Source organism: Triticum aestivum, chromosome 3A, assembly GCF_018294505.1.
Source record: "Triticum aestivum cultivar Chinese Spring chromosome 3A, IWGSC CS RefSeq v2.1, whole genome shotgun sequence".
NCBI lineage: Eukaryota > Viridiplantae > Streptophyta > Magnoliopsida > Poales > Poaceae > Triticum > Triticum aestivum.
The window spans coordinates 173,018,215-173,306,572 of NC_057800.1; positions in this window are offsets into that span (position 1 = coordinate 173,018,215).

Consider the following 288,358-nt stretch of genomic DNA (forward strand, 5'->3'; position numbering starts at 1 on the left):
GGTGGCCATCGAGGGCCAGGAGGCCAAGCTCAAGAAACGCCACGACCGCCTGGGTGCGCTGGGGAAGGAGTTGGAGGCGACGAAGGTCGAGCTGGACAGCAAGGCCCAGGTTCTTGCCGAGGATCGCGTGGCCTTCGCAGACATGGAGAAGAAGGCTCGTGCTTCGCTGAAGATGCTCTACGCCAGTGGCCTGGAGAGCCCGCTGGCCGGCGCCGAGGACGGCCCCGCCAAGCTGCTTCCCTTCCTGGTTCGTGCTCTTGAGGATGTCACCCTTGTCCTTGGCCCCACGGCCGAGGCCGAGGCGCGTGCCCTGTCTTCTGCTGCGCTGACGCGGGTCTTCACCCACATCTACCTTCGCGACCCCAGCGCCGACCTCGACAGCCTGTTGGAGCCAGTAAGCGGCGAGGGTGCTGCCGCCACTGCCGAGGCTGTGAAGGGTCGCACGGAGGCTCTGCTGGGGAAGTTCCGGGCCTTCAGTGCCAAGTCGAAGAAGGATGCTGCCGGTCCTGCTGCTCCATGAGGCGGGGCCACCCGCGCTGCTCTACCGTCGCCGAGTGACTCCGCTACTGCTCCTGTCCTTCTTTTAATTCCTGCACATGCATCATGCCTCGGGGAGGCGTTTAAACTCGCGTTTGGTATTGAGACGACAGTATGGACTGTAATATTTGCTTTTAAATTCCTTGAATTTTATGCTTTTCTTCCCTACTTGCTTGTGTTCTACGCCGGCAGAGCCCGGCCCCACGTGTACCTCACCCAGCATTAGCCCCGACCGGAAACCAGGACGGGACCAAAGGAGTGAGGGGCTATGGAGACAGTTAGGCTCCTGAGTCGCGATGCTCAGGAGTCCCCCTTGGCGCATGAACAACAAGTAGGGAGGTGTGATGTAGGTGGATCTTCCGTTATACGTCTGCAGAGCCTGACTCTGCGCGTACCTCACCCAGCATTAGCCCCGACCGGAAACCAGGACGGGACCAAAGGAGTGAGGGGCTACGGAGCTAGTTAGGCTCCTGAGTCGCGATGCTCAGGAGTCCCCCTTGACGTGCAAACATCGAGTGATGAGGTGAGATGCAAGTGGAACCACCATTCTACGTCTGCAGAGCCTGGCCCCGTGCGTGCCTCACCCAGCATTAGCCTTTCGGAACTAAGGAGTGAGGGGCTACGGGACCAGTTAGGCCCCTGAGTCGCGATGCTCAGGGTCCCCCTTGACGCTCAAACGGCCTTCATACCTTGGCTCCGCTCGGGGAGAGACGCGCGGCGAACCAGGCTCGAGGGGCCTGGCTGGGTGGCGTACGTCAGGGCGTGACCCAGGCGCAGCCCCCGTGCCCAGCCCCCTCGCGCGGCGCTCCCGAGGGGAGGCGTTGCGATGAGTCTAGGCACTGAGCTCTGGGCTCCCTGAGGTTGATGCGGCCCGGGGACCACCCTCAGTTGTTTATCACCAGCGCGGAGCATAATGCTTCCGCATGTGTATGGGCATAGCCGCTCCTCGGCAGTGTCGTCAGCCAGCACGGAGCATGGTGCTTCCACTGGTACGTGGGAGGGGGCTCCCCTCCGGGAGGAGCCCCGGGGCGTGTACAGCCCCGCCCTGACACGTGGCCGGCACGGTAGGGCTAGGTGAGGTGTATCTAGGCACCCGTGAGCCAGTGCAGGACTCACGGGGCCCTACCTCTAGGCGGGTTGCGCCTGGCACTGGGCCTTATCTTGTGCTGTGTTCCTGCAAATTTGGTTAGATGCCGGCACTCTACGTCCTCGGGTCCCGGCCCTCGAGCTTGTCTCAGCCATCGCTGGTATGCCAAGTCGCGATGCCGTGGACATGGCCAGAGGGTGAGGGCTGGAGAGCCAGTAAGAGCCCTGAGTCGGGATGCTCAGGTACCTCCCTTTAACGTGCAAGTGGTCGACATGGAGAAGAAGAGGTGCCGTGGATAGGCATCAAGTAATCAAGCATGACGGGCGAATGCATAGCCGGAAATAAACGCAAGGGAGATACATGCCGCTGGGCCTGGCCCGAGCGACTTGGGGATGATGCAACCCGAGGGGCGCCCCCAACAAAGCAAGCTAACGACATGAAATAAAAGGGATACATACCGCAGGGACGGACCCACGCGGCCTGGGAACGATGCAGCCCTGGGAGGGCGCTCCCAGCTGGAAATGAAACTGGTAAGATGTCACCTGAAGGTGTCGAGGGCGAAGGGGTGTTGGTGCAGCAGACTCGGTGGGCTGCGGAAGCCGATCCTCACGAGCCCCCAGGCCCAGGGGCCTCGGGAGGCTCCTGAGGCACTGGTAGCTCTTCGCGAATCATCTCCATCTCCGCCAAGGCTGCGGAACGCCTGTCTTCTTGAGCCTCCATGATGCCCCTCATGAGGCGCTGGCACATTACAACCGCGCTCGGCAAGCCGTAAGGCATGCGAACATAGCTGTGGGGCGGACCCCCACAACGCCCCCGCTCGCGAGGGCCAGAGGCGCTCCATCGTAGTGACTTGGTTGAGCCCTGGTACGTCGATGCAGACGCGCAGCCTACCATCCTCGCCTGGATGGGGAGCCACAACCGGTAGACGGCGGCAACCCCTCATGATTCTTGATTCCTGTAGTTCTTGAATGGCCTTGTCGACGAACTCCTGTGGGTCTGACCTTCCTTGCCTTGCTCCTTCTTCAGGGAAACGTGCTTCATAAAATGCCTCCATGTGGTGTCCAAGCGCCTCCCTCGTGACCTTGGCCGGGTCGGTGACCCTCCAGGGGAGAGCCCCCGAGCCCTGCCTGAGGAGGGCGCCGGGCACACTTTCCTATGAGATGGAAGGAGGTTCCCCCTGGGCAGATGCGGGCCCTGAGGGGCCCGCCTCCCGAGGGGCTGGTCCGGATGATGTCTTCTTCTTCTTGGGGGTGGTCTCGGGAAGCCTCCTGCTTCCGTGATCCGGGTCTTCAAGTGATGCGGCCTGAAAGGCTCGCTCCAGGGAACACACTGGATCCTTCTCTTCACAGGGCACCGTGATGACTCCGCCACTTCCTGGCATCTTGAGGACATTGTAGCCATGGTGAGTTATGGCCATGAACTTGGCCAGCGCTGGGTACCCGAGGACGGCGTTGTACGGCAGGCGGATGTGGGCGACATCGAAGTCGATGAGCTCGGTGCGGTAGTTGTTGCGTGCCCCGAAGGTGACAGGGAGGCGGACCTGCCCAATCGGGACCGTGGAGCCGTCGGTGACTCCGGAGAAGGGCTTGGTTGGCTGAAGCTGGTCGTAGGGCACTTGAAGATTGTTGAACGTTTCCACGGATAGGACGTTGAGCCCTGCCCCACCGTCGATGAGGGTCCTGGTGACTAGTACATTGCTGATGACTGGGGAGCAAAGCATCAGGAGGACCCCGGCTGTGGCCGCACACTTGAGTTGATCCGCTGAGCTGAATGTGATCGAGCAGGCCGACCACCTGAGAGGGCGCGTTGCTTCAAGCCTGGGGAGGACTGCATTCACTTCGCGGGCAAACTGCTTGAAGATGCGTTGTGAGGCTGGGGCTTGAGCTCCGCCCAGGATGCAGGCGATTGAGCGTGGCTCCTGGAAGCCCCCAGCCCCTTCGTCACGACGGCGGTCCTCGTTTCTCCTTGGCTGAGGCGGCAGTGGAGGGAGGCCTGCGTTGCCCTGTGGGCGATCCTCACGAGGCTGATCCCTCCAGTCCCCCTCACGAGGTAGGTCTCGCCAGCGATCCTCGCGAGGTTGATCGCGCCACCCTTGGCGCGGGCCGCGGTCTTCCCAGCGTCCTGTGTTTCTTCCTCCGCCTCGGCCGTAGCCCCGATCGGCGCATTTGGGACGATGGCCGATCCTTCCTTCTCGCACGGTGCGGAGTTCTTGGCATTCGTTGGTGTTGTGGGTGTGGAGGTCGTGGTACACACAGTATCGGCCGCCCCTGGAGGACTCAGGCAGATCTTTGCCCTGCTTGGTGTCTGGTTCTGCCGCGAGCACGGCAGCCCCCTTGCGCTTCACGTCCTTGGCCTTGGGCTTCTTCTCTTCTGGGTCTGCGGCAGGCAGCTCGAGGAGGGAGAGGCGTCCCTCCTCAGCCCTGGCGCACTTGGTCGCCAAGTTGAACAGCTCCTGGGAGGTGCACAAGTCTTCATGCATCGCCAGCTCCTCCTTCATCTTGACGTCGTGCACACCATCGGAGAAGGCCGAGATGATGGCCTCCTCGGACACCTTGGGGATCTTGAGGCGCGCGTTGTTGAAGCGCTGGATGTACTTTTGCAGGGTCTCTCCGGGTTGTTGCTTGATGCGGCGCATGTCGCTCACGGCGGGTGGCCGGTCGCGAGTACCTAGGAAGTTGGCGATGAAGCGGGTGCGCATCTGGTCCTAGGAAGAGATCGTGCCTGGAGCCAGATTCAGGAGCCAGGTGCGAGCTCCTTCCTTGAGCGCCATGGGGAACCAGTTTGCCATGACCTTCTCGTCCCCGCTGGCAGCTTCGATGCCCAGCTCATAGAGCTGGAGGAACTCTGTAGGGTCAATCGTGCCGTCGTAACGAGGAGGCAGGTCTGGCTTGAACTTGCCGGGCCACGCGACGCTACGCAGCTCGGTGGTGTAGGCACGGCAGCCTGTGGTGGCCACGAAAGGCTTCGGCTGGTGGAGAGCTCGGTCTTGAGGGTCCTCACGCGCTGCAGCTAGGAGCAGCGCGGGGTCTTGGCGTGCCGGAGCCGGAGCAGGGTCGTGGCGTGCCGGAGCAGGGAGCGCCCGGGCAGCTCCTTGCGGACGAGGGACTCCTTGGCAGCTCCGTTCTTGCTGCGCTGGCACCTGACGGAGCTGGTTCCGCCCAGGGGCCACACACCTTGGAGCCATGGCGTCTTCTTGGAGAGGAGGCAGCTGGTACACCCCCGAAGCTTCGTTGCCCGCGCGGGGCGGGGTGCGGCGCAGCGGAACGGACGGCGCGGGAGAGCCCCCCGCGGCGCGGACGAGCTCGGCGACGCGGTCGAGCCACTCTTCATAGACGTCGTCGATGTGACGGTAGCGCAGGAGCTCGTTTGCCGCGATGAGCGCAGCTCGAGCCTCGAAGGGTGCGCAGAGCGCGCGGGACGAAGAACCAGCTGGTGTGAGCGATGGAGTAGCGGTGCGGCCGTCTTGCCGCACGGATGGATGCTGAGACGACGCTTGCTGCTCGCCCCCCACCTGGCCGTTGGCGGCGTTGATGGCAGGTGACGGGGAATGATGAGGACGTCTGCCGACGGGCGCTGTCTGGGCGACGCGGGAAGCGATGGCAGCCCGGAGCTCGGCGCGGGCCCGACGAGCATCGGACATGGACGCGACGGTCGGAGGAGAACGGTGCGGTGGAAGACGACCTCCAGCGCACCCCTACCTGGCGCGCAAAATGTCGGATTTCGGGTTCCGGTAGACCCTTAAGGTTCAAACTCTGGGGTGCGCGCGAAGATTACGTCTTCTACCTCTCCGTCTCGCAAGGATCTAGACTACTGAAAGAACTGCACAAGAGACACAAGGTTTATACTGGTTCGGGCCACCGTTGTGGTGTAATACCCTACGCCAGTGTGTGGTGGGTGGATTGCCTCTTGGGGCTGATGATGATGAACAATACAAGGAAGAACAGCCTCGCGAGGGTCTGCTCTTGGCTGGGGCTATGAACTGCTGGGAGGAGTTCAGCCACCTTTCTCTCTCTCTCTATGCTTCCAACCTCTCTATCGAGCCTCCCCTTCCTTTTTTCCAACCCCCTTGCTCTGTGGGCGGCTGGTCCTATTTATCGAGGCCCTGGTCCTCTTCCCAAATATTGAGCGGGAAGGGAGCCAACAATGGCGGGCTAATTTGAAGGGGGACAACAAGTATTAGCTATCCTGACAAAAGTAGTCTTCGCCTGCGCAAAGCTCTGGTGATGACGCCGTCTTGGGCTCCACGGTGACCTCCGCCTCGTAGTCCTCCTGGTCTTGGTCTCGTTGCACTGAAATGGCAACCTTTGCCTGATGCCTCGGTACTCCGCGGTTGTGCTTGTTCCCTTTGCACCAAAGAGGAAAGGAGGACGCTACGCGGGCTGGCACCCGCCTGGTGCCCTGAATCATCATGGCTTGCGTCACGGGCACCTCACAAGGTACCCCACCTTGATTTCTCCGCCTCCTCGTGAGTCAGGCCGATGAGGCCGCGCCTGAGGAAGCTCCACGTCGTCCGCCCCGCGAGGCTTGGCCCCTCGCGAGGGTCTTGAGTCTTGTGTTGGTGAAGATGGGCCGTGCCGGGCCCCCTTTGAGCCACGCCGCAGGCCGCAGGCAGGCAAGTCTGGGGACCCCCGTTCCCAGAACGCCGACAATCACAACACACACAGTGTTTGTTCTTCTATAACACATATGGAACTGGGTATGTGCTAACATTTTTGAACTTAGATATAAACTTGAGCAGTACAAACTACTAAAACAAAAAGTTTGGTATATTGAGCTTAGAGATTGTATATTGGCGAACTTTTTCTCCCTACAGAATCGTTAATCAAATAGATGTACTATTCGTGACGTTTTATCAACATGATAAGTAGTAGCAGTACTACCCTAGGTGGCAAAGTAATATCGGCACAAAAGAAGGCCACCATCAATAGTGAGTACTACTGCGACACCTAAACTATGTGTTGGACACGCTTGCTTTACATAGTACTACAAGATTTTTATGGAAAAAAGCACTAAAACATTTGTGAACATGAGGGCATACAGAAGTTGTACTGAGGGTGTGAATTAGAGCGGCCGGAAGAGGATGCAGCAGCCGCACATACCACCAGATAAGTTCTCTTGTCTCCAGAACACATGTGTACATACACACATCTCCATCTACAACAAACAAAAGAAATAGTTGACCTCCAGAGTTTTTGCAAAGTGAATTATTTTTTGCAACTAGAGAACTTGCTACACTTAGCAAAGGTGAACTACTAATTCCCAAAAACTGCAGGATGTCTACTTCCCTGAAACCAGAACTTTTGAACTTCACGTATGCTCATATATGCTGTTTCTTTTGAATTCCCTATCAAATGATCGGTTGCAGTACCCGAGAAAATTGGCTCAACCTCATAGCTACGAAAATGAATTTGACTGAACCTTCAAACATAGAAAGTTTGAACTTCCCTCAAAAGCTAAACAGTTCAACCACACACATACAAGCATAAAACATGTAAATTTTGGTCCTGTTTGGACATATATCAGGAGAATATCTAGAGACCTCCGCTCAAATTTTTGTGTATGAACTGTCAAGCGAGCAGCAATTGAACATATGGGAGATGTGGGGATGAGATGACGAAACACGACCTTCAGGTGTTGGCGAAGAAGAACTGCCGACGAGCCAGTAGTGGACAAAGGAAGAAGGCCACAAGGGAGGAAGCACGGGGCAGCTTCGATCGGCGGTCAGCCATGGATGGGGCGGCGCACAGGTGTACCACCACCCATTACCACCATCTTGCGTCGCGCATCGTGCGTGTCCTCTGGATCCCTAGCGCGGACGTGACCGTTGCGTCCTCTGCCTCCTACCCCGCAGAAGATCTCGCCGTCGGGAATCGTGACGCGAAGTTCGTCGGTGGTTGAGGCATAGTTCTCCGTGGGGAGGGGGCTACCGGCGTGCGGCGACGGGGCAAGGGGTGGTGGCTCCCGATGGCAGGGCGAAGGGTGGTGGCGCGCGGCCGCGGGGCGAGGGGTGGTGGCGCGCAGCGGTGGGGCGAGGGATGCTGGCGCGCGACGGCAGTTGAGGGGATGGTGGCACGCGGCGGTGGGGCAAGAGGTGGTGGTGCACGGCGGCGGGGCATGGGGCGGCAGCGAGATGAGATCAGGAATTGGGTGGTTTGGGGGGAGGGGGTTAGTGTGTTGTGTAGGATCGAGCTGGTGGGCTGGATTCAGGAAGCTGTAGGTGTGTCGCGCGCGCTATATAGGGCCGAGAGGTAACGGAATAATATTCTGTTACTAGTAACAGAATAGTCTATATATATATCAGTTAGGCTTCAAGTGCGTACTTGTTAGTTTAAACCTATGTATACATTGTGACACTAAATACGACTAGTAAGTAGTACAATAGCAGTACTAGTATACGTCGGTTAAATTATTCATCATGTCCACACATTGAATTGACGTGACAACATGCTGCGCATGAGGTGACACAAGAATCCCGGTGGCGTGTTCGGGTATTCTGGACTTCAGATTTGGAGTACCACTTATCCGTCAAAATCTTTCATCATTCACTTAAAACAGTCGATTGATCATACATTGAGTACCATATAACTGGAATTACCAATGCAAGTCGAAGAAGGATTGGCCGGTGCTGCCGGCTGGCGTCAAGTTCGATCCCACGGATCAGGAGCTGATCGAACACCTTGAGGCCAAAGTGAGTGCTGACAGCGCGAGATTTCAGTCTCTCATCGATTTGTTCATACCAACCATCGACAGCGAGCACGACATATCCTACACCCAACCTGAGAAAGTTCCAGGTAAGACACCGATCGGCCGTCTACTTGCACAAACATATTCCTTTGTTTACAGCTCTATTTTTCTTTTTAGACGCAGACCTGGTGAAGCAATTACAATTTGACAGTTAATAAAAAGTGAAACAAGTGACTGCAACATGCCAAAGATGTCATGAAAATGCCAACTAGGTACACTAAACCTGTATTCCACAATACTGCAGGTATCACACTGAGTGGCCTAAGAAAGCATTTCTTCCAGCGCAATTCCAGGGCGTTCAAAAGGGGCACGTGGACGCATCGCAAGATACAGTCGGAGTGCGGCATGCACACGGTGTGGCACAAGACCAGCAATACCTTGCCGGTGATGGTCAATGGCCGGTAGACGGGCAGCAAAAAAGGTTCTGGTGCTGCACACCAACAAGAACTTCGACCAGTAGAGGACCAACTGGGTGATGCACTAGTACCACCTCGGGGACCTGGAGCAAGAGAAGGAGCGGGAGCTGGTCCTCTGCAAGATTTTCTACCAGACGAACACTACGGTCGGGAGTAAAAAGATTATAAGTTAGTTTGGTATTGGTAGTTGTACTACCTTGCCGTCCCCAAGTTGGTATTGTTGTTAATGATCTTTTGGTATGAACTTGCATTTGCTTCCAACCATCATGCCGAGGGTCGACGTAGATATAAAGCTGAATCATTTGTTTCGAAACGAATTTTCAGGCACCTGATTTTTATTTGATGGGTAACATAAGCACCCGCCGTTCGAATTCCCAGTTCTCCAATTTTTTCGAAACAAGTGCATGCACTTATTATCATGATAAAAAAACAATATCCCTACTGCATCCCAGTTATCAGTCTGTACTTGAAGAATTCTCTCGTTTATTGAGCACGTATATTGTGTTTTCAGGTCGAGCAAGTTTCAACTGGGCTGTAGACTGCCCAGGGTTGGTTTTGTTTTTAATAGGCCCAGCCCATGACGACAACGGGGCACAAAGATCCAGTAGGTATCTACTGGCCTCTGGCCCACCAGCGTTAGTTATATTTTGTCTTACAACATCCGCAGGCAGTTTTTTTACCGAATCAAACACACAACCCAGTTCTATTTTTCTCTTGAAACGCATGTCCTACATCCGTTTTCTGATCTCTACCTATAGTTTTACTAGTTCATATACACATATCATTATATTGAAAACACATAAAATTCCCTGTTCATATTTACATCCTTATTTTTGTTGTTTTTTCCCACCCAACGCTGATTTTTTTACCACTGGTTTTCCCTTAAACCAACTCAATTGTCCCACGTCTTATTTGCTTACAAAAACAAAACGATTTTTTTGGCAAATCAATAAGTTCTTAAAAAATGTTTATCATTTCAGGATTACAACAGTTCGGACTCCACCGAAATATGCAAAATAAGGTTGAACTTTTTGACCGTGTTCCTGGGCAGAAAATGGGCTGTAATAAATTACTTAAGAATTAGCAAATGGGCTGCAAACTATAAAAAATAGCAAATGGGATTTATGTTTTCTGCCACAGATTTGGAGGCTGACTTGTGGGCCTACTAAGTTCATGCGTACACAAGGTTTCTCAAAAAAGAAACTTAGTCAACAATCGACTCTACCAACGTCAGACCGTTAGATGTCAATCTGACAGCAATCGTGCTTCTTCAGTCTCTGATCTTCCTGCCCCAGCCGCCCAAACCAGCGCCGTCGGAACCGCCTGCTTCTGCCTCCCGTGGCCGGCAGTGCTGCCGGGCGCCTCACGGCCCCATCATACTCGCATCCCTGGCCTGTCTATCCCTCTACTCACCCACACCTCCTGTTATTTTTCGGTGACGGCAGCCGAACTAGTCAACCCTCGTACTCTCCACCGCGTGGGCAGCCACTACCATGTCTTCCCCGGCTCCGTGTCGTTCTCTTCGTAGGCCTCGCCGTCGTCCACCGCCCTGGTGCTCTCGGCGCGGCATGGTCAACGATGTCCATCCAACGGACGTAGTTCTTCTTCAACCTCTGGTCTTCTTGCCCCAGCCGCCCAAAGCAGCGCCGGTCGTGCCGCATGCTCCTGCCTCCCGTGGCCGGCTGTGCTATCGCGGAGGCCTCACCGTCCCCATACTACTCCCACCGCTGGCCAGGCCATCCCTCCACTCACCCACTACCCTTGTTATTCTGCGGCGACGGCAGCCTCACACCACAACGGAACCACTGAACCCTCGTACTCCTCTCCGTATGGGCATCCACTGCCGCGTTTTCCCTGGCTCCGCGTCGTCCCCTTCCTAGACCTCGCCGTCGTCCACCGCCGTGGTGCTCTCGGCGCGGCGTGGTCAATGTGGTCAACGATCGACTTCCATAGGAAGAGTACTGTACGTGGAGAGGCTGACAGCTGGGTCCACGACAGCCGCAAGGAAGTGCCTCCTTGTTACGCGCAAAATAATTATTCCTCCACCTGACAGCAGGGACCCACCGGACGGGCCACCAGTATTTCACGGAAAAAACATTTCCCCCTGACTGCTGGGACCCACCGGACAGGCCACCATATTTCACGAAAAAAATGTTTGCCCCGGACTGCTGGGACCCACCGGACGGACCATCGTATTTCGTGAAAAAAATGTTCCCCCACTGTCAGCTCGGACCCCATCGGAAGTGCCTCCTTATTACGCACAGAAAAATGAGTACTCCCCCTGCTAGCTGGGACCCACCATGGCGGGAGGCTGACTTGTGGGCCTACTAAGTTGACGGGGATGGAGGGCTTTGTCAACTTAGTCAATATGAACGATTCTAGCTCCAATGACCGTATGATGTCCATCCAACGGCCGTCGTGCTTCTTCAATCTCTTCTCTTCCTGCTCCAGCCGCTCAAACAAGCGCAGGTGGGACTACCTGCTCCCTCCTCCCCGCGGCCGGCTGTGCTGTCGCGTAGGCCTCATCGCCCCACCGTACTCCCATCGCTGGCCTAGCCATCCCTCTACTCACCCGCACCTGCTGTTATTCTCCAGCGACGACAGACGAACCAGTAAACCCTTGTACAGTCGTACAACCGTCCGCATGGGAAACAACTGCCGAGTCTTCCCTGCCTCCGTGTCGTTCCCTTCCTAAGCCTCGCCGTCGTCCACCGCCCTGGTGCTCTTGGCGCGGCCTGGTCAACATGGTCAACGACCGACATGCATCTGAAGTGGACTGTACGTGGAGAGGCCGATAGCTGGGTCCACGGTCGCACGCAAGGAAATGCCTCCTTATCACGCGCAAAATAATGATTCCTCCACCTGACATCAGGGACCCGCCGAAAGGGCCTCTGTATTTCGCAAAAAAACGTTACCGCAGCTGACAGCTCGGACCCACCAGCTATATCTTCGCATGCAAGGAAGTGCCTCCTTATTACGCACAAAAAATGAATACTCTCCCTATTAGCTGGGACCCAGTATAGTGGTAGGCTGACTTGTGGGCCTACTAAGTTGACGGGGATGGAGGGCTTTGTCAACTTAGTCAATATGCACGATTCTAGCTACAGTGACCGTACGATGTCCATCCAATGGCCGTAGTGCTTCTTCAACCTCTAGTCTTCTTGCTCCAGGTGCCCAAACCAGCGCTGGTCGTGCCTCGTGCTCCTGCCTCCCATGGCCGGTTGCGATGCGGTGGAGGCCTCACCGCCCCGTACTACTCCCACCACTGGCCAAGCCATCCCTCTACTCACCCACACCCCATGTTATTCTGCGGCGACGGCAACCTCACACCGCAGCGAACCAGTGAACCATCATACTCCTCTATGCGTGGGCATCCACTGCCGCGTCTTCCCCGGCTCTGCGTCGTCCCCTTCCTAGGCCTCGCCGTCGTCCACCGCCCTGGTGCTCTCGGCGCGGCATGGTCAACGTGGTGAAGGAACGGCTTCCATCGGACGTGGACTGTACGTGGAGAGGATGATAGCTGGGTCCACGGCCGTAGTAAGGAAGTGCCTCCTTATTACGTGCAAAATAATTATTCCTCCACCTGACAGCGGGGACCCACCGGACGGGCCACCGTATTTCGTGAAAAAAATGTTTCCCCCCTGACTGCTGGGACCCACCAGCTACACCTTCGCACACAAGGAAGTGCGTCCGAGCAAAAACAAAAACAAAACGATTCGCCCCCCTGACTGTTGGAACCCACCAGCTACATCTTTGCGTGCAAGGAAGTGCCTGACAGTCAGGACCCACCTGGTCGAAGCGTAGGTAGCGTTGTCATTCTGGCCGCGAACATGTACGTACACACTGGTCGATGTAGAGGCACGCACGTAGCATGTACACGTACATACAACGACCATGGTGCAAGAAAGAAAATACGGCCACGTATGTGTACATACGAGCGGGGTCTCGAACGCCTACTCGCGCATACGTACGGCCAGGGCTCGTGTACATGGCTGGGTCAGAACGGAGAAACAACGTCGTCGTCGTGTTCATGGAGAGGCAACAGAATGCGTCGTGTTCATGGGGAGGCAACGGAATGTGTCGTGTTCATGGGGAGGCAACAGAATGCGTCGTGTTCATGGGAAGGCAACGGAATGCGTCATGTTCATCGGGAGGCAACAGAACGCGTGGGAGCCAACCGGCTGGGTCGGAACGGAATGCATGGTCGTGTTCATCGGGAGGGCTTGGACGGAACAGGCGATGGAAACGAGGCCTGGCATACCGCAGAACGGAGAAAACAAACTCCTACGACCGAAACAGGGGTCCTGTTGATCGGGAGGGGTGTGGCGTACCACAAAACGGAGGAAACGGACCTTCTACGATCGAAGCGGGGGTCCTGTTGATCGGGAGGGGTGCGGCGTACCGCAAAACGGACGAAATGAACCTCCTACGGTTGAAACGGGGGTCCTGTTGATCGGGAGGGGTGTGGCTTACCACAAAACGGATGAAACGGACCTCCTACGGTCGAAACGGGGGTCCTGTTCATCGGGAGGGGTGTGGCGTACCTCAAAACGGGACTCCACGGGATACTGTTCATCTCCACCGTCGACCTCCTCCAGCCTCCACGGGCTACCGCCGACCTCCTCCAGCCTCCGCGGGCTCCTGTTCATCCAGCCCCCACCGCGTGCTACTCCATCCGCTACTGTTCAACCACCCCTCCACGGGCACCCCTCCACCGTCTACTATTCATCTAGCCCTCCACACCACGGGGTCCTATTCAACCACCCCTCCACGGGCACCCCTCCACCATCTACTGTTCATCCAGCCCTCCACACCACGGGGTCCTATTCATCCAGAGGCAACGCCACCGCTCACTATTCATCCACCCCCCCCACAACGCTCACTGTTCATCCAATCGATCGGCTTCAGTTAGCAGCAGTAGCGAAGGAATCGCTCGATTGGGTTCAGTTAACAGCCATCGATCGATCGCTCGGTTTCAATAACGCGTAGCCTACAGTGCAATCGCTCGGGTTCAGTTAGATCCCAACACCTCGCTCGGGTTCAGTTAGAGCCAACGCCTCGCACACACGCGCGTACGTGTACGAGAGAAACACGCATCGCTCGGCCCCCGACCTCCCACCGTAACCGGGAACTCCCCAAAATTTTCCTCGCCCTTGCTTCTACCACGGCTTTTTCCGTCATGGACGGCCCAAAGAATGTCATGCAGCTGCGTCTCCGGCCCGCCCAGGACGAAAAGCCCATTTTATGTCATGATATTTTGTCATAGAAGTAGGAGCCCACCACATCAATTATGATACCGGGTTTTGTCACAATTATCGTCATAGATGTGTCATATGTATGACATAATTTTTTTTCATTCGGCCCAAAATGTCACGGATGTGTCTTTTTTTTGTAGTGCAGGATGTCAGCCAGGTGGCCACCGTGCAGGGTATGTCCAGCAGGTAGCATGCTGGGATGCAGATGCATTGAACGGAGCCCCCGTGGGAGGAGATGATGGCTCCGGGGAGTTCAGAATCATCTTCGATATGGCTGACGACAACCTCTATTAAGAGGCGCGGTGCACCATAGAGTGCGCCACCGAGATGCGAGGACTTGTGTGCGACAGCCATCCTTGGTGGGGAGATCGCTAATGCGGTCCGCCGGAGATTCTACTGGTTCCTCAGGTCCACGGGGGCGCTTCTGGCCGCACAACCCGGTCCAAGATCTACATCCGGCGGCGCTGGTCGGAGCCTCATATGTGTACATACCAATCTGAAAGAAAAAAAAATGGCATAACATGTAGGACATTCGAAATCAATTCTCAAGATTAGGAAGAAAAAAGGCACAAACATATATGTAGGACATTCAAAATCAATTCTCAAGATGACTAACCGGTTTTCCGTCGGAGTCGCAGTTGTTGCCCGGAGTTGCCGTTGACCTCCGGCTCCGGCTTGGGGGGGCACGACATCATCGATGAATTCAAGGTCGTGCTGCTGCCCACACAAGACCTCATCAGCGGCAACGGAAACCTCTGTGGCCAGCTTCACGCGTTGTGCGGGTGCTTCACCATCCCCGGCGTTGCCACTCCGTCCGATGGTGCGCTTCAGCGGCATTGTCATACACTCCGAAGTCCAGACGTCGGTGACCACTGTGGACTGGGGGTGCGGCCGCCTATTATCAACGGCGGCTTGGGCGCGCAATCAATACAGACTAGTGGGAGCGAGGCAGGCTGCGGTCAAAAGTTGTCTCACCTCCCGGTGAGCCTGCGCGGCGGACGATTGCCATTCCTACCATCATATCACACAACTACTCGCACGCCTCCCCGTCAATACACACACCTTCACGCATGCCTCCCGGTATGCCTACACGGCGGACTGCTCCCATGCGTCCCATCAACTCATGCCTGCTCACATGGCACACGGGGCATGTGGCAGCACATATATTTTTTGGTTTATTTTATGCCGCTTTACTACTTCATTGAACCGTTTGCATTGAAGAAAGTCCTCCGTTGAACATCTCGCACGCTTCCCGATGAACCTGCGCACTAGACGAGTTTTGGATTTACTAGAACTTAAAAACTAGGCATCTCAATGTTTTGCCGGCAATCAACGGTGCCCCGGTGTTTGAAATTCATTCCCATTTCTTGCATGGGACCTAAGCATGCACCCAAGGATAAAGATTTGATTTTTCAACCAATTTATATGCACTGGAAGCATGTGCATGTAGTTAAAATTTGAATTATGCACATAAATGCATTGAAAACTCAGTTAATGCATAAAAATGTCCAAACAAACCCTGAAAAATCACAAAAATTGACACAACACTCCTATTGTTCTATGTTGACACGAGAAATTTTTTGGAAGCAATAAGAGGAAATGGATATCGTTTCGTCCCCAAAGGTGGGACGTTCCCTACTGAAACAATCATGCTTGTTGTGAGAAGCTCTGGTTTGTGAGAAGCATATACCCAAACCTGCCCCAAATGGGACAACATTTTTACCACGACATGTTGATGCCGCTCCATGATAGCATGACAAGTTTCATGAATTTCAGACGAGTCTTGGATTTACTAGAAATTATAAGCCATGTATCTCAATGTTTTGCCGGCAATCAACAGTGCCCCGGTGTTTGAAATTTATTCCCATTTCTTGAATGGGACCTAAGCATGCACGCAAGGACACATATTTGTTTTTTCAACCAATTTATATGCACTGTAGCATGTGCATGTAGTTCAAATTTGAATTATGTACATAAATGCATTGAAAACTCACTTAATGCATAATAATGTCTAAACGAACCCCAAAAAATCACAAAAATTGTCACAACACTCCTGTTGTTCTATGTTGACACGAGAAATTTTCTGAAAGCAATAAGAGGCAATGGATATCGTTTCGTCCCCAAAGCATTCCCTACCGAAACCATCATGCTTGTTGTGAGAAGCTCTGGTTTCTGAGAAGCATATACCCAAACCTGCCCCAAATGGGACAAAACATTTACCACGACATGTTGATGCCGAACCATGATAGCATGCCAAGTTTCATGAATTTCAGATGAGTTTTGGATTTACTAGAATTTAAAAACCAGGCATCTCAATGTTTTGCCAGCAATCAACGGTGCCCCGGTGTTTGAAATTCATTCCCATTTCTTGCATGGGACCTAAGAATGCACCCAAGGACACAAATTTGATTTTTCAACCAATTTATATGCACAAGATCATGTGCATGTAGTTCAAATATGAATTATGCACATAAATGCATTAAAACTCAGTTAATGCATAAAAATGTCCAAACGAACCCCGAAAAATCACAAAAATTGACACAACACTCCTGTTGTTCTATGTTGACACGAGAAATTTTTTGAAAGCAATAAGAGGCAATGGATATTGTTTCGTCCCCAAAGGTGGGGCATTCCCTACCGAAACCATCATGCTTGTTGTGAGAAGCATATACCCAAACCTGCCCCAAATGGGACAAAAAATTTACCACGACATGTTGATGCCGCTCCATGATAGCATGCCACGTTTCATGAATTTCAGACGAGTTTTGGATTTACTAGAATTTAAAAACTAGGTATCTCAATGTTTGTGGCCGAGTGACGGTGGCAGGGTGTTTGACATTCATTCCCATTTCTTGCATGAGACCTAAGCATGCACCCAAGGACAAATATTTGATTTTGAACCAATTTATATGCACTTGAGCATGTGCATGTAGTTCAAATTTGAATTATGCACATAAATGCATTGAGAACTCAGTTAATGCATAAAAATGTCCAAACGAACCCCAAAAATCACAAAAAATAACACAACACTCCTGTTGTTCTATGTTGACCCGAGAAATTTTTTGAAAGCAATAAGAGGCAATGGATATAGTTTCGTCCCCAAAGGTGGGGCGTTCCCTACTAAAACCATGATGTTGGCTGTGAGAAGCTCTGGTTTGTGAGAAGCATATACCCAAACCCGCCCCAAATGGGACAAAAAAATTATCACGGCATGTTGATGCCGCTCCATGATAGCATGCAAAGTTTCATGAATTTCAGACGAGTTTTGGATTTACTAGAATTTAAAAACCAGGTATCTCAATGTTTGCGGCCGAGTGACGGTGGCAGGGTGTTTCACATTCATTCCCATTTCTTGCATGAGACCTAAGCATGCACCCAAGGACAAAGATTTGATTTTCAACCAATTTATATGCACTGGAGCATGTGCATGTAGTTCAAATTTGAATTATGCACATAAATGCATTGAAAACTCACTTAATGCATAAAAATGTCCAAATGAACCTTGAATAATTCCAATTCTTTTATGACACACATATAGTTGCATGATCACTGCAGATAAAAGGTCTAGCAATTCAAACATCGTCCATGGCCGCCGTGACCCCATTATGTAATTCAAATCAAGATGAAAAATTAAGTAGATCCCACATAGTTTATTATAACCAACCGTGTGAGATGCAGCACAAAATATCTTGGAGCACCGTCGGAGTATAGTACGCATTCGGCTTACACAAGAAGGTACGACGGCTACAGTCCACAACGTGCTCTGAATAAGGGACCGTGTCTGATGACACTTTGCACGCCAGTTTTTTGGGTGAAACGATTCCTAATTTTCGGCTTCCGCAGAAATATCTACCTCCCTGCCCCCCCATTACCAAAAGCCACATTTCCCCTGTTTCCGCCTTCCTTTCCAAGTTGAAACCTTCACTCCTTGCTTGTAGCGCCGCTGCCTCCTCTGTGGCGACCCTTCTTCACGCTGCTCGGCCTCGCCTATCCAGGCAGGTAATCCACACCCGACCCCCATCCTCCTCCTCCTTCCACATCCCACATGCCCCGACTGTCGGCGCGAGCGTGACACCTTCCACCCAAATCACTGAACCCTCTACCAAATAAGCATCGGCCTAAGCCATGGTGCACGCAGTATAGCCAGGACCTCAAGGAGCATTGAGCATCGGAGAAGCAAATCGCGACCGCATGCACGGATGAGGTCGCGATGGTTGCCATTCGTGCCGGCCCCCAGATCTGGAGGAGCACCTTGCCGTCGAGCTCACTACTGACGCCTCGCGCGTCGACGCCGTGACGTGGTTGGCTGCTTTAATTGATAGTTCGTGTCGTTTTCTCGAGGCCACCATCGGTGCCTTCGACGAAGACTACGAGGTGTTTTCTCAGCGTGCACATGCTTACCTCATCTCGAGAGCCAGTAGGTTGGTGCCCGGAGCGGCTCAGTAAACTCACCACTACAACGAGGGCACCCACGATGCGGAGGCCTCGCCCTCTTCCATGTCCAAGGAGCTAATCGTCATCGATATCTCCGACAATGAGGAGTAGCTTGTCTTATTAGCTCACTATAAGGACCCATGTCCAGTTTGCTAGCTACTGCCTTTCCTTAATAGATTCTAGTGAATTGTGCTATCTACTTTTACCATGCAATCTTCTGCTATAGTGTATATGTTCTATATGTCGTGCAATGTGGTGTTCAGTTAACTGCTTGGTTCAATTCTACAAATGTGATGTTCAATTCTTCAGGGTGCAATATTTCCAAGTTGTTAAGCATGCTTGGTTTGGTTAACTGTCTGATCTTCCATTAGGACTATGTTATTTATGCAATGTGATGCTCAGTTAACGTTTGGTTCATTTGTTGTGGTGTTTAGTTAACTACTTAGTTCAATTCTGCAATGCGATGTTCAATTGTTGTGGTTGCATTCTGTTATTGTATACCATGTGAGGATAAATCGAATTTGGTTGTACTAAATACATGAGAAACAAATACAATTGCTATATTTCCAAGTTGTTAAGCATGCTTGGTTTGGTTCACTATTTGATCTTCTATTAGGAGTATGTTATATTGTGCAATGTGGTGCTTAGTTAACATTTGGTTCATTTGTTGTGGTGTTTAGTTAACTGCTTGGTTCAATTCGGCAATGCGATGTTCAATTGCTGTGGCTGCATTCTGTTATTGTATACCATGTGAGGAATAAATCGAATTTCGCTGTACTAAGTACATGAGAAACAAATACAATTGCTATATTTCCAAGTTGTTAAGCATGCTTGGTTTGGTTAACTGCCTGATCTTCTATTAGGAGTATGTTATATTGTGCAATGTGGTGCTCAGTTAACGTTTGGTTCATTTGTTGTGGTGTTTAGTTAACTGCTTGGTTCAATTCTGCAATGCGATGTTCAATTGTTGTGGCTGCATTCTCTTATTGTATACCATGTGAGGAATAAATCGAATTTGGCTGCACATAATACATGAGAAACATATACAAGTGCTATATTTCCTAATTCTTAATCATGCTTGGTTTGGATAAATGGGTTTTCCATGTGGCTTGAACTAATCTGATAAATCTGCAATGTGCTTATTTTTCATCAACACATTTTATTGATAGCATGTGAACTCTTACTTAACCTGATCACTAACTACCTTATATGTGTTGCAGGGAAACAATGGGAAGCACTGAGGTTTACAAGATGGCACTAACTATTATACCTTACCTTTTTTATTACTTTGCCCCGTTTCCAATATAGATAAGATATTTATGCACATCCTTGTTTTCAGGGTTCACTGATGATTACCTCTCAAACCACCTCTGTGGTCAGGAGGCGACGAAAGTTTTCATACAACACTCATGGTTCAATATTGAAGTGTTCCTGAAGAGGTCGAAGGATGGAAGGTCAATCATCCACAAGCACTGGCCTAAAGTTGCAAAGACCTTCAACATGAATGAAGGCTCAATATTCGCCTTCCGCTTCAGCAGTTTTCCAGATGAGATGCATCTCTCTATGTACCGTCTATGATGCTAATTTCGAAAGGTTCTAGATGTTGCACGTGAAACTTGCTGCTGGTGCAGTTGTGTAATGGGGTAGTTGAGTGCTGAAGCTATATCATGTTGTACTCCGATGTATTTCAATTATGAAATCTTGCTTCCTTAATGTGGAAATGGAATATATTATGTGCTTAATATGAATGTCAATTAGATTAGTAAATGGATTATTAATAATAGGGTAATTAGCCCGCTAATTGGCCAATAAGCTTGCTAATTGGGTTTTCCTATTGCAAACGGTTAATGCGAAAACACCATGGGCGATGACCTCAGGCAACGCACACAGTTTCTAGGAAGAAACTGTGTTGGATCAATGAACAATCACACACGACATTCTCTTCAAAACTGTTTGCGTTACGCCACCTTGCGCAAATGTTTTCCTTATACTGACTGTGTGAGATGTATATACGAACGGAAACGTTTAGTGGTGACTGACTGTGTGGGATGTACTTACGACCGGAAATGATTTCGCATGTATAATTGTATTGTTTTGAGCACCATTGTATGTATTTCTGTATTTGAGTGCTCGCCGGTCGCACACGACCTCATTTTGCCGAGCATGTGTGCTAGGAGGGCATATCCCCAACGGTTTCTGGGTTGTGTGGGAAGGACCCCCCTATCGCCCACACTCACTTGGTGACGGTTCCGAATGCCATCGCAGAAACCGTTTGTTTAGCACCGACACGTACCAGTGATGTAGAGACTAGGGTATGTCAGTATCTTCCATGCTAGGTGGGTTATTCTCATGATGAGTGGACTCCGCTCATCATTCACGAGAAAACGGCTGGTAACCGGGATGCACAGTTCCATGCTCAAATTGAATCAAAATATAATTTCAAACGAAACTCCCCTAGGATTGTTGATAGTTGGAAGGTACCCGTTGTTTCGGACCAGCCATGGAATGTGCTTGTTGGTGGTGGGGGAGTAAAAACTTTACCATTCTGTTTGGGAACCGCCTATAATGTGTCTAGCATGGAAGATAGTGAGAACTCTTGGTTGTTATATTGACAATGAAAGCACACCTCTCAAAATTATTTTCATCTCTGTTTTAAAAGCTTAGAGCTCTAGCACCTCTCCAAATCCCTACTTTCCTCTACGAAGGGCCTATCTTTTACTTTTATTCAATAGTCAGTAGTATTCCTTCTCATTCCAACCTACTCTTTAGTTGGCAAGCATCATGTTATGGGGAAAGATCTAAGCATATATGGCCATTCAAATATATTTGATCATGAATTATTATTGTTAACAATTATCTCAGTCTAGTAGTGCCTTCCGTAAAATGCTTGCTAAGCATATATGTCCGTTCATGGTGCCTTCCGTAAAATGCTTGCTAAGTATGATGTTAACCATATAATTGCATCACCCTATCATCTCAGTCTAGTGGTCAAGTTGAACTTAGCAATAGAGAAATAAAATTAATTTTGCAAAAGACTGTTAATAGGTCCAAGAAGAACTGGTCTAAGAAATTAGATGATGCACTTTGGGCTTATAGAACAGCTTATAAAAATCCTATGGGCATGTATCCTTATAAAATGGTTTATGGAAAAGCTTGTCATTTGCCTCTTGAGCTAGAACATAAAGCATATTGGGCAGTTAAAGAACTCAACTATGATTTCAAACTTGCTGGTGAAAAGTGGTTATTTGATATAAGCTCATTAGATGAATGGAGAACCCAAGCTTATGAAAATGCAAAGTCATTCAAACAAAAAGTTAAAAGATGGCATGACAAAAGAATTCAAAAGCGTGAGTTTAAAGTTGGATAATATGTTCTTTTGTACAGCTCTCGTTTTAGATATTTTGCAGGAAAGCTCCTCTCGAAATGGGAAGGCCCATATGTCATCGAGGAGGTTTATCGGTCTAGAGCCATCAAAACAAATAACTCAGAAGATACTAACCCGAAGGTTGTCAATGGACAACAAATAAAGCATTATGTCTCAGGTACACCTATTAATATTGAAAGTAATATTATCCAAACTTTGACAACGGAAGAGCACATAAAAGAGTCCTTCTGGAACACTCCAGAATCGTGAAAATAAGGAGGTACATGATACGGTAAGTAAAAGGACTCCGAAAAATACGCAAAAATAATTTTTATTAGTTTTGGAATATTTTAAAATTTTGGAAATAAAGAAACTTCCAGGAGGCGTACCCTGGTGGGCACAAGACACCAGGGCGCACCAGGCTTGCCTGGCGCGCCAAGGTGGGTTGTGCCCACCTGGGACACCTTCCGCACACCGTGTTTTACCATGTACTTGTCCTCCAAGATAAAAAAATTTATATATACTTCTTGAACCTGTTGATTACCATATCGCGGAGAAATCCTCTGTTCTCTTTTCTTGCTGTTTTGTGTGTAGATCTGAAAGCATGTCCTCCCAAGACTCTAAGGGTGAGATCATGGAGGCGTTATACAAGAGAATATTAAACTCGAGATCGATAATCGTGAGTTGATGCTGGAAGATTTTATTCTCCTTCAGAAGCTGGAGGAAGCAAAAGGGGAACCCCACATTTTCTCACCACCACCATTGCCATGGAAATCTGTGGACAAGGCTTCTTCTTCTTCTTCACCACCAAAAGAAAATTGAGTATCGGGTATGGGCACTCCCCTTGGCTCCCGCCAAGCTTGGGGGAGGTGCCCCGGTATTGTATCATCCCACTATCTTTTTGTTTTTATTTAGCTTAGTTCAATCGTCTGCTTAAGACGAAATAAAGTTTAGTTCGATCCTTTCTTATTTGAAAGTTTGCTTAGTGATCTATCATTGTAATCATGTGCAAGTTATATAATAAAGTTAGTTTGAATTTTTGTTTTGTTTACTTCCATGATGCAAATAAAGAAAAAAAAGAAAAAAAGAGAAAGAAAATAAATGACGAAAGGAAATAAATCAATAAGATTATATACTAATCCTATGGTAGGTGATGGCACCACATAAGGAAAAGTATAAGTACAAAATTTTATTGGAGATTGACAAACATAGCATTAGTCAATGATGCAACTCATGAAAGAATTAATAAGGGAAGAGAAGATTCACATATAAATATACTATCCTAGAAATCTTTTGTGATTGTGAGCCCTCATCAAAATATTATATGCCAAAATTGTTGACGTTGGACAAGGAAGACAACTTAATGGTTTATGTTTGTTTATATTCATATAGAAGTCATATTGTCATAGATCCTTTAACATGTGGTGCTTGCCCCTATCTTTGCTAGCCAAAAATTCTGTACTAAGTAGAGATACTACTTGTGCATCCAAAAACCCTTAAACCCAAATCTTTTTCAAGTGTCCATCATACCTACCTATGGATTGAGCAAGATCCCTCAAGTAAGTTGTCATCAGTAAAAAAAGGTAATACAAATTGATTCTAAATATGTCAGATCATTTAGTGTAAGAGAAAATTGAGCATTGTACGAACTTGGATGACAAAGAATAAAAGCGACAGACTGCATAATAAAGGTTGTCATCTTAAGGGGCAATACAATGTGACATTCTCTTGCACTAAGGGATTGAGAATGCAAACAAATAAGCACATGGCAACCTCTACAAAGGGCCTATCTTTTACTATTATGTATTTACTTTTATGCATTTACTTTTATGCAAAGAGTCAAAGTTTTCCTTCTATTCCTTTTTATTTTCGCTTTTGGCAAGCATCATGTGGCGAGGAAAGATCTAGGCACATATGTCCAGTTGAATATAGATAGCATGAGTTATTATTGTTGACATCACCCTTGAGGTGAGTATGTTGGGAGGCGAAACTATAAGCCCCTATCTTTCTCTGTGTGCGGTTGAGACGTTTTGCTCATGGGTACAAGGTGAGTGTTAGCAATCGTAGAAGAATATATGATGGTTGAGTATGTGGATTTGATTTAAAGGCCCCGACACGTGACTCTTCCTAAAAAGATGATGAATTGTAGTTGGAAAGTTGACTGAGAACATAGTTTGTTGGTTTCTAATAGATTTTTTGCTTTATACTTAGATTATGTGATTAACTGTTACTTATTGATAGGAAGTATATGATGCAAGTTCTATGATAAAAGTCATATGTTTGATTTTGTTGATGTTACAATAACCAACATGATGCTTCTATGTCCGTATTTTGTTTTTATCGACACCTCTCTCTCAAAGCATGTGGACATGTTTTTCGATTTCGGTTTTCGCTTGAGGACAAGCGAGGTCTAAGCTTGGGGAGTTGATACGTCCATTTTGCATCATGTTTCCTTGCTGTTATTTATAATGTTTTTATCCATAATAATGCTTTTTGGAGTAATTCTAATGCCTTTTCTCTCATAATTTATAAGGAACATACCAAGAGGGAGAATTCTGGCAGCTGGAAATCCGGACCTGGAAAAGCTACGTCAGGCCACCTATTCTACACAGCTCCAAATGAGCTGAAACTCTACGGAGAATTTTTATGAATTATTTGAGGAATATTGGAGCCAATAAACACCAAAGGGAGGCCACCAAGTGGACACAACTCACCTGGGCGTGCCAGGCCCCCCAGGCGTGCCCTGGTGGGTTGTGGCCTCCTCGGCCCACCTACGGTGCCCATCTTCTCGTATAAAAGTGGTTTTGACCTAGAAAAAAATCAGGAGAGGACATTCGGGACGAAGCGCTACTGCCTCGAGGCGGAACTTGGGCAGGAGCACTTTTGCCCTCCGGTGAAGCGATTCTGCCGAGGGAACTTCCCTCCCGGAGGGGGAAATCATCGTCATCATCATCACCACCAACTCTCCCATCTTGGGGAGGGCAATCTCCATCAACATCTTCACTAGCACCATCTCATCTCAAACCCTAGTTCATCTCTTGTATTCAATCTTGTTATCGGAACTATAGATTGGTGCTAGGGGGTGGCTAGTAGTGTTGATTACATCTTGTAGTTGATTACTATATGGTTTATTTGGCGGAAGATTATATGTTCAGATCCATTATGCATATTAATAACCCTTTGATCATGAGCATGTTTATTGTTTGTGAGTAGTTAACTTTGTTCTTGAGGTCACGAGATAAATCGTGTTGCAAGTAATCATGTGAAATTGATATGTGTTCGATATTTTGATGGCATGTATGTTGTTATTCCCTTAGTAGTGTCATGTGAACGTCGACTACAAGACACTTCACCATATTTGGGCCTAAGGGAATGCAATGTGGAGTAGCAAATAGATGATGGGTTGCGAGAGTGAAAGAAACTTAAACCCCAGTTTATGTGCTATTCCGTAAGGGACCGATTGGATCCTAGAGTTTAATGCTATGGTTAGAATTTATTATTAATATTTTTCTCGTAATTGCAGATGCTTGCGGGAGGGTTAATCATAAGTAGGAGGTTTTTTAAAGTAAGAAAAACACCTAAGCACCAGTCCACCCACATATCAAATTATCAAAGTAGCGAACACAAATCGAACCAACATGATGAAAGTTACTAGATGAAATTCACGTGTACCCTCAAGAACGCTTTGCTTACTATAAGAGACCGTTTTGGCCTGTCCTTTGACTCAAAAGGATTGGGCTACCTTGCTGCATACTTGTTCCTATTATCATTACTTGCTCGTTACAAATTATCTTGCTATCAAACTGCTCGCTACTTACAGTTTCAGCACTTGCATACATCACCTTCCTAAAAACTACTTGTCATTTCCTTCTGCTCCTCGTTGGGTTCGACACTCTTACTTATAGAAAAGAGCTACAATTGATTCCCTATACTTGTGGGTCATCAAGGCTATTTTCTGGCGCTGTTGCCGTGGAGTGAAGCGCCTTTGGAAAGTGGAATTCGGTAAGGAAACATTTATATAGTGTGCTGAAATTTATTGTCACTTGTTACTATGGAAAACAATCCTTTCAGGGGTTTGTTTGGGGTATCTTCACCTTGTCCGGAACCACAATCAGCTACCCCTGAACCTATTGCACCTATTGAAAATATGGAATATGAAATTCCTTCGGGTATGATAGAACAACTGCTAGCTAATATTTATGCAGTTGCTGGAACTGAACATCCTGATATGCACTTGATATATGTGGAACAAATTTGTGGATTGTTTAAGCTTGCAGGTTTTCCCGGAGATGAGGTGATGAGAAAGGTTTTCCTTTTATCCTTGAAGGGAACAGCATTGGCATGGTATAGGCTATGCGATGATAGTGGATCATGGAATTGGAATCGTTTGAAATTGGAGTTACACCAAAAAAAAATTATCCAATGCATCTAGTTCATCATGATCGGAATTATATATATAATGTTTGGCCTCATGGGGGAGAAAGTATTGCTCTAGCTTGGGGGAGGCTTAAGTCAATGTTATATTCATGCCCCAATCATGAGCTCTCAAGAGAAATTATTATTCAGAACTTTTATGCTCGGCTTTCTCGTAATGATCAAACCATGCTTGATACTTCTTGTGCTGGTTCATTTATGAAGAAGACTATTGAATTCCGGTGGGATATTTTGGAAATAATTAAACGCAACTCTGAAGATTGGGAACTCGACGAATGTAAAGAGTCAGGTATTAAGCTTAAGTATGATTCTGTTAAATCTTTTATGTATACCGATGCTTTCCAAAAGTTTAGCACTAAATATGGACTTGACTCTATGTGATAGCCTGGGTTAATAGGGATGATAGACTACTCATGTTAATAGGGAATTCCTTCTTTTCCAGGAGCCCATTTGGACAGAACTCCAAAGTTAAGCGTGCTCCGCTTGGAGTAGTTTCAGGATGGGTGACCGACCGGGAAGTAGCTCCCGGGTGCGCACGAGTGAGGACAAAGTGCGCAGAAAAGACTAGTATTGATTTGTGGGGCCAGTCTAGATCCTGCCAGGAGCAATGACCACCGGCGGGTGTGTCCGGGGCGTTACAAGTTGGTATCAGAGCCGACCCTCGCGGTTACACGGATGGTTGCAGACAGGTGGGCGGTCATGTTGTGCATGACGTTTGTGACCTGTCGTGGCACACGGCATGGCACATGTGCCAGACTGGAAGCACATACGTATGTGCCAAGAGGGAACGTTCTTGTGGCCCGACGAGGACGTCGGTTCCTCTGAGTGAGGGTGTATGTGATAGCCTGGCTTAATAGGGATGATAGACTACTCATATCAATAAGGAATTCCTTATTTTCCGGGAGCCCATTCGGAGAGAACTCCAAAGTTAAGCATGCTCAGCTTGGAGTAGTTTCAGGATGGGTGACCGACCGGGAAGTAGCTCCCGGGTGCGCACAAGTGAGGACAAAGTGCGTAGAAAAGACTAGTATTGATTTGTGGGGCCAGTCTAGATCCCGCCAGGAGTAACGACCGCCGACGGGTGTGTCCGGGGCGTTACACTCTGAGATAGTAGCCTCCTTTTGTGAATCATTTGCTACTCATGTTGAACTCCCTAAAAAGAAGTGGTTTAAATATCACCCACCTATTAAATAAGAAATTAAAGAACCAGTACCAGTTAAAGAAGAAACTATATTTTATAATGTTGATCCAGTTGTTTCTTCTGCTTATATTGAGAAACCCCCTTTTCCTATTGGGATAAAGGAGCATGCTAAAGTTTCAGCTGTGGTTAACGAAAGGTATGGTAGAACACCTAAACCTAATGAACAAATGAAATTATAACCTAGCACTGCTATGGTTAAATATCTCTTGGAAGAAGATATGGATGGGCATGTTATTTACTTCTATGAAGAAGCTGCTAGAATTGCTAAACCTGATGGAAAAGATAAACATAGACCTGTTGTTGGCATGTCTGTTATTTCAGTTAAAATAGGAGATCACTGTTATCATGGTTTATGTGATATGGGTGCTAGTGTAAGTGCTATTCCTTACACTCTATATCAAGAAATTATAAAGGACATAGCACCTGCTGAGTTAGAAGACATAGATGTTACTACTGAACTTGCTAATAGAGACACCATATCACCATGTGGGATTATTAGAGATGTTGAAGTCTTGTGTGGGGAAATAAAATATCCTACTGATTTTCTTGTTCTTGGTACCCCGCAAGATGACTTCTGTCCCATTATATTTGGTAGACCTTTCTTGAACACAGTTAATGCTAAGATAGATTGCAAGAAACAAACTGTGGGTGTTTGTTTTGGTGATGAGTCTCATGCATTTATTTTTTCCAAGTTTAGTAGAAATCATCATGAAAAATAATTGCCTAGTAAGGATGAATTAATTTTTCTTGCTTCTATTGCTATGCCACCTACTGATCCTTTAGAACAATATTTGCTAGACCATGAAAATCATTTACATATGCATGAAAGAAATGAAATAGATAAAGTTTTCTTTGAAGAACGTCCTCTACTTAAACACAATCTTCCTATTGAAACTCTGGGAGGTCCTCCTCCACCTAAAGGTGATCCTATGTTTGAATTGAAATAATTGCCAGACACTTTGAAATATGCTTATCTTGATGAAAAGAAGATATATCATGTTATTATTAGTGCTAATATTTCAGAACATGAAGAAGAAAGATTATTGAAAGTTCTAAGGAAGCACTGGGCTGCTATTGGATATACTCTTTGTGATTTAAAGGGCATTAGTCCCACTCTATGTCAGTACAAAATTAATATGGAAGGAGATGAAGTCATCGGCCGAGAGGCTTAGTTACCGTGATGCCGTCGAGCACGGCTAATGTCGAGGCACCGCCAACGGCGGGCGTGCAACTGACAGAGGGGCCGCTTGTTGGCGAGGTGCCGGCCGACGTACACCCGGGTGCATTAAGCTCCAATGCCCGTGCCGGCGCCAGAGACACGAATACCGCCTCCGCCGGAGACACCAATGGCGCCGCCGGCGCGCTGTGCGAGTTGCTGGCCGTGAAGCTGGGAACCGAGGAGGCCCCTGTTGGCCGCCCGCAATCCACGTCGTCAGCCCATGAATCAACGTAGGCACCATGGCATTGAGCTTCATTCCCAGTTGTTGTTCCACTTGCTCTTGGACAAGCTCCAGAATCCGCACCACTTGTGCCTTGAGTGCTTCAACCTCGCGCGACTGGCTTTCCAAGCTGGTCTTTTTCTCCTTTCACCCACCAGCGGTATAGTATGACGACCATTTTGTGGACAAGCCTTTGCCGGCCACACGACCAACTGACGTTGGTTTACTGAGCTTATCCTTGTTTTTCATTATGTTCAACGCCCTATTCAAAGGGGTGTCGAAAGGGGAGCTTTGAGACGACCCCGCGCTACTGCTTTCTTTGTCTTGCGGAAGGAACATGAACCATTTAGAAATATTGGGGATTAATTAGAATGCAACCATATGGAGCTAAATACGTTGGGGTGTATTCCTTACCAGAACAAGCTCAAGCGCCTTGGTCTTCGGATCCGTGGTATGCTCCTTTGTTACCGGGTCCTCCTTGTACCGGGCCCTGAGAAAGTTCCTGGTCTGCTTGTCACGGTATTTCTCGAAGCGGGGCGGTAGGCCTTGCTCGGCACGCTCCGCGTCCTCATTGTCCCATATAGGCTCCGCCACTCTGTAACCGTCGGGACCGAGTTGGTGGACCCCTAAGTTCAACTGCCGCATTTCTTTCCCCCACTGACTTGATTCGGAGGTTGCGGGGCTCTCGCCCTTGATCTTGAACTCCTTGTAGTCATCTTCGCTCATCAAAGGATATTTCGCCTTGATCTTCTCATAACTATCACCTTTCTCAATCATTGCCTTCACCGTGCTTTTCCAAGTAGTCAGGGCCGTGCTCATCCTCGTGAGGGCGGTACCGTTCACTTTATTCCTTGAGAGGCGTGTGTTTGCAAACTCAGTGGGGAACTTGTATCGTTCGTGCAGCTTCGTGAAGAGGATGCTGCGCAAATTCCCTCGGTCCTTATGCCTTAGGTTCTCGGTGTTGATCGAGACGGTGCTCCGGAGAATGCACCCGAGGTGAACCGAGTACCCCTTGACTACATGTTTGGGCACCGTCGGATTCCCGTCGGAGTTCACTTCAGTACATTCCTCCCTGACGGTGCCGAGCACGTTCGGGCGCCGGTCCTTCCGTTGCCTCTTCGGTTGGCTGCCATCTGTGCGTGCGCCACCATCATCAGTTGTGGCATCCGCGGCGCCATCATCAGTGGTGTCATCCCCGACGCCACTAGGGGTTGTGTAGTCAGGATCGCTGTCTTCCGCGGCGTCCTCATAGCGGTGAGGTTCTTCCTCCAACTCCTGGGACAGCTCCCAGAATTGCTTGCCGCCCGAACCGCCGGCCTCATCGTTGTGGGCCATGTTTCGCTCTAAATAGGAAAATAGTTTGGTTAAAAAGTTGGTTATTGTCAAGGAACAAGATCATGGTCTCATCATTTAGGGTTTGTCGACACCGAGGCATCCTAAAAGCTAAGCTTTTATCATTTAGGGTTTGTCGATGCCGAGGCACCCTAAAAGCCTAAGCGTACATCATTTAGGTTCTCATCGACACCGAGGCACCCTATAGAAGCCAAGGTTTCATCATTTAGGGCTTGTCGACGCCGAGGCACCCTAAATGCTAAGTTAAGTTTTCATCATTTAGGGTTTATCAATGCCGAGGCACCCTAGGTTAGGCCTAATCACTTGGCACTAATCACTTGGCTCTATTGCCACCTATGTTGGGTTTATCATGTAGGGTTTATCGATGCTAAGGAGAATTCTAAGTTGGGCCTAATCACTTGGCTCTATTGCCACCTATGGTTTAATGCAGCAAGAATGGCGGGGCAGTTGATCCTACTTAACTAAGTAGTAAGATACCCCGGCCTATGCATTAGTCGCAAGTACCCCATATGTCCGATTTTTAGCAAAGTAATGCTAAAATTCACGGAAAATTTCAGCATGAACTTTGCTGAAAATAGGACATATGGAGTACCCGAATTAGCCGGAACAGAAGTTAATCGACACTCCGGCAAACTCAAGGGCCTCTCGGGGTACCTGCAAATTCATCACGACACGAAGGAACTCTCAAGGGCCTCAAGCAGCAGCGACGTCTCCCAGGACCCCATTTTTTTGCAACACTCAGAGCAGAGAATTCAGCATATTTCTATACAACAACACTGTAAAGATGAAGAACAGTTCTATAGCAGCCCATTTATATACAACAGCAGTACTATAGTTCAGTACCATATGCCTACATTTCAAAATCCAATCATCTCACAATCAAATAAAATTTCCAGAGCCATAGCCACTGTACAATACTGTATCAAGGCAACAACCTAATTTCAGTAAGGAAATTAACTGAATTTAAAGAGATAAAGCTTCTTGGCTCTCCACACTCTACTCCACTGGAGGCACCAGAACTAATTTGCAATCAACACTGAACAATAAGTATATTTCAGACATCTGGAACTAAACTAACCTAACTAATCACAACAAGGTGGCATGCATAGAAATCTAGAACTAAAGTACAATCTGGATTTATAGCACATGCTGCAGCCACTATAGAAGTTATTAACATAACAATAAAAGCCTTCAAGGGGCAAATAAAGCCACAGTTCAAGTGCTCAAACTCTCAAAGGTACATGTAGGAGCAAACCTTGGAAGCAACAGGAGCAGCTGCAGCAGGAGCCGATGGTGCACTCACCCAGAGGCCTAGCCAGGGAACCTGCATAATCAACAAACACATAAAGCAACCATGAATATAATTAAACACATACATAGGGCAGATTAATCTGCCATGCTAAGTGACAACATACTAAGGTAGAACAGAAAGCACTACAACCCATTATCTGTTGTTTGGGCACTACCGCGAACACCTTGATAGATATATCAGAAGGATACTTTTTCATCAGCCTAGAACTAGCACAAATCAACTCAGGTCTCAACCAACATACTAAAATTAGTATTGTCACCATTAAGACCTACGTGGATCATTTCATTTGTGAACACATTTGATTGTCCAAACATAGTACTCCTAGCATATTCTAGTTGTTTCTAACACTACTCCTAACTGATGTTACCATAAGAGCTAAGATAGCAAAAACTACATAAAGCACTGCAACATTCCATCATGAGTGCACAGCTATAACAGCACAGTTGCTACTAGTTCACAAGGATACCAGATCAGATCAGAGATCGGGCTCACCGTGCACACTTATCCAACTTCCCCTTGCTCCGCTTGTCGACAACGGCCAGGATGAGCTTCTTGTTCTCATCCAGGTACTGCACGGTTCCAACGCCAAACTTTTTCATGTTAATACATTGCAGTACATGCATATCTTTGAATACTAGTACATCACAGCTCAGTTCCAACACCTCCATGTTCTTGATGTTTTCCCACATCAGTCAGTCAAGCACAACACATGAACATACAATTTATCACCAACTAGGTACCAAATTGGGGATTAGGGTAGTATTGATTATATGCATGGATACAAAAGATCTGACTGATTGTTCCCGAATGACTGATTATATGCACAGTTACATGAACAGGCCATTTATCACCAAAAACCTATCTGTTGTTCCCGAATGACTGATTGTTCCCGAAGAAGAAGGAATGGGAAGGGGGAGGAGAGGGGAGGGGCTCACCTGCGAATATGTAGTCGAGGTCGTACACGGCGCCGGGGTTGCGCCGGCGAGCTTGCCACCCACCTTGGAGCCGGAACCCTAGGGCTCGAGGCCTGCGCAAGACCACAGCCAGGAGGCGCAGCCGCGCGCGGACGGCGAGGTCGGTGAAGGGGGCATGGGGGAGGCGGCGCGGGGGAGCTGTGGTGGTGGGGGGCGCGGGGGCGGCGGGGGGGGGGGTGGGCTCGATCTGGGCCTGGATGGGCGGCTTCTTCGTGGGGAAAGAGGGGCAGGGAAGGCAGGAAATAAGAAGGTAGAGAAGGAGAGGCGGCGGCGTCGCCCACGGCGTGCAGGCGCGGTGGACGGAGGGGCGGAGCAAGGCGGGGCGGCGGCGTACGGTTGGGGCGGAGGGGGCAAAGTTAGGTCGAGTGGGGATCTGGCGAGGGAGGGGAATAGGTGGAGTGGGGGGAGGGTTAGCAATGGCGCACCTCCCCCTGGTGCGCCATTAGAATTTTGTTTTGATTACAGTTCGAGCACTCAGGTTATATTCCCCCTAACCGTATCCCCATCACAACAGACACACTAGCCCGACTGGTCAGCACGCAACACACACACATTAGGAGGTCCTGGGTTCGATTCCCAGGCTCCCCAAATTTTGTTTTTATGCATTTTTTCTTTGCACATATCTTTTTATCCATACATCCAAATATAGCATGTCACATATGCTAGATGCTCAGAATTTCATGTAGAAAAATAATATGCAGTTTGTTGCCATGTTAACAACATTTAAAATGCTGTTTTCTATTTATTTGTGTTTAAATATGTTCAAACTTGTTTAAATCATAACTGTATTTTTTTTTATAAAAACAGTAATAACTTGTTTAAATTTGTTTTTTTTTGCAATTTTAGTTGCATCCATTTGTCACGGTGGAGCGGGCCGGGGAGGGTGCGGGGCAGAGGGTGCGGGGGGTCGGCGGCGGCGGTCGGTGGAGCGGGGGAGAGGGTGCGGGGGGTGCTCGGCGGCGAGGGGGACCGGATCTGGCGAGGTGGGATAGCGATCGAGATGGAGGGGGAACGAGATCGAGTGTCCATGAAATTTAAAAAGTATTCATGAGTTCAAAATTAAAGTTCCCATGAAATACAATCGAGAAATGAAGGCTACGATTTAAATCCAATCGATCTTAGCTAACTATCTGTTCACAATCTTCTTGCCCTTCTTTTTCGCAAATGGAGTTCTTCTGTGGAACAGACGTCCTTTAGGTAGGGTGGTCTTGCTTCTTGTGGTGTATGCTGCTACTTCATCGTCGTCGTCATGTTCGATCTTCGGGTCGCCGTACTTGTCGAAGTCTTGCTCATTGGCTACTCCATCCATTCCGATGATCTTCCTTTTGCCTCTCCTCACGACAACACGACTGGGCTTTGACGGGTCGGTAATGAAGAAGCATTGGTCCACTTGGGAAGCCAGTACCCATGGCTCATTTTTCGCGGTGACGTTTGCGCCCGCGGTCTTGGATTTGGCTTCGGGTATAACCATGGTGGTGAAATACCGGTCTTCTTTTAGGACGCTCTTGGCCCATCTGACACGGAACATCGGGACCTTCTCTCCAGCGTAGCTCAGCTCCCAGATCTCCTCGATCCTTCCGTAGTATCTGTCCTTGTCATTACCGGTGTAGGATTCCATCGTTACCCTGGAGTTCTGATAACCATCGCTCTTCATGTCCTTGTCCTCGGTGTAGAATGTGTAGCCGTTGATATCGTACGCCTCATAGGTCATCAGGTTGTGCTCGGCGCCCTGTGACAAGGCGAATATGAGTTGTTCTTCCGCGGAAGAATCCTCATGTAAAGGGTACGACAGAAGCTTCTGCTTGAACCAACGCGTGAAACATGAGTTGTGCTCTTTGATTATATCTCCGTCCGTCCTCTGTTGGCCTCGGTCATTGTACGTCTTCTCAATAAAGGTTTTGTGCTCTACCACCCAAGGATCGACCACGTCTATGTGTTGTAGCGCGACTAGGTTTGCTCTTTCAAAGTCGGCGAGTCGACCCTCGAAGTCGACATGCATTTCGCGGCGACCCTCACGGTGACCCCATCCAGCGAGCCTGCCGAGGTGCCTGTTGACGGGCAGACCAACGGGGTTCTCGATGCCTAGATAATTCGTGCAGTAGGAGATGCACTCTACGGTCAGAAAGCCCCTGGCTATACTTCCCTCTGGACGTGACATGTTGCGAACGTATCCTTTGATGACACCATTCATCCTTTCGAACGACATCATGCTGTGCAGGAACGTCGGCCCGAGTTGGATGATATCCTCCACGATATGGACCAGCAGATGCACCATAACGTCGAAGAATGCGGGCGGGAAGTACATCTCAAGCTCGCATAGTATCACCACGATCTCTTCCTGTAGCCTTCTGAGTTGCCTCACGCCAACCGACTTCTGAGAGATGACGTCGAAAAAGTTGCATAGGCCAAATAGCGTTTCACGGACGTGCGCGTCCATGATCCCACGAATTGCAACTGGAAGTATCTGCGTCATCAGCACGTGACAGTCGTGAGACTTCATCCCGCTGAACTTCTGCTTCGCTGGGTCTAGGTATCTGCTTATCTTCCCCGCGTAACCGTAAGGAAGTTTTACTCCTACGAGGCAGGTGAAAAACTGCTCGATCTCCTCCTGACTTAGAGTGAAGCACGCGGGAGGGTAGTCATTTCCGGTCTTCTTGGCCTTTTTGCCTTTGCGACGACTTTCTGTGTCCTGCTTCGCCTCATCATCATCATCATCATCATTAGCGTGAAGCTCCTGCCTGATGCCCATTGATTTCAAGTCTGCCCTTGCTTTCGGCCCATCTTTGGTCCTCTCTGGCATGTTGAGCAGGGTACCAAGCAGACTCTCGCACACGTTCTTCGTGATATGCATGGCATCAAGGCTGTGAGGCACACGGTGGATCTTCCAGTACGGCAAGTCCCAGAAAACAGACCTCGTTTTCCATACCTTCAGCAGCGGCTCTGGCGCCTTTCGCTTCTTTCCCGGCTCTGGTGCCTTTTGCTTCTTTCCCGGCAGTGGGCAATCTTTCCAATTTTTCAACAGCCCGTCTATTTCCTCGCCGCTCCTCGTACGCGGGCGTCTTCGGGGTTCGGTTTCACCATCGAACAGATCCTTGCGTTTCCTCCACGGGTCATCGTCGCGAAGCCACCTTCGATGTCCCATGAACACGGTTTTCGAAGACCCGGGATCTCTATCTAGCTGGCGATACGTTGTGTCATCCATGCACCTGACGCATCCAGAAAATCCGTGGACCACCTGCCCCGCGAGATATCCGTAACCGAGATAGTCGTGCACCGTCGTGAGCAGTGCGGCTCTCATAGGGAAATATTCTTTCTCTGCGGCGTCCCACGTATTGGCTGGCGTTTTCCACAGCGTGTCTAGCTCCTCTTTCAGCAGCCCCAGATACAGATTGATGTCGTTCCCTGGTTGTTTCGGCCCTTCAATTAGCATACTCATGTGAATGTACTTCCTCTTCATGCACAACCAGGGGGAAGGTTGTACATCCACACAAACACAGGCCAGGTGCTATGTGTGCTTCTCTGGCTGCCAAACGGATTGACTCCATCGGTGCTCGCGCCCAGCACGATGTTCCTTGGATCCTTCCCAAATTCTGGGTGTTCGAAGTTCAACGCTTGCCACTGGCTCCCATCCTTAGGGTGACTCAGCATCTTGTCTTTTTTATTTATCTCCGGATCATTTGCGTCATCTTCTCGCTTCTTCTCCTCCCTATCCGCGTGCCAACGCAGGAGCTTTGCTACCTTAGGGTCCGCGAAATACCGCTGCAGACGAGGAGTGATCGGAAAGTACCACACCACTTTTCGAGGAGCTTTCTTCCTCTTCTTGTATCGAGTGACGCCGCACACCGGACATATGGTAGACTCCGCGTGCTCGCCCGATAAATGATGCAATTGTTCATGCACACATGGTATTTCACGTGCGGTAAATCCAGAGGACACACGACTTTCTTCGCCTCCTCGAAACTGGTCGGGCACTTGTTCCCCTTGGGAAGACGTTCGTGCCAGAATGACATGTTCTCGTCGAAGCATGCGTCGGTCATTTTGTGTTTTACCTTCATCTCCAAAGCCATGAGCGTTACTTTCAGGCGGGTATCCTCGGGTCTGCATCCTTCATACAATGGAGTAACCGCGTCTATCTCCAGTTGATCCAGCTTGGCTTTCTCTCGGGCGGCAGCTCTTGCGTTATCCGTCTGCTTGAGAAGCAGCTCTTGAATATGAGGGTCCTGCACCCAGCCCATCGATGGTCCATCGTCGTCTGCTCCGCCGGCATCTTCATCTTCATGATCATGCCCTTCGTCTGCTCCGGCATCTTCCTCATCATCATGTCCGGCATCTTCTACATGATGACTGTGTACAGCATCACCGTCGTGATCATGTCCTGGAGATTCTTCGTCTTCTCGCCCGCCCGAGCCGCGGTGGTTGTCTTGCTGCCCTTCCTCATTTCTTGCCCGGCCCCCATGGACGACTTCATAGTCATCTTCATCACCTTGCCACCGATAGCCATCCATGAAACCACGCAAGAGCAGGTGGTCCCGCACCTGCCCGGAATCCGGGTCCGCAATAAGGCTCTTCAGCTTGCATCTTCGACACGGACATCTTATCTCCGTCTCGTTCTTTTGAAGCATCTCGGCCTTCGCGGAGCTCAAAAACCTATTCACGATGCCTTCGGTCATCGTGCGGACCATGGTCGCCTGCGGGGTAGAGCAAAACGATATTTTAGAACCAAGAAAAATTTGGCATGACTTTCCCTAAAAATAGGACCAAAAAGAATGCATAGTGCCAAAATTCTCGCCGAAACGGAAATGAATCAACATTCCGGCAAAATATTGGCAACTATCGCATTTCAAATACCGGTACCTGCAAACACAAACATATATGCAACACCACAAACATATGCAACACCACAAACATACATAGATCTAGCTAGGCCACAAAAAGTGCATGTGCACGTTGTTGGAGCGAGCTAGGGAGAAAAAAAGTAGATCTACAACATGAAGATAGCTTTCCCCTTACTTACCTATCAAAAAAAGGTAATTTCACCACTTAATTTTGATGAATCTATGGTGCAAATGAGGTGAGGAGGAGGAGGCAGCCGACAAGCTTGGAGAAGGAGGTGGAGGGAATGAAGTGGGGAAAGTGAGTGTGTAGGTGTGGCTGTCCAAAATATCTAGCTGGTCCCAGGTTACTAATGGCGCACCATACAGCCATGCGCCATTAGTAACCCAACATACTAATGGCGCACCTGCTGGCCGTGCGCCATTAGCAGTTTTGCAAAAAAGTAAAAAAAATATACTAATGGCGCACCGTGGCAGAGTGCGCCATTACTAGTTTAAACTAGTAATGGCGCACTTTGCCACGGTGCGCCATTAGTAGTTTTGCATAAAACAAAATAAAAAAATACAGTAGTGGCGCACTCCGTGGCTGGTGCGCCATTACTAGTTAGAACTACTAATGGCACACTTTGCCCGGATGCCCCATTAGTATGTTTGTAAAAATGAAAAAAATTGTTACTTGTGGTGCACCTTGTGCCCGGTGCGCCATTAGTGTCTTCCACACTAATGGCGCATCACCACATGGTGCGCCATTAGTATATAGTAGTGGCGCACCACTTCTCTGGTGCGCCATTAGTGTCAATTTCATCTATAGCCCTTTTCCTAGTAGTGATGAGTACATGGTGATGTCATTTTGATTGACCAATGCCCCTGCCTATTTCATGAGTATGATGAATAAGGTGTTCATCGAGTTCTTGGATAAGTTTCTTGTGGTGTTCATTGACGATATCTTGGTATACTCGAGGAATGAGGAGGAGCACAAGGAGCACTTGCGTTTAGTTCTTGAGAAGCTCAGGGAACATCAGTTATATGCCAAGTTCAACAAATGCGAGTTTTGGTTAAAGGAAGTTGGATTTATTGGCCATGTTATATCAGGAGAAGGTATAGCAGTAGATCCTACCAAGGTTCAGTAAGTCACCGATTGGCTATCACCCACCTCAGTTGGAGAGATCCGCAGTTTTCTTGGACTCGCGGGATATTATTGGAGATTCATTGAGAATTTTTCTAAGATTGCGAAGCCCATGACGGAGTTGTTGAAGAAGGACACCAAGTTCAAATGGAAAGATGAATGTGAGGCAAGTTTTCAGGAGTTGAAGAAACATTTGGTTACAGCCCCAGTGCTGATTCTGCCGGATATACGCAAATACTTCCAAGTGTATTGTGAAGCTTCCCGCTTAGGACTTGGAGGTGTACTTATGCAAGACGGTAGAGATGTTTCGTATGACTCACGTCAGCTTCGACCGCATGAGTTGAATTATGCCACTCATGATTTGGAGTTAGCGGCTGTAGTTCACGCACTCAAGACCTGGAGACATTTTCTTACTGGAAACCATTGTGAAGTGTACACGGATCATAAGAGTTTGAAGTACATTTTCACTCATAAGGAGCTGAATCTCATGCAAAGGAGATGGTTGGAGCTTATAAAACATTATGACATGAAATTGCACTATCATCCCGGCAAGGCCAATGTCGTAGTAGACGCTTTGAGCCGGAAGAGTTATGCCAATACCCTTGTAAGCGGAGGACTGCCAAAGGAGTTAATCGAAGATCTCAGGGAGCTTCGTTTGGAGATAGTCCCTAGAGGTTTTGTCACATCAATGGAGGTTCAGTCGACATTATTGGGAAAGATTCAAGAAGCTCAGAAGGATGATAAGGAGATTGCTGAGATAAAGGAGAAGATGAGCAAAGGAAAAGCCAAAGGTTTTCGTGAGGATGAGCACGCCACCTTACGGTTTGAGGACCATGCTTATGTACCCAATAATGCAGAGATCAAGAACTTAATACTACGGGAAGCTCATGACTCGCCATACTCGATACACCCCAGAAACACCAAGATGTATTTGGATTTGAAGGAGCGTTTTTGGTGGACGGGTATGAAGAAGGATATCGCCGAGTATGTAGCCGTATGCGATGTATGTCAGAAAGTGAAGGCAGGACATCAGAAGCCGGCATGATTACTGCATCCTATGCCGATACCATAATGGAAGTGGGATAAGCTTGGCATGGATTTCATCACCGGATTGCCCTGGACCCGATCAGGATATGATTCAATCTGGGTAGTAGTTGATCGCTTGACCACTTATACGAGTGCGAAGTTGGCCAAGATATATATGACCAAAATTGTATGTCTTCCTGGAGTTCCGAGGACCATTGTATCAGATAGAGGAACACAATTTACCTCAAAGTTTTGGCAATAGCTGCACCAGACTTTGGGTACCAGGCTAAAGTTCAGTACAACTTTTCATCCACAGACAGATGGACAGACCGAGAGAGTCAATCGGATTTTGGAGGACATGTTGAGAGCTTGTGCGCTAGATTACAGATCTAGTTGGGATGATAATTTGCCCTACTCAGAGTTCTCATACAACAACAATTATCAAGCTAGTTTGAAGATGGCACCTTTCGAAGCTTTATATGGAAGGAGGTGCAGGACACCATTGATGTGGGATGAAGTTGGAGACCGTTAGTTGTTTGGACCAGATTTGAGCAAAGAGTCTGAAGAGAAGGTTAAGTTATTCGAGATAGACTGAAGGTAGCTCAGTCCAGACAGAAGAGTTATGCAAACTCGAAACGCAAGGAAGTAGTCTATCAAATCGGAGACAGAGCATATCTTTGAGTGTCACCTCTGCGAGGAGTTAAACGTTTTGGAGTCCCTGTTCAAGAATTCATCCGATTAACCAGTTAACTTGCCGATTAATCCCTACTCGTAGGGTCACCGAGTAGCCAATAAACTGATAAATCGTCCGATTAATTGATTAAATGGCCGATTAACTTGCCGATTAGCCTATTAATCCCCTACTCGCCAGCCAACTGAGCAGTTACCAGTTAACGATTTCCTCAACAATGTTTGGAGTTAAGGGAAAGTTAGCCCCACGGTTTGTAGGACCATACCGAGTTTTGGAACGTATGGGAGAAGTGGCCTACAAGTTGGAGTTACCCGAAGGACTGTCAGGAGTTCATGATGTGTTTCACGTTTGCCAGTTGAAGAAGTGCCATGCTGAGATGGTCGATATTCTTCTAAGAGATACAGTGCCCCTGGACGCAATTCAATTGGATAGTGATCTGACCTACGAGGAGAAACCAGTCAAGATTCTCGAAATTGCCAGCCGAGTTACCCGCAGCAAGGTTATCAAGTTTTGCAAAGTTCAGTGGAGCTACCATACCGAGGAGGAAGCCTCCTGGGAACGATAGGAAGATCTACGGAAAGACCACCCACACCTATTTTCTAGCCAACCCGAATCTCGAGGGCGAGATTCATCCTAAGGGGGGTAGGTTTGTAACATCCCAAATTTTCAATTTGGATTGTTATACATAGGTCATCATATGCATATCATATTTTAATTGCATTTTGGTTTTGACCCTAGAAGTTCTAAGCAACTCAAGGACCCACGGAGAGAGTTGGGGATTTCATTCATTTTCGTATTTGAATTTTCTCAAATATTGAAAAGAGGATCATTTTGGTTTTAAGTATTTTTCTCTCCGAAATATTTCCGATATAAAAAAATAAAAGAGAGGAGATAATATGACTTCTTCTAAATAAAGGAAATATTGGAGGAAAACTATTAAAATCAAATAATTTTTTTGGATTGTATTGGTTATTTTATTTGAATTAGAAAAATATGCATTTTTCAAAATTGCATTTTAGGCCAAGAAAATGTTCACTATGTTCTAAATATTTAATTTAGACGGTGAATTTTTTTTGGCATTTTTAGATTTTTTTATTTAGGATTTTTATTTTTGGCAGATTTTTTTTAAAAAGGTCTTCGGACCGACTGGGCCGAAGCCCAGCCGGCCTAGCGCTCGGTCGCCCTGACGCCGAGCTGGTCTCCCGCTCCCGCAGGCGACGCTGCTGCCGTGGCCGCCTCGGAGTCCGCCGCCACCCTGCCCCCTCCCGCAAGCACCCCATGACCCCCTTTATAAGCCGCCCCACCCCGCCGCCTCTCCTCGTCCCGCTCGCAGCCCAAGCCGCCGCCGGTGCCACCCCGCCGCCACAGCCGCCGCCGCCTGCCGCGTCGCGCCACTGCTCCGCCGCCCGCGCCGCTCGCCGCCTTGCCGTGTCGCACCGCTGCCTGCCACCCACCTCGCCGGAAGCCGCCGGAGCCACCGAACCTCGCCGATCTCGCGACCCGTTTTTTTGGTTTTAGGTAAAAAAATGTCCCGTATTTTTAGAAACCCTAGCTTCGGTTTTTATTTAGATCGGACCAGTTCATTTCGTTTTCTTCGGTTTCGTTGTTTAGCGAGCGTCCGCTCGTTAGTTCCTTTTTAACGAACGCGTTCGTCCGTTCGTCTCTGTTAACGAACGTTCACGCCGTAGTATTTTTCTTTTTATTTTATTTTTGTCCAGGGACCTATCCGTGATTACTTTTATCGCAGATTAGCCCCTGATCTTCAAACCCTCGCAACTTTAACCGTTCGTCCAAATCCAGTGAAACCAACGCCAAAATCTTCGTCTCGAGCCCCTCTTTCTGTTTAATCAACTCGAACATGATTTTGACAATTTAAATTTTGGTTTCAAGCAGATTTGTTTTCGAAGTTCTTTTAATCGTAGTTTCAGTTCCCTAGCTCTGATTCGGTTGATTCTTTTTTGCAAATCGAACCTCTTAAGTTGAACTTTCAGATTTGGATCTTCTTATTTGAGTGCTTATGTATGCTATTTTTTGCGATAGAATACCCGGAGTGCACAGCATGCTACTACGAGTCTCTAGGGTTTGCGGATCATCAGCAAGGCAAGTAACCCATTGATCATACTCCCTTATTACCCAGTTTTTATGCATTAGTTACAATCCTCAAACACTGCATGGTTAGGATGTGTTTAATATGTGGGTATTGGGAAGTAGATGTTGAGGTATAACATATTGCCCTTTTATTATCAAATCCTTGGGAGTTACTTCTACGTTATGCTTATGTTGCTATGCTATGCTTGTAGACGTGGATTGGGTTTGAGTGAGTCCATGACAGATGTGAGATTGTTAATTAATGGTTAACTTAAGGTGGCTACTTAAATACACATCTGAGTGGATTGGTTGCGGGCACATGGGGATATACCAGTACTGTCCTTTGGTTCGCCACCCAGGCTCAAAGGCATCATAAGATTATTCATGCTAGAAACTTCCATGTGCAGCCACAAGCCATTATGGGCTCTGACATAGTTGAGTATGTTGCATGAGCTCTTTCAGTGGGAAAAATGGCTTTTCGCAAAACATTATAACCGTAGAGCCTCCACCAGCCATCTATGCATGTAGTGATAGCCTTTACTTGTTCTTTTGCTCTAATGTGTTATCTTGCCAGCATATTCCATGTGCCGACCCATTTCGGGCTGCAACATATCATGTTGCAGACTTTTCAAACGAAGAGTAAGGTGCACTAGGTCATTGTTGTGCACTCAGCTATGCCGTTGTAGTTGATGGACTCACTTTATCTTCCAAGCCTTCCGCTGTTATCGTATTTAGATGGCCTTAAGCCATATTTATTGTAATAAGTTCTCTTTTGAGACATTCGATGAAATAAGTGTGTGATTGCCACTTTGTTATAAATCCTTCGAAGTACTGTGTGTGTCAGCATTACCGATCCAGGGATGACACTTAAGCACAGAGATTTGACTGTTTGAGGTCAGATCGCTACATGAAGTGGACCAAGCTAAGGTTGATTCAATTGAGATAATTCCATGTCCTAAGGATATCAAAGGTATTCGTAGTTTCCTTGGTCATGCTGGTTTCTATAGGAGATTTATCAACGAATTTTCGAAAATTTCTAGGCCTCTTACTAATCTTTTTCAAAAGGATATCCCTTTTGTTTTTGATGATGATTGTCTTGAGGCCTTTGAAACACTCAAGAAAGATTTAATATCTATAGCTATTGTTCAACCACCTGATTGGAACTTGCCTTTTGAAATTATGTGTGATGCTAGTGATTATGCTGTTGGTGCTATTCTAGGACAAAGATTTGATAAGAAACTAAATGTTATTCATTATGCTAGTAAAACTCTAGACAGTGCTCAAAGAAATTATGCTACTACTGAAAAAGAATTCTTAGCAGTAGTGTTTGCTTGTGATAAATTTAGACCTTATATTGTTGATTCCAAAGTAACTGTTCACACAAACCATGTTTCTATTAAATATCTTATGGAAAATAAAGATGCTAAACCTAGACTTATTCGTTGGGTTCTCTTGTTGCAAGAATTTGATTTACATATCATTGATAGAAAAGGAGCTGAGAACCCAATAGCTGATAACTTGTCTAGGCTTGAAAATGTGCTTGATGACCCACTGCCTATTGATGATAGTTTTCTTGATGAGCAGTTAGATGCAATAAATGTTGCTAATAGTACTCCTTGGTATGCTGACTATGCTAATTACATTGTTGCTAAATATTTACCACCAACCTTTACATACCGACAAAAGAAAAAATATTCTTCTATGACTTAAGACATTACTTTTGGGATGACCCTCATATTTATAAAGAAGGAGTACATGGTATTATTAGACGTTGTGTACCTGAGCATGAACAGGGACAAATCCTACGGAAATGTCACTCCGAGGCTTATGAAGGGCATCATGCTGGAGATAGAACTGCTCACAAGGTACTGCGATCTGGATTTTATTAGCCTACTCTCTTCAAGGATGCTCGTAAGTTTGTCTCATCTTGTGATGAATGTCAAAGAATAGGTAATATCGGTAAGTGTCAAGAAATGCCTATGAATTATTCACTTGTTGTCGAGCCTTTTGATGTTTGGGGGTTTTATTACATGGGACCTTTTCCTTCCTCTAATGGGTATACACATATTTTGGTTGTTGTTGATTATGTTACTAAATGGGTAGAAGCTATTCCAACTAGTAGTGTTGATCATAACACCTCCATTAAAATGCTTAAGGAAGTTATTTTCCCAAGGTTTGGAGTCCCTAGATATTTAATGACTGATGGTGGTTCACACTTTATTCATGGTGCCTTCCGTAAAATGCTTGCTAAGTATGATGTTAACCATAGAATTGCATCACCCTATCATCCTCAGTCTAGTGGTCAAGTTGAACTTAGCAATAGAGAAATAAAATTAATTTTGCAAAAGACTGTTAATAGGTCCAAGAAAAACTGGTTTAAGAAATTAGATGATGCACTTTGGGCTTATAGAACAGCTTATAAAAATCCTATGGGCATTTCTCCTTATAAAATGATTTATGGAAAAGCTTGTCATTTGCCTCTTGACTTAGAACATAAAGCATATTGGGCAGTTAAAGAATTCAACTATGATTTCAAACTTGCTGGTGAAAAGAAGTTATTTGATATAAGCTCATTAGATGAATGGAGAACCCAAGCTTATGAAAATGCAAAGTTATTCAAAGAAAAAGTTAAAAGATGGCATGACAAAAGAATTCAAAAGCGTGAGTTTAAAGTTGGATAATATGTTCTTTTGTACAACTCTCGTTTTAGATATTTTGGAGGAAAGCTCCTCTCGAAATGGGAAGAGCACATAAAAGAGTCCTTCTGGAACACTCCAGAATCATGAAAATAAGGAGGTACATGATACGGTAAGTAAATGGACTCCGAAAAATCCGCAAAAATAATTTTTATCAGTTTTGGAATATTTTAAAATTTTGGAAATAAAGAAACTTCCAGGAAGCGTACCCTGGTGGGCACAATACACCAGGGGGCGCCAGGCTTGCCTGGCGCACCCAGATGGGTTGTGCCCACCTGGGACACCTTCCGCACTCCGTATTTTACCATCTACTTGTCCTCCAAGATAAAAAATCTATTGATACTTCCCGAGCCTGGTGATTACCGTATCGCAGAGAAATCCTCTGTTCTCTTTTCTGTGCAGGTATGAGAATATGTCCTCCGAAGACTCCAAGGATGAGAGCATGGAGGCATTATGCAAGAGAATAATAAATCTCGAGATTGATAATTGTGAGTTGATGATGGAAAATTTTATTCTCCTTCAGAAGCTGGAGGAATTAAAAGGGGAGGCTCGCACTTTCTCGCCACCACCATTGCCATGGAAATCAGAGGACAAGGCTTCTTCTTCTTCTTAACCACCATCATCTTCTTCACCACCAAAAGAAAATTGAGTATCGGGTATGGCTACTCCCCTTGGCTCCCACCAAGCATGGGGGAGGTGCCCCGGTATCGTATCATCCCACTATATGTTTGTTTTTATTTATCTTAGTTCAATCTTCTTCTTTAGATGAAATAAAGTTTAGTTCGATCCTGTCTTATTTAAAAGTTTGCTTAGTGATCTGTCATTGTAATCATGTGCAAGTTATATAATAAAGTTACACTACTAGGGAAACGCCTAGTAGTAGCGCATGTTTTGGGCCTATCAGTAGCGCGTGCAAGAGCGCTACTGGTACGGCGCTACAACTAAAGGTTAGCAGTAGCATAGGTTAACCCACGCTACTGCTATATCGACTTAGTAGTATCGCTTTCCCTAAAGAGCGCTACCGGTAATTACTAGTAGTGCTTCTCCCAGCCCGTGCAACTACTATTATTCCATATTTTATTTCTTTTTTATTTCATGTTGTATTCATACACCTTTGTCGGAGTAATGGGCCATGGGTAGTCTAACCCGGGTCCCTGAACCTTTCAAGACGATGGGCCGGCCGCGCCCCACAAACGACCGGAATGAAGTGCCTCCTTCTGATGGCCGGCTGGCCCGTACGGCCGGCTGCCAGAACACGGCCAAGCTCCAGAAGGCGGCATCGAGATGGGCCGAATCCTAGCAGGCGGCCTCCAGAGAGGCCGGCTCCTAGCAGGCGGCCCACGGCATCCTCAAAGTCTGCGCCCCCGTTAAAGAAGACAACACAGGATGTGGCTACAGCGTAGCCCATCTCCCCCATATGCAGGGCAAGGTGCGGCCACAGTGCCCCGTACAGGCGGAGGTCTCCACACGATGCGGTACTGTTGCCACTCCACCCTTGACGTCACTCCTGACAGGCGGAGCCCTGTTCCCTCGACGGCCTATCGGTATGGCCTGTAGACGGCGGGCCCTACGAAGCAGCGAGAGCCCGGAAGACGGCGAAAGCCAGACCAGTCGGACCCAAGGGAGGCCGGCCTCTAGCAGGCGCCCCCTCCTCCCTCGAGGTCCGTGCGCCATTAAACAGATGAGACATGGCATGGCTACAGTGATCTCCCACCAGGAGGAGGGGCTGTAACCACGCTCCCTTGACCAAGTACGCGTCGTTAGCATAACGACTACAGTAAACAGCAGCCGGCAAGACCCGCGAGTGGCGGGAGCGGCCTGTCGGCTCCATACCAGACCAGCCGGCGGGGCCCGGCAGCCGGCGGAGAAGCCGAGGACCAGGGACACTGACAGCCGGGACCTACACCCAGCTGGATTACCATTGTACCCCTGGGGGGTAGGCCTATATAAACCCCCCAAGGGCACCCATGCAAAGGGTTCCGAACCTGTTAGACCTAGACTCATACCCAGAGGAAGGAGAGAGCAAGCCTGCCTTCTTCTACCTCTGGCATACAGCTCAAGGAGCACGATTGTACACACTAGTGCCTTAGTGGACATGCGGAGACCCCGCAGAGCAGGACTAGGGGTATTATCTCCTAGGAGAGCCCCGCACCTGGGTAAAGTACGCCGACGTTCGTGTCTATGCCTCATCCCGCTTCCGGGCACCGGCGACGTTCTACTCGCTCCAACCATGATATGCCATCCTTTGGCATATATCACACCCAACCCCCGACATTTGGCGCCCCCCATGGGGCGAGGTGCACCGTGGTCTGGAGACCTGCTCTGGACGGGAACCTTGTTCCTCCTTGGTGAGCGCAGCCAACCCGGCATGCTAGACGGCGTCGGTGCCAGCGCGCTGCATGACGCGGAGGTCGTCTGTTCGGCGAGCTGCCTCGCCGATCTCGTTGGCGAGATTCGCCTCTCTGACGAGCTCGTATCTGACGCGGGCACAGAGGGCACCGAGAGCCGCCTTGTCAACCTCCTCGACCAGCTCCACGTCGCCAGTGAGCCGGCTATGGACTTGGAGCCAGTTGGCTCCATCGACCCGATGCTTGTCGACTCCGACACGGCGTCTGCTACTTCTTGAGCACTGCATTGGTTTTCCCCAAAGAGGAAGGGACGATGCAGCAAAGTAGCGTAAGTATTTCCCTCAGTTTTTGAGAACCAAGGTATCAATCCAGTAGGAGGCTACGCACGACCTCGCACCTGCACAAAACAAATAAATCCTTGCAACCAACGCAAATAGGGGTTTTCAATCCCTATAGGGCCACTTACGAGAGTGAGATCTGATAGATATGATAAGATAATATTTTGGTATTTTTATGACAAAAGATGCAAAGTAAAATAAAGGCAAAGTAACTAGCAAAGGAAATAACTAAGTAGTAGGAGATCAATATGATAATGATAAACCCGGGGCCATAGGTTTCACTAGTGGCTTCTCTCAAGAGCATAAGTATTCTATGATGGGTGAACAAATTACTGTTGAGCAATTGACAGAATTGAGCATAGTTACGAGAATATCTAGGTATGATCATGTATATAGGCATCACGTCCGAGACAAGTAGACCAACTCCTGCCTGCATCTACTACTATTACTCCACTCATCGACCGCTATCCACCACGAATCTAGAGTATTAAGTTAAAAACAGAGCAACGCCTTAAGCAAGATGACATGATGTAGAGGGATAGACTCATGCAATATGAAGAAAACGCCATCTTGTTATCCTCGATGGCATCAATACAATACATGCCTTGCTGCCCTTACTGTCACCAGGAAAGGACACCACAAGATTGAACCCAAAGCTAAGCACTTCTCCCACTGCAAGAAAGATCAATCTAGTAGGCCAGACCAAACTGATAATTCGAAGAGACTTGCAAAGATAACTAATCATACATAAAAGAATTCAGAGAAGATTCAAATATTATTCATAGATAGACTTGATCATAAACCCACAATTCATCGGTCTCAACAAACACACCGCAAAAAGAAGATTACATGGAATAGTTCTCCACAAGAGAGGGGGAGAACATTGTATTGAGATCCAAAAAGAGGGAAGAAGCCATCTAGCTACTAACTATGGACCCGTAGGTGTGAGGTAAACTACTCACACTTCATCGAAGGGGCTATGGTGTTGATGTAGAAGCCCTCCGTGATCGATGCCCCCTCCGGCGGAGCTTCGGAATGGGCCCCAAGATGGGATCTCGTGGATACAGAAAGTTACGGCAATGGAATTAGGGTTTTGGCTCTGTATCTGATTGTTTGGGGGTACGTAGGTATATATAGGAGGAAGGAGTACGTCGGTGGAGCAATAGGGGGCCCACGAGGGTGGAGGGCGCGCCTGGTGGGGGTGGGCGCGCCCCTACCTCATGGCCTCCTGTTTCTTTTCTTGACGTAGGGTCCAAGTCTCTCTGGTCTTATTCGTTGAGAAAATCACGTTCCCGAAGGTTTCATTCCACTTGGACTCTTTTTGATATTCCTTTTCTTCGAAACCCTAAAACAGGCAAAAAAACAGCAATTCTAGGCTGGGCCTCTGGTTAATAGGTTAGTCCCAAAAATAATATAAAAGTGGATAATAAATCCCAATAATGTCCAAAAAAGTACATAATATAGCCTGGAGCAATAAAAAATTATAGATACGTTGGAGACGTATCAAGTATCCCCAAGCTTAATTCCTGCTCGTCCTCGAGTAGGTAAATGATAAAAACAGAATTTTTGATGCGGAGTGCTACTTGGAATAATTTTAATGTAATTCTTCTTAACTGTGGTATGAATATTTAGATCCGAAAGATTCAAGACAAAAGTTCATAAAGACATAAAAATAATAATACTTCAAGCATACTAATAAAGCGATTATGTCTTCTCAAAATAACATGGCTAAAGAAAGTTATCCCTACAAAATCATATAGTCTGGCTATGCTCTATCTTCGTAGTTTTGACATTCTCAAAACTTTTTCAATCTTCATGGAATACATGAGCATGAGCCATGGATATAGCACTATAGGTGGAATAGAGTGGTGGTTGTGTAGAAGACAAAAAGGGAGAAGACAGTCTCACATCAACTAGGCGTATCTATGGGCTATGGAGATGCCCATCAATAGATATCAATGTGAGTGAGTAGGGATTGCCATGAACGAATGCACTAGAGCTATAAGTATATGAAAGCTCAAAAAAGAAACTAAGTGGGTGTGCATCCAACTTGCTTGCTCATGAAGACCTAGGGCATTTTGAGGAAGCCCATCATTGGAATATACAAGCCAAGTTCTATAATGAAAGATTCCCACTAGTATATGAAAGTGATAACATGAGAGACTCTCTACTATGAAGATCATGGTGCTATTTTGAAGCACAAGTGTGGTAAAAGGATAGTAACATTGTCCCTTCTCTCTTTTTTTCCTTTTCTCTTTTTTTATTCGGGACTTTTCTCTTCTTTTTTATGGCCTCTTTTCTTTCTTCCTTTTTTTTTTCTTTATTATTCGTCCGGAGTCTCATCCCGACTTGTGGGGGAATCATAGTCTCCATCATCCTTTCCTCACTGGGACAATGCTCTAATAATGATGATCATCACACTTTTATTTTTCTTACAACTCAACAATTACAACTTGATACTTAGAACAAAATATGATTCTATGTGAATGCCTCCGGCGGTGTACCAGGATATGCAATATGACAATGATGGAGTGTGTCATAATAAACGGAATGGTGGAAAGTTGCATGGCAATATATCTCGGAATGGCTATGGAAATGCCATAATAGGTAGGTATGGTGGCTGTTTTGAGGAAGGTATATGGTGGGTGTATGATACCGGCGAAAGGTGAGCGGTATTAGAGAGGCTAGCAAAGGTGGAAGGGTGAGAGTGCGTATAATCCATGGACTCAACATTAGTCATAAAAAACTCATATACTTATTGCAAAAATCTACAAGTTATCAAAGCAAAGTATTACGTGCATGCACCTAGGGGGATAGATTGGTAGGAAAAGACCATCGCTCGTCCCCGACCGCCACTCATAAGGAAGGCAATCAAAAAATGAATCAAGCTCTGACTTCATCACATAATGGTTCACCATACGTGCATGCTACGGGAATCACAAACTTCAACACAAGTATTTCTCATATTCACAACTACTCAACTAGCACAACTTCAATATCACCATCTTTATATCTCAAAACAATTATCAAGTATCAAACTTATCATAGTATTCAACACACTCATAAGAAATTTTTATTATTAATATTGTATACCAAGCATATTAAGACTTTAAGAAAATTACCATGCTATTTAATACTCTCAAAATAATCTAAGTGAAGCATGAGTGATCAATAGTTTCTATAAAAGAAATCCACCACCATGCTCTAAAAGATATAAGTGAAGTACTAGAGCAAAATTATATAACTCAAAAGATATAAGCAAAGCACATAGAGTATTCTAACAAATTCTAAATCATATATAGCTCTCTCAAAAGGTGTGTACAGCAAGGATGATTGTGGTAAGCTAACAAGCAAAGACTCAAATAATACAAGATGCTCCAAGCAAAACACATATCTTGTGGTGAATAAAAATATAGCTCCAAGTAAAGTTACCGATAGAAGTAGACAAAAGAGGGGATGCCTTCCGGGGAATCCCCAAGCTTTCGCTTTTAGTTGTCCTTAGATTATCTTGGGGGTGCCATGGGCATCCCCAAGCTTAGGCTCTTGCCACTCCTTGTTCCATAATCCATCAAATCTTTACCCAAAACTTGAAAACTTCACAACACAAAACTTAAAGTAGAAAATCTCGTGAGCTCCGTTAGCGAAAGAAAATAAAAGACCACTTCAAGGTACTGTAATGAACACATTATTTATTTATATTGGTGTTATACCTACTTTATTCCAACTTCTCTATGGTTTATAAACTATTTTACTAGCCATAGATTCATCAAAATAAGCAAACAACACACGAAAAACAGAATCTGTCAAAAACAGAACAGTCTGTGGTAATCTGTAGCTAGATCAAGATCTGGAACCCCAAAAATTCTAAAATAAATTTATGGACGTGAGGAATTTATCTATTAATTATCTTCAAAAATAATTAACTAAATATCACGTTCGAAATAAAAATGGCAGTAGTTCTCGTGAGCGCTAAAGTTTCTGTTTTTTATAGCAAGTTCAACAAGACTTTCCCCAAGTCTTCCCAGCGGTTCTACTTGGCACAAACACTAATTAAACACAAAAAACACAACCAAAACATAGGATATATAAATTATTTATTACTAAACAGCAGAAAAAATCAAGGAATAAAAATAAAATTGGGTTGCTTCCCAACAAGCGATATCGTTTAACGCCCCTAGCTAGGCATAACAAGCGAGAATATATCTATGTATCACCATCTTTGGTAGGCAATCCATAAGTGGCTCTAATAATAGATTCATAAGGTAATTTAATTTTCTTTCTAGTAAAGTGTTCCATGCCTTTAATTATTGTAAATTGGAATCTAATATTTCCTTCCTTCATATCAATAATTGCACCAATCGTTCTAAGGAAAGGTCTACCAAGAATAATAGGACATGAATGATTGCAATCTATGTCAAGAACGATAAAATCTATGGGCACATAATTCCTATTTGCAACAATAAGAACATCATTAATTCTTCCCATAGGTTTCTTAATAGTGGAATCCGCAAGGTGCAAGTTTAGAGAGCAATCATCAAAATCACGGAAACCTAACAAATCACACAAAGTCTTTGGAATCGTGGAAACACTAGCACCCAAATCACATAAAGCATAGCATTCATGATCTTTAATTTTAATTTTAATAGTTGGTTCCCACTCATCATAAAGTTTTCTAGGTATAGAAACTTCCAATTCAAGTTTTTCTTCATAAGATTGCATCAAGGCATCAATGATATGTTTAGTAAACGCTTTATTTTGACTATAAGCATGAGGGGAATTTAGCACAGATTGCAACAAGGAAATACAATCAATCAAAGAGCAATTTTCATAGTTAAATTCCTTGAAATCCATAATAGTGGGTTTAGCAACATCTAGGGTTTTAATTTCTTTAATCCCACTTTTATCAAATTTAGCATCAAGATCAACAAATTCTGAATTCTTGGGACGCCTTCTAGGTAAAGGTGGATCATATTCAGTCCCATAATTATAAGGATTCATATTTCAAAAAACGATTTAATAGGGGACACATCAATAACTTTTAGATCTTCATCTTTATTTTCATAGGAACTAGAAGAACACGCTCTTATAAAGGCATCTTTCTTAGCACGCATCCTAGCGGTTCTTTCTTTGTACTCATCAATGGAAATTCTCATGGCTTTGAGAGACTCATTGATATCATGCTTAGGTGGAATAGATCTAAGTTCAAAGAATCAACATCAAGAGCAATTCTATCAACGTCCCTAGCCAAATCATCAATCTTAAGGAATTTTTCTTCAATCATAGCATTAAAATTCTTTTGCGAAGTAATAAATTCTTCAATATTAGATTCAAAATCAGAGGGCATCTTATTATAATTTCCATAAGAATTGTTGTAGGAATTACCATAATTATTAGAGGAATTACTAGGATAAGGCCTAGGGTTGAAATTTCCTCTATACGCGTTGTTACCAAAATTGTTCATACCAACAAAATTCACATCCATAGATTCATTATTATTCTCAATCAAAGTAGACAAGGGCATATCATTAGGATCAGAAGAAACACTCTTATTAGCAAATAATTTCATAAGTTCATCCATCTTTCCACTCAAAACATTAATTTCTTCTATCGCATTCACCTTGTTATTAGTAGATCTTTCAATGTGCCATTGAGAATAATTAACCATAATATTATCTAGGAGTTTAGTAGCTTCTCCTAAAGTGATTTCCATAAAAGTGCCTCCCGTGGCCGAATCTAAAAGATTTCTAGAAGCAAAATTCAATTCGGCATAAAAATTTTGAACAATCATCCACAAATTTAAACCATGAGTAGGGCAATTACATATCATTAATTTCATCCTCTCCCAAGCTTATGCAACATGTTCATGATAGAGTTGCTTAAAATTCATAATATCATTTCTAAGAGAGATGATCTTAGCGGGAGGAAAATACTTAGAGATAAAAGCATCTTTGCACTTGTTCCATGAATCAATACTATTTTTAGGCAAAGACGAAAACCAAGCTTTAGCACGATATCTAAGCGAAAAAGGAAATAGCTTCAATTTAACAATATCATTATCCACATCTTTATTCTTTTGCATGTCACACAAATCAATGAAGCTATTTAGATGGGTAGCGGTATCTTCACTAGGAAGGCCGGAGACCGGATCTTTCATGACAAGATTCAGCAAAGCAGTATTAATTTCACAAGATTCAGCATCGGTAAGAGGAGCAATCGGAGTGCTAATAAAATCATTGTTGTTGGTATTGGTGAAGTCACACAATTTAGTATTATCTTGAGCCATCGCGAGAAGCAAGCAAACTAACACACAAGCAAACAAAAAGCAAGAGGACAAAAAGAGACAAATAGAGAGGGAGAGGGAGGATAAAGAGAGAGGGCAAATAAAACGGCAAGGGTGAAGTGGGAGGAGAGGAAAATGAGAGGCAAATGGCAAATAATGTAATGCGGGAGATAAGGGTATGTGATGGGTACTTGGTATGTTGACTTTTGCGTAGACCTCCCCGGCAATGGCACCAGAAATCCTTCTTGCTACCTCTTGAGCACTGTGTTGGTTTTCCCCGAAGAGGAAGGGATGATGTAGGAAAGTAGCGTAAGTATTTCCCTTAGTTTTTGAGAACCAAGGTATCAATCCAGCAGGAGGCTATGCGCGAGTCCCTCGCACCTGCACAAAACAATTAAATCCTCGCAACCAACGCAAATAGGGGTTGTCAATCCCTATAGGGCCACTTACGAGAGTGAGATCTGATAGATATGATTAGATAATATTTTTGGTATTTTTATGTGTGGATGAAGATGGCGACTTGCATTCGTAAGGTGGCCTCGGAGGAGTTTGGAGTGTCCAGGGGAAGGAGAAGCGAAGATAAAGATACCTGGTGGTGGAATGATGATGTCCAAAAGGCGCTTAAAGAGAAGAAAGATTGCTTCAGACGCCTATACCTGGATAGGAGTGCAGACAACATAGAGAAGTACAAGATGGCGAAGAAGGCCGCAAAGCGAGCTGTTGGTGAAGCAAGGGGTCGGGCATATGAGGACCTCTACCAACGGTTAGGCACGAAGGAAGGTGAAAGGGACATCTATAAGATGGCTAAGATCTGGGAGAGGAAGACGAGGGATATTGGCCAAGTCAAATGCGTCAAGGATGGAGCAGGCCAACTCTTGGTGAAGGACGAAGAGAATAAGCATAGATGGCGGGAGTACTTCGACAAGCTGTTCAATGGGGAGAATGAGAGTTCTACCATTGAACTGAATGACTCCTTTGATGAGACCAGCATGCGTTTTGTGCGGCGCATCCAGGAGTCTGAGGTGAAGGAGGCTCTAAAAAGGATGAAAGGAGGCAAGGCGATGGGCCCTGATTGTATCCCCATTGAGGTGTGGAAAGGTCTCGGGGACATAGCGATAGTATGGCTAACCAAGCTTTTCAACCTCATTTTTTGGGCAAACAAGATGCCAGAAGAATGGAGACGGAGTATATTAGTACCAATCTTCAAGAACAAGGGGGATGTTCAGAATTGTACTAATTACCGTGGAATTAAGCTGATGAGCCATACAATGAAGCTATGGGAGAGAGTCATTGAGCACCGCTTAAGAAGAATGACATGCGTGACCAAAAATCAGTTTGGTTTCATGCCTGGGAGGTCGACCATGGAAGCCATTTTCTTGGTACGACAACTTATGGAGAGATATAGGGAGCATAAGAAGGACTTGCATATGGTGTTCGTTGACTTGGAGAAGGCCTATGATAAGATACCGCGGAATGTCATGTGGTGGGCCTTGGAGAAACACAAAGTCCCAGCAAAGTACATTACCCTCATCAAGGACATGTACAATAATGTTGTGACAAGTGTTCGAACAAGTGATGTCGACACCGATGACTTCCCGATTAAGATAGGACTGCATCAGGGGTCAGCTTTGAGCCCTTATCTTTTTGCATTGGTGATGGATGAGGTCACAAGGGGTATACAAGGAGATATCCCATGGTGTATGCTCTTTGCGGATGATGTGGTGCTAGTTGACGATAGTCGGACGGGGGTAAATAGGAAGTTAGAGTTATGGAGACAAACCTTGGAATCGAAAGGGTTTAGGCTTAGTAGAACTAAAACCGAGTACATGATGTGCGATTTCAGTACTACTAGCTGTGAGGAGGAGGTTAGCCTTGATGGCCAGGTGGTACCTCGGAAGGACACCTTTCGGTATTTGGGGTCAATGTTGCAGGAGGATGGGGGTATTGATGAAGATGTGAACCATCGAATCAAAGCCGGATGGATGAAGTGGCGCCAAGCTTCTGGCATTCTCTGTGACAAGAGAGTGCCACAAAAGCTAAAAGGCAAGTTCTACAGGACGGCGGTTCGACCCGCAATGTTGTATGGCGCGGAGTGCTGGCCGACTAAAAGGCGACATGTTCAACAGTTAGGTGTGGCGGAGATGCGTATGTTGAGATGGATGTGTGGCCACATGAGGAAGGATCGAGTCCGGAATGATGATATACGAGATAGAGTTGGGGTAGCACCAATTGAGGAGAAGCTTGTCCAACATCGTTTGAGATGGTTTGGGCATATTCAGCGCAGGCCTCCAGAAGCTCCAGTGCATAGCGGACGGCTAAAGCGTGCGGAGAATGTCAAGAGAGGGCGGGGACGACCGATTTTGACATGGGAGGAGTCCGTTAAGAGAGACCTGAAGGATTGGAGTATCGACAAAGAGCTAGCTATGGACAGGGGTGCGTGGAAGCTTGCTATCCATGTGCCAGAGCCATGAGTTCATTGCGAGATCTTATGGGTTTCACCTCTAGCCTACCCCAACTTGTTTGGGACTAAAGGCTTTGTTGTTGTTGTTGTTGTTGTTGTTGTTATGATAAAAGATGCAAAGTAAAATAAAGGCAAAGTAAATAGCAAAGGAAATAACTAAGTAGTAGGAGATCAATATGATAAAGATAGACCCGGGGGCCATAGGTTTCACTAGTGGCTTTTCTCAAGAGCATATATAAGTATTCTACGGTGGGTGAACAAATTACTGTTGAGCAATTGATAGAATTGAGCATAGTTATGAGAATATCTAGGTATGATCATCTATATAGGCATCACGTCCGAGACAAGTAGACCGTCTCCTGCCTGCATCTACTACTATTACTCCACTCATCGACCGCTATCCAGCATGCATCTAGAGTATTAAGTTAAAAACAGATAACGCCTTAAGCAAGATGACATGGTGTAGAGGGATAGACTCATGCAATATGAAGAAAACCCCATCTTGTTATCCTCGATGGCAACAATACAATACGTGCCTTGCTGCCCTTACTGTCACCGGGAAAGGACACCGCAAGATTGAACCCAAAGCTAAGCAATTCTCCCATTGCAAGAAAGATCAATCTAGTAGGCCAAACCAAACTGATAATTCGAAGAGACTTGCAAAGATAACCAATCATACATAAAAGAATTCAGAGAAGATTCAAATATTATTCATAGATAGACTTGATCATAAACCCACAATTCATCGGTCTCAACAAACACACCGCAAAAAGAAGATTACATCGAATAGTTCTCCACAAGAGAGGGGGAGAACATTGTATTGAGATCCAAAAAGAGAGAAGAAGCCATCTAGATACTAACTATGGACCCGTAGGTCTGAGGTAAACTACTCACACTTCATCGGAGGGGCTATGGTGTTGATGTAGAAGCCCTCCATGATCGATGCCTCCTCCGGCAGAGCTCCGGAACAGGCCCTAAGATGGGATCTCATGGATACATAAAGTTACGGCGGTGGAATTAGGGTTTTGGCTCCGTATCTGATCGTTTGTGGGTATGTAGGTATATATAGGAGGAAGGAGTACGTCGGTGGAGCAACAGGGGGCCCACGAGGGTGGAGGGCGCGCCTGGTGGGGGTGGGCGCGCCCCCTACCTCGTGGCCTCCTGTTTCTTTTCTTGATGTAGGGTACAAGTCTCTTTGGTCTTATTCGTTGAGAAAATCACGTTCCCGAATGTTTCATTCCGTTTGGACTCCGTTTGATATTCCTTTTCTTCGAAACCCTAAAACAGGCAAAAAACATCAATTCTGGGCTGGGCCTCCGGTTAATAGGTTAGTCCCAAAAATAATATAAAAGTGGATTATAAAGCCCAATAATGTCCAAAACAGTAGATATTATAGGATGGAGCAATCAAAAATTATAGATACGTTGGAGACGTATCAGCGTCGCTCAACGCGTTCCCCACCAACGTGGTGCTCTACGACGAACCGCTTCCTCACGCGGACAGCGGCGACAACACCGTCACGAAAGTGCTCGTCATCAGCCACGGCGAGAACTCTGGCAGAGTGGGTCAGGATCCGCTGTAGGCGGCACTGCTAAACCTGGCCGCGCCTATACCCAAAGACGCCGACACCGATATGCTGGAGGCGCGCTGCATCCAGCTTTTGGAGAGCGCCAACAGGCTGGCCAGCATGAGACGCCTTTCGGAGGCCTACCAGCGTGATATGGATCGTGCCGTTGGCGGCACACCGGCTCCTGGTGGGCCTAGCTGCATTGGCACGATCAAGCAGCGCGGCGCGGCCATTGCCAGCATGTTCGGGGCAGATCACCCCGTCTACGCCATGCCCACAGAGAACATACGAGCAGCCCAGGCGGCTGCAGACGAGCTAGACACGCTCGAGGGCTCTTGCTTGCCAATGTAGCTGAATATGAAGCACTTATACACTGGCTCCGACTTGCCAAAGAACTCGGCATTCGCCGGATCCTGTGCTATGGTGATTCTGACTTGGTGGTTCAGCAGTCGTCAGGCGACTGGAACGCCAAGGATGTAAATATGGCAAGCTACCACTATCTCGTTTAGCAACTCAGTGGATACTTTGAAGGGTGTGAGTTCCTCCACATGCCACGAAATGACAACGAGCAAGCCGATGCTTTGGCACGGATTGGCTCTACCCGACAAGCAATACCAGCCAGCGTCGCCCTGCAACGCCTCCTCAAACCGTCTGTCAAGCTGTCACCAGAGCCGGATTCCATTTTCGTGCCGGCTCCTCCTGAAGCAGTCGGATCCGACTTGAGGACCCCAGCAGCCGACACGGGGAATTCGACAGGAGGCTCGGGGACTGCAGCAGTTGCACCCAGCCCGGGGACTTCAGAACCCGGCCCGGGGACTTCAGAACCCAGCCCGGGGACTGCGGCAGTTGGCCCGGGGACTTCAGAACCCAGCCAGGGGACTGTGGTAGTCGGCCCAAGGACTTCATCGACCCAGCAAGCGGCAGCCGACTCCAATGCGCCGCCTCCCGGCCCAACCACCCTCGTGCAAGCAACAGTCCTAGCAGTCGAAGAAATATCAACACCTTCCTGGGCTCAACCCATCCTCAACTTTCTGGTGAATAAAGAGCTACCGACTGACGAGATCTCGGCCCGACAAGTGCAACGCCGGGTAGCAGCATACACCGTCGTCAACAGAGAACTTGTGAGGCGCAGTGTCACTGGCGTGTACCAGCGTTGCGTGGAGCCGGAGCAAGGCCAATCAATCCTCAAAGACATCCACCAAGGCGAGTGCGGTCACCACGCGGCCTCAAGATCACTCGTTGCCAAAGCTTTCTGCCACAATTTTTTCTAGTCGACTGCTCTAGAAGATGCCAAAGACTTGGTCCAGAAGTGTAAAGGGTGCCAGAAGTTCCGCTCCAAGCCACATCTGCCGGCTTCTGCACTCAAGACTATCCCCATCACCTGGCCCTTTGCCGTTTGGGGGCTGTACATGGTGGGACCATTCAAGACAGCACGTGGTGGCATGACTCATCTGCTCGTCGCGGAGGACAAGTTCACCAAGTGGATAGAGGCAAAACCAATCAAGAAGTTGAATGGTCCGACTGTTGTGCCTTTCATCTCCGACATCACCATCCGGTATGGCATACCACACAACATCATCACCGACAACGGCACAAACTTTGCCAAAAGGCGCTTTGGCTCATTTCTGCGTGATGCAGGGCATCTGACTGGACTAAGCGTCCGTTGACCATTCGCAGTCAAACGGCCAAGTCGAGCGAGCAAACGACCTCATCTTGTCCGGCATCAAGCCCTGACTGGTCGAGCCTCTAGAGCGTTCGGCCGGCTGTTGGCTTGACGAGCAGCCGGTCGTCCTCTGGAGTCTGCGCACAACTCCAAACAAGTCAACCGGCTTCACACCTTTCTTCCTCGTCTATGGTGCCGAAGCCGTCATCCCGACGGACATAGAATTCGACTCCCCCCGAGTCACCATGTACACCAAGGAGGAAGCAAAAGAAGCATGAGAACACGGCGTCGATCTGCTGGAAGAGGGACGACTATTGGCACTCAGTCGGTCCACCATCTACTAGCAGAGCCAACGCCGATACTACAATCAAAAGGTCAAGCCAAGATTCTTCCAAGAGGGAGACCTTGTGGTCCGGCTGATCCACCGAACAGCCGGCCAGCACAAGCTCTCGGCACCTTGGGAAGGCCCCTTCATCATCAGCAAGGTGTTGGGCAATGACTCCTACTATCTGATCGATGCACGGAAGCCTCGAGCACGCAAAAGGGACGAGTCCGACAAGGAGACAGAGCGGCCATGGAATGCAAACCTCCTTCTAAGGTTTTACAGTTGATGCAGTATGTACCACGCCAACTTTTCTATTAAGTACGGAGACTCCGGGTCCGTCGAGAAGAGCTCGCGGGCTACCCTCTTTTATCTATATGATAAGTATGATGCCTATGAATGTGTTATTGCATTATTTCGCCTGGCACCGGGTTCGACTAGTCGGCTTGGGGGCTCGCCGCCTTGTACTATGCGGTGCTTCCTGCAGCCGGACAAGTAGTGTGTTGACACCTAAGCCTCCTCCTGCCAGAAGCTACAGCTCGTAGAGCGACTGTCCGGTGGGCAGGAGTTAAAGGCAGAAAGGGTGTCCGCATGAAAAATGGTTAAGGACCCAAACCATGCACATAGTCCAAGCCGGCTTCCCACCCACCGATCGGCTGCTGAGCAGCCGGCCGGCCGGTTTCTACTTAACTTGCTAAAATACTCTAATCGGCTAAGTACTTACCTTCCCAAAGCAGCCAAGTACTTGAACCAGCCCCAGTCCGCGGAGCGGCTGTTTGGCTGGCAAGACGGCAGCCCAGGGAAGGCGGCAAAGGAAAAAAGCCAAGGAGCAGAAAGCAAGGAAAGATAGAACTCAGCAAAAATATTTACATATCAAAAGGCCCTTGGCCAACATTCAACAGAAGTTTGAAATATATCCCACGGGTGGAGTTGTGCAAAGTTAACAAAGTTTGTCGAGACTGATAAGCAGGTAAAAACAAAAGATAAATTGGCAGCCTAGGGAGCAGCGGACGGGTCCGGCGGAACAGTGGAGTCGGTAGTGCCGGTTGGTGGAGCGACCGGCTGGTTAGTCTCCGCTTGGTTGCCGTCTGCAGCAGTCGGCTAACTCGTGCGTAGCTCGTCGTTGGAGGCGCGGTCGAGCTGAGGCTGGCCGTTCGCTCCAACCTCTGGCGCTTCCTCGTCACTTTCCTCGTCCTCCTCGCCTTTTCCCTCGTCACTGGAATCAATCACTTCGGCCGAGTCCTCGCCGTCCTCTGGGTCCAGCCCGAACCACTCCGGTGGCGCTTCAGCGCAGTTCTCAGCCAGATCGGGAACAAAGACGCTGGTGTTGGTGTACTCAGCGATCACCACGGCATGCTTCACAAGATCCTGCTCCACCACCACCAGCTCCTCCTGGGCCTCCTGCCGAAACGTGGCCAACTGGGCTAGGTTCAGCCCAGGGTACCATGCCATGACGAACTCCAGGGCCCGGCATGCTCCAGCCCGGGCCGAGGAACCCTTCCAAGCCTCAAGACAGTCGGCCGCCACCTCCAGCCAGTCGTCTGTCCGACTGGGGGTGCGCGGAGCCGGCATGTCTAGCCACACGACGGAGATTGCCTGGGCCCTGACGCACCGAAGACGGTGCATCATTCGATGAGCCGGCCGAAGACGGGCCTGGATGCTGAGAAGCTGCTCACTAAGACTCCGGGGGGCGTTGGCAGCAATCTGCGCACCTTCGGCTCTCCACTCCTCGCGATAGGCCTCAATGGCCTGGTTGGCGTCGCCGGAATGACCAGGGAAGAAGTCTGCCCAGGCAAAAAAAGCAAAGAAACCAGAAGTCAGAAGCTAGAAGCCGACCTGATCAAATAGCCGACAGATCAAGGAAAGGAAAAAGAAGAAAGCCTACCGTCAACCATGTCTTCAACCTTGCCGAAGCCGGCAGAAAGCAATGCCTTCTTGTCGGCCCAGGTGGAGCATTCGATCTCAAACTCAACAAGAAGACTGGACTCTTTCACCTCCGCCTCCGCCTCCCTCTGGACCTTCCGGAGAAGATCCGCCTACTCCGTCAGCTGCTTGACCAACCGGTCACGCTCCTGGGCCAGCTCGTTGCGCTCCGCCTCCTTGGCGCGCAACATGGTGTTGGCTTCGCCCAGCTGCTGCTGCAAGGTAGCATTGGCCTCTACAAGGACAGAGAAAGAAAAGACGTCGGCAACCAATAGAAAAGAAGTACAGTCGCCGGGGAGATACGGCTCGATTGCTCAGCAGTCGACCCGAATCTCGGGGACTATAGCCCGCGGGCGCGCCAGTGCACGCCCGTAGAGAGAGAAGACGAAGACTTACGCTGGCTCTCCGCCAAGCCAGCGGTCCGCTGGTCCAGCTCTCAGACATTGGAGTTGAAGGTAGCTGCGTGAAGGTTGTGATAATCCTACAGTAAAGATATTAGACCATGTTAGTACTCGGAGCTTGCCATTTAAAGTTCTGAGCCGCCTGCTCGGCAACCGGCCCAAAACTCGGGGACTACACCCAATGGGTGCGCTGGCGCGCCCCCACAGAGAAGTACAAGAATCAGGAATGAAGAAGTAAGAAACATACCCGAATGGCCGCTCGCGAGTCCAAAAACGCCTTGTTCCAGTGCTTGAGAGCGTCGGCCTCAGCTCGGAGCTTGGCCTAGACGTCTAGGATCGCGTTATTTAAGGTTCCCGATCCGCCTCAACACACCCAGCCAACGGGTGCGGCGCTGGTCGCTTCGACATCTAGGATCGATGAGCTCGCAGCGCTGGCTTCAAGCGGTCGCGGTGTTGAGGCCGCCTTTGCAAAACGACGGCGCGTCGGTGTGAGGGCCTCAGGAGTCGGGCCCGTCACCACCTCGTTTCCGACTAGTGGCGCTAGCACGGCGGCCGGTTGCTTATCTTGCGCCCCTCCAGATGGCGGTGGTGGAGGCACGGCCACGTCTGGCATGACGACATCGTCGCCGTCCCTCTCCATGATCAGGTGCTCGTTGCCGGCTCCCGCAGTCGGCGCCGTGAAGTCTGGTGGAGGCGGCGCTGAGTTCAGGGGAACGACGAACATCGGCTCATGGCGACATGCGGCTTCTTCAAGCCGCTTCTCCGCGGTGGCATCGGCCTCAGCCTCCGCCAGCTTCTTCAGCGCGGCGGCCTCCGCGTTGTCTGCCTCCGCCTTCTGTAGGCGGGCGGCCTCCCGCTCCTCGCGCGCTTCATGCGCGTTTCATTCTCGTGCCTCCCGAAGGTCGGTCGCAGGATCGATTCACCGTCTGGTGGTGGAGGTCTCCGCCAACCCAATGATGGAGGCAGAGGCCGACTTTCTCAAGTGAGAGCGGAGCCCTAAGTCAAGAAAAACGAAGGGAGGAAACTCAGACAGAATCAACAAGGAAAAAAACATAAGGAAAGATGCTTACGCCGACACCATAGGAGGCGCCTTCGGAAGCTTCTGGAATTTGGCTGTCTTCGCGGCGGCCTCCTTCTTCTTGGTCGCAAGGGTTGGGTTCTTCACCTTCTTTGGCGCGCTGCCAAACAAGGTGAATCCTTGTTTGCGCTTGCGCGTGTCGGCTTGCGTGGTCGGTGCGGCGGAGGAACCCGCGACCGCCTTGTCGACCCCCCGCGTGTGGCGCGGCACGTCCTCCTCCTCAAAGTAATCCGACCACGTCTCGACACCGCCCCCTTCTTCGGAACCGCCTGCTTCGTAGATGCCGCCTGTGGCGTCATCTTCCAAGGTGGCCGCCCCCAAGTCGGGGTCATCCACATCACTCAACATGCAACAAAGAGTCACTCCAAAGTCGCTAATAGCGGAGAACAAACGAAGAGATTATGATAGGGTACGAAACCACCTCAAAGTTATCCTTTCTGATCGATCTATTCAAGAGTCCGTAGTAAAATAACATGAAGCTATTCTTTCCGTTCAATCTATCATAGAGTTCATACTAGAATAACACCTTAAGACACAAATCAACCAAAACCCTAATGTCACCTAGATACTCCAATGTCACCTCAAGTATCCGTGGGTATGATTATACGATATGCATCACACAATCTCAGATTCATCTATTCAAACCAACACAAAGTACTCCAAAGAGTGCCCCAAAGTTTCTACTAGAGAGTCAAGACGAAAACATGTGCCAACCCCTATGCATAGGTTCATGGGCGAAACTCGCAAGTTGATCACCAAAACATACATCAAGTGGATCGATAGAATACCCCATTGTCACCACGGGTATCCCACGCAAGACATACATCACGTTTTCTCAAATCCTTAAAGACTCAATCCGATAAGATAACTTCAAAGGGAAAACTCAATCCATTACAAGAGAGTAGAGGGGGAGAAACATCATAGGATCCAAATATAATAGCAAAGCTCGCGGTACATCAAGATCGTACCACCTCAAGAACACGAGAGAGAGAGAGAGAGATCAAGCACATAGCTACTGGTACATACCCTCAGCCCCAAGGGAGAACTACTCCCTCCTCATCATGGAGGGCACCGGGATGATGAAGATGGCCACCGGAGAGGGATTCCCCCTCCGGCAGGGTGCCGGAACGGGTCTAGATTGGTTTTCGGTGGCTACAGAGGCTTTTGGCGGTGGAACTCCCGATCTATTGTGCTCCCCCGATGTTTTTAGGGTATATGGGTATATATGGGAGGAAGAAGTATATCAGTGGATCTCCGGCTGTCCACGAGGCAGGGGGGCGCGCCCAGGGGGGTGAGCGCGCCCCCACCCTCATGGGCAGCCCGGGACTCTCCTGGTCCATCTCCGATACTCCATGGGCTTCTTCTGGTCCAAAAATAAGTTCCGTGAAGTTTTAGGTCAATTGGACTCCATTTGATTTTCCTTTTCTGCGATACTCTAAAACAAGGAAAAACAGAAACTGGCACTGGGCTCTGGGTTAATAGGTTAGTCCCAAAAATAATATAAAAGTGTATAATAAAGCCCATAAACATCCAAAACAAATAATATAATAGCATGGAACAATAAAAAAATTATAGATACGTTGGAGACGTATCACCTTCGCACATCGTGACGAAGGCGGACAGCAACATCACGGTGTTGGGCCTCATGTGATGCGGTTGGAGATGATAGATCTCAAGGAACAAGCGGAGAAAGCCACTCGCTGGCAGGCCGAAGCCACGAAAGTGCGAGTGGAAGACGGCCCGCTCACCCTCCCCCAGTGCCGTCGAAATCTCCCCCTCTAGAGGCACGCGCGCCTTCACGTGGCCCGCGCCGGGAAGGCACCGCGTGTTGCGGAGAAAGGCGATGTGGTCCTCGTTGACGTTCGACCCGTCCCAGTCTCCACCCCGCTCGCGCGCCATGACGAGCTCGACGAGGTAAATTGGGCGGCGGGATGCTGAGGATTGGTGCAGGGCCAAGAGGGCCCGGGGCGGAAGTGCTCGACGGAGACGAGCAGCGGCGGCACTCTGGCGTAGTTCGAGGGCGCTGCGGCGGGAGGAGGAAGAAAGAGATGAGAATGGGGTAGGAGGGCGCGCGTGCTCTGCTGCTCCCCATCCCCCCCTACTTATAGCCGATGGGCTATGAAGCCGAGGGGCGGGGCGTGGGTTCGTGGGATTAACTGTGCCCACGACCACGCGTCCCCATGTTTATCGCGCGAAATGAAAAAGCTCAACCAACTGCCTCGGCCGCAGCGGATCCGCTCGCGTGCCGAGGCTCGGTAGTGGCGGGCCCAGCCTACTGTCGCGTCCCATCGCGCGCGTGGGCTAGCAGGCTGGCCCGGCTGGCTGAAGCCACGTGGCGTGCCCGCAACGGGCGGCGGGCTTGGAGGCTTAGCTAGCACGCCACCCAGCCCCCGCCTTTGCGTTTGAAGTTTTCAGACAAGTCCGTCTGGTCGTGGCCGACTCCTTCCAGGCTGCCTACCGAGTGTCGGATGTGACTCCCGTCCAAAGCACTCGGAGAAGGAAACTGCTGAGGCTTCTCGTCTCGTCTTGTTAAAGAAGACGAGACAGGATGTGGCTACAAGGTAGCCCATCTCCCCCATACCCAGGGCAAGGTGCGGCCACAGTGCCCCGTACAGGAGGAGATCTCCGCACGACGCGGTACTGTTGCCACTCCACCCTTGACATCGCTCCTGACAGGCGGAGCCCTGTTCCCACGACGACCTGTCGGTACGGCCTGCAGACGGCTGGCCCTACCAGGCAGCAAGAGCCCAGAAGACGGTGGAAGCCAAACCAGTCGGACCCAAGGGAGGCCGGCCTCTAGCAGGCGGCCCCCTCCTCCCTCGAGGTCCCTGCGCCATTAAACAAATGAGACATGGCGTGGCTACGGTGATCTCCCACCAGGTGGCGGGATTGTAGCCACGCTCCCATGACCAAGTACGGGTCATTAGCATAACATCTACAGTAACCAGCAGCCGGCAAGACCCACGAGCGGTGGGAGCGGCCTGTCGGCTCCGTACCAAACCAGCGGCGGGGCCCACCAGGCGGTGGAAAAGCCGGCGACCAGGGACAATGACAGCTGGGTCCTAAACCCGACTAGATTAGCATTATACCCTTGGGTGTAGGCCTATATAAACTCCCAGGGCACCCATGCAAAGGGTTCTGAACTTCTTAGACCTAGACTCATACCCAGAGGAAGGAGAGAGCAAGCCTTCCTTCTTCTACCTCTAGCATACAGCTCAAGGATCACGATTGTACACACTAGTGCCTTAGTGGACATGCGGAGACCCCGCAGAGCAGGACTAGGGGTGTTATCTCCTAGGAGAGCCCCGAACCTAGGTAAAGTACGCCGACGTTCGTGTCTACGCCTCATCCCGCTTCCGGGCACCAGCGACGTTCTACTCGCTCCCACCATGATAAGACATCCTTTGGCATATGTCGCTCCCAACCCCCTACAACATTTATACAAGTTTTCATACAACAACAATTTAGATATTGTTTTTACATCACAATGAGTTACTACATCACTGGGTGAAAGAACCGTGGACTAATTTCAAGTGGATGGACATCCACTTGAAAATAATCTGCGGTTCTTTCACCCAATGATATAATAAATATCATCGTCGTCATCATCATCATATCATTAACAACTTATCATGATAATACATCATTGTCATATAACACCTCCTCATGATCATCGTTTTCATCAATGACACATCACATAGCAAGTTGGTCACTAGTCATAATCACAACTACTCATCATCATCAACTCTAACACATTGTACCACATAATAAACATTATGTTAGGACCTACTACATTCTCTTAGGACCTACTATATTCTCTTAGGTAAAATAGCATAAAACAAGACAACCCCTAACTCTCCATTATGGATAATGGAGATTATCCCGTCTCCAATTCTTGCCTTTCGCACAAAGTTGCTTCCAAGAACCTCCTTATGACTGTCCATACATTTTTTCCATTGTTTGATTATCATGTGTCCACCGGTTTTAGAAATCCGGTATGGACAGGTGAGATTCATAGGACGACATGGCTGTATGTTCAAAACATCAAGGCGACCATTCTGATACATCAAATGAGGCACACAATCATCCGGGATTTTCTGTTGAAAAACATAGTAATAACTTCGTAGTTAGCAATGTAGTTAAGTTTTAAAAGAATTTATGCAAAAGATGCACGGATGATGTAATAAGAAAAAAAATTACCATGGCATCTCCATGGACGTTATGGTAGTTCAACATGTGCGCTAGTGGCACGTATTGACCATAATGTGGAGGAGTTTTATTATAGATATTATAATTCTCTAGATCAGTACAAAATGCGATCAGATGCTTTTTCTCCTGATAAGTTAACTCAGAGCCATCGGTGTAGTAGGTTCTGTCTACCATGTTCCGCACATTGTTTGAACAATGAAAATAAGCTGTCAACTATTTTGAAATGAACAATATAAATTAGTTAATAACTATGTTTGAGAAACTCACATAGCGGTAGAATTGGAAGCGTATCAGCAAGGACCCAAATGTTCAAATTGTCTTGGTCGATGTAAGGATCACCAAGATCCATGGTGAAAAACATACCCTCTTGAAAATCATACATCATGCAAAGTGCTTCCCAACCCGGGCAATCAAAATAGGATACGCTCATAGAATTGTATAGATTTACCTCAAAATCCATACCATGATGGGTCCTTAGGTTAATTTTCTTTGTTTCATTCCTATCATGATCTTCAAAACCCATCCTCTCCAAGACATAGCGTCTTGCATGGCATGGGATAAGCTAGTCGAATTGTAAAAGACGAAAATTACACGTTGAAGTAGTAGAAGTCGAGCTTAGTTACGAAAAAACACTTTGCGTCGTAGCTTACCGTATCACAATCGAAGGCCTCCTCGAGCTTAATGTTGAAGCGCCGACCTTCATCCAGGTGAGGCCTGTCGCAGAAACCCCGATCGTCATGGCACCAGTCGCACTCCCCCGGGAGACTTTTGTTGTCCGAGTACGACATTTCCTATGTTCATAATTCAAATATTAAACTTGTACAATTAAATATATGTACTAAAAAACCTAAATTAGATCATTATTATTCATCACGTGTTGACTATCGATCTGTCGAGTCTTTTCTTGTTCGCTTAGTGTATTACACCCCATGACAACAGTCGGGATTCTTCAGCCTCCACAGACTTAAAGTCAACCCGAAATATTGTTTAATTATCTTTCCTAAAAATCCAGGCCACTCGATATTTCCTACATATTCTAGAATAAGTCATGCCAAAATTCACGGAAAATTCCGGCATGACCTTTGCTAAAACAGGACATATCGAGCGCCTGAAATTTGCCGGAACAGAAATTAATCAACACTCCGACGAGGCCACTCGGAGATGTAACATGAACATGACCGGCCACTTGGGCAACCACATATTCTATTTGAGCAACACAAGATATACATGTTTTTATCTACATCATATCTTATAGGACTCGTATTGACATGGAGATTTGGCTGGTCTCACCTCGAGGTCGGAGGGGGTCGGTGACGGGGATGACGGCGGGGATGATGGAGGGGCTCCTTGATTTCTGCAAAAATAAAAACCCTATAAGTTATCACTAATACATCCCGAATAGTATCATACATATAACATCACTAATACAACTAAAACCCTAGCGAACGACATCTATGCGGGAATAATTGCTTAAACTAAAAAAATAACAACAAATGTGACATGTTCAACTAGTTCTTACTAAATATAAACTTACTATAAATAGAAATAAACTAATTCTTTCTAAAAATAAACTAGTTCAACTAGTTATATTAATTTTCTTACTAAAAATACATTAGTTTTATTAATTCAACTAGTTCTTACTAAAACTAAACTAGTTCAACTAGTTTTTAATTTACTTACTAATTATTTTAAACACTTACTAAAAATAGTGAAAAAACTACATTATACAATAGTAAAAAACTATAGTGAAAAACAGAAAAAGAGATGGAGGGAGGAGAGGAAGGGAGGAGGAGGAGAGAGGAGGAGGGGGAGGAGGCCGGTGGGATCGGAGGAGGAAGGGGCGGGGGAGGAGGGGGAGGGGGCGGCCGGAGGAGGAGGAGGGAGGGGCGGGGGGAGGAGGGGGAGGGGGCGGCCTGAGGAGGAGGGAGGTGGTGGGGGTAGAGGGGAGGGGCGGCCGGAGGAGGAGGAGGGAGGGGGCAGCCAGAGGAGGAGGGAGAGGGGCGGTGGTAGGATGGTGGCCGGAGGAGGAGGGGGAGGAGGGACTACCTCGGCGAGGAGCAACGCGACAGCGGCAGACGACGGGTTCGGCGCGGGCGAGAGCGAGAGAGAGGGAGTGAGTGTGCAGGGTGAACCGCTCTAGGATAAGGTAAGTCTAGCAGTAGCGCGTTTTATAGAAACGAGCTACTGCTATGGGTCGTAGCAGTAGCGCTGGTCAGTGGTACACGCTACTGCTAAGTGGGGCTAGCCATCTGCGCCCAGTACAAATATAGTAGTAGCGCAGTTTCACGGAACGCGCTACTGCTAAAGTAGTAGTAGTAGCGCGGTTTATTTAAAAACGCTACTACTAAGTAGTAGTAGCGCCCTGTTTTGTCCAGCGCTACTGCTAAGATGTTGTGTATAAGGTTTTCCCTAGTAGTGTTAGTTTGAGTTTTTGTTTTCTTTACTTTCATGATGCAAATAAAGAAAAGAAATAAAGAAAGAAAAAGAGAAAGGAAATAAAAAAAGAAAGGAAATAAATCAATAAGATCATATACTAATCCTATGGTAGGTGATGACACCACATAAGGAAAAGTATAAGTACAAAATTTTATTAGATATTGACAAACATAGCATTAGTCAATGATGCAACTCATGAAAGAATTAATAAGGGAAGAGAAGATTCACATATAGATATACTATCCAAGAATTTTTTTTTGATTGTGAGCCCTCATCAAAATATTATATGACAAAATTGTTGACGTTGGACAAGGAAGACAACTTAATGGTTTATGTTTGTTTATATTCACATAGAAGTCATATTGTCATAGATCCTTTAACATGTGGTGCTTGCCCCCTATCTTTGCTAGCCAAAAATTATGTACTAAGTAGAGATACTACTTGTGCATCCAAAAACCCTTAAACCCAAATCTTTTTCAAGTGTCCACCATACCTACCTATGGATTGAGCAAGATCCCTCAAGTAAGTTGTCGTTGGTGCAAAAAGGCAATAAAAATTGCTTCTAAATGTGTGAGATCATTTAGTGTAAGAGAAAATTGAGCGTTGTACGAACTTGGATGACAAAGAATAAAAGCGACAGACTGCATAATAAAGGTTGTCATCTTAAGGGGCAATATAACGTGACATTCTCCTGCACTAAGGGTTTGAGCATCCAAACAATTAAGCGCATGACAACCTCTTCTTCCCTCTGCGAAGGGCCTATCTTGTACTTTTATGAATTTACTTTTATGCAAAGAGTCAAAGTTTTCCTTCTATTCCTTTTTATTTTCTCTTTTGTAAAGCATCATGTGGTGAGGAAAGATCTAGGCACATATGTCCAGTTGAATATAGATAGCATGAGTTATTATTGTTGACATCACCCTTGAGGTGAGTATGTTGGGAGGCAAAACTATAAGCCCCTATCTTTCTATGTGTGTGGTTGAAACATTTTTCTCATGGGTACAAGGTGAGAGTGTTAGCAATCATAGAATACTATATGATGTTTGAGTATATGGACTTGCTTTAAAGGCTCCGACACGTAACTCTTCCTAAAAAGATGATGAATTGTAGTTGCAAAGTTGACTGAGAACATAGTTTGTTGGTTTCTAATAGAGTTTTTGCTTTATACTTCGATTATGTGATGAACTGTTACTTATTCATAGGAAGTATATGATGCAAGTTTTATGATAAAAGTCCTAAGTTTAATTTTATTGCTGTTACAGTAATCAACATGATGCTTCTATGTCCGTATTTTGTTTTTATCAACACCTCTCTCTCAAAGCATGTGGACTTGTTTTTCGATTTCGGTTTTCTCTTGAGGACAAGCGAGGTCTAAGCTTGGGGGAGTTGATACATCCATTTTGCATCATGTTTCCTTGCTGTTATTTACAATGTTTTTATCCATAATAATGCTTTTTGGAGTAATTCTAATGCATTTTCTCTCATAATTTACAACACACCAAGAGGGAGAATTCTGGCAGCTAGAAATCTGGACCCGGAAAAGCTACGTCAGGACACCTATTCTGCACAACTCCAAATGAGCTGAAACTTTACGAAGAATTATTATGAATTATTTGAGGAATATTGGAGCCAATAAACACCAGAGGGGGGCCACTAGGTGGGCACAACCCACCTGGGCGCGCCCTGGTGGGTTGTGGCCTCCTCGGCCCACCTCCGGTGCCCATCTTCTGGTATATAAGTGTTTTTGACCTAGAAAAAATCAGGACACGAATTTTGGGACGAAGCGCCACCGCCTCGAGGCGGAACTTGGGCAGGAGCACTTTTGCCCTCCGGCGGAGCAATTCTGCCGGGGGAACTTCCCTCCTGGATGGGGAAATCATCGTCATCATCACCACCAACAACTCTCCCATCTTGGGGAGGGCAATCTCCATCAACATCTTCACCAGAACCATCTCATCTCAAACCCTAGTTCATCTCTTGTATTCAATCTTGTTACCGGAACTATAGATTGGTGCTAGGGGGTGGCTAGTAGTGTTGATTACATCCTGTAGTTGATTACCATATGGTTTATTTGGTGGAAGATTATATGTTCAGATCCATTATGCATATTAATACCCCTCTGATCATGAGCATGTTTATTGTTTGTGAGTAGTTACCTTTGTTCTTGAGGTCACGGGATAAATCATGTTGCAAGTAATCATGTGAATTTGATATGTGTTTGATATTTTGATGGTATGTATGTATGTTGTTATTCCCTTAGTGGTGTCATGTGAACGTCGACTACATGAGACTTCACCCTATTTGTGCCTAAGGGAAAGCATTGTGGAGTAGTAAATAGATGATGGGTTGCGAGAGTGACAGAAACTTAAACCCCAGTTTATGCGCTATTCCGCAAGGGACCGATTGGATCCTAGAGTTTAATGCTATGGTTATAATTTATTCATAATACTTTTCTCATAGTTGCGGATGCTTGCGGGAGGGTTACTCATAAGTAGGAGGTTTGTTCAAGTAAGAACATCACCTAAGCACCGGTTCACCCACATATCAAATTATCAAAGTAGTGAACACAAATCGAACCAACATGATGAAAGTGACTAGATGAAATTCCCGTGTACCATCAAGAACGCTTTGCTTATTATAAGAGAACATTTTGGCCTGTCCTTTGCCTCAAAAGGATTGGGTACCTTCTTGCATACTTGTTACTATTATCGTTACTTGCTCGTTATAAATTATCTTGCTATCAAACTACTTGCTACTTACAGCTTCAGCACTTGCAGACATCAGCTTACTGAAAACTACTTGTCATTTCCTTCTGCTCCTCGTTGGGTTCGACACTCTTACTTATCGAAAAGAGCTACAATTGATCCCTTATACTTGTGGGTCATTAGAGGATGAGCAGGAATTAAGCTTGGGGATGCGTGATATGTCTCCAACATATCTATAATTTTTGATTGTTCCATGCTATTATATTTTTGGGACTAACCTATTAACCTAGAGCCCAGTGCCAGTTTCTATTTTTCCTTGTTTTTGAGTTTTGCAGAAAAGGAATATCAAATGGAGTCCAAATGAGGTGAAAATTTACGGTGGTTTTTTATGGACCAGAAGAAGCCCCCGAAGAAAAAGAGTTGGGCCAGAAGAGCCATGAGGCAAACACAAGAGTGGAGGGTGCGCCCCCTAGGGCGCGCCCCTGTCTTGTCGTTGCCTTGTGGACCCCCTTACTTGTTCCCGACGCCAAAAATTCCTATGAATATAGAAACCACTAGAAATAAACCAAGATCGGGAGTTCCACCGCCACAAGCCTCTGTAGCCATGAAAAACCAATCGGGAGCCCGTTCCAGCACCCTGTCGTAGGGGGAAACCATCACCGGTGGACATCTTCATCATGCCGACGCTCTCGATGACGAGGGAGTAGTTCACCCTCGGGGCTGAGGGTATGTACCAGTAGCTATGTGTTTGATCTCTCTCTCTCTCTTTGTCTCTCTCGTGTTCTTGATATGGCACGATATTGATGTACCACGAGCTTTGTTATTATAGTTGGATCATATCATGTTTCTTCCCCTCTATCTTCTTCTAATGAATTGAGTTTTACCTTCGAAGTTTCACTATTATTGGATTGAATACTATTATGGATTTGAGAACACTTGATGTATGTCTTGCGTGGGATACCCATGGTGAGAATGGGGTGTTCTATTGATTCATTTGATGTATGTTTTGGCACTCAACTCATGGATTCCTGAGGTGACATTGGGGTAATCTATGCATACGATTTGATGCATGTTTTCGTCCTTGTTTCTCTAGTAGGAATCTTGGGGCACTCTTTGAGGTTCTTTGTGTTGGATCGAATATTATGAATCTGAAGTTTTTGATGCATCTCATATAATTGACCCACGGATACTTGTGGTGACATTGGAGTATCTAGGTGACATTATGGTTGATTGATGTGTGTCATATTGTGTTATTTTACTACAAACTCTAAGGTTGTTTGTGAGACTTATAGGAATAGCTGAATGGATTGATCGAAAAGAATAACTTTGTGGTGGTTTCGTACCTTACAAGCAATTTCATCTTATGTTCTCCATGATAGGAACTTTGGAGTGACTTTTGTCGCACGCTGAGGGGGTGCCATATGATTTAATTATGTTATCGTTGTTGAGAGAACTTGCACTTGTGAAAGTATGAACCCTAGGCCTTGTTTTCAAGCATTGCAATACCGTTTTCGCTCACTTTTACTACTAGATACCTTGCTGTTTTTATATTTTCAGATTACAAAAACCTATATCTATTATCCATATTACACTTGTATCACCATCTCTTCGCCGAACTAGTGCACCTATACAATTTACCATTGTATTGGGTGTGTTGGGGACACAAGAGACTCTTTGTTATTTGGTTGTAGGGTTATCTGAGAGAGACCATCTTCATCCTATGCCTCCCACTGATTGATAAACCTTAGGTCATCCACTTGAGGGAAATTTGCTACTATCCTACAAAACTCTACGCTTGGAGGCCCAACACGAGTCTATAAGAAGAAGGTTGCGTAGTATACATTAGGTACTTATGGAGTTGGATTTAGGACAAATGGAGGCTCGTGGTACCCACAAGCTCACAACACACGCCCCTTGAGCTTGTGGCTCCTGGGTGGCCCCCCTCTAGTAGTTCTCTTCACCAATATTTTTTTATATTCTAGAAATATTCTCCATAAATTTTTATCTCAATCAAAAGAGCTCGGCTTGAGGCTAACTAGCTGAAGGCGTCGGCGCTGGAAAGGGCTAGGCTGCTCGCCAAAGAGTAGAAGACCCGCATGGCTGCTCAGGTGCGTCATTCGAGCTAATGCAGCAAAGGAAGAACAGCGAGAGGCTATAGAGATAACTGCTAGGAAGCCCTATCTTGTGAAGTGTGTCTTCGGTTGTGAAGCATTTGCTGAGCTGACACAACTTTGGCATGCGTTAGGAGCCTTCTCAGATTTTTCGTGGAGCATGGAGGAGTCCTGCTAGCACTTCCATGTGAGCATCGACCCGGCCAAGCAGAAGGCCTTCTGGCTATAGTTCCACAACTCAACACGCCAGAGGTCTTTGGCGATAGGCTAAAGCAAGTGGTGGAGCTGCATCGGGTGGCCAAGTGATGGTGTCCTGGACTAGGGGGTGCACACCACGTCGGCTCGCCATTCATGGGTCGGGCCGAGGACCCACCCATAACTGAAAAATGGGCCCCGCATGCCCTGGACCTTGGTGTGATCAAGATGAAGATCTCTGAAGATTTTGATACACTTTAAGGCATATTTGAATGATCAACATGTTTAACCCTAGATTGTAACCGCCCATGTTTGAATCCTAGATACCCCTGGTGCCTACATAAGTCGAGGGATTTTAGTCGATAGAGGGGACTTGAAGGTTTGAGAGCTTAGAACTCATCTATACGATCTAGAGGTAGATCATACTATACTATGTACCCCTCCACAATCAATATAGCAAAGAGCAGGACGTAGGGTTTTACCTCTTTGAGAGGGCCCGAACTTGGGTAAAACATTGTGTCCTTATTCTTCATGTTTCCATCTTGCTCATACCATCAGCTTGGGACCCCCTACCTAAGATCCGCCAGTTTTAGCACCGACATTGGTGGCCCATGCAGGTCCCGTTGCGTGATTATAGGAGCTCGATGTTGAATCTTCTTATAAGTGACAACATTGGCTACATGGATAACTTCATCCCTGGCCAGCATTTTTCCTTTGGCAGCATCGTGTTGCACGCTGACTCGACTGGTCACTTATACTTATTATATGCGTTGAGATTTCCCCAAAGAGGAAGGGTGATGTATTATAGTAGCAGATAGTTTTCCCTTACTTACGAACCAAGGTTATCGAACCAGTAGGAGACTCACGCAGAGAAATGTCAACATCAATAATTGCTTGTATCTGCATTGGTATTTCCCTGAAGAGGAGAGGATGATGCAACACAACAACGGTAAGTATTTTCCCTCAGTTATGAAACCAATACTATCAATCCAGTAGGAGAACCAAGCAACACTATGTAAACAGTACCTGCACACAAATAACAAATACTTGCAACCAACACGTAAGAGGGGTTGTCAATCCCTCCTCGGTATTGAGATAGATTAAATTGTATGAGATTGGATAAATAGATCTAGCAAAACACAAAACAAAATAAATAAAGGAAAAGTCTAGCAAGATATTTTTGGGTTGTTGGAATAATAGATATAAAAACAATATGATAGAAGATAGACCCAAGGGTTGTAGATTCACTAGTGGCTTCTCTCGAGAAAATAGCATGCGATGGGTAAACAAATTATTGTTGGAGGGACAGATGGCGCTCCCACCTCCCACCTCCCACCTCGGCGCTCCCACCACCCCTCCAGCGATCTTCACCCCTCTCCATTGATTTCTTGTTCCTTTCCGGCCATCTTGTCCGACATCTTCTCTGGATCAAGGCAATACCCATCTCCTATGGGTTCTTCTGATGGATCTACCCTTGGCTTGGATTTCTCCAAGGGTAGGGGTTTCTCTGATGAAGTTTTCAGATCTACTGGTCATACAATTCATCCGATGGTAAGAGGGAGTGCTTTCATTGTGATCGTGTCTTTCAGTAGGCACGCCTTTCGCCCGTCAGAAGATTCTGTGGCGGCGGCGCTGGAAGCTGCGCTTGGTGGATCGGCAATTGATCTTCGGGTTAGTCATATTAAGGACAAAGTTTTTTCATTTCAAGTCTCATGCAAGAAGGTTGGCTTCATTATCATGGATCTACGCTCTTTTACTTGTGATTTGTTCAAGTGTTACTTCCATCTTTGGGGTAATGGAGGACCCAATTGGGTTCGAGAACTTAAGATCTGGCGAAAGGAATGTGATGCTGAATGGATTCTGATTAGTCCAACTAAGCGTAGGTCCTCGTTAGGTCTCATGGCGATGCATAAGCCCCCGATTCGATCATCTCTCAAATCCTCAAATTCTACAAGTAAGAAGCTATCTTTTGCCACGTTTGAAAAGTATTCTGCTTGCAAGGGCTATAGATATCCAGCTACTCAGAATTGCATTGATGCTATAGTCGATGGAGGGTATAATCTTTCTGCTCATGAGCGTGTATTCATTCGACAACCTCCTGCTCTTGACTTGCATTGGACGGTGGCTAAGCCACCCATCGTGTTTGGTACAGTTAACATGTCGCCGGAGTTACACCGGCTGGCCGTTGTGCCTCCATCTGGTTTGGTTTCTGTGGATCCGTAGCCCGTGATTTCTCGTAATCTCTTGGCGCAATTTGAGGAAGCGGGAACCACTTTAATTCAAAATGGGTGTTTAGCATTGGGCCCATCTCAGTTGGTCAGCCCACAAAGTGAGGGCTCAATGACTCACGGTTCTCTTGCTTCTGGTGGGCTTGAAGCTGGCCCGTCTGCTTCTGGGGCTCCCGATTTCGGGCTGGTTTCTTCTATGTGCCAGGGCCCGGAGGGCGATTCGATAGAAATCCCATCTACACAAGAGGCAGCCCGGCAGTTTGACGCCATGGTCGATGACATGGTGGACCGAGTTTTAACATGTACTGTATGCGCTCAGAAGGGCCACATGGCAGTCTCTTGTGGAATGCGAGTGGTCTGCTCGGCTTGCGTCCCTGTGGGTCACTCTAGACACGAGTGTAATGATTTTGCTCGGTCTCATGGATTGGTTTGGAGGCAGAGCTTGCTATAACAAAGCACGAGTATTTCGGAATCCTCACCTGATCAGGGGAAGGGAGCCGGAGTTATTGGGATATCTAGTCCTGTCACATCGCCACCGCCCACATTGCTCCAATCTCCTCCCCTTCCTGCCAAAGAAACCCCCTGCTCTTCTAAAGAAACCCTCTGCTCGTCGCCGCTGCAGCCGGCCATGGCGAACTTTGAGCTCGACCCGCATCGCCTTGTGCCACCGGGGCATCATATCATTGATGGTGGGGATCGGCGTCTACCCCGCACCTTCTTCACGCCGGCGACTCGCCCCCTCTACGCCATGAAGATTACATGGTTGCTGAGGTTATGATAGCTCCGGATGGCCCCTTGGGCCTGTCAGAGAGGAAGTGGTTCAGTTTCTTCAGAATAGAGGTACATTTGTCCGCTTTGCTCAGCCATGGTTTCATGGGGTCAGTTCATTTCAAGTTCAGGATCCGTCTGTCAGATACACTTTGATTCAGCATCCGCCATTTGCTTTGGGTAATGATCGGTTTGTTAGATTCATGAAGCATGATGAGGGGGAAAACTTTAAAGGAAATCACGGTTTTCGTAAGGGCTGGCTCATGTTTGTTGGGATTCCCTTGGATTATCGCACGACAGAGTATATTTCGCAAGCAGTAGGTACTTTTGGAAAATTTCACTCTTGGGATAGTGAAGATCCGTACCTGGTACGTATTGTTGTGGAGGCAAGCTTTCCAGATACGCCTCTGGTGCCAAGGGATGTGGTTTTCGGGGATTATGCTGAATGGGGGGTGCTCAAGTTTCTTGGACTGCTGCATGTTATGTTCTTGGGGCAGATTTTGCCGATCAGATGCCCAATGATGAGGAACTGATGCCTTTGGATGGTAATCCTCATCCAATGCCTGGACACCTAATTCCTGACAACATACCATTTGTTCTCCCGCCCTACCCAATGCTTGGATGGAATGACGTGCCACTTGCACCCCCTCCCCCTCCTGATAACCCTGTTGTAACGCCCCGAGACTGATGTGCCAGGTGTCGTCCAGTTATTCGTTGTTGTTGCCATGTCATTGCTTGCGTGTCATGCATTGCATATCATGTCACCATGTGCATTGCATTTGCATACATGTTCGTCTCATGCATTCGAGCATTTTCCCCGTTGTCCGTTTTGCATTCCGGCGCTCCGTTCTCCTCCGATGGCCATTTTTACCTTTCTTTCATGTGTGGGGATAAAACATTTTCGGATTGGACCGAGACTTGCCAAGCGGCTTTGGTTTACTACCGGTAGACCGCCTGTCAAGTTTCGTATCATTTGGACTTCGTTTGATACTCCAACGGTTAACTGAGGGACCGAAAAGGCCTCGTGTGTGTTGCAGCCCAACACCCCTCCAATTTGTCCCAAAACCCACCTAACTCTACTCCATCATCTAGAGCGTTCGATCACGATCGCGTGGCCGAAAACCGCACCTCATTTGGACTCTCCTAGCTCACTCTACCTATAAATATGTGGACATCCCCGAAATTTTCGCGGATGAACCCTAACCTTCGTCCACCTCGCGCCGCCGGACAAAACCGCCCGCGCCCGGACATGTCCGGCCTCCCCTGCACCGAATCTGCCGCCGCCATGTCAGCGCCGCCCTTCTCTCTCCTCCCCGCCACCGGGCCTGAGGGAGCCCAGATCGGGCCCGCCCCGGGCCAGATCGGGCCGCCGCCGCCCGGGATCTCCGCCGCCCAGCCCGGTCGCCCCGCTGCCTTCAACCGCAGGCGCCGCCCCGCCCGCGACCGGCCATCGCCACCGGCCGCCTCGCCGAGCTCCGCCGCTGGCCGAACCACCTCCGCCAGTGCGCGCCTCGCCACTGCCGTCCCTCGCCGGAGCTCACGGAGCTCGCCGGAGTAAACTCCGGCCGGATCCGATCCGGATCGGGACCAGATCCACCGGTCCCCGATCCAAACGCCCTCGCCCGTCCCCGCACTGCTCCGTCCTGGATATCCCCGTCGCCCGTTGACTTTTTCCGCGGGATAAATTTTCACTAAGTCCCCGAAATTCCAGATCCAAGTGCTCATGTTCATGGCCTCGTAACTTTGCATCCATAGCTCTGATTCATGCATATAGGATATCAAAATGTTCATCTCAGAGAGTACATCATTTCATTCCACTGCATCATTTTCATTTGAGCTCATCTTTATGCCCGAAATGCTTTTAGAAGAGGGCTACTTAAGATAATTGTCAGATCTGCTACTCCGTTTAGCTTTTTGTCATTTTTGCCATGATTAATGTGTGCATGATATGCCCTGATGCTCTACATGTGTTTTGTTAAGGGTTTTGTCATATTTCCAGAGGTGCAACCCATGTATTTTTGTGATGTGTGAGGTGACTTGTGCAAGCTTGCAAAGTGGTGCACTTGCTAATTCTGTTTTCAGGGACTTAGTAATTTCACTAAGTCCTGGAGCTGTTTATCTCATGATGCCATATGTTCATGTTGTTTCCTAGTGATCCGTGCCTCTTTTGAGGATGATCAGTAAGGATGTTTTGTTAATATTGTAGTGCTCTATCCATCCATGTCTTTGTTTGCAATTATGGAGCACCCTAGCTTGAGTCAATCGAGCTCTACTTTTGCTACATTGTGAATCTGGGCAGATTGTCAACTTGTTTGCAATTTTGCCGGTGATGTTGTAGTTGATCCGTGCATGCTATGCTATTGTTCTTTCCATGTCTAGCTTGCATTTTGTGCCTTCTTGATGGGTGTATGCTTAGCTTGTCATGACTTGCTCTGTAGTGAGTGCATGCCTGGTGTTTTGTTCCACTTTTGCCGCCCTAGTTTCCGTCATATCGGTGTTATGTTCCGGGATTTTGCGTTCCTTACGCGGTTGGGCTATTATGGGAACCCCTTGATAGTTCACCTTAAGTAAAGCTTTTCCAGCAATGCCCAACATTGGTTTTACCATTCGCCACCTAGCCTTTTTCTTTCCCTTGAGTCGGCCGGCTCAAGGGTCATCATTATTTTACCCCCCCCCCCAGGCCAGTGCTCCTCTGAGTGTTGGTCCAACTGAGCGATGTCCAGGGCTACCAGGGGCAACTCTGGGCTGGCCTACCCAACGTATGGCTCATCTGAGTGTGCCCTGAGAAAGAGATATGTGCACCTCCTATCGGGATTTGTCGGCACATTCGGGCGGTGTTGCTGGTTTAGTTTTACCCTGTCGAAATGTCTTGTTGTACCAGGATACCGAGTCTGATTGGAATGTCTCGGGTGGAGGTCTATTCCTTCATTGACCGTGAGAGCTTGTGATGGGCTAAGTTGGGACACGCCTGCAGGGATTTGAACTTTCGAAAGCCGTGCCCGCGGTTATGGGCAGATGGGAATTTGTTAATGTCTGGTTGTAGAAAACCTAAAGTCGACCTTAATTAAAATGAATCAACCGCGTGTGTAACCGTGATGGTCTCTTTCCGGCGGGGTCCGGGAAGTGAACACGGTGTTGGAGTTATGCTTGACGTAGGTTGCCATAGGATCACTTCTTGATCATACTTTTATCGATCGTGCTTTGCCTTCTCTTCTCGCTCTCTTTTGCGTATGTTAGCCACCATATATGCTAGTCGCTTGCTGCAGCTCCACCTCATAGCTTTACCGTACCCATAAGCTTAAATAGTCTTGATCGCGAGGGTGCGAGATTGCTGAGTCCCCGTGGCTCACAGATACTTCCAAAACCAGCTTGCAGGTGCCGATGAGTCCGTGCAGATGACGCAACCAAGCTCAGGAGGAGCTCGTTGAAGATCATGTCCTTTGTGTTGTTCCGTTCTAGTTGATCAGTAGTGGAGCCCAGTTGTGGTCGATCGGGGGCCTTTGTCGCATTTGGGGTTCTTCTTTTTTTTGGTTCCGTAGTCGGACCTTGATTGTTTTCGGATGATGTAATGCTTTATTCATGTAATTGTGTGAAGTGGCGATTGTAAGCCAACTATGTATCTCCTTCCCTTATTTTATTACATGGGTTGTGTGAAGATTACCTCACTTGCGACATTGCTTTCAATGCGGTTATGCCTCTAAGTCGTGCTTCGACACGTGGGAGATATAGCCGCATCGAGGGTGTTACAAGTTGGTAATCAGAGCCTTTCCCGACCTTAGGAGCCCCATTGCTTGATCATTTTTTTAGCAGCCGAGTTGTGTCTAGAAAAATGTTTTGAGTCATTTAGGAATTATATATCGGAGAGTTTAGGAATTCTTTTTACTTCCCAGTCTCTTCATCGCTCTGGTAAGGCATACTGACGTTGAGTTTTGACTCTTCTCTTCTCAAATTTCACTAAAATTTTTTTAGGATCACGCGGGTATCTTGGAATCGTTCCGATGGTTTTATGATGAGAACATTGTCTTGGTGCCTCCTGTCAGGGGTTTAGTGGAAGTGTCCCGGGGAGTTGAGCTCTGAGGTGTTGTCATCATAATTTTATCGTTGCAGTTCTGGAATACCTGAGTTTAGTACGCCGACATCGAAAATCTCCTTTATGCAGTTCGGTGGTGAGATAACCTCGACGCCACCCAGTACTGGGACGGGAGTTCGGGAGTATTGCCATAACTTGTATAACGGATGCTTTTCAAAGGTTGAGGTAGACGATTTCCGAAGGTTTCTTGGTTATGTGTTGAAGGATGGATACAGCTGGATGTAGGATTTGCTAGTTTTGGGTGAGATATTATGCTTCCCCTATATCCCCAACACCTGATTGCATAACCGGAAAGGTTCGGGAGTTTCATAGGTGGGAATTCAAGTAGTTCTTAGGATATCTTTCCGACAGATGTATGATATGAAATTGGGGTTCGACGTCTAGTGGTCCGCCTATTCACGGTCGGTTTTACAGTGGTCTCGTTGTGTCTTAAAGAGTCCTTGGCTATGCCGACTCGGGGATGCTTCGTATGTCATGTGCACTGCCTTGTACATGATGGTGATGTACGATCGAGCCCGTGTAGGCCCCACCACAAAAACTTCGGACGAATTCTCTATCATATGTTTGTTCTGGCTTATTCTGCAAGCCAATCCTTTGTTTTTGTTTTGAGTTGTGGTATTCGAGTTGCTTCGAAGTCAAATGTTGATTCCATACCTTTTTCCAAGTGGTGTTCTCATATTCTTATGTGAATACTAATCCTTCTCGATCATCGAGTTTGTCATTTCAATTTCTTTTAACCGGTGTGTTTTCTCTTCAAGTGGATCCGATCATTTCAACATGAGTAAGATCAATGATCAGTTCTTCTCAACGGTGTTCGTTTCATCCATCCCAAGTTGCCTTTGTTTTTCCCGCCCTCACTCCCTTGTTTTTTCTTCAGCGACTCAGATTTCTTAATCAAGTATCCATTTTATTGATGAGAAATCTCTCCATTCTTTTCTATCAATATTCTTATCCGGTGATTCTCATGAAGATGCCAACGGAGCTTCAAGTTCGTCACTCTTCACTCGTTTTTCTTCTCCGGTGGTTTCAAGTCAAGCTTTGTGGATCATATCCTTTTTCCTCATTTCAAATACCTTTTCTTACCGGTGCACCTCTTTATCATTCACCTCTCGCTATTCAATTATTCCGGTGTGCTCAAGATATCTCGAAGATTCATGTTTTCCACTCTGCATTTGTTCAAGATCTTTCGAGGTTGTTATCTCATTCAAGTCATTTAATTCAACCGGTGCAATCTATCTTTTAAATCCCTCAATGGTGTTTCTTTTGAGTGGGCCCTAACCCACAGGTCTTTTCCCAGGATCTTACCTGACTCTTCTTATTTTTCCCGGAGCTAGCCTAAATTCTTGTCGAAGTTTGACGTAAGAATGAATTGTCATCCGTCAAATGCCATCTCCTAGATCTTTCACAATTCTTTTGATCGTTGGTTCAACCTCTTCGTTTTGATTCTTCCGGAGTACCTAAACGATTCTTGGTGCCGTTTCTCATTGTCATTCTCATCTTTTGAAGACCGAAGAAGAGTTTCTCTTTAATCTTGCTCCACACTCCTAAAGATTCGTGGTTCAAGCTTGTTGCCATCCTCTTATAATTATTTTCAATGGTGAGAATCCTCTTATAATTGTTTTCGATGGTGAGAATCCTTTTCATCCATCAGGAGATATTCAAGAGTCTTCTTAGCTTGATTATCCGGAGCCCATCAATTAAGGTGTATTCATTCTAAGTTGTCAGTTATCATTCCCCAATCTTACCGATGCTTCATTCAAGTATTCTTTTATCAGATCATGATCTCTTCGTTTCACTTGTATCTAAATTGTCTCAAGCATCTTCGTGTATTTGCTAATTCTTCCCGGTGTTTCTTTATCTTTACTTCGTTCATTTTTAATTCTTATGGTGGTTTGATCAAGATTCTTCTTCCTTCATTATCATATCCATTTTTTCGTTCTTTCAAATCCTACCGGTGGGTCATTGAAGGCATCTTCAAGTTTGCAATATCTATCTTAATCCTCTCTACAAGAATAAGTAATATGCCAAATCCACTGCTTGTCATCAATTTAAATTGGTGAAGGATAAGCATAATGTAATTCTTATTCTTGTTTCATCAAGTAAAATCAATTTCTGCCTTCCGGAGTGGTTCATCATATCACATTTTCAACTTCCCTTTCTTTTCGTCATCCTTTTGTTTACCGGAGTTCTTCATCAAGGTGCTACATGATGGTTCATCAAAGAAATAATTCCTTCTCCAAGTGTTCTTTGAGATTCTTTTCAAAGGAGCTCAAGCTTTCTTCATCTTCCAATCTGGAGTGCAATTCTTTCTTCCGTATCAATAGAGGTGGTATTATGTCATTCTTGATAATTTGAGTTCGTGTTTCATGATTCACATCTTGTCAAGAATGAGATATTTTAAATCCATCAATCTCTTCATTGGAATTATCTTGAGTTATATTTCACCTAAAGCCTTCCCTAAGGATTGTTGCTATTTATGGTGCTTGTAAATGATCCAAGTACTTCATTCATCCCCCCGGTGATATAAGTTTCTCGTCTCCTCATTCATATCAATCCAATTCTTCTTCCCGTGAGTGGCAGGTTGTCACCTCATAATTTGAGATGTATTCCGTAAGACCATAACAAGCTTATTCTTTTTGTTCTTGGTTTTCAAAAACTCCATTCTAGCATTTGTTGTAACCGTGCTCTCTCAAGATATTGTTTTCCCTTCGTTCCGGAGGCAGTGTTTTGTAATGTCATCAAGTATCTTCTCATCTTATCAAGTTATTATTTAACTCTTTTTCTTATCAATCGGAGTGCTTTCAACCTTGTTCTGCCTTGTTCCTCTTTTCTAATGGAGTGTTTTCAACTTCGTTCATCTCCGTTGTATTCTTTTCTCGAATGGTTTAACATTTTTTAAGGTTCATTGGTTTCACTCATTGGTCAAAGAAGCAACTTAGTTTTACCTCTCCTCTCTTCCTTCCGTTGTTTCCCAGTGCCATTCTAGATCTCGGGACGAGATCTTCTCGTAGTGGTGGAGTGTTGTAACGCCCCGAGACCGATGTGCCAGGTGTCGTCCAGTTATTCGCTGTTGTTGCCATGTCATTGCTTGCGTGTCATGCATTACATATCATGTCATCATGTGAATTGCATTTGCATACGTGTTCGTCTCATGCATTCGAGCATTTTCCCCGTTGTCCGTTTTGCATTGCGGCGCTCTGTTCTCCTCCGGTGGCCATTTCTACCTTTCTTTCATGTGTGGGGATTAAACATTTTCGGATTGGACCGAGACTTGCCAAGCGGCCTTGTTTTACTACCGGTAGACCGCCTGTCAAGTTTCGTATCATTTGGACTTCGTTTGATACTCCAACGGTTAACCGAGGGACCGAAAAGGCCTCATGTGTCTTGCAGCCCAACACCCCTCCAATTTGGCCCAACACCCACCTAACTCTGCTCCATCATCTAGAGCGTTCGATCACGATCGTGTGGCCGAAAACCGCACCTCATTTGGACTCTCCTAGCTCCCTCTACCTATAAATATGTGGACATCCCCAAAATTTTCGCGGATGAACCCTAACCTTCGTCCACCTCGCGCCGCCGGACAAAACCGCCCGCGCCCGGACATGTCCGGCCTCCCCTGCGCCGAATCCGCCGCCGCCACATCAGCGCGCCGCCCTTCTCTCTCCTCCCCACCGTTGGGCCCAAGGGAGCCCAGATCGGGCCTGCCCCGGGCCAGATCGGGCCGCCGCCGCCCAGCCCGGTCGCCCCGCTGCCTTCAACCGCGGGCGCCGCCCCGCCCGCGACCGGTTATCGCCGCCATGCAGCTCGCCGCCACCACCCGCAACCGCCGCCATCGGGCTCCGCGCCTCGCGCTCGGGCTCGCCGAGCTCCGCCGCTGGCCGAACCACCTCCATCGGCGCCCGCCTCGCCACTGCCGTCCCTCGCCGGAGCTCACGGAGCTCGCCGGAGTAAACTCCGGCCGGATCCGATCCGGATCGGGACCAGATCCACCGGTCCCCGATCCAAACGCCCTAGCCCGTCCCCGCACCGCTCCGTCCTGGATATCCCCGTCCGCCGTTAACTTTTTCCGCGGGATAAATTTTCACTAAGTCCCCGAATTTCCAGATCCAAGTGCTCATGTTCATGGCCTCGTAACATTGCATCCGTAGCTCCGATTCATGCATATACTATATCAAAATGTTTATCTCAGAGAGTACATCATTTCATTCCATTGCATCATTTTCATTTGAGTTCATCTTGATGCCCGAAATGCTGTTAGAAGAGGGCTACTTGAGATAATTGTCAGATCTGCTACTCCGTTTAGATTTTTGTCATTTTTGCCATGATTAATGTGTGCATGATATGCCCTGATGCTCTACATGTGTTTTGTTAAGGATTTTGTCATATTTCTAGAGGTGCAAACCATGTATTTTTGTGATGTGTGAGGTGACTTGTGCGAGCTTGCAAAGTGGTGCACTTGCTAATTCTGTTTTCAGGGACTTAGTAATTTCACTAAGTCCTGGAGCTGTTTATCTCATGATGCCATATCTTCATGTTGTTTCCTAGTGATCCGTGCCTCTTTTGAGGATGATCAGTAAGGATGTTTCGTTAATATTGTAGTGCTCTATCCATCCATGTCTTTGTTTGCAATTATGGAACACCCTACGTTGAGTCAATCAAGCTCTACTTTTGCTACTTTGTGAATCTGGGCAGATTGTCAACTTGTTTGCAATTTTGCCGGTGATGTTGTAGTTTATCCGTGCATGCTATGCTATTGTTCTTGCCATTTCTAGCTTGCATTTGGTGCCTTCTTGATGGGTGTATGCTTAGCTTGTCATGACTTGCTCTGTAGTGAGTGCATCGAGCTCGTAAACATGCCTACTTGAGTTATATTTCAGCATGTGCCAGTTTTCACTGTCTGAAAACTGATTATGTTTTTGCTATGTTCACATGCTTGCAATTGTATTTTCTGATCCCTTTTGGCTCAAGGTCACTAAGGGACTTTTGTTAAGCTCTTTGAGTAGCTCCATGCCATGATTTACTTTGCCATGTTCAGATTCTGTAGCATGTATTTTTCATGCTCCAAAGAGTGCTATCTGATCCGAGATTCCAGACAAGTGTTAATTTCACTAAGTCTGAGATCTGTTTATCATATGCATTTTTGCCATGCTTGTTTGAACCTGTTAATGGATGAATTGGCCGTAGCTCAGTGCTAGACTTTTGTTAAGCATCATGAATGCATCCCTGCCATGTATTTTGTTGTCATGTTTGGGTGTTGTAGCATGTTCATATCGTTGCATTTAGATGGCTACTTGCTGCTTATCGCAGACCGGTGTCATATTTGAATCGCTTGCCATTTCCAAACCGTGACTCTGTTTCCGGCGTTCTTTATATCGTTTTCAAGCGATTTCATCTCATATTTCCAGTGGCACACATGGATTTCCAAGTTGAGGCCAGGTTCATGCATTCTTGTCAAATCATGCATCTGCATCGCATACCGCATCCCGCATATCATATCATGTTCATGTGTTGGTTGTTTACTATGTTGTGTGCTTATTTTCCGGTGTTTGCTTCTTCGGGTTGGTTCCGTTAATGTCGCGTTTGTGAGAAACTGTTCAACTATGTCCGTTTGTCTTCTTCATGGACTCGTTCTTCTTCCTTGTGGGATTTCAGGCAAGATGATCATACCCTTGAAATCACTACTATGTTTGCTTGCTAGATGCTCGCTCTTTTGTTATGCCTATGCTGCGATACCTACCACTTGCTTATCATGCCTCCTATATTGTTGAACCAAGCCTCTAACCCACCTTGTCCTAGCAAACCGTTGTTTGGCTATGTTACCGCTTTGCTCAGCCCCTCTTATAGCGTTGTTAGTTGCAGGTGAAGATTGAAGTTTGTTCCTTGTTGGAACATGGAGATGCTGTTCCCTGTTGGAACATGTTTACTTGTTGGGATATCACTATATATCTTATTTAATTAATGCATCTATATACTTGGTAAAGGGTGAAAGGCTCGGCCTTATGCCTGGTGTTTTGTTCCACTCTTGCCGCCCTAGTTTCCGTCATATCGGTGTTATGTTCCCGAATTTTGCGTTCCATACGCGGTTGGGCTATTATGGGAACCCCTTGACAGTTCGCCTTAAGTAAAGCTTTTCCAGCAATGCCCAACATTGGTTTTACCATTCGCCACCTAGCCTTTTTCTTTCCCTTGAGTCGGCTAGCTCAAGGGTCATCATTATTTTACCCCCCCCCCCGGGCCAGTGCTCCTCTGAGTGTTGGTCCAACTGAGCGATGTCCGGGGCTACCAGGGGCAACTCTGGGCTGGCCTACCCGACGTCTGGCTCATCTGAGTGTGCCCTAAGAAAGAGATATGTGCAGCTCCTATCGGGATTTGTCGGCACATTCGGGCGGTGTTGCTGGTTTAGTTTTACCCTGTCGAAATGTCTTGTTGTACCGGGATACTGAGTCTAATCGGAATGTCTTGGGTGGAGGTCTATTCCTTCGTTGACCATGAGAGCTTGTGATGGGCTAAGTTGGGACACCCCTGCAGGGATTTGAACTTTCGAAAGCCGTGCCCGCGGTTATGGGCAGATGGGAATTTGTTAATGTCCGGTTGTAGAAAACCTAAAGTCGACCTTAATTAAAATGAATCAACCGCGTGTGTAACCGTGATGGTCTCTTTCCGGCGGGGTCCGGGAAGTGAACACGATGTTGGAGTTATGCTTGACGTAGGTTGCTATAGGATCACTTCTTGATCATACTTTTATCGACCGTGCTTTGCCTTCTCTTCTCGCTCTCTTTTGCGTATGTTAGCCACCATATATGCTAGTCGCTTGCTGCAGCTCCACCTCATAACTTTACCGTACCCATAAGCTTAAATAGTCTTGATCGCGAGGGTGCGAGATTGCTGAGTCCCCGTGGCTCACAGATACTTCCAAAACCATCTTGCAGGTGCCGATGAGTCCGTGCAGATGACGCAACCAAGCTCAGGAGGAGCTCATTGAAGATCTTGTCCTTTGTGTTGCTCCGTTCTAATTGATCAGTAGTGGAGCCCAGTTGGGGTCGATCAGGGGCCTTTATCGCATTTGGGGTTCTTCTTTTATTTTGGTTCCATAGTTGGACCATGATTGTTTTTGGATGATGTAATGCTTTATTCATGTAATTGTGTGAAGTGGCGATTGTAAGCCAACTATGTATCTCCTTCCCTTATTTTATTACATGGGTTGTGTGAAGATTACCTCACTTGTGACATTGCTTTCAATGCAGTTATGCCTCTAAGTCGTGCTTCGACACGTGGGAGATATAGCCGCATCGAGGGCGTTACACCTATGGAGGCTGGCTGGGGCAATGCTCATTGGGGAGAGGAAAAGGACAATAATCAGCCTCCGCAGCCTGCCGTGCCATAAAAAGATCAAGTCTCCATTGTCATTGATCAACCTGAGGAATCTGAGTCTGTTGAGCAGCTCCTGCAGGTCGTTGAGCCGCAACATCCGCCTCTGATTGCTCAAGTTCAAGATCAACCTGCAGATGTGGTGCAAAATCCTCTGGCTATTGTGCCATATCAACCACCAGTAATTCAGCACCACCAGATCTTCATTGGGATGGCTCGGATTGTGGCTGGACCCCCTCTTCCGCCTGAAATGCTTTGGAAGCGTTCTTTTGAGAATTTGATGTTTGATTTTTCAGTGAAAGAGGTGCCCAGTCCATCTTCTTCAAGCCCCTGGGGACAGTCACCTATTCCAAGTGTAAGTGGTCAATTGCGTTTGATGATTCTCAGAGGATGTCTATGTTGGTCCCTAGCTTGCCCAGTACTCTGCCTACCAATATTTCAACTATCACTAGGCGCCCAGTTGCTCGATCCTTGTTTGGTGACTTGTCTGGTGTTAGGTCTTCTGTGTCAAGTGAGGGGCTCTCTGCTGCTGTTGGGTTTGAAGGGCTGAATTCTGAAGCTTTGATAGCTACTGATTCTTGGACAGTGGGGCTTTCTGGTCGGGAGGAGGTTTCCTCTCATGTGGTTTTCACTATGGAGTCCAAGCCTCGACAGAAAAACCAACGTGGTCGACGGAAGATATCTGCTCCCTTGGTGGACACTTCAGTTAGAAGGTGTACGAGAAGCGCGGCAAAGTTGGATGGTTTCAAACCTGTGGTTTTCGAGCAACTTCCACTCCAGCCTGCTAAAAGACGCCCTAGGTCGAAGCCCATGGAAGAGAAGGCCCGGCCCAATCCAGAAGCTGATGCTGGCATGGACAACACTGAAGATGTGGGCAACGACAACTCTGAAGATGTCCCTCCGCAGACACCGCTCGGGGTGCTACAGGCAATTGGTGCTGAGCTGGAAATTGATTCCAAGCTGCTGTCTCGGGAGAAGCTTATGGCTAATCCTAAGGACGACTCCTCCACCGGTAGTGCTTAAATGTGAAAGTTTCATGTTTTGTCTAGGTGTAACGAGCCTGTCAAATTTGTTGTCTGTTATGTCCTATCTGAACTTATGCACTTGCGGTCGAGACTTGGCACTTTTGGTTTTCTATGATCTGGGTTGTGTGGCACTAGGTGTCATACTGTTTCTGCTATGTTCCTATATATTATCCTATGAATCAAATGTCAATGCGTAGCTGGAAGGTTCTTTGTTGGAATGTCCATGTATTGAATTCTGAAACAAGGCAGCGTGCGGTTAGGCAGAAAGTAACTGAAAGTCAATGTGCGGTTGTGTGCCTGCAGAGACTAAGCTCTCGGAGTGCCCTCGAAATTTAATTAAGAGCATTTGTCATGTGGGTTTTGACCATTTTATTGAATCTCCTTCAAGGGGAGCTTCTGGTGGTATTTTAACTGTGTGGCGATCAGATGTTTTCTTAGGTACTTTAATTGAAGTTAAGCCCTACGGGGTTGTGATCAGTTTCAAGTTTGTGCATAACGATGACCAATGGTACCTGGTCAATGTTTATGGACCCTGGCAAGGTGTCCTAAGGGATGAATTTGTCAGTTGGCTTTATAATTTAAATGTGCAACCTGAGCAAAATTGGCTGTTGTTGGGAGATTTTAACTTCATAAGATCTCTGGATAATAGAAATCTTCCTGGTGGTGATGTCAATGATACTTTTATTTTCAATGAGGTCATAGGTCATTTGGGTCTGCTTGAACTGCCTCTAAAGGGAAGAAGGTTCACATGGTCTAATATGCAGGATTCCCCTCTTCTTGAGCTGTTGGATTGGTTTTTTACCTCTGCCAGCTGGATCGATCAATACCCAAATACTCAAGTCACACCTCTTGCCAAAACTGCATCAGATCATGTTCCATGTGTGGTTCCAATATGCACCAACATCCCAAAAGCTCACATATTCAGATTTGAAAATTATTGGGTCCATCAACCTGGTTTCATGCAGTGTGTTCAAGAGGTTTGGCAAAAACATTCCCATAAAACACACATATCAGCAATTATTATGGACAAACTAAAATCTTTGAGGTTTGCTCTTAAGAAATGGTAGAAGGGTTTGTCACATATTAAAACTCTGATTGAGAAGTGTAACTGGGCGATCTTTTGGCTAGATGATTTGGAAGACTCCAGGCCTTTATTCATATCTGAATCCAATTTCAGAAAACTGGTGAAGATGCACCATGAACATCTTCTTCACCTGCAATTTTTATACTGGTAGAAGAGACACACTATTAGATATATCAAAGTGGGTGAGGAAAACTCAAAATTCTTCCAAGCCATGGCAACTAAGAGATATAGAAAAAATTCAATTGCCACCCTACAGTTGTCTGATGGAACAGTCTCTTCAGACCATGACAAAATTGCAAAGGAATTTCTAGAGATTTTTAAGGGCAGAATGGGAATAGTGAAGCCAATCTTTCTAGGCAATGACATCCTTTCTATTATCCCTAGGGTGCAGGGGCTATATGTGCTCACTAGGCCTTTTGAGGTCAAAGAAATTGAACAGGTTATCAAGGAATTGCCCACTGACAAGGCTCCTAGACTAGATGGATTTAATGGCCTTTTCATGAGAAGTGTTGGCCAATTATTTTAGGTGATTTCATAACATTGGTCAATGAATTCCATGCTGGAACTGCTCAGCTTGTAAATCTCAGTGAGGCCTTCATAACTCTGATCCCCAAGAAGTTGTCACCTGAAACTGTTGGAGATTTTCGGCCAATTTCTTTGACAAGTGTGGGGTTGAAATTCCTCACTAAGCTTGCTGCTAACAGGTTCGAAGATGAAATAACCAAGTGCGTGCATAAGAATCAATATGGCTTTATCAAGTCAAGAACCATTCAGGATTGTATAGCATGGACTTTTGAGTACATTCACCAGTGCAACCAGTCAAAAAAGCCAATCATGTTACTCAAGCTTGATTTTGAAAAATCCTTCGATTCCATTCAGCATGAGGCAATTATAAAGATCTCGGTGGCAAAGGGTTTTGATAATAAATGGATCTCCTGGATACAACAATTGTTGTCCTTAGCAACCTCCTCAATCTTACTCAATGGGGTACCAGGAAACCATTTTAAGTGCAAGTGTGGGGTAAAGCAAGGTGATCCTATTTCACCTTTGCTGTTTGTGATTGCTCCTGATCTGTTGCAGACTATGATTAATGATCATCTCAGTAAAGGTCTTCTTTCTTTGCCTCTAGTAACTCATGACCCTGACTACCCAGTGGTTCAGTATGCCGATGACACACTGCTGTTTGTGACTGTTGACTCTGCTCAATTGGAGGTTCTTAAGTCTGTTCTAAACTCTTTCTCCCTGGCAACTGGATTGCATATTAACTACCACAAATCATCAATGTACCCAATCAACGTGGATGCCACTACTACTAATGCTCTTGCTGCACAGTTTGGGTGCCAACTGGGGGTTATGCCATTCACATATTTGGGTTTGCCAGTGGGCACAACTAGGCCCAAAATTGTGGATCTGCTTCCACTAGTTGACTATATGGAAAGAAGATTAACTCCTAGTTCATGGTTTCTGCCACAAGGTAGCAGGTTGCAGCTAGTAAATTCTGTTATCTCTTCATGGCCAATCTTTTTCCTTTGTAGTTTATCAATACCACAAGGGATTTTAAAACAACTGGAAAGAATTCAGAGACAATGCCTCTGTAGAAAATATGGTCAGGAGAAGGGGAATTCTCCGGCTGCTTGGCCTTTGGTCTGTAGGCCCAAACTTAAGGGTGGGCTTGGCATACTCAACGTGGGTCTACAAAATGAAGCTTTGTTAATGAAATTCCTCAATAAGTTCTATAACAAAGTAGATGTGCCATGGGTTCATTTGATCTGGGACAGTTACTATTATCAGAGAGTCCCTCATGACACTGTTTTGTGTGGCTCCTTTTGGTGGAGGGACATCTATAAACTAATGGATAAGTTCAGGGTTGTCTCTTCAGTCACTGTTGGAAGAGGGGACTCTTTGCTTTTTTGGTCTGATTCTTGGGAAATAGATAACTCATGCATCCCACTCCAAGATAGATTCCCCAGGCTTTTTTCCTTCTGCTTACAAAAGAATTCCTCTATTATGGAAGTGTTGCAGACTGGTGAGTTGCAGAGCATGTTCTCCTTGCCCTTATCTCAATTGGCCTATAGGGAGTTCAATCAACTGTCTGGAATTACGACTGGGATTTCCCTTGATGTTGCTTATAATGATTCCTGGCAATGGAAACATGGGAAGAAAGTTGGGTTTACAGCAAAGAAATACTATGACTTTGTTCATGAGCCAATTCCTGCCAACCCTCTTCTCAGTTGGATATGGAAATCCTGTTGTACTATGACAATTAAAATGTTTGTCTGGCTTGTCATTATGGACAGATTAAACACCAAGGATATGATTCAGCGCAGGAAGTGGAAGATTAATGATGGGCCTGAATGTGTACTTTGTCCCACAGGAGCACTTGAAGACAGGAATCATTTATTATTCCAGTGCAACTTCAACATTAGAGTGTGGAACTATCTACAAATTACATGGCTCAACAGTCAAGATATGGTGCAGATTGCACATCATGCTAGGAGGGATTTCAACAAGCCTTTCTTCTCTGAGGTGGTCTTCCTCACTTGGTGGAATATATGGAAAGTCAGGAATGACAAAGTCTTCAGGTATCTCAGACCTACTTTCAGGCAATGGAGGAATGGCTTTGTCCAAGACATATCTCTCTTGGCTCATAGAATCAAGTCAAAACACAGAGATGCTTTGATCAAATGGATTGATTTCCTGCCTCCTTGAGGGGCCCTGCATTTGTAATCTTTTTTCTTCTTTTCTAGTTAGATCTTTCTTTCTCTGTCTAGAATAGTTTGTACAGTTTTATTTTTCTTTCCTTTCCTAATCAGTTCCTTTTCTTAAGGAACTCTTTGTTGTACTTGCTATTTTAAGTTTTAATAAATTGCTGTGGGGTGTAAACCCTGCAGTCTTCAAGGTCAAAAAAAATTATTGTTGGGCAATGGATAGAAGAGCAAATTATTATGACGATATCCAAGGCCATGATCATGTATATAGGCATCAAGTCCAAGATTAGTGGACTGACTCCTGCCTGCATCTACTACTATTACGCCACACATCGACCACTATCCAACATGCATGTAGTGTATTAAGTTCATGGAGAAACAGAGTAATGCAATAAGAACAATGACATGATTTAGACAAGATCTATTCATGTAGGAACATACTCCATCTTATTATCCTTAATAGCAACAATACATGCGTGCCTCACTACCCCTTCTGTCACTGGGTGAGGACACCGCAAGATCGAACCCATCACAAAGCACCTCTTCCCACTGCAAGAAAAGTCAATCTAGTTGGCCAAACCAAAGCAAAGTTTTGGAGAAGAAATACAATGTTGTAATATTCATGCATATAAGAGATCAAAGAGGACTCAAATAATATTCATAGTTAGAACTGATCATAAACTCGCAATTCATGGGATCCCAGCAAACGCACCGCAAAAACTCATTACATCAAATAGATCTCCAAGAACATCAAGGAGAACATTGTATTGAGAATCAAATGGAGAGAAGAAGCCATCTAGCTACTACCTACACACCCATAGGTCTTTGTTAAACTACTCACGTATCATTGGAGGAGCACCAATGAGGATAATGAACCCCTCCGTGATCGTGTTCCCCTCTGGCAAGCTGCCATAATAGGGCTCTAGATTGGATCTATGGTTATGGAACTTGCAGCAGCTTAAATTGTGTTTCCTCGACTCCACTAGAGTTTCTGGAATATTTGGGTATTTAACGAGCTGAGTGGCAGTGGAAAGGACCTACGTGGGCCCCACCACCCATCAGGGCGCGCCAGGGGCCCCTAGCACGCCCAGGTGGGTTGTGGGCCCCACGGGCCTTCCCACGTGCACTTCCTTGGCTCCCAAGTTGTCTTCTAGGCAAAAACAAATCTCCAAAAAGTTTTGCTACATTTGGACTCTGTTTGACATGGATATTCTGTGATGCAAAAAATAGCAACTAGGACTGGGCACTATGTCAATAGGTTAGTCCCGAAAAATGATATAAAGTTGCTATAAAATGAATGTAAAACATCAAAGAATGATAATATAATATCATGGAATAATAAAAAGTTATAGATACGTTGGAGACGTATCAAGTACCTGCACACACAACAAATACTTGAACCGAACGCGGGCAAGAGGTTGTCAATCCCCTAGTACTCGTTAATTGCAAGGATTAATTCTGTGGTTGATAGATAGATAAATTGCAAATAAAAATAAAAGTAAATAAATTGCAGAAACTCTTTTTAGGGTTTTACTGAATATAAAGGACCTAGGGTCCATTGCGTTCACTAGATGCATCTCTCTCATGAGCATAACAACGATGGATAAAATTACTGTTGTGCACTTGATAGAAAAGTGCATAATTATGATGTTATTCATCGCATGATCAATATATAGGCATTACGTCCGAGAAAAATAGACTGCAACCCATCTGCATCTAGTACTATTACTCCACCCCTCGACCGCTACCCAACATGCATCTTGAGGTATTAAGTTCATAACAAACAGAGTAATGCTTGAAGCATGATGACAGAATGTAGATAAAGCAAGACCAAATAATATGTTCGAGCCCCATTATTTTACCCTTTGTAGCAAAAATACAAATACGTGCCTCGCTACTCCTCCTGTCATAGAGTGAGGGCACTGCAAGATAGAACTTACTACGAAGCACCTCTCCCACTAATGATAAACCGATCGAAGTAGCCAAAATAGTTAGAAAGATTGGAAAGAAATACAAGGCTACATAAATCGCACATAATAAAGTTCAGAAAAGACTCAACTACTTTCAATGAATAATCAGATCATAAACCCACAATTCATCGGATCCCAACAAACACACCGCAAAAGATTACACGGGTTGATCTCAGATGAGAACATGGTATTAAAGATCATAATAGAGGGGGAGAGAGAGATCTAGCTACTGCTATGGACCCGTAGCTCCTATCGAAACTACTCATGTATTATGGGGATGGCAACAAGGATGATGTAGAAGCCCTCCGTGATGGATTCACCCTCTGGCAGAGCACATGCGAAGGCCTTTGATAATCCCCAAGTGCAAGGAATCATCGTAGCAATTTACAAAGGTGGAAGTGATAAGTATGGAGTGTCGAACCCACATGGAGCTAAAGGTAAGATCAATATTCTCTCAAGTCCTTGCTAACCCACAAGTATAGGGGATCACAACAGTTTTCGAGGGTAGAGTATTCAACCCAAATTTATTGATTCGACACAAGGGGAGCCAAAGAATATTCTCAAGTATTAGCAGCTGAGTTGTCAATTCAACCACACCTGGAAACTTAATATCTGTAGCAAAGTGTTTAGTAGCAAAGTAATATGATAGTAGTGGTAATGCTGGCAAAAGGAAACAGTAGCGAAAGTAATATTTTTGTTGTTTTATAGTGATGATAATAATAGCAACGGAAAAGTAAATAAGCGAAGAACAATAAATGGAAAGCTCGTAGGCAATGGATCGGTGATGGAGAATTATGACGGATGCGGTTCATCATGTAACAATCATAACCTAGGGTGACACTGAACTAGCTCTAGTTCATCAATGTAATGTAGGCATGTATTCCGAATATAGTCATACATGCTTATGGAAAAGAACTTACATGACATATTTTGTCCTACCCTCCCGTGGTAGCGGGGTCCTATTGGAAACTAAGGGATATTAAGGCCTCCTTTTAATAGAGTACCGGAATAAAGCATTAACACATAGTGAATACATGAACTCCTCAAACTACGATCATCCCCGATAAGTATCCCGATTATTGTCACTTCGGGGTTAATGGATCATAACACATAATAGGTGACTATAGACTTGCAAGATAGGATCAAGAACTCTCATATATTGATGAGAACATAATAGGTTCAGATCTGAAATCATGGCACTCGGGTCCCGGTGACAAGCATTAAACATAGCAAAGTCATAGCAACATCAATCTCAGAACATAGTGGATACTAGGGATCAAACCCTAACAAAACTAACTCGATTACATGATAAATCTCATCCAACGCATCACCATCCAGCAAGCCTACGATGGAATTACTCACACACGGTGATGAGCATCATGAAATTGGTGAGGGAGGAAGGTTGTTGATGATGATGGCGACGGATTCCCCTCTCCGGAGACCCGAACGGACTCCAGATCAGCCCTCGCGAGAGAGTTTAGGGCTTGGCGGCGGCTCCGTATTGTAAAACGCGATGAATCCTTCTCCCTTAGTTTTTTCTCCCCGAAAGTGAATATATGGAGTCTAGGTTGAGGTCGGTGGAGCGTGAGGGGGCCCACGAGGCAGGGGCGCACCCAGGGTGGTAGGGTGTGCCCCCACCCTCATGGACAGGTGGAGCCCCCCTGACGTGGATCTTCCTTCCATTATTTATTATATATTCCAAAATAATGCTCCGTTGATTTTCAGGTCATTCCGAGAACTTTTATTTCTGCACAAAAATAACACCATGGCAATTCTGCTGAAAAGAGCATCAGCCGGGTTAGTTCCATTCAAATCATGCAAGTTAGAATCCAAAACAAGGGCAAAAGTGTCTGGAAAAGTAGATACGACGGAGACGTATGAACTCCCCCAAGCTTAAACCTTTGCTTGTCCTCAAGAAATTCAGTTGATAAACTGAAAGTGACAAAGAAAAACTTTTACAAACTCTGTTTGCTCTTGTTGTTGTAAATACGTAAAGCCAACATTCAAGTTTTCAGCAAAGATTATGAACTAACCATATTCAATATAACATTTGGGTCTCATGTTTACTCATATCAATGGCATAATCAACTAGCAAGCAGTAACAATAAATCTCGGATGACAACACTTTCTCAAAACAATCATGATTTGATATAACAAGATGGTATCTCGCTAGCCCTTTCTGAGACCGCAAAACATATATGCAGAGCACTTTTAAAGATCAAGGACTGACTAGACATTGTAATTAATGGTAAATGAGATCCAGTCAAGTCATACTCAATGTAAACTAACAGTAATGAATGCAAATGACAGCGGTGCTCTCCAACTGGTGCTTTTTAATAAGAGGATGATGAGTCAACACAAAAGTAAATAGATAGTCCCTTCGCAGAGGGAAGCAGGGGTTTGTAGAGGTGCCAGAGCTCGGTTTTGAAATAGATATGAATAATGTTTTGAGCGGTATACTTTCATTGTCAAAATACCAACCAAGAGATGGCAATATCTTCAATGCTACACACATTATAGGCGGTTCCCAAACAGAATGGTAAAGTTTATACTCCCCCGCCACCAACAAGCATCAATCCATGCCTTGCTCGAGACAACGAGTGCCTCCAACTAATAAGAGTCCCAGGGAATTTTTGTTTGCAATTATTTTGATTTGATTTGCATAAAGCATGGGACTGGGCATCCCGGTGACCAGCCACTTTCTCGTGAGTGAGGAGCGGAGTCCACTCCTCTTGAGAATAACCCGCCTAACATGGAAGATACGGACAACCCTAGTTGATACATGAGCTATTCGAGCATACGAAACAGAATGTTTATTTGAAGGTTTAGCATTTGGCACATACAAATTTACTTGGAACGGCAGGTAGATACAATATATAGGTAGGTATGGTGGACTCATGTGGAATAACTTTGGGGTTTATGGAATTGGATGCACAAGCAGTATTCCCGCTCAGTATAGGTGAAGGCTAGCAAAAGACTGGGAAGCGACCAGCTAGAGAGCGACAACAGTCATGAACATGCATTAAAATTAATCAACACCGAATGCAAGCATGAGTAGGATATAATGCACCATGAACAGAAATATCGTAGAGGCTATGTTGATTTTGTTTCAACTACATGCGTGAACATGTGCCAAGTCAAGCCACTCGAATCATTCAAAAGAGGATACCACCCTATCATACCACATCACAACCATTTTAATAGCATGTTGGCATGCAAGGTAAACCATTATAAGCTCCTAGCTAATTAAGCATGGCATAAGCAACTATAATCTCTAATTGTCATTGCAAACATGTTTATTCATAATAGGCTGAATCAGGAACGATGAACTAATCATATTTACAAAAAAAAGAGAGGTCGAGTTCATACCAGCTTTTCTCATCTCAATAAGTTCATCATATGAACATCATTATTGCCTTTCACTTGCACGACCAAATAGTGTGGATAATAATAATAGTGCACGTGCATTGGACTAAGCTAGAACCTACAAGCATTCAATTCAAGAGAGAAGGCAAGGTAATATGGGCTCTTTGTCAGATCAACAATAATGCATATAAGAGACACTTTAACATTTTAATTATGGTCTTCTCCTATCGACCCCAAAGGAAAGAAAAGAAATAAAACTATTTACACGGGAAAGCTCCCAACAAGCAAAAGAACAATGAGAAATCTTTTTGGGTTTTCTTTTTAATTACTACTACAAGCATGGAAAGTAAACTAATTAAAAGTTACAACTATTTTTTTGTTTTTCTTAAGGTTTATTAAACACACAAGAAGAAAGCATAAAAAGGGAAAATAAACTAGCATGGATGATACAATGAAAAAGTATGAGCACCGACAACTAGCAATGAGTGTGTGAACGTGAATGTAATATCGGTGAGAAATACGTACTCCCCCAAGCTTAAGCTTTTGGCCTAAGTTGGTCTATGGCCACGGCTGGCCTGGCGGATATCCAAAGTAATAGTTGGGGTCGTACTGTGAAGAAGCCTCGGATTGCCACTGGTTGGCAATCACCTCCGTTCCCACTGATAATCAGACTATCGTGGAGGATCAAATTGTGGTTCTAGCTCCGGCTCTGCAGCTGATGTAGGGTTTCGGTAGGCGTTAATGGCCTCCAACGGAACAAGGTACTTACCTACAGATAAATTAAACAAGGAAGGAGCAGGCAGGGTAATAGTCTCGGGATGATTTTTACCAAATATAAATTTGTACTTAAGCGTCTTTTCCCTATTCTTAACAATAAAATCATGTGCTACCATACTCTTATAATCTAGATAAACAGGAGGCAGCAACTTCTCTTCCTTCTCGTAATGCCTAATAGGTATGTTAAAGTGTGTAGTGAGGCGCGAGGCGAAGATGCCCCCAAGGACGGGGCCCTTAGTATGGTTAAGATTTAACCGCTTTGCAATAATAGCGCCCACACTAAATGTGTCATCACAAAATAAGGCATGGCACAAAATAACAATATCAGGGGCACTCAGGTTTCCACAGTTTCCACGCCCAATTAAGCATCTACTAGCAAATATAGCAAAGTAACATAGAACAGGAAAGTGTATGCTAGTAATTCGTGCGTCGGGAACCTTCCTCGTTTCCCCTACAGTAATGGTATCAATAAACCCATCTACATCGTCACGATGTGGTTCCTCTACGTTGCCCTCAAAAGGGATCAAGCAAACCCGACAAAAATCTTGAAGTGACATCTCCTTATGCTCATCATATAAATAAAATTCCACCGTAGGTGGTGAGCTCCTAGCATGGAAATGAAAATTTTGCACAAAGATATTGGTGAGTAAGAGATATTGTTCATGTTGGTCGTGGAGGAAGGCGGTGAGGCCTGCATTCTCAGCCAATTTAAAGAAATCATCATAAATCCCAGCTGCTCTCAAGAAATTATGACAAGGCCATTCACACTGCCGAACTTCTGCGGTGCGAGGAAACTTATATTTGGGCCTCTTATCCTCCTCACGTTGCTTATCGTTCGAGCTTCGGCTCGATGAGCCCCTCAAAAATCTCTTCATCATTTTCTGAAAATTTCTGAAATTTTTAGTAACATCAAAATAAAAGTGAACCAAACTCAACAATATTGATAGCAACTACTCCTACAAGTGCCTAGAGGCAATATCATGCATCAAAACTACTTTTGACCACATAAATTTGACATGCAAGCTCAAGAACAGGGTCACCTAAGCAGCAAAATATGCAATGAATAAAGCACTAGAACAAAAACTAATTGGACCATTGGAGGAGTCACATACCAAGGAACAATTCCCCAAACCAGTTTTGTGAGAGGTGCTTTGAGCAAGGAGATCAAAAATGGCAGCAAAATGAGCTTGGACTCGGGTTTGAGCTCGTTAGTGGTGTTTGTGGGAGGAAGAAGGAGCGTGTGGTAGCTGGAATAAGTGGAGGGGAGCCATCATGGGCCCATGAGGCAGGGGGCACGCCCAGGGGGTAGGGTGCGCCCTCCACCCTCGTGGCCAGGTGCTTGCTCCCCGTGCTGTGTTCTCAGTGCCAGATATTCTCAAATATTCCAGAAAAAATCATATTTAAATTTCAGGGCATTTGGAGAATTTTATTTTCGGGGTATTTTTATTGCATGGATAATTTAGAAAACAGACAAAAATTACTATTTTTGCTTTATTTAATATAAATAACAGAAAGTAAAAAGAGAGTACAGAGAGTTGTGTTTTCTAAATTCATCCGTCTCATGCTCATCAAAAGAAATCCACTAATAAGGTTGATCAGGTCTTGTTAACAAACTCATTTCGAGTAACATGGAACCGGAGAATTTTCGAATAACACTAGGTTACCTCAACAGGGATATGCATGTCCCCAACAATAAGAATATAATATTTCTTCTTGATAGTAGGAAGAGGAAATTCAAAACCTCCAAAAATAATCGATGGAAATTTTCCAATAGAGTTTATACTATGAACTTGAGGTTGTTTCCTCGGAAAGTGTATTGTATGTTCATTGCCATTAACATGAAAAGTGACATTGCCTTTGGTGCAATCAATAACAGCCCCTGCAGTATTCAAAAAGGGTCTTCCAAGAATAATATACATACTATCATCCTCGGGAATATCAAGAACAACAAAGTTCGTTAAAATAGTAACGTTTGCAACCACAACAGGCACATCCTCACAAATACCGACAGGTATAGCAGTTTATTTATTAGCCATTTGCAAAGATATTTCAGTAGGTGTCAACTTATTCAAATCAAGTCTACGATATAAAGAGAGAGGCATAACACTAACACCGGCTCCAAGATCACATAAAGCGGTTTTAACATAGTTTCTTTTAATGGAGCATGGTATAGTTGGTACTCCTGGATCTCCAAGTTTCTTTGGTATTCCAGCCTTAAAAGTATAATTAGCAAGCATGGTGGAAATTTCAGCTTCCGGTATCTTTCTTTTAGTTGTAACAATTTCTTTCATATACTTAGCATAAGGATTCATTTTGAGCATATCAGTCAAACGCATACGCAAGAAGATAGGTCTAATCATTTCAGCAAAGCGCTCAAAATCATCATGATCTTTTCTTGGATGGTTTAGGAGGAAAAGGCATGGGTTTCTGAACCCATGGTTCTCTTTCCTTACCGTGCTTCCTAGAAACAAAGTCTCTCTTATCATAACGTTGATTCTTTGATTGTGGGTTATCAAGATCAACAGCAGATTCAATCTCTACTTCATTGTCATTACTAGGTTGAGCATCAACATGAACATCATCATTAACATTATTACTAGGTTCATGTTCATTACCAGATTGTGTTTCAGCATCAAAAATAGAAATATCATTGGGATTCTCAGGTGTGTCTACAACAGGTTCACTAGAAGCATGCAAAGTCCTATCATTTTTCTTTTTCTTCCTCTTAGAAGGACTGGGTGCATCAATAATATTTCTTTGAGAATCTTGCTCAATTCTCTTAGGATGGCCTTCAGGATACAAAGGTTCCTGAGTCATTTTACCACCTCTAGTCGTAACTCTAACAGCATTATCATTATTCTTACTATTTAATTCATTGAGCAAATCATTCTGAGCTTTCAGTACTTGTTCTACTTGAGTGGTGACCATAGAAGCATGTTTACTAATAATTTTAAGTTCACCTTTAACATTATCCATATAATCACCCAAGTGTTCAAGCATATCAGTATTGCGTTTTAATTCTCTACCAAAATAAGCATTGAAGTTTTCTTGTCTAACCATAAAGTCATCAAACTCATCCAAGCATGGGCTAGAAAACATAGTAAATGGGATTTCAGCTTTAATACCTTTTTCCTTCATAGATTTCTTTGCGTCTTGCATATCTTCAGGACTGAGAAATAGAATACCCCTCTTCTTCGGAGTTGGCTTAGGAGTTGGTTCAGGAATTGGATCAGGAAGTGTCCAACTATTTTCATTAGTCAACATATTATTCAATAGAATTTCAGCTTCATCTGGTGTTCTTTTCCTGAAAACACAACCAGCACAACTATCCAGGTGGTCTCTGGAAGCATCAGTTAGTCCATTATAAAAGATATCAAGTATTTCATTTTTCTTAAGAGGATGATCAGGCAAAGCATTAAGTAATTGGAGAAGCCTCCCCCAAGCTTGTGGGAGACTCTCTTCTTCAATTTGCACAAAATTATATATTTCCCTTAAAGCAGCTTGTTTCTTATGAGCGGGGAAATATTTAGCAGAGCAGTAATAAATCATATCCCGGGGACTATGCACACAACCAGGATCAAGAGAATTAAACCATATCTTAGCATCACCCTTTAATGAGAAAGGAAATATCTTAAGGATATAATAATAGCGAGTTTTCTCATCATTAGTGAACAGGGTGGCTATATAATTTAATTTAGTAAGATGTGCCACACCAGTTTCAGATTCATAACCATAGAAAGGATCAGATTCAACTAAGGTAATTATCTCAGGGTCGACAGAGAATTCATAATCCTTATCAGTAACAAAGATAGGTGAAGTAGCATAAGCAGGATCATATTTCATTCTAGCATTCAGAGTTTTTTGTTTTAGCTTAGCTAATAATTTTTAAGATCACTCCTATCATTGCAAGCAAGAAAATCTCTAGCAGTTTATTCATCCATAACATAGCCCCAGGCACAACATGTAATTCATATCTAGGGGGAGAGTCTTCATCATCACTTTCATCAATATTATCAGTTTCAATAATTTCATTCTCTCTAGCCCTAGCAAGTTGTTCATCAAGAAATTCACCAAGTGGCACAGTAGTATCAACCATAAAAGTAGTTTCATCATAAGTATCATGCATAGCAGAAGTGGCATCATCAATAACATGCGACATATCAGAATGAATAGCAGGTGTAGGTGTCGCAAGCTTACTCAAAACAGAAGGTGAATCAAGTGCAGAGCTAGATGGCAGTTCCTTACCTCCCCTCGTAGTTGAGGGATAAATTTTTATTTTAGCGTCTTTCAAGTTCTTCATAATGATAAGCAGATATAAATCCCAAGTGACTAAAAGAATAGAGCTATGCTCCCCGGCAACGGCGCCAGAAAATAGTCTGGATAACCCACAAGTATAGGGGATCGCAACAGTTTTCGAGGGTAGAGTATTGAACCCAAATTTATTGATTTGACACAAGGGGAGCCAAAGAATATTCTCAAGTATTAGCAGCTGAGTTGTCAATTCAACCACACCTGGAAACTTAATATCTGTAGCAAAGTGTTTAGTAGCAAAGTAATATGATAGTAGTGGTAACGGTGGTAAAAGGTAATGGTAGCGAAAGTAATATTTTTGGTGTTTTACAGTGATGATAATAATAGCAATGGAAAACTAAATAAGCGAAGAACAATATATGGAAAGCTCATAGGCAATGGATCAGTGATGGAGAATTATGCCGGATGCGGTTCATCATGTAACAATCATAACCTAGGGTGACACAAAACTAGCTCCATTTCATCAATGTAATGTAGGCATGTATTCCGAATATAGTCATACGTGCTTATGGAAAAGAACTTGCATGACATCTTTTGTCCTACCCTCCTGTGGCAGCGGGGTCCTATTGGAAACTAAGGGATATTAAGGCCTCCTTTTAATAGAGTTCCGGAACAAAGCATTAACACATAGTGAATACATGAACTCCTCAAACTACGGTCATCACCGGTAAGTATCCCGATTATTGTCACTTCGGGGTTAACGGATCATAACACATAATAGGTGACTATAGACTTGCAAGATAGGATCAAGAACTCTCATATATTGATGAAAACATAATAGGTTCAGATCTGAAATCATGGCACTCGGGCCCTAGTGACAAGCATTAAGCATACCAAAGTCATAGCAACATAAATCTCAGAACATAGTGGATACTAGGGATCAAACCCTAACAAAACTAATTCGATTACATGATAAATCTCATCCAACGCATCACCGTCCAGCAAGCCTACGATGGAATTACTCACACACAGTGGTGAGCATCATGAAATTGGTGATGGACGAAGGTTGATGATGACGATGGCGACGGATTCCCCTCTCCGGAGCCCCGAACGGACTCCACATCAGCCCTCCCGAGAGAGTTTAGGGCTTGGCGGCGGCTCCGTATCGTAAAACTCGATGAATCCTTCTCCCTTGGTTTTTTCTCCCCGAAAGTGAATATATGGAGTCCAGGTTGTGGTCGGTGGAGCGTCAGGGGGCGCACGAGGCAGGGGGCGCGCCCAGGGCGGTAGGTTGCGCCCCCACCCTTGCGGACAGGTGGAGGCCCCCCTGACGTGGATCTTCCTTCCATTATTTATTATATATTCCAAAATAATGCTCTGTTGATTTTCAAGTCATTCCGAGAACTTTCATTTCTGTACAAAAATAACACCATGGCAATTTTGCTGAAAACATCGCCAGTCCGGGTTAGTTCCATTAAAATCATGCAAGTTAGAATCCAAAACAAGGGCAAAAGTGTTTGGAAAAGTAGATACGATGGAGATGTATCAGTCCTCTCTGCCACTGATACGACACTACGTACATCGAATGTTTGCTTCCATCTAGAAACGAGAAATAAAACTACGTTGTGGGTATAAAGAGGATAAGTTTGCATGATATCGAGGGGCTAAAATATAAAAAATAGGTACTTTTAGCATAAAGTTAGAATATAATACTATATATTATAAATAACGAGTGTGGAATAATGATGGATCGGTGTGCTCAATTATCCTAGGCAATATCTAATAAGGCCGGTAATCACTATTGTAATTCTATATGCGGGATAGGCATAAGCTAACATATGTTCTCTACTTGGATCATATGCACTTATGATTGGAACTCTAGCAAGCATCCGCAACTACTAAAGATCATTAAGGTAAAACCCAACCATAGCATTCAAGTGTCAAGTCCCCTTTATCCCATACGCAACAACCCCCTTACTCGGGTTTAAGCTTCTGTCACTCTAGCAAACCACTATAAGGTAATAATAAACGTATTGCAACACCCTACAGCGGGAATCCTTCACATGTGCGCGGCACCGAAGGCACCATAGGACAACACCAAAATAAAACATACAACTCAAACCAATCTAGATCATCATTCAACCCAAAAGACAAGAGAAATCTACTCAAAACATCATAAGATAGCAACACTTCATTGGATCACAATATGTGGTATAAAGCACCATGTTCAAGTAGGGGATTAGATCAGGGTGCGGGAGAGTGGGCCGCTTAAAAGAGATGAGGAAGGTTATGAAGATGGTGATGTTGATGAAGATGATCACCGTGGTGATGGTTCCCCCGGCGGCACTCCGACGCCACCGAGAGAGAGGGGGGTGAGAGTCTCCCCCTTGTGCTTCCTCATCCATGTCCCCTCCCCCTAGATGGGGAGATGTTCTCCCTCTAGTCCTTGGCCTCCATGGTGATAATGGCCCCCTCCAGCTTCCTCCTGCATGGCCTTCGGTGATGATGGCCCCCTCTGGCAGGGTGCCAGAGAGGGCCTAGATTGTTTTTTCATGGCTATAGAGGCTTGCGGGGGTGGAACTTCCAATCTAGGGTTATGTTCGGAGGTTTCAGTATTTATAAGAATTTTTGGTGTCGGTCTCACGTCAAGGGGGTGCTCAAGGGGTCCACAAGCCCGGAGCACTGTCTCTGGGGGTAGGGCGCGCCTAGAGGGCTTGTGGCCTCCTCGTCCACCTCCTAGCCCAGCTCTTGTTCTTCGGGGATCTCTTTTGGTCCATAAAAAATCACTGTAAATATTCAGCCCATTTCAAGAACTTCTATTTCTGCACAAAAAACGACACCATGGTAGTTCTACTGAAAACAACGTCAGCCTGCGTTAGTTCTAATCAAATCATACCAAAACTATATAAAATTGATGTAAACATGGCATGAATACTTCATAAATTATAGATGTGTTGGAGACGTATCAACCTCCAGATGGGATCGCAAAAGAACAGAGACTTGCGGCAGCGGAATAATTGTTTCGGGTCTCGCTCTAGGGGTTTCTGGATTAATGGGAATTTACAACGCTAGAATCAGGTCAAGAGGACCTTCGTGGGGCCCACAAGCTCTGGGGGCGCCCCCTGGGGCGCATCCTATGAGCTTGTGGCCCTGTCGTAGCTCTTCTGGCTACCCCCCGAAACTTCAGGGTCTCTTCTGGTCTAGAAAAATTCATCGTAAACAGGACTTTGTTTGGTATGGTTTTCTGTGAAACAAAGGAATATGCAAAAACTGTCACTACACTACTGTAGGATGTTGCTAACGTGACACTACAATCAGAGACCCTTCGACGAACCTGCGATGCATTAATCGCAAACCATCAAAAAAGATGCAAAACATCTGCGATGAAGGATACATCAAACACGGTTCAGATTTTAGTTGCGTGTGTGATGCGGGGCATATGGTTCAGTTCAATTAACTGTTTGCAATGAGGCAGCACAAAAGAAATGGGCAGCCAGCTGAAGGCGTGTGCGATATACGACATACAGTTCACTCAGGTAAACAGTTTGTGATGAGGCAAAACAACAGAAGCGGGCAGCCAGATGAATGTGTGTGTGATATACGGCATACAGTTCACTCGGATTAACTATTTGTGATTAGGCAACACAAAAGAAACGGCCAGCCAGATCAAGGTGTGTGTGATATACGGCATACGGTTGACTCGGATGAACTGTTTTTATTAGGCAATGCAATAGAAAAGGTTCAGCCAGATCAAGGTGTGTGCAATGGAGGGCATACAGTTCATTCCAATTAACTGTTTGTGTTGAGCCAAGAGAACCGAAACATTTCACATAAACAAGATGTGTGTAATACGTGGCAAACATCCAACATAGGTGGCTAGTACACACATGACATTTCCACACACCAAAGTAAACTATTACATGCATAATTAACTAGGATAAACGATCATCTGACCATCATCTACTTCTTGTGCTAGCTCGATGTTCCTTCTATGCTAAGTTTCCATTAATTGATGGTGTTTTATGAACACGCCACTGTTTCCCGCCATTTCCTCACCGGTTTCCCGCCACCCAGCGATATTGTGCATAAACGTAGGCGGCACGAGACGCACGGAGGCAACATGCGCAGCCTGTAGCGCATCCACTTTTCCAAGCATGCCAACTCACCAAAGTGTCACCTCTGCCATCAACCTCGTCGACGAGGAAAACGAGAAGAAGCCATGGCCCTTCGAGGCTGAGGCGCTCCCCGGCAATGTGATGGATGATGCCATGATGCGCATCATCGCTAGGGTTGAGTAGACCCTTGGCGCCTGGCGCTTCAGCGCCGCGGATCAAGATAGTCATGTTAGCGTCGAGAGGCTGCAGCTTGTCGCACAACATGATTGATGGCACACGCGTAGAGCAAGCTAGGCGCGTCTCGCCGATAGGCTGTGGCTCGCAGCATGGCGAGACCATTGTAGCACCGCAGAGCGAGAGGCGCGGCGCGCCGCACAGCAAGAGCGGATCCATCGACGCTAGCCTACTTTCAACAGGGCGTCGCAGCTAGGTACATGTCTTGTTAGTACCCCCATTCCTCTCTAGGAGTGGGCAGAGGCCCTCTGCGTCGTACTTGCACCAGAGGCCGGCCGCGCCATACTTGCACCGGATGCCCGCCGCGCCGTTCGCATGGGTCGCGCTGTTCGCCTTGTCCGCGGCCCGCTCGATGCCGACGCGCTGGTCGCTAGGCTCGACCGCCTCCTTGGCCCAGGTGTCCACCCGGGCGCAGTAGAGGAACATGGCCGTCGCATCCTCGAGCTGGTGAAATCCGATGAAATAGCCAACTTAGAGCTTGAGATCGTGCTCCAGATGTACCGTGAGCATGTCGACCGCTTGGACAAACGCCTGCATGAGTTCAGGCAGAGCCAAGAGCTACCGTTAGCAAGGGCTCCTGGTCATGGTCTCATGGACGCATTTTATTTTGTTGAGTCGTTTCGACATGTATCGCTATGTATTCACAGCAATCATAATATTTCTTTCTTTATTGCTCTGTTTCAATGTGTGTACTCTGTTTTCCATTCTTATATGTTCTGTTTCAATGTGTATGTATATATGCTTTCTATTATGTATATGTGGATGGTAATAGCTAGATAGAAATTAGTATACAAAAACTGATAGAAAATGGAATTCATAATAAATATATTAATTGTTCATTAGTTCATACAGAATATATATAATATCATCACATATACGTGATGATACTTAACTACTAGAAACAATGCATAAAATTTAAAACGAACAATACTAAAACTAATAATCCCTCCTGGGGGCAGTATTCCGGCAGCCCCTCGCCAGTAGCTCCCTGGTGCGCAGCGTCTTCCCAGCGCGGAGGCAGTACTCCGCCTCCTCCGCCTCGCAGCGCTTGATGTATCGATCTGCCTCTTGCTGGTGGATGAGCATGAACGATCTTGCCATTTCGTTGGGCGCCCAACGGAGCTCCTCGTCGGTGGCACGCTGGAGCTTATCGGCTCATCTCCACATGGCAATGAGGTGCCTAGCGCCTTTGACCTTCCTCACGAAGTACCCGTCTTCATACACCTCCGCCGCACGATGACGCACCCGCCGCCAAAACTCCACCCCCTCCTTTTTCCAGGCGGCATCACGGGCTTCATAGGCCGCCTGGTACCTGATACATCTCCAGCGTATCTATAATTTATGAACTATTCATGTTGTTTTATTATCATTCTCGGATGTTTTACAATCATTATATAGCAAATTTATATCATTTTTAGGACTAACCTATTGACTCAGTGCCCAGTGCCAGTTGCTGTTTTTTCCTTTTTTTTACATCGCAGAAAATCAATATCAAACAGAGTCCAAACACCGTGAAACTTTTTGTGGATTTTTTATGGACCAGAAGACTCCCTATGGTCCAGAGATGCACCTGGGGGGTGCCCCGAGGGGGGCACAACCCACCAGGGCGTGCCTGGGGCCCCAGGCGCGCCCTGGTGGGTTGTGCTCATCTCGGTGGCCTCCCGTACCCCTTCTTTGCACTATAAATTCCCAAATATTCTGAAACCCTTCGGGGTTAACCTAGATCATAAGTTCTGCCGCCACAAGGCTCTAAGCCACCAAAAACCAATCTAGACCCTTTCCGGCACCCTGCCGGAGGGGGGAATCATCCCCAGTGGCCATCTTCATCATCCCGGCGGCCACCACGATGAGGAGGGAGTAGTCCACCCTCGGGGCTAAGGGTTTGTACCAGTAGCTATGAATCTAATCTCTCTCTCTCTCTCTCTCGTGATCTATATCATGGGCTTTGTTAGCATAGATGGATCATATGCCATCTCTCCCCTCTATACTCTTGTTGTGATGAATTGAATCTTTACCCTTTGAAGTTTTGTTTTGTCGGATTGAATATTCAGATATGAGAACACATGATGTATGTCTTGCGGTATGAATACTTGAGGTGACAATGGGGTATCATATTGACTCACTTGATGTATGTTATGGTACTCAACTTGCGGATTCCCGAGGTGACATTGGGGTAATTTATGCATAGGGGTTGATGCACGTTTTTATTATCTTTTCTCTGATAGAAACTTTGGGGTCTCGTTGTAGTTCTTTGTGTGGATTGAGTATTATGAATATGAATTTGCTTTGGTGTTATTTTAGTACTAACTCTAGGATGGATCGAATGAAAAGAATAGCTTTGTGTCATTTTAGTACGAAATCTTGAATAGATCGAACGGAAAGAATAGCTTTGAGGTGGTTTCATACCCTACAAACAATTTCTACCTTTTGTTCTCCACTGATAGGAACTCGGGAGTGATTCTTTATTGCACTTTGAGGGATAATCATATGATCCTACTATGTTAGCACTGTTGAGAGGTTGCACTAGTGAAAGTACAGACCCTATGCCTCATTTTAAGTATTGCAATACCGTTTTTGTGCCCGTTTACTATTTGCTACAGTGCTGTTTTCATTTATTCAGATTATAAAAATATATTTGTACCATCCATATTACACTTTTATCACCATCTCTTCGCCGAACTAGTGCACCTATACAATTTGCCATTGTATTAGGTGTGTTGGGGACACAAGTGATTTATTGTATTTGGTTGCAGGGTTGTTTGAGAGAGACCATCTTCATCCTACGCCTCCCACGGATTGATAAACCTTAGGTCATCCACTTGAGGGAAAATTGCTATTGTCCTACAAAACTCTACGCTTGGAGCCCAACACGAGTCTACAAGAATAAAGTTACGCAGTAGACATCAAGCTCTTTTCTGGGGCCATTGCCGGGGAGGTGAGTGCTTGAAGGTATATCTTTAGATCTTGCAATTGAATCTTTTAGTTTCTTGTTTTATCACTAGTTTGGTTTACAAAAGAAAACTACGTAAAAAAATGGAGTTGAGGTTGCATCATGTTATTGATCATCTTTATAATATATTTCTTGAAAATGATGGTTCGGAAAATTGTGCATGAGCATGATTGTTAGTATAAAATTTTTGGCACAAAATATTTGAATGATGAGCATGATTGCAATGTTGTTAGTATAAACTGTTTGAATATCTGAAATGCTAACGATGATTGCACAAGTCATGACAAAAATGTTTCTTATAAGCATTTTAATTATTTGTGGAGTGAATTGGGAATGCATTTACACACAAAAAAGGGAAGATAGATTTTGTAAGAAGCATAAATATTTAGAAATGAAAAAGTTGCAAGAGAGGCTAGATGATTGTGCTAAAAGATGTATTTTTTCGCCATCCTTGTGAATTTTGCAATGAACGTGGTCATTTAAATCTCCAATGCAAATTGTTTCATGAGCAAATCGTGTCCAAAAATTGTGATAACTTGATTTCCCTTGAGCATCATAAAGATCTTAGTATTATTTTGGGGTATGAAGAAATGAAACATATAACTAAGGGTTTTCCAAATCCCGAGAGATTTCTTGATTTTGATCTAGAGGAAATTTATATATTTTGTGCGGTAAATTGATTGAGAATCCTTATATTGCCAACTATCTAAAGACAAGAAAACAAATAGAATATGAAGAGAGTACTAATGAAAGGGAAAATATTTCCCAATACCCTCCTAGTGTTTATTATGATGAATCAGGTAACAAGGAGGAGCTTCCTATCCTATCAATCTCTTCAATAAGAAGCTTGAAAGAATTAATTAAACCCACACATGATGTGGTGAAGAAGAAGAAAAGAAGAAAGAATAAAGGTGAAAAGGTATCTCTCCCAAATAATATTGCTCCTATCACCGTTGTGCCTCATGAAAGTGAATCAAATATGTTGATGGAGGATGATGATATTGAGTATGATTTTGTGGTACCTACCACTTGTTGTAATGATTATGATTGGGAAGCCAACGATATCCCTTATGATCTTGAAAATCTTTTTAGCACTTGCTTGGAAGAATATGATAATAATGTTTGCTATACTATTGGTGTCATTCATGCTATTGATAAGAATGATTGTGATGATATGCAAAACCACAAGCTTGGGGATGCTATGTTTAATGAGTATGATATGTTTGAAGATTTATTTGCTGGAAATAATGCTTGTCCTAAGCTTCGGGATGCTTTGCTTAATGAATATGATCCTTTTATTCCTTCTACTTTCGATAAGAAAATTTATTATGATGATAGCATGCCTCCTATTTATGATGATTACATTGAGAAAAGTGGGTTTGGAAGAGTGTCAACTCTAGGTAGTAGTGATCCCACTATTTTGGAGGGTGTTGAATCTTATTACAATATTGATGAAAGTGGATTTGGAGAGGTCATGACTTTATTTAGTGATACATCCACTATTTTGGAAGGGGTTTCAATTGACTATGACAATAAAGTTGCTATCTATGATAATTATTATGATGACATGTGTGCTATAAATAGTAGTAAATCTTCTATGCTTTTGCATCATGAAAAGAGTGCTGTATGAGATAGTTATATTGTTGAATCCATTCATGATGTTTCTGAAAATTATTATGAGGAAGGAACTTATGCTCTTACATATCTCAATAATATCAAGTTTCTTCTCTATGTGTTGATTGTTTTGAAGTTGCACTTGTTTTTCCTTCCTATGCTAGTTGATTCTTGTTCCCATATGTTGTTTGATCACAAAATACCTATGCATAGGAAGTGTTTTAGACATAAAATGTTCTAGTAATATGGTTCATGATGCTCTCTTCATGTTTCAATTCTTATCTCTTATGCGAGCATTATTGAATCATCATGCCTAGCTAAAAGGCATTAAAGAAAAGCACTTGTTGGGAGACAACCCAACACTTTTACCTACTGTTTTTGTGATATCACATTATTAGGCTACTCTAGTAATCATGTTTTATTGCTTTTGTTTCAATAAAGTGCCAAGTAAGACCTTTGGGATGGCTTACGATGATAGTTGATTTGATCTTGCTGAAAAATAGAAACTTTTTCCCTCAGGAAAACAATTCTTTTTGCCGAAGATTAATAGAAAAATTTACCAGGTTTTCCTAATTTTTTAGAATTTTTGGAATAGCAGAAGTATGGCTGAAGTATAGATTACTACAGATTGTTCTGTTTTTGAAAGATTCTGTTTTCTATGCATAGTTTGCTTGTTTTCTAGTTTCCATGGCTTATATTGCTCAATATAAATTGTGGAAATGATATGCTACAGTAGGAACTGTGTGAGAACAATTATGAATCTTGTGTTTGACAGTACCAAAAGTGAAATGGTTTGCTCTTTATCGTACTAACCTATCTCACAAAGTTCCGTTAATTTTGTGCGATTGACGTTTTCAAGTTTTGGGTGAGATATCGATATGAGGAGAATAAGGAGTGGCAAGAACCTAAGCTTGGGGATGCCCAAGGCACACCCATGGAAATATTAAAGGAATATCCAAGCAACTAAGCTTGGGGATGCTCCGGAAGGCATCCCCTCTTTCGTCTTCAACATTATCAGTAACCTCACTTGGAGCTATGTTTTCATTCGTCACATGATATGTGTTTTGCTTAGAGTGTCATTTATTTTGTTTGGATTTGCTTCCTGTTATTTATAATAATTTTTTGCATCTTTTATTTCAATAAAAGTGGCAATGATAGCCTTTGCCATGCTTATTTTGCAAGTATACATGTTGCTGTTTGCAAACAGAATGATTACCGCTGTTGCAAAAATTCCCTAGAAAAGTCAGAATGTGATAAAATGTTGAAACTTTTTTCAAAATGAGCTCTGATAAATTTTCTACAGTGTGGTAAATTTTCATAATTTTTGGAGTTGAATAAGTATTGATACTCTTGAATTCTTTACAGACTGTACTGTTTTGGCAGATTGCCGTTATGGCTGCATTGTTTACATATGTTTGCTTGTTTAATGATTCTATTTGCGGATAGGAGTATTAAATATGCAGAGGCATTTAGTATGCAATGTTGAATAATAATTTTAGTGGTTTGCTACAGTAGAGAATGATAAGGTTTTTGCATTGGTTTATACTAACTTATCTCCCGGGTTCTTGTTGAGTTTTGTGTGGAGTAAGTTTTTAAGATTTAGGGAAACCGTGATATAAAAGGAATTAAGGAGACACAAAAGCTCAATCTTGGGGATTCCCAAGGCATCCCAAGTTAATATTTCAAGAAGCTTGAAGCGTCTAAGCTTGGGGATGCCTCGGTAGGCATCCCACCTTTCTTCTTCAACAATTATCGGTTAGTATTGGTTGATCCTAAGTTTTGGCTTCTTCACATGATGTGTGCTATTGTATAAATATAATTTTGTTTTGTTTTGCTTGGTGTTTTAATAAAATGCTTAGACCTAAAAGTTTAATAAAATAGAGTCCTCAAATAATTGCTAGGGAGGCCAAGTAAGCGGTATTCACATCCCGTCAACGAAGCTCTTTTCTATGTCATTTACTCTTGTGCTTCACTTATATCCTATGAGTAAATTCTTGAGTAAATAGAATGTCATGAAGTTGAAATCATATCATTCCTAGTGGGTGTCGGTGTCAAAACCGGCGGATCTCGGGTAGGGGGTCCCGAACTGTGCGTCTAATGCTGATGGTAACAGGAGGCGGGGGACACAATCTTTACCCAGGTTCAGGCCCTCTCGATGGAGGTAATACCCTACTTCCTGCTTGATTGATCTTAATGATATGAGTATTACAAGAGTTGATCTACCACGAGATTGTAGTGGCTAAACCCTAGAAGCTAGCCTATGATTATGATTGTTGTCCTCCTACGGACTAAACCCTCCGGTTTATACAGACACCGGAGGGGTCTAGGGTTACACAGAGTCGGTTACAGAGAAGGAGATCTACATATCCGAATTGCCAAGCTTGCCTTCCACGCAAAGGAGGGTCCCACCCGGGCATGGGACGAAGCCTTCAATCTTGTATCTTCATGGTCCAACAGTCCGGCCAAAGTATATAGACCGGCTATCCGAGGACCCCCTAATCCAGGACTCCCTCAGAAGCCCCTGAACCATGCTTCAATAACGATGAGTCCGGCGCACAGATTGTCTTCGGCATTGCAAGGCGGGTTCCTTCTCTGAATACTCCATAGAAGATTTTGAACACAAGGATTGTGTCTGGCTCTATAGAACAAATTCCACATACCACCGTAGAGAGTATAATATTCCACAAATCTAATCTGCTGACAACTTTTCATACCGTGACAACTACCGTGGTCCGGTCATTACGAACCATTTTTCCCAGCCTGCCACTGCATGTGTTGCGAGGCGGTTTTATTGGCATGTCTCGTCGAAGCAGATATCGTGTTCCCCTTATCATGGGATTCTCATCAATACGGGTGTGGGTAACCCAATCGTGCTTGTTAGTATGACTCCTTGATTTTAGGCAAGTTCCAAACGGCCATGTGGAGGACGCTTGATATTCACCTCTTTATAAAGGGGCCAAGGCCTGTCATTTTCTTCTCGCGCTCGATCCTTCCCCTCCCCCACCTCGAGTTCCAACACCCAAGGCTCAGGCTAAGTGCTTCGGACCTTCAACCATGTCTGGATCCAACCTTCAAGGTCGGTGGATGGCCTCCTCTGTCACAGAGGAGGACATCAAGAAGCGAAGGGAAGCCAGGTATCTGACCGCCGAAATCTCGCACAGGCCGCCTGCTCAAGGGCAGGTCATCCCCACTCCCGAACCCAATGAGAGTGTCATATTTCTTTCCCACTTCCTCCGAGGGCTAGGCTTTAGTCTTGATCCCTTTGTAAGAGGGCTTATGTTCTATTACGGGCTCGATTTCCACGATCTAGCTCCAGATTCCATCCTTCACATCTCGTCGTTTATCATCGTGTGTGAGGCCTTCCTCCGCATCACCCCACACTTCAGATTATGGCTCAAGACCTTCAATGTGAAGCCGAAGACAATCGATGGGCGACACGCAAAATGCGGAGGTGCCATAATAAGCAAAGGCACCGATGCTCTATGGCTGAAGGGTTCCTTCCCAGAGGTGTCCAACTTATGGCAACGGGAGTGGTTTTACATCACAGCTGCTCGAGGTACAAAGTGGGCAGCTACCCTCGCCTTCCGCTCGGGTCCCCCGCCACAACTGGCGTCATGGGTCAACAAGGGGCTGGACTGGGGGCCAGTTAATGACGTGCTGACATTGCAAAGTCGCGTCTGAGATCTCCTTAAGAGGGATGTCAGTCTTTTCAAGGTAATGCAAGTTATGCTAGTTCGTCGGGTCCTACCATGCCAACGTCGATCTCTCCGTATGTGGGAGTTCAACCCGGAAGGACCGTGAACTATTCAGCAATTCTTTGGCGTGACGCTTGAAGAGATGTATGTATTGTTCTTCGAATCACGAATAAAGTGTCCGGACACCAACGAGGACGCGGGTCTCAACTGCAACCGTCTAGATACCCACGTAAGTAATTCTGCGGCCGAACATGCTGTCTTTTTATTTGTCATAACATCATTCTGAAAAAATCACTCTCGGCCAGGACTGGATAAGAAACGCGAAGAGGATCAGGTGTTCGCCCCCCCTTCCCGAAGGCTCACCGGATCCTGTACTAGGCAGGATGCTTGAGCACGCACCTTATCAAGTGCCATCAGGGGAAGATAAAGGGTGGAATAAAGAAGCTGAAAGCGGGCTTCACATATTACTCATCCAACCGGGGGAATTAGTGTCTCCGTGAAGGAGGATAATCGGTGTAGCAACCTAACCCGAATGGATCAAGTCTCTGTGCTTAAGTGTCATCCCTAGATCGGTATGCTGACACACACAGTACTCGAAGGATTTATAACAGAGGTAAATCACATGTATAAAGTAACGTAAATACTATTACCTCAATCCATATAGCGGAAGCAACAAGGTTGCGGATTCCCATCAACACCAACGGCAAAGTTGAGTGTAGAAATCGTAACCCTAACGTATCACTTACTCGTCGTAAGAAACCTGCAACATGAGACGCTGCAGCCCGAAATGGGTCAGTACATTGAATGTACTAGAAAATTCACACCATAGAGAAAATGATGAACAATGGCTATCACTATATGCATATATGGCTGGTGGAAAAGCTCTATGGTTATAATGTTTTTGCGAAAAGCCAATTTTTCCCTACTCCAAAGGAATAAATTTATTTAACTATCATGGTGGTTGTTAAACATTGAGAATGGTTGACAGAATTCTCAATCCCAGTTAAAGTAATCATCATTAAAACCCAACAATATTCATTTAAAAGTAACATGATGAGATCAACAGGATAATCCAAGAACTAGATACTCAAGATGTCCATAACCGGGGACACGGCTAACCATGATTAGTTTGTACACTCTGCAGAGGTTTGAGCACTTTTCCCCACAAGACTCGATCTCCTCCGTTGGATTTCTCGCACTACATGGTGTTTGAGAAACGGATGACCGAGACATAGTCTTTCAGAAGCGTTTGCACCTTACGATGGGTAGACCGTACCACCTACAACCCCTACATCTGCTAGTCTACCACTGTAAGAGTTCACACGACTTAATCAACTATGCTAGAGCCCATAATAGCTTGTGGCTGCACACGGAAGTTTCTAGCATGAATAATCTTATGATCCCTTGGAGCCTGGGTGGCGGACCGTAGGATGATCACACGGTATATCCCCAGGATCTCCTAGGACAACACTGGTATATCCCCAGGTGTCCGGGCAAGTCCACTGGTATATCCCCAGAGTGCCCCTAGCAATCCACCCAGATGTGTATTTAAGTTGCCACCTTAAGTTGAACCATTAAATAACAATCTCACATCTGTCATGGAGTTCACTCATACCCAAACCACGTCTACGAGCATGCCATAGCAATATAAGCAACGCGTAGAAGTAAGTCCCAAGGGTTTGATAGTAACAGGGCAATAGGTTCCTACCTCATCAACTACTTCCCAATACCCACATTTTATCAATCCTACTCATGCAATGTTTGAGGGTTGAAACTAATGCATAAAAAATGGGTATGAAAAGGGATATGATCAAAGTGTGAACTTGCCTGCAATGTTGATGAAGATGATTCGCACTCAAACTCTTGATAGAACTACTTGTCTCACTCCGGTCAATCTATCGTAAGAAAGCAATAGTAACCACACATAAGCAATCACTCAAAAGATCCAAAAGAACGAAGAAGACGATTCGGAAAACTTCAAAACCAAGCAAATAACTCTTGCAACATAAAACAATTTCTAACAGTACCAAAATTATGTGAATTTGGCCTTATTAGAATGTTTAGGTCAAGAGCTTCGATTTGTAAAAAGAATCAACTCGAACGGAGCTACGAAACTCAAGTTATGATCAAACGAAGTTTGAATTCAAATATGATCTAATTTAAATTTTAAACTTTTCAAAAACATGTTTGAGTTGGATTAATGGATAGAGGAGATAATAAAGAAGATGTGAGCATTGGTTTCATTGGATTTGGACTAATAGGCAAAAAGTTATAGTTGTTTGAAAACCAGGGGCTGATCTGTAAAGAAAAATATTTATGGATGGGTCCCTGGACTGAAATTAAAAGAAAAAGAAAAACCTATCAAATGAACGTTCGCTACAGAGGCATATGCGAAGAAAACCGTTCACTACAGGGGCCTAACTAGTGAACGCTCGCAAAATAACTAACCTAATATATAAAACCGTTCTAAAAGGAAAACCGATCTATATATAAAAACCCGAAGAAAAACCGGGGTAGGTTAACTCGGTTTATACCGGTTCGAGGAAAAAGTCCGGTGGCGGCGGTGGTTAACTCCGGCGGGCGGCGCGGCGAGACAGCAGCTCCGGCGCGGCAGCAGGCGACGACGGATGCGGCGCGGGACTACAGCGGCAGCGAGGCGAGTAGGCGGGGCGTGGCGTGGTGGCGGTGGTGCAGCGCGGGGCGAGGCGGCGACGGCAGCAGCAGCTAGCGGCGGCGGCGGCGATGTGCGTCGGCGGCGCGGGCAGCAAGCCGTGGCGGGAGGCGGCAGTTGCGGGGAGAGGAGAGAGAGAGAGGGGCCCGGGTACCGGTATTTATGGGAGGAGGGCGACGGGTGGTGTGGAGGAGGGGTCGGGCGGCGCGGAGTCCTGGCGAGGCGCGGGCGCGGCGGCGTGCTTGCTCGGGAGACCCTCCCGAGCTCGGGGACGACGCGCTGGGCCGGCTGGGTCGTGGCCTGGCAAACTGGGCTGGCCCGGTCCGGTCTGTCCCAAGGTTTTTTTTTAAAAAGCATTTTTTTTCCAGACAATCAAAATAAGAGGACGAAATAATTGAAATTATTATATAGGCATATAATATATCAAATTTTTCAGAAAAAGATTTCCTACAACATGGACATTTTTAATATGCCAAATAAAATCCTCACAAAATTGGATAAATCAAAGAATGCTACTGGTCTAATAAAATCCAAAAAAACCAATTTAAAAATACAAAATGATTTCAAATTAATTTTTCTCCAATTTTCTATTGTAGGGAATCATGTTACCCTATTTTCCAGGTATTTTATTTTTGTAAAAAAATAATTTGAATAAAACTCAAATAAATCCAAATTGAAAATAAATTCAAAAGAACTTTGAATTTAATTCTTTGAAACTCCCAACTCATATTTCATATAATTTGAAGAAGTCATTTTATCTTCTCTCATGAAAATCATTGAGCTGCATGAAGTTTATGAGTTGAAATATTTCCAAATGAAATTCAATTATTTTCAAATACCCTTTCATTTAAATTAAATGGAAGAAGTCATATCATCTTCGCTCAAGGGTTTTGTATTTGAAAAGAATTTGAATTCATGGAGATCAGAAAGCAAATATGAAAGTTTGGGAAAGTCCTTTTATTCCCTCTTCTTTAACTTTCGAAAAGTTTCGAATTTCACTCACTTTCAGACAATCAATCAAACAATCAATCAAATCTATCTATTTAATATAACATTCCAAAATTTAGAATTTTGGGATGTTACAAACCTACCACCCTTAAAATGAATCTCGTCCTCGAGATTCGGAGAGGCTGGAAAGAAATAGGTTAGGGTTTGGGGGTCTCCATTGATCATCACAAGAGTCTGGGGTGCTACCACCCTTAGAAACATTGTTACGGTTCCATCAAAACTCATATACTCCATCCTTATTCTTGACAGTGTCGGTCTTCTTAGATCCTCGAGAAAATTCCTTCTCTGAGCTCTTCCAGTAACGGCATAACCTTTTCCTCAATTCTTTTGTCCTTTCATCTTGGTAAGGTTCTTCTGTGACTAGGTCTTCTTAGCTGACGGGTCTGGCGCCAAAACTAAACACTATCGATATCTCATGGTGGTCAACAATTTATGGTTTCTCCTGCAGGAAATGGGTCTGGTTGATCCTCACCATATAACCTACAGTTGGCAAAGCTGCCTTGTACAAGGAAAAAAATACCTATACCATTCTAAGGCTTAAACAAGGTTTAACATCGTCATCTCTCTACTATATGTAAGTCACTCAGATTTACCATCCCATATAGCAAGGCGAATAATAAGAGTAAGTCGGTATGGTGATCAATCCATCCCATATAGCAAGGCGAATAATAAAAGTAAGTTGGATTTCTCGCACTACATGGTGTTTGAGAAACGGATGACCGAGACATAGTCTTTCAGAAGCGTTTGCACCTTACGATGGGTAGACCGTACCACCTACAACCCCTACATCTGCTAGTCTACCACTGTAAGAGTTCACACGACTTAATCAACTATGCTAGAGCCCATAATAGCTTGTGGCTGCACACGGAAGTTTCTAGCATGAATAATCTTATGATCCCTTGGAGCCTGGGTGGCGGACCGTAGGATGATCACACGGTATATCCCCAGGATCTCCTAGGACAACACTGATATATCCCCAGGTGTCCGGGCAAGTCCACTGGTATATCCCCAGGGTGCCCCTAGCAATCCACCTAGATGTGTATTTAAGTTGCCACCTTAAGTTGAACCATTAAATAACAATCTCACATCTGTCATGGATTTCACTCATACCCAAACCACGTCTACGAGCATACCATAGCAATATAAGCAACGCGTAGAAGTAACTCCCAAGGGTTTGATAGTAACAGGGCAATAGGTTCCTACCTCATCAACTACTTCCCAATACCCACATTTTATCAATCCTACTCATGCAATGTTTGAGGGTTGAAACTAATGCATAAAAAATGGGTATGAAAAGGGATATGATCAAAGTGTGAACTTGCCTGCAATGTTGATGAAGATGATTCGCACTCAAACTCTTGATAGAACTACTTGTCTCACTCCGGTCAATCTATCGTAAGAAAGCAATAGTAACCACACATAAGCAATCACTCAAAAGATCCGAAAGAACGAAGAAGACGATTCGGAAAACTTCAAAACCAAGCAAATAACTCTTGCAACATAAAACAATTTCTAACAGTACCAAAATTATGTGAATTTGGCCTTATTAGAATGTTTAGGTCAAGAGCTTCGATTTGCAAAAAGAATCAACTCGAACGGAGCTACGAAACTCAAGTTATGATCAAACGAAGTTTGAATTCAAATATGATCTAATTTAAATTTTAAACTTTTCAAAAACATGTTTGAGTTGGATTAATGGATAGAGGAGATCATAAAGAAGATGTGAGCGTTGGTTTCGTTGGATTTGGACTAACGAGCAAAAAGTTATAGTTGTTTGAAAACCAGGGGCTGATCTGTAAAGAAAAATATTTATGGATGGGTCCCTGGACTGAAATTAAAAGAAAAAGAAAAACCTATCTAATGAACGTTCGCTACAGAGGCATATGCGAAGAAAACCGTTCACTACAGGGGCCTAACTAGTGAACGCTCGCAAAATAACTAACCTAATATATAAGACCGTTCTAAAAGGAAAACCGATCTATATATAAAAACCTGAAGAAAAACCGGGGTAGGTTAACTCGGTTTATACCGGTTCGAGGAAAAAGTCCGGTGGCGGCGGTGGTTAACTCCGGCGGGCAGCGCGACGAGACAGCGGCTCCGGCGCGGCAGCAGGCGACGGCGGATGCGGCGCGGGACTACAGCGGCAGCGAGGCGAGTAGGCGGGGCGTGGCGTGGTGGCGGTGGTGCAGCGCGGGGTGAGGCGGCGACGGCAGCAGCAGCTAGCGGCGGCGGCGACGGCAGCAGTAGCTAGCGGCGGCGGCGATGTGCGTCGGCGGCGCGGGCAGCAAGCCGTGGCGGGAGGCGGCGGTTGAGGGGAGAGGAGAGAGAGAGAGGGGCCCGGGTGCCCGGTATTTATGGGAGGAGGGCGACGGGTGGTGTGGAGGAGGGGTCGGGCGGCACGGAGTCCTGGCGAGGCGCGGGCGCGGCGGCGTGCTTGCTCGGGAGACCCTCCCGAGCTCGGGGACGACGCGCTGGGCCGGCTGGGCCGTGGCCTGGCGAACTGGGCCGGCCCGGTCCGGTCGGTCCGAAGGTTTTTTTTTTTTTAAAAACATTTTTTTCCAGACAATCAAAATAAAAGGACAAAATAATTGAAATTATTTTATAGGCATATAATATATCAAAAATTTCAGGAAAATATTTCCTACAACATGGACATTTTTAATATGCCAAATAAAATCCTCACAAAATTGGATAAATCAAAGAATGCTACTGGTCTAATAAAATCCAAAAAAATCAATTTAAAAATACAAAATGATTTCAAATTAATTTTTCTCCAATTTTCTATTGTAGGGAATCATGTTACCCTATTTTCCAGGTATTTTATTTTTGTAAAAAAATAATTTGAATAAAACTCAAATAAATCCAAATTGAAAATAAATTCAAAAGAACTTTGAATTTAATTCTTTGAAACTCCCAACTCATATTTCATATAATTTGAAGAAGTCATTTTATCTTCTCTCATGAAAATCATTGAGCTGCATGAAGTTTATGAGTTGAAATATTTCCAAATGAAATTCAATTATTTTCAAATACCCTTTCATTTAAATTAAATGGAAGAAGTCATATCATCTTCGCTCAAGGGTTTTGTATTTGAAAAGAATTTGAATTCATGGAGATCAGAAAGCAAATATGAAAGTTTGGGAAAGTCCTTTTATTCCCTCTTCTTTAACTTTCGAAAAGTTTCGAATTTCACTCACTTTCAGACAATCAATCAAACAATCAATCAAATCTATCTATTTAATATAACATTCCAAAATTTAGAATTTTGGGATGTTACAAACCTACCACCCTTAAAATGAATCTCGTCCTCGAGATTCGGAGAGGCTGGAAAGAAATAGGTTAGGGTTTGGGGGTCTCCATTGATCATCACAAGAGTATGGGGTGCTACCACCCTTAGAAACATTGTTACGGTTCCATCAAAACTCATATACTCCATCCTTATTCTTGACAGTGTCGGTCTTCTTAGATCCTCGAGAAAATTCCTTCTCTGAGCTCTTCCAGTAACGGCATAACCTTTTCCTCAATTCTTTTGTCCTTTCATCTTGGTAAGGTTCTTCTGTGACTAGGTCTTCTTAGCTGACGGGTCTGGCGCCAAAACAAACACTATCGATATCTCATGGTGGTCAACAATTTATGGTTTCTCCTGCAGGAAATGGGTCTGGTTGATCCTCACCATATAACCTACAGTTGGCAAAGCTGCCTTGTACAAGGAAAAAAATACCTATACCATTCTCAGGCTTAAACAAGGTTTAACATCGTCGTCTCTCTACTATAGGTAAGTCACTCAGATTTACCATCCCATATAGCAAGGCGAATAATAAGAGTAAGTCGGTATGGTGATCAATCCATCCCATATAGCAAGGTGATTAATAAGAGTAAGTTGGATTTCTCGTACTACATGGTGTTTGAGAAACGGATGACCGAGACATAGTCTTTCAGAAGCGTTTGCACTTTACGATGGGTAGACCGTACCACCTACAACCCCTACATCTGCTAGTCTACCACTATAAGAGTTCACACGACTTAATCAACTATGCTAGAGCCCATAATACCTTGTGGCTGCACACGGAAGTTTCTAGCATGAATAATCTTATGATCCCTTGGAGCCTGGGTGGCGGACCGTAGGATGATCACACGGTATATCCCTGGGATCTCCTAGGAAAACAATGGTATATCCCCAGGTGTCTGGGTAAGTCCACTGGTATATCCCCAGGGTGCCCCTAGCAATCCACCCAGATGTGTATTTAAGTTGCCACCTTAAGTTGAACCATTAAATAACAATCTCACATCTGTCATGGATTTCACTCATACCCAAACCACGTCTACGAGCATAGCATAGCAATATAAGCAACGCGTAGAAGTAACTCCCAAGGGTTTGATAGTAACAGGGCAATAGGTTCCTACCTCACCAACTACTTCCCAATACCCACATTTTATCAATCCTACTCATGCAATGTTTGAGGGTAGAAACTAATGCATAAAAACTGGGTATGAAAGACGGCGGCTCCGGCGCGGCAGTTAACCGCCTGCTGCCGCGCCGCCCGCCGGAGTTAACCGCCGCCGCCGCCAGACTTTTTCCTCGAACCGGTATAAACCGAGTTAACCTACCCCGCTTTTTCTTCGGGTTTTTATATGTAGATCAGTTTTCCTTTTAGAACGGTTTTATATATTAGGTTAGTTATTTTGCGAGCGTTCACTAGTTAGGCCCCTGTAGTGAACGGTTTTCTTTGCATATGCCTCTGTAGCGAACGTTAATTAGATAGGTTTTTCTTTTTCTTTTAATTTCAGTCTAGGGACCCATCCGTAAATATTTTTCTTTACAGATCAACCCCTGGTTTTCAAACAACTATAACTTTTTGCTCGTTAGTCCAAATCCAACGAAACCAACGCTCACGTCTTCGTTATGATCTCCTCTATCTAGTAATGCAAATCAAACATGTTTTTGAAAAGTTTAAAATTTAAATTAGATCATATTTGAATTCAAACTTCGTTTGATCATAACTTGAGTTTCGTAGCTCCGTTTGAGTTGATTCTTTTTGCAAATCGAAGCTCTTGACCTAAACATTCTATTAAGGCCTAATTAACATAATTTTGGTACTGTTATAAATTGTTTTATGTTGCAGGAGTTATTTGCTTGGTTTTGAAGTTTTCCGAATCGTCTTCTTCATTCTTTCTGATCTTTTGAGTGATTGCTTATGTGTGGTTACTATTGCTTGCTTACGATAGATTGACCGGAGTGAGACAAGTAGTTTTATCAAGAGTTTGAGTGCGAATCATCTTCATCAATATTGCAGGCAAGTTCACACTTTGATCATATCCCTTTTCATACCCAGTTTTTATGCATTAGTTTCAACCCTCAAACATTGCATGAGTAGGATTGATAAAATGTGGGTATTGGGAAGTAGTTGATGAGGTAGGAACCTATTGCCCTGTTACTATCAAACCCTTGGGAGTTACTTCTACGCGTTGCTTATATTGTTATGCTATGCTCGTAGACGTGGTTTGGGTATGAGTGAAATCCATGACAGATGTGAGATTGTTATTTAATGGTTCAACTTAAGGTGGCAACTTAAATACACATCTGGGTGGATTGCTAGGGGCACCCTGGGATATACCAGTGGACTTGCCCGGACACCTAGGGATATACCAGTGTTGTCCTAGGAGATCCCGGGGATATACCGTGTGATCATCCTACGGTCCGCCACCCAGGCTCCAAGGGATCATAAGATTATTCTAAACTTCCGTGTGCAGCCACAAGCTATTATGGGATCTAGCATAGTTGATTAAGTCATGTGAACTCTTACAGTAGTAGACTAGCAGATGTAGGGGTTGTAGGTGGTACGGTCTACCAATCGTAAGGTGCAAACGCTTCTGAAAGACTATGTCTCGGTCATCCGTTTCTCAAACACCATGTAGTGCGAGAAATCCAACAGAGGAGATCGAGTCTTGTGGGGAAAAGTGCACAAACCTCTACAGAGTGTACAAACTAATCATGGTTAGCCATGTCCCCGGTTATGGACATCTTGAGTATCTAGTTCTTGGATTATCCTGTTGATCTCATCATGTTACTTTTAAATGAATATTGTTGGGTTTTAAAGATGATTACTTTAACTGGGATTGAGAATGCTGTCAACCATTCTCAATGTTTAACAACCACCATGATAGTTAAATAAATTTATTCCTTTGGTGTAGGGAAATTGGCTTTTCGCAAAAACATTATAACCATAGAGCTTTTCCACCAGCCATATATGCATATAGTGATAGCCATTGTTCATCATTTTCTCTATGGTGTGAATTTGCCAGTACATTCAATGTATTGATCCGTTTCGGGCTGCAACGTCTCATGTTGCAGGTTTCTTACGACGAGTAAGTGATACGTTAGGGTTACGATTTCTACACTCAACTTTGTCGTTGGTGTTGATGGGAATCCACAACCTTGTTGCTTCCGCTATATGGATTGAGGTAATAGTATTTACGTTACTTTATACATGTGATTTACCTTTGTTATAAATCCTTCGAGTACTGTGTGTGTCAGCATACCGATCCAGGGATGACACTTAAGCATAGAGACTTGATCCATTCGGGTCAGGTTGCTACAATCGGGGAGAAGAATCTAGAATCCCCTCTCCCCAAGGAAGGAAAAGGACTGCCTCAGAGGACTTGGAAATGAAGGTTTCCAAACGAGGGAAGAAACCTGCGCTAGGGGGCCTTGCTTCGGAGGGCGTCCTTACCGCATAGTGCATGCAAGGGGGCCAGCCCTCCACCAAGTTGTAAGTGAACAAGAGTACTTTGGTAAATATATCCTGCTTTATCTCCAAGGAAAATAACCAAGACATATATCTTGCAGTCTGGCTCGTAGCCCTTCTCGACAGAGTTCGTCTTTGGGGGATCTTCTTCCAGAGATGATGGAGAGCAAAACGCCTCCCCCTGTCTCCCCGCCTCCTGGGGCGGATGACCTTGAGGTGTCATCACAGAGGATTTCTCCTGATCCGCCAAGGCCAGAAGGTAACCCTTCGGCCACTCGAAGTCTACAGTATTCGGCTCCTAAGGAGAGCAACAGAAAGAGTCTGGGACTATCCGATGCACAATCGGACACACTGATGGGTCTTTTGGAGCAAGCGGCTATCTCAGAGGCGCATCGTACTTTAATGGGTACGGTGGTTGAGAGGATTTTATCCGCCGAAAGTGGGATGCATGAAGCTTTTACGAGCCTGCTAAGAGGCTTTGAGGTACGCGAAGTAATATATAATTTTTTTGACGGTACCACACATGCTAGGTGTGCTCTATACAGATAGTAGCCCCTGAGACTCTAGTTGATGTCCAGAGGCGGCAAACAGAGGATCATAGTCCCAGGTAATGATCGTGCTGCTCTCATGTGCAGGCGGCTGAGGGTCCGGTGGCTGGCCGGACTGCTGAGTTTGCCGGACTGAGGTGGCAACTTGATGCGGCAGATGCCGACATTGCACTTGTGAACAAGCGGCTTGACGATGCACATGGTATGTATTTTCGGGTGGTCAACAAATATTAAGAGGAGCATGATGCTAGTATCTATAATGTGCTGTGACTGCAGATGGAGCTGCCGCCGTGGAGACCCTTCGGGTGGAAATTGCCCGAGCCAAGGAACAAGCCAGGAGAAGTGATGCGGCCGCCCTAAAGGTGGCCGAAGACTTAAGAGCCGAACATGCTGCTCATCGCCAGAGCGAAGATAAAATAGCCAAGATGGCTGTTGAGCTGAAAGATGTCGCCGGCCGATATGAGCTTCTTGTAAAGGAAATCCAACCGAAAGCGGGTGACCTAAAGAAAGCCGTGGAAGCAGCCAAGGAAACCCGCTCTAAAATTAGAGCGGTATAGGAGGAGCCCCGTCAAGCCGGAGATATCACGGCTGGGAAGCCCTTTTTGTTGCGGACGAAGTTCGGAGATCCGAAGTATGCCCCTTTGGATCAATTATGGAGTGCTGCAGACGCGTACTTGGACTTGGCAATGAGTGCTACTGATGTGACTAGAGTTTTTCAAAGATTAGAAAAATCATGAAGTGGAAAGGTTGTTCTTGTTGCATTTCAGTTCTCCAACGCATCCGCTGTTGTTAAATGAACAAATGGCCGAGTGGGCCGAGCTCCATAGGTTGTCCGGACTTGCCATGAGGTGTGTCGTGGATCATCTTTGGCCGAAGGGACCAAGGCCGAATAGTTATTTTGGTTTAGTGCAACGATTCCTTGGTGTTGTGCGGCATATCGACGCTGTAAAGAGGTCGGCGTGCATAGAGGGTGCGCGGATGGCTCTTTCCCGTGTTAAGACATACTGTGCAGAGATGGAGGCCACCGCTATTGCAACCCGGGATCCGGCGGTAGGACAGGTCACGGCTGAGCACTATTTTGAAGAAGTCCTAGAAGGCACTCATTTAATACAGCCTTAGTGCTCGAAGAGTATCATGTTCGAGTGACATGTAACCCAATTGTAAAAAAATGCTATTTGGATTATAAAGGCTGTGTTTATACTTTTGCCTGAAAGTATTATGATGCCTCCTGTGCGGCCATTTATGTATGTATATAACCTGAAAGTTTGCAGTCGTCGGCTTCAGCCCCCACACATATAATGCGGGGGTGTTCAGAAAAGCGCGTATTCACACTTGACCCAACGTCTTGGTCCATTAGGGAGGTGATAGCACGGTGAACAAGGCAATCAGATTATATAGCTTTAACACTTTCACTTAGCCATAGGAGTTTGACGGTGGGGCTACTATATAGCCCCTGGTACTTCCACGCTCATCCGAATACGGTGCACATACATACATGACCGGGAAACCGGCCCTTCGTTAATGCGGAGGAATCGCGAAGATTCCGCTAAGTCATCGAGCGGTTGACCAGTCTCGCGCTTTATCATGACAGTCAATTTTCGGCTTTCTCTACCGAGGTGCTTATCCAGATGAACCAGGGCACAATCGCAATAGTTCTCCCGGTGCCACCTTAGACGATAGAACGGAACATAAGGTAGCAAAACACGAGAGCCGGGCAAACCCAACTATTGACCAAAGACATGATTCGGAGATGATGCATATAAGGCCAAACTCGTGACACCGAACACTCCCTAAGGTATTCAGACTTTACAACATATACTGGGCTGAGTAACGCCCTCGATTATGAGCCCTGAATTTCTAGGTACTTGCATTAGTATGACGTGACGAAATGCCAATAATGCCAGCATCCCTTTCGGTTGTGTTGAGTATCCGGTGGGAGTGAAGCAACAAGAGACAGTAAAAAAGGTTTACACAGGGTCTTAATCTAAAAAGAAGCCTTTGAGCGGGGCCCTGTTGCACGTCTGTGCCTGTGTCTCCGTTGTGCTGTATCCTGGAAGGGTGTAGCACGATGATCATTTATAAAAGAGAAAAACCCAGGTGAAAGTCTTCATGCGAAAAATTGGTTATTCTTAATGAACCATTAAAATGCAATCTAAATAGGGTCAAGCCGAACTGTAGCCCTTTTTACATGCGGGAAGCCCCTAGCACCACCTATGGGGGTATATCCATCGACCAAATCTCAGGTTTATCTAAGCTGTTACAGCTAGTGGTGCGCCGACGTCTAACCGTGTCCATGGTCTTGACGACCGATCATTTATTCTGGTTGGAGAGGTCGTTCAGTGATTGGCTGCTAGAGCCGCCACATATTCCTCTGTGCGTAATGAACGCTCTGTGTTTCCGCTAACTATGATGATGCCACGTGGACTGTGCATCTTAAGCTTAAGATAAGCGTAATGCGGTACTGCATTAAAACGACCAAAGGCCATTCTTCCGAGTAGTGTGTGATGGCCGCTTCAGAATTGAGCGATGTCGAAGGTTAATTCTTCACTTCAGAAGTTGTCGGGAGAACCGAATACGACCTCTAGTACTAGAGAGCCCGTAGAGCGGGCCTCTGGGCCTGGTATTACTCCTTTAAAGGTAGTATTGCTTTGGCTGATTCTTGTCGGGTCTATCCCCATTTTGCGGACGGTGTCCTGATATATCAGATTAAGACTACTGCCGCCGTCCATAAGGACTCGGGTGAGATGGTATCTGTCAATTATTGGGTCTAGCACCAAGGCAGCCGATCCTCCATGCCGAATACTAGTCGGGTGATCCCTATAATCAAAAGTGATCGGACAGGCAGACCAAGGGTTGAACTTGGGGTACCGGGTCGAGAGCCCCTGAATCCGGCGTTTACCGCCGTGTTATCTGGGCTGTCTTCGTTGTTTCGATGCTTGCTTTTATTGCGTTGCGGTTTCCCGTTGCCATCCCTGACTTTAGATGTGCCTGGGTTGCTGGTCCGCTACGGGCCACCCAACTGTCTTCGCCCGCGCAAAAGCGGGTCATGAGGCTTGTTAGGGTTGTCATTGTCCTTGGTTTTTCCTGGCCGAGGTTTCTGGCGAGCCATTCGTCCCGGACACTGTGCTTGAAAGCCGCTCAGGCTTCAGCATCCGGGCAGTCGACGATTTGATTCTTCTTCATGAGAAATCTGTTCCAAAGCTTTCGGGTCGACTCTCCGGGCTGTTCAATTATGTGACTTAAATCGTCTGTGTCCGGAGGTCGGACATAGGTCCCTTGAAAATTGGCCCTAAAAGCATCCTCAAGCTCCTCCCAGCTTCCAATTGAGTTTTCAGGGAGGATTTTCAGCCAGTGCCGAGCTGGTCCTTTCAACTTGAGGGGCGGGTATTTGATGGCGTGAAGATCATCTCCGCGAGCCATGTGGATGTGAAGGACAAAGTCCTCAATCCAGACCCCAGGGTCTGTCGTTCCGTCGTATGCGTCTATGTTCACGGGTTTGAATCCCTCTAGAAATTCATGATCCACCACCTCATCGGTGAAGCATAGGGGGTGCGCGGCACCCCTGTATTTGGATGTGGCATGGCATTCTTCGGACGGATGTAGCGTTCGGTTTTGATACCGAGCTGTTATTCGGTCAGTATAGTCGTTTGGGCGGCCATCATTCTGTGCTGGAGCGCGCTTCCTGTATCCGTAGATGGACCTGGCCATACCGACTTTTTTGTGCAGGTCTTCGCGTAAATCATGCGCTGACTTGTGTGCGATGATACGTCTCCAACGTATCTATAATTTTTGATTGCTCCATGCTATATTATCTACTGTTTTGGACATTATTGGGCTTTATTATCCACTTTTATATTATTTTTGGGACTAACCTATTAACCGGAGGCCCAGCCCAGAATTGCTGTTTTTTGCCTGTTTTAGGGTTTCGAAGAAAAGAAATATCAAACAGAGTCCAAACGGAATGAAACCTTCGGGAACGTGATTTTCTCACCGAATACAACTCAGGAGACTTGGACCCTACGTCAAGCCAATTAACAGGAGGCCACGAGGTAGGGGGCGCGCCGAATACTACCCAGGAGACTTGGACCGACGTACTTCTTCCTCCTATATATATCCACATACCCCCAAACGATCAGATACGGAGCCAAAAACCTAATCCACCGCCGCTACTTTCTGTATCCACGAGATCCCATCTTGGGGCCTGTTCTGGAGCTCCGCCAGAGGGGGCATCGATCACGGAGGTCTTCTACATCATCATCCAAGCCCCTCCGATGAAGTGTGAGTAGTTTACTTCAGACCTACGGGTCCATACTTAGTAGCTAGATGGCTTCTTCTCTCTTTTTGGATCTCAATACAATGTTCTCCCCCTCTCTCGTGGAGATCTATTCGATGTAATCTTCTTTTTGTGGTGTGTTTGTTGAGACTGATGAATTGTGGGTTTATGATCAAGTCTATCTATGAATAATATTTGAATCTCTCTGAATTCTTTTATGTATGATTGGTTATCTTTGCAAGTCTCTTAGAATTATCAGTTTGGTTTGGCCTACTAGATTGGTTTTTCTTGCCATGGGAGATGTGCTTAGCTTTGGGTTCGATTTTGCGGTGTCCTTTCCCAGTGACAGAAGGGGCAGCAAGGCACGTATTGTATTGTTGCCATCGAGGATAACAAGATGGGGTTTTTATCATATTGCATGAAACTATCCCTCTACATCATGTCATCTTGCTTAAGGCGTTACTCTATTTTTAACTTAATACTCTGGATGCATGCTGGATAGCGGTCGATGAGTGGAGTAATGGTAGTGGATGCAGGCTGGAGTCGGTCTACTTGTCTCGGACGTGATGCCTATATACATGATCATACCTAGATATTCTCATAACTATGCTCAATTCTGTCAATTTCTCAAGAGTAATTTGTTCACCCACCGTATAATACTTACGCTCTTGAGAGAAGCCACTAGTGAAACCTATGGCCCCCGGGTCTATCATTCTCATCATATTAATCTCCATCACTTTATTATTGCTTTGCTTTTTTACATTGCGTTTTACTTTTCACTTTGCATCTCTATATCAAAAATACCAAAAATATTATTTATCATCTCTATCAGATCTCACTTTCCTAAGTGACCATGAAGGGATTGACAACCCCTAAGCGCGTTGGTTGTGTTGATCTATTGTTTTTGTGTAGGTACGAGGGATTCACGCGTAGCCTCCTACTGGATTGATACCTTGGTTCTCAAAAACTGAGGGAAATACTTACGCTACTTTGCTGCATCATCCGCTCCTCTTCGGGGAAATCGAACACAGTGCACAAGAGGTAGCATGCGACATCGTTAGCCGCCCTGTCGCGGGCACGGTGTGGATGATCCGGCTGATCGGCCGTTTTATTTTTCGGCTAAATGGGGTCTAAAGCCTCGTCGCCGAATTCAGGCAGCAGCTTGCGCTTTGGATAGCTCTTTGTGTGGCGACTGCCGCCGTACTTTTCTTCAGTTTCAAGCACTTTATTCCATCTGCTGTTGAGCGTATTCTGCGCGGCCTTAAGCCTTTGCTTCTGCTTCTGCTTCTTCAGGCTCCTCGCGGTGGCAATAAGCCTTCTATGGAGGTTCTCTTGTTTCAAGTGCCTTTCCTGGATGATGTGTGCATCATCGTCTAGACTATTCTACTCCCCGAAGACAGGTTGATGAGCTTTACCCTCGGTGTCGCCGTGATCGGAGAGCGGCTCCGTACTATGTTCGCCGTCCGCTGGCTCATCCTGCTCCATCGCTGGGTCCATATGGTCGTCGTTTCCTTTGGAGTCAACTAGGGTATTATTCTTTCTTGCGCTGTTATTGCTGTTTTTGCTGAGGCGGGATTTGGAGTGGTGCCTACGTCGTCGCTTTGGTTGCTTCTCGAGGGGACTATCCATCGCTGCATCCTTCCGTTCCTCGTCGTTGTTTTCTTTGGGTGTATCCACCATGTATATATTGTGTGATGAAGTGGTTGTCCAGCGCCCTATGGGCGGTGGTTCCTGTTCCTCTCATGCATCATCGTCCATACCGTCGATGTCTTCGGAGTCGAAATCAAGCATGTCGGTTAAGTCGTCAACACTGGCTATTAAGTGGGTGGTGGGTGGGGAACGAATTCCTTCGTCGTCTGCTTCCCACTCGAGCCGTACATAGTTCGGCCGAGGGTCTCCTGACAAGGAGAGAGACCTCAACGAATCTAGCACATCGCCCAAGGGCGAGTGCTGAAAAATATCCATGGAGGTAAACTCCATGATCGGTGCCCAATCAGATTGGATAGGCACGGACGCAGGCGGTTCGGAGCCTGTGGCCAGGGACGAATCCAAGGGTCCGGTAACACAGGTCTCATAGGAGGTGAAGTCAGTATTCAGCTCTATTGCTGCTGAGTGTGCGGCCTCCGTGGAGGGGTCCGTCCACCCGTCGTCGGATGGCACGATCTGCTCCGGATCCAATCGGAACTTAAGTTCCGGTTGTTGTTTCTTAAATTTTGGTTGTTGGGAGGGCCGGAGTAACCGCAGGTGCGATCTCCCGAACACCGTCCGATGGCAGAGCTAAGTCATGCTTGTCGTGACTGTGCGACGCACCTGACATGAGCTCGCATCCGTCGAAGATCAAGTCTCCGTGGATATCTGCAGTGTAGTTCAAGCTTGCAAATCTGACCTGATGGCCAGGGGCGTAGCTATCGATCTGCTCTAGATGGCTAAGCGAGTTGGCCCGCCGTACGAAGCCGCCGAATACGAAGATCTATCTGGGGAGAAAAACCTCACCCTAGTTCGCATCGTCGCCGATGATCGAAGGAGCCATCAAGCCTTTACGTGACGGCACAGTGGAACTCTCAGTGAAAGCACCAATGTCGGTGTCAAAACCGGCGGATCTCGGGTAGGGGTCCCGAACTGTGCGTCTAAGGCTGATGGTAACAGGAGGCGGGGGACACAATGTTTACCCAGGTTCGGGCCCTCTCGATGGAGGTAATACCCTACTTCCTGCTTCATTGATCTTGATGATATGAGTATTACAAGAGTTGATCTACCAAGAGATCGTAGAGGCTAAACCCTAGAAGCTAGCATATGATTATGATTGTTGTCCTCCTACGGACTAAACCCTCCGGTTTATATAGACACCGGAGGGGTCTAGGGTTACACAGAGTCGGATACAGAGAAGGAGATCTACATATCCGAATCGCCAAGCTTGCCTTCCACGCAAAGGAGAGTCCCACCCGGACACGGGACGAAGCCTTCAATATTGTATCTTCATGGTCCAACAGTCCGGGCAAAGTATATAGTCCGGCTATCCGAGGACCCCCTAATCCAGGACTCCCTTAGTAGCTTCACATTGTGTTTAGAAAGTGAAATCTTTTGAGGCTTGACAATCACAGTATTGGTCATACAAGCAATTCATGAATAATTAGTATAAGGAAGAGAACTTTCACATATAAATACACTATCATGGAAATCTTTTGTGATTGTGAGCCCCCATCAAAATATTATATGCCAAAATTGTTGACGTTGGACAAGGAAGACAACATAATGGTTTATGTTTCATCATATTCACATAGAAGTTATATTGTCATAGATCCTTCAACATGTGGTGCTTTCCCCCCATCTTTGCTAGCCAAAAATTCCGCACCAAGTAGAGATACTACTTGTGCATCCAAAAACCCTTAAACCAAATCTTATTTTCAAGAGTCCGCCATACCTACCTAAGGATTGAGCAAGATTCTTCAAGTAAGTTGTCATCAGTGCAATAAGGCAATAAAAGTGCTTCTAAAAGTGTGAGATCATTTAGTGTAAGAGAAAATTGAGCGATGTATGAACTTGTGATGGCAAAGAATAAAAGCGACAGACTACATGATAAAGGTTGCTATCATAAGGGGCAATACAACATGACGTTCTTTTGCACTAAGGGGTTGAGCATACAAACAAAAACGCATGGCAACCTCTGCTTCCCTCTGTGAAGGGCCTTTCTTTTACTTTTCAGTATTTACTTTTATTTTTCTCTCCATTCCTTTTTATTTTTCTATTTTGGCAAGCATCATGTGGTGAAGAAAGATCTAGGCACATATATCCAGTTGGATATGGGTAGCATGAGTTATTATTGTTGACATCACCCTTGAGGTGAATATGTTGGGAGGCGAAATTATAAGCTCCTATCTTTTTATGTGTCCGGTTGAAACGTTTTGCTCATGTGTATGCGGTGAGTGCTAGCAATCATAGAAGACTATATGATGGTTGAGTATGTGGAGCTCTTACTTAAAGTCTATTGAATAAGTTGAATTGCAATTGCTTGGTGACTGAGAACATAGGTTGTTGAGTTTCAAGAGAATTCATTGTTTGAACCTTAACATGTGAATTGGTTGCTACTATAACATGAGAAGTTTTATAAGAAAGAATTGATGTTATGATGCTACGAAAAGTGACTGAAATTATCATTGATCAAACTTATGCACTTTGCTAGCATTCACACTTCATAAATTATTTCTTTTATCATTTGCCTACTCGAGGACGAGTAGGAATTAAGCTTGGGGATGCTGATACATCTCCAACGTATCTATAATTTATGAAGTATTCGTGTTGCTTTATTATCATTCTTGGATGTCTTACAATCATTTTATAGCAACTTTATATCATTTTTTGGGACTAACCTATTAACCCAGTGCCCAGTGCCAGTTCTTGTTTTTGCTTGTTTTTTACATCGTAGAAAATCAATATCAAACGGAGTCCAAACACCGCGAAACTTTTTGTGGATTTTTTCTGGACCAGAAGACTCCCGATGGGCCAGAGCTACACCTGGGGGGTGCCCCGAGGAGGGCATAACCTACCAGGGCGCGCCTGGGCCCCCAGGCGTGCCCTGGTGGGTTGTGCTCACAGTGGTGGCCTTCCGTACCCCTTCTTTGCACTATAAATTCCCAAATATTCTTAAACCGTTCGGGGTTAACCTAGATCAGATGTTCCGCCGCCGCAAGGCTCTGCAGCCACCGAAAACCAATCTAGACCCTTTCTGGCACCCTGCCGGAGGGGGGAATCATCTCCGGTGGCCATCTTCATCATCCTGGCAGCCACCACGATGAGGAGAGAGTAGTCCACCCTCAGGGCTGAGGGTTTGTACCAGTATCTATGTATTTTATCTCTCTCTCTCTCTCTCTCGTGATCTATATCATGGGCTTTGTTAGCATAGATGGATCATATGACGTTTCTTCCCTCTATGCTCTTGTTGTGATGAATTGAATCTTTACTCTTTGAAGTTTTGTTTTGCCAGATTGAATATTCAGATATGAGAACACATGATGTATGTCTGGCGGTATGAATACTTGAGGTGACAATGGGGTATTATACTGATTCACTTGATGTATGTTATGGCACTCAACTTGCGGATTCCCGAGGTGACATTGGGGTAATTTATGCATAGGGGTTGATGCACATTTTTATTATCTTTTCCCCGATAGAAACTTTGGGGTCTCCTTCTATTTATTTGTGTGGATTGAGTATTATGAATATGAATTTGTGATGTTGCTTGAAGCTACGTCGGTATTTCCCCAAAGAGGAATGGATGATGTAGCACAGTGGCGTAGGTATTTCCCTCAGATATTAAACCAAGGTTATCGAACTAGTAGGAAAACCATGCAACACAACGTAAACAACCCATGTACACAAATAACAATGACTCGCAACCCGACGTGTTAAAGGGGTTGTCAATCCCTTTCGGGTAACGGTGCCAGAAACGATGCATGGACGGGAGAAAGTCGTAATAGATTGAATAAATAGATCACAGATAAAATAAAGTGCAGCAAAGTATTTTTGGGTTTTTGGATTAATAGATCTGAAAATAAAACCAAATAAAAATAGATTGCAAAGGCAAATATATGAGAAAAAGGACCCAGGGGCGTAGGTTTCACTAGTGGCTTCTCTCGAGAAAAATAGCAAAGCGGTGGGTGAACAAATTACTGTTGGACAATTGATAGAACTCTAAATAATTATGAAGATATCCAGGTCATGACCATTATATAGGCATCACGTCCAAAATTAGTAGACCGACTCCTGCCTGCATCTACTTTTATTACTCCACACATCAACCGCTACCCAGCATGAATCTAGTGTATTAAGTGCATGGAGAAATGGAGTAATGCAATAAGAACGATGACATGATGTAGACAAGATCTATCTATGTAGAGATAGACCCCATTGTTTTATCCTTAGTAGAAACAATACATACGTGCCGTTTCCCTTTCTGTCACTGGGATCAAGCACAGTAAGATCGAACCCATTGCAAGATAAATAGATCAAGTGGGCCAAACAAAACCCAAATATCGGAGAAGAAATACGAGGCTATAAGCAATCATGCATATAAGAGATCGAAAAAACTCAAATAACTTTCATGGATATAAAAAGATAGATCTGATCATAAACTCAAAGTTCATCAATCCCAACAAACACACCGCAAAAGAGTTACATCATATGGATCTCCAAGAGACCATTGTATTGAGAATCAAGAGAGAGAGAGATGAAGCCATCTAGCTACTAACTACGGACCCGATCGAAGGTCTACAAAGAATTACTCACGCATCATCGGAGAGGCACCAATGGAGGTGGTGAACCCCATCCGAGATGGTGTCTAGATTGGATCTGGTGGTTTTGGACTCTGTGGCGGCTAGATGAATATTTCTTCAACTCCCCTAGGGTTCTGGGATTTTAGGGGTATTTATAGAACAAAGAGGCGGTCCGGGGGCACCCAAGGTGAGCACAACCCACCAGGGCGCGCCTGGGCCTCCTGGTGCACCCTGGTGGGTTCTGCCCCCCTCGGGGCACCCCCTAGGCGCAGCCAGGGCCCGTTGTGTTCCTTCTGGCCCATAAAAATTCTCCGTAAAGTTTCGTGGCATTGGACTCCGTCTGATATTGATTTTCTGTGATGTAAAAATATGGAAAACAAGAACTGGCACTTGGCACTATGTCAATAGGTTAGTACCAAAAAATGATGTAAAATGACTATAAAATGTTTATAAAACATCCGAGATTGATAATATAACAACATGGAACAATAAAAAAAATTATAGATATGTTGGTGACGTATCAGCATCCCCAAGCTTAGCTCCTACTCGTCCTCGGGTAGGTAAGTGATAAAAACAGAATTTTTGATGTGGAATGCTGCCTATCATGTCATATCATGTTATATTCTTTTCTTTATAATGGACATTTGGACTTTTATTTGTTCAAAGCAATAGTCTAATTTTGACATGATAATTTAGATACTCAAGCATATCAACAAGCAACCATGTCTTACAAAATATCAATGCTAAAATAAGTTATCCCAAGCCCATCATGCTCAAACATTGATCCATTCATGAAACACACTCGAATATTAGTACACCCAATACTTAAGTACGATCATATTGCCTCGTAGTTGGTGCTTTTATAAGGGAAGATGGAGACTAAAATTCAAAAATAAAAATTGCATAAAGTAAAATAAAGGCCCTTCGCAGAGGGAAGTAGGGATTTGTAGAGGTGCGAGTTCTCAAAGAGAAAAACTTAGAGATAAAAACATTTTGGGAGGTGTATCAGTTCCACCAACGAAAATGACTTAGAGTTCCCAATACTTTCCATGCATAGATATATCATAGGCGGTTCCCAAACAGAAAATAAAGATTATTCCTTTTCCACCATACTTTCACTTTCCATGGCTAACCGTATCCACGGGTGCCCTCCATACCAACACTTTCCAAAGAATTTATTATTTGACAACATAAAGTAAATTCATTTTTTTTTGCATTTCGAGACTGGGCATCCCTAATACCTTTGCCTTACTCTCGTGCAATGACAAGTGAATAAACACTCATCTTGAGAATAACACATCTAGCATGGAAAATATTAGCCACCCCTCACCGCTCCGCGAGTGAAACAAACACACAAAAGGGAAGGTTATTTTGAAAATTAGAGATGGCACATGCAAATTTGCTTAGAAAGGCAAAAGAATACCACATATTGGTAGATATAGTGGACTCATGTGGCAAAACTGGTTTAAAGGTTTTTGGATGCACAAGTAGTGGTCATGCTTAGTGCAAAATGAAGGCTAGCAAAAGATTGGGAAGCGACCAACTAAGAAACAGATAATCTCATAAGCAAGCATTAAGCATAAATAACACCAAATAATGCACCACAAGTAGGATATAATTTCATTGCATGACTATTGACTTTCGTACTTGCATAGGGAATCACAAACCTTAACACCAATAAGCTTACTAAAGCATAATTACTCATCAACATAACTCACATATCACATCATCATATCTCAAAACTATTACTAAGAATCAAGTTTATTTTATCCAATGATCTTCATGAAAGTTTTTATTATATCCTTCTTGGATATCTATCACTTTGGTACTAATTTTCATATGTTGCTTTTGACAAGCTCAAACAAATATAAGTGAAGATCATGAGCATAATAAATTTTTCTTTCTCTTGAATTAATTTAAGTGAAGCAAGAGAAAAAATCTTGAAAATTTTACTAACTCTCAAATAAATCTAAGTGAAGAAAGAGAGCATTTCTTCAAAAAATACTAAAGCACACCGTTCTCAAAAAGATATAAGTGAAGCACTAGAGCAAGTACATTGCTCATAAAGATTTAAGTGAAGCATAGAGAGCAATTCTAACAAGTCATGACATAATTTTGGCTCTCTCAAATAGGTGTGTCCAACAAGGATTGATGACTTAAAACACAGAATAAAACAATCAAAGACTCATATTATACAAGACGCTCCAAGCAAAACACATATCATGTGACGAATAAAAATATAGTTTCGAGTAAAATACCGATGATCGTTGGAAGAAAGCAGAGATGCCACTCGAGGGCATCCCCAAGCTTAGTTGGTTGCTCATTTTTGGATAATAGCTTGGGATGCCGGGGCATCCCCAAGCTTAGGGTCTTCCATCCTTCCTTCATCCATCGTAAGATAGCCCAAAACTTGAAAACTTCAATCACACAAAACTCAACAAAACCTTCGTGAGATCCGTTAGTATAAGAATAATAAACCACTACTATAAGTGTTGTACCAAACCAATTCATATTTTGTTTTTGTATTATATCTATTGTATTCCAACTTTTCTATGGCAAAAACTCATCAAACAAAACCATAGAGCCATCAAAATAAGCACACAACACAAAGAAAACAGAATCTGTCAAAATAGAATAGTTTGTAGAAATCTGACTATTTCGAATAATTCTGTAACTCCAAAAATTCTGAAAAATTAGGAAGACCTGATAAATTTGTATATTGATCTACTGCTAGTGGAATGGGTAATTTATTGCTCTCTGGTAAAAAATGAAAATTAATTTCGTGACCGTAAAAGTTTCTGTTTTTTTCAGCAAGATCAAACAACTATCACCCAAGAAGATCCTAAAGGCTTTACTTGGCACAAACACTAATTAAAACATAAAAAACACAATCATAACAGTAGAATAATTGTGCTAACACACAAAAACAGGAAACGAAAAGCAAAAATAAAATTTATTCATTGGGTTTCCTCCCAACAAGCGCTACAGTTTTACGCACTTAGCTAGGCATAAAGCAAGAATCTAAGTTTTGTCATCCTTCTTCTTAACCTTCTTAGAGGTGTTTTCATCATGGGGTTTTGTGAACACAACATAATAAATATTATCCATAGAAACCTTAGCATTCCTAAGTTGATGTTCATCATACCCTTTTTGATTTCCCGCAACAATCCAAGAGTAATGATGATTAGCATTATTGAAAACTTGTTGGATTATATCTAGAACGGGGACTTTCTTTTTGAGATTCTCATCAAAGATTTTATTATCCCCCAGCAAGTGTCTTACAGAATAATCACTATTGTAGAGAATTTCATCTATCACAGGTTTTTCACGATTCATACCATAAAAATCAAAGATTTCCCTAGCTTCCCGTATTATATAATCAAATTCATTCATAAGGACAAGAGTGGCCAACTTTTTATCTCTAGGACTCTTTATAACAGGAAGCTCAAAAAATAATCTTTCCAAAGTAGGATGCGTACAAATAAATTTACTTTCAAGTTTCAGAACTAGTGCTGAAATAACATCTGCATAAGATCTAGTAGTTTTAAGTATAGGAGCATCATCAAGACTTAGATTCCCAACACAATTGTAAAATTCTTGGATACGTTCTTTTCCCATAACGTTCCCTTGCCCCAAGATAAAAGTTTTAGCATCCGTATTGCCCGTACGTCCAATCTTAGGAGTAAGGCCATCATCTGTTGGTGCCATACCAAAATCACTCATGATTGCAAACAAAGGATAGATCTGACAAGAAAACGGCGAACAGAAAAGAGAGGCGAATAAAACGGCAACTTTTTTGTGAAGTGGGGGGAGAGGAAAACGAGAGGCAAATGGCAAATAATGTAAATTGTGAGGAGATGAGATTTCTGATTAGGAACCTGGTATATGTTGAAGATCCTCCCCGGCAACGGTGCCAGAAACTCCTTTTGATGTTGCTTGAAGCTACGCCGGTATTTCCCCAAGAAGGAAGGGATGATGGAGCATAGCGGCAGTAGGTATTTCCCTCAGATATGAAACCAAGGTTATTGAACTAGTAGGAGAACCAAGCAACACAATGTAAACAACCCATGCACACAAATAACAACCACTCGCAACCCGACATGTTAAAGGGGTTGTCAATCCCTTTCGGGTAACGGCGCCAGAAACGATGCGTGGAGGGGAGAAAGTCGTAATAGATTGAATAAATAGATCGCAAATACAATAGAGTGCAGCGAAGTATTTCTGGGTTTTGGATTGATAGATCTAAAAATAAAAGCAAATAAAAATAGATCGCAAAGGCAAATATGTGAGAAAAAGACCCGGGGGCGTAGGTTTCACTAGTGGCTTCTCTCGAGAAAAGTAGCAAAGCAGTGGGTGAACAAATTACTGTTGGACAATTGATAGAACTCTAAATAATTATGAAGATATCCAGGTCATGACCATTATATAGGCATCACGTCCAAAATTAGTAGACTGACTCCTGCCTGCATCTACTTTTATTACTCCACACATCAACCGCTACCCAGCATGAATCTAGTGTATTAAGTTCATGGAGAAATGGAGTAATGCAATAAGAACGATGACATGATGTAGACAAGATCTATCTATGTAGAGATAGACCCCATTGTTTTATCCTTAGTAGCAACAATACATACGTGCCATTTCCCTTTCTGTCACTGGGATCAAGCACAGTAAGATCGAACCCACTACAAAGCACCTCTTCCCATTGCAAGATAAATAGATCAAGTTGGCCAAACAAAACCCAAAAATCAGAGAAGAAATACGAGGCTATAAGAAATCATGCATATAAGAGATCAGAGAAACTCAAATAACTTTCATGGATATAAAAAGATAGATCTGATCATAAACTCAAAGTTCATCGATCCCAACAAACACACCGCAAAAGAGTTACATCATATGGATCTCCAAGAGACCATTGTATTGAGAATCAAGAGAGAGAGATGAAGCCAGCTAGCTACTAACTACGGATCCGAAGGTCTACGAAGAACTACTCACCCATCATCGGAGAGGCACCAATGGAGGTGGTGAACACCATCCGAGATGGTGTCTAGATTGGATCTGGTGGTTCTGGACTTTGAGGCGGCTGGATGAATATTTCGTCGACTCCCCTAGGATTCTGGGATTTTTTGGGTATTTATAGAGCAAAGAGGAGGTCCTGGGGGGCACCCAAGGTGGGCACAACCCACCAGGGCGCGCTTGGGCCCCCTAGCGCGCCCTGGTGGGTTGTGCCCCCCTCAGCGCACCCCAGGCACAGCCAGGGCCCGCTGTGTTCCTTCTGGCCCATAAAATTCTCTGTAAAGTTTCGTGGCATTTGGACTCCGTCTGATATTGATTTTCTGTGATGTAAAAAACATGGAAAAAACAGGAACTTGCACTTGGCACTATGTCAATAGGTTAGTACCGAAAATGATATAAAATGACTTTAAAATGATTATAAAACATCCAACATTGATAATATAACAACATGGAATAATCAAAAATTATAGATACATTGGAGACGTATCTATTTGCTTTGGTGTTACTTTAGTATGAACTCTAGGATAGATCGAACGTAAAGAATAGCTTTGTGTTATTTTAGTATGAACTCTTGAATAGATCGAACGGAAAGAATAGCTTTGAGGTGGTTTTGTACCCTACAAACAATTTCTAGCTTTTGTTCTCCACTGATAGGAACTCGAGAGTGATTCTTTATTGCACTTTGAGGGATAATCATATGATCCAACTATGTTAGCACTGTTGAGAAGTTGCACTAGTGAAAGTACGAGCCCTAGGCCTCATTTTTAAGCATTGCAATAGAGTTTTTGTGCCCGTTTACTATTTTCTACCTTGCTGTTTTTATTTATTCAGATTATAAAAATATATTTCTACCATCCATATTACACTTTTATCACCATCTATTCGCCGAACTAGTGCACCTATACTATTTTCCATTGTATTAGGTGTGTTGGGGATGCAAGAGATTTCTTGTATTTGGTTGCAGGGTTGTTTGAGGGAGACCATCTTCATCCTACGCCTCCCACGGATTGATAAATCTTAGGTCATCCACTTGAGGGAAAATTTCTACTGTCCTACAAAACTCTACGCTTGGAGGTCCAACACAAGTCTACAAGAATAATGTTGCGTACTAGACATCAGTACCTGACTTCATCCTCTATATCCTTCTTGAACGCCACTTGCCTGGCTTTCTCATCCGGTGGCAGCGACTTACACATACAAAGATTGCACTGGCCCCAAAACCAATCCAAAGTTGGGGGGCCGGCGGAACCTCGTCCGGCGGCGCGTAGGGGTCCTCCTCGTCACTGCTCTTCGATTGAAGGTCCTCGGGGGGCAGCGACTCCTCGTCGGCGCGTGGGCAGATCGGTGGTGCCATGGCAGAGATTTGAGAGAGAGAGAGGGCAAGCAAGGGGAGGATGTAGATGAGAATGCAGGTGGGACGACATGAGCAAGGTAGTATTTATTGGCAGCCGGAATCTAGACTGACGGGAACAGTAAACACGCCGGTTGCCGGAATTTACAAGTACTGTAGTTTGAATTACACATGATTCCCGCTGCAAAATCCGTGTGTGAACTTAATAGCTGACGGTTTCCAATACAGAACCGTGTTTGATTAATAACCCACGCCACTCACCTTCCAAACCTCGAGGCACGAAATAGAGGGTGCCAATCGTGTGGGGGCCTATTGTCTTGTCAGATCTTTAAATTTTCTTTTTTGAACACCAGATATTTACATCGTCGGATGATTTTTTATTATTTGGAATTTAAATGCCATGGCACTCCATGCATGTGTCTAAGCCATGACACCAATATGTTTGAAAATTTCTTCCAAATTACTGCACATGGAATTAACTCGCACGCAAGTACACAATTTTTTTTCAAACCGTTATGGTTAGCCATTGCATGTAGATGTAGTTCAAATTTGGATTATGATCGTTAAATGGCTAGAAATCACTCAAATGTGTTAAATAGGTCAAATGACCCCTAAAATTTTCCAAATTTTGACATGACAATTGTATTAGTCCACATTAACTGTAGAATTTTTTTGAAGCCCATAAGAGGAAGCTATAGCCCATTCATCATCAAACATGCATTGTTCTCTCTCGAAACCACGAGCCTTCTAGTGAGTTGCTCTAGTTTGTGAGAAGTGTGTGTCCAAACTTTCGTCAAACATGCCAATTATTTTACCACATCATCTTGGCGGCATGAAATTACGTCAAGCAAGATTTCATGTGTTTCTGATATTTTTTATTTTTTGGAATTTGAATGGCATGGCGCTCCATGCATATGTGTCCAGACTGTGACAGCGATATGTTTGAAAATTCGTTCCAATTTAATGCACATGGAATTAACTTGCACACAAGTACACAAAAATATGATTTTTCAAACCGTTATGGTTAGCCATTGCATGTAGATGTTGTTCAAATTTGAATTACGGTCATCAAATGGCTAGAAAATCAATTAAATGTCTTTAATAGGTCAAATGACCCCTAGAATTTTCCAAATTTTCACATGACAGTAGTATTAGTGCACATTAAATGTAGAAAAAAAATTCAAGGCCACAAGAGGAAGCTATCACATGTTCGTCATCAAACATACATTGTTCCCTCTCGGAAACACGAGCCTTCTAGTGAGTTTCTACACTTTGTGAGGGGTGTGTGTCCAAACTTTCATCAAACAGGCCAATTTTTTACCACATCATCTTGGTGGCATGACATTACATCAAGCAAGATTTAATGTTTCTCTGATCATTTTCTAATTTTTTGGAATTAAAATGCCATGGCACTCTATGCATGTGTCCATGCCGTGACACCAATATGTTTGAAAATTCCTTCTAATTTAGTGCACATGGAATTAACTCGCACGCAAGTACAAAAATATGATTTTTCAAACCGTTATGGTTAGTTGTTGCATGTAGATGTAGTTCAAATTTGAATTACGGTCCTTAAATGGCTAGAAAATCACTTAAATGTCTTTCAAAGGTCAAATGACCCCTAGAATTTTCCAATTTTTCACGTGATAGTTGTATTAGTGCACGTTAAATGTAGAAAAAAATTGAAGGCCGTAAGAGGAAGCTATCCCCTGTTCGTCATCAAACATGCATTGTTCCATCTCGGAACCACGAGCCTTCTAGTGAGTTGCTCCGGTTCGTGAGAGGTCTATGTGTTGGGGAACATAGTAATTTCAAAAAATTCCTACGCACACGCAGGATCATGGTGATGCATAGCAACAAGAGGGGAGAGTGTCGTCCACGTACCCTCGTAGACCGTTAAGCGGAAGCGTTATGACAACGTAGTTGATGTAGTCGTACGTCTTCACAATCGACCAATCCTCAGTACCGAACATACGGCAACTCCGCGTTCAGCACATGTTCAGCTCGGTGACGTCTCGCGAACTCATGATCTAGTAGAGCTTGAGGAAGAGTTTCGTGAGCACACGACGTGGTGACGATGTTGATGAAGCTACCACAGAAGGACTTCGCCTAAACACCGCTACAGTATGACCGAGGTGGATTATGGTGGAGGGGGGCACCGCACTCGGCTGGGAGAGATCTTTGTGATCAACTTGTGTGTCTAGAGGTGCCCCCCTGCCCTCATATATAAAGGAGCAAGGGGGGAGAGGTGGCCGGCCAGGAGGAGGCGCGCCAGGGAAGGGTGGGAGTAGGACTCCCTCCTTTCCTAGTTGGAGTAGGAGAAGGGGGAAGGAGGAGGGAGAGAGGAAGGAAAGGGGGGCGCCGCCCCCCTCCTTGTCCAATTCGGACTAGAGGGAGAGGGGGCACGCGGCCTGCCCTAGCCGTCCCTCCTATTCTCCACTAAGGCCCATCTTGGCCCATTAAACCCCCGGGGGGTTCCGGTAACCCCAGGTACTCCGGTAAAATCCCGATTTCACACGGAACACTTCCGATATCCAAATATAGGCTTCCAATATATCAATCTTTATGTCTCGACCATTTCGAGACTCCTCGTCATGTCTGTGATCACATCCGGGACTCCAAACTTCCTTCGGTACATCAAAACACATAAACTCATAATATAACCGTCATCTAACTTTAAGCGTGCGGACCCTACGGGTTCGAGAACTATGTAGACATGACCGAGACATGTCTCTGGTCAATAACCAATAGCGGAACCTGGATGCTCATATTGGTTACTACATATTCTATGAAGATCTTAAACGGTCAAAACGCACAACACTATACGTTGTTCTCTTTGTCATCGGTATGTTACTTGCCCGAGATTCGATCGCCGGTATCCAATACCTAGTTCAATCTCGTTATCGGCAAGTCTCTTTACTCGTTCCGTAATACACCACCCTGTAATTAACTCGTTAGTTATCATGCTTGCAAGGCTTATAGTGATGTGTATTACCGAGAGGGCCCAGAGATACCTCTCCGACAATCGGAGTGACAAATCCTAATCTTGATCTATGCCAACTCAACAAGTACCATCGGAGACACATGTAGAGCACCTTTATAATCACCCAGTTACGTTGTGATGTTTGGTAGCACACAAAGTGTTCCTCCGGTATTCAGGAGTTGCATAATCTCATATTCATAAGAACATGTATAAGTCATGAAGAAAGCAATAGCAGTAAACAAACGATCACGTGCTAAGCTAACGGAATGGGTCAAGTCAATCACATCATTCTCCTTATGATGTGATCCCATTGATCAAGTAACAACTCATGTCTATGGTTAGGAAACTTAACCATCTTTGATCAATGAGCTAGTCAAGTAGAGGCATACTAGTGACACTATGTTTGTCTATGTATTCACACATGTATTATGTTTCCGGTTAATACAATTCTAGCATGAATAATAAATATTTATCATGAAATAAGGAAATAAATAATAACTTTATTATTGCCTCTAAGGCATATTTCCTTCAGTCTCCCACTTGCACTAGAGTCAATAATCTAGATTACACAATAATGATTTTAACACCCATGGGGCCTTGGTGCTGATCATGTTTTTCTCATGGAAGAGGCTTAGTCAACGGGTCTGCAACATTCAGATCCGTATGTATCTTGCAAATCTCTATGTCTCCCACTTGGACTTGATCCCGAATGGAGTTGAAGAGTCTCTTGATGTGCTTGGTTCTCTTATGAAATTTGGATTCCTTTGCCAAAGCAATTGCACTAGTATTGTCACAAAAGATTTTCATTGGACCTGATGCACTAGGTATGACACCTAGATCGGATATGAACTCCTTCATCCAGACTCCTTCATTCGCTTCTTTCGAAGCAGAAATGTACTCCGCTTCACATGTAGATCCCGGCACGACGCTCTGTTTAGAACTGCTCCAACTGACAGCTCCACCGTTTAATATAAACTCGTATCCGGTTTGCGATTTAGAATCGTCCGGATCAGTGTCAAAGCTTGCATCAACGTAACCATTTACGATGAGCTCTTTGTCACCTCCATAAACGAGAACCATATCCTTGGTCCTTTTCAGGTACTTCAGGATGTTCTTGACCGCTGTCCAGTGATCCACTCCTGGATTACTTTGGTACCTCCCTGCTAGGCTAATAGCAAGGCACACATCAGTTCTGGTACACAACATTGCATACATGATAGAGCCTATGGCTGAAGCATAGGGAACACTTTTCATTTTCTCTTTATCTTCTGCAATGGTCGAGCATTGAGTCTTACTCAATTTCACACCTTGTAACACATGCAAGAACCCTTTCTTAGCTTGATCCATTTTGAACTTCTTCAAAACTTTATCAAGGTATGTGCTTTGTGAAAGTCCAATTAAGCGTCTTGATCTATCTCTATAGATCTTGATGCCCAATATATAAGCAGCTCCACCGAGGTCTTTCATTGAAAAACTTCTATTCAAGTATGCTTTTATGTTGTCCAGAAATTCTATATCATTTCCAATCAACAATATGTCATCCACATATAATATTAGAAATGCTACAGAGCTCCCACTCACTTTCTTATAAAAACAGGCTTCTCCAAAAGTCTGTATAAAACCATATGCTTTGATCACAGTATCAAAACGTTTATTCCAACTCCGAGATGCTTGCACCAGTCCATAAATGGATCACTGGAGCTTGCACACTTTGTTAGCTCCCTTTGGATCGATAAAACCTTCAGGTTGCATCATATATAACTCTTCTTCCAGAAATCCATTTAGGAATGCAGTATTTACATCCATTTGCCAAATTTCATAGTCATAAAATGCGGCAATTGCTAACATGATTCGGACAGACTTAAGCATCGCTACGGGTGAGAAGGTTGCTACGTCTTGAGCTTGCGTTGGTTTTCCCCGAAGAGGAAGGGATGATGCAGCAGAGTAGCGTAAGTATTTCCCTCAGTTTTTTAGAACCAAGGTATCAATCCAGTAGGAGCCCACGCTCAAGTCCCTCGTACCTGCACAATGTGATAGCTACTCGCAACCAACGCGATTAGGGGTTGTCAAGCCCTTCACGGCCACTTACGAGAGCGAGATCTGATAGATAGAATATTTTTGGTATTTTTGATATAAAGATGCAAAGTAAAAAGTAAAAGCAAAATAAATAGCAAAACAATATAAAAGTGATGGAGATGGATATGATGAGAATAGACCCGGGGTCCATAGGTTTCACTAGTGGCTTCTCTCGAGAGCATAAGTATTCTACGGTGGGTGAACAAATTACTGTTGAGCAATTGATAGAATTGAGCATAATTATGAGAATATCTAGGCATGATCATGTATATAGGCATCACGTCCGTGACAAGTAGATCGAAGCGATTATGCATCTACTACTATTACTCCACTCATCGACCGCTATCCAGCATGCATCGAGAGTATTAAGTTAAAAACAGAGTAACGCCTTAAGCAAGATGACATGATGTAGAGAGATAAATTCATGCAATATGAAATAAACCCCATCTTGTTATCCTCGATGGCAACGATACAATACGTGCCTTGCTGCCCCTTCTGTCACTGGGTAAGGACACCGCAAGATCGAACCGAAAGCTAAGCACTTCTCCCATGGCAAGAACTACCAATCTAGTTGGCCAAACCAAACGGATAATTCGAAGAGACTTGCAAAGATAACCAATAATACATAAAAGAATTCAAAGAAGATTCAAATATTATTCATAGATAGAGTTGATCATAGACCCACAATTCATCAGTCTCAACAAACACACCGCAAAAACAAGATTACATCGAATAGATCTCCACGAGAGAGGGGGAGAACTTTGTATTGAGATTCAAAGAGAGAGAAGAAACCATCTAGATACTAACTATGGACCCGAAGGTCTGAAGTAAACTACTCACACTTCATCAGAGGGGTTAGGATGATGTAGAAGCCCTCCGTGATGACGGCCCTCTTCTGGCGGAGCTCCGGAACAGGCCCGAAGATGGGATCTCGTGGATACAGAAAGTTGCAGCGGTGGAATTAGGTTTTTGGCTCCTGTTCTGATCATTTGGGGGTACGTGTGTGTATATAGGAGGAAGGAGTATGTCGGTGGAGCACCGAGGGGCCCACAAGGCAGGGCGCGCGCCCTAGGGGGGCGCCCCCACCCTGGTGACCACCTCGTTGATCCCTTGCAGTAGGGTCCAAGTCTCCTGGATCACATTCGGTGAGAAAATCACGTTTCCGAAGATTTTATTCTGTTTGGACTCCTTTTGATATTCCGTTTATCCGAAACACTGAAAATAGGCAAAAACGGCAATTCTGGGCAGGGCCTCCGGTTAATAGGTTAGTCCCAAAAATAATATAAAAGTGGAAAATAAAGCCCAATATAGTTCAAAACAATAGATAATATAGCATGGAGCAATCAAAAATTATAGATACGTCAGAGACGTATCAGGCATCCCCAAGCTTAATTCATGCTCGTCCTCGAGTAGGTAAATGATAAAAAGAGATTTTTTTATGCGGAGTGCTACTTGGCATAATTTCAATGCAAATCTTCTTAATTGTGGTATGAATATTCAGATTATAAAGATTCAAGATAAAAATTTATATTGACATAGAAAATAATAATACATCAAGCATACTAACAAAGCAATTATGTCTTCTCAAAATAACATGGCCAAAGAAAGTTATCCCTACAAAATCATATAGTGTGGCTATGCTCCATCTTCCCCACACAAAGTATTTAAATCATGCACAACCCCGATGACAAGCCAAGCAATTGTTTCATACTCTAACTTTTTCAAAACTTTTTCAATCTTCACGCAATACATGAGCGTGAGCCATGGATATAACACTATAGGTGGAATAGAATGGTGGTTGTGGAGAAGACAAAAAGGAGAAGATAGTCTCACATCAACTAGGCGTATCAACGGGCTATTGAGATGCCCATCAATAGATATCAATGTTAGTGAGTAGGGATTGCCATGCAACGGATGCGCTAGAGCTATAAGTATATGAAAGCTCAAAAAGAAACTAAGTGGGTGTGCATCCAACTTGCTTTCTCATGAAGACCTAGGGCAATTTGAGGAAGCCCATCATTGGAATATACAAGCCATGTTCTATAATGAAAAATTCCCACTAGTATATGAAAGTGATAACATGAGAGACTCTCTACTATGAAGGTCATGGTGATACTTTGAAGCACAAGTGTGGTAAAAGGATAGTAACATTGTCCCTTCTCTCTTTTTCTCTCATCATTTTTTTTGTTTGGGCCTTTTATTTTTTTATGGCCTTTTTTTTTAGTTTTCGTCTGGAGTCTCATCCTGACTTATGGGGGAATCATAGTCTCCATCATTATTTCCTCACTGGGACAATGCTCTAATAATGATGATCATCACACTTTTATTTTTCTTATAACTCAACAATTACAACTCGATACTTAGAACAAAATATGACTCTATGTGAATGCATCCGGCGGTGTGCCGGGATATGCAATATGACAATGATGAAGTGTGTCATGATGAACTAGATGGTGGAAAGTTGCATGGCAATATATCTCGGAATGGCTATGGAAATGCCATAATAGGTAGGTATGGTGGCTGTTTTGAGGAAGGTATATGGTAGGTGTATGATACCGGCGAAAGTTGCGCGGTATTAGAGAGGCTAGCAAAGGTGGAAGGGTGAGAGTGCGTATAATCCATGGACTCAACATCAGTCATAAAGAACTCATATACTTATTGCAAAAATCTAGAAGTTATCAAAGCAAAGTATTACGCGCATGCTCCTAGGGGGATAGATTGGTAGGAAAAGACCATCGCTCGTCCCCGACCGCCACTCATAAGGAAGACACTCAATAAATAAATCATGCTCCGACTTCATCACATAACGGTTCACCATACGTGCATGCTATGGGAATCACAAACTTTAACACAAGTATTCTTTAAATTCACAACTACTCAACTACCATGACTTTAATATTATCACCTCCGTAACTCAAAACAATTATCATGCTTGAATCTTTTCTTAGTATTCAACACACTCAAAAGAGAGTTTCACAAATCTTGAATACCAAGCATATTATTATTAGGCAAATTACCATGCTATTAAGAGACTCTCAAATTAATTTAAGTGAAGCATGAGAGATCAATAGTTTCTTTAAAACATATCCACCACCGTGCTCTAAAAGATCTAAGTGAAGCACATAGAGCAAAATTATAACGCTCAAAAGATATAAGTGAAGCTCATAGAGCAAAATTATCTAGCTCAAAGGATATAAGTGAAGCACATAGAGTATTCTATCAAATTTTAATTCATGTATGGCTCTCTCAAAAGGTGTGTACATCAAGGATGATTGTGGCATACTAATAAACAAAGACACATATCATGTTGGTGAATAAAAATATAGCTCCAAGTAAATTACCGATGGAAGTGGACGAAAGAGGGGATGCCTTCTGGGGGCATCCCCAAGCTTTGAATTTTTGGTGTCCTTGGATTATATGGGGGGTACCATGGGCATCCCCAAGCTTAGGCTCTTGCCACTCCTTGTTCCATGATCCATCAAAAGAATTCACCCAAAACTTGGAAACTTCACAACACAAAATTCAAAATAGAAAACTCGTGAGCTCCATTAGCGAAAGAAAACAAAAGACCACTTCAAGGTACTGTAATGAACTCATTATTTATTTATATTGGTGTTAAACCTACTGTATTCCAACTTCTCTATGGATTATAAACTATTTTTCTAGCCATAGATTCATCAAAATAAGCAAACAACACACGAAAAACAGAATCTGTCAAAAACAGAATAGTCTGTAGTAGTCTGTAGCTAGCGCAAGATCTGGAACCCCAAAAATTCTAAAATAAATTTCTGGACGTGAGGAATTTATCTATTAATCATATGAAAAAGAATTAACTAAATAGCACTCATCAAATAAAAATGACAGCAGTTCTCGTGAGCGCTAAAGTTTCTGTTTTTTACAGCAAGTTCAACAAGACTTTCCCCAAGTCTTCCCAACGGTTCTACTTGGCACAAACACTAATTAAACACAAAAAACACAACCAAAACACAGGCTAAATAATTTATTTATTACTAAACAGGAGCAAAAATCAAGGAATAAAAATAAAATTGGGTTGCCTCCCAACAAGCGCTATCGTTTAATGCCCCTAGCTAGGCATGCACAAGTAAAGAAATATTGAACAACTCCTTTTCCAATAATATTACCACTACCAACATGGAATTTTTTTGTATGAAAGATGGTAGGTTCTTTAGCATGAGTATCAGAATCTTCCATGATATTGTTATTGCCCAAATTGGCGATAACTTCCCCAGTTTCAGACATAACAACAAGCAGGCAAACAAACTAACACACAAGCAAACAAAAAAGGCAAATAGAGAGGGAGGATAGAGAGAGAGGGCAAATAAAACCGCAAGGGTGAATTGGGGGGATAGGAAAACAAGAGGCAAATGGCAAATAATGTAATGCGAGAGATAGGGATTGTGATGGGTACTTGGTATATTGACTTTTGCATAGACTCCCCGGCAACGGCACCGGAAATCCTTCTTGCTACGTCTTGAGCTTGCGTTGGTTTTCCCCGAAGAGGAAGGGATGATGCAGCAGAGTAGCATAAGTATTTCCCTCAGTTTTTGAGAACCAAGGTATCAATCTAGTAGGAGCCCATGCTCAAGTCCCTCGTACCTGCACAAAGCGATAGCTACTCGCAACCAACGCGATTAGGGGTTGTCAAGCCCTTCACAGTCACTTACGAGAGTGAGATCTGATAGATAAAATATTTTTGGTATTTTTGATATAAAGATGCAAAGTAAAAAGTAAAAGCAAAATAAATTGCAAAACAATATAAAAGTGATGGAGATTGATATGATGAGAATAGACCCGGGGGCCATAGGTTTCACTAGTGGCTTCTCTCAAGAGCATAAGTATTCTACGGTGGGTGAACAAATTACTGTTGAGCAATTGATAGAATTGAGCATAATTATGAGAATATCTAGGCATGATCATGTATATAGGCATCACGTCCGTGACAAGTAGATCGAAACGATTCTGCATCTACTACTATTACTCCACTCATCGACCGCTATCCAGCATGCATCTAGAGTATTAAGTTAAAAACAGAGTAACGCCTTAAGCAAGATGACATGATGTAGAGAGATAAATTCATGCAATATGAAATAAATCCCATCTTGTTATCCTCGATGGCGACGATACAATACGTGCCTTGCTGCCCCTTCTGTCACTGGGTAAAGACACCGCAAGATCGAACCCAAAGCTAAGCACTTATCCCATGGCAAGGACTACCAATCTAGTTGGCCAAACCAAACGGATAATTCGAAGAGACTTGCAAAGATAACCAATCATACATAAAACAATTCAGAGAAGATTCAAATATTATTCATTGATAGACTTGATCATAAACCCACAATTCATCGATCTCAACAAACACACCTCAAAAAGAAGATTACATCGAATAGATCTCCACGAGAGAGGGGGAGAACTTTGTATTGAGATTCAAAGATAGAGAATAAGCCATCTAGCTACTAACTATGGACCCGAAGGTCTGAAGTAAACTACTCACACTACAAAAAAAATACACTTCCGTGATGATACGTGTTTGTCACAGTAGGCCGCTTTTTTTGTCATGCATGTACATCCATGACAAATTTATGACAAAATCAAGATAGTCATACCTGTGCTGTCGTAGAAGTGTTCCATGACATTACCAAAATTATCATCACGGAAGTGTCCACTTCCATGACGATAAATCGCGCGTCACAGAAGTGCTTTCATCAAGGGTGACCAACACGTGGCATCCACCGTAATGGAACACCGTTAAGCTATCGGGTCGGGTTTTGGATCCGATAACCCGTTAACAGCCCCGACCAATGGGAAATTTCCACGTGTAAAATTCTTATTGGCCGGACGAAACACGTGTCAGCTCCTCAGCGGGTCAGATAGGCGCCTATGATACATCGAAATGTGGCACGAACCAACAGTGGCCCATTCCTGTGAAAAGGCCGGCCTGTTTGACTTGGTCAAAAGCTGGCGGGCCGGCCCGTTTGACTTGGTCAAAAGCTGGCGGGCCGGCCCGTTTGACTTGGTTAAAAGTTGGCGGGCCGGCCCGTTTGACTTTGTCAAAAGCTGGCGGGCCGGCCCACGGAAAGCCTGTTAACGGCCTATTCGCATATAGCCCATTTACAGCCCGCTAACCCAAGGCCCGTTATGCCCTATCCGAATTAGGCCCAGTAGCGTCATCTGGGCCATCCACTATGATTCCAGCCCGTTTTCACTTCTGGCCCATGTATAGCCCATGACGTCTTTCGGCCCATATGAGGCCCTTTGTAACTCTTGGCCCATTAGCGGCACGTGGTGAAACTGGCCCGTAATGAACAGTGTACTACTTTACACCCATTAACGGCCCGTGGTGAAACTTGCCCATAATGAACAGTGTATCTCTTTGTACCCATTAACGGCTCGTTATTCCGTTGGGCCGTTTCCAGCCGAAGTTAACTTTCGGCCTTCTGAGGGCCCATTTATTCTTGGGCTCATTTGCATCATTCGGTTACTTACGGCCCGTTACTATCATTTTCTGCTTGTGGGCCAAATTCAGCCCGTCGTTACAGTCGGCCCATTTGTGGACCATTTATCTATTGGGCCATTTTCATAGCATCACCAAATACGGCCTATTAACGGCCCGTTATGGTCAGCCATAAAACGTATTATTTCTATTAAAGGCTCATACAAGACCCATAAATGTGCCGGCGGCCCATGGATCCTACGAGACGTACAAGGCCCATGGATCCTACGAGACATAGAAGGCCCATGGAACCTACGAGACGTAGAAGGCCCATGGATCCTACGAGGCGTAGAAGGCCCATGGATCCGACGGCCCGTGAAGGGCCATGGTCGGGCAAATTGGCCCCCGTTTGAACGATATAGCATATTCCAAGAATTATCCTACTCAATACTATCACCTCTAAAAATACTACACTATTACAACAAAGAGATCAAGGCATAGAAAGGTAGAATAATCCTACACTATACAATAAAGAAATTACAGCTGATTATACCTACTCGGCATTATGGTTCGGCACATGTGATAATAAAGATACACAAACAACAAATTACATACACTAGGCAAATACAGCTCATACATCATGGACGCGCATCAACTTAACTCCATTTGAACTATAATCTCTTCAAAAAATAGGATTAGCCGGATTCAGATAGCACAAATTTCAGTCTGCAAAATCTCCAATTCCATCATGGTTACCTTAGTGTCTTGTTTCATTTTTTTGACTCCTGCATCTAATATCTGCATGTCCAGTCTCAACTTGTTGATTATATGTTGACAATCAAGTACACGTTGTCTTGCCACCTCTAGTTTATGCTCGAGAACATCAGCACATTCCAATTCCAATCCATAATCATTCGGTAACGGCCATGCCGCACTGCTCGCAGATCTTTGTGTTGATGTCACTTCATCCTGAAATGTTTCTGTAAGTACACATGACTAGGGCAAAAATACAGTTACAACAGTGAAGCAAACAAGACACTATTTTGTACTACATGGCAAAACAGGACTAACAATAATGTTACATGTCACTTAAAAAATGTTACACGTCATGAAGCATAAGCAGGTGATATTTTAAAAATTATAAAAAAGATAGTCTGTGCAGCTTGCATACAGAAATCCATCTTAGCTCACCAGAGGAGCATGATGTTGGGGCCAAATCGAAAACAAAGACAAGTTACAAATTTAGACAACACGTTGCGTATAAGTAAGCAAGGAGTTGGCCATTCTGTGCCTCAATTAAAATCTTAGGGAGCATAATGAACAGTAGAGGGTTTCATACAAACATACTACAGCAGGCAAAACTATGCAATCATTAGCGTAGTATAAACTAGATTGTGAGCCTCATGCAATAATAGTTGGTTAATAGACTTCAAAGCTTCAGGCACAATTCGGCAGGGTAATTAAATGGTAAGGCCTTTAATTATGTCAACTAATAGTGATACAAGTACCGAACATCAGGCATGATTATTTGGGAATCTCATTAACTGAGGACAAATAAAGCAATTGAAAAGAGAAAATTAACTATGCCTGAAACAAACAAGGAATTGAACTGTTGAGTTGCATACAATGACTTACCTTAGCAGGTTGAAGAGGCCCAGTGCAGCTCCTACTTCCCTTGCAAGGCTCCTTCCTAACATCTTGTACTTGGAAATCCTCAATCTTATCTTCATTGCACCACCTCTGCAAGGTGACACAAACTAGTTACTCGTCTCCTTGGAAGATAAATATGCATACTTTCCAGTCTGTGAACACAAAAGGATGAGATTATAACAAAACAACACCACATAATGAAACATGGCGCATCTCTTGCACTTGCACACAATGAAATGAGCATTTATGTAACGCCCTCGATGCGGCTATATCTCCCATGTGTCGAGGCACGACTTAGAGGCATAACCGCATTGAAAGCAATGTCGCAAGTTAGGCAATCATCACAACATCCAATGTATACATAATAATGGGATGAGTAACATAGTTGGCTTACACTCGCCACGTCACACAAAGTACATAAATAACATTACATCATCCAAACACTCATGGCCCGACTACGGCGCCAAAATAAAAGATAAACCCAACATGCGACACGGTCCCGATCACCCCGACTGGGCACCACTACTGATCATCAGGGAAAGAAACATAGTAACGGCGTGAGTCCTCGTCGAACTCCCACTTGAGCTCTAACGCGTCAACTAGAACGGAGTCGTCTGGCCCTGCATATGGTTTAGAAGTAAACTGTGAGCCACAGGGACTCAGCAATCTCGCACCCTCGCGATCAAGACTATTTAAGCTTATAGGAAAGGAAGGTAAAAATATGTGGAGCTGCAGCAAGCGACTAGCATATATGGTGGCTAACCTATTCGCAAAAGAGAGCGAGAAGAGAAGGCAAAGCGTGAACGAGAAACTAGAGAACAACCTGCGGCAGGCATTACTCCAACACCGTGTTCGCTTCCCGGACTCCGCCGAGAAGAGACCATCACGGTAACTCACACAGTTGATTCATTTTAATTAAGTTAAGGTTCAAGTTATCTACAACTGTACATTAACAAATTCCCATCTGCCCATAACCGCGGGCACGGCTCTCGAAAGTTCAATCCCTCCAGGGGGGTCCCAACTTAGCCCATAACAAGCTCTCAGGGTCAACGAAGGAATAGACCTTCTCCCGAGACATTCCGATTAGGCTCGGTATCCTGGTTCTACAAGACACTTCGACAAGTTAAAACAAATCCAGCAACACCGCCCGAATGTGCCGACAAATCCCGATAGGAGCTACACATATCTTGTTCTCAGGGCACACTCAGATGAGCGCTCCATACAACTAAAACCAAACCTCAAGTTTCCCCGAGGCGGCGCTGCACAGGACTCTAGTTTGGACCAACACCCAGAGGAGCACCGGCCCAGGGGGGGTTTAAATAAGATGACCCTCGGGCTCCGGAAACCCAAGGGAAAAAGAGGCTAGGTGGCAAATGGTAAAACCAAGGTTGGGCATTGCTGGAAAAGCTTTATTCAAGGCGAACTATCAAGGGGTTCCCATTATCACCCAACCGCGTAAGGAACGCAAAATCCGGGAACATAACACCGATATGACGGAAACTAGGGCGGCAAGAGTGGAACAAAACACTAGGCGAGAGGCCGAGCCTTCCACCCTTTACCAAGTATATAGATGCATTAACATAACATGGCAATATAATGATATACCAACAAGTAGTTTTCCAACAAGGAACGATCTCCAATCTTCACCTGCAACTAGCAACGCTATAAGAGGGGCTGAGCAAAGCGGTAACATAGCCAATCAACGGTTTTCTAGGACATGGTGGGTTAGAGGTTTGACCTGGCAATTTGGGAGGCAATGATAAGCAAGTGGTAGGCATCGTAGCATAGGCATAGCAAAAGGACGAGCATCTAGCATAGCAAAGATAGTAGTGATTTCGAGGGTATGATCATCTTGCCTGCAATGTTGTCAGAGTTGACTGGATCCTCGAAAGCAAACTCAACGGGCTCCTCGTTAGCGAACTCGTCTCCCGGCTCTACCCAGACAAGACAAACAAGCAAAAGGAACGCAATCAACCACGTGCACAACCCAAACAACATGATGCAAACATGGTATGCTATGCGGGATGCGATGCGGGATGCGATGCGGGATGCATATGCAAGATTTGACAAGAGATGACTGAACCTGGCCTCAACATGGAAATCCAAGTGTGCCACTGGAAAAATGAGATGAAATCGCTTGAAAACGATATAAAGAACGCCGGAATCGGAGTCACGGTTTGGAAATGGCAAGCAATTCAAATATGGCACTGGTCTGCGATTTACAGCAAGTAGCCAACTAAATGCAACGAGATGAACATGCTATAGCAGTCAAACATGGCAACAAAATACATGGCAGGGGTCCATTCATGATGCTTAACAAAAGAGGAACACTGAGCTACGGCCAATTCATCCATTAACAGGTTCAAACAAGCATGGCAAAAATACATTTGGTAAACAGATTTCAGACTTAGTGAAATTAACACTTCTCTGGAATTTCAGATCAGATAGCACTCTTTGGAGCATGAAAACTATATGGTACAGGACCTGAACATGGCAAAGTAAATCATGGCATGGATATACTCAAAGATCTTAACAAAAGTCCCTTAGTGACCTTGAGCCAAAAGGGATCAGAAAATACATTTGCAAGCATGTGAACATGGCAAAAACATAAACAGTTCTCAGCCTTAGTGAAAACTGGAGCATGCGAAAACAGATATCAAGTAGGCATGTTTACAAGCTCGATGCACTCACTACAGAGCAAGTCATGACAATCTAAGCATACACCCATCAAGAATAAACATTATACAAGCTAGTCATGGCACAAACAATAACATAGCATGCACGGATCAACTACAACATCCTCGGCAAAATTGCTAACAAGTAGACAATCTGCCCAGATTCATGAAATGACAAAAGTAGAGCTCGAATGAGTCAAGCTAGGGTGCTCCATAATTGCAAACAAAGGCATGGATGGATAGAGCACTGCAAGATTAACAAAACATCCTTACTGATCATCCTCAAAAGAGGCACGGATCACTAGGAAACAACATGAACATATGGCATAATGAGATAAACAGATCAAGGACTTAGTGGAAATGCTAAGTTCCTGAAATCAGCATTAACAAATGCACCACTTTGAAAGATTGTGCTAGTCACCACACACATCACAAAAATACGTGGATGGCACCACTGGAAAGATGGCAAAACATATAATAAAACACATGTAGAGCTCAGGGGCATATCATGCACACAACAATCATGGCAAAAATGACAAATATCTAATTGGAGCAGCAGATCTGACAATTATCTCAAATAGCATTCTGTAACAGCATTTCGGGCATCAAGATGAACTCAAATGAAAATGATGCAATGAGATGAAATGATGTGCTCTTTGAGGCGAACATTTTGGTATCCTATATGCCCAAAACAGAGCTACGGATGCAAAGTTACGATGCGATGAACATAGTAAAATTACTAGGGTTTCGGGCAAAAAGTCAACCGATCCAGATCCAGATCTAGATCCAGATCCGAGTGTACTCTAGCGGCGGCGCGGACTTCGAGGTTCGTCGGCCGGAGTTCGTCGGGGGGGCGCCGGAGTCGAGGGAGAGGGGCGGCCGGGGTACGCCGGCGACAAGGAGGACCCGGGCGGCGGGGGAGCCCCGGTGGGTAAGCTCGCCGGCGATGGTGACGACGTGCGGCGGCGCTTGGCAGGCTGACGAGGAGGCGCCGGGCTTCGACGGGGCGGCGACTACCGGGCGGTGGAGGCGGAGGCGGCCGGCGTTGCCCGCGGTGGCGAGGAGCGAGGCACGGGCCTCGGGCGGCGCGCGATGGAGGTAGGCGCGGGCGGTGGCTCCCTGGGCCGCGGGGGCCCCGAGCGGGCTCGGCGGGCCGTGGCGGTGGGAGAGCGGCGCGGGACAGGTGGCGGCCTCCTACTGGGCGAGGGCGGCGGCGGCGAAATGTCCGGCCGGCAGCGGACGTGTTCGGCGCGGCGCGGTGGAAGAGGAGCTAGGTTAGGCGAAGAAGATCCGGGAATTGAAATGGGGGGTTCTTTATATAGAGGTAGAGGGAGCTAGGAGTGTCCAAATGAGGTGCGGTTTTCGGCCACGCGATCGTGATCGAACGCTCTAGACGATGGAGAGGGTTTTGGTGGGTTTTGGGCCAAAATGGAGAGGTGTTGGGCTGCAACACACACAAGGCCTTTTCGGTCCCTCGGTTAACCGTTGGAGTATCAAACGAAGTCCAAATGGTACGAAACTTGACAGGCGGTCTACCGGTAGTAAACCAAGGCCTCTTGGCAAGTCTCGGTCCAATCTGGAAATGTTTAATCCCCACACACGAAAGAAAGGTAGAAATGACAATCGGAGGAGAACGGAGCGCCGGAATGCAAAACGGACAACGGGGAAAATGCTCGAATGCATGAGATGAACACGTATGCAAATGCAATGCACATGATGACATGATATGAGATGCATGACAACGACAACAACACATGGAGACAAAAACCCGAACCCGAGAAAATAAAATAACTTAACACCGGAAATGGCAAGAGTTGGATTACATATTGGGAAAATCATATCCGGGGTGTTACAACACTCCACCACTACGAAAGGATCTCGTCCTGAGATCTAGGACTGAAAGAACGGCGGGTATTCAGAACGGAGGTGATCCTCGCATTCCCAGGTGGCTTCACGGTTGGAATGGTGTGACCACTTGAATTTGAGGAATTTGATTGACTTGTTGCGAGTCTTGTGTTCAGTCTCTTCAAGAATAGCAACGGGGTGCTCACGATACGAGAGATCTTCTTGGAGCTAAATGTCCTCGAAGTTGATGGTGCGGTCAGGAGTCTTGAAGCACTTTCTGAGCTGAGAGACATGGAACACGTCATGAACATTTGCAAAGTTTGAAGGAAGCTCAAGTTGATAGGCGAGATCGCCTCTCTTGCTGACGCTCTTGAAAGGTCCCACGTATCTAGGGGCAAGATTCCCTTTGATACCGAAGCGACGAGTACCTTTCATAGGGGAGACACGGAGGTAAACATGATCTCCGATCTCGAAAGCCAAATCACGGTGCTTACTATCATAGTAGCTCTTCTGGCGCGATTAGGCTGCTTTGAGGTTATCTCGAATGACTTTACACATCTCTTCTGCCTCTATGATTAAGTCATTTCCCAAAAGCTGACGTTCACCGGTTTCGGACCAGTCGAGAGGGGTACGGCATTTCCTGCCATACAGAATTTCAAATGGGGCCTTGCCCGAACTTGCTTGAAAACTATTGTTGTAGGAAAATTAAGCATATGGAAGACAATCCTCCCACTTCATGCCGAAGGAGATCACACAAGCCCTGAGCATATCTTCAAGAATCTGGTTGACACGCTCGACTTGACTGCTAGTCTAACGGTGGAAAGTTGTGCTGAAGCGGATGTTGGTGCCCATGGCCTTCTGAAAGAATCCCAAAACTTTGAGGTAAATATGCCGCTACGGTCTGAAGAGATCACCTGTGGAATGCCGTGCAGCGAGACAATTCAAGAGGTATAGAGCTCCGCCAATTGAGCTGCAGTGATAGACTCTTTGATAGGCAGAAAGTGAGCCACTTTAGTGAGTTTGTCGATGACAACGAATATAGCATCATTGCCACGTTTGGAATTTGGAAACCCGGTCACGAAGTCCATCTCAATGTGGTCGAACTTCCATTCTGGAATGGCAAGAGGTTGGAGGAGACCAGCTGGCCTTTGGTGTTCTGCCTTCACTCTTCTGCAGACATCACATTCATTCACGAACTGAGCAATCTCGCCCTTCATTCGAGTCCACCAATAAGCCTGCTTGAGGTCCTGATACATCTTCGTGCTCCCAGGGTGGATGGAGAGGAGAGAATTGTGAGCCTCGTTCATAATCACTTGACGAAGGTTACCTTTGGGCACGACAATACGATCCTCGAAGAAGAGAGTATCCTTGTCATCAAGGCGGTAGCACTTGTACTTGGGTTGACTCTTGGCAATCCCAATCTTCACCTTCTTCACCATAGCATCAAGAAGTTGATCTTGTCGAATCTGATCTCCCAAGGTAGGAGAGACTTGAAGGTTGGCGAGGAAACCTTGAGGAAGAACTTGCAGATTAAGTTTGCGGAAAGCTTCACAAAGCTCGGGTTGATAAGGCTTGAGAATCAGACTATTGCAATAAGCCTTCCTGCTCAATGCGTCAGCAATCACATTGGCCTTGCCTGGAGTATACTCGATACTCGGATTATACTCTTGAATCATTTCGACCCATCGAGTCTGCCTAAGGTTGAGATTAGGCTGAGTGAAGATGTACTTGAGACTCTTGTGGTCAGTGAAGATGTCCACATTTCTTCCCAGCAAAAGATGTCTCCAAGTCAAAAGAGCATGCACAACTGCCGCCAACTCGAGGTCATGAGTGGGGTAGTTCTTCTCATTGGGCTTCAACTAGCAATAGGTATAAGCAACAACTTTCTTCTCTTGCATCAAAACTGCACCAAGACCTTGGAGAGATGCATCACAAAAGACGTCATACGGTTTGGATTCATCAGGGGGAGTCAGAACTGGAGCAGTGACCAATTTCTCTTTCAAAGTGTTGAAAGCAATGTCACACTTCAAAGACCAAACGTACTTGACGTGCTTCTAAAGAAGATTTGAGAGAGGCTTCGCGATCTTAGAAAAGTTCTCCATGGACCTTCTACAATAGCTTGCGAGACCGAGGAAGCTACGGAGTTGCTTCACGTTCTGAGGTGGTTCCCAATTCACAATTGCAGACACCTTCTCAGGATTCACCGCAATGCCCTTGGTAGAGATGATATGACCAATATAAAGAACCTCATCGAGCCAAAATTCGCACTTGGAGAACTTTGCGTAGAACTGGTGTTCCCTGAGCTTATCGAGCACCAAACGCAAGTGCTTGGCATGATCTTCCTTGTTCTTCAAAAAGACTAGAATGTCGTCGAGATAGACCAAAATGAAGTCATTGGTGTAGGGGTTGAAGATGAAGTTCATCATGCGAGAGAAAGTCGGAGGAGCATTGACGAGGCCAAAAGACATGACAGTGTATTCATATGAACCATATCTTGTCCTAAAAGCCGTCTTGGGAATATCTTGTTCACGGATTCGAATCTGGTGATAACCCATACAAAGATCAAGCTTGGAGAATACTTGGGCACCTTTGAGTTGTTCGAACAGCTCGTTGATGTTGGAAAGTGGGTATTTGTTCTTGATAGTCTTCTTGTTCAATGGACGGTAGTTAACACAAAGTCGGTCCGTTCCATCCTTCTTCTTCACAAAAAGAACTCCACAACCCCACGGAGAAGAACTAGGTCGGATGAGACCCATTCTCTCTTGAACATCGAGTTGCTTCTTCAGCTCCTTCAACTCCTCAGGTCCGAGCTTGTAAGGACGTTTGCACATTGGTTCCATCCAGGCTCAAGATCGATGACGAATTCAACTGGCCGGTGCGGAGACATTCCTGGAAGCTCTCCTCGAAAGACGTCTTGATATTCGCAAATGACTGGAATTTGAGAGATGGCGTCGAGTTCACCCTTCTCATTGAGAGAAAACAGACGGATGGTATCATCACGAGCGGCAAAGACAATTACGTCCTCAGACGAATGAGTCAACTGAATCTACCTGGCTGCACAATCAAGATGCGCCTTGTGCTTAGAAAGCCAATCCATTCCGAGAATAAGATCAATATCCGAGTCGCCCAGAACAATAGGAGTAGCTAGAAATTTATAGTCATCCAAAGTGATACTAACATCCGGGACGCAGGTATTAGCTGTCATTTGCTTGCCCGGTGACACGATTTGCAAGGAACTTTGCAGATACTGATAATTGCACTCATACTTTGATGCAAAAGGTTTGGAAATGAAACAATGCGATGCACCCATGTCAAAAAGAACTTTAGCTGGAATATCATTAATAGGAAGGTTACCCATGATGACATCTGATGAGTCCTCTGCCTGAGCTGCATTCACCATGTTGACCTTGGCGTACTTGGGGTTATGCTTGACCACAGCTGTACTTGCCGATCTCACAGGAGGAGGAGGAGGAAGGCGCCTCTGATTGAAGCATTTGTTGGAATAGTGACCCTTCTGTTGGCACTTGTTGCACGTGACCTCTGAAAGCGGATGGTGGTACGGAGCACTCGATCTTAGAGCTTGAGACGAAGTCTTGTTCTAAAAGCCAGGGTTGGGTGGGTGGGAAGATCCACTGCCACCTTTGCTCTTCTGATACGGCTGACGAAACGGAGGAGGAGGAAGCCAATACTTCTGCTGCTTGGCCACTTGAGTAGAGGAAGACAGAGTAGCATCTCTGACTCGCTTCTTGGAAGCATCACACCTCAGTTGAGCAGCCTCTTGCTTCAATGGCATGTTGTAGAACTCATCGTACCTCAAGGGCTCAAAGAGAATAAGAGCTAGCTGGATTTCTTCTCTGAGACCACCCCTGAACTGATATATCATGCTCTTCTCGTCAGGGACGTCCTGTTTAGCAAAGCGGGCGAGCTTCTGGAACAACTTGTTGTAGTCATAGACATACAAAGAGCCTTGCTTCAGGTTGCGGAATTCCTCACGCTTGCTTTCAACCATGCTCTGAGGAATATGATGAGCTTTGAAGTCTTGACGGAATTCATCCCAGGTAATCACACGTCCACCTCTGGAATCCTTGTACTGCTGGAACCATTCTGCAGCTTCGTCTTTGAGTTGGAAGGAAGAGAACTTGACAAAGTTCTCAGGCCTGACGTTACTGCACTCAAAATGCTTGCACAGATCCACGAGCCAATCGTTAGCATCAGTTGCCTCAACACAATTGCTGAAAGTCTTTGGCCCGTTAGCAAGGAACTGGTTGAGTGTAGCAAAGTGATTCTGATTGTTGCCTTGGTTGCCTTGGTTGCCTTGATTCGCTTGATTACGCTCTTGAAGAATTTGCATGATCAACTGTGTGTTTGCATCAGTAGTGGCCATCACAGCTTGCCATGCCTCCGGAGGAGGGGGAGGTGGTGGCGGATCAGGATTCGGAGTCATGCGCGTTGGAGGAGCCATCCTGAAGAGGTTGACATCCATTAGCACATTGATAGACAAATATTGAAGCTGAAACCAATGGAATGAAATTGCAACATATAGTCTTCACATCCGAACATAAGAACGAATGCATTCCACTTGAAATGGTCACATATCCATAAATTGAGAAGCCACTAGGAATTTAGGTAGAGAAATAAATCAACAAGGTACGGATCAAGAACGAATACTCGGTAAGAAATCCCAATCTCACACCAAATATCCGTGGAAGAGGAACTAGAGCTACAAGAATTCCCACCTATGAAACTCCCGAACCTTTCCGGTTATGCAATCAGATGTTGGGGATATAGGGGAAGCATAATATCTCACCCAAATCTAGCAAATCCTACATCCAGCTGTATCCATCCTTCAACACATAACCGAGAAAACTTTGGAAACCATCTACCTCAACCTTCGAAAAGCATCCGTTATACAAGTTATGCCGATACTCCCGAACTCCCGCCCCAGTACTGGGTGGCGTCGAGGTTATCTCACCAACGAACTGCATAAAAGAGATTTTCGATGTCGGCGTACTAAACTCAGGTATTCCAGAACTGCAACGATAAAGTTGTGACGACAACACCTCGGAGCTTAACTCCCCGGGACACTGCCACAACCCCTAAAGACAGGAGGCACCAAGAACAATGTTCTTGTCACAAAACCATCGGAACGATTCCAAGATACCCGCGTGATCCTAATTTTTTTTAGTGAAATTTGAGAAGAGAAGAGTCAAAACTCTACGTCAGGATGCCTCACCAGAGTGATGAAGGGACTGGGGAGTAAAAAGAATTCCTAAACTCTCCGATATATAATTTTTAAATGACTCAAAACATTTTTTCTAGACTCAACTCGGCCACTAATAACGATCAAGCAATGGGGCTCCTAAGGTCGGGAAGGCTTTGATTACCAACTTGTAACGCCCTCGATGCGGCTATATCTCCCACGTGTCGAGGCAGGACTTAGAGGCATAAAAGCAATGTCGCAAGTTAGGCAATCATCACAACATCCAATGTAATACATAATAATGGGATGAGTAACATAGTTGGCTTACACTCGCCACATCACACAAAGTACATAAATAACATTACATCATCCAAACACTCATGGCCCGACTACGGCGCCAAAATAAAAGATAAACCCAACATGCGACACGGTCCCGATCACCCCGACTGGGCACAACTACTGATCATCAGGGAAAGAAACATAGTAACAGCGTGAGTCCTCGTCGAACTCCCACTTGAGCTCTAACGCGTCAACTGGAATGGAGTCGTCTGGCCCTGCATCTGGTTTGGAAGTAAACGGTGAGCCACAGGGACTCAGCAATCTCGCACCCTCGCGATCAAGACTATTTAAGCTTATAGGAAAGGCAAGGTAAAATATGTGGAGCTGCAGCAAGCGACTAGCATATATGGTGGCTAACCTATTCGCAAAAGAGAGCGAGATGAGAAGGCAAAGCGCGAACGAGAAACTAGAGAACAACCTGCGGCAGGCATTACTCCAACACCGTGTTCGCTTCCCGGACTCCGCCGAGAAGATACCATCACAGTAACTCACATAGTTGATTCATTTGAATTAAGTTAAGGTTCAAGTTATCTACAACTGGACATTAACAAATTCCCATCTGCCCATAACCGCGGGCACGGCTTTCAAAAGTTCAATCCCTGTAGGGGGGTTCCAACATAGCCCATAACAAGCTCTCACGGTCAATGAAGGAATAGACCTTCTCCCGAGACATTCTGATCAGGCTCGGTATCCCGGTTCTACAAGACACTTCGACAAGTTAAAACAAATCCAGTAACACCGCCCGAATGTGCCGACAAATCCCGATAGGAGCTGCACATATCTCGTTCTCAGGGCACACTCAGATGAGCGCTCCATACAACTAAAACCAAACCTTGAGTTTCCCTGAGGGGGCGCTGCACAGGACTCTAGTTTGGACCAACACTCAGAGGAGCACTGGCCCGGGGGGGGTGGGGTTAAATAAGATGACCCTCGGCCTCCGGAAACCCAAGGGAAAAAGAGGCTAGGTGGCAAATGGTAAAACCAAGGTTGGGCATTGCTGGAAAAGCTTTATTCAAGGCGAACTATCAAGGGTTTCCCATTATCACCCAACCGCGTAAGGAACGCAAAATCCGGGAACATAACACCGATGTGACAGAAACTAGGGCGGCAAGAGTGGAACAAAACACTAGGCGAGAGGCCGAGCCTTCCACCCTTTACCAAGTATATAGATGCATTAAGATAACATGGAAATATAATGATATCCCAACAAGTAAGTAGTGTTCCAACAAGGAACGATCTCCAATCTTCACCTGCAACTAGCAACGCTATAAGAGGGGCTGAGCAAAGCGGTAACATAGCCAATCAACGGTTTGCTAGGACATGTGGGTTAGAGGTTTGACATGTCAATTTGGGAAGCAATGATAATCAAGTGGTAGGCATCGTAGCATATGCATAGCAAAAGAACGAGCATCTAGCATAGCGAAGATAGTAGTGATTTCGAGGGTATGATCATCTTGCCTACAACGTTGTCAGAGTTGACTGGATCCGCGAAAGAAAACTCAACGGGCTCCTCGTTAGTGAACTCGTCTCCCGGCTCTACCCAGACAAGACAAACAAGCAAAAGGAACGCAATCAACCACGTGCACAACCCAAACAACATGATGCAAACATGGTATGCTATGCGGGATGCGATGCGGGATGCATATGCAAGATTTGACAAGAGATGACTGAACCTGGCCTCAACTTGGAAATCCAAGTGTGCCACTGGAAAAATGAGATGAGATCGCTTGACAACGATATAAAGAACGCCGGAATCGGAGTCACGGTTTGGAAATGGCAAGCAATTCAAATATGGCACCGGTCTGCGATTTACAGAAAGTAGCCAACTAAGTGCAACGAGATGAACATGCTACACAGTCAAACATGGCAACAAAATACATGGCAGGGATCCATTCATGATGCTTAACAAAAGAGGAACACTGAGGTACGGCCAATTCATCCATTAAGAGGTTCAAACAAGCATGGCAAAAATGCATTTGGTAAACAGATTTCAGACTTAGTGAAATTAACACTTGTCTGGAATTTCAGATCAGATAGCACTCTTTGGAGCATGAAAACTATATGCTATAGGACCTGAACATGGCAGAGTAAAGCATTGCATGGAGCTACTCATAGATCTTAACAAAAGTCCCATAGTGACCTTGAGCCAAAAGGGATCAGAAAATACATTTGCAAGCATGTGAACATGGCAAAAACATAAACAGTTCTCAGCCTTAGTGAAAACTGGAGCATGCGAAAACAGATATCAAGTAGGCATGTTTACGAGCTCGATGCACTCACTACAGAGCAAGTCATGACAATCTAAGCATACAACCATCAAGAATAAACATTATATAAGCTAGTCATGGCAAGAACAATAACATAGCATGCACGGATCAACTACAACATCCTCGGCAAAATCGCTAACAAGTAGACAATCTGCCCAGATTCACGAAATGACAAAAGTAGAGCTCGAATGACTCAAGCTAGGGTGCTCCATAATTGCAAACAAAGGCATGGATGGATAGAGCACTGCAAGGTTAACAAAACATCCTTACTGATCATCCTCAAAAGAGGCACGGATCACTAGGAAACAACATGAACATATGGCATAATGAGATAAACAGATCAAGGACTTAGTGGAAATGCTAAGTCCCTGAAATCAGCATTAACAAATGCACCACTTTGAAAGCTTGTGCTAGTCACCACACACATCACAAAAATACGTGGATGGCACCACTGGAAAGATGGCAAAACATATAACAAAACACATGTAGAGCTCAGGGGCATATCATGCACACAATAATCATGGCAAAAAAGACAAATATCTAATTGGAGCAGCAGATCTGACAATTATCTCAAATAACATTCTTCTAACAGCATTTTGGGCATCAACATGAACTCAAATGAAAATGATGCAATGAGATGAAATGATGTGCTCTTTGAGACGAACATTTTGGTATGCTATATGCCCAAAACGGAGCTACAGATGCAAAGTTGCGATGCGATGAACATAGTAAAATTACTAGGGTTTTGGGCAAAAAGTCAACCGATCCAGATCCAGATCTAGATCCAGATCCGAGTGTACTCTAGCGGCGGCGCGGACTTCAAGGTTCGTCGGCTGGAGTTCGTCGGGGGGGGGGGCGCCGGAGTCGAGGGAGAGGGGCGGCCGGGGTACGCCGGCGACGAGGAGGACCCGGGCGGCGGCGGAGCCCCGGTGGGTAAGCTCGCCGGCGATGGCGACGACGTGCAGCGGCGCTTGGCGGGCTGACGAGGAGGCGCTGGGCTTCGACGGGGCAGCGACTACCGGGCGGCGGAGGCAGAGGCGGCCGGCGCTGCCCGCGGTGGCGCGGGGCGAGGCACGGGCCTCGGGCGGCGCGCGATGGAGGTAGGCGTGGGCGGCGGCTCCCTAGGCCGCGGGGGCCCCGAACGGGCTCGGCGGGCCGTGGCGGTGGGAGAGTGGCGTGGGACAGGTGGCGGCCTCCTACTGGGCGAGGGCGGTGGCGGCGAAATGTCCGGCCGGCAGCGGACGTGTCCGGCGCGGCGCGGTGGAAGAGGAGCTAGGTTAGGGGAAGAAGATCCGGGAATTGAAATGGGGGGGTTCTTTATATAGAGGTAGAGGGAGCTAGGAGTGTCCAAATGAGGTGTGGTTTTTGGCCACGCGATCGTGATCGAACGCTCTAGACGATGGAGAGGGTTTTGGTGGGTTTTGGGCCAAAATGGAGGGGTGTTCGGCTGCAACACACACGAGGCCTTTTCGGTCCCTCGGTTAACCATTGGAGTATCAAACGAAGTCCAAATGGCACGAAACTTGACAGGTGGTCTACCGGTAGTAAACCAAGGCCGCTTGGCAAGTCTCGGTCCAATCCGGAAATGTTTAATCCCCACACACGAAAGAAAGGTAGAAATGACAATCGGAGGAGAACGGAGCGCCAGAATGCAAAACGGACAACGGGGAAAATGCTCGAATGCTTGAGATGAACACGTATGCAAATGCAATGCACATGATGACATGATATGAGATGCATGATAACGAGAACAACACATGGAGACAAAAACCCGAACCCGAGAAAATAAAATAACTTAACTCCGGAAACGACAAGAGTTGGATTACATATTGGGAAAATCATATCCGGGGTGTTACAATTTACTATGTCTGCACTATGTAAAAACTAGGAATACCTTTGAACTAGATCTCCAAGTACTCTTGGAGAGCCTAATGTAGTGTACATCCAAACCTTTATGTCACCTATGAGTTAGACAAGGCCCCACTATAGCAGCCCTTAGTGTTTAAATCATTGACAAGCTCTGTTAGAGTGTTAGGTCAAGAACATCAAGTAATCAGAGCAGACAGTCCTAGTATGGCTGGCTGATGCAAACAAGCAATCGAACAAAAGTGTGAGAAAATCTTACATATCAACAAAAGAAGCAAAGAAGGAGGATTAAAGACCATCACTTGACTGACCAGATTTAAGGGGCATTTAAACATCATGTGCAACGTATGAACTAACATAAACATTGCATATTCCAGATTCTACAATGGAATGCACATGTATTAGGTTATGCCAAGTATGATGATGCCTAAATGTACAGATAGCAGGCAGGAGTGATTCATCATTGCACGCACAATTGAATTGCAGGTTAAGGGCCAGTTCGATTCCGCCTTTTCAGGGCATATTATCAAAATAAGCCATAAAAGATGTAAAGAAGTCATTTTTGAGTTATGGGCTTGGGCTTAACTAATTTCGCTTTGGAGGGGGGGTGTTTATGGTAGAACCTCACTAAAAATTGAAGGGAAGGGGAATAGTGAAATGACTCTGTTGTCTGCGTATATTACACTCAAAATGCAACTGCTGATGCCCGTCTCACACCTGACCCTCAAGTAAAAACAAACACGCAAGCATTCATTGCCCTGCCCACTTGCATCTCCTCCCCCTTTCCCTCTACCTCGATCCCCTGCCTGCAGCACTAGGGTTCCTCCAGCGAGTCGTCGCCACTGGTCCCATCTGGCCTTGTCCTCGATGATGCTATGTCTAGCTAGGCTACATGGCCGGCGGGTAGGGGAAAATCTCACTGGCTTCTCCTCCCTCTGGCGCCGCCCCTCATTCTCATGGTCTCCAGCAGCTGCTCCATTGTGGTTCGTCCAACGCACTACTCCAGCAGGCGCTGCACAACTACGGCTGATGCCACACTGCGGCAGAAGGCACCTTATTCCCCCTCCCCTCCTCCCAAGCCATGGCCTTGAGGTGCTGTTGAAGGATGAGCTCATCCAACAAGGTGAGGATCTCCTCTGATTTTTTGCCAAATTTTCATTCTGATCCACTATACAATGAATTGCTATGAGATGCTTCTGCTGCTGCTATATGATGCATTGCTATGAGCTGCTCCTGATGCTGCTATATGATGAATTGCTATGAGCTGCTGCTGCTGTATGATGAGTTGCTATGCGCTACTGCTGCTGCTATATGATGAATTGCTATGAGCTGCTGCTGCTATATGATGAATTGCTATGAGCTGTTGCTGCTATATGATGAGTTGCTACAAGCTGCTCCTGCTGCTGCTATATGATGAGTTGCTACAAGCTGCTCCTGGTGCTGCTATATGATGAATTGCTATGAGCTGCTCCTCCTCCTGCTATATGATGAATTGCTATGAGCTGCTCCTGCTGCTGCTATATGATGAATTGCTATGAGCTGCTGCTGGTACATGATGAATTGCAGACTGCTGCTGCTGTATGATGAGTTGCTATGAGCTGTTGCTGCTATATGATGCTTTCAGGTGGTGCTACTATACGATAATAACTAGCCACTTGGACCATCGAATTTCAATAAATAATTGTTCTTCATTTAAATTTGGGTCATGCACTCTTCGTTTAAATTAGGCAATGGGATCTCTATGGAAAACATTGACCAAAGTAGATTGTGCCAAGTAGATGGTATCTTTGTATTTGCATTTTGAGCAAATAGTGATGGTCTGTTTTCCTATCATATTAATTACTGCATTGGGTTCAATTTGTGATGTTTGCAAGTCAAATTAATTTCCATATGGGCAGCAAAATGAAAAAAATATAATGTATTCTAGACTTTCCACTGATCATACCAAAGATAAGCTGAAAACGCAATGAAAAGAACTGGTTGGCTTATTACATGGAACTTATATTCACGGGTGCTTATTTTCTTAGGATAACTCATAATAACTGTCCCTAAGAAACTTGGCTAATAGAACTGGCATACAAATAACATGTCACGATGATTGCAATGGAGGAGTGACGTACCATAGCACACTGTATAGGCTCACCGTTGCCTCTCCTTTTTTGCGATGTTCCATGAAATTGCCACATACATCTTGTACCTTTTCATTGTGTAACCCTATCTGCAAGTTGACACAGCTAATTTCAGACATCTCTACATGATACTACATTGCATATCCCTTGCACATATTTAAACCACCAATTAACGATTGTGTGCGTACCATAAACTAGCCATGACTCTGTATGCTGGACTAGCAGGCACTCTAAGGGAGCCTAATGTAGTGCACTGGAATTCCTACATGCCACCGACGATTTTGTGTAATGTACTGCCCCAGCTCCTAAATATATGTCTTTGTAGAGATTCCAGTCTGGACCACATACAGATGTATATAGATGCATTTTCGAGTGTAGATTCACTCATTTTGCTCCGTATGTAGCCTATAGTGGAATCTCTAGAAAGACTTATATTTAGGAACGGAGGTACGAGGTAGTATCATGTATGACATCTACATATCTAATTTAGCAGCCAGTAGTAGAGATCATTGTCTGCACAAAGGGATTACTGGTCGAAAATCCTAGCAAAGCACGCTGGTAGGCACAGAACAATACAAGAGAGAGAGAGAAGCGCTTACAAGATCATAGCAATGCCTTAGTCCAGAATCTTGGTTGGCCAAGCTGTTAGATCCATAAGAAACATCGTCCTTGTAGTTTTTGCTAGCTGCATAACAGGTAACAGCGAACGATTAGTATATTTGAAGTACATCGGGCAGGTGATGCTGGACGGGTTTAAAGGTGACAAGTACCTAGGCCGTGGCGGGTGCTTGACATCTCTCCAGACTGTGGGAATCAGGTTAGAAACATCAAGGGTGATGACGCTGCGCTGGCTGTCGGGGTCCGGTAAGGAGATCTAGAACCGTCGAGTAGGGTGTTTGTGGAGCGGCTTCGGTAGGGTGGACTACGGTGTGCGCGAAGCGAATCTATGACCGTGGACGAGGGTGTAGGTGAAGCTGCTCCGGTGGTTGGGTTAAGGATGGTGTCGATGATGCGGATCTGCGACCATGGACGGGGCATCAGAAGCTGCTCCGGTAGGTTGGATGAGGGTGTGAGGAAGCGGATCTGAGGCCATGGACTTGTGAGTTGGCAAAGCGGCCCCGGTAGGGTTGAGAATGGTATAGGCGAAGCTACTCCGGTAGGGTTGAGGAAGGTGTCGGCGAAGCGGCTCTGGTAGGGTTGAGGAAGGTGTCGGCGAAGAGGATCAGAGGCCGTCGACGGGGGCGTCGGTGGGGCGGCTCCGGGGTGTGTGGACGAAGCGTCTCCGGTGGGGAGTACGAATGAGCCACTGTAGATGCGCGGCGGTTGACGAGAGTACCGGCGAAGCAGATCCGGCGCCGTGAACAAGGCCGGCACTGAATGGGCTGTGGTACAGTGGTGGATGAGCAGTCTACTTGTTTCTAGGGGGAGGTGCGAGGGGTAGATGCGGCCGCAGAAGCAGATCTGGCGAGGTGGACGCCGCTGGCAGTGAATGGGCTATGGTACGCCGGTGGATGAGCAGTCTAGGGTTTCGAGAGGGGAGGGGAGAAAGGGGGATGAAGTACGGACGGCGTGCCATGTAGTTAGTCGTTTTTGCGGGAGGGGAGAGGAAATGGGGGTGCCGTGTAGTGGGGGAACCGGAAGTTACCAAAGCAGCCCCAACCTATCATGTAGATGAGGGCGGTATTGTAACCGTTGGTCTCCGTGCACCAAGGACAAAAGGGGGATTTCGCATGCTAAAGACTAAGGTGGCGGAAATTTTAGAAGGAGGCGGGAGATTTTGCCGCCCGCGGGATCGTTCGTATCCAGTTTCAACTAATTTTGGACCGTGCTAGCGGGAAGGTCATGCTAGACTGTGTACACGGGGCACGCGTCAGCAGTTAATAACTGGTGTGAAGTCCACCCCAAAAAAAGACAATAACTCGGGATGATGCGCCGATAACTTGGACGTTCACACGGGCGCGGCCAATCGTAGGGTGTAGTGGCGTGTTCACAAAAAATGGATCAAACGCTCAGCCTATGTATTTCTCGTGTAAATAGATAATTTAGTGCCATTGGTTATTTACTTTAAACATAATGCATTGACGTGTTAGTGTAGAGGCGCACAAAAAGAAATGGATATTGTAGTCAGCTACTTAAAAGTGTTACCTCATATGATTACATAGCCTCCATTTCATAAATTGTGTACCCGTTGAATTCATATATGAATATCACATATATTACTTCAAAATAGAAACTTAAATCATCCAAGACTAATGAATTTGAATGCAAGAGTAACAATGGTGCATGTTCATGATAGCTACATTGGTTGTTTGAAGAAACATCACTGTAACTTTTGCATGCACAACTAAAAAGGCTTATTTAAATAGAAAAAATGTGATATGTGAGTGTCCAATCTTTATAGCATTGAATTGATATTGTACCTTTGGCCACAATATGAAGTAGATATTGACTTATGTTCAAGCGATGCACGTCCACGATCGCTAGATAGTGATACGTTAATGAATTGTGCAATCTCTCTCACACGCATACATATTCATTTCCCTATGGGCATCGGAATCACACACGTGCACTTCGTGTATTTCTCTCCCTCTATCAGGGTTAAATTCGTCTTTCTACCCTGTCCTACAAGTCTCTCACACAGAAACACACATGTTCTCTATGTCTAACACGCCCACCCCTTTAATTCCGCCCACCCACAACCACTAATGTCTCTCACACATATGCTATCTACCTATCCCTTAATATAGCTAGATATGTGTCACACAAACTCCTTCTCCCTACTAGCAAGATGCCCATGCGTTGCACAGAACATCAAGATGCATTTGTATGAGAAGTTTATCTTGTGGGAGAAAAGGATGAACGAGGGAATGCCTTATTTGCAAATGCGGAGAGGGGTGTGGGTATGTTTTTGCAAAATTGCCATAGTTTCCTTCCTGTCCGTCGGATATAAATCGGATGGCCTATATTGCAGGATGGCAGGAACACCATCATCACCAACTCTGTTTTTTATAAGAGTAGAGATATGTGAGTGTCACTGCCCCCCCCCCCACACACACCCACACTTCCCAACACCGAAGGAGTAGGGTGACACCTCGATCTTGATACTAATCTATCGACTGGCTTCTCTCTCAAACATACACACACACTACCCGGCACCGAAGGAGTAGGGTGGCACATCGATCTTGATAATAATCTATCTACTCGTCTTTCAAACACACACACACACATACACTCGCTAGTTGTGCCTCTGTGTCTACCGCACACACTCTCAATACGTCTTTCTCTCCCTCCCCCCCCCAACAATGACAGCAGAAGGGTGACAACTCGATCTGATCATAATCTGTCAATTGGTTTCTCTCTCAAACATTGTGTCTCGGTGCCTCGCTCGGTAGCCCCCTCGATATGTAGACTTCTCGCGCGCGCACAGCTGTAGTGACGATGACGCTGAACCCAGTGTGCCTTGTTTTTATCGGCCTCATGTGATAGTTTTCACCCTGTTTTCTGTTAATTAACAAGGCAACCTTTTCTTTGTTACTACTAGTGAATCTGAAGTCATTCAGGGCAGACATAAAATATATCACTTCAACCCAATTATCGCAGCAACTATTTTAGAAGAAATTAGCTAACTGCCAGTGCGTTGCACGGAACATCAAGATGCATTTGTATGAGTAGTTTATCTTGTGAGAGAAAAGGTTGAACGAGGGAAGGCCTTATTTGCGAATGTGGAGAGACGTGTGGGTATATTTTTGCAAAATTGCCATAGTTTCTTTCCTATCCGTTAGATATAAATCCGACGGCCTATATTGTAGGATGGCACGCACACCATCATCACCAACTCTTTTTCTACTCCCTCCGTCCAAAAATACTAGTCATCAAAATGCATAAAAAGAGATGTATCTAAAACTAAAATACGTTTCCTTTTATCCATTTTGATGACAAGTATTTCCGCACGGAGGGAGTATTGTCTTTTTAGAGATTTCAACAAGTGACTATGACCGGACCTTACCAACATACTCAAAAAAGTAGTCCATAATTTTGATGTTACCCACTTTTCTTGGCGGTGCAGTGCCATCTGGATACCTCATAAATAAATCAAGGACAAATCTGACCCCTTCCTGAAAAGACATACGGAGCAAAATGAGTGAATCTACACTCTAAAATATGTCTACATACACATCTGTATGTGGTAGTCCATTTGAAATCTGAAAAGGACAAATATTTAGGAATGAAAGGAGTATATATAAGAGTAGACATGGAGATATATCTCCAGCATGGTCTACAACAAAAATGTGCTGGGCTGGTTAGCGCCGGATGCTCGCAACGCGATGACATGAGTTCGTATTCTGTCTTTTAACTTTATATTTTTATATTATATATTACTCTACTTATTTGATATATACTTCTTTCGCCATTGTACTGACAGTGGAACCCACAGAGTACTTAGAATACAAGATAAGGATGGACTTGTTTCTTTTTAACTTTCTGTACGAAGCTGTAGCCACCCTGCAAGTCACGTGTACATTGTGCATGCAATTAACTTTTTATAGAGGGACAATCATACAGGCAATTAGCTCAAATGGATTGGATGTCACTCTATTATTTCCAGCATAAAGAGCATCTCCAACGGCAGCCGGCAAATTTCCTCCCGCTTCCTTAAGCGGAGGACGACATCAAACGCCAGCGGCATACATTTTTACAACTCTAACCAACCAGATGAAATTCGTGCAAACACGGACTGATTTCATATAAGCATGAAGGATTTCGTATAAAAAAGCCGGATCTTCATATAAACATCATGGATTTCATTACATTTACATGAACTAAGAGGTGCCAATCCGGCTCTCTTGTATAATTAATACTCCCTCCGTCCGGAAATACTTGTCCTAGAAATGGATGTATCTAGACTTATTTTAGTTGTAGATACATACAATTTATCCATTCTTAGAACAAAAATTCCCCGCCAGCTGGAGAGGGAGTACATAATCTAAATGGCCGCCCGCGGATCCCTTTGTCTTCCTCATGTCCGTCAGACACTTGCGGGGTCGACGAAGGTCCTCGAAGAGACAAAGCAGCAAAGAAACCACCTGAATCCGCGGTCGTCGCCTCGGCGGTGGCCTTCATGGGTCCCAAGTGGCGGCGGCCTCCTGTGTTCTACTTCTCGTCGATGATGGCGGCGGACACGGAGAAGCTGGCCACCGACTCGTCGCTCTCCATGCACCCGGCTTCTGTCTCTGCCTGCATGGCGCTGCCGCAGGCACGGGAGGCGCGCCCACAGACACGGGAGGCGCGGCCACCGCAGACACTGGTGGCGCGGTACGACGCGGCAGCGACGGCGCCCGTACCGGCGTGCTCGCCGCCGTGCCGGCGTGGAGCAACTCGCCACTCCTCATCGAGCTGAACTGGAGAGGCGAGTTGCTGAACCACGCGCCTGCTTGGGGTGGCAACTGGCTTCATCGGGCCAAGCGAGGTTGGTGAAGCACGGAGCGGCCTCGCCCGTATCCAGAGGGCTCGGCGGGCCACCCAGCCGGGTAATATGCCGGAGAACGGCTCATCGGAAGCCATCGGAGGAGTGGAGAAAATGGTGAAGGAGGAGATGGGGGAGCGGCGGAGGGGTGCGATTCTTGCCCGCTGTCTGTCTGGCCTCGTGTAAATAGAGGGCGGACGGTAGGAGCTTGGCCGGCGTCTGGCCTCGTTTAAACTGAGGGCGGACGGGAGGAGCTCGTCTGGTGTTGCGTTTAATTCCGGCCCGCTCATGAACGGACGTGTGGCCGGAGTAGGATTCTCGGTTTGCATGCGGGTTTAACGAAGGGGTTTAATGGAGGCGCCGGGCGTGCAGCGGGCGGCGCAGTACTATTCGATTTGACAGCAGTAATGAGCCGTCAAATCACAAAGGCCCTCGCCTCTCGTGAAACCGACCGAGCTAGACTGCCCCGCCCTCTAGCCTTTTAAAAAATGTATATACTCCACTTTTGTACAGTAGTAGTATCGATGGATTGCGCCATGGAGCAAAACTTGAAATTAAAAAAAAGGTGGTACATATAGAGAGCGCTCGTCGCCAAATTATGCATATAGTACTATTAAAAAGGCTTGTCACAATAATGGTGTCCAGCACAAGTGCACAACCCACCCCTCAAATAAAACTAAGCACCCTGGAATTCTTTGACAAAACTAAGCACCCTGAAATTCTTTGACAACTAAACTGCTGGCTATATGATGTTGGCCATATATATTGTACGTATATAATGTGAAGAAACGAGTGGTAGTACTGTACCAACTAAAAGATGAAATGTAAGAAATACTTGTATGTACGTACTGAAGAGTTAAAGTAACAAGAAGAAACATAACATAGTTCTGCTGGGGGCTCAGCACAACACACCCCTCAAATTAAATTAAGCACACCTGAAATTAAACTTTGCAACTATTCCGGTAGACACTGCATTAGAACCACCATGAGCAACGACACTGCCACCTTACTCGGAGTCCTCGTCCACGTCCTCGACTTCGTCCTTGTCCCTCTTCCTCTTGGCCGATACTTCTTTGCTTGAACCGCACACTTGGCTGTTGCTCTTCATCCAACCCTTGTAGATATTGAAGCAAAGGTAGCCATCCATTGCAGCGTACTGGATGTGGTCTATATCTAGTACATTCCGCTGCCATGCATGACGATGAAACGTGTATGGAGGTTTCTCCAGTTTACCGTACGAAGGATGAACCATGGCTCCTGCCAGGGTCAGCATTGAAGGCTGAAGAGAGGACACCAGCCGATTCTTCTGGAGGTCGAAGGTGTTGCCTACAACGAGGCCTACCCGACGCAGGACTTCTTTGTCGTTACCAAAGTCTACAGTAACGAATTTGACTAGGTTGCTCCCGAGGAAGTCCTTAAAATCCTGGCACTCAACGTCGGCATGGCATATGTGGTAGACCAAGCATAAGTCATGCACGCAAACCTGGATCACGGCGGGCTTCTTCCTCTCTTCGTCCTTTAGATCCTTCTCTCGTCCCAGGACTGTGGTGTACTCAACATCTAGCCCAGCGACCCACTCATCATCTGAGTTTTCGAACATGCGTCTGAAGCGAGAAAGGCATCCTTTCACCGTCGCGGAAGAACGGGTGTAGATGACGTCGAACTCATCGCCGGTGATGGTTCTAACCTTGTACTCACCGCCGATCCTGGAGATTTGGGACGCCATGGATTTGGGAGGAGGGTTAGGATTAGTGGAACTGCCGTAATGTGAATGGACGGGACGACTAGGAGCGAACCGCCGTAGTATTGAAGGACGTGCGGGGACGAGTAGGAGCGAACTGCCAGCGTGCGAACGGCAGGGTAGTGGCTTTCCATTCTCCCATGATACGGGCTTCCGAGAGCCCTTGGATCTGAGATCGAACGGTTGCATGGCATGATTCTAGACCTATGGGTGAATATCCTATCCTGGAGGGTTATTCTACAAATTTTCAGCAACTTAGCATGCGACCGTTTGATCTCAGATCCAAGGGCTGCCAGCAGCCCGTATCGTGGTCGCGCCTACCACGACCGTCGCGTCGCTCGTGCGGTCGCGCCCTTGGAGATTTAACACGGTGCGTTAGGCTATCTGATGTTTGGCATGTTATACATAGTCATCACTTAGTCACTCATACTACAACAAGGTTGGCTATAAGTGTATTTTTTACTCCTCTCTATCTCTTTCTTCGTACTCCCTCCGTCCCATAATATAAGAACGTTTTTGACACTAGTGTAGTGCCAAAAACGTTCTTATATTATGGGACACATGGAGTACTAGTATTTATTGCATTTGCCAAGGAGTGACCTCTTCCAATGAAATGGTGTTGCTAAGTTTGCTTCATTTAATTAGCTATAGACTCAAAATTGTCTTTTCACCTAGGTACACGCGCTCAGCACCGTTTCTTCCTTGGGTCACCAAACTAGTCTCTCTCTTCTTGAATAACTTGCCACATCAGACTTTATGCCTATGTGGCAAGCTTAAGCACCTGTAGGAGCAAGTAAAAGTAAGTACAATAGTGCGCTTTACATGGCATTTTTGCATATGTGGAGGAAATAGAGGCAAGGAAAAAGTGGAGAAGTGGGCTCTCATGCAAGAGCCAGCCTCTACTACATGGTGGAGCATTGGGAGAGGCACCTGTATGGAGGTGGTCAGGAATCTGGGAGACTCACGCCGGTCGTAGCGCCGCAGTTAAAATGATAATGGCAAGTCAAATCACGGGGCCCCACCTGTCCAGCAGTAACTCGCTGTCAAATCACACAGCCCTACGTTTGCAGCAGCCTACTCCCTCGTCTTCTCGCGTCTCTGTCGAAGCGACTAAAGCGCTATGTTACAGTAACATATTATGTTACCACAAGCACCTCTTTCCTCATTAAATAGTTGCCACATAAGCAAAATTGTCTTGGGATGTGTTAAGTTACTACCTAAGTTACTCCCACTATGGCTAGCCTAAGAAACAACGTGAGAGTTAATGCACCACGCCTATGTGTTTACTATTTGGTTTTCGTAAGATGACTTAATACTCACCTAGACGGAGGGAGTATTCGATTTGATAGCGGGCCGCGCAGTTCCCAATACGGCTTTAATGCAGACGAGGGAGGGAGTAGCGGTTCCCGATATGTTGAACGGCCAATGCATCCTCCTTCAATTAATGCATGAGGGAAGTAATGGGAGGAGGTCCGGGAAAAGAGGCTGCACGATGTGAATGCAACGCAGTTTGCCCTCATTGCCCTCATATAAAGGCGCCCCTCCATTCCAATGCATCTACCACATCGTACGCACCTAAGCATTTGCCTAAGCACCTACACTAAGCGCAAAAGAGCTCACTCCAGACCCATGGCGGCGATGCGCGTGAGCGGCCAGCGGCTGCGCCAGATGGTCCACGACACCGGCCTGCGGCATGGCGCCGAGGATCGTCTCCAGACGGTGTTGGAGACCGGCTGGTGGATGGCCGCCGTCGACGCCAACTACGACTCTCAGTTGGACCAGATGATCGTTGACACCAGCAACAAGTTCACCGTCATCAAGAAGCTCGCGGACGACATCGCCGTACTCCTCCAGCCCGCGCGCCCGGGCTCCTCATTGCCTGCCACCCTAATCGGCCTCCATGGCCGGAACCTCTTTCAAGCACTGGTGGCCCTGCGACTGCCCGCCGACGCCACGAAGAATGTCCACCTGGAGGTCGCGCTCGCCGCGAGGCGCCTCGCCCTGCAAGAATTCGTCGACCTACACATCCACGTGTACGAGCAAATCGTGTACATAGGTATCTACAATGCCAGTGAGGACGCTACGAGGTTGGCCTTCCTCAACCGGCTGGAAGCCTTGGATGCCTTTGCTGAGAAGCACCTCGACCTCGCCACAAAAGCCGCCGCTCCTTAGCCGCCGGTCGGTGGCCCGGCGCACTAAGTTGAGGAGGAGGAGGTCGTACGTTCGTGGATCCATCTTTCTTCTTGCCTTCTGTAACCACCACTGCGATCGCATCATCGTGGCCTTAATTCTTATTGTGCTGTTGCATTCTCGTTCCAGTCAATACCGACATGTGCGATCCCTTTGCTTAATTATATGCATCACTGTAACTAGTACTCGATCCGTCAATTTATAAGTTGTGCTTACCTTTTCCATCAACTTCGTGCAACGCGCGGGCATCTTGCTAGAAACACTAGAATATGTCTATATAATCCGTATGTGATAGTCCATTTGAAATCTCAAAAAAGACAAATATTTAGGTACGGAGGGAGTAATATATTAGGAGTATATCATGCACACAAAGGCAGAGGAGCGGTGGGGCCGAGAGGGATGAGGGGCACGTCGGGGGGATGAGGATCCCCTGACGCGAACAATCCTACCATTCTGTCACTGACATGTGGGACCCATAAGCGTGGGTCCCACCTGTCAGCGAAGGAAAGGCAGGGCAAGGCAGTGATAGCCACGTCAGAGGATCCATGTCCACGTCGGGGGACGTCGTGCCGTGGGTTGGAGCGGCGTCGTGGGAATCGCGTGTGGGTGTGGCAGTGGTAGAAACAAGAAACGTGATGGTCGCCGTGGTTCAACTTCCATGGACAAGCTGTCATGTCTGCTGAGACATGTATATCAAAACTAGAGTGTTTATATTTCAAGCACGTGAACAAGTATTATTCTACTACTTTGGATCCATTGCAACGCACGGGCCAGCACATTGGTAGTAGTAGTGTCCATCTCTATCTCTAGAGGCCTTCCCTCGTTCATCCTTTTCTCTCACAAGATAAACTACTCATACAAATGCATCTTGATGTTCCGTGGAACGCACGAGGATGTTTCCTTGGGGGTCTCTCCAGCGCGGCGTGGCCGTAGTTGCAAGTTGACGCCCCTTGAGATGCCGACGTTGAGGGGCACTCGGATTTCCTCCGATGAGCAGGTAAGATGAGTTTGATCACGTAGTAAATGCATTCTAAAGACTACTTCCGTGTCCATTTCCTAATTCTCCCCCTGCCCACTGTTTCACAGGTTAGGCTCGGTGCGAGTGGAGATTGGCTTGCATATGTACGGGAGGGTACCAACATCAATTTGCACAACATTTACAACGGTGACACCGTTCCCGTAGAACCTTTGTCCAACATTGGGATCAGCCATGCAACGGGCCACCGCATGAATTGGTACGATGGAACCACGGTGAGATTGAATAAGAAAGCACGAACCTTGCACATGGCGGTCAAAGGCGGACCATGCTGTCTGCGGCCGATTTGATGTCGTACGAGTAGGAAGACGTGTGCTCCTTTCTAACCGCATCTTCGCGGTGACAAACCAGGGGACTTATTTTGTATGGGACACATCCTACGATATACTCCCTCTCTCCCAGTTTATTTGTTTTGAATCTTTTCGTTTTGTAAGTTTCAAATTCAAATTTAGAGCTCCCCATCACATGTTGAGATTACAATGTCCATTAAATCGTTGCGTGCATGTATAGTAAAGAAACAAATCTCGAGTTTGGCACGAGTTCGTGCTGCGGGAGCACCACAAGCCCTGGCGCAGGAGTTACATTTCCCTCTCAGGGCCGTCGGGACTGAGCTTCAGCGCCTTACTACACCTACCTTTGAGTCAATAACATGTGGACCCGATAGGTGACTGGTCCACATGTAATGCTCCCGTAGGCAGAGGGGCAGTGGGGCCAAGAGGGGTGAGCCGCAGGTCGGGGGACGTGTGGTTTCATGGGTTCGAGCGGCGTCGTGGGAATCGCGGGTGGCTGTGGTAGAAACTTGATGCTCGCCGCATTTTAGGTGGCCCACATGTCATGCACACAAAGGCAGAGGGGCGGTGCGGCCGAGAGGGGTGAGGCGCACGTCGGGGGGCGTGGTGCCGTGGGTTGGAGAGGCGTCGTGGGAATCGCGAGATGAAACGTGATGGTCGCCGTAGTTGAACTTCCATGGACAAGCTGTCATGTCTACGGACACATGCACTGCATACCGATCACTAGAAGGAGTAGCAGAGAAAGCTATATATGCGGATAAATAGTTCCTTATAGTCAAGCGGACCCACGCTACTACTCTGTTCCAAAGACATGCACACCATCGAAATAGTCCATCTATATCAATATACACCGAGAGGGAATAATTTTTTTACAAGAGAGGAAATAGTTCATCCATCCATAATGCCCTCCTGCTGGTGCAGCCTTTCTTCTTCTTCTTTCTTCTTCTTCTTCTTCTTCTTCTTGTTCTCATTCTCTGTGGGAGACGGCTTCGCAACAAGCTCTTTGGACCTTGCAGCTATCTCGAAACTCACACGGGCATCGAGGGCAGCATATTTTATCCGCTCGTACGTCAAGGGATAATTCTCCCATCCAGACGACCTTAATGCCACCGTCTCGTCACCCTTCTGAAGATTTGTACCGAGCACAAAATTTGCTACGTCGAATAGGGATGGTGTCTGTTTATCACAAACTTCTACAGGAATTTTGATTCTGGTTTGTAGGTCAGCGATGCTTTTCAAATCAAGGTTGTACGGCTCCAGCTTCTGTTTGTCCCCTTCGATGGCTGCCCCACAGAAGTATACGTCCTCCCGAGACAAGAAATCGTGAAGCTCACCTGGTATGGAGGGCGAGTGTATGATGTGGTACACCAAAACATCATCTTCGAGGCACAGCTGAAGGACGGCGGCGCGCTGGATCTTCCCAGGGGCACGCTCCGTGTACTCTGCGTCGAGACCGATGACCCTCGTCTCTACCTTTTCGAGGGAGTTGGATACATTGTTGATCCACTGCCGAACAACCCTTGGGTGGACGGTGACGGTGGCAACTATGCGCATCGAGCCTTCGACGAGGACATGTTGGACGCTAAAAACCTGCATCTCGATCTCTTTCGCCATTTGGAACCGCTGGAACGGAGGGCTATGGTTTGGAGAATTAGGATTAGATGGCTAGTCTAACTGAAGTAGTAGATGATTATTTAAAGAGGTTAAAACAATGTGAACGCAGTGGGGTTTGGATGCAAATGAAGACGAAGGGGAGGTGAAGAAGCCGAGGAGAATCGGTTCCCGATGGAGAAGGAGTAAATGGGAGAAGTGGCGTGCAGGCAGTTGATTAGACGGCTAGGTAGACTAAACGAAAAGGCTATGCGGGTAGACTGATGAGTCGTACCTGTTCGTGTACGTGCCCATCCTTCCTGATAGGTGGGACCTATGCAAACAGATAAAAAATGTGTCGTAGTTTTTTTTGAGCGCGTGAGTGGGAGACACAACATTCTCTGGATAAGGAATACTCCCTCCGTTTAGGTGAGTATAAGTCACCTCATGAAAATCAGGTTTTCCCAAAACCTTTAGGCGTGGAGCATTAACTTCCTGCTCGATCCCCTCCCAGCCTCGTTAGCCAGCGTTCTCTTCCTCTGCTGCCGCGTTCTACCTTTCCATTTTTCCTCTTCTCAAGTGTGGAACGATCTGCATGCCGTCCTTGATGCACCAGAACGACCACTGCATGCATCATGGCAGAGTGTTGATTGGGCATGCACGAGAATTTGGTTCTGCTCGCAATATGGATGATACCTGAACGATGAAGTGAACAGGCATGCTAGCACGGGAGACCTATTTACGCTATACAATACTGGAGTACTCATGTACCTACTAGTAGTAGTAGTAGTAGTACAACTGTGGTACACTTGATGGTCAAAATACTATTCATCCGGTCCTCACAGTGAAGTGACAACACCCTGCGCCTGACACTAGTCCAGGCGGCGTGTTCGGGTTACCAAAGTCAGCCTCACCCTGTGCACAGTGCAGTCTGTCACCGCCGCTGTACAGCACATTGGCGCCTCGCCTCGTCTCCCTCTCCGCTCCCATAGCACCACTCCATCTCCATCTCCTTCTCCGTCTCCATCTCACTGTGCCCCCGTGTACCGTCGCCTCACTCGCCTCCCCAGTACCACTATTCCCTCGCTAGCCGCTCCAGCACCGACATCCTTCTCCCCCGTAAATCAAGCCCCCTTCCAAACTCCACCATGGCCGAACGCGAACCGCGCAGCATCCATATGAGCCGCGATTGGAGCAATCTCCCCAGTGACATCCTCGACCTCTGTTGTTCGTGTATGGATATGTTGAGCGCCCTGCGGCTGGCTGCATGCTCGAGGGACATGCACACGGCCATCGTCGAAGCGAGGCCTAAGCTTTTCAAGACACCCTGCTTGCTGCTATCTGGTCTTGCGAGATTCGCTCACCATGATACGGAGGCGTGCATGATGCCCCTCGACTTCAATCCGATCTCCATTAGCCGAAACTTCTTTGCAGGTATGTAGTGGGTCGCCGTACATCATTTCCCTCGACATCGATCCGATCACCATCGCCCGAAACTTCTTGGCAGGTATGTACTGGGTCGGCATGAACTCCCACTGGATGGCTGCCTTCAGAGAAGACGGTAAAAAGTTGGTGCTCGTGAACTTCCAGACCTCCCATGAGATTATCCTTCCTCCGTTGGATTATATAGAGTATTACCATCGCGGTCCAAGTCATCTAGATTACTACGTCAGTTGGACGGACCTTGTTTTGCAGAAGATTGTAATCTGCCAAGTGCCCACACGACATGCGAATTACGCAGACTTCAAGCTAATTGCCTTGTTCGACCGCGGACTCGCCTATCTTTACGCCGGTGCCTTCTTTAGCTGGAGACAACTCGGCTCGCAGTGGATCATCGTCAAAGCTGATACACACTTCTGTGATGCTATTGAACACAATGGCATCATCTACGCGATCGACAAAGCAGATGGCACCACGTATTGCTGGGACGGCGCGTGTAAGTTGTTTCCTCTCATGTTAGTTTCCTCATTTTCATGATGTAGAAACATGCACCACACTGTTGGTTTCATCTAACCATACATTAGGGAAGTAATTGTGCATATGGAGAACTCTATATTTGGAAGTAGTGAAATCCTGCAATGCTTACCATGTGTACATACCTATATTCGCCCTTCAGCAATCAATGGCTAGAATAATATCCTCACAAAATTTTGCCCACAGAACACGAGTATATAACAATGCATGGTCTGTTAGTTACCTTGAAGAATTTGTTTGTGAGGACAGAACATGATTACATAACATGCATGACATGGTAGTTTCCTGTGAAGAATCGATTGCGAGATAACATGAGTATAACCATGCATGGCACTTCTATATTTTCGAACCCAGTATACATTTCCCTGTATTTTCCTCCCAGTTCCAACAGGGACATATCAATGTTGTTTCTTGCATTATCCTACTCATACTCTGAACAATGCTGATCTTACATTAACAATGCCTGTCCTTTTTGATATGATGCAGTGTCCCTACAGTTACTGCCCTTTGTAATCACACCACCTTTGCCAAAAACAGGGAAGCACAACTGGTTCCTCGCTCGATCAGACGACGGCAAAAGACTGATGATCATTCGGACACATGAGCCGGAAAAGTTATATTGCAAAAACCCCACTGTATACAAGCACCGTGTAATACGTGAGTATCCGGACAGTGGCTGTTACGTCTATGAGCAGGATACCAGCTTGTTGGGGCCTTTAGGATTTTTTAGTTGGAGGCGGGTAAACAGCCTTGGTTCACACTCTCTGTTTCTCGGACTCAATTATCCGATTAACCAGGAGATCACCGTTGGCAAGGACCTTGATGGCAGAGAGGCTCTGTTTGCTATGGAAAACTGTGTCTACACGGCGAGCCCTAGGAGTTCGGGAGCAAACTCCCCTGATTGTCAACGATACAGCCTGCAGCCAAAAGAAGGTGAGAATGACAAAGGCATCCGGATTAACTTTGATCCTTGGATGTCTCAATTACGACAGGCAGTGATGTGGTTCGAGCCTTCAGGTTGATAGGTAATTGGGCTGTTGCATCGAAAGGGTGGAGTACTGGTGTCTCCGGATCACTGGTCGCTGAAGCGGGGCTGCAAATTATGATGGTGTTGGATCATCTCTTCGAATGACTTTGTTGTCTTTGCTGCTGGTTCTGGATGGGTAGTTCTTTCTTTTGTTATGCATATTCCTTGTCATTTGGTCATCCTCGTCTATGTCACTCTTACTATGTAATAGTTGCTTCTGTTTAGAATGTCATTCTCGTCTGGATCACGAGAGTCTGAGCGCTGCAGATGGGTGCGTTTTGGTGGTGTAGCAAGACTTCTTATGAACTATCATGTCTTGCTGTTTATGTCAGTAGTAGTCACTAGTCAGTGTTTGAATGTTGTATATATCGTTGTTTCGAACTGTTTATTGTCTCGAACTACTGGTGGGCTAAATGAGGGCATCACCATTCTCCAGTGTTCAGAGTATATCTCCTTTTTTCAAGTTATATAATTTGAGCTCAGTGTCTTTTCGATGATGTACACTTGTTTGGGCCAGTGAGGTGTCGTTGAATATGGGCCGAGTAGTAACGCAATGCCAAACATGTCAATTATGACTCTCAGGCCGGGCTCTCAAAAGATCCTGAAAAAAAGGTCGGGCTCTCCAAAAAAGAAAGAATAAGGACTCTTAGGCCGACATGTGGGCGCCACCGGTGTTTTCGTGCGCTTGCGCGCCGAGAGCATATTGGCGCGTGCTCGAAATTCATGCTACCTTTTCATCCCCAGTCTCCCGCCCCCCCCCCACCTCTGGAATCTCGATTCCTACTCCAGTTCCCCCAAATCCCCCTCCTGTACTCCCTGTACTCAAGCGCACTATCATGTCGCCGGTCAACGCGGATCTCCGAGCCGGAGATCCTGAGGTCCGTCCTGCCTTCGGTCGCTGCGTGCTGTCGCTCAACAGTGGCATGGCGGCGCTTGACGACCAGTTTGCCGGCAAAGTGCTGATGGTAATCATCAACGGCGACCGGCCTCCCGTCTCGCCGGATGACCTTGTCAAAGCTCTTGGCATTACGCACGGAATCCAAATAAGTGACTTGCTCGTCGAAGTCTGTCGGCCACCGGCTGATTTCTTCGTCAGGTTCCGGACAACTTTCGACTGCAGTCGTGTGTTCGAATCTTCCCGGCGTTTGTTCTGCGATGGCGCGCTGGTGAGCTTTGATCGGTGGCACCCAGGATGGGGCTCGGTGCCCTCTGAGCTTGAGTTTTTAACAAAGCTTACCTTCCACGGCATGCCTCGACGTGCTTGGAACAGCGAGTCCATGAACGAGCTTATCAACGACCTTGGAGGTGAGCTCGTAAGTATGTTTGTTCCTCCAAACAGCTGGGCTCTGACGGTTACGGCATGGATGAAGAAGCCGTCCACCATACCGAAGGTGATTGGTGTTGAGATACCGGTGCAGGAACCGGGGTTGTACTATTCGTCGCCACCAAGGCCGCCGCGGACCACGTTAGGGATGTACCTGTATCGAGTGTTCGTGCATGTCGAAGAAGTGGTCAATCCATCAATCGAAGTCCTGCCGCCGCCGCTGGTGCCAGGGTCCGTCGACGACGTCCATTACAGGAGTCAACGTCAGACTTTCCCCGTGTTGCTCGGAACGATGGATGGCACAGGGCCTACTCCATCGCGCGGCGGAGGCCACTGCTTCTTTGGGAGAAGAGGCAGGGCTGGCTGCCTGGATGTGCTCTAATTTGAGGTAACAACTGAATCTTGTCAGATACTAGTTAAATCCGAGCTATGGGTGTGAAGCACTGATATGCCAGTACATTTGATTGTGACCTGTTCTAATTTTGTACCTGAACTTTTTTTAGAAAGGGTTGTACGTCAACTTAATGTGCTAGCAGAACTTATTGTGTTGTCTGTCTGTTTTCTTTGCACAACATTCAAGATATTTCTCCGTCATTGATAAAGACGATGAACCGTTATGTACGACTTCGTTGGTTTCAACATAGCCCTTCCCGTAGCGATCCACTGCTTCCATCCTGATTGTGCCGCCTGCGTGAAATTTTTGTATGCAAGTTCAGTGTGCTATGATGTTCTATATGATTGTGTCAACTATATAAGTTTTTACTGAGCATCAGCAATGCATATGGCTGAAAGATGTATTTACGAGCATCGGCCGATGGGTCTCTCTCTCTCTCTCTCTCTCACACACACACACACAACGCACACACGCACAAGAGGGACCCGTTGAATTATTTATTTGCTCGTGACAGCTTTTAATTAGGTTCCACTGTAATCTAACTTTTTTCTTAAGTTATTAATTGAGCTCAGTGACTTCAAAAAGTTGTACAGAAGCCTTGTTTGGGCCTTTCCGGCGTCGCTGAATGTGGGCTGAGTAACCATGTTAGGTTGTACTGTACTACACAGGCCTTTTTTCGCTATTTTTTAAATAATACATTTTTTATTAATTTTCATAAATATTACGCTGGGTAATTTTTTTCAAAAATAATACACCGTCGGCCCGCTGCAGGCCGACTGGGCCTAGTCGGCCCACAGCCGGCCGATTGGATTCCAGTCGGCCTACAGCTGGCCGACTGGCCCCTGTCGGCCCACTGTGGGTTGATTGTGTCCTGTCGGCCCACTGTGGGCCGACTAGAGCTAATTGGCTCGCTGTGGGCTAATTGTTTTTGCAAAAGTGTTAATCATGTATTTAAAAAATATGTGTATTCTGACCTCCTCCGCTCGCTGTGGGCCCATTGTTGACTAAAAAATATGTTTTAAAAAGTGTTATTCATTTATTTAAAAAATATGTGTATTGTGACCTCCTCCGCTTGCTGTGGGCCCACCGTTGACTAAAAAATATGTTTTAAAAAGTGTTAATCATGTATTTAAAAATTGTTAAATGTATGTATAAAAAATGTTCCTTATCTATACAGATTTTTTTAAGTTTGTGTATAAAAATAGCTTTTTTTCAACATCAGCAATGCAACTGGGCCGACAGTTGTACATAATATCCGGGTCAACTTGTTATTCTCCGCCCCGCTGGGCTGCTGTCGGTGTACTAGAGTAGGGGTACCCTAGTATCCCAAACTTGTGCACGGGCAGTTGTAGCGCCCAGCGGCAAGGCTTGCCGGACGACCGCCAGGGTCCTCCGTGGGTTCCTTTGGAGCCATTCAAGAACAAAGTATTTAAGAAGAGCTTGCCGGGAAGAGACAAGACCCCGGCAAGAGGAGCTTGCCGGGAAGAGACAAGACCCCGGCAAGAGGAGCTTGCCGGGAAGAGGCAAGGCCCCGGCAAGAGGAGCTTGCCGGGAAGGCCAACCACGTCACCTCAAGAAACTTGCCGCGACACACCGCGCGTCCCAGCAAGGTCCGACGAGCGACAAGCGTTCAGACGTGACAAGACGGCGACCCCGACAAGATACTTGCTGAGGGCCCGCTGCCACTCTGTACCCGCGCTCCAGCGCACCCACCCGCGTGTCGCCATGAGGGCTTCTCAGGGACGCGTGGCGGGAGCCTGTGCAGCCAGGGGTACGAGGTGGCAAGCGGAGATGAAGAGAAGGCCATCGTGGCAAACGGTGGCGCTCCTAACGGTCACTTTTTGCACTGTTTAGGCGACTCAGACGTGCATTCAATGACTTTGTCCCCTGCCGTCAGAGTTAGGTAGGGTGCACTGTGTCTACAGTAGCGGTAGCTGCACCTACCGCATCCTTTTCCATTTTTACCCTCCTAGTCTATGTTGCCACCTGTCGGTGACCCCTTGAGAGTATAATAGGAGGCCCAGGCGCAACGTAGAAGGGGTTCGGCTCAAACCTAGCTGATCCGAAACACCAAGAACACCCTCACGCTCGGTCTGGTGGCGTCCATCGCTCCCGAGCAAGAACTCAATACAATCAGACAAGCATCAGTAGGGTTTTACGCATCCATGCGCCCCGAAGCTGGGTAACCCGCCCGCGTGTCCTCGCCTCGATCCGCTCTTCGTGCGACCTCCGCCCTCACCGAATCGAAAGGGACTCGGCCCGCCGGTCCCATAGGTGTTCGTGGATCAGCCATCCCCGGCATCTTTGGCGCGCCATGTAGGGGGCGTCGAGATCGTGTGAACCCGATCCGGCATGCACGCGAGCTAAATCTTCATCGTCTTCATCGACATGCCACCGAAGAAGAAGGATTCGGAGGCAGCTGTTCCGTCTGCGTCGCTTTCACCGCCTCCGGAGCAAACGGGTGGTGGAGTGGACGCCGGCGGAAGAACGAGCGTCGACGAGGGAGCTCTCAGTGCGACCAAGTCCAAGGACAAGGCGGCACAGACCTCGGCGTCCATGCGCGCACCACGCCTATCTCAGGAGGCGCGGGACCAGCAGCGTCATGGCGCTCGCAGCACCATACGTCCGCTGGGCCCAGATCAAGCTAGTGGTTCTCATGGTGTCCAAGACCAGCATGCGCGCCAGCCTGCTGGCTCGAGCGAAGTACGGTCGCCTGGACGGGACACTGCTCCTTCTAACGTGGTTAGGAGTCCGAGCATGTCCCGCTCCTCGCACCACACACCTCCGCCGCCCACCACTCCAGCAGAAGCCTTGGCGCGAGCTCAACTGCTCCTAGACTACCCTCCGACGGCGGACAAGACCGACGAGTGGAGGGCCACTATCCAGAGCCTCATCCGCTTCGCCAACGGCGATACTGCGCGGCGACCAAACACCTCGCTGCCGCGGCAGGACAGCCGAACGCGAGCCGATGGCAACAAGACCGGGGGAGGTGCAACTTCCATGCACTCCCGCTACGAAGGCCAAAATCACCGACTCGTTGGGTCCACCCCGACAGCGGCTCCACCGCGTCGTCGGACCCACGAGCTCGTCGCGACCAGCGCCAAGTTCTCCATGAACGACAACAAGAAGACGCTCGAACCCGCATCGAGCGCCTAAGGGAAGCGCGACGTCAATCTGACAAGCGCGCTGGGCCCGCTGTTGACATGCATCCGCCAGGGGAACCAGGCGATCTGCCGTACGCGGTAGGTTGTCCTGCGTTCACCCGTGAGCTGCGGCAAGTCCAGTGGCCCAGCACAAAGAACTTCAAGCCAGAAGTACCGGAGAAGTACGACGGCAAGACGCATCCGTCGGAGTTTCTCAGCATCTACACCATCGCGGTGCAGGCTGCCGGGGGACGAGACGACAAGATCCTTGCCAACTACTTCCCGCTGGTACTCAAGCCCAATGTCAGGTCCTGGCTCATGCACTTGCCGGACAGTTCCATCTCCTCTTGGGCAGATATATGCCATCAGTTTGTCGGTGCCTTTACAGGCGGCCACAAGCCACATGGTCAAGAGAGCGATCTTCATCTGCTTGCCCAAAAGGAAGGAGAGCCACTGCGCAAGTACATTCAGAGATTCAGCCGTGTACAGCACAACATCCCAGACGTCCACCCCGCCGCGATCATCAGCGCGTTCCATCAGAACGTGCGAAACCGCAGGATGAGGGAGGAGATGGCGATGTGTAAGATCAGAGACGTCAGCGAGCTTTACGCCCTGGCCGACAAGTGCGCACGCACTGAAGAGGGGAGGAGGCTCCCCGGAGAGAGTACAGGAGCAGGAGGATCCGACAGTGAGGATGCCGCCCCGACAAGGAAAGGCTGGCGGCGGAACAACAAAAGGAAAAAGGGCAAGGAAGTGCTAGCCGTCGAGCAGACCGGCAACGGATGTGGCGCCAAGGAAGCTAAAGCTGGTGGCTCCGACAAGGAGGCCCAGCTTGTGGCGGCCGCCGACAAGCAGGACAGCTCCGGTAAGCAGTATTGTAAGATTCACCGCACCAAGGGCCATGATCTCCAGAACTGCAAGAAAGTCGACCAGCTTGTTGAGCAACAGAAAGCTGAGTACGAGCGGCGCGACAAGGAGAAGGCCCAGGAAGGAACTGGTGGATCCGGCAAGAGACGTCCCGGCCGAGGAGGACGCCGCGACAAGGTCAAGCAGCGGCAAGGAGACAGACCTCCCCGCGGCCGCGACAAGGATGAAGATGACGATGACGACGAAGACATGGATGATGTTGAGACCGGTGAACAGGAGTTTCAGAAAGCCACAGAGGTCTTGTGCGTTGACGGCGGTGCTTCCCTGCACACTTCACACCGCCAACTCAAGCAGTGAGCGCGGGAAGTCAATGTAGCGGAACCACCTGTCGAATCGCGCAAGCTTCTGAAATGGTCCAGCACGCCTATCATCTTTGACATTGAGGACCATCCTGATCGCACAACTGCGGTCGGGTACCTGCCGATGTTGGTTTCACCAACTATCCGCAACCTCAAGGTCACTAAGATGTTAGTTGACGGCGGGGCCGGCTTGAACCTGATCTCCTCCGCTGTACTCCAGAAACTCCAAATCCCTGACAGTGAGCTCGAAGAGACCGGCACATTCCAAGGAATCAACCCGGGAAGGAGCAAGCCGAAGGGGAAAGTCACACTGCCGGTTACATTTGGCAGCGAGCTAAACTTCAGGACTGAGAGGGTCACGTTTGACGTTGCCGACTTTCCATTACCTTACAATGGAATCCTTGGCCGTCCAGCGCTCGCCAAGTTCATGGCAGCCTCTCACTATGCATACAACATGCTCAAGATGCCAGGCCCGATAAGTGTCATTTCTGTCCCTGGCGACAAAAAAGATGCCCTTATCTGCGCTGACAAGATCTACCGAGAAGCAGCAGCCACGGCAGAACGCAAGACACTTGCCGCAGAAGCTCCCGGAGGGAAGAAGACCAAGTCCGGCAAGAGCTCTGATGCCCACTCCGGCAAGCGCACCTCTTCGGAGTGCTGCGCTACCGTCGAGGACGCACCATCGAGCTCCACCGGCAAGTGTAGGAAGATGATGGCAGCTCCACCGTCCGGCAAGAGCTCTGATGCCCACTCCGGCAAGCGCACCTCTTCGGAGTGCTGCGCTACCGTCGAGGACGCACCATCGAGCTCCGCCGGCAAGTACAAGAAGACTATGGCAGCTCCACCAGAGACCAAGAAGGTGTCCGCCAAGGAACACGGCACTGGTGGTACCTTCACCATCAGTGCCACTCTCGACCCCAAATAAGAAAGCGGGCTCGTTGCTTTCCTGCGAGCGAACGTCGACGTGTTTGCATCGAAACCGTCTGACATCCCTGGTGTTCCCAGGAAAGTGATTGAGCACCACCTAGCCATTTGTCCTCATGCGCGGCCCGTCAAGCAGAGAGTCAGGAAGCAGGCGGTAGAGCGCCAAGAATTCATTGCAAAAGAAATCAAGAAATTGGAAGCAGCAGGCCTTGTCAGAGGAGTGCTCCATCCCACGTGGTTGGCCAATCCTGTTGTTGTGCGCAAGGCTAACGGGAAATGGTGACTTTGTATTGACTTCACTGATGTCAATAAAGCTGGTCCCAAAGACCCATTTCCCTTGCCGCGTATTGACCAGATTGTTGATTCCACAGCCGGATGTGGTTTGCTTTCATTTCTTGATGCGTACTCACGATACTATCAGGTCTTCATGGCAGAAGAGGATGAAGAAAAAACCGCATTTATCATCCCGTGTGGCACGTACTGCTTCGTACGGATGCCTTTCGGTTTGAAGAATGCTGGTTCAACATTTGCAAGGGTAGTCCACGTCGCTCTTGAACCCCAGATACACAGAAATGTGGAAGCCTACATGGATGATATAGTGGTCAAGAGCAAGGACAAGGCTACTCTGATTCAAGATCTAGATGAAACCTTTGCAAATCTACGCAAGATCAGTCTCAAGCTCAATCCCGAGAAGTGCATATTTGGAGTCCCTTCCGGCAAGCTTCTCGGGTTCTTTGTGTCACAGCGGGGGATTGAAGCCAATCCCGATAAGATCAAAGCCATCGAGCAGATTGAAGCACCAAAGCGCGTCAAGGATGTGTGAAGGCTTGCCGGTTGCATGGCTGCTCTCAGCAGGTTTATCTCTAAGTCCGCAGAGCGCGCCTTGCCGTTTTTCAAAATATTGAAAAAGGCAGGTCCAATGAAATGGACTCCGGAAGCGGAGGCTGCGCTGCAGGACTTGAAGAGGTACTTGTCCTCCACTCCGATACTTGTCACACCTAAGCCACAAGAGAAGTTGCTGCTGTATCTAGCAGCAACCAATCAAGTGGTTAGTGCTGCGTTAGTAGTGGAGAGGGAGGTGGACGATGAGCCAGCAACCGCGACAAGTGAATCCAGCGACAAGCAGGGGGCTTCTCCGACAAGCTCTGGCCCAGACAAAGTTGGATCTACGCAGGCGCGTGAAGAGGTGCAGAAGAAAATGGTGCAGCGCCCAGTTTACTTTGTCAGTTCCCTTCTGCAGGGGGCTAGGTCAAGGTACTCTGGTGTGCAGAAATTGCTTTTCGGCCTTCTCATGGCCTCGAGAAAGCTGCGCCATTACTTCCAGGCACATGAGATAACAGTTGTCACTCGCTTTCCGTTGAAGAGGATACTGCAAAATCCAGAAGCAACAGGCAGGATTGTCGAGTGGGCACTGGAACTGTCAAGCTTTGGCCTCAAGTTTGAAAGCACTTCAGCGATCCAGAGCAGAGCGTTGGTAGAATTCATAGCAGAGTGGACGCCAACACCAGATGAAGAAATTCCAGAAACGAGCATCCCCGACAAAGAGACAAGCAAGAATGGTTGATGTACTTTGATGGTGCCTTCTCGCTGCAAGGCGCCGGTGCCGGCGTGCTGCTTATTGCACCCACCGGAGAGCACCTCAAGTACGTAGTTCAGATGCACTTTCCCAAGGAGCAAGCAACGAACAATACCGCAGAGTACGAGGGTTTGCTTGCCGGCCTCAGAATCGCGGCAGACCTTGGGATCAAGAAGCTCATTGTCAGGGGTGACTCACAGCTTGTCGTCCGCCAAGTAAACAAGAATTACCAGAGTCCGTTGATGGAAGCTTACATTGACGAAGTGAGAAAGCTAGAAGAGCGCTTTGACGGCCTACAAATGGAGCATGTTCCAAGAGCTCACAACGCCATTGCTGATGGCCTGTCAAAATGCGCCGCGCATAAGCTACCTGTGGAACCAGGAGTCTTCGTGCTCAAGCTGACTCAACCGTCCGTGACACCATCAACTGGACAGAGCAAGAAAAGAAAGTTGATCTCTGGTGACTATTTGCCGGCGGAGCTCCCTGAAGCCGCCGCCAAGAAGGTCCCTAAGATCAACGTCGAAGGCGCTGAGGAGTAGTCTGCTCCGGCACGCCCTAGGGTTTGTTCCGTTGAAGCAGAAGCTTCCGGCAAGCTTGTCGGCGAACGTCAAGCTCCGGCAGAGACACAGCCTCTTGCCGTAGAAGCGGACGTCCCCGCAGCAGCTGAGATCGACGCCAGGAGTGCTGAGGAGCAGTCTGCTCCGGCGAATCTCTCGGTTTGTTCCGTTGAAGCAAATGCTCCCGACAAGTTTTGCTCCGGCCAGCTTGCCGGGGAACACCACGCTCCGGCCAAACCCCAGGTTCTTGCCGTAGAAGCGGATGTTCCCGCAGCAGCAGATTTGCCTTTAGTCCTTGTTGTCAAGCTGCAAGCTCCAACATGGGCGCAGCAGATTGTCCGTTTTCTCCAGACAGGAGAACTTCCCGAAGAGCAAGAAGAAGCGGAAAGAGTAGCCCGGCAGTCAAGTATGTACCAGTTTGTCGACAAGACACTGTACAGAAGAAGACTCAATGGTGTGAAATTGAAGTGTATTCACCGGGAAGACGGACAAAAGCTGTTGGCAGAGATACACGGAGGCATATGTGGTCACCACATTGGCGCAAGAGCACTTGTCGGCAAAGCATTCCGGCAAGGTTTCTTCTGGCCAACAGCCCTCCAGGATGCAACTGCACAAGTAACCATGTGTGAAGCGTGCCAGTTCCATTCCAAGCAGATACACCAGCCAGCTCAAGCTCTCCAAACGATCCCTTTATCCTGGCCATTTTCGGTCCGGGGGCTCGACATCCTCGGCCCCTTTCCCCGAGCTATCGGGGGCTTTGAGTACTTGTATGTTGCAATCGACAAGTTCATAAAGTGGCCGGAAGTGGAACCGGTGAGGAAGGTGACCGCACAGTCAGCCGTCAAGTTCTTCAGGTCAATTGTTTGCCGCTTCGGGATCCCTAACAGGATAATCACCGACAACGGTACGCAATTCACGAGCCGCACCTTCATGCAATACGTCCAAGATCTTGGCGCCAAGATCTGCTTCGCTTCTGTCGCTCACCCGAGAAGTAATAGTCAAGTGGAGAGGGCAAACGCTGAAGTGCTGCGCGGGCTCAAGACCAGAACTTTCGACAGGCTGCACAAGTACGAAAGAAACTGGATCGAGGAGCTGCCGGTGGTTCTTTGGTCGATCAGGACGACGCCAAATCGAGCCACTTAACAGACACCTTTCGCTCTAATTTATGGAGCAGAGGCAGTTACCCCCAAGGAACTCATATACGGGTCACCTCGAGTGCTCGCTTACGATGAGCTTGAGCAAGAGTAGCTGCGGCCTGATGACGCGCTGCTCCTTGAGGAAGATCGTCTTCAGGCTGCTGTGCGAGCCGCTCGCTACCAGCAAGCTCTACGCCGCTACCATAGTCGCAGAGTCAATGCCAGAAGTCTCGAGGAAGGCAACCTTGTTCTTCGGCACGTTCAGTCCGCCAAGAATTCCAACAAGTTGACGCCGAAGTGGGAAGGCCCTTACCGGGTGAAGCGAGTCACAAGGCCTGGCGCTGTCCGCCTTGAGACCGAAGATGGCGTACCAGTGAGCCACTCCTGGAACATCGAACATCTTCGTAAGTTTTACACGTAAGGCGCGGTTGTCGGACCCTGTCCGGCAACCACCTTTTTGTACAAGTCTTGCCCCAGTTGCATGTAATCCTTTGTACAAAGCCAGGCGCAGACCCTGAGCACAAGTAAATGAAGCGCTGGCACCCCGGGGTTATAGCATGCATGTTAGGTCGAGTCTCGTCCTTGGTTAGGGTTGATAGTGCCTAAGAGCGGCTAACCCCTAGCTTAGAGGTCGAGTGTTCGTCCCTTTGCTCTTCTTTCGTTCGCAGGGCTCGCATATCCTGGCCAGACCGCTTGAGGACGAAAAGGAGAAGAAGGGCGCACTGGCACCTGGGCCCCGGCAAGCCAGTATTGCTGGGGGCTGCGAGTGCCAAGATTCATCCACGGCAAGCCAGAGTTGCCGGGGGCTGCGATATCAGATAAGTCCTTCATCCCTCATCATGCATCCTCTTATAGACTGGGGAATGCGAAACCGCGTTTCTTCCCGAGAACTGCCGTGCTCCCTCAACTCTAGGCCCTGGGGCTCGCTCCCGGGGCCAAGTTTTGGTCGAAGTCGTGGCAGCAAAGGGGTGAAACAAGGAGGCCGCACCCACCTTGTTCCCGCTTCCGTCAAAGACGTGATAAAGGTCGAGCGACGTGGGAAAGCGGCAGGGCCTGTTGCCGGGAGATGAAATGTCTGTCCGACGGATACCAAGGATTTGCTCCTTGGCGTGGGTTCAACCCGCGAGACAAATGACCCGGCGAACATCCCCTTTTCATTAAAAAACATCCCACTCAGGAGGTAGGTCAAGGAGGCGAAAAGGACAAAAGGGGCGCCTAGGCGAGCTACGGGTGCCAGAAGACACCAAGAGAACATCCCGGGGGCCGTCCGAAGGCTGGACGGTGATGGCAGCGCCGGAAGCGGGGCTCGAAGACGGGGTGGCAGGACGTCAGCGCGCTGTCGAGGGCACCACGCCCTCATACTCCGACCTGACGGCCTTGTCGCCAGCCCTCTTCCCCTTCCGCAGCCTCCCTACGCCAGCCGCCCAAGGAGACGACCCCGGGGAGTTCAAGGAGCTGGCAATGCGGATGATGGGGTCACCGGTGCCGCACGAAGCGGCGCCCGACACCTAGTCGGGCCCGCCATCCCGCCGCCCGCTACCCTCATCGTCGCTATCGCTCTCCTCCTCGTCACTCTCGCTCGAGGGGGAGCCTTCACTATCGGAGGAGCTGTCCACGCAACACTTCGCCCGAGTGTCGAAGCACCCGAAGACCTTGACGGAGAGGAGATCACCCTCCATCAACCTAAAATGGAGGGTAAACCCCTCCATCAGGCTGTGGATACGGGCGAACGTCTTCCACCCTCGATCAAGATACATCACATTAGGGGCTGGGAATACAACGCGGACTCATGTGCCGCTGATTGCACAGCCCCTCATGTGCAGTCTCAAGGTCTCGGGCGGGTCCAACTCCATCACGCTCGCAAACGGAGCTCGAAGCCGGAGGCGACGACGAGGCGCCCGGCGCAGCCTGACGAAGAACTCGCAAGGGTCATCCCCAATGTGGACCGCCGTGGGGGGAGCCGCCGGCGGAGGCGAAGCTGGCGCGCCGCCCCGTCCGCCTCTTCCTCGAGCGCCTCGACCTCGTCCTCGACCTCGTCCACGACCTCGCCCCCTCCCTCTTCCCCTTATGGCTGGCTCTGCCACCACGGGTGCGAGAGAGGGAGAGGTGCGCTGTCTGGCGGCGACCCTCGCCGCCACCAATGAAGGGCCGGGGTTCCCTTTGTCCATGGAGAATGAGGGAAAGGGGAGCAGAAGCCGAAGAAATGAGGAGATAAGAGAGTGCGGGCTTCTGTGCTCCCCTCCCCGCTCCTTATAAAGTAGCGGGGTGGGAGCTCAGCCGCCCTGCTCAGCGAATCAAGGCATGGGAAGAGCAGGGAGTCGGGACCGACCCGCTGCCTCTGCTCGCGACGGCCCCATTTCCCGCTTCCACCGTCCGCGCTCCCAAGCGCATGGGAGCCGCGTGGCGAGGATGCAGAGCCGAGGTGACGGATGAGGCGGCCTCGCCCCGTCCCGTGATCACGGGATGGACGCCTTGAAAACCGCGCACCGCCCCCGTCCAGTAAATGCACCAACCGGAGGAGGGCGTGAACCGTCCCCTTCATCATGGCCTGACGCATGCTCGCGGGGCTTAGCCCCACGCACGCCGCCCACATCACCCATGACGCCGCGTTTGATGCGTGCCATTCTGGGCGTGTGCGGTGGAAGCGGAGAGATATGCGGCGTGACCTAGGCCGCGCGTGCCCGTGCACTGTTTTGGGCCTGGCCCAACAGCACTCGGCACCGTGTGTGGCCCAGGCCCGGGGGCTCCTGTCGGTGTACTAGAGTAGGGGTACCCTAGTTTCCCGAACTTGTGCACGGGCAGTTGCAGCGCCCCGCGGCAAGGCTTGCCGGACGACCGCCAGGGTCCTCCGTGGGTTCCTTTCGAGCCATTCAAGAACAAAGTATTTAAGAGGAGCTTGCCGGGAAGAGACAAGACCCCAGCAAGAGGAGCTTGCCGGGAAGAGACAAGACCCCGGCAAGAGGAGCTTGCCGGGAAGAGGCAAGGTCCCGGCAAGAGGAGCTTGCCGAGAAGGCCAACCACGACACCTCAAGAAACTTGCCGCGACACACCGCGTGTCCTGGCAAGGTCCGATAAGCGACAAGCGTTCGGACGCGACAAGACAGCAACCCCGACAAGATACTTGCCGAGGGCCCGCTGCCACTCTGTACCCGCGCTCCAGCGCACCCACCCGCTTGTCGCCATGAGGCCTTCTCAGGGACGCGTGGCGGGAGCCTGTGCAGCCAGGGGTATGAGGTGGCAAGCGGAGATGAAGAGAAGGCCATCGTGGAAAACGGTGGCGTTCCTAACGATCACTTTTTGCACTGTTTAGGCGACTCAGACGTGCATTCAATGACTCTGTCCCCTGCCGTCAGAGTTAGGTAGGGTGCACTGTGTCTACAATAGCGGTAGCTGCACCAACCGCATCCTTTTCCATTTTTACCCTCCTAGTCTACGTTGCCTCCTGTCGGTGACCCCTTGAGAGTATAAAAGGAGGCCCAGACGCAACGTAGAAGGGGTTCGGCTCAAACCCAGCTGATCCGAAACACCAAGAACACCCTCACGCTCGGTCTGGTGGCGTCCATTGCTCCCGAGCAAGAACTCAATACAATCAGACAGGCAGCAGTAGGGTTTTACGCATCCGTGCGGCCCGAAGCTGGGTAACCCGCCCGCGTGTCCTCGCCTCGATCCGCTCTTCGTGCGACCTCCGCCCTCACCGAATCGAAAGGGACTCGGCCCGCCGGTCCCATAGGTGTTCGTGGATCAGCCATCCCCGGCAGCTGCAAACTTTCCTAGGAGGTATGCATTAGGCTTAACAAGAAAATGGACTAAAAATAATAAATGGGATGTTATTATAATAACCGGACAATTACTATGCACCAAACACGTAATTAGTTTGAAAAATATATTATTTTTGGAATTTGAAAATTTTAATTTCATTACTTGTTGCGCGCGCAATATTTCATTCGATTTTAACGTAATACAACTTTATTTTGAAATTATATTTAACCGGACTAGAAATTTCGGATAAAAATATTTCGGATCCCATCAAAATGTGGGAACTTTTTTTGAATTCTGTTTTGAGCGGTTGTTTGAAATTATTAATCGTTGTCCTAGCTAGAAGTTCAGCTGTACTTTTAACAAACTGTAAATGGGCTGTAGTAAATTCCATTAGAATTAAAAAAATGGGATGTACATTCTTACAAATCAAAAATGGGCTATATGTTCTCTGCCAAATCCGAGCTGTGGGCCTACTAAGTTGACGCGTACCAAGGGCTTTGTCAACATAGTCAATATAAACGATTCTAGCTGAAGTGATCGTACGATGTCCATCCAACGGCCGTAGTGCTTCTTCAACCTCTGTTCTTCTTGCTCTAGCCGCCCAAAGCAGCGCTGGTCGTGTCGCGTGCTCCTGCCACCCGTGGCCGGCTGTGATGCCGCGGAGGCCTCACCGCCCCGTACTACTCCCACCGCTGGCCAGGCCATCCCCCTACTCACCCACATCCCCTGTTATTTTGCAGCGACGGCAGCCTCACACCACAGCCGAACCAGTGAACCCTCGTACTCCTCTCCACACGGGCTTCCACTGCTGCGTCTTCCCCGGCTCCACGTCGTCCCCTTCCTAGGCCTTGCCGTCATCCACTGCCCTGGTGCTCTCGGCGCGGCGTGGTCAACGTGGTCAAGGAACGAGTTCCATCGGACGTGGACTGTACGTGGAGAGGCTGACAACTGGGTCCATGGCCGCAGCAAGGAAGTGCCTCCTTATTACGCGGAAAATAATGTTTCCTCCACCTCACAGCAGGGACCCACCGGATGGGCCACCGTATTTTGCGAAAAAAATGTTTCCCCCCTGACTGCTAGGACCCACCAGCTACAAGTTTGCACGCAAGGAAGTTTGTTCGGGCAAAAAAACGATTCGCCCCCCTGACTGCTAGGACCCACCAGCTACATCTTCACACGCAAGGAAGTGCGTCCGGGCAAAAAACCAAAATGATTCGCCCCCCTGGCTGCTGGGACCCACCAGCCCCCCGACTGCTGGGACCCACCAGCTACATCTTTGCACGCAAGTAAGTGCGTCCGGGCAAAAAAATGATTCACCCCTGACCGCTGGGACCCACCAGCTACATCTTCGCAGGCAAGGAAGTGCCTGACAGTCGGGACCCACCTGGTTGAAGCGTACGTAGCGTTGTCATTATGGTCGCGAACGTGTACGTACATATATACTGGTGGATGTAGAGGCGTGCACGTGTCGTAGTAGAGGCGCGCACGTGTCGTAGTAGAGGCGCGCACGTGTCGTAGTAGAGGTGCGCACGTAGCATGTACACGTACATACAGCGGCCAGGGTGCAAGAAAGAAAATACGGCCACGTATGTGTACATACGGGCGGGGTCTCGAACGCCTACTCGCGCATATGTACGGCAAGGGCTCGTGTACATGGCTGGCTCGGAACGGAGAAACAGCGTCGTCGTCGTCTTCATGGGTCGGAACGGAATGCGTGGTCGTGTTCATCGGGAGGGCTTGGACGAAAGAGGCGATGGAAACGAGGCCTGGCGTACCACACAACAGAGGAAACAGACCTCCTACAGTCGAAACGGGGGTCTTGTTGATCGGGAGGGGTGTGGCGTACTGCAAAACAGAGGAAACGGACCTCCTACGGTCGAAACGGGGGTCCTGTTGATCGGGAGGGGTGTGGCGTACCGCAAAACGGAGGAAACAGACCTCCTACGGTCGAAACGGGAGTCCTGTTGATCGGGAGGGGTGTGGCGTACCGCAAAACGGAGGAAACGGACTTGTCTTGGAGCTCTACGGTCGAAACGGGGGTCAAGTTCATCGGGAGGGGTGTGGCGTACCACAAAACGGGACTCCACGGGATACTGTTCATCTCCACTGTCGACCCCCTCCAGCCTCCACGAGCTACTGTTCATCCACCGTCGACCTCCTCGAGCCTCCACGGGCTCCTGATCATCCAGCCTCCACCGCGTGCTACTCCACTGGCTACTGTTCAACCACCCCTCCACCATCTACTGTTCATCCAGCTCTCCACACCACGGGGTCCTGTTCAACCACCCCTCCACGGGCACCCCTCCACCTTCTACTATTCATCCTGCCCTCCACGGGGTGGTCCTGTTCATCCACCCCTCCACGGGGTCCTGTGGATCCAGCCCCAACCGGCTCGAACTATCGGGGTCCTGTTCATCCAGAGGCAACACCACGGGGTCCTATTCATCCACCCCCACCGGGAATTGTTCATCCAAACCACCCGCAACGCTCACTGTTCATCCAGAGGCAGCATCGATCGGCTTCAGTTAGCAGCAGTAGCCAAGGAATCGCTCGATCGGGTTCAATTAACAGCCATCGATCGATCGCTCGGGTTCAGTAACGCGTAGCCTGCAGTGCAATCGCTCGGGTTCAGTTAGAGCCCAACGCCTCGCTCGGGTTCAGTTAGAGCCAACGCCTCACACACACGCGCATACGTGTACGAGAGAAACGCGCATCGCTCGGCCCCCGACCTCCCACCATAACCGGGAACTCCCCGAAATCCCCCCCTCGCTTCTACCACGGTTTTTTCCGTCATGGAAGGCCCAAAGAATGTCATGCAGCTGCGTCTCTGGCCCGCCCAGGACGAAAAGCCCATTTTCTGTCATGATTTTTTGTCATAGAAATAGGAGCCCACCACATCTATGATGATACCGGGTTTTGTCACAATTATCGTCATAGAAGTGTCATATGTATGACAGAAAAAAAATTTGTTCGGCCCAAAATGTCACGGATGTGTCTTTTTTTTGTAGTGTCACACTTCATCGGAGGGGTTAGGATGATGTAGAAGCCCTCCGTGATGACGGCCCTCTTCCGGTGGAGCTCCGGAACAGGCCCCAAGATGGGATCTCGTGGATACATAAAGTTGCGGCGGTGGAATTAGGTTTTTTGGCTCCTGTTCTGATCGTTTGGAGGTACGTGTGTATATATAGGAGGAAGGAGTACGTCAGTGGAGCAACGAGGGGCCCATGAGGCAGGGGGCGCGCCCTGGGGGGGCGCCCCCCACCCTCGTGACCACCTCGTTGATCCCTTGCAGTAGGGACCAAGTCTCCTGGATCACGTTCGTTGAGAAAACCACGTTTCCAAAGATTTTATTCCGTTTGGACTCCGTTTGATATTCCGTTTATCCGAAACACTGAAATAGGCAGAAAACAACAATTCTGGGTTGGGACTCCGGTTAATAGGTTAGTCCCAAAAATAATATAAAAGTGGAAAATAAAGCCCAATATAGTCCAAAACAGTAGATAATATAGCATGGAGCAATCAAAAATTATAGATACGTTGGAGACGTATCAAAGGTCTCATCGTAGTCAACTCCTTGAACTTGTCGAAAACCTTTTGCAATAAGTCGAGCTTTGTAGACAGTAACATTACCGTCATCGTCTGTCTTCTTCTTGAAGATCCACTTGTTCTCGATGGCTTGTCGATCATCGGGCAAGTCAACCAAAGTCCACACTTAGTTCTCATACATGGATCCCATCTCAAACTTCATGGCCTCAAGCCATTTTGCGGAATCTGGGCTCATCATCGCTTATTCATAGTTTGTAGGTTCATCATGGTCAAGTAACATGACCTCCAGAATTGGATTACCATACCACTCTGGCGCGGATCTTGCTCTGGTTGACCTACGACGTTCGGTAGTAACTTGATCTGAAGTTTCATGATCATCATCATTGTCTTCCTCACTAATTGGTGTAGATGTCACAGGAACCGGTTTCTATGATGAACTATTTTCCAATAAGGGAGCAGGTACAGTTACCTCATCAAGTTCTACTTTCCTCCCACTCACTTCTTTTGAGAGAAACTCCTTCTCTAGAAAGGATCCATTCTTAGCAACGAATATTTTGCCTCCGGATCTGTCATAGAAGGTGTACCCAATAGTTTCCTTTGGGTATCCTATGAAGACACATTTCTCTGATTAGGGTTCGAGCTTATCAGGTTGAAGCTTTTTCACATAAGCATCACAGCCCCAAACTTTAAGAAACGACAACTTTGGTTTCTTGCCAAACCATAGTTCATAAGGCGTCGTCTCAACGGATTTTGATGGTGCCCTATTTAACGTGAATGCAGCCGTCTCTAAAGCATAACACCAAAATGATAGCGGTAAATAAGTAAGAGACATCATAGATCGCACCATATCTAGTAAAGTACGATTACGACGTTCGGACACTCCATTACGTTGTGGTATTCCGGGTGGCGTGAGTTGCGAAACTATTCTGCATTGTTTCAAATGTGGGCCAAACTCGTAACTCAAATATTCTCCTCCACGATCAAATCGCAGATACTTTATTTTCTTGTTACAATGATTTTCCACTTCACTCTGAAATTCTTTGAACTTTTCAAATGTTTCAGACTTATGTTTCATTAAGTAGATATACCCATATCTGCTCAAATCATCTGTGAAGGAGAGAAAATAACGATACCCGCTGCGAGCCACAATATTCATCGGACCACATACATCATTATGTATGATTTCCAACAAATCTGGTGCTCGCTCCATAGTTCCGGAGAACGGCGTTTTAGACATCTTGCCCATAAGGCATGGTTCGCAAGTACCAAGTGATTCATAATCAGCTGATTCCAAAAGTCCATCAGTATGGAGTTTCTTCATGCGCTTTATACCAATATGACCCAAACGGCAGTGCCACAAATAAGTTGCACTATCATTATCAACTCTGCATCTTTTGGCTTCAACATTATGAATATGTGTATCACTACTATCGAGATTCAACAAGAATAGGCCACTCTTTAAGGGTGCATGACCATAAAAGATATTACTCATATAAATAGAACAACCATTATTCTCAGATTTAAATGAATAACCGTCTCACATCAAACAAGATCCAGATATAATGTTCATGCTTAATGCTGGCACCAAATAACAATTATTTAGGTCTAAAACTAATCCCGAAGGTAGATGTATAGGTAGCGTGCCGACGGCGATCACATCGACTTTGGAACCATTTCCCACGCACATCGTCACCTCGTCCTTAGCCAGTCTTCGCTTAATCCGTAGTCCCTGCTTCGAGTTGCAAATATTAGCAACAGAACCAGTATCAAATACCCAGGTGCTACTGCGAGCTCTGGTAAGGTACACATCAATAACATGTATATCACATATACCTTTGTTCACTTTGCCATCCTTCTTATCCGCCAAATACTTGGGGCAGTTCCGCATCCAGTGACCAGTCTGTTTGCAGTAGAAGCACTCAGTCTCAGGCTTAGGTCCAGAGTTGGGTTTCTTCTCCTGAGCAGCAATTTGTTTGTTGTTCTTATTGAAGTTCCCCTTCTTCTTCCCTTTACCCTTTTTCTTGAAAATGGTGGTCTTATTGACCATCAACACTTGATGCTCCTTCTTGATTTCTACCTCCGCAGCCTTTAGCATCGCAAAGAGCTCGGGAATAGTCTATTCATCCCTTGCATATTATAGTTCATCATGAAGATTTTGTAGCTTGGTGGCAGTGATTGAAGAACTCGGTCAATGACACTATCACCAGGAAGATTAACTCCCAGTTGAGTCAAGTGATTATGATACCCAGACATTTTGAGTATATGCTCACTGACAGAACTATTCTCCTCCATCTTGAAGCTATAGAACTTATTGGAGACTTCATATCTCTCAATCCGGGCATTTGCTTGAAATATTAACTTCAACTCCTGGAACATCTCATATGCTCCATGACGTTCAAAACGTCGTTCAAGTCCCGGTTCTAAGCCGTAAAGCATGGCACATTGAACTATCGAGTAGTCATCAGCTTTACTCTACCAAACGTTCTTAACATTGTCAGCAGCATCTGCAGCAGGCCTGGCACCCAGCGGTGCTTCCAGGACGTAATTCTTCTGTGCAGCAATGAGGATAATCCTCAAGTTACGGACCAAGTCCGTGTAATTGCTACCATCATCTTTCAACTTTGCTTTCTCAAGGAACGCATTAAAATTCAACGGAACAACGGCATGGGCCATCTATCTACAACAACATAGATAAGCAAAATACTATCAGGTACTAAGTTCATGATCAATTTAAGTTCAATTAATCATATTACTTAAGAACTCCCACTTAGATAGACATCCCTCTAATCATCTTAGTGATCACTTGATCCATATCAACTAAACCATAACCGATCATCACGCGAAATGGAGTAGTTTTCAATGGTGAACATCACTATGTTGATCATATCTACTATATGATTCAGGCTCGACCTTTCGGTCTCAATGTTCGAAGGCCATATCTGCATATTCTAGGCTCGTCAAGTTTAACCCGAGTATTCTGCGTGTGCAAAACTGGCTTGCACCCGTTGTAGATGGACGTAGAGCTTATCACACCCGATCATCATGTGGTGTCTCGGCACGACGAACTTTGGCAACGGTGCATACTCAGGGAGAACACTTTTATCTTGAAATTTAGTGAGAGATCATCTTATAATGCTACCGTCAAACAAAGCAGAATAAGATGCATAAAGGATAAACATCAGATGCAATCAATATAAGTGATATGATATGGCCATCATCATCTTGTGCTTGTGATCTCCATCTCCAAAGCACCATCATGATCAGCATCGTCACCGGCGCGACACCTTGATCTCCATCGTAGCATCGTTGTCGTCTCGCCAACTATTGCTTCTACGACTATCGCTACCACTTAGTGATAAAGTAAAGCAATTACAGGGCGATTGGATTGCATACAATAAAGCGACAACCATATGGCTCCTGCCAGTTGCCGATAACTCCGTTACAAAACATGATCATCTCATACAATAAATATAGCATCATGTCTTGACCATATCACATCACAACATGCCCTGCAAAAACAAGTTAGACATCCTCTACTTTGTTGTTGCAAGTTTTATGTGGCTACTACGGGCTGAGCAAGAACAGTCTTACCTACACATCAAAACCACAATGATAGTTCGTCAAGTTGGTGCTGTTTTAACCTTCTCAAGGACCGGGCGTAGCCACACTCGGTTCAACTAAAGTTGGAGAAACTGACACCCGCCAGCCACCTATGTGCAAACCACGTCGGTAGAACCAGTATCGCGTAAGCGTACGCGTAATGTCGGTCCGGGCCGCTTCATCCAACAATACCGCCGAACCAAAGTATGACATGCTGGTAAGCAGTATGACTTGTATCGCCCACAACTCACTTGTGTTCTACTTGTGCATATAACATCTACGCATAAAACCTGGCTCGGATGCCACTGTTGGGGAACGTAGTAATTTCAATAAATTTCCTACGCACACGCATGATCATGGTGATGCATAGCAACGAGAGGGGAGAGTGTCGTCCACGTACCCTCGTAGACCATTAAGCCATAGTGTTATGACAACGCGGTTGATGTAGTCACACGTCTTCACGATCGACCGATCCTTAGTACCGAACGTACGACACCTCCGCATTCAGCACACGTTCAGCTCGGTGACGTCCCGCAAACTCACGATACAGTAGAGCTCGGGGAAGAGTTTCGTTAGCACGACGGCGTGGTGACGGTGTTGATGAAGCTACCGCAGCAGGGCTTCGCCTAAACACCGCTACAATATGACTGAGGTGGATTATGGTGGAGGGGGCACCGCACACGGCTGGGCGAGATCTTTGCGATCAACTTGTGTGTATAGAGGTGCCCCCTGCCCCCGTATATAAAGAAGCAAGGGGGAAGAGGCGGCCGGCCAGGAGGACGCGTGCCAGGGAAGAGTCCTACTCCCACCGGGAGTAGGACACCCTCCTTTCCTAGTTGGAGTAAGAGAAGGGGGAAGGAGGAGGGAGAGAGGAAGGAAAGGGGGGCGCCGCCCCCCTCCTTGTCCAATTCGGACTAGAGGGAGAGGGGGCGTGCGGCCTACCCTGGCCGCCCCTCCTCTTCTCCACTAAGGCCCATCTTGGCCCATTAAACCCCCGGGGGGTTCTTGTAACCCCCGGTACTCCGGTAAAATCCCGATTTCACCAGGAACACTTCCGATATCCAAATATAGGCTTCCAATATATCAATCTTTATGTCTCCACCATTTCGAGACTCCTCGTCATGTCCGTGATCACATCCGGGACTCCGAACTTCCTTCGGTACATCAAAACACATAAACTCATAATATAACTGTCATCAAACTTTAAGCGTGCGGACACTACGGGTTCGAGAACTATGTAGACATGACCGAGACATGTCTCCGGTCAATAACCAATAGCGGAAACTGGATGCTCATATTGGTTCCTACATATTCTACGAAGATCTTTATCGGTCAAACCACACAACACTATACGTTGTTCTCTTTGTCATTGGTATGTTACTTGCCCGAGATTCGATCGTCGGTATCCAATACCTAGTTCAATCTCGTTACCGGAAAGTCTCTTTACTCGTTCCGTAATACATCAACTCGTAACAAACTCATTAGTTATCATGCTTGCAAGGCTTATAGTGATGTGTATTACCGAGAGGGCCCAGAGATACCTCTCCGACAATCGGAGTGACAAATCCTAATCTTGATCTATGCCAACTCAACAAGTACCATCGGAGTGTAACATCCCAAATTTTTAATTTGGAATGTTATACACTAGATCATCATTGCATATCATATTTTATTGCTTTTGGCCTGATCCAGAAATTCTATGCAACTCAAGGACCCACGAAGAGAGTTGGGGATCTCGTTATTTTCATATTTGAGTTTTCTCAAATTTTGAAAATGGGATCATTTGATTTATTTATTTTATATTCAATTATTTCAATTATAAAAATAAGTGAGTGGGAATAAAATGACTTTCCCAAAATAAAGAAATATTGAGGATTTAATAAAAAATCAAATAAGATTTTATTTTGGAGTTTTTCCGCTGTTTTATTTGAATTTAGGAAAAATGCGCGTTTTTGAAAATTGCATATAGGCCCCAAATAAATGTTCATATTGTCCGACTTGATTTTAGAAGTCAAAGAATATTTATTTCGGGATTTTTGGAGCCCGTTTAGTATTTCTTTTATTTGTTTTTCAGCGTGTAATGTTTTTTTTAAATGCGAACCGACCTCGGGCCGTATTCGGCCAGGACTCCCCTGGCCTGCCCGCCCGAGCCCACACCAGCCCACCCCAAACCCTAGCCCTCCGCCACCCTAGCCAGCCGCCGTCGCCGCCCGCGATCCGCGCCGCCCCCGCCCGCTGCCCTCGCCGCCGCCGCCCGTTTCGCCGCCGCCGCCGGAGCCACCCGCCACCGCCGCCGCCGCCTGTTGATCTGCCGCCGCCGCCGTTGACCCGCCGGAGGTAGACCCCATCGCCACCGCGGTTTTCGAGAGAAAACCGTTGGTTCATTTTTTTGGGAACCCAATTTATTTTTTTAGATTGGTTTTGTTCGGTTTAGTTATTTAGCGGACGTTAGTCCGTACGTTTGTTTTAACGAACGGTTGTCGTCGTTTAGCCGCAGACAGCGAACGCTCATTCGTTAGCTTGTTCGTCCGTTTTTGTTTTTCTCGGATTTTCCACGATTATTTTCAACCGCGATTTCTGATCCGATTTTTGTTTTAGTATAACTTTTCGCTCATTTATCGGAATCAGGCGATTCAAGCGCCTAGAGTTTCATCTCGAAACCTTCTTTCCGTTTAACCAACTCAAGCAAGTTTTTTCTTCTGTAAATTTTTACTTAGATCAAGATTAGTAAACGAACCTTGTTTCTTTCGCTGTTTGACTTTCGTTGTTTGGTTTGATTTGTTTCTTTTTGCAAACCGGAGTTCTTAAGTTGAACTTTCTGGTTAGTTCACTTATTTGAGTTTTACCTGTGCATTACATGAGTGCTCATTGTATGCTTTTTTGTTTGTGATAGAGTACCCGGACTGCGCCGCTTGCTACTTCGAATCTCTAGGTTTCATGGATCATCAGCAAGGTAAGTAACACTTTGATCATACCTCTTACTAGCCAGTTTTGTTGCATTAGATCAATCCCCAAACATTGCATGATTAGGATATAATTAAATTGTGGGTTTTGGGAAGTAGATGAGGTAGTACCTATTACCTATTTTATTATCAAACCCTTGGGAGTTATTTCTATGTTTGCTTATATTGCCATGCTATGCTAGTAGACGTGGATTGGGTGAGTGTATCCATGACAGATGTGAGATTTTTCATTAATGGTTTATTTAAGGTGGCAACTTTAATACACATCTGGGTGGATTGAGGCACCTGGGTATTCCAGCGATTGCATGTTTTTCTTTATGGACCGCCACCCAGGCTCAAAGTGATTACGAGATAATTCATACTAGAAACTTCCGTGTGTAGCCACAAGCTACTATGGGCTCTAGCATAGTTGATTAAGTTGTGTGAACTCTTGCAGTGGTAGACTAGCACAGGTAGGGGAAAGTAGGTGTAACGGTCTACCCGATCGTAAGGTGCTAGTGCTTCTGAAAGACTATGTCTCGGTCATCCGTTTCTCAAACACCATGTAGTGAGAGAATCCCAACGGAGGAGATTGAGTCTTGTGGGGAAAAGTGCGCAAACCTCTGCAGAGTGTATAAACTAATCATGGTTAGCCATGTCCCCGGTTATGGACAGTCTTGAGTATCTAGTACTTGGATTATCATGTGAATATCATCATGTTACTTTAATTAATTTTGTTGGGTTTTAATGATCATGATTAATTGGGATTGAGAGGGTGTCTACACTCTAAATGTTTAACAACCACCATGATAGGTAAATAAAATTTATTCCTTTGCAGTAGGGAAAAACTATCTTTAAGCAAAACTGTAACCATAGAGCTTTCCACCAGCCATATATGCATGTAGTATAGCCTATTTCTGTTCATTACTCTCTATGTGTTACGTTGCCAGCATATTCCATGTGCTGACCCGTTTTCGGGCTGCAACGTTCATGTTGCAGGCTTTTCATACGACGAGTAAGGTGCCTTTAGGTCATGGTTCTATACTCAGTGATGCCGTTGGAGTTGATGGACTCGCTTATCTTCCAAGCCTTCTGTTGTTATCGTTAGATGGCCTTAAGCCATATTATTTGTAATAAGTTCTCTTTTGAGACACTCGATGTAATAAGTGTGTGATTGTTACTCTGTTATAAATCCTTCAAGTACTGTGCGTGTCAGCATTACTGATCCAGGGATGACACTGATGCACAGAGATCAGACTATTTGAGGTATGGTCGCTACAAGATGGTATCAGAGCACACGCTGACTGTAGGACATGACCACTAAGCTAAAAGACCTAGATCAGTACTCTCTTCTCATTTCTGGCTTCTCATCTTTTCTACTCTTTTAGGATGGCGGATGCAAGGAACAAGTTCACGCAACTAGATGAAGATACACCCTTTGGACACCACCTGAAGGAAGTCACTAAGTACCTGAACATCGGAGTACCAAGCTTCACCTGGACCTACAATGCCACTTTACCCGAGGAGGAGCACTGGATGATTCAAATTCAAGGTCCAGGAAGGACATTCGCACCTGTCACTGAACCCATAGAGTTTTCCTTTGATGCACCAACCCGGAGTCTAGGAAAGAGCATGGTAGCCCACATCACCATGGGACGTATTGCAGAAGTTTACCGCAATGATCTCAAGGATACTATCTACCAGATTTGTGGGCTCCGATATGAGCATTGGGAGATGATCAGCACCAGGAAGGATAGATCAATCGCAGCTTTTATCCATGAGTTAAACCAGCACATTCGACGTCAGGAGAACTAGATGTTCGCAGGCATGATAGATCTGAAGAAGGCGATGACAAGAATCACGGAGCTGGAGGAAGAACTCAAGGCTACACGTGAAGATTATGAGGAGGAAATTGTCGTACTAGTGGAGAAGAATGACGACCTGATTAAGAAGATTGGAATATTCATGGGAGACCCTACACCAGTAGAGGAAGACGAAGAACCGAAGGAGATTCGCCCGGAAGACTAAATCATCATCGACGACACCGACTCTGACCTGAGCGATGATGACTTTGAAGAGGAAGCTGGAGAAGATATCATGGAGTCTGCAACTGAGGAATATTTCTAGTAGACCACCACATCAGTAGTAGTATTCCACCATGTATATAGCGTAGTCCGAGCACTTTCGCGATAGTTCTAGACCTATTGTATGCCCTTGTTTGAATTGAATGAAGTGATTTTTTTGTGTTTGTCTCATGTGCATATGGGTAGTGCTTTCTCATTAGACCTCATTCTATTCTATTCTCTCCCCTCTAAACCCATCAGATGCCTCCGAGACGTGACAATGGATTTGCTTTCCCACCAGAGCTTACCCAGTTGATCCAGCAGCAGAATGCGTTGATGTAGTTGCTAGTCCAGAATCAGAATCAGGGGAACAACAACAACCCACCACCACCTCCACCTGTTGATCACTTAACCTTTTTCCCTAGACTGAATCCGCTGGTGTTCTCTAGTAGCACTGAGCCTATAGTAGCAGATGATTGGCTCCACAAGATTGGAAGGGAGTTAACCACTACAGGATGTACCGGTGCTGAGAAGGTGCGGTTTGCCGCACATCAGTTGGATGGACCAGCAGCATCATGGTGGGAGAATTACACTGTCACCTACCCTATAGCCACAGTGACATGGGACCAATTTCAACAGGCTTTCTGTACTGCCCATGTTTCAGCAGGAGCGATGGCCATGAAGAAGCATGAGTTTCGCAACTTGCGCCAAGGAGGACGGACAGTTGGCCAATACATGGATGACCTTAGTAAGTTAGCACGTTATGCCCCGGATGACGTTGCTACGAATGCAGCTAAGCTAGAGAAGTTTCTAGAAGGACTGAATCATGAGTTGAGCATGCAGTTGATGGTAGCAACCTTCAACAACTACCCCGAGTTGGTAGATCGTGCTCTTATGATTGAAGGGAAGCATCAGCAGATTGAGAACCGCAAGAGGAAGTATGGACAAGGGAAGTACAATTCAGGAGCTCAGCAGAAGCCACGTTTTACCCCGAAATCGGGAGGACATTTTTAGCATACCCATGGAGGAGGAAGTTCGCATAATCATAATGGCCCCAAGCATGGTAATGGGAATGGGGGAAGCAACGGACAGAACCGTACCAACCCGTCAACCCCAGCCAAGAGAGACCTGAGCCAAGTCACTTGCTTTAAGTGTCAGAAGACCGGACATTATGCCAATGAATGTCCTGAAGCCCAGGATGGAAATGGCAATGGAAGCTCTGGGAAGAAGCCGAACCGTTTCAACAGGGGACAGGTGAACCACGTTAACGTGGGGGAGGTTGAAGCCTGGCCAGATGTAGTAATCGGTATGTTTTTGGTTAAGTCTTTTACTGCAATCGTTATTTTTGATACTGGTGCATCGCATTCATACATATAAATGGAATTCGTGGATAAGTATAAACTGCCCACCAAGGTTCTTAGAACACCTATGTTAGTAAGCTCACCAGGAGCGGAGTATATGGCCAGCCGAGGATGTTTTCAAGTGCCATTGAGTATAAGTAGGCATGTCTTCCCCCCGGATTTAATCATTCTGGAATCGCAAGGTTTGGATGTGATTCTAGGTATGGATTGGCTGTCGATGTATGGAGGAAACATCGATTGCGCCAGTAAGTCGATTTTGCTTACCACCCCAGAAGGGAGAAGGATCAAGTATGTGTCACGCCATGAGCCGAAGAGGACACAAGTAAATTCCTTAACAGGAGTTGTACAGGAGGAAGTACCGGTGGTAAAGGATTTTCCGGATGTATTCCTAGAAGAGTTGCCAGGCATGCCACCGGATAGAGACATTGAGTTTTTGATTGAGCTTTTGCCAGGCACAGGACCAATATATAAGAGACCGTATAGAATGCCTGCAAAGGATTTGGAGGAGATTAAGAAGCAGATTAAGGAGTTACTGGATAAGGGATATATTCGCCCAAGTTGGTCACCTTGGGGATCACCAGTACTTCTAGTGGAAAAGAAGGATGGATCGTTAAGGATTGGTGTTGATTATCGAGGACTGAATGAGGTGACGATCAAGAATAAGTACCCACTACCGATCATCAATGATTTTTTCGACCAATTGCAAGGAGCTAAGGTATTTTCCAAGATCGATTCGCGATCAGGATACCACCAGTTGAAGATTCGAGAGCAGGACATACCTAAGACAGCTTTTACCACAAGGTATGGGCTGTATGAGTATACCGTTATATCATTTGGTCTGACTAACGCACCTGCCTATTTTATGAACATGATGAACAAGGTGTTTATGGAGTTTTTGGATAAGTTCGTCGTAGTGTTCATTGATGATATTCTGGTTTACTCGAAGAATGAAGAAGAACATAAAGAACATTTGCGTTTGGTACTTGGTAAGCTCAGAGAACATCAGTTATACGCCAAGTTCAGCAAATGTGAGTTTTGGTTGAAGGAAGTTGGATTCCTCGGACATGTTATATCCGGAGAAGGAATAGCAGTAGATCCCACCAAGGTTGTCACTGTGACAAATTGGGAAGCCCCAACAACAGTTGGAGAGATCTGGAGTTTTCTTGGACTCGCAGGATACTACCGGGGATTCATTGAAATTTTCTTAAAGATTGCAAAACCTATGATGGAGTTGTTGAAGAAGGATAGCAAGTTCAAATGGACTGAGGAATGTGAGGCCAGTTTCCAGGAGTTGAAGAAACGTTTGGTTACCTCACCACTGTTGATTCTGCCAGATCAGTGCAAGGATTATGAGGTGTATTGCGACGCTTCATGTCGAGGACTTGGAGCAGTGCTTATGCAGGAGGGAAGAGTTGTTTCGTATGCTTCATGACAGCTTAAGCCCCATGAGTTGAATTATGCTACACACGACTTGGAGTTAGCAGCCGTAGTGCACGCCTTAAAGACGTGGAGACATTTTCTCATTGAAAACCATTATGAGGTGTACACGGATCACAAGAGCTTGAAGTACATCTTCACGCAGAAGGAGTTGAATCTCAGGCAAAGAAGATGGTTGGAGCTCATCAAGGATTATTACATGAGATTGCATTATCACCCCGGAAAGGCTAACATAGTAGCTGATGGGTTGAGCCGCAACAGCCATGTCAACACACTAATGACCGGAAAGTTACCAAAGGAGTTAGCCAAGGATCTTCGTGAGCTATGTTTAGAGATAGTTCCGAGAGGCTATGTAGCAGCATTGGAGGTTCAGTCTACTTTGATGGATAACATCAGAGAAGCTCAGAAGACTGACAAGGAGATTGCTTCTATTAAAGAGAAAATGAGCAAGGGAAAAGCTAAAGGATTTCATGAGGATGAGCATGATACCTTATCGTTTGAGTACCATGTTTATGTGCCTAATGATCCGGAGATCAGGAAGTTGATTTTGCAAGAGGCCCATGATTCACCATACTCGATTTACCCAGGAAATTCCAAGATGTATTTGGATTTGAAGGATACTTTCTGGTGGACCGGAATGAAGAAGGATATTCAGAGTATCTAGCAGTTTGTAATGTATGTTAGAGAGTAAAGGTAGAGCATCAGAAGCCAGCAGGATTGCTACAGCCATTGCCGATACCCGAATGGAAGTGGGATAAGCTAGGCATGGACTTTATCACAGGATTACCCAGGACCCATTCAGGCTATGACTCAATATGGGTTGTAGTCGATCGTTTGACGAAGGTAGCTCATTTCATTCCAGTGAAGACTACTTACAGCAGTGCCAAGTTGGCTAAGATATACATGACCAGGATCGTATGTCTGCATGGAGTTCCGAGGAGCATTGTATCAGATAGAGGAACCCAGTTTACCTCAAATTTCTGGAATCAGTTGTACGAAACTTTGGGTACCAGGCTAGAGTTCAGTACAGCTTTTCATCCGCAAACAGATGGACAGACTGAGAGAGTCAATCAGATTTTGGAGGATATGCTGAGAGCTTGTGCGCTAGATTCTGGATCTAGTTGGGATGACAACATGCCATATGCACAGTTCTCTTACAACAATAGTTATGAATCCAGTTTCAAGATGGCCCCTTTTGAAGCATTGTACGGAAGAAGGTGCAGAACACCATTGTCGTGGGATGAAGTTGGAGACCGCCAGTTGTTTGGACCGGATTTGATTAAGGAGTCTGAACAGAAGGTGAAGTTGATCCACGATAGGCTCAAGGTAACCCAGTCCAGGCAAAAGATCTATGTAGATTCTAAACACAAGGAGACGGTTTACGAAGTCGGAGACATAGTTTATCTTCGTGTATCCCCGCTTCGAGGTGTTAAGCGCATTGGAGTTAAGGGAAAGTTAGCGCCACATTTTGTGGGACCATACAAAGTTTTGGAGCGTATGGGAGAAGTTGCTTACAAGTTGGAGTTGCCTGAAGGATTGTCCAGAGTTTACGACGTGTTCCATGTTTCCCAGTTAAAGAAGTGCCATGCAAAGATGATTGATATACCGCATGATTACATAACATGCATGACATGGTAGTTTCCTGTGAAGAATCGATTGCGAGATAACATGAGTATAACCATGCATGGCACTTCTATATTTTCGAACCCAATATACATTTCCCTGTATTTTCCTCCCAGTTCCAACAGGGACATATCAATGATGTTTCTTGCATTATCCTACTCATACTCTGAACAATGTTGATCTTACATTAACAATGTCTGTCCTTTTTGATATGATGCAGTGTCCCTACAATTACTGCCCTTTGTAATCACACCACCTTTGCCAAAAACAGGGAAGCACAGCTGGTTCCTCGCTCGATCAGACGACGGCAAAAGACTGATGATCATTCGGACACATGAGCCGGAAAAGTTATATTGCAAAAACCCCACTGTATACAAGCACCGTGTAATACGTGAGTATCCGAACAATGGTTGTTACGTCTATGAGCAGGATACCAGCTTGTTGGGGCCTTTATGATTTTTTAGTTGGAGGCGGGTAAACAACCTTGGTTCACACTCTCTGTTTCTCGGATTCAATTATTTGATTAACCAGGAGATCACCGTTGGTAAGGACCTTGATGGCAGAGAGGCTTTGTTTGCTATGGAAAACTGTGTCTACACGGCGAGCCCTAGGAGTTCGGGAGCAAACTCCCCTGATTGTCAATGATACAGCCTGCAGCCAAAAGAAGGTGAGAATGACAAAGGCATTCGGATTAACTTTGATCCTTGGTTGTCTCAATTACGACAGGCAGTGATGTGGTTCGAGCCTTCAGGTTGATAGGTAATAGGGCTGTTGCATCTAAAGGGTGGAGTACTGGTGTCTCCGGATCACTGGTCGCTGAAGCGGGGCTGCAAATTATGATGGTGTTGGATCATCTCTTCGAATGACTTTGTTGTCTTTGCAGCTGGTTCTGGATGGGTAGTTATTTCTTTTGTTATGCATATTCCTTGTCAGTTGGTCATCCTCGTCTATGTCACCCTTACTATGTAATAGTTGCTTCCGTTTAGAATGTCATTCTCGTCTGGATCACGAGAGTCTGAGCGCTGCAGATGGGTGTGTTTTGGTGGTGTAGCGAGACTTCTTATGAACTATCATGTCTTGCTGTTTATGTCAGTAGTAGTCACTAGTCAGTGTTTGAATGTTGTATATATCGTTGTTTCGAACTGTTTATTGTCTCGAAATACTGGTGGGCTAGATGAGGGCATCACCATTCTCCAGTGTTCAGAGTATATCTCCTTTTTCAAGTTATATAATTTGAGCTCAGTGTCTTTTCGATGATGTACACTTGTTTGGGCTAGCGAGGTGTCGTTGAATATGGGCCAAGTAGTAACGCAATGCCAAACAGGTCAATTATGACTCTCAGGCCGGGCTCTCAAAAGATCCTGAAAAAAAGGCCGGGCTCTCCAAAAAAGAAAGAATAAGGACTCTTAGGCCGACCTGTGGGCTCCACCGGTGTTTTCGTGCACTTGCGCGCCGAGAGAATATTGGCGCGTGCTCGAAATTCATGCTACCTTTTCATCCCCAGTCTCCCACCCCTCCCCCACCTCTGGAATCTCGATTCCTACTCCAGTTCCCCCAAATCCCCCTCCTGTACTCCCTGTACTCAAGCGCACTATCATGTCGCCGGTCAACGCGGATCTCCAAGCGGGAGATCCTGAGGTCCGTCCTGCCTTCGGTCGCTGCGTGCTGTCGCTCAATAGTGGCATGGCGGCGCTTGACGACCAGTTTGCCGGCAAAGTGCTGATGGTAACCATCAACGGCGACCGGCCTCCTGTCTCGCCGGATGACCTTGTCAAAGCTCTGGGCATTGCACACGGCATCCAAATAAGTGACTTGCTCGTCGAAGTCTGTCCGCCACCGGCTGATTTCTTCGTCAGGTTCCGGACAACTTTCGACTGCAGTTGTGTGTTCGAATCTTCCCGGCGTTTGTTCTGCGATGGCGCGCTGGTGAGCTTTGATCGGTGGCACCCATGATGTGGCTCAGTGCCCTCTGAGCTTGAGTTTTTAACAAAGCTTACCTTCCACGGCATGCCTCGACGTGCTTGGAACAGCGAGTCCATGAACGAGCTTATCAACGACCTTGGAGGTGAGCTCGTAAGTATGTTTGTTCCTCCAGACAACTGGGCTCTAATGGTTATGGCATGGATGAAGAAGCCGTCCACCATACCGAAGGTGATTGGTGTTGAGATACCGGTGCAGGAACCGGGGTTGTACTATTCGTCGCCACCAAGGCCTCCGCGGACCACGTTAGGGATGTACCCGTATCGAGTGTTCGTGCATGTCAACGAAGTGGTCAATCCATCAATCGAAGTCCTGCCGCCGCCGCTGGTGCCAGGGTCCGTCGACGACGTCCATTACAGGAGTCAACGTCAGACTTTCCCCGTGTTGCTCGGAACGATGGATGGCACAGGGCCTACTCCATCGCGCGGCGGAGGCCACTGCTTCTTTGGGACAAGAGGCAGGGCTGGCTGCCTGGATGTGCTCTAATTTGAGGTAACAACTGAATCTTGTCAGATACTAGTTAAATCCGAGCTATGGGTGTGAAGCACTGATATGCCAGTACATTTGATTGTGACCTGTTCTAATTTTGTACCTGAACTTTTTTTAGAAAGGGTTGTACGTCAACTTAATGTGCTAGCAGAACTTATTGTGTTGTCTGTCTGTTTTCTTTGCACAACATTCAAGATATTTCTCCGTCATTGATAAAGACGATGTACCGTTATGTACGACTTCGTTGGTTTCAACATAGCCCTTCCCGTAGAGATCCACTGCTTCCATCCTGATTGTGCCGCCTGCGTGAATTTTTTGTATGCAAGTTCAGTGTGCTATGATGTTCTATATGATTGTGTCACCTATATAAGTTTTTACTGAGCATCACCAATGCATATGGCTGAAAGATGTATTTACGAGCATCGGTCGATGGGTCTCTCTCTCTCTCTCTCACACACACACACACACGCGCGCACACGCACAAGAGGGACCCGTTGAATTATTTATTTGCTCGTGACAGCTTTTAATTAGGTTCCATTGTAATCTAACTTTTTTCTTAAGTGATTAATTGAGCTCAGTGACTTCAAAAAGTTGTACAGAAGCCTTGTTTGGGCCTTTCCTGCGTCGCTGAATGTGGGCTGAGTAACCATGTTAGGTTGTACTGTACTACACAGGCCTTTTTTGCTATTTTTTTAATAATACATTTTTTATTAATTTTCACAAATATTACGCTGGGTAATTTTTTTTCAAAAATAATACACCGTCAGCCCGCTGCAGGCCGACTGGGCCTAGTCGGCCCACAGCCGGTCGATTGGATTCCAGTCGGCCTACAGCTGGCCGACTGGCCCCTGTCGGCCCACTGTGGGTTGATTGGGTCCTGTCGGCCCACTGTGTGCCGACTAGAGCTAATTGGCTCGCTGTGGGCTAATTGTTTTTGCCAAAGTGTTAATCATGTATTAAAAAAATATGTATTGTGACCTCCTCCGCTCGCTGTGGGCCCATTGTTGACTAAAAAATATGTTGTAAAAAGTGTTAATCATGTATTTAAAAAATATGTGTATTGTGACCTCCTTCGCTCGCTATGGGCCCACTGTTGACTAAAAAATATGTTTTAAAAAGTGTTAATCATGTGTTTAAAAATTGTTAAATGTGTGTATAAAAAATGCTCCTTATCTATACAATTTTTTTAAATTTGTGTATAAAAAATAGCTTTTTTCAACATCAGCAATGCAACTGGGCTGACAGTTGTACACAATATCCGGGTCAACTTGTTATTCTCCGCCCCGCTGGGCTGCAATCTTTCCTAGGAGGTATGCATTAGGCTTAACAAGAAAATGGACTTTAAAAAATAATAAATGGGATGTAATTGTAATAATCGGACAATTACTATGCACCAAACACGTAATTAGTTTGAAAAATATATTATTTTTGGAATTTGAAAATTTTAATTTCATTACTTGTTGCACGCGCAATATTTCGTTGGATTTTAACGTAATACAACTTTATTTTGAAATTATATTTAACCTGACTAGAAATTTCGGATAAAAATATTTCGGATCCCATCAAAATGTGGGAATTTTTTTTGAATTCTGTTTTGAGCGGTTGTTTGAAATTATTAATCGTTGTCCTAGCTAGAAGTTCGGCTGTACTTTTAACAAACTGTAAATGGGTTGTAGTAAATTCCATTAGAATTAAAAAATGGGATGTACATTCTTACAAATCGAAAATGGGCTATATGTTCTCTACCAAATCCGAGCTGTGGGCCTACTAAGTTGACGCGTACCAAGGGCTTTGTCAACTTAGTCAATATAAACGATTCTAGTTGCAGTGATCGTACGATGTCCATCCAACGGCCGTAGTGCTTCTTCAACCTCTGGTCTTCTTGCTCCAGCCGCCCAAAGCAGCGCCGGTCGTGTCGCGTGCTCCTGCCTCCCGTGGCCGGCTATGATGCCGCGAAGGCCTCACCGCCCCGTACTACTCCCACCGCTGGCCAGGCCATCCCTCTACTAACCCACACCCCCTGTTATTCTGCGGTGACGGTAGCCTCACACCGCAGCCGAACCAGTGAACCCTCGTACCACTCTCCGCGTGGGCTTCCACTGTTGCATCTTCCCCGGCTCCGCGTCGTCCCCTTCCTAGGCCTCGCCGTCGTCCACTGCCCTGGTGCTCTCGGGGCGGCGTGGTCAACGTGGTCAAGGAACGAGTTCCATCGGATGTGGACTATACGTGGAGAGGCTGACAGGTGGGTCCACGACCGCAGCAAGGAAGTTCCTCCTTATTACGCGGAAAATAATGTTTCCTCCACCTAACAGCAGGGACCCATCGGACGGGCCACCATATTTCGCAAAAAAAATGTTTCCCCCCTGACTGCTGGGACCCACCCAGCTACACCTTTGCACGCAAGGAAGTGTGTCCGGGCAAAAAAACGATTCACCCCCCTGACTGCTGGGACCCACCAGCTACATCTTCGCACGCAAGGAAGTGCGTCCGGGCAAAAAAACCAAAACGATTTGCCCCCCTGGCTGCTAGGACCCACCAGCCCCCCGACTGCTGGGACCCACCAGCTACATCTTCGCACGCAAGGAAGTGCGTCCGGGCAAAAAAAACGATTTGCCCCTAACTGCTGGGACCCACCAGCTACATCTTCGCAGGCAAGGAAGTGCCTGACAGTCGGGACCCACCTGGTCGAAGCGTATGTAGCGTTGTCATTCTGGTCGCGAACGTGTACGTACATATATACTGGTGGATGTAGAGGTGTGCACATAGCATGTACACGTGTGTACAGCGGCCAGGGTGCAAGAAAGAAAATACGGCCACGTATGTGTACATACGGGCAGGGTCTCGAACGCCTACTCGCGCATACGTACGGCGAGGGCTCGTGTACATGGCAGGGTCGGAACGGAGAAACAACGTCGTCGTCGTGTTCATGGGTCAGAACGGAATGCGTGGTCGTGTTCATCGGGAGGGCTTGGACGGAAGAGGCGATGGAAACGAGGCCTAGCGTACCGCACAACGGAGGAAACAAACCTCCGACGGTCAAAACGGGGGTCCTGTTGATCGGGAGGGGTGTGGCGTACCGCAACACAGAGGAAACGGACCTCCTACGGTCGAAACGGGGGTCCTGTTGATCGGGAGGGGTGTGGCGTACCATAAAAAGGAGGAAACGGACCTCCTACGGTCGAAACGGGGTCCTGTTGATCGGGAGGGGTGTGGCATACCGCAAAACGGAGGAAACGGACTTGTGTTGGAGCGCGATAGTCGAAACGGGGGTCCTATTCATCGGGAGGGGTGTGGCGTACCGTAAAACGGGACTCCACGGGATACTGTTCATCTCCACCGTCGACCCCCTCCAGCCTCCACGAGCTACTGTTCATCCACCGTCAACCTCCTCTAGCCTCCACGGGCTCCTGATCATCCAGCCTCCACCGTGTGCTACTCCACCGGCTACTGTTCAACCACCCCTCCACCGTCTAATGTTCATCCAGCCCTCCACACCACGGGGTCCTGTTCAACCACCCCTCCACGGGCACCCCTCCACCGTCTACTGTTCATCCTGCCCTCCACGGGGTGGTCCTGTTCATCCACCCCTCCACGGGGTCCTGTTCATCCAGCCCCAACAAGCTCGATCTATCGGGGTCCTATTCATCCAGAGGCAACACCACGGGGTCCTGTTCATCCACCCCCACCGGGAACTGTTCATCCAAACCCCCTGCAACACTCACTATACATCTAGAGGCAGCATCGATCGGCTTCAGTTAGCAGCAGTAGCCAAGGAATCACTCGATCGGGTTCAGTTAACAGCGATCGATCGATCGCTCGCGTTCAGTAACGCGTAGCCTGCAGTGCAATCGCTCGGGTTCAGTTAGAGCCCAACGCCTCGCTCGGGTTCAGTTAGAGCCAACGCCTCGCACACACGTGCATACATGTACGAGAGAAACGTGCATCGCTTGGCCCCCGACCTCCCACCGTAACCGGGAACTCCCCGAAATTTTCCTCCCCCTCGCTTCTACCACGGTTTTTTCCGTCATGGACGGCCCAAAGAATGTCATGCAGCTGCGTCTCTGGCCCGCCCAGGATGAAAAGCCCATTTTCTGTCATGCTTTTTTGTCATAGAAGTAGGAGCCCACCACATCTATGATGATACCGGGTTTTGTCACAATTATCGTCATAGAAGTGTCATACGTATGACAGAAAAAAATTCGTTCGGCCCAAAATGTCACGGATGTGTCTTTTTTTTGTAGTGTCACACTTCATTGGAGGGGTTAGGATGATGTAGAAGCCCTCCGTGATGACGGCCCTCTTCCGGCGGAGCTCCGGAACAGGCCCCAAGATGGGATCTCGTGGATACATAAAGTTGCGGCGGTGGAATTAGGTTTTTGGCTCCTGTTCTGATCGTTTGGGGGTACGTGTGTATATATAGGAGGAAGAAGTACGTCGGTGGAGCAACGAGGGGCCCACGAGGCAGGGGGCGTACCCTAGGGGGCGCCCCCCACCCTCGTGACCACCTCGTTGATCCCTTGAAGTAGGGACCAAGTCTCCTGGATCACGTTCGGTGAGAAGATCACGTTTCCGAAGATTTTATTCCGTTTGGACTCCGTTTGATATTCCGTTTATCCGAAACACTGAAATAGGCAAAAAACAACAATTCTGGGTTGGGCCTCCGGTTAATAGGTTAGTCCCAAAAATAATATAAAAGTGGAAAATAAAGCCCAATATAGTCCAAAACAGTAGATAATATAGCATGGAGCAATCAAAAATTATAGATACGTTGGAGACATATCAAAGGTCTCATCATAGTCAACTCCTTGAACTTGTCGAAAACCTTTTGCAATAAGTCGAGCTTTGTAGGCAGTAACATTACCATCAGCGTTTGTCTTCTTCTTGAAGATCCATTTGTTCTCGATGGCTTGTCGATCATCGGGCAAGTCAACCAAAGTCCACACTTAGTTCTCATACATGGATCCCATCTCAAACTTCATGGCCTCAAGCCATTTTGCGGAATCTGGGCTCATCATCGCTTATTCATAGTTTGTAGGTTCGTCATGGTCAAGTAACATGACCCCCAGATTTGGATTACCATAACACTCTGGCGCGGATCTTGCTCTGGTTGACCTACGAGGTTCGGTAGTAACTTGATCTGAAGTTTCATGATCATCATCATTGGCTTCCTCACTAATTGGTGTAGATGTCACAGGAACCGGTTTCTATGATGAACTATTTTCCAATAAGGGAGCATGTATAGTTACCTCATCAAGTTCTACTTTCCCCCCACTCACTTCTTTCGAGAGAAACTCCTTCTCTAGAAAGGATCCATTCTTAGCAACGAATATTTTGCCTTCGGATCTATGATAGAAGGTGTACCCAATAGTTTCCTTTGGGTATCCTATGAAGACACATTTCTCTGATTAGGGTTCGAGCTTATCAGGTTGAAGCTTTTTCACATCAGCATCGCAGCCCCAAACTTTAAGAAACGACAACTTTGGTTTCTTGCCAAACCATAGTTCATAAGGCGTCGTCTCAATGGATTTTGATGGTGCCCTATTTAACGTGAATGCAGTCGTCTCTAAAGCATAACGCCAAAATGATAGCGGTAAATAAGTAAGAGACATCATAGATCGCACCATATCTAGTAAAGTACGATAACGACGTTCGGACACACCATTACGCTGCGGTATTCCGGGTGGCGTTAGTTGTGAAACTATTCTGCATTGTTTCAAATGTGGGCCAAAGTCGTAACTCAAATATTCTCCTCCACGATCAAATCGCATAAACTTTATTTTCTTGTTACAATGATTTTCCACTTCACTCTGAAATTCTTGGAACTTTTCAAATGTTTCAGACTTATGTTTCATTAAGTAGATATACCCATATCTGCTCAAATCATCTGTGAAGGTGAGAAAATAACGATACCCGCCGCGAGCCTCAATATTCATCGGACCACATACATCATTATATATGATTTCCAACAAATCTGGTTCTCGCTCCATAGTTCCGGAGAACGGCGTTTTAGTCATCTTTCCCATAAGGCATGGTTCGCAAGTACCAAGTGATTCATAATCAGCTGATTCCAAAAGTCCATCAGTATGGAGTTTCTTCATGCGCTTTATACCAATATGACCCAAATGGCAGTGCCACAAATAAGTTGCACTATCATTATCAACTCTGCATCTTTTGGCTTCAACATTATGAATATGTGTATCACTACTATCGAGATTCAACAAGAATAGGCCACTCTTTAAGGGTGCATGACCATAAAAGGTATTACTCATATAAATTGAACAACCATTATTCTCAAATTTAAATGAATAACCGTCTCGCATCAAACAAGATCCAGATATAATGTTCATGCTTAACGCTGGCACGAAATAACAATTATTTATGTCTAAAACTAATCCCGAAGGTAGATGTAGAGGTAGCGTGCCGACGGCGATCACATCGACTTTGGAACCATTTACCACGCACATCGTCACCTCGTCCTTAGCCAGTCTTCGCTTAATCTGTAGTCCCTGCTTCGAGTTGCAAATATTAGCAACAGAACTAGTATCAAATACCCAGGTGCTACTGCGAGCTCTGGTAAGGTACACATCAATAACATGTATATCACATATACCTTTGTTCACTTTGCCATCCTTCTTATCCGCCAAATACTTGGGGCAGTTCCGCTTCCAGTGACCAGTCTGCTTCCAGTAGAAGCTCTCAGTCTCAGGCTTAGGTCCAGAGTTGGGTTTCTTCTCCTGAGCAGCAATTTGTTTGATGTTCTTCTTGAAGTTCCCCTTCTTCTTCCCTTTGCCCTTTTTTCTTGAAAATGGTGGTCTTATTAACCATCTACACTTGATGCTCCTTCTTGATTTCTACCTCCGCAGCCTTTAGCATCGCGAAGAGCTCTGGAATGGTCTATTCATCCCTTGCATATTATAGTTCATCATGAAGCTTTTGTAGCTTGGTGGCAGTGATTGAAGAACTCTGTCAATGACACTATCAACAGGAAGTTTAACTCCCAGTTCAGTCAAGTGATTATGATACCCAGACATTTTGAGTATATGCTCACTGACAGAACTATTCTCCTCCATCTTGCAGCTATAGAACTTATTGGAGACTTCATATCTTTCAATCCGGGCATTTTCTTGAAATATTAACTTCAACTCCTGGAACATCTCATATGCTCCATGACGTTCAAAATGTCGTTGAAGTCCCGGTTCTAAGCCGTAAAGCATGGCACACTGAACTATCGAGTAGTCATCAGATTTACTCTGCCAAACGTTCTTAACGTTGTCAGCACCATCTGCAGCAGGCCTGGCACCCAGCGGTGCTTCCAGGACGTAATTCTTCTATGCAGCAATGAGGATAATCCTCAAGTTACGGACCAAGTCCGTGTAATTGCTACCATCATCTTTCAACTTTGCTTTCTCAAGGAACACATTAAAATTCAACGGAACAACGGCACAAGCCATCTATCTACAACAACATAGATAAGCAAAATACTATCAGGTACTAAGTTCATGATAAATTTAAGTTCAATTAATCATATTACTTAAGAACTCCCACTTAGATAGACATCTCTCTAATCATCTAAGTGATCACGTGATCCGTATCAACTAAACCATAACCGATCATCACATGAAATGGAGTAGTTTTCAATGGTGAACATCACTATGTTGATCATATCTAGTATATGATTCAGGCTCGACCTTTCGGTATCAGTGTTCCGAGGCCATATCTGCATATTCTAGGCTCCTCAAGTTTAACTCGAGTATTCTGCGTGTGCAAAACTGGCTTGCACCCGTTGTAGATGGACGTAGAGCTTACCACACCCGATCATCATGTGGTGTCTCGGCACGACGAACTTTGGCAACGGTGCATACTCAAGGAGAACACTTTTATCTTGAAATTTAGTGAGAGATCATCTTATAATGCTACCATCAAACAAAGCAGAATAAGATGCATAAAGGATAAACATCAGATGCAATCAATATAAGTGATATGATATGGCCATCATCATCTTGTGCTTGTGATCTCCATATCCAAAGCATCGTCATGATCACCATCGTCACTGGCGCGACACCTTGATCTCCATCGTAGCATCATTGTCGTCTCGCCAACTATTGCTTCTACGACTATCGCTACCTCTTAGTGATAAAGTAAAGCAATTACAGGGTGATTGGATTGCATACAATAAAGCGACAACCATATGGCTCCTGCCAGTTGCCGATAACACTGTTACAAAACATGATCATCTCATACAATAAATATAGCATCATGTCTTGACCATATCACATCACAACATGCCCTGCAAAAACAAGTTAGACATCCTCTACTTTGTTGTTGCAAGTTTTACGTGGCTACTACGGGCTGAGCAAGAACCGTTCTTACCTACACATCAAAACCACAATGATAGTTCATCAAGTTGGTGATGTTTTAACCTTCTCAAGGAATGGGCGTAGCCACAGTCGGTTCAACTAAAGTTGGAGAAACTGACACCCGCCAGCCACCTGTGTGCAAAGCACGTCGGTAGAACCAGTCTCGCGTAAGCGTACGCGTAATGTCGGTCCGGGCCGCTTCATCCAACAATACCGCCGAACCAAAGTATGACATGCTGGTAAGGAGTATGACTTGTATCGCCCACAAATCACTTGTGTTCTACTCGTGCATATAACATCTACGCATAAAACCTGGCTCGGATGCCACTGTTGGGGAACGTAGTAATTTCAATAAATTTCCTACGCACACACATGATCATGGTGATGCATAGCAACGAGAGGGGAGAGTGTCGTCCACGTACCCTCGTAGACCATTAAGCCGTAGTGTTATGACAACGCGGTTGATGTAGTTGTACGTCTTCACGATCGACCGATCCTCTGTACCGAACGTACGACACCTCCGCATTCAGCACACGTTCAGCTCGGTGACGTCCCGCGAACTCAAGATCCAGTAGAGCTCGGGGAAGAGTTTCGTCAGCACGACGGCGTGGTGACGATGTTGATGAAGCTACCGCAGCAGGGCTTCGCCTAAACACCGCTACAATATGACCGAGGTGGATTATGGTGGAGGGGGCACCGCACACGGCTGGGAGAGATCTTTGTGATCAACTTGTGTGTATAGAGGTGCCCCTGCCCCCGTATATAAAGAAGCAAGGGGGGAGAGGCGGCCGGCCAGGAGGAGGCGCGCCAGGGAGGAGTCCTACTCCCACCGGGAGTAGGACTCCCTCCTTTCCTAGTTGGAGTAGGAGAAGGGGGTAGGAGGAGGGAGAGAGGAAGGAAAGGGGGGCGCCGCCTGATGAAGCTATGTACCTAGGGTAGGGGCATGGACCTGTCCTAAGAGCCCTACCCAAGGACATCCCTGGAAGAAGTCACCTTTCAATCGACTTGAAGGTATTCCACTCGACGGATTCAAGACACTCAACTAGGAAGCTACCACTCGACTACGAAGCCAACACTCGACTGACAGGAGATCTAAAGTCACTCCGCAAGCAAACGGTCGGCCATTAAGTAGTCTTTATGGTCATCATAGCACTTTATTAGGGACGTTACCAGTAACGCCCAGTCTTAATGTATTTTAACCCTGCATTACTGAGGACCGGAGGGGTCTGGCGAACTCTATATAAGCCACCCCCCTCCTCAGTAGCGGGGGTTGGCACCCCTGTAATTCATACACACATAATCCAGTCGATCGCCTCCGGGCACCGAGACGTAGGGTGTCGGTGTACAAGAGTAGGGGTACCCTAGTATCCCGAACTTGTGCCCGGGCAGTGCAGCATCCCGCGGCAGGGCTTGCCGGGTGTTCGCCAAGGTCCTCCGTGGTTCCTTTGGAGCCATTCAAGAACAAAGTGTCCAAGCCAAGAAGATAAGACCCCGGCAAGAGGAGATTGCCGGGAAGGCTAACAAAAGCATCCCAAGACCCCGGCAAGAGGAACTTGCCGGGAAGGGCACCCAAGGCATTGCAAGGAACTTGCCGCTCCGCACCACGTGCTCCGGCAAGGCCCGGTGAGCGACAAGCTCCCGGACGAGACAAGACAACGACCGCGGCAAGGCGCTTGCCGCGGCAAGCCACCTCTCCGAGCCCGCGCTCCAGCACATCCACCAACGTGTGGCTCTGGGGCCCCTCCAGGCGTACGTGGCGGAAGGCTGTGCAGCCAGGGGCGTGCAGTGGCAAACGGCGCTGACAAGATCGCCATCATGGCGAACGGTGGCGTCCCTGGCGGTCTCTTTTCGCACTATTTAGGTGACACAGACGGGCATTTAATGGTCTTGTCTCCTGCCGTCAGGGTTAGGTACGATACACTGTAGCAGGTAGCTGTGCCTACCACAGCACCTTTCCATTTTTGCCCTTTACCTTCGTTGCCACCTGTCGGTAACCCCTTGAGCATATAAAAGGAGGCCCGTGTGCAACGTAGAGGGGGGTTTGAACACTCACGCTCGGTCTCGCTAGCTGCTGGTGTGTACTGTAGCACCCCGCTCTCCCGAGCAAGAAATCAATACAAACCACAAAGCAGGAGTAGGGTTTTACGCATCCGTGCGGCCCAAAACTGGGTAAATCGCTCGCGTGCATCGCCTCGATTTGCTCTTTGCGCAACCTCCTCCCCCGCCGAACCGAAAGGGACCCGGTCCGCCGGTCCCATAGGTGTTTGTGGATCAGTACCCCGGCATCTTTGGCGCGCCAGGTAGGGGGCGTCGAGGTTGTGTGAACCAGATCCGGCGTTCTCACGAGCTAGATCTTCATCATCTTCATCAACATGCCGCCGAAGAAGAAGGTTTTGGAGGCGGCTGCTCCATCCGCGCCGAACCCACCATCGCCGGAGCAAACGGCTGGTGGGGCGGGCGCCGGCGGAAGAACGCGCGTCGACGAGGGAGCTCACGGTGCTGCCAGGTCCAAGGACAAGGCTGCGCTGCCCATCAGCGGCGTAGCCGGCTCCCACAACGACCGGGCGCACTCCAAGACCTCGGCGTCCGTGCATGCACCGCGCCCATCTCAGGAGGCGCGGGACCGGCAGCGTCATGGTACTCACAGTACCATGCGTTCGCTAGACCAAGATCGAGCTGGTGGATCTCGGGGCGCTCAGGATCACCATGCACGTCAACTTGTTGGCGCGAGCAAGACACGGTCGCCTGGACGGGGTATTGCTCCTTCTAACGTAGTTAGAAGTCCGAGCATATCCCGCTCCTCGCACCGTTCGCCACCGCCACCCGCCACTGCAGCAGAAGCTTTGGCGCGAGCTCAGCTGCTCCTAGACTACCCTCCAGCAGCGGACAAGATCGACGACTGGAGGGCCACCATCCAGAGTCTCATCGGCTTTGCCAACGGCGACACTCTACGGCAGCCGAGCACGTCGCGGCCGCGGCAAGCTAGCCAGGCACGAGCCAGAGACGACAAGACTGGTGGGGGTGCAACTACTGTGCACTCTCCGCCCCGAAGGCCAAGATCACCGACTCGCCGGGTCCACCTCGACAGTGACTCCACCACGTCGTCAGATCCGTGAGCTCGTCGCGATCAGCGCCAAGTTCTTCAAGAACGACAATAAGAAGACGCTCGTACTCGCATTGAGCGCCGAAGAGAAGCGCGACGTCTATCAGACCAGCGCGCTGGGCCCTCTGTTGACATGCATGCGCCAGGGGAACCAGGCGACTTGCCGTACGCGGTAGGTTGCCCTGCATTCACTTGTGAGCTGCGGCAAGTCCAGTGGCCCAGCACGAAGAATTTCAAACCAGATGTACCGGAGAAGTACGACGGCAAGTCGCATCCGTCGGAGTTCCTCAGCATCTACACCATCGCGGTGCAGGCTGCTGGGGGGCGAGACGACAAGATACTTGCCAACTACTTCCCGTTGGTCCTCAAGCCCAACGTCAGGTCCTGGCTCATGCACTTGCCGGACAACTCCATATCCTCCTGGGCTGATTTATGCCATCAGTTTGTCGGCGCCTTTACAGGCGGCCACAAACCTCATGGCCAAGAGAGTGATCTTCATCTGCTCATCCAGAAGGAAGAAGAGCATCTGCGCAAGTACACTCAGAGGTTCAGCCGTGTACAGTATAACATCCCAGACGTCCACCCCGCCGCGGTCATCAGCGCATTCCATCAGAACGTGCGTAACCGCAGGATGCGGAAGGAGATGGCGATGTGCAGGATCAGAGACGTCAGCAAGCTATACGCCCTGGCCGACAAGTGTGCACGCGCTGAGGAAGGGAGGAGACTCCCCGGAGAGAATGCAGGAGCGGCAGGATCTGACAGCGAAGATGCTGCCCCGACAAAGAAAAACCGGCGGCGCAACAGGAAGAAGAAAGGCAAAGAGGTGCTAGTCGTTGAGCAGTCTGGCAATGAAGGTGGCACCAAGAAGGCTATAGTTGGTATCTCCGGCAAGGAAGTTGCCGCGTGCACCAACTGTCAGGCTGTGGCAGTCGCCGACAAATAGGACGGCTCCGACAAGCAATACTACAAGATTCACCGTACCAAGGGTCATGACCTCCAGAGTTGCAAGAAGGTCGAGCAGCTTGTCCAGCAGCAAAAGGCTGAGTATGAGCGGCCAGACAAGGAGAGGGCCCAAGGTGGCATTGCAGAATCCGGCAAGAAGCGTGCCGGCCGGGGAGGACGCCGCGGCAAAGCCAAGCAGCGGCAAGGAGACAGACCTCCCCGCGGCCGCGACAATGATGAAGACGACGACGACGACGAAGACGTGGATGATGTCGAGACCAGTGAGCAGGAGTTTCAGAAAGCCACAGAGGTCTTGTGCATTGACGGCGGTGCCTCTCTGCATACTTCACACCGCCAACTCAAGCAGTGGGTGCGGGAAGTCAACGCAGCAGAGCCACCTGTTGAATCGCGACAACTTCTGAAATGGTCCAGCATGCCTATCATCTTCGACATTGATGACCACCCTGATCGCACAACTGCGGTGGGTGTTTGCCGATGTTGGTTTCACCAACTATCGGCAACCTCAAGGTCACCAAGATGCTAGTTGACGGCGGGGCCGGCTTGAACCTGATCTCCTCCACTGTACTCTAGAAACTCCAGATCCCCGACAGCGAGCTCGAAGAAACCGGCACATTCCAAGGAATCAATCCGGGGAGGAGCAAGCCGAAGGGAAAAGTCACGCTGCCAGTAATGTTTGGCAGCAAGCTGAACTTCAGGACTGAGAGGGTCACTTTTGACGTTGCCGATATTCCATAGCCTTACAATGGGATACTTGGCCGTCCAGCACTCGCCAAGTTCATGGCAGCCTCTCATTATGCATACAACATGCTGAAGATGCCAGGTCCGATAAGTGTCATTTCTGTCCCCGGCGACAAGAAGGATGCTCTTATCTGTGCCGACAAGATCTACCGGGAAGCAGCAGCCACAGCAGATCGCAAGCCACTTCCCGCTGAAGCTCCCGGGGGGAAGAAGACCAAGTCCGGCAAGAGTTCTGATGCCCACTCCGGCAGGCGCACCTCTTCGGAGTGCTGCGCTACCGTCGAGGATGCACCATCGAGCTCCACCGGCAAGTGTAAGAAGACGATGGCAGCTCCGCCAGAGATGAAGAAAGTGTCCGCCAAGGAGGACGGCACTGGTGGTACCTTCACCATCAGTGCCACTCTCGACCCTAAATAGGAAAGCGCGCTCGTTGCTTTCCTACGGGCCAATGTCGACGTGTTTGCGTGGCAACCGTCTGACATCCCCGGTGTTCCCAGGAAAGTGATTGAGCACCACCTTGCCGTTTGTCCTCATGCGCGGCCCGTCAAGCAGAAGGTCAGGAAGCAAGCAGTGGAGCGCCAAGAATTCATTGCAGAAGAAATCGAGAAATTGGAAGCAACAGGCCTTGTTAGAGGAGTGCTCCATCCCACGTGGTTGGCCAATCCTGTAGTCGTGCGCAAGGCAAACGGGAAATGGAGACTCTGTATCAATTTTACCGATGTTAACAAAGCTTGTCCCAAAGACCCATTTCCTTTGCCGCGCATTGACCAGATTGTTGACTCCACAGCCGGATGTGATTTGCTTTCATTTCTTGACGCATACTCAGGATACCATCAGATCTTCATGGCAGAAGAGGATGAGGAGAAGACCGCATTTATTACTCCATGTGGCACGTACTGTTTCGTCCAGATGCCTTTCGGATTAAAAAATGCTTGTTCAACATTTGCAAGGGTAGTTCATGTCGCTCTTGAGCCGCAAATACACAGAAATGTAGAAGCTTACATGGATGATATAGTGGTCAAGAGCAAGGACAAAGCAACTTTGATTCAAGATTTAGACGAGACCTTTGCAAATCTGCGCAAAATCAGCCTCAAGCTCAACCCAGAGAAGTGTGTGTTTGGAGTTCCTTCCGGCAAGCTTCTCGGGTTCTTTGTGTCTCAGCGGGGAATTGAAGCCAATCCTGACAAGATCAAGGCCATTGAGCAGATTGGAGCACCCAAGCGCGTCAAGGATGTACAAAGACTTGCCGGTTGAGTGGCTTCTCTCAGCAGGTTTATCTTTTGGTCAGCTAAGCGCGCCCTACCATTTTTCAAATTATTGAAAAAGGCAGGTCCAATGAGATGGACTCCGGAAGCGGAGGCTGCGCTGCAAGACTTGAAGAGGTACCTGTCCTCCCCCCAATACTTGTCGCACCTAAGCCACAAGAGAAGTTGCTGCTCTATATAGCAACAACCAATCAAGTGGTTAGTGCTGCGTTAGTAGCGGAAAGGGAGGCAGGTGATGAGCCTGCAACCACGGCAAGCACACCCAGCGACAAGCAGGGGGCTTCCCCGACAAGCTTTGGTCCCGACAAAGATAGATCTGCGCAGATGCACGACAAGATACAGAAGAAAATGGTGCAGCGCCCAGTTTACTTTGTCAGCTCCCTTCTGCAGGGGGCTAGGTCAAGGTACTCTGGTGTGCAGAAATTGCTTTTCGGCCTTCTCATGGCCTCGAGAAAGCTGCGCCATTACTTCCAAGCACATGAGATCATAGTTGTCACTCGCTTTCCGCTGAAGAGGATACTGCAGAATCCAGAAGCGACAGGCAGGATTGTCGAGTGGGCACTGGAACTGTCAAGCTTTGGCCTCAAGTTTGAAAGTACTTCAACTATCCAGAGCAGAGCATTGGCAGAATTTATAGCAGAATGGACGCCAACACCAGATGAAGAAATTCTAGAAACGAGCATCCCCGACAAGGAAGCAAACAAAGAGTGGCTGATGTACTTTGATGGTGCCTTTTCGCTGCAAGGCGCCGACGCTGTTGTGCTGCTTGTCGCACCCACCGGAGAGCACCTCAAGTACATAGTCCAAATGCACTTTCCCAAGGAGCAAGCAACAAACAATACTGCAGAGTATGAAGGCTTGCTTGCCGGTCTCCGGATCGCGGCAGACCTTGGGATCAAGAAGCTCATTGTCAGGGGTGACTCGCAGCTTGTCGTCCGTCAAGTAAACAAGAATTATCAGAGTCCGTTGATGGAAGTTTACGTCGACAAAGTGAGAAAGCTAGAAGAGCACTTTGACGCCCTGCAGATGGAACATGTTCCAAGAGCTCAAAATGCCATTGCAGATGGCCTGTCAAAGTGCGCCGCACTTAAGTTACCTGTGGAACCAGGGATCTTTGTGCTCAAGCTGACTCAACCGTCCGTAACGCCATCAACTGGACAGAGCAAAAAGAGGAAGTTGATTTCTGGTGACTATTTGCCGGCAGAGCTTCCCGAAGCCGCCGCCAAGAAGGTCCCCAAGATCAACACCAACAGCACTGCGGAGCAGTCTGCTCCGGCAAGCCCTAGGGCTTGTTCCGTTGAAGCAGAAGCTCCCGACAAGTTTTGCTCCGGCAAGCTTGCCGGGGAACGTCACGCTCCGGCAGAGCCGCAGGTTCTTGCCGTAGAAGCGGATGTTCCCACAGCAGTCCCCAAGATCAACACCAAGAGCGCTGAGGAGCAGTCTGCTCCGGCAAGCCCTAGGGTTTGCTCCGTTGTAGCAGAAGCTCCCGACAAGTTTTGCTTCAGCAAGCTTGCCGGGGAACGTGAAGCTCCGGCAGAGACGCAGGTTCTCGCCCTAGAAGCGGACGTTCCCGCAGCCGCATATTCGCCTTTAGTCTTTGTTGTCGAGCCACAAGCTCCAGCATGGGCGCAGCAGATTGTCCATTTCCTTCAGACAGGAGAACTTCCCGAAGAACAAGAAGAAGCGGAAAGAGTAGCCCGGCAGTCAAGTATGTACCAGTTTGTCGACAAGACACTGTACAAAAGAAGACTCAATGGTGTGAAATTGAAGTGTATTCACCGGGAAGACGGACAGAAGCTATTGGCAGAGATACATGGAGGCATATGTGGTCACCACATTGGCGCAAGAGCACTTGTCGGCAAAGCGTTCCGGCAAGGTTTCTTCTGGCCAACAGCCCTCCAGGATGCAACTGCACAAGTAACCAAGTGTGAAGCGTGCCAGTTCCATTCCAAGCAGATACACCAACCAGCTCAAGCTCTCCAGACGATCCCTTTATCCTGGCCATTTTTGGTCTGGGGGCTCGACATCCTCGGCCCCTTTCCCCGAGCTGTCGGGGGCTTTGAGTACTTGTACATTGCAATCGACAAGTTCACAAAGTGGCCGGAAGTGGAACCAGTGAGGAAGGTGACAGCACAGTCAGCAGTCAAGTTCTTCAGGTCGATTGTTTGCCGCTTCGGGATCCCTAACAGGATAATCACCGACAACGGTACACAATTTACGAGCCGCACCTTCATGCAGTACGTCCAAGATCTTGGCGCCAAGGTCTGCTTCGCTTCTGTTGCTCACCCGAGAAGCAACGGTCAAGCGGAGAGGGCAAATGCTGAAGTGATGCGCGGGCTCAAGACCAGAACTTTCGACAGGCTGCACAAGTGCGGAAGAAACTAGATCGAGGAGCTGCCGGTGGTTCTTTGGTCGATCAGGACGACGCCAAATCGAGCCACTGGTCAGACACCTTTCGCTCTAGTCTATGGAGCAGAGGCAGTTATCCCCACGGAACTCGTATACGGGTCACCTCGAGTGCTCGCTTATGATGAGCTTGAGCAAGAGCAGCTGTGACAAGATGACGCGCTGCTCCTTGAGGAAGATCGTCCTCAGGCTGCTGTGCGAGCTGCTCGCTACCAGCAAGCTTTGCGCCGCTACCATAGCCGCAAAGTTAACGCCAGAAGCCTCGAGGAAGGCGACCTTGTTCTTCGGCGCGTTCAGTCCGCCAAGAATTCCAACAAGTTGACGCCGAAGTGGGAAGGCCCTTACCGGGTGAAACGAGTCACTAGGCTTGGCACTGTCCGCCTTGAGACCGAAGATGGCATTCCGGTGAGCAACTCCTGGAACATTGAGCATCTTTGTAAGTTTTACCCGTAAGGCGCGGTTGTCGGAACCTGTTCCGGCAACCACCTTTTGTACAAGTCTTGCCGCTGTTGCATGTAATCCTTTGTACAAAGCCGAGCGCAGACCCCGTGCATAAGTAAACCTCATGTGCTCCGCACATTTTATGCTTTCTACTTTTTGGCATATATGATCTGACACTTTGTGCAGCACCTACTCCACAGTAAGCAGTAATGAGCCGTAAGGCTCCATACCTTTATTTTCTCTTCTTTCTTTTTTCTCAAGGAAGAGAAGGTTCTCTCGCACACAAGTTTGCCGGGGAGAAAAGAGGAGATAATGGTGTGGACCAGGCGTCGTTCAAGAAAGTTTCGCCTTGCCGGGAAGCAAACAACAGAAAAGCTAAGTTGTCAATTTTTTTTTTAAATTTTAAGTTATCTCCCTTGAACGACCACAGCTGTGCACGGAGGAACCAACTCGTACCTAGTCGCACCTTTACTTTGCTTCGAGTCCGCTCAACAACTTAAGTGAGCTGCTAGCGCCCTTACTTTGCTTCGAGTCCGCTCAGCAACTTAAGTGAGCTGCTAGCGCCCTTACTTTGTTTTCGAGTTCGCTCAGCAACTTAAGTGAGCTGCAACTAGTTGCGACAAGGTTTCTTGCCGGTAGTGGTACCGCCAGCAGGCTGCTGACGTCCCGCACTCAGCGCTCGCGGCCCAGGTGCCTACGCCGGCAAGTTCCCTAAAAGCATAGGGTAAAAGCATACAAAGCAAGGAGTCAAGTAAAGGGAATAACATCGCAATTAATACCCAGAACAAAGCTATATTCCAGAGATAACTTGTCGCAGCTCTAATAGTTCGTTTTCATAACATGCCAAACAGCGAAAGAAGAAATGGGCGGCCTAATCCACACGATCGCCTTCGACCCTCTTGATCCCGCTCACCTTGTCCACAATGGGTGCGACAAGGGCCTTGAGCTCCTCCAGATCGGCCTCCGGCGGCAAGGTCCTGAGGATATTGGTGAGGCGGAGGCCCGGATTGCGGAAGGCCACCTTCATCAACACTTTCTCGAGAGCTCCTGCGCAGATCTTGCACGATTCATCGGCCAGCTGCTTGGGGATCCTCTCCCGGAGTCGCTGGAGGGCTGTCGCCACGCCCTTGAAGAACAGGACGAGCTTGGTGCTGGGCTGGAGGTTGTCGTCGAAGGGATACCCAAGATCTTCCATCCCCAGCTGCGCCAGCTCCTTGTCGATGTCTGTGGCGGCGTTCACAAGACTCTCCGTCCAGTGCGTCACAGTCTCACTGAAGGCGTTCTGGGCGGTGGCAGCGCTCTCCAGCAGCGCCTTGTCGGCCTTGATTTCCTCCTTCAAGGCCGCCTCCCGCTTCTTGGCGCTGTCCAGAGTCTTGGTCAAAGTGGTTAGCTTCAACTCAAGATCCACGTTGGAGACCTTGGCGGCGCTGAGCTCTCTGCCCTTCTCGGCGAGATCGGCTTCTAGCTGCGCCACCTTCGTCTTCAACTCCTCCTTGGCGGCTTCGGCGGCGGCGGCGGCGGCGTCCTCTGCTTGTTTAAGGGCTTCGCCGAGCTTTCCCTCGTGCACGGCAAGCTCCTCCTCGTGGGCGTCAAGATTGACCTTCCGCTGCGCCAGCTCGCCCTCTTCCGTGGCTAGCTTCACAGCGGCAAGTTGTTGCCGCTCTTCGGCTTCGGCCTTCTCGAGGAGAAAGGCCTTCCGCGCTTCACCGAGCTGCTCTCGCTCCTCCTCCAGGGATCGGAGGGCTTCCCGGTGGAAACCCCCGAGCTCTTCGCGCGCTTTTCGATGTCAGCTCCCGCCTTCGCGACAAGTGCCTCGCGGGACTCCAGCTTAGCTTGCCGCGCGCAGTAGAGCGACATCAGCTTCCGCAGCAGCCGCTCTTCTTCGGGCTCGTTGCTGCTGCTGCTTGGCGCGTCGACCAGCTTCAACCCCGCGGAGCCAAGCACTTCTCCGTCGAAGATCTCCCCCTCGACCGACACCCTGGAGCTTGAAGCCCAGGGGAGGTTGATGAAGACGCCTTCGCCGGCCTCGAAGTAAACGCCCGGCTGGGGCTCCTCGGTGCTTGGCACTGCGGCTTCGACGGACGGGTCGGCGGTCGGCGTAGCGCCCGGCGCTCCTGCGGCCTCTGGGCCGTCAGTACGATCGCCAGATCCCTCGCCAGTCTCCGCGGCGCCAGCCTTGGCGGCCTCGGCGCCGGCGGGATCACCCGCGCCGGCTACGTCCTCGGCGGCGACCTTGATCTCCACCCGCTTCGTAGCAGATGGGTCTGACAGCCGGCAAGGGGAGAAGAATCAAGCAAAATCAAACAAAAACTCAAGAAGATCAAAAGAAGAAGAACCCAAGGGAAGTTTTGAAGCAAGAAGAGTACCTGCACCGGGCTCTGCAGTAGTGGTCTCCACCGTCGGGGGGCCGCTGGTGCTGTCCCTTGCCGGGGAACCCTCCCTTGCCGGAGACTTCTCCCTTGCCGGGGAGCCCTCCCTTGCCGGAGAGTTCTCCCTTGTCGGGGAATTCTCCCTTGGCTCCTGGTGGGGCTGCTCGGCTCCTACACAAGTCAACAAGCAGATATCAGCAAAGACAAGTACCCAAGCGCGCCTCGCAGCAGAAAGTAAATCACACACTTACGCTGGGGGCTGCCCTGGAGGAAAATCATCGGGTCCGGCAAGGTTTTCTCGGGCGCGTCACCTGCTGTCGCAGTGGGCCCGTCCTCGATGACGATCACCGGGACCTTAGCTCTCTTTGCCGCTCTCTAGGCCAGAGTCCTGAAGAGGAACAGGTTCAGGGAAAAGCAAGTGAGAAACAAGACAAACAACAAGAGTTGAAGAACTACAAGCACAACAAGAGAAGCTTACTCTTCTCCTTCTTCTTCCTTGTCGGAGCTTAACGCGGAGAAGTCGAAGCCCGGCGCGCGCCTGGCGGGAGGAGGCGGAGGAGAAGCTTCCCTTGGCCGCTTGGCGGGAGCAGTGGCGGCGGTCTGAGACGACCCCGCTCCGGCTGTCGGCACGGCGTGAGCAGCGGCAGGAACTGAAGCGGTGGTCCGGCTAGATCCCGCTCCAGTTGCCGTCACAGCATGAGGCGCTCCCACGGCAACGGTGTTTGCCGCGGTGGAGCGTGTCACGTGGCGCGGCGACTGTTGACCCGCTTGCCGCTCCGCCACGTCACCGACCTTGCGGAGACGCCTTCTTGGCGGAGATGGATGCTCTGCTCGCGGTGGGCTGTCTGAAGACGAGGTGGAAGAAGAATTGATCTCCAACGAGCCGCTCGCGTCCTTGGCGGGCTCGCTCGGCTCGGCGTCACGCCCGGCGAGCTCCGCCTTGCCGGAGGGCTCCCCTTGCTCGGCATGGCTTGCCGCTTCTGCTGCATCTGCCTCCGCCATAGTGAACCCAAACTCGCCCGCGGCTGCGGCTGCCGCCGCCTCCTCCACCCTAGTGGCGATGAGTGCAAGCTCCGCATCGGTGGTGTCGCGGGTGAGGCCCTTCTTCTCGTCTGGGCGGATTGCCACTTCCACCAAGTCGTCGAAGAACTGCTGCAAGATCTCGTCTGCAGGCTCCTGCCAAGTTGGCACAATCCCGTGCGAGTCGCACTCCGGCATCATTGCACGGATGCGGTCGAGCGCGGAATTGTTGCACAACGGCACGACGCCCCCCGGCAACCTGAACACCTCGGGATGTTGGGGGTCATACTTGAATAGTTCCTGCAGCATCGCGTTGAGCTCCGGGACTGTGAAGTTGTAGTTGAGGCCCGGCCGTAGCCTCATGATATCTGCCGCGTTCTTGAACTCCCAAGTGGGCCTCCCCCGTTCCTGCAGGGGGGCGATGCGGCGGCGAAGGAAGTCTGCGCCAACAGCGCTAACAGTAAGCCCGGCAAGCCTCAGGCGCAGGATCCTGGTGACGGCAATCTTCAGCCTGGCGTCCTCCGGGGCCATGTCGCTCCAATCGCTGCCGCGTGCTACTGGGGTTTTGCGCCGGGTGGTGAATGGCTGCGGGTTCTCCTCGTCAATCCAGCACCAATCAGCTCTCCACTCCTCCCACTTGCCGCGGAATTCTCCCTCCAGATATGTCTCTTTCTTGCCGGACCTTGAGATCCAGGCAATTCCGCCGGATAGAGGCTCTCCTCTCTCTACTCGGGGTATGAAGAAATGGTGGAAGAGGGCTACGTTGGGAAGGACTCCGACAAAGTTTTCGCAGAGATGTGCGAAAACTGCCATTGTCAGGACGGCGTTGGGGGTGAAGTCAAGGAGGTGGAATCCATAGGTATTCATGATATCGCAGAAGAATTCAGAGAAAGGCGGGCAGAGCCCGCAGTAGAAGAACAGAGCAAAAAAGGGGTATCCGTTCGGGGCCTCCTTCCAAGCGACGGCGGGGAGTACCTTAGTGCGCGGATGCGCACGCGTCTCCGCCGACCAGAACAAGTAATAGTTCTCCCTCAGCTCCTTCGCGCCAAGCTTGGGGGGGAAGACGGACCGCTCCTTCCGCAGCGCCGCGAGCCGCTGCGCCTCGGTCGACTTCACGGCTTTCCCCTTGTCGGCTTTTGGAGCCATGGCGGAAACAGTGGAGGAGGTCGACGGCGTTGGTGGTGTTGGTGGCGATGTGGGGGCGGAGCGCAGCTCTCTCTCTCTCTCAGTTTTGGGAAGGCGAGGGAGCGGCGGAGATTTCTGAGATTGAGAATGGCAACGGGCAAGTGGGCGAACTGCCCCTGCTTCCCCTGCTTATAAAGAGGGAGGGGCGGACGTTCCACATTTCCAAATAAAGTAACCCCCACGATCTTCCCCACGACGCCGCATTCAACGCGTGCCGTTCGGGGAGGGCGCGGTGGATACGGAGTAAGATACGGCGCAACCTAGACCGCGCGTGCCCGTGCCCTGTTTTGGGCCTGGCCCAACAGCGCTCGGCACCATGTATGGCCCAGGCCCGGGGGCTCCTGTCGGTGTACAAGAGTAGGGGTACCCTAGTATCCCGAACTTGTGCACGGGCAGTCGCAGCATCCCGCGGCAGGGCTGGCCGGGTGGTCGCCAAGGTCCTCCGTGGTTCCTTTGGAGCCATTCAAGAACAAAGTGTCCAAGCCAAGAAGATAAGACCCCGGCAAGAGGAGCTTGCCGGGAAGGCTAACAAAAGCATCCTAAGACCCCGGCAAGAGGAGCTTGCCGGGAAGGCCACCCAAGGCATTGCAAGGAACTTGCCGCTGCGCACCACACGCTCCGGCAAGGCCCGGCGAGCGACAAGCTCCCGGACGCGACAAGACAACGACCGCGGCAAGGCGCTTGCCGCGGCAAGCCACCTCTCCGAGCCCGCGCTCCAGCACATCCACCAACATGTCGCTCTGGGGCCCCTCCAGGCGTACGTGGCGGAAGGCTATGCAGCCAGGGGCGTGTGGTCGCAAACGGCGCTGATAAGATCGCCATCGTGGCGAACGGTGGCGTCCCTGGCGGTCTCTTTTCGCACTATTTAGGCGACACAGACGGGCATTTAATGCCCTTGTCTCCTGCCGTCAGGGTTAGGTACGATACACTGTAGCAGGTAGCTGTGCCTACCACAGCACCTTTCCATTTTTGCCCTTTACCTCCGTTGCCACCTATCGGTAACCCCTTGAGCATATAAAAGGAGGCCCGTGTGCAATGTAGAGGGGGGTTCGAACACTCATGCTCGGTGTCACTAGCTGCTGGTGTGTACTGTAGCACCCCGCGCTCCCGAGCAAGAAATCAATACAAACCACAAAGCAGGAGTAGGGTTTTACGCATCCGTGCGGCCCGAACCTGGGTAAATCGCTCGCATGCATCGCCTCGATTTGCTCTTTGAGCAACCTCCGCCCCCGCCGAACCGAAAGGGACCGGTCCACCGGTCCCATAGGTGTTCGTGGATCAGTACCCCGGCATAGGGCTGTTACTTCCTCCACGAAGGGCCTGAACTCGTACATCCTGGTGTATTTACAACTTCTCCATAGCTGAGATCTAGCCTCTCCGTACATACCCCCTACCTCACTGTCAGAGTTAGAACCACGACAGTTGGCGCCCTCCGTGGGGCAGGAGTCTTAGCGCCTAGTTGGAGAAGTTGCGATTTTCCCGATCCCTTTGATCATGTTTTCGTGCGGAGATTTGATGGAGGGCCGCGAGATCCATCTCGGCGCACTCACGTTCATCGCCGACAACTCCGCTTGGCTTCAGGAGGCTCCACGCGACATCGACGCCCTCCCCGTCCGCGGTGCGATGCACTTCCGTGCATGTGTTCGTGGCGTCCTCCTACGGCAGCCATCGACCCAGTATCGGTCGGCTCCCTTGTCATCTTCCCGCCCTGTCTCCCACCGGCGCAAGCGCTCCGGCCGGTCGAGACTTCAAAGGTGGGTGAGGCATGCCGTGGCCCGCCAGTCGGCAGCCCCACAAGTTGCGGCAATCGAGCCCGACGAATCCCTCTACGGCCTGTTCGACCTGTCGACTGGCTCCGCGGAGACCGCATCCGAGTGCGACAGCAGCGACCCGGCGGCTGAGGTTCTGGTGGTCGATGGAACACACAGTCCTCCTGGTTTCCCTCGCATCGATGGAGGCGCGGGTGGAGGCGACCCGTCGCATCCCCACGATGAGTATCTCCCCGAACCTCTCACGTCATTGCAGCGAGAGGAGCTTTGCCGCCGGAACATGGATGCACTCCACACTCCTATCGTCGGAGAAACCCCCGAGGCTCAGGCCTTGGAGGACGCGCGCTTGGCTAACTTGGCCGAGCGCACTCGACTGGAGAATCTCCAGCGAATGCTCAACGAGCAAGCGCGTCAGCGAGCTCCCGAGTCCAGTCGACGTCAGCTCTTCCCGCCTACGCAGGTATATCGAACCCCAGTTCAGAACTTGGCAGCCGCGGCCCATATAGCAGAATCGATTCAGCCCTCCCAGTCGGAGGCTGGCAGGGGCTTGTTGCAAATCAGAGCGTTGCTCCGGGCAGCGGGAAACCAGAATTCCGCTGTTTCTCAGTCATGGAATAGGATCCACAGTCGATCCGTTGCAACGGATACAGTCCAGTCGGCTCATAGCCCAAGATCGCCCCTGAGGCATGAGGGACGCGGAGACCGGCACGATCAGTACAGAAGAAATGGGCAGTATGATCACCGGTTCGATCGACGTCGAGTGCCAACCCTCCCCCGAGGAGTGGGTCATATGCGCCTCGACAGCAGGATGACAGACACCCTCATAGTTTTGGGCGGAGAGTTCCAGTCGACCCCAGGGACCCAGGCTTTGATGCGAGATCCATCCTCGTTTAGGGTCTGGTTGACAGGAACAAAGCTCACCGAGAAGGCCACGACAGGGATGCGCTTGCCAGCAGCAGAGTGCATGTTTCGGGGCCAGAGTGTTTTAGTCGAGCCATCAGGGCCGCAGTGATTCCTCCCAACTTCCGGTTGGCGACTGGAGTCAGCAAGTTCACTGGCGAGTCTAAGCCTGACACTTGGCTCGAAGACTACCGAGTGACTGTCCAGATTGGTGGCGGCAATGATGAGGTGGCTATGAAGCATTTGCCTCTCCTGTTAGAGGGCTCAGCCAGAGCGTGGCTGAATTAGTTAGCACCCAGCAGCATCTACACATGGGAGGATCTCTCTCGAGTGTTTGTCACGACCTTTGAAGGAACATGCAAGCGACCGGCAGGCCTTACAGAATTGCGGTCTTGCGTGCAAAAACCGAGTGAAACTCTGAGGGATTACATCCAGAGGTGGATCACTTTGCATCACACAGTTGAGAATGTACCACATCACCAAGTAGTTTGTGCCTTTAAAGAAGGCGTCAAGAATAGAGAGTTGAACCTGAAGTTCGGTCGGACCGGAGAAATGTCTCTGAATCGGATGATGGAAATTGCCACCAAATACGCTAAAAGAGAAGATGAAGATCGACTCTGGAGTGGCAAGCAGAAAGCAGTCGCCCAGGAAACCGGAGGCAATTCCAGTCGGAAGCAGAAGCGGAAGGCCGAGCCAGCCGCTCCTAGGGAGGCCCTGGCCGCAACCAAGGGAAAATTCAAGGGAAAACCCAAGGGGCCCTGGAACCCCAAGAAAGTCAAGGATCAAGATGGAAATGATGTTTTGGATCTGCCAAGTCACATCCACACCAAGAAAGATGAAGAGGGTAATCTTATTTACCCAAAGCATACCACTCGACAGTGCCGGCTCCTGTTCCAGCAGTTTCAGGGCAAGCAGTCCAAAGACAAGGAAAAAGAGTCAGACAGAGTTGAGGACAAAGAAGATAGTGACGATGGATACCCCCAAGTCAATTCCACCTTGATGATTTTTGCTGATGTCAAAAGCAAAAGTCGACTGAAAGTCATTAACCATGAAGTGAATATGGTTGCCCCGGCAACACCCAGCTACCTGAAGTGGTCTCAGACTGCCATCACGTTCGACCAGTCTGATCACCCTGCGCACATTGCCACCCCTAGGAGGCAAGCTCTGGTGTTCGATCTAGTTGTCGAAGGCACTCGACTGACCAAAGTTCTGATGGATGGTGGCAGCAGCCTGAACATATTGTATGCAGAAATGTTGAAAGGGATGGGCATTCTGATGTCCAGGCTCAGTGCCAGCAACATGAGTTTCCATGGAGTCATTCCTGGAAAGAAAGCCGAGTCACTCGGCCAGATTGCTCTCGATGTGGTTTCCGGTGATTCAAAGAATTACCGCAAGGAAAAGTTGACATTTGAGGTTGTGGACTTCCAAAGTGCTTATCATGCTATTCTGGGCCGGCTAGCTTATGCACGCTTCATGGCTCGACCATGCTATGTGTATCTCAAGTTGAAGATGCCCGGCCCCAGAGGTGTGATCACCGTTACAGGCAATTGGAAGAAAGCAGAGGAGTGTTTTCAGAAAGGATCAAAGATCGCTGATGCTCAGATGTCAGTAGTCGAGCTGCAAGAGTACCAGAAGACTGCTGATCCGAGTGAATTGCTGCGAGCCAAGAAGCCAGCTTCAGAATCAGCTTTTCAGTCGTTCGGTGAATCTAAGCCAGTTCATATTCACCCGACCGACCCCAATGCTGCTCTGACTCACATCTCAACGACGCTCGACTCCAAATAGGAAGAAGCGCTCATCCAGTTCCTCTGTGAGAACTAGGACATCTTCGCATGGAAGCCTTCTGACATGCCTGGAGTTCCCAGGGGGCTGGCTGAGCACCGTCTACGAGTCGACCCGAAGTTCAAGCCTGTGAAAGAACATCTTCGACGGTCCGCCGTCCAGAAGAGGAAAGCTATTGGCGAGGAGGTGGCTCGGCTCTTAGCAGCGGAGTTCATCCGAGAGATTTACCACTCCGAGTGGCTCGCCAATGTTGTCATGGTCCCCAAGAAGGACAAGTCACTTCGCATGTGCATTGACTTTAAACATATCAATCGGGCCTGCCCGAAAGATCATTTCCCTCTCCCCCGCATCGACCAGGTAGTCGACTCGACCGCGGGGTGTGAGCGTTTGTCTTTTCTAGATGCTTATTCAGGGTACCATCAGATCCGTCTGTATGGACCCGACGAGATCAAAACGGCTTTCATCACCCCATTCGGGTGCTTCTGTTATGTCACCATGCCCTTCGGCCTCAAGAATGCTGGAGCCACGTTCATGAGGATGATTCAGAAGTGTTTGCTCACTCAGATCAGTCGGAACATAGAAGCATACATGGATGATATTGTGGTTAAGTCACGGAAAGGTTCCGACCTGCTGACTGACCTTGCCGAAACCTTTGCTAACCTCAGGGGATATGATATCAAGCTCAATCCATCAAAGTGCACATTCGGAGTTCCAGGTGGAAAGTTACTCGGTTTTCTCGTTTCCGAACGAGGAATCGACGCCAATCCCGAGAAAGTTGGCACCATATTCCGGATGAAGCGCCCTGTGCGTGTGCACGATGTCCAGAAGCTTACAGGTTGCTTGGCCGCTCTAAGTCGATTCATTTCTCGTCTCGGTGAAAAGGCGTTGCCTCTTTACCGACTGATGAAGAAGTCTGACAAGTTCGAGTGGACTCCAGAAGCTGATGCAGCGTTTGCAGAGCTCAAAGCTCTGCTCTCCACCCAGTCGGTGCTTGCTACCCCAATCAGTAAAGAGCCTCTGCTGCTTTACATTGTGGCCACGGGACAAGTTGTCAGTACAGTACTTACGGTCGAGCGGGAAGAAGAAGGAAAGCCCTTCAGAGTTTAGCGCCCAGTATATTATGTGTCTGAAGTTTTGACTCCTTCGAAGCAAAGATATCCCCATTACCAGAAGCTTGTATATGGGATTTACATGACCACGAAGAAGGTTGCACACTACTTCTCTGACCATTCCATTACAGTCGTCAGCGACGCTCCACTGTCAGAGATTTTGCACAACAGAGATGCAACTGGTCGAGTGGCGAAGTGGGCGATTGAACTCCTTCCCCTAGATATCAAGTTTGAAGCAAAGAAGGCTATCAAGTCCCAAGCAATTGCAGATTTCGTCGCCGAGTGGATTGAACAGCAGCTTCCGACTCAAGTTCACTCGGAGCACTGGACCATGTTCTTCGATGGATCTAAGATGCTGAATGGTTCCGGTGCTGGGGTAGTATTGGTCTCCCCCCGAGGAGATAAGCTCAGATATGTTCTCCAGATTCACTTCGATTCCTCCAATAATGAAGCAGAATATGAAGCACTCTTGTATGGGTTGCGCATGGCCATTTCACTCGGCGTCCGGCGCCTCATGGTCTATGGCGACTCAGATTTGGTGGTTAATCAGGTGATGAAGGAGTGGGACGTCAGAAGCCCAGCTATGACTGGCTACTGCAACGCAGTAAGAAAGCTAGAAAAGAAATTCGAGGGGTTAGAGCTTCATCACATCCCCCGACTGAAAAATCAAGCAGCTGATGATCTGGCAAAGATAGGCTCCAAGAGAGAAGCCATTCCCAGCAATGTGTTTTTGGAGCACATCCGCTCGCCGTCAGTCCAGGAGGATCCTTTTACAGAAGAAGCCCCGCAACCGAAAAGTGCCACAGATCCGACTGAAGTCGAAATTCCTGCTGTGGTCGACCTAGTCATGGAGGTCTTGGCAATCACTCCCGACTGGACGATACCATACATCGCGTATATCTTGAGGAAAGAACTTCCAGAGGACGAAGAAGAGGCTCGACAGATCGTCCGTCGATCTAAAGCTTTCACAGTCATAAAAGGACAGTTGTATAGAGAAAGCGCAACTGGAATCGGTCAGAAGTGCATAACGCCAGAAGAAGGTCAGATAATCCTTGATGATATCCACTCGGGGACCTGTGGTCACCATGCGTCCTCTCGGACCATCGCGGCCAAAGCATACCGAGCGGGTTTTTACTGGCCCAGGGCAAACGAAATGGCGAAAGAGATAGTCGACAAGTGTGAAGGCTGCCAGTTCTACTCCAACATGTCGCACAAGCCAGCATCAGCTCTGAGGACCATTCCACTCGTCTGGCCCTTCGCTGTTTGGGGACTGGACATGGTTGGTCCACTGAGAACAGGCAGGAGCGGATTCACACATGTGCTTGTGGCAGTCGACAAGTTCACCAAATGGATTGAAGCCAAGCCTATCAAAAATCTTGATGCTAGCACTGCTATCAGTTTCATCAGAGAGTTGATATTCAGATATGGGGTCCCGCATAGCATCATCACTGACAATGGGTCAAACTTCGATTCAGACAAGTTCAGAGCTTTTTGCGCCTCTCAAGGCACACGAGTCGACTACGCGTCGGTCGCGCATCCCCAGTCGAATGGACAAGCTGAAAGAGCAAATGGTCTGATTCTCAAAGGACTGAAGCCTCGACTGATGCGTGATCTCAAGCATGCAGCAGGCGCTTGGGTCGACAAGCTTCCGTCAGTTTTGTGGGGACTAAGGACCACCCCGAACCGGTCGACTGGAAGAACACCATTCTTTGTGGTTTACGGAGCCGAAGCCGTCCTGCCGAGTGATCTACTTCACAACGCCCCCAGAGTCGAGCTTTATAACGAAGACGAAGCAGAGCAAGCCCGGCAAGACGCATTCGACCTCCTAGAGGAGGAGAGGGAAATGGCTATGATCAGATCGACCATCTATCAGCAAGACTTGCGTTGATTCCATGCCAGAAATGTGAAGAGCCGAGCCTTCCAAGAAGGAGATTTGGTCCTCCGAATGGATCAACAGAAACCACACAAACTTGCTCCTACTTGGGAAGGCCCCTTCATCGTCACCAGAGTCCTCCAAAATGGAGCATATCATCTCTACAACGTTGATCGCCGGATCGATGAGCCACGAGCTTGGAATGCGGAACTACTCCGCCCATTTTACACTTGAATTCTCACTCGGATGAGGTGTAATAAGAAAAACTTCTGTAACTTATTTTTATCAAAGACAAGAGTGTCCCAGTTCTTCCTGTAATTGCTGTCACTTTTGTTTGCGTACGAAATCCCCCGGTGGGTAGCTTAGCTGCGAATCCGTTTCGCCTAAGTTTGCAAAAATTCCTACCGAGTGGTGAGCCAGACTCCCACTCGGGGGCTTAGCTGCAGCCCAGTGCTCGCCTAAGTGTTTGAAAATCCTACCGAGTGGTGAGCCAGACTCCCACTCGGGGGCTTAGCTGCAGCCCAGTGCTCGCCTAAGTATATAAAAATCCTACCGAGTGGAGAGCAAACCTCCCACTCGGGGGCTTAGCTGCAGCCCAGTGCTCACCTAAGTGTTTGAAAATCCTACCGAGTGCTGAGCCAGACTCCCACTCGGGGGCTTAGCTGCGGCCCAGTGCTCGCCTAAGTATATAAAAATTCTACCGAGTGGAGAGCAAACCTCCCACTCGGGGGCTTAGCTGCATCCCAGTGCTCGCCTAAGTATATAAAAATCCTACCGAGTGGAGAGCAAACCTTCCACTCGGGGGCTCAGCTGCAGTCCAAGTACTCGCCTAAGTATTTGAAAATCCTACCGAGTGGTGAGCCAGACTCCCACTCGGAGGCTTAGCTGCAGCCCAGTGCTCGCCTAAGTATATAAAAATCCTACCGAGTGGAGAGCAAACCTCCCACTCGGGGGCTTAGCTGCAGCCCAGTGCTCGCCTAAGTGTTTGAAAATCCTACCGAGTGGTGAGCCAGACTCCCACTCGGGGGCTTAGCTGCAGCCCAGTGCTCGCCTAAGTATATAAAAATCCTACCGAGTGGAGAGCAAACCTTCCACTCGGGGGCTTAGCTGCAGCCCAGTGCTCGCCTAAGTATATAAAAATCCTACCGAGTGGAGAGCAAACCTCCCACTCGGGGGCTTAGCTGCAGCCCAGTGCTCGACTAAGTATATAAAAATCCTACCGGGTGGAGAGCAAACCTCCCACTCGGAGGCTTAGCTGCAGCCCAGTGTTCGCCTAAGTATATAAAAATCCTGCCGAGTGGAGAGCAAACCTCCCACTCGGGGGCTTAGCTGCAGTCCAAGTACTTGCCTAAGTATTTGAAAATCCTACCGAGTGGAGAGCAAACCTCCCACTCGAGGCTTAGCTGCAGCTCAGTGCTCGCCTAAGTGTTCAAAAATCCTACCGAGTGGAGAGCAAACCTCCCACTCGGAGGCTTAGCTGCAACCCAGTGCTCGCCTAAGTGTTTGAAAATCCTACCGAGTGGAGAGCAAACCTCCCGTTCGGGGGCTTAGCTGCAGTCCAAGTACTCGCCTAAGTATATAAAAATCCTACCGAGTGGAGAGCAAACCTCCCACTCGAGGCTTAGCTGCAGCTCAGTGCTCGCCTAAGTGTTCAAAAATCCTACCGAGTGGAGAGTAAACCTCCCACTCGGAGGCTTAGCTGCAACCCAGTGCTCGCCTAAGTGTTTGAAAATCCTACCGAGTGGAGAGCAAACCTCCCGCTCGGGGGCTTAGCTGCAGTCCAAGTACTCGCCTAAGTATATAAAAATCCTAACGAGTGGAGAGCAAACCTCCCACTCGAGGCTTAGCTACAGCTCAGTGCTCGCCTAAGTGTTCAAAAATCCTACCGAGTGGAGCGCAAACCTCCCACTCGGAGGCTTAGCTGCAACCCAGTGCTCGCCTAAGTGTTTGAAAATCCCACCGAGTGGAAAGCTAACCTCCCACTCGGGGGCTTAGCTGCAGCCCAGTGCTCGCCTAAGTTCGGAACACGTCCCAATCCACAAGGACGGCAAGATGCGAATCGACTGTTACCTTTTCCTTCGGAGCTGCACCACAAATACGAAGTTATTTCGAGTGAAGGCCAAGTTCCACTCGGCAGATAATTCCCGAAGATATTCAATGATAAATCAAGTTTGGATAAAACCCAAAGGTCCAAGGCCTCAGATCAAAGTACTCGAGCCCTCGGCTCAACAGAGTTTAACGGTTACAGAATCCACTCGGCATTCCGAGGCAAATTTAAAGTGAAGCATAAAAGTTTTTCATTCCTCAAGCGGAGGACTGGAAGGGGCGACGAACTCGTCCAAGTCGATCCCGTCTGCAATACGAGTAGCAGCAGCAATGAAAGTCTCCATGAAGTCTTGAAAGCTGTGCTTCCTGGTATTGGCAACTTGGATGGCGGCCAGCTTTTCTTCTCGCGCCTCCTTGCAATGGACGCGGACCAGAGACAGAGCGACATCAGCACCACATCTAGCAGAAGATTTCTTCCATTCCGCCACTCGACCCGGGACTTCATCCAGTCGAACCATCAGGGACTCGAGGTCGTTCTGAAGCGTCGTTCCAGGCCAGAGTGATGTGTCGATCCGCGACATCGCAACCTTCAGCCGAGCAAGATAGTCAACAACGCTGGTAACACGAGACTCCAGTCGGAGCACGTTCATAGCAGCCTCGTCCTTCACGAGAGAATTGGCGGGATCCAAGCCTGGCTCCACTCGACTGGTTTCCTCTTCGAAGCTCTGGCAGAATTCTGCAAACACGATTCAAGAATAAGACAGTGGCCTTACGCGGGCTTGGTAACTGCAAGACAGCCGGGTCGGAATAATTACCTTCGAGCATGACGAACAGCTTCTTGGCGAGTCCACCGAGATAAGCCTCCAGATCGTTTACCTTCCCCGCCAGCTCACCCGCCTGGTCGTGCAGAACCATCTTGTCGTTCTTCAGTCGGCTGACCTCTCGATTAGCTGTCTCGAGAGCAGTTTTCAGTCTGGAGTTCTCCTGTTCAAGAGTTCCGACCGAAGCCAGTTTCTCTTCTGCAAGCTTCGTTTTGCTCGAGGCCTCCTTCTGTGCTTCGGCAAGATCTTGATCCTTCTTCTTCAGAGCTTCCTCCAGTTTATCTACAGAACGTCGAGTGAACTCAACATCAAGAATGGGCAAGAAAGGGAAGTCACTCGTCAAGAATGAGAAACCTCGCCAGCCATACCTTTTGCTTCGTCTCGCGCCTTCTGCAGGTTCTGTTGAGCGAGCTTCAAGTCAAGGTCGAGCTGGATCTGTTTGTTCTCCAACTCAGTGTAGAGAGCCACAAGTTCACAGGATTTCTGCAAAAGTCAGTCGACAGAGGTCCAAGATAAGTTGCTTCCGAGTAACCAAGAGACAATGATGACGTTTCTAAGACTACAGCTGAATCAAAAACATTCAACAGTAGTCTCGGGGACTACACCCAGTGGGTGCACTCAGCGTGCCCCCACTGGTTTTGAAAAAAAAATCGACTGCCCGCAGTCGACCGGATACAGTTTCATTCGACATGGCCTGGCCAGACCGAGTGAAGGAGTAAAACTACAGCAACACAATATAAAGACTACAGTCGACTGCCAGCAGTCCACCGTAGTCTCGGGGACTACACCCAGTGGGTGCACTCAGCGTGCCCCCACTCGACCAAAAAACTTAACAGAAACACCCAGTGGGTGTACAGATTTAAAAGATCTTCGGAAAAGAGATTCTTCAGACAGCATACCCTAACAGAACAAGCAGTGAATCGACTGACCTGGACGTTACTCTGAAGAGCTGAACTCGCGTCATAAGCCGCTTGGCTGGCTTCTCGAACCACCTTGACCTGCTCCATCATGATGCCTGCCTGGCGTATAGCTTCCTTAGCTGCACCCACTTGGTCCTCAGGGACGTGGTGTGTGGCGAAGAGCGAAGGCGGATTTACGGTCGACGTCGAGGGCCGCACACTCGTCAGAGGATTGGCGAAAGTCACAGAAGCCCGGGTGGTATCGCCACCGTCTCGAGCTACGGCCTCAGGCGCCGGAGTGGATTGTGGAGTCTCGCCAGCCGACGCTTTCCTGTTCCGCCTCACTCTCAGCGGCGCTTCGTCTTCGTCGTCAGGAAGGTTAATAACATGAGGAGGAGCTACGAGAAAAATTCAATCGACCAGAGTTATAAGAAATCGTCAGTCGATTCAAGGCAGAACATCAGTAATCATACCAGGGTTGGAAGTAACAGCATCTTCCATCTCTTGATCATCGTCCTTGGCGGAGATCTCAGAAGTAGCAGCACTGCAAATTTTGAAAGACAGTCAGTCGGCTCAGTGGATCGACCAAGGATCCGTCCACGGTCGACAAAGGAGAACAAGTTCTATCATTACCCAGAAATGGTGGGGACAGTCATCCTCATCTTGGGCAGAGCCTTGGGTGGCTTGGACGGCGCCGCGCGGGGGTGCTTGGGAGCTTTTTCAGTCGGCGCTGGAGAAGAGGTCCGAGGGCGCTTCGACGACTGCCCAACGGGAGCAGTCGCCTTACCACGTTCCCGCGCAGGGTCGTGTGTAAGCTTGGATCGCCTTTCCGAGCGGGGAGGTTCAGCTTCCTCCTCCTCCTCCTCTTCGCTGGAGTCGACGTCGTCGTCTCCCTCTCCTTCGCCGTCAGACTCCCACTCCCCCTGTTCGTCTCCGCTTTCGCCTCCGCTCGCCTCCCCTTCCTCGGCCTGCCCCTGTGCTCCGTTGGGTGTCGAGTACATCTCTGTAGTTGCCTGGAGAATAGCAGACAAGTCGAAAGTCAGTCGACCGATTCAAAGAGAGCAAATGAAGAAAGCAAGATCTCAGTCGGGAACACAAGGTCAGACCTGGTCCACGTCGTATGTACTGTCAAGCGGGGGAACCCTCCTGGCTCCTCGGGGGTTGTCTTTGTTCCCTGTGATGCTCGACAGCCACCCTTCCAGCATCTCGTCGGTGACCTCCTCTGGGTGAACCCGAGTGGTGTCGTCGAGACCCGAGTACAGCCACATAGGGTGGTCACGAGCCTGAAGCGGTTGGATGCGCCTCCGAAGGAAGACCTCCAGCAAGTCCATGCCGGTCACGCCCTCTCGGACAAGCTGAACCACTCGACCAACCAGCACCTTGACTTGCGCCTTTTCCTCCGGCAGCACTTTCAGAGAGGCAGGCTTTTGAGCTCGGTCCAGAGAGAAAGGGGGAAGACCAGTCGACTGCCCTGGGGTCACCTGGTCTTGGCAATAAAACCAGGTCGACTGCCAACCACGGACCGACTCGGGAAAAGTGATAGACGGAAAAGAACTTTTACCCCTCATCTGGATCGCCAGGCCCCCGCATAGCTGGATCACTTGCGTCCGTTCGTCACTCGACTTGGCTTTCTTTACCGATTGGGAACGGCAAGTGAAGATGTGTTTAAAGAGTCCCCAATGAGGGCGGCAACCCAAGAAACTTTCGCACAAGGAAACGAAAGCCGCAAGATACACGATGGAATTGGGAGTGAAATGGTGGAGCTGCGCTCCGAAGAAGTTCAAAAAGCTCCGGAAAAAAGGATGAGGAGGTAGAGAAAATCCGCGATCGATATGGGTGGCGAGGAGGACGCACTCACCGTCACGAGGTTGGGGTTCGACTTCTCTCCCCGGGAGACGCGCAGCTTCATGGGGAATGACTCCCCCTCGACCATGTCGTCAAGATCTTCCTGCCGAATCACCGAGGGCATCCAGTCGCCCTGGATCCAATCCCTGGGCAGAGCAGTCCTCGAGGAAGATCCGCCCCGAGCGGACTTCTTCCCCTTCCCCTGCACCGCCGCCTTCTTCGCGCGCTCCAAAGCCGACGTCTTGTCCTTCACCATCGTCGCCGGCGAGGCTCGAACGGACCTACGGCGCTAGGGTGAGAGCGGAGGTGGCAGAGGACCTTGCGGGGGGAGAAGGAAAGGCGAGAGCACACTGTTGGGGAGCCCCGAGCCGGCAACTTATAAGGAGCCGCTTCCGAGTGGCTGACCGGTAGGCCCAGGCGATCCCGTCAAATCCCGCAACAGGCGCGCGCGGTACGTGGCGAAAAAGGTGGCGCGGAGATCGAGGAGCTTCCATCCTATCCCATCCGATTACTTCGGCCGCCCCCGTCCCGCTCGCTTCCCGAAATTCAAATCCCGCAAAATCCGCGGGCTGCAGAACAACTCATCAAACTGAAGAGCCCGCTCGTGCGGCACTCGGTATTCCACAAGTAAGGAAATTCACTCGACGAGAGACCAAGAATGGATCAAGGTGACCGAAAGAAGTTGACAACGTCATCCGTGACGATTGATCCAGTACAAGACATTCGTATAACGCTAAGAACCAGTCGGAAGGACCCCCAACTCCTTCCCCACTCGAACCTCGATCCATTCGGGGGCTAATGATGAAGCTATGTACCTAGGGTAGGGGCATGGACCTGTCCTAAGAGCCCTACCCAAGGACATCCCTGGAAGAAGTCACCTTTCAATCGACTTGAAGGTATCCCACTCGACGGATTCAAGACACTCGACCAGGAAGCTACCACTCGACTACGAAGCCAACCACTCGACTGACAGGAGATCTAAAGTCACTCCGCAAGCAAACGGTCGGCCATTAAGTAGTCTTTATGGTCATCATAGCACTTTATTAGGGACGTTACCAGTAACGCCCAGTCTTAATGTATTTTAACCCTGCATTACTGAGGACCGGAGGGGTCTGGCGAACTCTATATAAGCCACCCCCCTCCTCAGTAGCAGGGGTTGGCACCCCTGTAATTCATACACACATAATCCAGTCGACCGCCTCCGGGCACCGAGACGTAGGGCTGTTACTTCCTCCGCGAAGGGCCTGAACTCGTACATCCTGGTGTATTTACAACTTCTCCATAGCTGAGATCTAGCCTCTCCATACATACCCCCTACCTCACTGTCAGAGTTGGAACCACGACAGGGGCGCCGGCCCCCTCTCTCCTTGTCCTATTCGGACTAGGGGGGAGGGGCGCGCGGCCCAGCCCTGGCCGCCTCTCCTCTTCTTCCACTAAGGCCCATTAAGGCCCATGTACCCCCCAGGGGGTTCCGGTAACTTCCCGATACTCCGGTAAAATCCCGATTTCACCCGGAACACTTCCGATATCCAAATATAGGCTTCCAATATATCAATCTTTATGTCTCGGCCATTTCGAGACTCCTCGTCATGTACGTGATCACATCCGGGACTCCGAACAACTTCGGTACATCAAAATGCATAAACTCATAATATAACTGTCATCGTAACCTTAAGAATGCGGACCCTACGGGTTCAAGAACAATGTAGACATGACCGAGACACGTCTCCGGTCAATAACCAATAGCGGGACCTGGATGCCCATATTGGTTCCTACATATTCTACGAAGATCTTTATCAGTCAAACAACACAACACTATACGTTGTTCTCTTTGTCATTGGTATGTTACTTGCCCGAGATTCGATCATCGGTATCCAATACCTAGTTCAATCTCGTTACCGGAAAGTCTCTTTACTCGTTCCGTAATACATCACCCCGTAACTAACTCATTAGTTATCATGCTTGCAAGGCTTATAGTGATGTGTATTACCGCGAGGGCCCAGAGATACCTCTCCGACAATCGGAGTGACAAATCCTAATCTTGATCTATGCCAACTCAACAAGTACCATCGGAGTATAACATCCCAAATTTTCAATTTGGGATGTTATACACTAGATCATCATTGCATATCATATTTTATTGCTTTTGGCCTGATCCAGAAATTCTATGCAACACAAGGACCCATGAAGAGAGTTAGGGATTTCGTTATTTTCATATTTGAGTTTTCTCAAATTTTGAAAATGGGATCATTTGATTTGATTTATTTTATCTTCAATTATTTCAATTATAAAAATAAGTGAGTGGGAATAAAATGAATTTCCCAAAATAAAGAAATATTGAGGATTTAATAAAAAATCAAATAAGATTTTATTTTCGAGTTTTTTTGCTGTTTTATTTGAATTTAGGAAAAATGTGTGTTTTTGAAAATTGCATATAGGCCCCAAATAAATGTTCATCTTGTCCGACTTGATTTTAGAAGTCGGAGAAAATTAATTTTGGGATTTTTGGAGCCCGTTTAGTATTTCCTTTATTTGTTTTTCTGCGTGTAATGTTTTTTTTAAATGTGAACCGACCTCGGGCCGTATTCGGCCAGGACTCCCCTGGCCTGCCCCCTTTATATAGCGCCCGAGCCCACCCTAGCCCACCCCAAACCCTAGCCCTCCGCCACCCTAGCCAGCCGCCGCCGCCGCTCGTTTCGCCGCCGCCGCCGGAGCCACCCGCCACCGCCGGAGCCGATCGCCGCCGCCGCCCTGTAACTTCCCAAAATTCTAAATTTTGGAATGTTATATTAAATAGATATATTTGATTGACTGTTTGATTGATTGACTGAAAGTGAGTGAATTCGAAACTTTTTGAAAGTTAAATGAGAGGGAATAAAAGGACTTTCCCAAACTTTCATATTTGCTTTCTGATCTCCATGAATTCAAATTCTTTTTCAAATACAAAACCCTCGAGAGAAGATGATATGACTTCTTCCATTTAAATTAAATGAAAGGGTATTTGAAAATAATTGAATTTCATTTGGAAATATTTCAATTCATAAACTTTATGCAACTCAATGATTTTCATGAGAGAAGATAAAATGACTTCTTCAAATTATATGAAATAATGAGTTGGGAGTTTCAAAGAATTAAATTCAAAGTTCTTTTGAATTTATTTTCAATTTGGAGTTATTTGAGTTTTATTCAAATTATTTTTCTCCAAAATAAAAATATATGGAAAATAGGGTAACATGATTCCCTACACTAGAAAATTGGAGAAAAAATTAATTTGAAATCATTTTGGTATTTTAAAATGATTTTTATTGGATTTTATTAGACCAGTAGCACTCTTTGAATTATCTGATTTTGTGTGGATTTTATTTGAAGTTATAAAAATGTTCATGTCGTAGAGGATCTTTTTCTGAAAATTTTGATATATTATATGCCTATATAATATTTTAGTTTATTTTTTTGTTGTCTATGAAAAATATTAAAAAAAACAACTCTTCAAACAGTGCCAGGCTGAAGCCCAGCATTGCTCTCTCTCTCTCCCCGCGCCAGGCCAGCCGGCCCAGCCGAATAGGCCCATGGCCTCTTCCCCTCGCGCGAACCGCCTTCGCCCCGGTCGCCCATTCCCTCCCTCTCTCTTCCACGAACGCCGATAGGTGGGCCCCGCGTCATCTTCCTTCTCCCGAAAAGGCAGCAGGAGTTTTGCTCCTGTACGCCATCGTCGGTGATGCCGTTCTCGCCTTGGACTCTCCCTACCCCTCGCCCAAGCACCCCGTTGCCCCTCCTCTTATATATATCGGGGACCCCGTCCCCGTTTTCTTCATCAGGCCAAGCTGCCGACCTCACAGCCGCCGCCACACCCTCACCGGAGCATGCCGCCGACGCCGCTGTTCGCCGCCACCGCCTCGCGCTGCCCTCGCTCCGGTCTCCTCTGCTCTGCGTCGCCCCGCGCCGCTCGCCGCCGACGCCGCACCGCTCGCCGGAGACCGCGCCCCACCGTCGCCTCTTGCCGGAGCCGCCGCCCATCCCGCTGGGTTTCGCCGCCGCCGTGCCGAACCCCGCCGGACTTCGCTCGCTGCTTAACCGCCGAAAACCGTGGTAAAAACCACCTCCGATTGGTCCGATCTAGATCGGTTTTTTTCTTAAACCGATTTTTTATTTAGAAGACGTTCTCTGTTTAGATCTCCTTAGAGAACGGTTTTCGTCGCGTATGCTTATGTAGCGAACGTTCGTTAGATAGTCTTTTTCTTTTCTTTAATTTTGGGTCAGGGACTCGTTTGTGAATATTTTATTTACAGATTGGCCCCTATTTTTCAAATGACTATAACTTTTTACTCGTTAGTCCAAATCCAACGAAACCAACACCCACTTCTTTGTTACGATTCCCTCTATCCAGTAAAACAACTCAACCATGTTTTTGAAAAGTTTAAAATTTGATTTAGATCATATTTGAATCCAAACTTCGTTTGATCATAACTTGAGTTTCGTAGCTCCGTTTGAGTTGATTCTTTTTGCAAATCGAAGCTCTTGACTTAAACTTTCTGATAAGGCCAAATTCACATAATTTTGGTACTGTTAGAAATTGTTTTATGTTGCAAGAGTTATTTGCTTTGTTTTGATGTTTTCCAAATTGTCTTCTTCGATCTTTCTGATCTTTTGAGTGATTGCTTATGTGTGGTTACCATTGCTTGCTAACGATAGATTTACTGGAGTGTGACGAGTAGATCTATCAAGAGTTTCGAGTGCGAAACATCTTCATGAACATTGCAGGCAAGTTCACACTTTGATCATATCGCTTTCATACCCAGTTTTATTGCATTAGATCAAACCTCAAACATTGCATGATTAGGATCTATTTAAATTGTGGGATGGGAACTAGTTGATGAGGTAGGAACCTATTGCCCTGCATTCAAACCTTGGGAGTTACTTTTACGTTATGCTTACATTGCCATGCTATGCTCGTAGACGTGGATTGGGTTTTGAGAGTACTCATGACAGATGTGAGATTGTTAATTAATGGTTTACTTAAGGTGGCAACTTAAACACACATTTGGGTGGATTGAGGCACCTGATTATTCCAGGATTTGCCTGTCTAGGCACCTGGGTAATCCAGGACTTGCTTGTTTTCTTTTGGACCGCCACCAGACTCAAAGGGATCATGAGATTATTCATACTAGAAACTTCCGTGTGTAGCCACAAGCTATTATGGGCTCTAGCATAGTTGACTAAGTCGTACGAACTCTTACAGTGGTAGACTAGCAGATGTAGGGGATGTAGCTGGTACGGTCTACCCGATCGTAAGGTGCTAGCGTGTCTGAAAGACTATGTCTCGGTCATCCATCTTCTCAAACACCATGTAGTGCGAGAAACCAAACGAAGGCGATCGAGTATTGTGGGGAAAAGTGCGCAAACCTCTGCAGAGTGTATAAACTAATCATGATTAGCCGTATCCCCGGTTATGGACAATTTGAGTATCTAGTTCTTGGATTATCCTGTTGATCTCATCATGTTACTTTAAATGAATATTGTTGGGTTTAATGATGTTACTTAATTGGGATTGAGAATGCTATCCACCATTCTCAATGTTCAACAACCACCATGATAGTTAAATAAAATTTATTCCATTGGAGTAGGGAAAAATTGGCTTTTCGCAAAAACCTTAACCATAGAGCTTTTCCACCAGCCATATATGCATGTAGTGATAGCCTTTGTTCATCATCTCTCTCTATGGTGTGAATTTGCCAGTACATTCAATGTACTGAACCTCTGTGGCTGCAACGTCTCATGTTGCAGGATATCTTACGACGAGTAAGTGATACGTTAGGGTTTCGATTTCTACACTCAACCTTGTTGTTGGTGTTGATGGGAATCCACAACCTTGTTATTTCCGCTATTTTGGATTGAGGTAATAGTACTTACGTTACTTTTACATGTGATTTACCTCTATTATAAATCCTCGAGTACTGTGTGTGTCAGCATACCGATCCAGGGATGACACTTAAGCACAGAGACTTGATCCATTCGGGTCGGGTCGCTACAAGATGGTATCAGAGCACATGTTGACTGTAGGACGTAACCCTAGAAACTGGCAAGCCCATAGCAAAGATTTATCTCTACAACTTTCCCTTTCAAAAAGATCTTTTACCTCTTCTCTTCTGAGCTTATTCAAAAATTCCCTTTAGTGAGACCATACCCCTTTCCCTTTTTGACCACACGAAGATTCGACTGATGAGACCACTCCAAGAAGTACAAGATATCGGACAACTAAGACCACTTCAGAATGAAGAGTATTTTCCGTGCATCTGAATAATGGAAACTACAGCTGTTGAAGACTCTGAAGACTAGGAGAATTGGAGGCTCTGAAGAATTCCTTGATTTGTATGACCTAGGAAGGCTACCCTTAAGGAACTTGGTAGACTATGGAAGTTGTCAATACCCGAGATCAAGGTGTATCGGAGAAAGACTGAAACAAGGAGCATGAGAACTCGAAGTTTTGTCAAAGAAAACCCTAAGGCAGGAGATATCAACTATGGAATGATAGCTCATGGCAATGACAAGGGCAGAAACACGGCTATCCGTGATGTCATTGCCACTGATACTATGGTCACCGAGCTGAGTTAAGCATGCATATGCCTGGAAGAATTGGATGGAAGAAGGCTGATGGAGCACCTATCAGCAAGAGATGAAGTTTTAACCTTAGCCGGTGTATCACCAGGATCTAGAGTAGTACATCAAGAAGTTTAAGGTGGAGCTCCATGAAGCTGTATTAGACAAGGAAGGATTTCATGAAGAACTCAGGAACCAAAAGCTGAAAGTAGCCAAGCTGGAGGAACTACAACCTCGGGATACTGGAGATTCGTCGGGAACTGAAGGACAGTAGGACATGGTTCATGCCAAGGATGATGAAACCTAAAAGTTTGTAATGCAACTCCGGAATATTAAAGGATGTCACGAGAGATTTCACGTCAATGGAAATGATCTGTCAAAAGAACTTGAGAAGGACAAGCACGATGGGAAGAAGCCATCGGAGACATAAACAAGACTTGAAGGGTTTGGAGACGCTGAAGATTTATTGACCTTTAGAAGACCAAACCGATGTTAAATACCTACGTTAGATGTGACGTTTGTGAGCTGTCATTTGTTTGATGTTTTTCCCGACGGCCACAAATAAAATATGTCTTTTCAAAACTTTTGTTGTATTGTGTGTATCCCTCTCTATCTCTCTTATCTCACCCGAAACCCATGGACCCAATAGAGGATGAATGAAGATGAACTTATATTTTCTGGACCGATGAGTTAGTTGGAGATGGACCGATGGATTCAGAATATGGAGGATCACATGGAGAATAACCCTATAGTTGGACATGATATGACCCAGCATGCTCTTCAGTGCTTTGAAAGAGGTGCTGCTACTTGGTGGAGGATGTACCAAACCATCAATGGATGGCAAGGAGTAACCACTTGGAAATAATTTAAGTTGACTCTGCTAAAGTCTTGGCTTGCGTCCCAGAAGTTGAAACCTTATGGAAAGGATATGAAGAAACCTTGTGCATGCAATATTTGTGGAGAAATAGGACACACCCATAAAGAACACAAGGATGAATGCCCAAATTGTGAAGGAAGTCACCCAGTTGAAGAATGCCCAACTAGGAAGATTACTTGTTTCTTGTGTGAAGGGATTACCCACTATCCTACTCCGTGTCACATTTACCCCATGGTATGAAGAACCGTACAACAGAAGAAAGAAGTAAAGAAAGGAGCCCTTATGGAAATTTTAGAAGAACCCGTGATGAAGGAAGATGTGGAGGACACACCTAAAGAGGACACGAGTAAACCCTGCACTAAGTCTTGCTATTCATGTGGAGAAGAAGGACACATCTCCCAAAATTGTAAGAATGGGGAACTAGTAGAATTCCCGACAGAGGAAGTAGAATATGACCCACAAGAAATAGAAGCCATGATTAGCATGGAAAGGTCCAGGAAGAGAAGTAGATTGGATACCAGGAAGGACCTGAGTCATATCACCTATTACAGGTGCAAGGAGTCAGGGCACTACCTCAACAGTTGCCCAAAAAGGAAACCTCGAGACTTGTCAGAAGTAATATGTTTTAGTTGTAATGGAGCAAGGCACTTTGCCCGAGAATGCCCCAAGGAGAAGGAAACTTGTGTTAGATAGTTGAGTTTGCAACAAAAGAAATGGAGTAGTAGAAGTGAGAACATTTTCTTTTATATTGAGGTGTTGAGTTGAGACATGTAATGGAAAAGCGAGAGATTGTAATCACTTGAGAATGAATAAAGTTAGCATCGTTGAAACTGATATGGATTTTATGAGTTGTTAATCTATGAAGAAGGATTTTGGCCATTCTGAGGATATGAGAAATATGGTCTATGGAAGATTTGTGCATTTTAAGGGTGGTAGTACCCTGTAAGAACCGTTGACCCCTGGAAAAGATAAGGATACTCCACTAAGTGGATTTCAGACAAAATGAATACGAGTTTAGTCTCGGTATGGGTGATGCCCCAAGAGTATGTGGGATGAAGTTGGAGACCATCAGTTGTTGGACCAAATGTGATCAAGGAGTCAGAAGAGAATGTTAAGTTGATTCGAGATAGACTGAAGGTAGCTCAATCCAGGCCGAAGAGTTATGCATACTAAAAAATGCGAGGAGGTAGTCTATGAAATTTGAGACAGAGCATGTCTTCGTGTGCCCCCTCTACAAGGAGTTAAACGATTTGGATTTAAAGGAAAATTAGCCCGGAGATTTGTAGGACCATACCGAGTTTTGGAGCGTATGGGAGAAGTGGCCAACAAGTTGGAGTCACCCGAAGGACTGTCAGGAGTTCATGATGTGTTTCATGTTTCCCAGTTGAAGAAGTGCCATGCAGAGATGGCCAATATTCCCCTGTAAGGACGCTTGACCCCGGAAAGGATAATGATGTTCCACGAAGTGGAATATGGACTCCATAAGTATAAGTTTATATCTCGGTATATGGGATAACCCACGAGGATGAAGAGATAAATTACTATAGGATATAAAGGAGGTATAAGGTTGGAAATATGGATCAATGGAAACTCCATGATGAGTCTAAGTATCATGTCTTAGTTTGGTGCCAATAGAAGGAAGTAAGACAATACAAATGGAAGAATTTAAGAATACTAGGAAGTTGGAAGTTGGAATAATGATCAGTTGCCCTATGATAAGTTCAAGGACTACAAGTGATGAGGTGGGCCCATAACCCACATGCCCCAGGACCTGCCAAGAAGCAAGCACATTCTTGCTGAAGGAAAACCCCTGGAAGAGAGTACGACCTTACCCACCGACGATTTTAGGGGAGTAACGCAAAACCTGAGAGTTGTGAAGGAACGATAGATGTTTGTTTGGCTTGCAGAATCCATGGATTTATCCGAACTTGGTTCATCGACAAGAGAAATTCTGCAATGCTTGTGAGGATGACCGAGTGTTATAATGCGAGATTCACTAAACCATGTACAAGGTAATGATTTGGGTGCAGGGTGGATTGATCACCATACCTACTTACTCTTATTATTCGCCTTGCTATATGGGATGGTAAATCTAAGTGACTTACCTATAGTAGAGAGACGACGATCAAACCTTGTTTAAACCTTAAAAATGGTATAGGTATTTTTCCCTTGTACAAGGCAGCTTGGCCAACCGTAGGTTATACGATGAGGATCAACCCAGACCCATTTCCTACAGGAGAAACCATAAATTATTGACCACCATGAGATATCGATAGTTGTTTAGTTTTGGCGCCAGACCCGTCAGCTAAGAAGACCCAGTCTCGGAATAACCTTACCAATAGGAAGGGACAGAAGAATTGAGGAAAAGGTTATGCCACTACTGGAAGAGCTCAGAGAAGGAATTTTCTCAAGGATCTGAGAAGACCGACACTGTCAAGAATAAGGATGGAGTATATGAGTTTTGATGGAACAGTAACCATGCTTCTAAGGGTGGTAGCACCCCAGACCCCCTGTGATGATCGATGGATTTTGAGAAGACCCCGAACCTAACCTCTTTCTTTCTAGCCTCTCTGAATCTCGAGGACGAGATTCATTTTAAGGGTGGTAGGTTTGTAACATACCAAAATTCTAAATTTTGGAATGTCATATTAAATAGATAGATTTGATTGAATCTTTGATTGATTGACTAAAAGTGAGTGAATTCGAAACTTTTTGAAAGTTAAATGAGAGGGAATAAAAGGACTTTCCCAAACTTTCATATTTGCTTTCTGATCTCCATGAATTCAAATTCTTTTTCAAATACAAAACCCTCGAGAGAAGATGATATGACTTCTTCCATTTAAATTAAATGAAAGGGTATTTGAAAATAATTGAATTTCATTTGGAAATATTTCAATTCATAAACTTTATGCAACTCAATGATTTTCATGAGAGAAGATAAAATGACTTCTTCAAATTATATGAAATAATGAGTTGGGAGTTTCAAAGAATTAAATTCAAAGTTCTTTTGAATTTATTTTCAATTTGGAGTTATTTGAGTTTTATTCAAATTATTTTTCTCCAAAATAAAGATATATGGAAAATAGGGTAACATGATTCCCTACACTAGAAAATTGGAGAAAAATTAATTTGAAATCATTTTGGTATTTTTAAAATGATTTTTATTGGATTTTATTAGACCAGTAGCACTCTTGGAATTATCTGATTTTGTGTGGATTTTATTTGAAGTTATAAAAATTTTCATGTCGTAGAGGATCTTTTTCTGAAAATTTTTATATATTATATGCCTATATAATATTTTAGTTTATTTTTTTGTTGTCTGTGAAAAATATTTAAAAAAACAACTCTTCGAACAGTGCCAGGCCGAAGCCCAGCACTGCTCTCTCTCTCTCCCCGCGCCAGGCCAGCCGGCCCAGCCGAATCGGCCCATGGCCTCTTCCCCTCGCGCGAACCACCTTCGCCCCGGTCGCCCGTTCCCTCCCTCTCTCTTCCGCGGACGCCGACAGGTGGGCCCCACGTCCTCTTCCTTCTCCCGCAAAGGCAGCAGGAGTTCTGCTCCTATACGCCATCGCCGGCGACGCCGTCCTCGCCTTGGACTCTCCCTACCCCTCGCCCAAGCACCCTGCCGCCCTTCCTCTTATATATATCGGGGACCCCGGCCCCGTTTTCTTCATCAGGCCAAGCTGCCGACCTCGCAGCCGCCGCCACACCCTCACCGGAGCACCCCACCGACGCCGCTGTTCGCCGCCACTGCCTCGGGCTGCCCTCGCTCCGCTCGCCTCTGCTCCGCGTCGCCCCGCGCCGCTCGCCCCCGACGCTGCACCACTCGCAAGAGACCGCGCCCCGCCGTCGCCTCTTGCTGGAGCCGCCGCCCGTCCCGCTGGGTTTCGCCGCCGCCGTGCCGAACCCCACCGGACTTCGCTCGTCGCTTAACTGCCGAAAACCGTGGTAAAAACCGCCGCCGACCGGTCCGATCTAGGTTGGTTTTTTTTCTTAAACCGATTTTTTTATTTAGCGGACGTTCTCTGTTTAGATCTCCTTAGAGAACGGTTTTCGTCGCGTATGCTTATGTAGCGAACGTTCGTTAGATAGTCTTTTTCTTTTCTTTAATTTTCGGTCAGGGACTCGTTTGTGAATATTTTATTTACAGATTGGCCCCTGTTTTTCAAATGACTATAACTTTTTACTCATTAGTCCAAATCCAACGAAACTAACGCCCACTTCTTCGTTATGATCCCCTCTATCCAGTAAAACAACTCAACCATGTTTTTGAAAAGTTTAAAATTTGATTTAGATCAGATTTGAATTCAAACTTCGTTTGATCATAACTTGAGTTTCGTAGCTCCGTTTGAGTTGATTCTTTTTGCAAATCGAAGCTCTTGACTTAAACTTTCTGATAAGGCCAAATTCACATAATTTTGGTACTGTTAGAAATTGTTTTATGTTGCAAGAGTTATTTTCTTTGTTTTGATGTTTTCCAAATTGTCTTCTTCGATCTTTCTGATCTTTTGAGTGATTGCTTATGTGTGGTTACCATTGCTTGCTTACGATAGATTGACCGGAGTGTGACGAGTAGATCTATCAAGAGTTTTGAGTGCGAAACATCTTCATCAACATTGCAGGCAAGTTCACACTTTGATCATATCGCTTTCATACCCAGTTTTATTGCATCAGATCAAACCTCAAACATTGCATGATTAGGATCTATTTAAATTGTGGGATGGGAAGTAGTTGATGAGGTAGGAACCTATTGCCCGACATTCAAACCTTGGGAGTATTCATGACAGATGTGAGATTGTTAATTAATGGTTTACTTAAGGTGGCAACTTAAACACACATCTGGGTGGATTGAGGCACCTGATTATTCCAGGATTGGCCTGTCTAGGCACCTGGGTAATCCAGGACTTGCCTGTTTTCTTTTGGACTGCCACCCAGGCTCAAAGGGATCATGAGATTATTCATACTAGAAACTTCCGTGTGCAGCCACAAGCTATTATGGGCTCTTGCATAGTTGACTAAGTCATGCGAACTCTTACAGTGGTAGACTAGCAGATGTAGGGGATGTAGGTGGTACGGTCTACCCGATCGTAAGGTGCTAGCGCGTCTGAAAGACTATGCCTCGGTCATCCGTCTTCTCAAACACCATGTAGTGCGAGAAACCAAACGGAGGCGATCGAGTCTTGTGGGGAAAAGTGCGCAAACCTCTGCAGAGTGTATAAACTAATCATGATTAGCCGTGTCCCCGGTTATGGACAATTTGAGTATGTAGTTCTTGGATTATCCTGTTGATCTCATCATGTTATTTTAAATGAATATTGTTGGGTTTAATGATGTTACTTAATTGGGATTGAGAATGCTGTCAACCATTTTCAATGTTCAACAACCACCATGATAGTTAAATAAAATTTATTCCATTGTAGTAGGGGAAAATAGGCTTTTCGCAAAAACCTTAACCACAGAGCTTTTCCACCAGCCATATATGCATGTAGTGATAGCCATTGTTCATCATCTCTCTCTATGGTGTGAATTTGCTAGTACATTCAATGTACTGACCCTCTCTGGCTGCAACGTCTCATGTTGCAGGATATCTTACGACGAGTAAGTGATACGTAGGGTTACAATTTCTACACTCAACTTTGCCGTTGGTGTTGATGGGAATCCACTACCTTGTTACTTCCGCTATTTTGGATTTGAGGTAATAGTACTTACGTTACTTTTACATGTGATTTACCTCTGTTATAAATCTCGAGTATGTGTGTAGCATACGTCAGGATGACACTAGCATAGAGCTTGATCCATTCGTCGGGCTACACGCCGTGACCGCCCCCACTTGAGCCCCGGTTTTGAAGAAGTATTTTTGACCCATTCGTAGTTATTTAGCGGACGTTCGTCCGTACGTCGTTTTAACGAACGGTTTTCGTCGTTTAGCCGCAGACAGTGAACGCTCATTCGTTAGCCTGTTCGTCCGTTTTTCTTTTTCTCAGATTTTCTGCGATTATTTTCAACCGTGATTTCTGATCCGATTTTCGTTTTAGTATAACTTTTCGCTCGTTTATCAGAATCAGGCGATTCAAGCCTAGAGTTTCATCTTGAAACCCTCTTTCCATTTAACCAACTCAAACAAGTTTTTGCTTCTGTAAAATTTTACTTAGATCCAGATTAGTAAACAAAGCTTGTTTCTTTCGCCGTTTGACTTTCGTTGCTTCGTTTGATTTGTTTCTTTTTGCAAACCGGAGTTCTTAAGTTGATCTTTCTGGTTAGTTTGCTTATTTGAGTTTTACCTGTACATTACATGAGTGCTCGTTGTAAGCTTGTTTGTTTGCGATAGAGTACCCTGCGCCGCTTGCTACTTCGAATCTCTAGGTTTCACGGATCGTCAGCAAGGTACGTAACACTTTGATCATACCTGTTACTACCCAGTTTTGTTGCATTAGATCAATCCCCAAACAATGCATGATTAGGATCTAATTAAATTGTGGGTTTTGGGAAGTAGATGAGGTAGTACCTATTACCTGTTTTATTATCAAACCCTTGGGAGTTATTCCTACGTTTGCTTATATTGCCATGCGATGCTAGTAGACGTGGATTGGGTGAGTGTATCCATGACAGATGTGAGATTGTTAATTAATGGTTTATTTAAGGAGGCAACTTTAATACACGTCTGGGTGGATTGAGGCACCTGGGTATTCCAGCGATTGCCTGTTTTTCTTTATGGACCGCCACCCAGGCTCAAAGGGATCATGAGATTATTCATACTAGAAACATCCGTGTGCAGCCACAAGCTACTATGGGCTCTAGCATAGTTGATTAAGTTGTGCGAACTCTTACAGTGGTAGACTAGCACATGTAGGGGAAAGTAGGTGTAACGGTCTACCCGATCGTAAGATGCTAGCGCTTCTGAAAGAATATGTCTCGGTCATCCGTTTCTAAAACACCATGTAGTGCGAGAATCCCAACGGAGAAGATCGAGTCTTGTGGGGAAAAGTGCGCAAACCTTTGCAGAGTATAAACTAATCATGGTTAGCCGTGTCCCCGATTATGGACAGTATTGAGTATCTAGTACTTGGATTATCATGTGAATATCATCATGTTACTTTAATTAATTTTGTTGGGTTTTAATGATGATGCTTAATTGGGATTGAGAGGGTGTCTACACTCTCAATGTTTAACAACCACCATGATAGGTAAATAAAATTTATTCCTTTGTAGTAGGGAAAAACAGTCTTTACGCAAAACTGTAACCATAGAGCTTTCCACCAGCCATATATGCATGTAGTATAGCCTATTTCTGTTCATTACTCTCTATGTGTTACATTGCCAGCATATTCCATGTGTTGACCCGTTTTCGGGCTGCAACGTTCGTGTTGCAGACTTTTTAGACGACGAGTAAGGTGCCTTTAGGTCATGGTTCTATACTCAGTGATGCCGTTGGAGTTGATGGACTCGCTTATCTTCCAAGCCTTCCGTTGTTATCGTTATTAGATGGCCTTAAGCTATATTATTTGTAATAAGTTCTCTTTTGAGACACTTGATGTAATAAGTGTGTGATTGTTACTCTGTTATAAATCCTTCAAGTACTGTGTGTGTCAGCATTACTGATCTAGGGATGACACTGATGCACAGAGATCAAACTATTTGAGGTATGGTTGCTACAAGATGGTATCAGAGCACACGCTGACTGTAGGACACGACAACTAAGCTAAAAGACCTAGATCACTACTCTCTTCTCATTTCTGACTTCTCATCTTTTCTACTCTTTTAGGATGGCGGATGCAAGGAACAAGTTCACGCAACCGGATGAAGATACACCCTTTGGACACCACCTGAAGGAAGTCACTAAGTACCTGAACATCGGAGTACCAAGCTTCACCGGGACCTACAATGCCACTTTACCTGAGGAGGAGTGCTGGATGATTCAAGTTAAAGTTCCAGGAAGGACATTCACGCCAGTCACTGAACCCATAGAGTTTTCCTTTGATGCACCAACCTTGAGTCTAGGAAAGAGCATGGTAGCCCACATCACCATGGGACGTATTGCAGAAGTTTACCGCAATGATCTCAAGGATACTATCTACCAGATTTGTGAGCGCCGAGATGAGCATTGGGAGATGATCAGCACCAGGAAGGATAGATCAATCGCAGCTTTTATCCAGGAGTTAAACCAGCACATTCGACGTCAGGAGAACCAGATGTGCACATGCATGATAGATCTGAAGAAGGCGATGACAAGAATCACGGAGCTGGAGGAAGAACACAAGGCTACACGTGAAGATTATGAGGAGGAAATCGTCGTACTAGTGGAGAAGAATGACGACCTGATTAAGAAGATCGGAATATTCATGGGAGACCCTACACCAGTAGAGGAAGACGAAGAATCGAAGGAGATTCGCCTGGAAGACTAAATCATCATTGACGACACCGACTCTGACCTGAGGAATGATGACTTTGAAGACGAAGCTGGAGCAGATATCATGGAGTCTACAACTGAGGAATATTTCTAGTAGACCACCACATCAGTAGTAGTATTCCACCATGTATATAGCGTAGTCCGAGCACTTTCGCGATAGTTCTAGACCGATTGTATGCCCTTGTTTGGATTGAATGAAGTGATTTTGTTTTGATTTGTCTCATGTGCATATGGGTAGTGTTTCTCATTAGACCTCATTCTATTCTAATCTCTCCCCTTCTAAACCCATCAGATGCCTCCGAGACGTGACAATGGATTTGCTTTCCCACCGGAGCTTACCCAGTTGATCCAGCAGCAGAATGCATTGATGCAGTTGCTAGTCCAGAATCAGAATCAGGGGAACAACAACAACAACAACAACCCACCACCACCTCCACTTGTTGATCACTTAACCTGTTTCCTTAGACTGAATCCGCTGGTGTTCTCTAGTAGCACCGAGCCTATAGTAGCAGATGATTGGCTCCGCAAGATTGGAAGGGATTTAACCACTACAGGATGTACTGATGCTGAGAAGGTGCGGTTTGCCGCACATCAGTTGGATGGACCAGCAGCATCATGGTGGCAGAATTACACTATCACATACCCTATAGCCATGGTGACATGGGACCAATTTCAGCAGGCTTTCCGTACTGCCCATGTTTCAGCAGGAGCGATGGCCATGAAGAAGCATGAGTTTCGCAACTTGCACCAAGGAGGACGGACAGTTGGCCAATACGTGGATGACCTTAGTAAGTTAGCACGTTATGCCCCGGATGACGTTGCTACGGATGCAGCTAAGCAGGAGAAGTTTCTGGAAGGACTGAATGATGAGTTGAGCATGCAGTTGATGGTAGCAACCTTCAACAGCTACCAGGAGTTGGTAGATCGTGCTCTTATGATTGAAGAGAAGCATCAGCAGATTGAGAACCGCAAGAGGAAGTATGGACAAGGGAAGTACAATTTAGGAGCTCAGCAGAAGCCACATTTTACCCCAAAATCGGGAGGACATTTTCAGCATACCCATGGAGGACGAAGTTCGCATAATCATAATGGCCCCAAGAATGGTAATGGGAATGGGGGAAGCAACGGACAGAACCGTACCAACCCATCAACCCCAGCCAAGAGAGACCTGAGCCAAGTCACTTGCTTTAAGTGTCAGAAGACCGGACATTATGCCAATGAATGTCCTGAAGCCCAGAATGGAAATGGCAATGGAAGTTCTGGGAAGAAGTCGAACCCTTTCAACAGGGGACAGGTGAACCACGTTAACATGGGGGAGGTTGAAGCCCGGCCAGATGTAGTAATCAGTAAGTTTTTGGTTAAGTCTTTTACTGCAATCGTTATTTTTGATACTGGTGCATCACATTCATACATATCAAGGGAATTCGTGGATAAGTATAAACTGCCCACCAAGGTTCTTAGAACACCTATGTTAGTAAGCTCACCAGGAGCAGAATATATGGCCAGCCGAGGATGTTTTCAAGTGCCATTGAGTATAAGTAGGCATTTCTTCCCCACGGATTTAATCATTCTGGAATCGCAAGGTTTGGATGTGATTCTAGGTATGGATTGGCTGTCGATGTATGGAGGAAACATCGATTGCGCCAGTAAGTCGATTTTGCTTACCACCCCAGAAGGGAGAAGGATCAAGTATGTGTCACGACATGAGCCGAAGAGGACACAAGTAAATTCCTTAACAGGAGTTGTACAGGAGGAAGTACCAGTGGGATTTTCCGGATGTATTCCTTGAAGAGTTGCCAGGCATGCCACCGGATAGAGACATTGAGTTTTTGATTGAGCTTTTGCCAGGCACAGGACCAATATATAAGAGACCGTATAGAATGCCTGCAAAGGATTTGGAGGAGATTAAGAAGCAGATTAAGGAGTTACTGGATAAGGGATATATTCGCCCAAGTTCGTCACCTTGGGGATCACCAGTACTTCTAGTGGAAAAGAAGGATGGATCGTCAAGGATGGTTGTTGATTATCGAGGATTGAATGAGGTGACAATCAAGAATAAGTACCCACTACCGATGATCAATGATTTGTTCGACCAATTGCAAGGAGCTAAGGTATTTTCCAAGATCGATTTGCGATCAGGATACCACCAGTTGAAGATTCGAGAGCAGGACATACCTATGATAGCTTTTACCACAAGGTATGGGCTGTATGAGTATACTGTTACGTCATTTGGTCTGACTAATGCACCTGCCTATTTTATGAACATGATGAACAAGGTGTTTATGGAGTTTTTGGATAAGTTCGTCGTAGTGTTCATTGATGATATTGTGGTTTACTCGAAGAATGAAGAAGAACATTTGCGTTTGGTACTTGGTAAGCTCAGAGAACATCAGTTATATGCCAAGTTCAGCAAATGTGAGTTTTGGTTGAAGGAAGTTGGATTCCTCGGACATGTTATATCCGGAGAAGGAATAGTAGTAGATCCCACGAAGGTTGTCACTGTGACAAATTGGGAAGTCCCAACAACAGTTGGAGAGATCCGGAGTTTTCTTGGACTCGTAGGATACTACCAGGGATTCATTGAAATTTTCTCGAAGATTGCAAAACCTATGACGGAGTTGTTGAAGAAGTATAGCAAGTTCAAATGGACTGAGGAATGTGAGGCCAGTTTCCAGGAGTTGAAGAAACGTTTGGTTACCTCGCCACTGTTGATTCTGCCAGATCAGTGCAAGGATTATGAGGTGTATTGCGATGCTTCACGTCGAGGACTTGGAGCAGTGCTTATTCAGGAGGGAAGAGTTGTTTCGTATGCTTCACGACAGCTTAAGCCCCATGAGTTGAGTTATGCTACACACGACTTGGAGTTAGTAGCCGTAGTGCACACCTTAAAGACGTGGAGACATTTTCTCATTGGAAACCATTATGAGGTGTACACGGATCACAAGAGCTTGAAGTACATCTTCATGCAGAAGGAGTTGAATCTCAGGCAAAGAAGATGGTTGGAGCTCATCAAGGATTATGACATGAGATTGCATTATCACCCCGGAAAGGCTAATGTAGTAGCTGATGGGTTGAGCCACAAGAGCCATGTCAACACACTAATGACGGAGAGTTACCAAAGGAGTTAGCCAAGGATCTTCATGAGCTATGTTTAGAGATAGTTCCGAGAGGCTATGTAGCAGCATTGGAGGTTCAGTCTACTTTGATGGATAAAATCAGAGAAGCTCAGAAGACTGACAAGGAGATTGCTTCTATTAAAGAGAAAATGAGCAAGGGAAAAGCTAAAGGATTTCGTGAGGATGAGCATGATACCTTATGGTTTGAGTACCGTGTTTATGTGCCTAATGATCCAGAGATCAGGAAGTTGATTCTGCAAGAGGCCCATGATTCACCATACTCGATTTACCCAGGAATTACCAAGATGTATTTGGATTTGAAGGATACTTTCAGGTGGACCGGAATGAAGAAGGACATTGCGGAGTATCTAGCAGTTTGTGATTTATGTTAGAGAGTAAAGGCAGAGCATCAGAAGCCAGCAGGATTGCTACAGCCATTGCCGATACCCGAATGGAAGTGGGATAAGCTAGGCATGGACTTTATCACGGGATTACCCAGGACCCGTTCAGGCTATGACTCAATATGGGTTGTAGTCGATCGTTTGACGAAGGTAGCTCATTTCATTCCAGTGAAGACTACTTACAGCAGTGCCAAGTTGGCTAAGATCTACATGACCAGGATCGTATGTCTGCATGGAGTTCCGAGGAGAATTGTATCAGATAGAGGAACCCAGTTTACCTCAAAGTTCTGGAATCAGTTGCACGAAACTTTGGGTACCAGGCTAGAGTTCAGTACAGCTTTTCATCCGCAAACAGATGGACAGACTGAGAGAGTCAATCAGATTTTGGAGGATATGCTGAGAGCTTGTGCGCTAGATTCTGGATCTAGTTGGGATGACAACTTGCCATATGCGGAGTTCTCTTACAACAATAGTTATCAATCCAGTTTGAAGATGGCCCCTTTTGAAGCTTTGTATGGAAGAAGGTGCAGAACACCATTGTAGTGGGATGAAGTTGGAGACCGCCAGTTGTTTAGACCGGATTTGATTAAGGAGTCTGAACAGAAGGTGAAGTTGATCCGCGATAGGCTCAAGGTAGCCCAGTCCAGGCAAAAGAGCTATGTAGATTCTAAACGCAAGGAGACGGTTTACGAAGTCAGAGACATAGTTTATCTTCGTGTATCCCCGCTTCGAGGAGTTAAGCGCATTGGAGTTAAGGGAAAGTTAGCGCCATGTTTTGTGGGACCATACAAAGTTTTGGAGCGTATGGGAGAAGTTGCTTACAAGTTGGAGTTTCCTGAAGGATTGTCAGGAGTTCACGACGTGTTCCACGTTTCCCAATTAAAGAAGTGCCACGCAGAGATGACTGATATACCGCTGAGAGATACAGTGCCGCTTGAAGCGATTCAGTTGGATAGTGATTTAACCTATGAGGAGAAACCAGTTAAGATTCTCGATTATGCTAGCCGAGTAACCCGCAGCAAAGTTATCATGTTTTGTAAAGTTCAGTGGAGCCACCACACCGAGGAAGAAGCCAACTGGGAGCGAGAGGAAGATTTGCTGAAGGACCACCCTCACCTATTTTCTAGCCAACCCGAATCTCGAGGGCGACATTCATCTTAAGGGGGTAGGTTTGTAACATCCCAAATTTTCAATTTGGAATGTTATACACTAGATCATCATTGCATATCATATTTTATTCCTTTTGGCCTAATCCAGAAATTCTACGCAACTCAAGGACCCACGGAGAGAGTTGGGGATTTCGTTATTTTCATATTTGAGTTTTCTCAAATTTTGAAAATAGGATCATTTGATTTTATTTATTTTATATTCAATTATTTAATTATAAAAATAAGTGATAGGGAATAAAATGACTTTCCCAAAATAAAGAAATATTGAGGTTTAATAAAAAATCAAATAAGATTTTATTTTGGAGTTTTTCCACTGTTTTATTTGAATTTAGGAAAAATGCGCTTTTTCAAAATTGCAGTTAGGCCCCAAATAAATGTCCATCTTGTCCGGCTTGATTTTAGAAGTCGGGGAAAATTAATTTCGGGATTTTTAGAGTCCGTTTAGTATTTCTTTTATTTGTTTTTCTGCACGTAATGTTTTTTTAAAGCGAACCGACCTCGGGCCGTATTCGGCCAAGACTCCCCTTGCCTGCCCCCTTTATATAGCGTCCGAGCCCGCCCCAGCACACCCCAAACCCTAGCGCCGCCGCCGCCCTAGCTAGCCACCACCGCCGTCCGCGATCCGCGCCGCCGCCGCCGCCGGTTGCCGCCGCTGCCCTCGTCGCCGCCGCCCGTTCCGCCGCCGCCGCCGGAGCCACCCGCCCCGCCGGAGCCGACCGCCACCACCTCCCGTTGACCCGCCGCCGCCGTCGTTGACCCGCCGAAGGTAGACCCCGTGGTCGCCACATTTTTCGAGAGAAAACCGTCGGTTTATTTTTTTAGGAACCCTGTTTATTTTTTTTAGATCGGTTTTTTTTGGTTTAGTTATTTAGCGGACGTTCATCCATACGTTCGTTTTATCGAACGGTTTTCATCGTTAGCCGCAGACAGCGAACGTTCGTTCATTAGCCTGTTCGTCCATTTTTCTTTTTCTCGGATTTTCCGCGATTATTTTCAATCGTGATTTCTGATCCGATTTTCGTTTTAGTATAACTTTTCGCTCGTTTATCGGAATCAGGCGATTCAAGCGCCTAGAGTTTCGTCTCGAAACCCTCTTTCCGTTTCACCAACTCAAACAAGTTTTTGCTTCTGTAGAATTCTACATAGATCCAGATTAGTAAATGAAGCTTGTTTTTTCGCCGTTTGACTTTCGTTGCTTCGTTTGATTTGTTTCATTTTGCCAACCGGAGTTCTTAAGTTGAACTTTTTGGTTAGTTCTCTTATTTGAGTTTTAGCTGTGCATTAGATGAGTGCTTATTGTATGCTTGTTTGTTTGCGATACAGTACCCGGAGTGCGCCGCTTGCTACTTCGAATCTCTAGGTTTCATGAATCATCAGCAAGGCAAGTAACACTTTGATCATACCTCTTACTACCTAGTTTTGTTGCATTAAATCAATCCCCAAATATTGCATGATTAGGATCTAATTAAATTGTGGGTTTTGGGAAGTAGATGAGGTAGTACCTATTACCTGTTTTATGATCAAACCCTTGGGAGTTATTTCTATGTTTGATTATATTGCCATGCTATGCTAGTAGACGTGAATTGGGTGAGTGTATCCATGATAGATGTGAGATTGTTAATTAATGGTTTATTTAAGGTGGCAACTATAATACACATCTGGGTGGATTGAGGCACCTGGGTATTCCAGCGATTGCCTGTTTTTCTTTGTGGACCAGCACCCAGGCTCAAAGCGATCATGAGATTATTCATACTAGAAACTTCCGTGTGCAGCCACAAGGTACTATGGGCTCTAGCGTAGTTGATTAAGTTGTGTGAACACTTACAGTGGTAGACTAGTAGATGTAGGGGAAAGTAGGTGTAACAGTATGCCCAATCGTAAGGTGCTAGCGCTTCTGAAAGACTATGTCTCAATCATCCGTTTCTCAAACACCATGTAGTGCGAGAATCCCAACGGAGGAGATCGAGTCTTGTGGGGAAAAGTGCGCAAACCTCTGCAGTGTGTATAAACTAATCATGGTTAGCCGTGTCCCCAGTTATGGACAGTCTTGAGTATCTAGTACTTGGATTATCATGTGAATCTCATCATGTTACTTTAATTAAGTTTGTTGGGTTTTAATGATGATGCTTAATTGGGATTGAGAGGGTGTCTACACTCACAATGTTTAACAACCACCTTGATAGTTAAATAAAATTTATTCATTTGTAGTAGGGAAAAACTGGCTTTACGCAAAACTATAACCATAGAGCTTTCCACCAGCCATATATGCATGCAGTATAGCCTATTTCTGTTCATTACTCTCTATGTGTTACATTGCCAACATATTCCATGTGCTGACCCATTTTCGGGCTGCAACGTTCATGTTGCAGACTTTTCAGACGATGAGTAAGGTGCCTTTAGGTCGTGGTTTTATACTCAGTGATGTCGTTGGAGTTGATGAACTCGCTTATCTTCCAAGCCTTCCACTGTTATCGTTATTAGATGGCCTTATGCCATATTATTTGTAATAAGTTCTCTTTTGAGACACTCGATGTAATAAGTGTGTGATTGTTACTCTGTTATAAATCCTTCAAGTACTGTGCGTGTCAGCATTACTGATCCAGGGATGACACTGATGCACAGAGATCAGACTGTTTGAGGTCTGGTCGCTACATGGAGACACCTGTAGAGCACCTTTATAATCACCTAGTTACGTTGTGACGTTGGGTAGCACACAAAGTGTTCCTACGTTATTCGGGAGTTGCATAATCTCGTAGTCATAAGAACATGTATAAGTCATGAAGAAAGCAATTGCAGTAAACAAACGATCAAGTGCTAAGCTAACGAAATGGGTCAAGTCAATCACATCATTCTCCTAATGATGTCATCCCATTGATCAAATAACAACTCATGTCTATGGTTAGGAAACTTAACCATCTTTGATCAATGAGCTAGTCAAGTAGAGGCATACTAGTGACACTATGTTTGTCTATGTATTCACACATGTATTATGTTTCTGGTTAATACAATTCTAGCATGAATAATGAACATTTATCATGAAATAAGGAAATAAATAATAACTTTCTTATTGCCTCTAGGGCATATTTCCTTCAGTGTGTCTAACCTTTCGTCAAACATGCCAATTTTTTTACCACGTCATCTTGGTGGTATGACATTACATCAAGCAAGGTTTCATGTGTTTCTGATCTATTTTTAATATTTTGGAATTTAAATGCCATGGCTCTCCATGCATGTGTCCAGGGCGTGAGACTAATATGTTTGAAAATTCCTTCCAATTTACTGCACATGGAATTAACTCGCACACAAGTACACAATATGATTTTTCAAACCGTTATGGTTACCCGTTGCATGTAGACGTAGTTCAAATTTGAATTACGGTCATTAAATGGCTAGGAAATCACTCAAATGTCTTTAGTAGGTCAAATGACCTCAGAAATTTTCCAAATTTTGACACGACAATTGTATTAGTGCATGTTAATTATAGAAAAAATTGAAGGCCATAAGAGGAAGCTATCTCCCGTTCGTCATCAAACATGCATTGTTCCCACTCTGAACCACGAGCCTTCTAGTCAGTTGCTTCGGTTTGTGAGGGGTGTGTGTCCAAACTTTCGTCAAACATGCCAATTTTTTTACCACATCATCTTGGTGGCATGACATTACATCAAGCAAGGTTTCATGTGTTTCTAATATTTTTAAATATTTTTGGAATTTAAATGCCATGGCACTCCATGCATGTGTCCAGGGTGTGAAGCCAATATGTTTGAAAATCCATTCCAATTTACTACACATGGAATTAACTCGCACACAAGTACACAAATATGGGTTTTTCAAACCATTATGGTTAGCCGTTGCATGTAGATGCAGTTCAAATTTGGATTACGATCATTAAATGGCTAGAAAAACATTTAAATGTCTTTAAAAGGTCAAATGATGACCCCTAAAATTTTCCAAATTTTGACACTACAGTTGTATTAGTGCATGTTAACTGTAGATTTTATTGAAGCCCGTGAGATGAAGCTATTGCGTGTTCATCATCAAACATGCATTGTTCCCTCTCAGAACCACGAGCCTATAGTGAGTTGCTTCGGTTTGTGAGGGGTGTGTGTCTAAACTTTCATCAAACATGCCAAACTTTTTACCACATCATGTTGGTGGCATGACATTACGTCAAGGAAGGTTTCATGTGTTGGAATTTAAATGCCATGGCACTCCATGCTTATTTACTGCACATGGAATTAACTTGCACAAAAGTACACAAAATATGACTTTTCAAACCATTATGGTTAGCTGTTGCTTGTACATGTAGTTCAAATTTCAGTTACAGTCATTAAATGACTAGAAAATCACTTAAATGTCTTAAAAGGTCAAATGACCCCTGACATTTTCCAAAATTTGACATGACAGTTGTATTAGTACTACAAATTTTCTCGTACATTTAAAACACCATCCGTTGCCACTTTACTCCAAACTCGTCTTTCATAGCTAATAAAAAATATCAACAACATCACACACAGTTTTTTGTAGGAAACGTTTGCGTTCAGAATTCATGGGTCTATTTACATCTTCCTCCTTAAGCTTCGCCTGCTTGTCTGCTCCAGTGCTGGCAACCCCCGAATCCCCAAATCCCGATCCCCATTCCGGCAAACCCTTCTTGCAAAGATGACATCATGGAAATGCTTCATGAAGGCCCGTACGGTGGCCGCGTCCTCCCCGAGCACGGCCGCCTGCACCGAGAGTGCGGACACCTACGCCAAGAGTGTCGCTGCATCCGAATTGAGCGTGGCCACATCCGACGAGAGGGCATCTGCAGCAGCCGGTACGGCTGCAGCTGCTGTTGCGACATCGGCTGCAAACGCTGAGAGCGCTCGAGCTGTCGTCCATGCCGCCGATGTCGCCATGGCCCGGGTCGAGGCCATCCACGCCAAAATCAAGGACGCACACGCCAAGATATTCTAGGCCACCTCGGAATCCAGCATCCAACCCACGTCCAAAAAGGCGGCGGTGTCCATGGAGCACCTGCTTCCTCATGAGATTGCCTAGCGGGAGCTGGAGATGCAGGAGGCGGTGGAGACCGAGGAGCGCCGGAAGGAGGAGCTGTGCGTGGCCAAGGTCGAGGTAGAGAAGAGTCTGACTGTCAAGGAATCGGCGATGGAGTACCAACGCGAGCTCTGGAACAGCCACTACTACGAGTACTACATCCTTGAGGGCGGCGCCGAGGACAAGGACGAGGACGCAGTCGACTTCAGCAGGGGGGACGCAGAGTCCACCAAGGGCGGCATGTCGTGAGGACAAGTCATCGATGTCTCATCTCACACCAGCGATGCATAGGCCGGTGCGTCGGAGGCTTTGTTTAAATCAGACTTTTCTAAGATGGTGTTGGTGAAGGAGGAGGCATTTGCCCAGTTAGCCAGTGCAAAACATGTTCTTACTGAACTGGAGCAGAGGTGGATAAGAAGAGCCTGGATGATCTCGATTAGGGAAATGAATATATTGTTTTAATATTGTTCGAATATTGTTCTTATGAATCTGAACTAGCTATATGATGTACTGTGATGTTTTCAGGTAGTTATCATACTATGATGTTAAAATATATTTATGTGCCCGATATGAAATTGGTAAACAGCTGTTCGATATGAAATGTGAATTTGCGTAATACTGGAATTATTAATTGTAAACTAACAAACCTGCTAAATGGGTCATGGAACTTTGAAAATGGTTCTAGCAGTAAAAGCTCTTGTGATGGATAACCCAATGCCACATGGTTTTCTTCATCAAATCGCGTGTGATGTACTTGAAGGAAAGTAAACGGTTAACCATGGCACATAAAACTATGTGGGATGTACATATGAACGGAAACATTTTCCCTGGATTAACTATGTGGGATGTACATACGAGCGGAAATGTTTTCCCTGGAATGACTGTGTGGGACATATATAAGAACGGAAACATATTCCTTGGATTGACTATGTGGAATATACATAACAAACCGAAACATTTGTTTGGGACTGACTGTGTGGGATGTACTTACGACCGGAACTGATTGGGCATGTATAATCATATTTGATCGCTCGCCCATCGCACACAATCTCATTTTGCCGAGCGTGTGTGTGCTAGGAGAGCCTATCCCTGACGGTTTCTGGGTCGTGTGGGAAGGACCCCCCTATCGCAGTCACTCACTAGGCGACGGTTTAGAACACCATCACGGAAAGGGGTTAAAACCGTTTGTATAGCACCTTGATGTACCAGTGCTAGGTCAATAGGTAGTTTCCAAAAAATGGTATAAAATAGCATATAAAGCATACAAGATTGATAATATAGTAACATGAAAACATAAAAAATTAGAGATACGTCAGAGACGTATCAACATCCCCAAGCTTAATTCCTGCTCGTCCTCAAGGAGGCAAATGATAAAAATGAAAAAATGGTGTTGAATGCTACCTAGCATGTCTTATAATGTAATTCTTTTGGATATGAATGTAGAGAAATGATGACTTAACAGATATCAAAACGATAATATAGAAGAGTACTAGAAAATAATCATTACTTTTCAAAATAACAATGCTAAAGAACATCATCCCTACTCATTTAATCATGTAAGCATGGCATAACTTGGTCTTCCTAGCACAAAGTGTAAATCATGGACACCTCGGTGCCAAACCAAGAAATTGTATCATACTTTTTCTCACTTCAGCTTTTTTGACTCCACTCAATACATGAGCGTGAGCCATGGACTTAGCACTTCGGATGGCATAGAGAATGATGGTAGGGGTTTATAAGAAGAGGAAAAATTAAGAAAGTTTAGCATCAACTCGGTGGATCGATAGGCAATGGAGATCCCTTTCAATCGATATCGATTGGAGGAGTAGGGATTGCCATGCAACGATTGTACTAGAGCTATAAGTGTATGAAAGCTCTCTACAGAAACTAAGTGGGTGTGCATACAACTTACTTGCTCATGAAGACCTCGAGCATTTGAGGAAGCTCATCATCGGAATATGCAAGTCAAGTTATATAATCACTACTGTAGGATGGTCCAAACGTGACACTACGATCAGAGACCCTTCGACGAAACTGTGTGCGATGCCATAATCGCAAACTGTGGTGTAAAAACTGTGAAAAAGGTGCAAAACGTTTGCGATGACAGATGCATCAAACACGGTTTAGAATTTAGTTGCGTGTGTGATGCAGGGCATACAGCTCAGCTCAATTAACTGTTTGGGATGAGGAGGCACAAAAGAAACGGGCAGCCAGATGAAGGCGTGTGCGATATACAATATACGGTTCACTGGGATGAAATGTGTGTGATTAGGCAACACAATGGAAACGGTTCAACTGAACAAGATGTGTGTGATACGCGGCAAACAGGTCCGTAATCTGAAATGTGTGCGAAGACCAATGATAACACAGACGATTTCTGCTAATAATCCGTGTGAATTGCTATGTCTACAGTAGAATAACATGTATATATATATATATATATATATAACTTAAATAAACATCCAATTACATAAGTGACTATATAGATCATTCGCACACACCTCAATAAACAATTGCATGCATTCTAAAGTAGAAAAACGATCGTCTAGTCATCTACTTCTTGTGATGCTCCCGTACTGCTATGTGGCTCGATCCCTCGTCTGGGTCAGGAAGAAGACAGTTCCGCATGTCAACAATCCGCCTGTACATCTCGTAGCTTGTGTACGTGCCCATGGCCGCGTACTTGACATGTTGTTCATCCAGTCTCTTATGCCACACACTGTGCCAGGTGTTCTTGTCCTTATTACTCTGTTGCTTCATCTTCGCGTAGTAGGGGTCGATGATGGCCGAGGCGAGGTCAACCAGGGAGTTCAGTTTGCTTTTTTCACTGCCCCAGACCTTGTAGTGGTGCTGGATGTTGACAAGATTCAAGCATTTCATGTATGAAACCTTGAGCGCTTTAGATCGTTGGTGGTGTCCACCATAGCGAAACTGTAGTCGGAGTTGTTGCTAAAACTGGAGAAACGCCCGCAAGGCCTTGTGGCAAGGTGGAAGTGGTAGACGATAATGTCATGTCGCACGCACAACTTCTGATCGTGCCCGGCACGACCGATGGTGTACTCAAGGTCGAAGACGACCACTCGGTACTTGTCCTCGGCAAGGAACTGCTCCATAGTTTCGATGGAGCTCTCCAGTGAGACCAGGTCGTTCGCGTACACCACCAAGAGGGCCTTCCCCCTCCCTTGGGTGTCCACTACAAGATGCGTGGTGAACTACCCGCCGTTGTCATCGTCAGCCGCTGGGAGCGCCACTGGAGCCATGGGGAGCGCCACTGGAACCGCTGGATGTCCTCTCTGTATGTGTCCTCATGGGTGTGCTTATTGTGTCATGTGAGACGAGAGATGAAGGTAAATGGCCGTAGGAATAAAAGTGGGACGGGCGGCGTGGATTCTCGGCGTGTCTGCATGGCAGTTTTTGCAGCAGGTAACTCCATCGTCGCGCTGCGCCCGGCGCAACCGCTTGCACACGAACGTGCGTGATCGTGCACCGGCCCAAAACACTGGCAATGCACGTGGAGGGATGAGGGCAAAGCACCTGGAGGGAAGCGAGAGCAGAGCGTGCGTGGCGGGACGCGAGTAGAGCGTGTCGCGGCCTCCTGAACCACAAGCAATCACACGCATAGAGAAGTTGAACATGCAGGAAAATGGTCGCCTACAAGCCGACTGACAGTTGAGTCGCTGCGTAGAGAGCGGCCGTGTAGTACCACCTCCCTCTAGTCTATAGTGTCCTTTATATTCTGTGGCATACTTTACCCTCAAATTTAACCAACAAAATGTTAATGCATGTTTTAAAAGTTATATAATTGGAAAGTATGTTCAAATAAAAATCCAACTATATAACCTCTGGCGACATGCATTCGTATTTTATTAGTTAAATCATACTTATAAACCAGGACGGTGGTATAGTAGGTAATTAAATTGCAAACGTGTTTTATTAACCATATTTGTACGTGGCCTTTCGTCCTCCCCTCACACGTCTTGTCACCTTGTTGCCACAGACGGCTTACAGCGCAAGCTTGCGCAGTGCGCGGGGGCGATCTTTTTGCTAAACGGTGGCACCAATGAATCATCGGTGAGCCCGACTCAGTTCCCACGCAAGCTTCCCGCCCGACTCGCTGAAATCCCCCCAAATCCCAATGCTTACCGGCCTGCTATGAAAACCCTCACGGCCGGCGAGTCCTACGTTGCATTTTCCCCTCCATGCCTGTAGCTTATCTCGTTTGCTTCTCCCACATTCGCTAGTGGTACCGGTCCATATCGTCGCCCAGCTACTCCGCCATCATCAGATGACAGCTCCAGCTGGGAGGCTACACCGCGGCAGTGGCGCAGTCCCCACGTAGTGTAGTGCGCATGGCATCCCTGTTGGGTGTGCGCGGAACACCTACCACACACTCCACAATCGGTGCCTGTTGGTAGTTGTTGCCAGCCGCCGTTGCCACCACGCCACTATCGAAAGCCAGGGCCATCGCCCGCTCTATCGTCGCGGCCCGAAGGCGGGAGAAGGCCGTCGTGGCCACCAACCCACTGTCGGCTACTGTGGCCATCACCCGCTCCGCCATCGCGGACCGAAGGCGGGAGGTGATGGTCGTGGCCGCCACCCCGTCATCGATCGTCGTGGCCACCAGCCCACCATCGACCGCCGGGGTCATCACCCGCTCCGACACCGCCGCCCAAAGGCGGGAGGCGGAGGTGGATGCCCGCACGTGCAACAGCAACCTTGCGCGCTACACCAAGTTCCTACGGGAGGAGGAGAACCTTGCCCGCTACGCCGCCTCAGAGGCGAGGAATCAGGAGATCTACGAGGAGAACCACCGCTTCGA